At 45.0% G+C, this 232,871-nt stretch overlaps 6 protein-coding genes across 11 annotated transcripts; 2 read left to right on the top strand and 4 right to left on the bottom strand.

The window, feature by feature from the left end:
• Window positions 1-30,221: 30,221 nt before the first annotated feature.
• Window positions 30,222-52,683, top strand: dram1 (DNA-damage regulated autophagy modulator 1). 2 transcript variants are annotated; one of them, XM_067999243.1, is made up of 7 exons: window positions 30,225-30,612; window positions 33,087-33,154; window positions 34,070-34,212; window positions 37,134-37,311; window positions 45,491-45,549; window positions 47,562-47,654; window positions 49,930-52,683. In XM_067999243.1, the coding sequence occupies exons 1-7, from the start codon at window positions 30,482-30,484 to the stop codon at window positions 49,996-49,998; spliced, it is 741 nt and encodes a 246-aa protein (XP_067855344.1). In that variant the 5' UTR covers window positions 30,225-30,481; the 3' UTR covers window positions 49,999-52,683. The 2 variants fall into 2 exon arrangements, with proteins under 2 accessions (XP_067855345.1, XP_067855344.1); XM_067999244.1 differs by lacking the exon at window positions 45,491-45,549 and having other exon boundaries at window positions 30,222-30,612; window positions 37,134-37,256.
• Window positions 52,684-75,844: 23,161 nt separating this feature from the next.
• washc3 (WASH complex subunit 3) lies at window positions 75,845-118,039 on the bottom strand. Of its 2 annotated transcripts, none has more exons than XM_067999247.1 (7): window positions 117,954-118,039; window positions 111,967-112,065; window positions 110,659-110,724; window positions 98,429-98,548; window positions 89,313-89,426; window positions 81,159-81,223; window positions 75,845-78,615 (listed from the first exon to the last, which is right to left on the bottom strand). In XM_067999247.1, exons 1-7 carry the CDS (start codon window positions 118,002-118,004, stop codon window positions 78,534-78,536), a joined length of 597 nt encoding a protein of 198 aa, XP_067855348.1. In that variant the 5' UTR covers window positions 118,005-118,039; the 3' UTR covers window positions 75,845-78,533. The 2 variants fall into 2 exon arrangements, with proteins under 2 accessions (XP_067855348.1, XP_067855346.1); XM_067999245.1 differs by lacking the exon at window positions 117,954-118,039 and adding an exon at window positions 115,037-115,121.
• An 11,014-nt stretch (window positions 118,040-129,053) lies between these two features.
• Window positions 129,054-165,841, bottom strand: nup37 (nucleoporin 37). Its single transcript, XM_067999250.1, has 9 exons — window positions 165,517-165,841; window positions 164,066-164,190; window positions 155,674-155,746; window positions 150,620-150,714; window positions 139,613-139,703; window positions 135,447-135,628; window positions 134,675-134,725; window positions 131,148-131,241; window positions 129,054-129,340 (listed from the first exon to the last, which is right to left on the bottom strand). The coding sequence occupies exons 1-9, from the start codon at window positions 165,676-165,678 to the stop codon at window positions 129,227-129,229; spliced, it is 987 nt and encodes a 328-aa protein (XP_067855351.1). The 5' UTR covers window positions 165,679-165,841; the 3' UTR covers window positions 129,054-129,226.
• On the top strand, window positions 149,811-201,401 carry parpbp (PARP1 binding protein). 2 transcript variants are annotated; one of them, XM_067999249.1, is made up of 11 exons: window positions 149,811-149,865; window positions 171,196-171,349; window positions 173,557-173,790; window positions 178,774-178,878; window positions 183,115-183,285; window positions 185,261-185,415; window positions 191,267-191,450; window positions 195,390-195,571; window positions 197,465-197,549; window positions 198,640-198,802; window positions 200,677-201,401. In XM_067999249.1, exons 2-11 carry the CDS (start codon window positions 171,200-171,202, stop codon window positions 201,000-201,002), a joined length of 1,755 nt encoding a protein of 584 aa, XP_067855350.1. In that variant the 5' UTR covers window positions 149,811-149,865; window positions 171,196-171,199; the 3' UTR covers window positions 201,003-201,401. The 2 variants fall into 2 exon arrangements, with proteins under 2 accessions (XP_067855350.1, XP_067855349.1); XM_067999248.1 differs by lacking the exon at window positions 149,811-149,865 and adding an exon at window positions 165,571-166,179.
• Window positions 201,359-204,298, bottom strand: pmch (pro-melanin-concentrating hormone). Its single transcript, XM_067999251.1, has 3 exons — window positions 204,074-204,298; window positions 203,031-203,277; window positions 201,359-201,408 (listed from the first exon to the last, which is right to left on the bottom strand). The coding sequence occupies exons 1-3, from the start codon at window positions 204,296-204,298 to the stop codon at window positions 201,359-201,361; spliced, it is 522 nt and encodes a 173-aa protein (XP_067855352.1).
• A 16,992-nt stretch (window positions 204,299-221,290) lies between these two features.
• On the bottom strand, window positions 221,291-232,708 carry igf1 (insulin-like growth factor 1). 3 transcript variants are annotated; one of them, XM_067999254.1, is made up of 4 exons: window positions 232,506-232,708; window positions 229,101-229,257; window positions 223,600-223,766; window positions 221,291-221,551 (listed from the first exon to the last, which is right to left on the bottom strand). In XM_067999254.1, the coding sequence occupies exons 1-4, from the start codon at window positions 232,563-232,565 to the stop codon at window positions 221,486-221,488; spliced, it is 450 nt and encodes a 149-aa protein (XP_067855355.1). In that variant the 5' UTR covers window positions 232,566-232,708; the 3' UTR covers window positions 221,291-221,485. The 3 variants fall into 3 exon arrangements, with proteins under 3 accessions (XP_067855355.1, XP_067855353.1, XP_067855354.1); XM_067999252.1 differs by having other exon boundaries at window positions 232,334-232,706; XM_067999253.1 differs by lacking the exon at window positions 232,506-232,708 and adding an exon at window positions 231,586-231,774.
• Between the last annotated feature and the right edge of the window lie 163 nt (window positions 232,709-232,871).

Genomic DNA, 232,871 nt, shown 5'->3' on the forward strand with positions numbered 1-232,871 from the left:
CCAGCCATGTCCTGTAGGTTCGTCTGTCTTAAGCCCATTATTTTCTCCATCACCATTTTTAAAACTTATATTAAATCCACTAAATTCCTCTCCTTAACTTATTTTTAGGTTCCCTTGTAATTTGTGGGGAGGAAGTCAATATTAGAATAATCAGACATGGACTCTGACTAGAAACATAGAATATCTCACGGTCAGAAAAGTCCACAGCTCCATCTAGCCTGCCTTCCTGCTATCCAAACAGTTGTATCTGATGATGTGTGTCCCTTAAGATACTTGTCCCATTTGACCTTGAAGAGATCTAAGCTAACTATCCCGGCAACATCCCTTCATAAACCAATCCAAAAATCGGGCATCCTCTCAGTGAAATAATGCTTTTTCACATCCCTCCTGAATCTTTTTGGCTTATACTCATGTCCCCTGTTCTGCTATCTCACACAAAATCAAATATCCCTGACTGATCCTCAGCATCCTGGAGCCTTATTAAAAAATTCATTCTCAGGATATGGATATTGATGGCAAAGCCGGCATTTATCACTCATCCCCAGTTGCCATTTGAGAAGGTGGTGGTGGGCCTTCTTCTTGAACCGCTGTAGTCCATGTAGTGAAGATGCTCCCACAGTGTTGTTAGGAAGGGAGTTCCAGGATTTTGACCCTTTTGACGATGAAGCAACGGTGATATATATCTAAGTCAGTCTTCTCTCCAATGTGAAGAATCCCAATTCTGTGAGTCAATCCTCAAGCATTTTATTGCCTAGTCCCCTAATCATTCTTGTAGCTATTCTCTGCACATTTTCCAACTCAGCTATATCCTTTCTGTAGTGAGTATTCCAGAACTGTACAGAGTGATCCAGGTGGACCCTGATCATCTCTCTATACTGCAGCAAAACAGCTTCCTTTCACCTACACTCTCTTCCTCTCATACAATCTAACAACCCATTTGATTTTTTTGACATCAGCCAGACATTGACTTGTGAGGTGACATTTTCTTGGGTCTGTTCCCAGATGTGCTGGATTGCCTGGGCACGGCAGATGTTGGAAAATCAGGTGAGTTCCTGTACAGATGTGCACTTTGAACCCGCCCGACTTTCCGATATTTGCTGCACTCAGACAATCCAATGCACCTGGGCACAGACCCAGAAAAATCTCCCCTGATGTGTTGAGGGATCCATCCACCAGATCCCTATCCTGATCCGTCTTTGTATTTTCGCATTAATCCTGAAATTCTCTTTGCTTATTTTGTATTCCCAAGTATATGTCTTTACATTTATCTGCATTAAACCGCATCTGCCCACCTCACCAAACAGATTACGTACCCCTACATCACGCCCCCACCTCCCACCATAGTAACCACCCCTACTGCCCTAGTGTCATCCACAAACTCTGAGATGAAGCCACTGACTGCCTATTCATTTATGAAACTGTTGAAGAGTACCACTGCCAACACTGATCCCTGCAGCACCCCCCACTCATTGCACCCCTCCATCCACACACTTCCCATTCTCACTGACCCTCTGCTTCATATCGCCTAGCTCCGATTCCATCCATCTCAGCACACTACCGGCAACACAATGTCTGCTAATTTTCTCCACTAATTTTTCATGAGGCAGCTTATCAAAAGCTTTGCTAAATCCAACTAAACATCTATGTGCTCGCCCCTATCCATATCCTTAGTTATTTTAAAAGAAAATTATAAGTTGGTTTGACATATAAATAATGGAAGGGTGGGGCCGATTAGGGACAAAAAAGGAGATCTTCTTGAGACAGAGGGTATGGCTGAGAAACTAAATGAATACTTCGCATCAGTCTTCACTAGAGAAGCTGCAAATGTAGCAGTAAAGGAGGAGATAGTAGCGATATTGGATAGGATAAAAATAGATAAAGAGGCGGTACTTAAAAGATTGGCAGTACTCAAAGTAGAAAAGTCACCTGGTCCAGACGGGATGCATCCTAGGTTACTGAGGGAAGTAAGGGTGGAAATTGCGGAGGCCCAGGCCACAATCTTTCCAATCCTCCTTAGATATGGGGATGGTGCCTGAGGACCGGAGGATTGCAAATGTTACACCTCTGTTCAAAAAAGGGGAAAGGGATAAACCCGGCAACTATAGGCCAGTGGTTGGTGGTGGGGAAAATTTTAGAGACTGTAATCTGGAACAAAATTAATTGGCATTTGGAAAAGTATGGGCTAATAAATGAAAAATGGCACAGATTTGTTAAAGGAAAATTGTGTTTGACTAACTTGATTAAGTTCTTTGTTGAAGTAACCGAGAGGGTTGATGAGGGTAATGCGGGTGATGTTGTGTATATGGACTTTCAAAAGGCACTTGATAAAGTACCGCATAATAGACTTGTTAGCATAATTAAAGCCCATGGGATTAAAGGGACAGTGGTAGTGTGGATACAAAATTGGCTAAGGGACAGAAAGCAGAGAGTAGTGGTGAACGGTTGTTTTTTGGACTGGAGGAAAGTATACAGTGGTGTTCCCCAAGGACCACTGCTCTTTTTGATATGTATTAATGACCTGGACTTGGGTATAGAGGGTATAATTTCAAAATTTGCAGATGGCACGAAATTTGGAAATGAAGTAAACAATGTGGAGGATAGTAACAGTCTTCAGGAGGGCATAGGCAGACTGGTGAAATGAGCAGACACATGAAAGATGAAATTTAACGCAGAGAAGTGTGAAGTGATGCATTTTGGTAGGAAGAATGAGGAGAGGCAATATAAACTAAATGGTACAATTTTAAAGAGGGTGCAGGAACAGAGACCTGGGGGTGTATGCACACAAATCTTTGAAGGTGGCAGGACAAGTTGAAAAGGCTGTTAAAAAAGCATAAGGGATCCTGGGCTTTATTAATAGAGGCATAGAGTACAAAAGCAAGGAAGTTATGCTAAACCTTTATAAAACACTGGTTAGGCCTCCGCTGGAGTATTGTTTTCAATTCTGGGCACCACACTTTAGAAAGGATGTCAAGGCCTTAGAGAGGGTGCAGAAGAAATTTACTAGAATGATACCAGGGATGGGGGACTTGAGTTATGTGGAGAGACTGGAGAAACTGGTTTGTTCTCCTTAGGGCAGAGAAGGTTAAGAGGAGATTTGATAGAGGTGTTCAAAATCATGAATGGTTTTGATAGAGTAAATAAGGAGAAACTATTTCCAGTGGCAGAAAGGTCGATAACTAGGGGACACAGATTTAAGGTGATCGGCAAAAGAACCAGAGGAGACATGAGGAAACATTTTTTTACGCAGTGAGTTGTTATGATCTGGAATGCACTGCCTGAAAGGGTGGCAGAAGCAGATTCAATGATAACTTTCAAAAGGGAATTAGATAAATAGTTAAAGGGAAAAAATTTACAGGGCTATGGGAAAGAGCAGGGGAGTGTGACTAATTGGATAGCTCTTTCAAAGAGCTGGCACAGGCACGATGGGCCGAATAGCCGCCTCCTATGTTGTAACATACTATGATACATGACTTCACTTTTCTGAATCCATGCTGACTCTTACCAATTAGCTTACAACTCCTTAGATGTTCAACCAGATTGTCCCTGACAATTTTCCCAGCTACTGATGGAAGATCAACTGCACTACAGTCCCCCCACACCTCCCCGATCCCTTTTTAAATATGGGCACTATATTTGCTATTCTCCAGTCCTCTAATATCACTTCCTTTCCCAATGGATGCCTAAATACTCAAATAATTTTGTTTTAAATAAATTACATGGTGATTTTGTTTTCCAGCACAAATACTCAAAGAAATTACAGGCCTGTGTTCTCAAACAAAAATTCCATTTAGTGTAATACTCCCTCAGTACTCCAATGCAGCACTGAGGGAGTGCTGCAGTGTCGGAGGTGCAGTCTTTCAGATGAGACATTAAACCGAGACCCCGTCTGCCCTCTCAGGTGGATGTAAAAGATCCCACGTTATTATTCAAAGAAGAGCAGGGAAGTTCGCCCCAGTGTCCTGGCCAATATTTATCCCTCAATCAACATAATTTTAAAAAAAACAGATGATCTGCTTATTATCACATTGCTGTTGGTGGGCTCTTGCTGAGCACAAACTGGCTGCTGTGTTTGCTACACTATGATAGTGTCCACACTTCAAAAGTTCTTCATTGGCTGTAAAGTGCTTTGGCATTTCCTGAGGTTGTGAAAGGTGCTTTATAAATGCAAGTCTTTCTTTCTTTCTTTTTAAATATTCCTGCCATTGGTTCTGCCAGCACAACACTGAATCCCATCTGGACCTTATTCAGTTATCCAGACATCAACTTTGCGAAATGTGGAACAAAATTTACAAGTTAAAAATCTGCCATGTCACACTTTCCCAGAGGAAAAATGTTCTTCGGATTATGCTGTGTGTGTCTCGAGGCACTGTATGTACTGATCTGTTTCTGTCTCTCAGTCATAGGTAGTAGGTGAGGAGGGTTACCTTACTTTTGGATGTGAGACAAAAAAAAATTGTCCTCCCAGTTATCTCATCTGATACTAATTTAGATCTTTTGTTTGAAGGAGAGGTTCTCAAACTGGGTGGGGGGTGGGGGGGTCATGGGGGCAACGAGGTTATCGGGGAGGGGCAATGAGGAGGATTCCAGATATAGTGGCCAGAAGCAACTCTGGCGAGGAATTTCCTGGCCAGTGAGTTCTGATGACATGATTGGACTTCATGTTAAAACCCAAAAGTGTAAGGGAGCAGAATTAAAACAGATAAAGTGACAAAAAGTAATTTAAAAGGCTAATGGAATGTTAGCCTTTCTCTCAAAGGGGCTGGAATACAAAGGGGTGGAAGTTATGCGTCAGTTGCATAAAGCTCTGGTTAGCCTGCTTCTGGAGTACTACGTTCAGTTCTGGGCACCGCACCTCAGGAAAGATATATTGGCCTTGGAGGGATGGCAGCACAGATTCACCAGGACAATACTGGGGCTAAAAGGGTTAAATTATGAGGGCAGGTTGCATAGACTAGGCTTGTATTCCCTTGAGTATAGAAGATTAAGGGATGATCTGATCAAGGTGTTTATGATGATTAAAGGAGTTGATGGGGAGAAACTATTTCTTCTAGTGGGAGAGTCCAGAATAAGGGGGCATAACCTTAAAATTCGAGTTAGGCTGTTCAGGGGTGATGTCAAGAAGCACTTCTTCACACAAAGGGTAGTGGAAATCTGGAACTCTCTCCCCCAAAAAGCTGTTGAGGCTGGAGGTCCATTGAAAATTTCAAAACTGAGATTGATAAATGTTTGTGATAGATTTTTGTTAGGCAAGGGTATTAAGGATTACGGAAACAAGGAGGGTAGCTGGAGTTAAGATACAGATCAGCCCTGGTCTAATTGAATGTGGAACAGGCTGAATGGCCTACTCCTGTTCCTACGTTCCTAAAACTGCTGAAATATTCTGGGTTACCAGCAATATCTACACCAACATTAGTTACACAAAAGATATTGTTTCTTAGAAAGAAGGGGGTGCACATGGGGCATGAACCTCCCAAAGGCTTGGGGGGTGGTGGGGGTGGGGATGGTAGCAAAACGAGTTTAGGAACAGCTGGTTTAGCGGTTTGCGTTACCTGTAGAACTTTGTTAAAAACTGAAATCAGTAGATCCTCAGGGAGCAGTGCTTTGCTGCACAAGATACCTGTGTTGTCCCTAGTCTACATAAGGAACAAATTTGGTTCTATATTTCATAGTCCTATTATTGTTCAGTGTTAAAGATCGTTTCAGCACTGCCAAATAGGGCAGACATGTCGCTGTGACATTTTGGACTTTAATCCATTATGCCCTGTGAACAATGGCCGTATGTTAACAGTGTGGGAAGGTTATTTATCGCCCAGATGAGGGTTCAAGGTTCTTCCAACAACAGCAACAGCTTAACATTTACACAGCGCCTTTAATGTAATAAAAAAAACATTCCAACGTGCTTCACACAGGAGAAAATGGGCCCAACAGTAGTCGGAGAATTAGAAGAGTTGACCAAAATGTGCTCAAAAAGACTGGTTTTCAGGAGGCTTTTACTGTCAGGGAAGAAAGGAGAGAATGAGGGAGGGAATTCCAGAGAGTGGGATTAAAGAAAAAAAGAACTTGCATTTATATAACACCTTTCACCACCTCAGGACGTCCCAAAGCGCTTCACAGACAATGAAGCACTTTTGAAGTTTAGTCCCTGTTGTAATGTAGGAAACGTAGCAGCCAATTTGCGCACAGCAAGCTCCCACAAACAGCATGAGATAATGACCAGATAATCTGTTTTTAGTGGTGTTGAGGGATAAATATTGGCCAGGCCACCGGGGAGAACTCCTCTGCTTTTCATTGAATAGTGTCATGGGATCTTTTACGTCCACCTGAGAGGACAGATGGGGCCACGGGTTAATGACTCATCTGAAAGACAGCACCTTCAATAGTCTGAAACTATCTGAAATAGTTAATGATTCAGTGCAACTTTTCGATTGCTTGAGGCATTTTTGAGTGTGGTTTTCTCAACATTTCAGAGGCACACAGAGTGGGAGATTATTGTCGCTAATTTAAGTGATGGTAAAATATGTGGTCGTTGCATGCATTGCCATGTGACGATAATGTATCAGAACATGTTCTGATGCTTCCTCACAGAGAGGCTGCACCTACTGCGTAAAACAATAGCAGAAACACTTCTGTCAGAGTAACTATAATTACTGGTTAGGCGCCAGCTGGACTATTATGTCCAGTTCTGGGCACCACACTTTAGGAAGGATGTCAAGGCCTTGGAGAAGATGCAGAGGAGATTTACTAGAATGATATCAGGGATGAGGGAATTCAGTTAGGTGGAGAGACTGAAGAACTAGTGTTGTTCTCTTTAGAACAGAGAAGGTTGAGGGGAGATCTAATAGAGGTGTTCAAAATCATGAGGGGTTTTCAAAAACCAAGTAAGGAGAAATTGTTTCCTCTGCAGGAGGGTTGGTAACCAGAAGACGCAGATTTAAGGTAATTGGCAAAAGAACCAGAGGCGATATGAGGAGAATTTTTTTTATGCAGCGAGTTGTTATGATCTGGAATGCGCTGCCTAAAAGAGTGTTGGAAGCAGATTCAATAATAGCTTTCAAAAGGCAATTGGATAAATACCTAAAGGGCAAAAATTTGGAGGGCTATGGGGAAAGAGCAGGGGAGTGTGACTATTTGGATAGCTCTTTCAAAGAGCCAGCAGAGGCACGATGGGCCGAATGGCCTCCTTCTGTGCTGCACCATTCTATGATTCTATAAACTCCATATTCCACACAATGGAATATAGGCTTATTCTCTAATTGAACCATCTTAAGGTTTTTATTTCCTTTGGCACATGTTCAGTATGTTTTTAATTCAGGCAGCTGGCAACATGCCATAATCCATTCGCGTGCTTTCAACAGCCCGAGTGCTTTTGCCTGGACATTTTATGTACAAGGGCGAAGTTTGAAAGAGAAAGGGGTAACCCTTTGCGGATCCTTGAGCACAGAGAATGACTGCAAACCAACTTAAGCAGACTGCCTTAAAAGGTCATCAGTCTTTTTCTGTTACTCATCACTAAACACCACGAGCAGCTGCCTCAGTGCAGCTGGGAAGTGAATTACATAGAATTACATAGAATTTACAGCACAGAAACAGGCCATTCGGCCCAACTGATCCATGCCGGTGTTTCTGCTGCATACAAGGCTGCTTCCACCCCTCTTCATCTAACCCTATCTTCGTATCCTTCTATTCCTTTCTCCCCCGTGTGTTTATCTATGCTATTCGCCTCAACTACTCCATTTGGTAGCGAGTTCCACATTCTTACCATTGTCTGGGTAAAGAAGTTTCTCCTGAATTCCCTATTGGATTTATTAGTGACTATCTTATATTTATGGCCCCTGGTTTTGGTCTCTTCCACAAGTGGAAACATCTTCCCTACGTCTACCCGATCAAACCCCTTCATAATTGTAAAGACCTCTATCAGGTTCAGTTCCGTTTGCAACCCCTCAAACAATGTAGCAGTCCGAGCCCGCAAGCAACAAGACCTGGACAACATCCAGGCTTGGGCTGATAAGTGGCAAGTAACATTCGTGCCAGACAAGTGCCAGGCAATGACCATCTCCAACAAGAGAGAGTCCAATCACCTCCCCTTGACATTCAATGGCATTACCATCGCCGAATCCCCCACCATCAACATCCTGGGGGTCACCATTGACCAGAAACTTAACTGGACCAGCCACATAAATACTGTGGCTACAAGAGCAGGTCAGAGGCTGGGTATTCTGCGGCGAGTGACTCACCTGCTGACTTCCCAAAGCCTTTCCACCATCTACAAGGCACAAGTCAGGAGTGTGATGGAATACTCTCCACTTGCCTGGATGAGTGCAGCTCCAATAACACTCAAGAAGCTCGACACCATCCAGGACAAAGCAGCCCGCTTGATTGGCACCCCATCCACCACCCTAAACATTCACTCCCTTCACCACCGGCGCACAGTGGCTGCAGTGTGTACCATCCACAGGACGCACTGCAGCAACTCGCAAAAGCTTCTTCAACGGCACCTCCCAAACCCGCAACCTCTACCACCTAGAAGGACAAGAGCAGCAGGCACATGGGAACAACACCACCTGCACGTTCCCCTCCAAGTCACACACCACCCCGACTTGGAAGTATATCGCCGTTCCTTCATTGTTGCTGTGTCAAAATCCTGGAAAACCCTTCCTAATAGCACTGTGGGAGAACCTTCACCACACGGACTGCAGCGGTTCAAGAAGGCGGCTCATCACCACCTTCTCAAGGGCAATTAGGGATGGGCAATAAATGCCAGCCTCGCCAGCGATGCCCACATCCCATGAACGAATAAAAAAATAAGGTCACCCCTCAGCCTTCTCTTTTCTGGACAACTTGATATATGACAACTTTGGTGTTGCAGAGAAGTGGCTGCATGTGTGAACGATTATCGTGACTATAAGCTTCTCACCACCTCTTTATCAGTCAGATACCCATTTTTTTTACTCGTTCGTGGGATGTGGGCGTCGCTGGCGAGGCCAGCATTTATTGCCCATCCCTAATTGCCCTTGAGAAAGTGGTGGTGAGCCGCCTTCTTGAACCGCTGCAGTCCGTGTGGTGAAACTTCTCCCACACTGTTGTTAGGAAGGGAGTTCCAGGATTTTGACCCAGCAACGATGAAGGAACAGCGATATATTTCCAAATTGGGATGGTGTGTGACTTGGAGGGGAACGTGCAGGTGATGTTGTTCCCATTTGCCTGCTGCCCTTGTCCTTCTAGGTGGTAGAGTTCGTGGGTTTGGGAGGTGTTGTCGATGAAGCCTTGGCGAGTTGCTCAGTGCATCCTGTGGATGGTACACACTGCAGCCACAGTGCGCCGGTGGTGAAGGGAGTGAATGTTTAGGGTGGTGGATGGGGTGCCAATCAAGCGGGCTGCTTTGTCCTGGATGGTGTCGAGCTTCTTGAGTGTTGTTCGAGCTGCACTCATCCAGGCAAGTGGAGAGTATTCCATCACATTTCTGACTTGTGCCATGTAGATGGTGGAAAGGCTTTGGGGAATCAAGAGGTGAGTCACTCACCGCAGAATACCCAGCCTCTGACCTGCTCTTGCAGCCACAGTATTTATGTGGCTGGTCCAGTTAAGTTTCTGGTCAATGGTGACCCCCAGAATGTTGGCGGTGGGGGATTCGGCGATGGTAATGCCGTTGAATGTCAAGGGGAGGTGGTTAGACTCTCTCTTGTTGGAGATGGTCATTGCCTGGCACTTGTCTGGCACGAATGTTACTTGCCACTTATCAGCCCAATCCTGGATGTTGTCCAGGTCTTGCTGCTGGCGGGCACGGATTGCTTCATCATCTGAGGGGTTACGAATGGAACTGAACAGTGTGCAATCATCAGTGAACATCCCCATTTCTGAACTTATGATGGAGGGAAGGTCATTGATGAAGCAGCTGAAGATGGTTGGGCCTAGGACACTGCCCTGAGGAACTCCTGCAGCAGTGTCCTGGGGCTGAGATGATTGGCCTCCAACAATCACTGCCATCTTCCTTTGTGCAAGGTATGACTCCAGCCACTGGAGAGTTTTCCCCCTGATTCCCATTGACTTCAATTTTACTCGGGCTCCTTGGTGCCACACTCGGTCAAATGCTGCCTTGATGTCAAGGGCAGTCACTCTCACCTCACCTCTGGAATTCAGCTCTTTTGTCCATGTTTGGACCAAGGCTGTAATGAGGTCTGGAGCTGAGTGGTCCTGGTGGAACCCAAATTGAGTATTGGTGAGTAAGTGCCACTTGATAGCGCTGTCGACGACACCTTCCATCACTTTGCTGATGATTGAGAGTTGGCTGATGGGGCAGTAATTGGCCGGATTGGATTTGTCCTGCTTTTTATGGACAGGACATACCTGGGCAATTTTCCACATTGTCGGGTAGATGCCAGTGTTGTAGCTGTACTGGAACAGTTTGGCTAGAGGCGCGGCTATTTCTGGAGCACAAGTCTCCAGCATTACAGCCGAGATGTTGTCGGGGCCCATCGCCTTTGCTGTATCCAGTGCACTCAGCCGTTTCTTGATATCATGTGGAGTGAATCGAATTGGCTGAAGACTGGCTTCTGTGATGGTGGGGACATCGGGAGGAGGCCGAGATGGATCATCCACTCGGCGCTTCTGGCTGAAGATGGTTGCAAATGCTTCAGCCTTGTCTTTTGCACTGACCGTGCTGGACTCCGCCATCATTGAGGATGGGGATGTTAACAGAGCCTCCTCCTCCCGTTGGTTGTTTAATTGTCCACCACCATTCACGACTGGATGTGGCAGGACTGCAGAGCTTTGATCTGATCCGTTGGTTGTGGAATTGCTTAGCTCTGTCTACAGCATGTTGCTTGCGCTGTTTAGCATGCATGTAGTCCTGAGTTGTAGCTTTACCAGGTTAGCATCTCATTTTTAGGTACGCCTGGTGCTGCTCCTGGCATGCCCTTCTACACTCCTCATTGAACCAGGGTTGATCCCCTGGCTTGTTGGTAATAGTAGAGTGAGGAATATGCCGTGCCATGAGGTTACAGATTGTGTTGGAATACAATTCTGCTGCTGCTGATTGCCCACAGCACCTCATGGATGCCCAGTTTTGATCTGCCAGATCTGTTACGAATCTATCCCATTTAGCACGGTGATAGTGCCACACAACACGTTGGATGGTGTCCCCAGTGCGCAGACGGGACTTCATCTCCACAAGGACTGTGCGGTCCTACCAATACTGTCATGGACAGATGTATCTGTGACAGGTAGATTGGTGATGACGAGGTCAAGTAGGTTTTTCCCTCGTGTTGGTTCGCTCACCACCTGCCGCAGGCCCAGTCTGGCAGCTATGTCCTTCAGGTCTAGGCTGGTTCGGTCAGTAGTGGTGCTACTGAGCCACTCTTGGTGATGGACATTGAGGTCCCCCACTCAGAGTGCATTCTGTGCCCTTGTTACCTTCAGTGCTTCCTCCAAGTGGTGCTCAACATGGAGGAGGACTGATTCATCGGCTGAGGGAGGACGGTAGGTGGTAATCAGCAGGAGGTTTCCTTGCCCATGTTTGACCTGATGCCATGAGATTTCATGGGGTCCAGAGTCAATGTTGAGGACTCTCAGGGCCACTCCCCCCTGACTTTATATCACTCTACCGCCACCTCTGGTCGGTCTGTCCTGCCAGTGGGACAGGACATACCCAGGGATGGTGATGGAAGAGTCTGGGACGTTGGCTGAAAGGTATGATTCTGTGAGTATGGCTATGTCAGGCTGTTGCTTGACTAGTCTGTGAGACAGCTCTCCCAATTTTGGCACAAGTCCCCAGATGTTAGTGAGGAGAACTTTGCAGGGTCGACTGGGCTTGGTTTGCCTTTGTCGTGTCCGGTGCCTAGTGGTCTGATGCTGGGTGGTCCGTCTGGTTTTATTCTTCTTCTGACTTTTTTTAGTGAGATTTTACAACTGAGTGACTTGTTAGGCCATTTCAGAGGGTGATTAAGAATCAACCACATTGCTGTGGGTCTGGAGTCACATATAGGCCAGACCGGGTAAGGACAGCAGGTTTCCTTCCCTAAAGGACATTAGTGAACCAGATGGGTTTTTACGACAATCAGGTAGTTTCATGGCCACCGTTACTGGTACTAGTTTTTTTAATTCCAGATTTTTATTTAATTAATTGAATTTAAATTCCCCAGCTGCCGTGGCGGGATTTGAACTCGTGACTCCGGATTATTAGTCCAGGCCTCTGGATTACTAGTTACGTGTGAGGACGTCGTGCTGAAGCGGTGCAGTGCTCTGCTCAGGCTGCACCTTGAATACTCTGTTCAGTTCTGGTTACCAAGGTACAAGGGAAACATCCAAGGCTTGGAAGCGATGGAGAGAAGGGCTACAAGGATAGCACCTAATGTCGGAAAAAAAGAACTTGCTTTTATATAGTGCCTTTCACATCCTCAGTGCGTCCCAAAGTGCTTGATAGCCATTTAATTCCTTTTGAAATGTAGTCACTGTTGTCATGAGACGAATGTGATAGCCAATTTATTCATTGTCTCGGTCCCACAAACAGCAATAAGATAAATGACCAGTTAATCTGTTTTGGTAGTGCTGCATGAGCGATAGAGGTTTTCCAAGACACCAGGAGAATTCCCCTAGTGTTGTACTCTCCAACCATTGGTGTAGCACTGGTGGGTGGAGAGGAAATGAGACTGAGGATGGGAATGGGAATCAGATATATTTGGCATAGACAATAATTTGCACATCACTTTTCCATTTTGTTCGGAATGAGGCTTCTGAAAGATGATTTTATGGAGGTATATAAGATTGTTATGGGAACACGAAAATGTAACTTGGACTATTACTTTAAATTAAATGGTGGGAGTGGAACTAATGCCCACAGGTTTAAACTAGTAAACGGTAATTTTAGGAGTGATATCAGGAAATCCTTCATCACAAGCAAAATGACCAACATGTGGAGTAAACCTCCAGATAAAGAAGTGGAGGCAAAAAACCCTGGAGGGTAATTTTGACTTTGGGTGAAGTCAGTGGAAATGAAAATGGGGAGAGATATATAACGGGCAGTTGAATCGACATCACCTGTTTTACACTATTGCCCAAAGTCAAAATTATCCTGCCTTGTCTTTTTTCAACAAGTGCTTTTTCAAGATCAAAAACAACTGGACTTTCTGGTATACCATGAATTTAACAGGATAACGCATGGCTTTTGATCACACAGTACCCCAAAAATAAAATTTTCAAAGATGTGAGATTTTTATATCATTCATAAATTTTTTTTAGCACTGGTACTGAGACCAGGATCTGAAGCACCACGACCAATTATTTCAACACAGGCTGAATTATTCCACCTTTAAAAGATTTTACAGACCAGTTTTAAAATATTAAAAGTTAGGGCTTTGTCTTTCAATACATTTTTATTTTTTTAGATTGAGCAAATTACAATAAGAATTTAATAGCACACAAAGTCAAAATTACCCTGAAAACATTTAAGGAACAATTGGATGTTGTAATGGGGGGGGGGGGAAACCCTTCTGGATGGATGGGCTTCCTCATCTGTGAAAGATCAAGACATAGGAGAGCTTAATCACTACGGGATAGTATCAATCATTTTACAAATTATAAAATAATTTGGGTTAGGAACAAAATTATTTTCAATAAAATTATTTTGAACAACCAGTTTAAAGAACCAGGAACCCAATTTGACATTTTCAAACAAAATGACTGCAGACTAGGGGAATTCGTGTAACTCGTGTACTCCTTTGTACAAATCAGGGAGTGATAATCATTTAAATTTGAGTCATTGTAGGAGAATATAGTTTGACGTGACCTCACAAGCAGTCCTGACATTCATTGTTCAGGCAATTATTTATGTGGACAAAATAAGCACAGTGTTAAATGAGAGGACACAAAGTTACCATAATCACAAAAAGGATTTTAGGGAGTTAGTAAAAAAAAATCTTTACACAGAAGACAGTTAGAATGTGGAATTCTCTGCCACAAACCGTTGGTGAAGCAGAGTCCATAAATTCTTTTAAAAGAGAATTGGATTGTCGCTTGAAAAGGAAAAATATTAATGGGTATGGGGAGCAAGCTGGAAGGTGGGATTAGACTGGGTGGGATATGACAGGGTATAGAGAGTAGGATAAGAACATAAGAAATAGGAGCAGGAGTAGGCCATACGGCCCCTCGAGCATGCTCTACCATTCAATAAGATCATGGCTGATCTTCGACCTCAACTCCACTTTCTCACCCGATCCCCATATCCCTTGATTCCCTTAGAGTCTAAAAACCTATCGATCTACTCAATGACTGAGCATCAACAGCCCTCTGGGGTAGAGAATTCCAAATATTCACGACCCTCTGAGTGAAGAAATTCCTCCTCATCTCAGTCCTAAATGTCCGACCACTTATCCTATGACTATGTCCCCTAGTTCTAGACTCTCAGGCCAGGGGAAACATCCTCTCAGCAACTACCCTGTCAAGCCCTCTTAGAATCTTATATGTTTCAATGAGATCACCTCCCATTCTTCTAAACTCCATAGAGTATTGGCCCATTTTACTCAATCTTTCCTCAGACTCGTTGGGATATTAAAGGGTATGGGCAGTGGGATTAAACTGGGTGGGATATTAAAGGCTTGGGGAGCAAGCAGGAGAGTGGGATTAGACCAGATTCAGGGAGAAAACTACCACAAAAACTTGATGGGCTGAACGGACTGTTTTAATGCTGGAATATTTTATATTTCCATGTGTTGGGATTATTTATGAAGTGAAACTATATTACTATGCATTTTCCATACAAAGCTTTTGCATAACATTTTATGTTGGCTGTTCTCATACTCCTGGGAATTCCATTTTCAAGTGTTATCCGTGTAAAATAAATATCCATAGTATATATGTTTGTTGTGACACATTTCTGTAACATTCTGAATTACTGCATTTTGGCTGAATTATAACAAATATGTAAACCATGTAGGGAATTTCGGGAGGTCCCGTCCAACCACAGGTTAGAAAATTGAAATTTTGAAAGAAGTAGTTGCATTTATATAGCATCCTCAAGATGTCCCAAAGTTCTCTGTAGCCAATTAATTACTTCTGAAATGTAGTCACTGTTGTAATGTAGGGAAATGCTGCAACCAATTTGTGCACAACAAGGTCCCACAAACAGCAATGATATAAATGAGTATTCTTAATGAATACTTTGCGTCTGTCTTCACAAAAGAGGGGGCGATGCAGACATTGTAGGTAAGGAGGAGGAGTGTGAAATATTGGATGGGATAAACATAGTGAGGGAGGAAGTATTAAGGGGATTAGCATCTTGGAAAGTAGTTAAATCGCCAGGCCCAGATGAAATGTATCCCAGGCTGTTAGAGAGGCAAGGGAGGAAATCACGGAGGTTCTGACCATCATTTTCCAATCCTTTCTGGCTACAGGCATGGTGCTGGAGGAATGCTAAAGTTATATCATTGTTAAAAAGGGAGAAAGGGATAGACCGAGTAATTACAGGTCAGTCAGCCTAACCTCGGTGGTAGGCAAATTATTGGAAACAATTCTGACTGACAGTATTAATCGTCATTTAGAAAGGCACGGATTAATCAGGAGTCAGCATGAATTTGTTACGGGAAGGTCATGTCTGACTAACTTGATTGAATTTTTTTGTAGAGGTAACAAGGAGGGTCGATGAGGGTAGCATATTTGATGTAGTCATGGATTTTAGCCAGGCTTTTGACAAGGTCGCACATGGCAGACTGGTCAGAAAAGTAAAAGCCCATGGGATCCAAGGAAATGTGGCAATTTGGATCCAGAATTGACTCAGTGGCAGGAAGCAAAGGGTAATGGTTGACGGGTGTTTTTATGACTGGAAGGCTGTTTTCAGTGGGGTTCCACAGGGCTCAGTACTAGGTCCATTGCTTTTTGTGGTATACATCAATGATTTAGACTTAAATGTAGGGGGCATGATTAAGAAGTTTGCAGATGATACAAAAGTTGGCCGTGTGGTTGATAGTGAGAAAGAAAACTGTAGACTGCAGGAAGATATTAATGGACTGGTCAGGTGGGCAGAAAAGTGGCAAATGGAATTTAATTCAGAGAAGTGTGAGGTAATGCATTTGAGGAAGGCAAACAAGGCAAGGGAATACACAATAAATGGTAGGATACTGAGAAGTGTAGAGGAACAGAGGGACCTTAGAGTGCATATCCACAGATCCCTGAAGGTAGCAGGACAGGTAGATAAGGTGGTTAAAAAGGCATACGAGATACTTTCCTTTATTAGCCAAGGCAAAGAAGATAAGAACAGGAAGGTTATGCTAGAACTCTATAAAGCACTAGTTAGGCCACAGCTTGAGTACTGCTTACAGTTCTGGTCACCATATTACAGGAAAGATGTGATTGCACTAGAGAGGGTACAGAGGAGATTTACGAGGATATTGCCAGGACTGGAGAATTTTAGCTATGAGGAAAAATTGGATGGGCTGGGGTCGTTTCCTTTGGAACAGAGAAGGCTGAGGGGAGATTTAATTGCGGTGTATAAAATTATGAGGGGCGTGGATAGGAGGGACCTATTTCCCTTAGCAGAGAGGTCAACACCAGGGGGTATAGATTTAAAGTAATTGGTAGAAGGATTAGAGGGGAGTTGAGGAGAAATTTTTTCACCCAGAGGGTGGTAGGGGTCTGGAACTCACTACCTGAAAGGGTGGTAGAGGCAGAAACCCTCATCACATTTAAAAAATACTTGGATATGCACTTGAAGTGCCGTAACCTACAAGGCTACGGACCAACAGCTGGAAAGTGGGATTAGGCTGGATAGCTCTTTTTCAGCCGACACAGACACGATGGGCCGAATGGCCTCCTTCTGTGCTGAAAATTTCTATAATTCTGTGAGATGACCAATTGATCTGTTTTTGGTAATGTCAGATTTTGGGGAGCTAGCAAAGAAATTAATAAGCAGGACCTCAAAGATAGTAATCTCCGGATTACTCCCGGTGCCACACGCTAGTGAGTATAGAAATAGGAGGATAGAGCAGATGAATGCATGGCTGGAGAGATGGTGCAGAAGGGAGGGCTTTAGATTCCTGGGGCACTGAGATCAGGTCTGGGGGAGATGGATCTGTACAGGCCGGACGGGTTGCACCTCAATGGAGCTGGGACCAATGTCCTCGTGGGGAGATTCACTAGTGCTGTGGGGAAGGGTTTAAACTAATTTGGCAGGGGGATGGGCACCAGGATGTAGCATTGGAAAGGAGAAACAAGGTGTACAAAGGATTAGGAGAAACAGATAGCAGTAGAGCAAGAAACAGTACAGTATTAGGTGGGATCACTGCTTTTCTTGATCTACTAATGACTTGGACTTGGGTGTTCAGGGCAAAATTTCAAAATTTGCAGATGACACAAAACTTGAAAGTATAGTGAACAGTGAGAAGGATAGTGATAGACTTCAAGAGGACATAGACGGGCTAGTGGAATGGCAGACATGTGACAGATGAAATTTAACACAGAGAAGTGCAAAGTGATACATTTTGGTAGGAAGAACGAGGAGAGGAATTATAAACTAAAAGGTACAATTCTAAAGCGGATGCAGGAACAAAGAGATCTGGGGGTAAATGTGCACAAATAGTTGAAGGTGGTAGGACAGGTTGAGAAAGCCGTTAAAAAAGCTTACGGGATCCTGGGCTTTATAAATAGAGACATAGAGTACAAAAGCAAATAAGTTATGATGATCCTTTATAAAACACTGGTTCGGCCGCAGCTGGAGTATTGTGTCCAATTCTGGGCACTGCACTTTAGGAACGATGTGAAGGCCTTAGAGAGGGTGCAGAAGAGATTTACTAGAATGGTTCCAGGGATGAAGGTCTTCAGTTACGTGGATAGACTGGAGAAGCTGGGGTTGTTCTTCTTGGAACAGAGACGGTTGTGAGCAGATTTGATAGAGGTATTCAAAATCATGAAAGGTCGCGACAGACTAGATAGAGAGAAACTGTTCCCATTGGCTGAAGGTTCAAGAACCCGACATAGATTTAAGGTGATTGGCAAAAGAACCACAGGCGACATGAGGAAAAACTTTTTTACACAGCGAATGGTTATGATCTGGAATGCACTGCCTGAGGGGGTGGTGGAGGCAAACCCAATCCTGGCTTTCAAAATGGAATTGGACAAGTATTTGAAGGGAAAAAAATTGCAGGGCTTTGGGGGAAAGGGCGGGGGTGTGGAACTAGCTGGATTGCTGTTGCAGAGAGACAGCACAGGCCTCCGTCTGTGCTGTAACCATTCTATGGATCTATGGTTCTTTGTCAAGGCCTTGAAGTGGAACTCCTATTTGACTCCTACTAGTCCCTTGGACCCAACACTCTGACTCCTACTGGTCTCTCAGACCCAACACTCTGACTCCTACTGGTCTCTCAGACCCAACACTCTGACTCCTACTGGTCTCTCAGACCCAACGCTCTGACTCCTACTGGTCTCTCAGACCCAACACTCTGACTCCTACTGGTCTCTCAGACCCAACACTCTGACTCCTACTGGTCTCTCAGACCCAACGCTCTGACTCCTACTGGTCTCTCAGACCCAACGCTCTGACTCCTACTGGTCTCTCAGACCCAACACTGACTAAAAATCAATTAAAAATGCCCAACTGCATTTTACCTTTTTTTTAAATGGAAAAATAAGCCCTCATTCCTATCTGGTCCCCTGACTCTAGAATATTCCTGCTGATAATCAAGACTGGATAATTGAGATTCTAATGTACTTGAGCAATTGAGATAAATTTAGTTCCCTATAAAAAATGAACTGACACAGTTTCAGTGTGTATCATTTCATTGTTGTGAAACAACTTGTGCTAGATTAACCTATCTGTACATCACAAGTTCGATTGCAACTTTCTAAGATTGGATGGGAACTTAAAAGGAATAAAGAGGATGTGGGATTTCATTTTCTAAAAAAAATATCATTTGCTGTAAGTGGTTTTCGATACCCCGAATGTGAAGGTACACTTCCGACAGATAACTCATGCTGCCGACGAATTACATAAAATGATTAATTTCAGTGAAAGATTGCCACAGATTCTAGAACAGGGGATACAGACTCCAGCTTAGAAGAGGAAAGGAGCACAAACAGTTTAGATATAACTAGAGAGGATGGTGAATGTTTGAATGGACAGTCCAGGGAGATAATGTGAGAAAACTTAAAGGAGAATTGGATAGCCATTGTAGCAGTAAAGAAGAAGGTAGTAGCGATGTTGGATAGGATAAAAATTGATAAAGAGGATGTACTTAAAAGATTGGCAGTACTCAGAGTAGAAAAGTCACCCGCTCCAGACGGGATGCATCCTAGGTTACTGAGGGAAGTAAGGGTGGAAATTGGGGAGGCTCTCGCCACAATCTTCCAATCCTCTTTAGACATGGGAATGGTGCTGAGGACTGGAGGATTGCAAATGTTACACCCCTGTTCAAAAAAGGGGAAGAGGGATAAACCCAACAATTACAGGCCAGTCAGCCTAACTTCAGTGGTGGAGACACTTTTCGAGACAATAATCCGGGACAAAATTAATTGGCACTTGGAAAAGTATGGACTAATAAATGAAAGTCAACATGGATTTGCTAAAGGGAAATCATCGTGTTTGACTAACTTGATTGAGTTCTTTGATGAAGTAACGGAGACGGTGGTGCAGTTGATGTTGTGTATATGGACTTTCAAAAGGCATTTGATAAAGTACCATATGATAGACTTGTTAGCAAAATTAAAGCCCATGGGATTAAAGGGACAGTGGCAACGTGGATACAAAATTGGCTAAGGGACAGAAAGCGAGTAGTGGTTGCTTTTCAGACTGGAGGGAAGTATATAGTGGTGTTCCCCAGGGGGTCAGTATTAGGACCACTGCTCTTTTTGATATATATTAGTAACCTGGACTTGATACAAAACTCAGATGTAATAAACAATGTGGAGGATAGTAACAGACTTTAGGAGGACATAGACAGACTGGTGAAATGGGCAGACACATGGCAGATGAAATTTAATGCAGGGAAGTGTGAAGTGATGCATTTTGGTAGGAAGAATGAGGAGAGGCAATATAAACTAAATTTTAAAGCGGGTGCATGAACAGAGAGACCTGGGGGTGCACATACACCAATCTTTGAAGGTGGCAGGACAAGTTGATAAGGCTATTAAAAAAGCATATGGGATCCTTGGGTTTATTAATAGAGGCGTAGAGTATAAAAGCAAGGAAGTTATGCTAAACCTTTATAAAACACTGGTTCGACCTCAGCTGGAGTATTGTGTTCAGTTCTGGGCACCGCACTTTAGGAAGGCTGTCAAGGCAGAGATTTACTAGAATGGTGCCAGGGATGAGGGACTTCAGTTATATGGAGAGACTGGAGAAGCTAGGATTGTTCTCCTTAGAACAGAGAATGTTTAAGCAGAGATTTGATAGAGGTGTTCAAAATCATGAACTGTTTTGACAAGGAGGAATTGTTTCCAGTGGCAGACGGGTCCATAACCAGAGGACACAAATTTAAGGTGGTCGTCAAAAGAGCCAGAGGTGACATGAGGAAACATTTTTTTGCGCAGCGAGTTGTAATGGTCTAGAATGCACTGCGTGAAAGGGTGGTGGAAGCAGATTCAATAGTAACATTCAAAAGGGAAATGGATTAATACTGGAAGGGAAAAGATTTACAGTGCTACGGGGAAAGAGCAGCGGAATGGGACTAATTGGATAGCTCTTTCGAAGAGCTGGCACAGGCACAATGGGCCGATTGGCAGCCTCCTGTGCTGTACCTACTATGATATTTGAGGGAGTGAGCGATTATTGGTTTTTCATGGAATCATAGAATAATATAGCACAGAAGGAGGCCATTCTTTTTATTCGTTCATGGGATGTGGGCGTCGCTAGCAAGGCCGGCATTTATTGCCCATCTCTAATTGCCCTTGAGAAGGTGGTGGTGAGCCGCCTTCTTGAACCGCTACAGTCCGTTTGGTGAAGGTTCTCCCACAGTACTGTTAGGTAGAGAGTTCCAGGATTTTGACCCAGTGACGATGAAGGAACAGCGATATATTTTTCCCGCATATTAGCCACATCTTTTTTAAATGTTAATTGGCCACATCCCTTTAAATTTAGTTGAGCCCTACTGCAGTACAATTTCCTGCCCCTCCTTTGCTGAGCGCCTAGCGCCAGGCCCAATATAAGCCAGGTGGTCATGTGAATAATTAATTCATGTTCGACCTCAGAAAATTCTGGAAGGTTGGCCTGGAGGTGGCCTGGTGGGAAGTCAATGAGCAGGAAGCTCGCTGGACTCTGTTCCAAACCCTGTGAGCCCCGGGGCTGGAAAATTTACACTTAATGCATTAGGATGATTTATGGAAAATAGGCTACGAAAGGGCACGAGTGGTTCATAAACCGTTGTTACCCATTGTTTTTTCTCTGAGTAAATATTTTTATTTATTTTTCAGATTGATTCTTAAAAGTAAATGGCCAACATTAATATGTGTACAGTGGTGTAGTGGTTTAGTTACTGGACGAATAATCCAGAGGCCTGGAATAATAATCCAGAGCACATGAGTTCATATCCCACCGTGGCAGTTTGAGAATTTGAATTCAGTTTAAAAGAAACCTGGAAATAAAAAGCTGGTATCAGTAAAAGCTGTTGGATTGTCATAAAAGCACAACTGGTTCACTGATGTCCTTCACGGAAGGAAACCTACCGTCCTTACTCAGTCTGCGCATAAATGTGACTCCAGTCCCAACCAACATGGTTCATTCTTAACTGCGTTCTGAAGTGGGCCTAGCAAACCACTCAGTTGTATCAAACCTGCTACCCAGTGGTTCAAGAAGAAGGCCCACCACCACCTTCTTAGGGCAACTAGGGATGGGCAATAAATGCTAGTGTTGCCAGCAACGCCCATATCCTGAGGGGAAAAAAAACTACAAACATGGACTGATAATGAGGCTGACACAGACACCATTGGAAGATTGCCACTATAGGGTTAACTTCTTTTAATGTTTTGTACTAACAAGGTTGTGGATCCTAAAGTGATAAACAAAGAGCTTCCTCTGTTTACTACAATGCTGATACAGAACAGACATGCAAAATCTAAAGAATAAAATCACTCAATGACAGGATGTACCGGGTCAACTACTAATGAATACCAGACGGGACAGGAGAGGTGTTAAAGGGGGTAAGTTCTGTCCTTACGAGGTTTAGACTGGAGAAATGAACAATGAAACCCGAGTCGTCATTTTAAGGACGTTCTAGACTCTAACAGAGACTAAGCTTTGGCAAATGTTAACCCCTCAATTACAACGTTAAAAAAAATCATAGAATTTACAGAAGAGGCCATTCAGCCCATTCTGCCTTTGTCGGTGCTAACTCTTCAACTGAAGCTATCTACTCCGATCCCATTACCTTGCCCTTTCGCTGTATCATAGAATTATAGAATGATAAGAACGTAAGAAATAGGAACAGGAGTAGGCCATACGGCCCCTCGAGCCTGCTCCGCCATTCAATAAGATCATGGCTGATCTTCTACCTCAACTCCACTTTCCCGCCCTATCCCCATATCCCTTGATACAGCACAGAAAGAGGCCATTCGGGCCATTGTGCCTGTGCCGGCTGTTTGAAAGAGCCATCCAATTAGTCCCACTCTCATGACCTTTCGCCATAGCCCTGCAAATTTTTCCCTTTCAAGTATTTATCCAATTCCCTTTTGAAAATTATTATTTAACCGTATAAATGCAAGTTCTTCAACAAAGGAGAAAAGGCCCAAAAATGGTACAGTAAAAATGGTATAAAAATGTTTCAGGATATCAATTAGTTTCCTCTTGTCAAGGAGAAATCGAACACTCGGGCAGTGCATTCCAGATCGTATCCTTTTAAATTCTTCCTTTTCCAATTCTCTTTCAAGTGATTAACATGTCGGACTAATAAAAGTTTTATTTGATCTTGAGAAATCAAAGAGGCAGTTTCCCTTCAGTTTGTTTTTTAAAAGATCATTTCAGAATTGAGAAGATTGAATCAGAAGACGCTAAGAGCAGTTTGTTGAATAGAAAAAGATCTTGGAAAGTCTAGAATTAGAAATACTAAATGTGAAATGAATACAAGTCTGACTCATTAATATACATTCTTGTAATATGAGAAACTCAACAGTGTTTTATATTAGCTGGAATAAGAGAAAGAGACCACCAATAGAAAAAAGGTGAAGATTACAGTCAAGGCCATAGCCAAGATGGGAGCTGCCCTGGAGAGGAACACGGGTTTAGACAATTGCCATCTGACCAAAGAGTTGATATAATTGAATCGGAAGTCAATCTCATTATATAAATTAAAGGAGATTTACTGAAGTCTATCAGACTGCAATTCGATCTTTTTCTCCTGCATTTCCCTCCGCTGAAACTCACAAAACAAAAATAAAAAAAGGTGCTCTGCTCCATCTTGGATTGTCCCAGTACTTGTTCCAGCTCAGCTGCTATGTTCCCTTGGCCCCGGGAGATGGATTGGGTCCTAAAATAATACACAGGCGATAGTCTCCTTCCCCAAAGATAAGATGTCCGCATCTCAGCCTTTATCTCAGTTGGTAGTACTACCACCTCTTGAGTCAGAAGATTGTGGGTTCAAGCCCCCCTCCCCCGCCCCCATTCCAGGACGAGAGCACATAATCTAGGAGGGCAGTACTGAGGGAGGGCTGCCTTGTTGGAGGTGCCATCTTTTGGATGAAAGGTTAAACCCATTTGCCTGTTCAGTTGGATGTAAGATCCCACGGTACTATTTGAAGAAGAACCAAAGCTTTCCTGGTGTCCTGCTCACTATTGACCCCCTCAACTAAAACAGATTGTCTGGTCATTTATCTCATTTGCTGTTTGCGGGACATGGCTTTATGCAGATTGCCTGTTGCAATTGCTAACTAACAACAGTAATTGCACTTTAAAATAATTATTGGATGTGAAGTGCTTTAGGAACGTTCTAAGTTCATGAAAGGCACTTATATAAATGCAAGTTAGTGTATGATGGTGTAGTGGTTATGGTACTGGACTAGCAACCTAATGAGTTCAAATCCCACCATGATGTGGTATGAAAACTAAATTCAGTAAATCAGGTATTTTATGGTCTGGCACCAGAAAAATGACCATGAAAGCTGCTGGATTATTGTAAAAACCCCAGTGGTTCATTACTGTCCTTCAGGGAAGGGAACCTGCCACCCCTACCTGATCTGGGTTACATGTGAATCCAGTCCTATGTTATGTGGTTGACTCACAACTAGTGATGTGCAATGAATTCTCCTTATCAATGTCAGCCAAATCCCATGCACTAATCATATTTTTTTTTAAAGTTCTTTCTTTACTCCAAGGGTTTTCCTTATCCCTTTCCAAATCGGATAGAATTATCCCACCTGTTCTGCAATATAGATTTCCAAACTCTCCAGCTTCATATTTTTGAGAATTGTGTTTCACCCAGTGGGAGTACGCAGGTGGTCCCTTTGATAACCATGCAAGACCACCTTGACTTCAAGAGCTCCCACTTACCTCCCCTCTAAGAAGGATAGTCATGAGTGGTAACTGCTTGAACCATCACTAGTTGGACAATATGTATCAGGAACGCCCGACAAGGACATGGTGAGATGATACAATTCACTATAAAATGTGTGAATGCATTCTCATGAGCATTGCATGGGCACATGCCATACCCTATGGAACTGTAGTGATATATGCGCCATACCCTATGGAACACTGGTAACTCATATCATACCCTATGGAACAGTAGTGATGCATATTATACCCTATGTGTCAGCCGTGGCTCAGTGGGTAGCACTCTCGCCTCTGAGTCAAAAGGTCGTGAGTATAAGTCCCATTCCAGAGACTTGAGCACAAAATCTAGGCTGACACTCCATTGCAGTACTGAGGGAGCGCAGCACTGTCGGAGATGCTGTCTCTCGGATGAGACGTTAAAACTTGGCCCCCCCGTCTGCCCTCTCAGGTGGAAGTAAAAAGTCTATTACGAAGAAGAGCAGGGGAGTTCTCCGCAGCGTCCTGGCCAATATTTAACTCCACTAACATCACTAAAAAACAGATTATCTGAACATTATCGCATTGCTGTTTATGGAAGCTTGCAGTGTGCAAATTGGCTGCCGCATTTCCTACAATTTCAACAGTGACTCCACTTCAAAAGTACTTCATTGGCTGTAATGCTCTTTGGGACGTCCTAAGGTCGTGAAAGGCTCTACATAAATACAAGTCTTTCTTTCTTTATGGTGCAGTGGTAAAACACGCCATACCCAATGAAACACTTATAACTCAAACCAAACCCTATGGAACAGTAATGCTATACGCTCCATACCCCATGGAACAGTAGTGATATATACACCATGCCCCATGGAACAGTAGTGATGTATATCATACCCCATGGAACAGTAGTGATGTATATCATACCCCATGGAACAGTAGTGATGTATATTATACCCCATGGAACAGCAGTGATGTATATCATATCCTGTGGAACAGTAGTGATGTATATCATCCCCTACAGACCAGCAGTGATGTATATCATACCCTATGGAACTGTAGTGATGTATAGCATACCCTGTGGAATAGTAGTGATGTATATCATGCCCTTTGGAACAGTAGTGATGTATATCAAACCCTGTGGAACAGTAATGACGTATATCATGCCCTATGGTACAGTAGTGGTGTATATCATACCTATGGTTCAGTAGTGATGTATATCATACCCGACGGAACTGCCTTCAGCAGTGGTGGAAGAATCTACACAGAAGAGCTTGCACCATGCCAGCCATCTTGACGTCCAAGTCCAGCGCTACGTGCCAGACTTGCTCATCACCAAATGCTTAAGGAGGTCCTCGTGTGAGGGGCTTCGGTAAAGAGGCACACCCAACATAAGGCTGACCACCCCACCCTCCACCCCCCACCCCCCCAACTCCAGGATTACTCCGAACGGAGTTTTGTCTCCCTGCAAACCACTTCCCCTTCTTTGCCACAAATTGACCTCACAGCGTTTGTTCCTGGATCTGGCACACATGGGCTGGAGGAAGTCCTTCCTTCACATGCCCAGAATATCTCAACCGTGAGGGGACAACTGTTTAGACACAGGAAACACCTGCGAATGAACCACTTGGCATTTGTAAGTCTGGCTTAGCTTTCACTGGGGGGTGAGTCCTGCAAAAATGCCGGTAAACCTAAACTTGCCTTGGAAGCTGAGCTTCTGAGGGAGAACCAAATGATCCTGTCTTTTGATAATCTCCTGTACCAAAAACATTTAGTTCTCGCTCAATGAAGCTTGGCTTCCTGGTGAGCTTAAATTTGACCCCATTCTGACATCATCATAGCGCCTGGGATCAAATAACCAAAACAAATCAGTTGATTGTCACTGATGCAAGCCGAGGTTCGCTGACTTTAGACAGGCGAAAATATGATAAAGTGTAAAGTTGTGCCACCTTAAAAAGGTACTTTAATGGGAGATAGCTTGTCATTTTCTACATTTTAAAGGGAGGAGGTACCCGAGTCTCAAATTTCATTCCTCAAATTTCAGTAAGTTCATTTACAATACACCTGCAATATCATGCATAACGGACATAAATGTGTAATGTAGGTTATCCTGATATCAAGGTAGCCTATATTAAATATCCATGTCTGTTATGCATGATATCATATTAAATACTTTTTATTGACACATTTATAATGGTCACAGCTCTCTTGTTATGTGCTGCATAACTCTAAGTGTGAGCATAGCTCAGTGGTAACATCTTGCCTCTGAGTCCAAGCCCCAGACCAGGATGACGCTACAGTGAATGAGTTCTGCATCATCGATAGTTGCTGTTTTTGCATTGGTAAGGTAGCCTAGTGGTTAAGAAGGAAGAAAAAGAAAGACTTGTATTTCTATAGTGCCTTTCATGACCTCGGGACATACCAAAGCGTTTCACAGCCAATGAAGTACTTTTGAAGTGTAGTCACTGTTGTAATGTAGGAAACGCGGCCACCAATTTTGCACACAACAAGGTCCTACAAACAGCAATGTGATGATGACCAGATAATCTGTTTTTTAGTGATGTTGATTGAGGAATAAATATTGGCGAGGACTTTAGTGGGAGAACTCCCCTGCTTCTCTTCAAATAGTGGCTATGGGATCTTTTATGTTTATCTGAGAGGGCATTCGGGGTCTCGGTTTAATGTCGTATCCGAAAGATGGCACCTCCGACACTGCAGCACTCCGTCAGTATTGCACTGGAAGTGTCAGCCTGGATTATGGTCTCAAGTCTCTTCAGGTAGTGGACAAACACCCAGTCCCTTTGTACATGTCACTCTGCTATTTAAGAAAGATGAGAGAAGGAAACCAGGGAATTATAGACCAATTAGCCTGACATCTGTTGTCGGGAAATTACTAGTCTATAATTAAGGATAGAGTGACTGAACACCTTGAAAATTTTCAGCTGATCAGATAGAGCCAGCATGGATTTGTAAAGGGTAGGTCATGCCTGACAAACCTGATTGAATTTTTTGAAGAGGTGACTGAAGTAGTGGACAGGGGAATGTCTATGGATGTTATTTATATGGACTTCCAGAAAGCATTCGAAAAAATCCCTCATAAGATACTGTTAGCTAAAGTTGAAGCTCGTGGAATTGAGGGAAAATTATTGACCTGGTTAGGAAATTGGCTGAGCAGCAGGAGACAAAGAGTAGGGATAATGGGCAGGTACTCAAATTGGCAGGATGTGACTAGTGGTGTCCCATGGGGATCTGTGTTGGGGCTTCAACTATTCACGTCATTTAAGTCGTTAATAAATACAGAGATAGAGAGCCACATATCGAAGTTTGCCGATGACACAAAGATAGGCAGCATTGTAAGCAATGTAGATGCAAGCATAAAATTACAGAGAGATATTAATAGATTAACTGATGTGCAGGACTGTGGCAAATGGATTTCAATGTAGGCAAGTGTGAGGTCATCCACTTTGGACCTAAAAAGGATAGATCAGAGTACTTTCTAAATGGCGAAAAGCTCACCGTGGAGGTCCAAAGAGACTTAGGGGGTCCATGTACATAGATCATTAAAATGTCAAGGACAGGTACAGAAAATAATCAAAAAGGCTAATGGAATGCTGGCCTTTATATCTAGAGGACTAGAGGACTAGGACTAGAAGTTATGCTACAGCTATCCAAAGCCCTGGTTAGACCACACCTGGGGTACTGTGTTCAATTCTGGGCACTGCACCTTAGGAAGGATATATTGGCCTTGGAGGTAGATTTATTAGAATGATACCTGGACTCCAAGGGTTAAATTACGAGGCGAGATTACACAAAATAGGGATGTATTCCCTGGAATTTAGAAGATTAAGGGGTGATATGATTGAAGTTTTCAAGATATTAAGGGGAACTGATAGGGTAGATACAGAGAAACTATTTCTGCTGGTTGGAGAGTCTAGGATTAGTGGGCATAGCCTAAAAATTAGAGCCAGGACTTTCAGGAGTGAAGTTAGGAAATATTTCTACATGCAGTTTGGAACGCTCTTCTGCAAACGGCAGTTGATGTTAGCTCAATTGTTAATTTTAAATCTGAGATTGATAGATTTTTTTTAACCAAAGGCATTAAGGGACATGGGGCTAGGGCGGGCATATGGAGTTAGGCCACAGATGTCATAATCTCATTGAATGTTGGAACAGACTCGAGGGGCTAAATGGCCTATTCCTGTTCCTATCTTCCTATATTCCGATGTCCCAGCATGGAAGTTGTGAAGTTGAATCCAATAAATCTGGTCATTTGTGGGTTAGCACGATAAATATCATGAAAGCTGCCATTTGTTTTGTTCTTGTCTTCCATCTGGACATGCCATGCGTTACATATGGCCGCCTGATGGGAGCTCCCAATGGAAGGTTCTCTATTCGGGGCTCCTTCCCTGCATTATTGGAGTTCTGGAGCTGAACAGAGCAGTGGCATCCACTGTAATACTGAACTACTTTGCTGTCACCCAGGCCACTTGTAATGTCCGCGGCCTGAAGGAGATGGTATTCAATGGGGTACATGGAGTGCGAGAAACTGCAGCCCCCGTTTTGCTACCTAACGGGGGCCTGCTCCTCAACTTCTGGCTCCATTTTAGTCCCGCACTCCTGATCTTCAGAATGGGCAGGTGGGCAAGTGTAGTGGGAGGTGGAGAACATTCTCATGGGTCTGCTCTTGGGGCCTGGCCTAAACAGCCACCCACAGGTCCAGGATGAGTGGGATCCGCAGCGGGGTGGGTCGCTCTGGCTGGCTGGCTGCCTCTCTTCCCCGATCTTGTCCGCGCCTGGGTGACTCTGGAGAGGGAGTACGCGGTGTCCACTGATATGCTAGGGGCCTTCCGCGACCGGTGGGCACCGCAGGATGTTCATCGTATAATCAATCAAAACAACAAAATACTGATATAGTTCATGTTAAGCTTCTTTTAGTTTCATTGGACCTCAGTTAGAAAGAAAAATGAAAGACTTGGAATTCTATTGTGCCTTTCATGACCTCAGGACATCCCGAAAGCATGAAGTACTTTTGAAGTGTAGACACTGTTGTAATGTAGGAAACATGGCAGCCAATTTGCGCACAGCAAGCTCTCACAAACAGCAATGAGATAAATGACCAGATCATTTATTTAATGACGTTGGTTGAAGAATAAATGTTGGCCAGGACATCGGGGAGAACACCCCTGCTCTTCTTCAAATGGTGACCATGGGATCGTTTACGTCCACCAGAGAGGGCAGACAGGGCCTCCGTTTAATGTTCATCCAAAAGACGGCTCCTCCGACAGTGCAGCACTCCTTCAGTACTGCAATGAGAGTGTCAGCCTGGATTTTGTGCTCAAGTGTCCTTTCGGTTTGTTGAAATGGGACTTTGTTGCTTTATTTTAAGCATCTTCCAGTTTGATTTGACCATGGTAGATTATTGTATTAGTAATGCCCTTCGAAAGGGGCACTTATGGGTCTGACCTCTGTCAAGTGACACTGGGGCAAATCAATGCCACCCCTCCTGGTCCAATTAAAACTGGCCCCTTCTAGTTGCTGCCCCTTGCATTTTTCTTTATAAAGTCTTGCACACAGATTAACCAAACTTTGCAGAGTACATCCTATCTGTCTCTTTGGCCACACGGCTTACAATTCCGCTTTTCTGAAGAATTAAAGATCTTCTTTAAGCAGACCGCGCTCTTTTTGTTAAAGGTGGTTAGGTAGCGTTCATGTATTGTACCTGATTACCAATGCAGGATTGCAGGGCACACGCCAGCAATTAGTATTAACATTTTTACCAGAAGTTCAACAAAGGATTTAAATCATCATCACGTGGGAGCCTAAAAGGGAAGTTGTTGAATGTCATAACCCATTTTCTCAAACTACTTAAAGCTGACTTGCGAGCATTTGGGGGAGTGTTTTGTTCGTTTTCTACCCCCCCCCCCCCCCCGCCTTCCCTTGTTTTACTTCGTGGCCCCGTGAGTCATCGCATTTTACAATTATATTAGATCCGGAAGGACAGACAAACGGGGACTTGGTGTTATTGAAGAGACAAAGGTAGAATCGGCGGAGATGTGGTGGTTTATGATAGGGACATCCTATCTACCGATCGTGTTGGTTATCTGGTCCTGTGCTGCATTTGTCATTTCGTTCAGCATCGCTGTGCTGACCAGACACGTTGACCCATTGGTCCCCTTCATTAGGTAAGTGACCTGGGACTTGGATCCAAGTTTAACGAAACCGCTATCTCCTTTGGGCTTGGAAAATGATCTGTCTGTCAACGTGATCTCCAATTAGTCAAACCCAACTGAGAAACTTTCTCCTACACACCGATTGCGTGGCTTTTTTTTTAACTCCTTGTGTGCTAAGGGATCAACTCCTGTAACACACGTGTAAGGTGGAAGGGGGTGGGGGGAGTTATTTTTTACTGGGGTGAATATCATACAAAAATAGTTGCAAGTTAAACTTTTCTGAGTCAGACGTGCTCTGAAAGTCTAGCTGCCAATTTTTTGCATGTCCTGATTTAGGGAGTAGTCTTGCAATCGCCGAAGTTTCACTTTCCATACGTGCCAGAATCTCTCCATCTTCACCCCCGGTCACTCTTGCTGAAAGTCATCAGTCTGATTGGGGCTTTGGGTTTAGATTTAGATTTTGAAAATTAATTCCCTCAGAAAGTAGCTGCATGTTCTTCCGTAAATCGTTACCCAAAAGTGCCTTGGGTTTAATGAATCAGACTGTGTGTACATTTTCTCGCCTTTTTAATTCATGCTCTCCTCCAGGAAATCAGCTTGAAGGGTTTCCGCCGCTAAACATAAATTAAAATGCGCCCGATTCCCACCCCGCACGAACTAGCTTGTACAGTCGGTTTAGTTTTCACAGTTTCGCACTTCCTGGTTCTTAGGAAGCTTCTAATCTTAGGTTTCTTTTTTGAGTCCACAATTGAGCCGATTTCAGACAGGTGAAAGGTGTAATTTAGGACATTCTGGCAGACTCTGGTTACAGCAGAGAAAGGCTGGGGCCGACCCTAGATCAGTCTCTTTCATTCAATTAATGGACCCCTCCGCCCTCTCAGATCCCATGGCACTGTTAGAAGTAGAGTCGGCGAGTTCTCCCAGTGTCCTGGCCAACGTTTATCTCTCAACCAACATCACTTGGGAAAAAAAAGATTATCTGGTCATTTACTTCTGCTGTTTCCCTACATTACTACAACAACTTGCATTTATATAGCACCTTTTAACATAATAAAAGGTCCCAAGGCACTTCAGAGGAGTGTAATCAGGCAAAAAAAAATTGACACGGAGCCAAAGGATGAGATATTAGGATAGGGGCCCAAAAGTATGGTCAGAGCATAACCTGTATATTAATAACAACAACAATTTGCATTTATATAGCGCCTTTAACATAGTAAAACATCCCAAGGTGTTTCACAGAAGCATTATCAAGCAAAATTTGACACCGAGCCACATAAGGAGATATTAGAACAAAAGTGTTTTTAAGGAGCATCTTAAAGAAGGAGAGAGAGAGGTGGTGAGGTTTAGGGAGGGAATTCCAGAGCTTAGGGCCTAGGGAGCTGAAGGCACGGCCGCCAATGACGGGGCGATTTAAAATCGGGGATGCACAAGAGGCCAGAATTGGAGGAGCGCAGAGATCTCGGAGGGTTGTAGGGCTGGAGGAGGTTACAGAGATATGGAGGGGCGAGGCCATGGAGAGATTTGAAAACAAGGGTGAGAATTTCAAAATCGAAGCGTTCCTGGACCGGGAGCCAATGTAGGTCAGCGAGCACAGGGGGTGATGGGTGAACGGGACTTGGTGCGAGTTAGGATAGGGGCAGCAGAGTTTTGGATGAGCTCAAGTTTGTGGAGGGTGGAAGATGGGAGGCCAGCCAGGAGAGAATTGGAATAGTCGAGTCTAGAGGCAACAAAGGCATGGGTGAGGATTTTAGCTGCAGATGAGCTGAGGCGGGGACGGAGACGGGCGATGTTACGGAAGTGGAAGTAGGCAGTCTTGGTGATGGAGAGGATATGCAAATAACAGCCAACTCTGCTTTAGAAAGAGGATTCTGCCTGACTAAGCTTTTGTTTTGAGGAACTGATATCCCAAGAGCACTGTGGAAAGTTAGATGACTCACTGCAGTTGATTTCCAGAAAATCTGTACTGAAGTTCCTCATGGAACACTGCTACTGAAACTGAAACCAATGGGCAGTCACGGCAAAACCTGGGTTTGAAGAAGAAATGAACCGAAGGAAAGGAATGAGCAGGAACTTGTTGGTGGAAGTACTGACTGGAGTTCCTGGGGTCACTGCTGGGGCTGGTGTTTGTTCCTAATCTACATTTTAATGACTTATATTCAGAAACCCAAATGCAACCTTAGCCAGAATCAAAAATAACACGAAACCTGGGGGAGGGGGGGAATGGGGGGAGGGGGAGGGAGCAGTTGGGTTGGCGGAAGGAGCCAGGGACCAATAAATGGACCAAACAGTGGCAGATGCAATTTAATCGTGTGGAACATAAACACCGAATGGCTTTTACAAATTCTATGTAATATGTAAAAATGATGCAAATAGACTGAGATTTCATAGTCAGTGGACAGAATGCCTAGCCCTACATGCATTACTGTTTCTTAAAATTTAGGTTGCTTTTCATCATTAATCTCTTTTTAAAAATTATTTTCTTGTAGTGACACAGGGACCCTTCCTCCAGAAAGATGCATTTTTGGATTAATGATAAACATCTCTGCTTTTCTGGGTAAGTGCAGAAATTTCACTTTTGTTTTACAACAGGATTTGATTTTTGATCCTCTGCTTGTGCACACTCTGCTTGTTGTTGGCATTTTCTTGTTGAGTTCCCTCTGTTTTACAGGTAAGTAAGAACACATCACAAGAAACATGGAAGCAATTGAACTGTACTTCTACAGCAAGCATGGTCACAGGGACCTCAGGCAATTGGACTAGGTACAGGCAAGAGAACCACAGGGTCTGCAAAGAATCCAGTTAGGAATGGGGGATTCGGGGAGCACAGGATTGGTGACCCGTGTTATGAGAATACAGCAGCAAAATAGGACTGTGGGACCCAATTGTATCTCATGGAGGAACACAGCCGAAAACAGGACAGTGAAAAAGACAGACTGTAGGGAATCTCCAGTTATAGGGTCGCAAGATGACGACACCAAGTGGTTATGGCTTGAGGTCCCTGTGGCCTTTCTTGCTGTATTGGTGCTAACCGGAAGGGCCTGTGAGGAAGGAGCTGAAAGAAAAAATAATGTGCATTTATACAGCACCTTTCACAACCTCTCACTCTCGTTTTCTTTCCCTCTTTCTTTCCCAGCTCCCCCCACCAACTCCACTGTCCGGGCCCATTAATTCCCCACCCTCTAACCCTCCTTGACTTCAATACTTTTAACATAGTCTTGATTCCCCATGTGCAAAAACTACAGGAGACCGACTAGTAATGTATGAAAAATCCTGTGTATGCATGCACTTCTTGCACCAAAATCTTAATTTCCTTTTGTCACAGTTTTTAATTAAAGCTTTTCTGTCAAGGGGCACATGAAATAAAATGCCTGTCGCTATAAAGCAGTGTCATTCAACTTACCACAAGCAATGCCACGGGAGATCTGCTAGCACATCAGCTGTTGTTTTTTTTTTCCGCATGCTTGTTCAGGCGTGGTCGCTATGTATGTGCGATACAAGCTGTTGAAGACCTTGAACAAAAGGAAGCCTTCAATCAATCCTCAGCTGAATATTGCTGCGTTAGCATGTGGTGCATTGGGCTGCTTCGGAATGTGCATCGTAGCAAATTTTCAGGTACGATATGGACATTAACATCAGTGTCTAAGGGTAAATATTTGTGATAACGCCCCCCCACACACAATGCAGTAATGTACAGAAAACGAACGTTGCTGGTTGCCAATCAGGCGAGCTGATCTCTGCCCCCTTTCCCAACATGAGCTCCTGCTGCATGGGGAAGGAAAGAAAGAACTTGCATTTATATAGCGCCTTTCACCACCTCGACATCCCAAAGTGCTTTACAGACAATTAAGTACTTTTTTAAAGAAATGCAGCAGCCAATTTGCGCATAGCATGGTTCCACAAACAGCAATGTGATATTGATAATCTGTTTTAGTGATGTTGGTTGAGGGATAAATATTGGCCCAGGACACCAGGGAGAACTCCCCGGCTCTGCTTCGAAATAGAGCCGTGGGATTTTCCGCATCCATCTGAGAGGGCAGACGAGGCCTCGGTTTAACGTCTCATTCGAAAGACAGCACCTCTGAGAGTGCAGCACTTTCTCAGCACTGCACTAGGAGTGACAGCTAGATTTTGTGCTCAAGTCTCTGGAGTGGCACTTGAAGCCACAACTTTCTAACTCAAAGACGCGAGTGCTACCCACTGAGCCACAACAGACACCTGAATGCTGACTGGTACAATTTACCCAATCAAGAACATATCCTAGACAAGCTGGACCAATGAAACTGATCGAAACTTAGATGTGAGCTATTGTCCTTATTGATGGGGATGTAATTTTTTTTTTAAAAATCCAAATAGAAATAAGTTGGTTATTTCTTAGCTGTCTATTCAATACTTTCCTTGCCTTGTAATTAATTTTATGAAGATGCATTTTAAAGAAAATTCTGTGACGGAGTTCTTGCAATGTGAAGCACCTCTCCCTTGTGCACTCCAATTCTTGATCAACTTTCTTAAACGTTAGACTGTTTCCTCAATGCCATGTCGTGCGTCTCAGGGTGGCAAAGTCCATGGACTTGGTGAAGTGATGACAACCACAGAATGGTTGATCCTAGCTAAATGGATTGCAGTGTTTCTAGACACACATGGTGTTATTCAAAGGGAGCTGGTGAAGATACAACACCTCATCTATATTGACTCCCTGTCCCTGCCCCACCAGAACCTATTCGTTTCTGTTTCGTTCTACATTGGATCAGGCTCTGTTGTCGGTGAACCCTTTTAAAATCGTCAATGGTACAATCCTGTATAAAATATATCATACTCTGTTAAGTTTACAGAATATACCAGACCCAACTATACAAAGTAATCCCCCCTTCCCACCACCGATCTTTTAATTAAGAATGCGTGCCATAATATCTGTTCTTCCTCACTTGAAACATAGAAAATAGGAGCAGGAGTAGGCCATTCAACCCTTCGAGCCTGCTCCGCCATTCAGTATGATCATGGCTGATCCTCTATCTCAATACCATATTCCCGCTCTCTCCCCATATCCCTTGATGCCTTTTGTGTCTAGAAATCTATCTAGCTCCTTCTTCAATATATTCAGTGACTTGGCCTCCACAGCCTTCTGCGGTAAAGAATTCCACAGGTTCACCACCCTCTGAGTGAAAAAATTTCTCTTCATCTCAGTCCTAAATGTCCTACCCCGTATCCTGAGACTGTGACCCCTCATTCTGGACCCCCCGCCAGTGGAAACATCCTCCCTGCATCCAGTCTGTCTAGCCCTGTCAGAATTTTATACGTTTCAATGAGATCCTCTCTCAATCTTCTAAACCTGAGTGAATACAGGCTGAGTCAACCCAATCTCTCCTCATATGACAGTCCTGCCATCGCAGGGATCAGTCTGGTGAGCCTTCACTGCACTCCCTCTATAGCAAGTATATCCGTTCTTAGGTAAGGAGACCAAAACTGCACACACTATTCCAGGTGTGGTTTCACCAAGGCCCTGTATAACTGCAGTAAGACATCCTTGCTCCTGTTCTCAAATCCTCTTGCAATGAAGGCCAACATACCATTTGCCTTCCTAACTGCTTGCTGCACCTGCATGTTTGCTTTCAGTGACTGGTGTACAAGGACACCCAGGTCCCTTTGTACATCAACATTCCCCAATCTATCACCATTTAAATAATACTCTGCCTTTCTGTTTTTCCTTCCGAAGTGGATAACTTCACACACCACTTCACACTCCACGTTATACTGCATTTGCCGTGTATTTGCCCACTCAGTCAACTTGTCTAAATCGCCAAAATTGACCAAAAACTGGGATCACTGCACTGCATTTGGAAATTGGGAGCTTGTTAAAAATCCAACTGGTTCATTAATGTCCTTCAGGGAAGGGAAACTGACCCCCCTACCCAGTCCAGCCTTCACGTGACTCCAGTCCCACATTGCATGGTTGACTCTTAATGTCCTCAGAAGTGCCCTGGGAAGCCACTCCATTGTCAGGGCAACTCAGGATGAGCATTAAATGTTACCTTGCCAGCATCACCCACATTCTGAGAGCAAATGTATAAAAAATGTTGCCGATTATTTGTATTTTCAATGAAGGGTGCAGCCACCCCAATGTAGGCATCGTAGAATCATACAGCACAAAAGAGGCCTTTCAGCCCATTGTGCCTCTGCCGGCTCTTTGAAAGGGCTATCCAATTAGTCCCACTTCCCTGCTCCTTCTCCGTATCACTGCAAATTTTTTCTCTTCGAGTATTTATCCAATTCCCCTTTGAAAGTTACTATTGAATCTGCTTCCACCGCCCTTTCAGGCAGTGCATTCAAGATCATAACAACTCGCCCCGTAAAAAAAAAAATTCTCCTCATCTCCCCCTCTGGTTCTTTTGACAATGTTCTTAAAACTGTGTCCTCTGATTACCTGCCAGTGGAAACAGTTTCTCCCTATGTACTTGAGCAAATGATTTCATTTTATTGAAACTGGGACTTTCAATTTCCAGTCATCTCACTTTTTTTTATTCCGTCTCCTGTTTTAGGAAACTGCACTGGCACCAGTTCATGATGTTGGCGCGCTCCTATCTTTCGTCATGGGCACTGTCTACCTTGTGCTGCAGACTTGCATTTCCTTCAAGATGATGCCTTACTATCACAGTCGCCTGGTATGTGGATTTCGAGCAGCACTGTCTATAGTGTCTGTTATAGCCACCATCCCTAGTATCCTTTTGTGAAGGGTCACATTAACAAACTGAACTCTTATAATTAGCATCAAAATGCAATGGGGGTAGATTTTCACTTTGCGCGATAGTGTAAAGTGAGTGATAGCAAGTCGGCAGCCCATTTTACATTGAATCATACAGCACAGAAGGAGGCCATTTGGCCCATCATGCTTGTGCTGGCTCTCTGAAAGAGCTACCCAATTAGTCCCATTCCCTTTGCTCTTTCCCCATAGCCCTGCAATTTTTTTCCTTTTCAAGTATTTATCCAATTCCCTTTTGAAAGTTACTGTTGAATCTGCTTCCACCGCCCTTTCAGGCAGCGCATTTCAGATCATAACAACTCACTGCACTAAAAAAAATTCTCCTTATCTCCCATCTGGTCTTTTGCCAATTACCTTAAATCTGGGTCCTCTGGTTACCGACCCTCCTGCCACTGGAAACAGTTTCTCCTTATTTACTCTATCAAAACCCTTCATGATTTTGAACACCTCCATTAAATATCCCCTTAACCTTCTCTGCTCTAGAGAGAACAATCCCAGCTTCTCTAGTTTTTCCACATAAATAAAAATAGGGAGAAATATAAAACGGGCTGCTGACTCACTATCACCCATTTGGCACTATCGCACAAACTCAAAATGATCCCACATTGTATACGTTGTTCAGTCTTGCTGTAGAGTGAGATAATAAATGGTTACTAGGAAATGCAATCACAGTCACCAGTTTATTTTAAAGCAATTTTTTAAAGACTTAGGACATGATTGTTGGGACGATTTATTACGCGTGTACCACTAAAAGGGACAAGACAGGCCACATTTTACTGGGAGTGAATGGTTTGTCTGAATGAAGCGGTATCAATTGGTCTATCTAATCAGCGGTTTGGTGACTGTAATTTCTGATGGGACTGTGGCATCTCATCAATGTCCGCTGTATTTCTCCTTTTTGAATATTGGTCAGTTTTCTACTCCCTCTTGCGTTTTTTCTTTCTCTAATTGGTTATTTTCTACTTTGTTAATTCACCAATCACGTTGCATTGACGCTTTCTTCCAAATTTCATTTTTTCAAATCCAATCGCACTCCACCAAAGAAATTCTGTCCTGAAAACAATCGCGGCAATAAACAATTTTTATGGGATACAGCCAACATCACAGTCCCTGCCCATTAGAACAGTGGAAACATTAAAATGTCCCTAATACAAGCTCATCTCATTTTCCAAACCTCTCTAACTCCATTATGCCTCTGTTCCCTGGGCTCCAGCTAGCCTGCCTTCCCCAGACTTTCTGGGCTCCAATTTATGTACCAGGGATCAGTGCTACTATCCTCTGTAGCCTGCTGTAGTCTCTGAGTAGCTGGGACTATAAGCCCCCGGGCCCATTCAATGCTGGGGTAGCATTGATTCTGGAATTCAGTCAGGTAAACCAGCATGAAGTTAGTTTCTGCCCGGGGGATAGGAAATGGAGACGTGGTAAACGTCAGGAACTGCAATTCCCAGGGCGCAAACTTCCTATGAGCAGTGCCTCGGGACATCTGTTGATGAAAACTAATGAAGCAGAAAAGCTAACGTTGGGTAATCATAGTGTAGAAGGTCAACAAAGTCTCTCCAAGTTTGTTTGGAATGTAGAGGGCTGCAGAAAAAGAATGAATGACTTATGGGAGGCGTGATCATTAATGGAAAAGTACAGCTGCACTCCCTATCGCCCACAAACCTGGGAATCAGGAGGTCTTCTGAACCTCCGCATCCTGTGTCCCTGTAGAGGATCCTTTGAGTGAAGGGGTCCCAGCAGACATTTCACTGTCAATTCTGTAAATAGCCCACATTTAATCATTTCTGACAAAACATTAAAGCTTATTCATTCTTCAAAAACACACTTTGTTTTAGTTTATGGGCATGTTCATATAATGGTACAGCTACAGTTGGATTTCATTTAATTCAAAGAAACAAAAATTCAGTGAGCTGCCTCTTGAGGCACAAGATAGATCTTGTTTCCATAGTTAGGCTCGGTCCAGTGATATTCCACTCCCGGAGTGCTTTACAGCCCCAATTTAACCATAAGACCGTAGGAGATAGGAGCAGGAGTAGGCCATTCGGCCCCTCGAGCCTGCTCCGCCATTCAATGAGATCATGGCTGATCTGATTTTTACCTCAACTCCACTTTCCCGCCTTTTCCCCATATCCTTTGACTCCCTTGCTGATCAAAAATTTGTCTAACTCAGCCTTGAATGTATTCAATGACTCAGCCTCCACAGCTTTTTTTTGGGGTAAAGAATTCCAAAGATTCACGACCCTCTGGGAGAAGAAATTCCTCCTCATTTCCGTCTTAAACCAGGCGACCCCTTATTCTGAGACTATGCCCCCTAGTTTTAGATTCCCCCATGAGGGGTAACATCCTCTCAGCATCTACCCTATCGAGTCCCCTCAGAATCTTGTATGTTTCAATAAGATCTCCTCTCATTCTTCTAAACTCCAATGAGTATAGACCCAACCTGTTCAATCTTTCCTCATAAGACAAACCTTCCATACCCGGAATCAACCTAGTGAACCTTTTTACTCACCTCCGGTCCAGTGATATTCCACCCAGCATTGTAGAATTTGCTCATTTACCTTTTGCAGTAATTTTACTAACTTTACATACTGAGGTGTCAAATTTTGTTTGATAATTGCTCGTCTGAATTGCCTTGGGCCATTTTACTATGTTAAAGGCGCTATGTAAATGCGAGTTGTTGTTGTTCTTGAGATTAACTATACTTTTAAAACAATGAGAACTATTAAGAATTATTTATTTTCTTATGAAATAATTAGCAGTGTTGGTATTTTTTTGAACCCCTATCCAAGTCTGCAGTTGCCAGTTAACCACCCAATCCCCTTTAATCGTGAAAATGACTAATCAGTGTCTTTCTCTGTTTGGAAGGAGAGCTGAGCAACAATAAATCACAGAATTATGATGAAATCATTCTTGGCTAGAGAAACTAAGTGTAGCAGAAGTTGTTTAAAAATCTCGTTTTTAAATCCCTCCATGGCCTCGCCTCTCCCTGTCTCTGTAACCACCTCCCACCCTGCAATCCTCCAGGAACTCTGTATTCCTTCACCTCTGGCCTCTAATGCATCTCCCACTCCCTTCATCCCACCATTGCCGGCCATGCCTTCAGCCATCTAAACTCTGAAATTCCATCCCTAAACCTCTCCACCCCTCTCCTCCTTGAAGATGCTTCTTAAAACCTATCTCTTTGACCAAGCTTTTGGTTACCTGCCCTAATATCTCCTTCTTTGGCACGTCGTCAAATTTTGTCCGATTATACTCTGGGATGCGTCTTGTGGCGCTTTACTACGTTAAAGGCGCTATATAAATGTAAGTTGTTAAAATACAAGTCCCAGCCACGTCTTGCTTTTGGTGCACAAATGATTCTTTAGACAGGAAATCCATGAGACACACTGTACCAGCAAAACCATAAAAAGACTTGTGAAAATTTAAAGAAAGGTTTACATTCGTTTAGTCTTCTCATGTCCTCAGAATGCTCCAAAGCTCATCAGATCATTTGCTTTTTGAAGTGCAATCACTGTTGTTATGTAGTCAAACGTGGCAGACAATTGTTATACACAGCAAAGAGATAAATGACCAATTAATCTGTTTTGGTGGTGATGGTTGAGGGATAAATGTTGGCCAGGCACTCCTGCTCTTCATCTTGGTGTTAGCCGCGGCTCGGTTGGTAGCACTCTCACCTCTGAGTCAGAAGGTTGTGGGTTCAAGTCTCACTCCAGAGACTTGAGCACAAAATCCAGGCTGATACTCCTAGTGCCAGTACTGAGGGAGTGCTGCACTGTCGGAGGTGTCATCTTTTGGATGAAATGTTAAACTGAGGCCCCATCTGCCCTCTCAAGTGGAAGTAAAAGATCCTACGGCCACTATTGGAAGAAGAGTAGGGGAGTTCGCCCCATTGTCCTGACCAATATTTATACATCAACCAACATCACTAACGTAGATTATCTGGTCATTATCACATCGCTGTTTGTGGGATCTTGCTGTGTGCAAATTGGCCGCTGCATTTCCTACATTACAATAGTGACTACATTTCAAAAAATACTTCATTGGCTGTAAAATGCTTTGGGCCAATCTAAGGTTGTGAAAGGCGCTATAGAAATGCAAGCTCTTTCTTTTTTCTTCGAAATAGTGGCCGTGGGATCTTTTACATCCACCTGAGAGGTGAGATGGGGCTGAAGTTTAACATCTCACCCGAAAGATTTTGGGTCTGAATTTCCACTGGGATTCTCCTGCTTGTCCGCCATACATTTTTGGCGGATGAGTCACTGAAGCCCCGGCAAAATAGCCTAAACCAGTGTTCATCTTTCTCTGCCATTTCTCTTTGCTTCTGCCAAAACAAAACTTAAGGTAACAGTCCGGCAATCACAGGATGTATTAGTAAGCACACAGCTATCACCAGACCCAGAACAGCTGAAGAACGCAGGCTCTCTCCTTACAGCTTTTTTGAACACGAGCCACTGGAATAGCGATTACCTCCATGATTGCAATTGTGGTTTACTATGCAACGGTAGAACATTACAACATTGTCTGTAGAATCTCGATTGAAAATCATCACCACTTCCTTTATCACTTAAATCTGAATAAATGTAAATCGTAAAGAACTTAGCAAGAGGCAACTTGCCTGATTTTATATTCGGTATGTCAGTACTAACAAAGTATCAGCCTTTGCTCTGTGGGTAGCACTCTCGCCTCTCAGTTAGAAGGTCGAGGGCTCGATCCCCACTCCAGAGAAGCACAAAATCCAGGCTGACACTCCCGGTGCCAGTATTGAGGGAGTTCTGCAGTGTCGGAAGTGCCGTCTTCTGGATGAGTCGTTAAACCGAGGCCATGCCTGCCTTCTCAGGTGGACATAAAAGATCCCACAGCCCTATTTCGAAGAGCAGAGGAGTTCTCCCTGGTGTCCTGGCCAATATTTATCCCTCAACCAACACCACTAAAAAACAGATGATCTGGTCATTTATCACATTGCTGTTCGTGGGATCTTGCTGTGTGCAAATTAGCTGCTGCATTTCCCTACATTACAATAGTGACTACACTTCAAAAAAGTACTTCATTGGCTGTAAAGCACTTTGGGACATCCTGAGGTCATGAAAGGTGCTATATAAATACAAGTTTTTCCTTTCTTACTAATGTGGGTGGTTTTTAATGGTGCTATTTTGTATTATTTTGACCAGGTAAATGCTATTGAAATGCAGTATTACTGGTAGAAAGGGTGCAGTGCAGTAGGTGAAGGCAGCTGGTGGTTACATCACTAAAATATGCAAATATGACTTATCTCCCCCCCCCCCCCCACCCCCAAGAGGGATAACAAATACTGCTAAATAAAAGATTTCTGCAGCAGGAAGTAATTGATGAAAACCTTTTCCTATATTCCAATGAAAACCTTTTCCTATATTCCTATGAAAACCTTTTGGCGTCTCTCCAACAGCTCGCTGCTCCATCGTGGGAAGAACTAGCAATCAAAGTAAATATTGCCTCACAATTTAGGGTAGGAAGGAAGGAAGAGATGAAAAGATATCAAAGAAAGATTGTGCCCAACAGCAAAGGTCCATCGCAGCCAAAGGAGAGCTTACGAACCTAGTGAAGAGCCTCGAAATAATCCAGACAATGAACCATTATATCCCAGTACTCTCAGCAGCAATGTGTTTCTCCTGCTGTTCTTTACAACAGCTTGCATTTATATAGCGCCTATATAGCGTAGTAAAACGTCCAAAGGGGCCTCGTAGGAGCGCAATCAAACAAAATTTGACACCGAGCAACATAAGGAGATATTAGGACAGGTGACCAAAAGCTTGGTCAAAGAGGTCGGTTTTAAGGAGCATCTTAAAGGAGGAGAGAGAGGTAGAGAGTCGGAGAGGTTTAGGGAGGGAATTCCAGAGCTTAGTGCCTAGGCAGCTGAAGGCACGGCCACCAATGATGGGGCGAAGGAAATCAGGGATGCGCAAGAGGCCAGAATTGAAGGAGATCTCGGAGGGTTGTTGAGGAGGTTACAGAGATAGGGAGGGGCAAGGCCATGGAGTGATTTGAAAACAAGGATATTAATGTCATATTTTTCTTCGTTAAAGAAAAGACTGGCATTTATATAGCGCCTTTCACGACCTCAGGACGTCCCAAAGCACTCTACAGTAATTGAAATACTTTATGAAGTGCAGTCACTGTTGTTATGTGGGTAAACGCAGCAGCCAATTTGTGCACAGCAAGCTCCCACAAACAGCAAATGAATAAATGACCAGTTAATCTTTTTTTGTTCATGTTGGTTGAGGGAAGAATGTTTACACCTGAAGAACTCCTTGTTCTTCGCATTGTGCCGTGGGATCTTTCACTTCTAACTGACAAGGTGGGGCCTTGCTTTAGTCTCTCATCCGAAAGACGGCACCTCCATCAATTAAAGGAGAAAATAGTGACAAACATAAAGAAGGAGAACTTGGATTTATATCGAGTCTTTTCACATTGTCAGGACGTCCCAATGCGCTTCACCAACAATGAATTACTTTTGAAGTGTAGTCATTGTTGTAATGTAGAAAATATGGCAGCCAATTTGCGCACAGCAAGGTCCCACAAACAGCAATGAAATAAATGACCAGATAATCTGTTTCTGGTGGTGTTGATTGAGGAATAAATGTCGGCCAGCACACCAGGGAGAACTCACCTGCCCTTCTTCAAGTAGTGCCTTGGTATCTTTTACACTCAGCAGAATAGACAGACGGGGCTCGGTTTAACATCTCATCCGAAAGACAGCACCTCCGACAGTGCAGCACTCCCTCAGTACTGCACTGGGAGCGTCAGCCTGGATTATGTGCTTAGGTCTTGAGTGGGGCCTCTGCTAGTCCAGGGCAGTGGGAAGTCCCAACGTAGGGAGTACCATACTCGCAGGCCCACCCCCTCTGCTTCAGTGGCCTTGTTTGGGATGGGCTGAGGATCCGCCTCGATCAAAGGCCATAGGATACTGCAGGGGGAGGCCTGGTCTCGGCCTAGTCTGAGGCCCGCCTGCCCCATTCTCGTTCAGTTACTTAATGAACATACGAACAATGTTGGACAGGAAAAGACCCTCTGGTCCATCCAGCCTGTCCCACACAATTGTGATACCTTGGACACCACCCCCCCACCCCCCCGAAACCATGTGATCTCCAGGGAGCGGCAAAAAAACAGACAAAAATCCAGGACAATTTGGGGAAAAAGAAATCTGGGAAGTTCCTCTCTGACCCTCTTAGGCGATCGAAACTTGTCCAGGAGATCACTCTGGCCCCAATCAACGTTACCAGGGCACCTACCTCTTGTACCAGGTGATCTCCGCCCCAGCCAGAAGTAGGGCCAGCTCTCGCTTGAAGGAATTCAGCGAATCGCACGAGCCGGCAGCCTGTTACGGTGGGAGTACGCTGGAATGGTCGAGGATCTTTGTGCACAGAGGTCGGTGAATGTGTGGAATGAACTGCCCCGGGAGGCAGACGGTGTGGAAGAAATTGGATCGATATTTGAGCGAGTGGGCGATTGAAGGGGATTTGGTTTTTGGGACTGGTCAGGTGGACCTTTCCCAGTCCAGGACTTTCCTGTGCTCCTGGTACAGCTGCTAATTCGCTCCCTGCTAAAGAACAGAAGGCAGTGTGTCTGTAAACCCCTTATAGAATGTTCTGCAATAATTCCCCCTGTGGTCCAAAAGAACTGAAGATGGTTCGCTCCAAGGTGTCCCTATATCTCTTCATCAGTCACTTATGTCCACACCATGGACATCATTGGTTCCATGTAAGGTTTAAATCCGTGTTGCTATTAATTTGTATCTCTGGTTGCTGATAATAACAGGTTTCGGTGCTCTGATTTAGGATATATCCACCAACAAGACACACACAAAGGCACCAGTGAATAAGAAGTATAAGTGTAAATCGGTCCAGTCGGCTGATTGCAGGGCTCAGCAGCTGCATGTTGCTCTCAAGCCACTATTGAGACGCCCCCTTGATGTTGTCTGTTCTGCAGACACAGCAAGAGAAGGTTCTGTTTTGCAATCCCTTACAGGAATGATCATACTTCTAATCTTCATGATTACACACCTTACCATGTCCTTGCTAGGTCGGGGCTAACCCATGACTGAGTAATTTTTAATTTCTTGCACAAAATGCATTGCCTTTCCTTGACCTGTGCCCTCTCCAGTGATTGTGTGCTATTTCCTCAGCAGAAATTCAAGTTTGCATTGGAAGCCAGAAGAGAAGGTAATGGTGCTGCCTGTCTATCAACTGGAGGGACACATTTTCACTTTCACTGCCCGGGCAGTAATCTGGCAGAGTGGACTGCCCGCCTCTGATAGAACCTGCTCCATCTTCATCCTATTGATTTTGAAAATGAGGCGGGTTCTATAAAGGACGTTCGATCCCAGACTGTGAAGGCGAAAATTTACCCCAGAGTTTTCTAACACTGAATAATCTCTTGATGGGCAAGTCATTAAAAGAAGTTAAACGCGTGACAAGTCAGTGTCTGAGTCAAGGTCATGCATGTCTGGCTTGAGGGGCTGAATGGCCTCCTCTTGTTCCTATGAAAGAGACCACTTGTCACTATGGTCAAATATGGCTCGATCATCTGTACAGGGATGAGGAGAATCTGCCTCCAGAACAAACTGTGCGATGCAACCTACAGTGATGCCAGTTAATATCAGACAGTCACACTCCACCAACAGGCGCAAACACGTCGCAGTTCATTTTGATTTCTCTTTCGGCTTTTTGCCTGTATCCATCCTTGTTAGAATTACTGCTAGTATCACCTACCTTTTTTCTTTCATGACTGAAAGTTTCGTTATTCAGTTTGCAGCCAACAGGATGTTTTCTGGTGGTCAAACTGAGGCTAAACGACTGCTTTAAACTACAGGCTGACATTTATCAAGAGCAACCTACTGAACTCTACTAAATCTCCTTAATGCGTCATGTCTATGTGTTGGAGAGTAGGGAGGCCTCGACCTCTTTGAACGAGCCAAGTTCATTCAAGAGGCTTTCTGTACTTGGATTGAATTGTGTTCGCGGTTGTGTAAGTACTTCCTGTTTACGAATAGACCATGCAATTTCAGCTCAGCCACTGATGAGATGCAGTTGGTTTTACTAATCTTCAAATCCTGTGTTTTAACCAAAAAAACTTTGTGGAGGTGGAAAATTAAAAAATACATTTTCAGGTCGCTCGCTAAACAGACAGACTTTGTTATACAGGGAGAGGAGCCCAAAATGGGGGCAAAGGATAGAGGCACAAGGGTAGAGGCAGGTGAGGAGAGAAGCACAGAACTTGAGGGGGTGGGGATAGAGGCTCAGACTTGAGATGGCTGGGGAGAGAAACACAGGCCTGAAGAGGATGGGGAGAGAAACACAGGCCTGAAGAGGATGGGGAGAGAAACACAGGTCTGAAGAGGATGGGGAGAGAAACACAGGTCTGAAGAGGATGGGGAGAGAAACACAGGTCTGAAGAAGATGGGGAGAGAAACACGGGTCTGAAGAGGATGGGGAGAGAAACACAGGTCTGAAGAAGATGGGGAGAGAAACACGGGTCTGAAGAGGATGGGGAGAGAAACGCGGGACTTGAGTGGCTGAGAAAAGAGACACAAGACTCAAGGGGGATTGGGGCTGAGAAGGACAAGGCATCAGGAGGTTTGGTGGAGCAGCCTGGGGACAGTCCTCACCCCACTGTGGGGATACGTCAGGCCTACATTTGGTGCATCACTACATAGCTGAGATGGGTAACTTGGTGTGAGTAGGAGAACAGCTTACGGCTGTTAACCTCCATTCTAGCATCTGTGACACATTGTGTTGATGATTTGACACAGTGGGGTAGATTTTGACTTTGTGCAATAGTGTAAAACGGGCGATAGCAAATCAGCAGCTCGTTTTACATCTCTCCCGATTTTCATTTCCATTGAAGTCAAACAGGAGAGGGGCGTAAGTGGGGAGAGGTAGAAATCGAGCTGCCGATTCACTATCACCCATTTTACACTATCGCACAAAGTCAAAATCTACCCAGTGTGCCATAGCAACACTGAAAATTTCCTTTAAATAAACCTTCCTTGCTGTAGTTATTTTTTGACAGTAGTTTGAGCTGGAGTTCTGGTCCCATAAGATCTGGGCCTAGAGTAATAGTCACACTTGATAAACCAGTGCAGCACCTCCAGGCGACTGCCCTACAATTCCATTTGATTGTGTTTTATTAAATGTCCATTGAACCTCTTGCCCTCTCCGTTCCTTCTCACTAGGGGTATGGTTACCACGCTGCCAGTGCAGTTTGCGAGTGGCTGGTTGCATTCAGCTTTAACTTCTTCTTCCTAACTTATATCAGGGATTTTCAGGTAAGAATTTTTTCTGAAGTATTCAAGATTACCAGCGTTAAATAACTTCAGCTGCCTCTTGGGCTGGATTCACACTCTAACTGCAGTGTTGGTGTGAAGCAGTCATTGTTCTACACATTACAACACCGACTACACTTCAAAAGTACTTCATGGGCTGTGAAGCGCTTTGGGACACCCTGAGGCCGCGAAAGGCAAGTTTGTTCGTTCTTTTAGTGTAAATGCAGAAATTCAGCCCCAGTAGTTAAGAGAGCCAGTTCCTCAAACAAGTACATCATTGGATTAGTGCAGTGAATGTCGCTGTGTGTGTGTGTGTGTGGTTGAGATTGGGGTACAAAGTTTCCATTGCAAAATACTTCCCCTACAAACCTCTCACATATCTCCTACATGGTAAGTGGGGAGCCCTGATCACTGCCAATGTCCCTACCACCCCCCTCTCTCCCCCCTCGCCCCACTCCCCGCCACCCACCCCCCCCCCCCCCCCCCCCCCGCCATGGATCGGTCGCTGTTTCACTCCTTACATTAAAGCTGAGGCTGTGAATGATTCCCTGTCTCCGTGCTGGCTAGGTGTCCCTGTGTATCCAGCCGTTAACAAGTTAGAAAATGATTGATCCAGGATCTAAAGAACAACCCTTAATATAAGAGGCATAATAAAGGGAAAATACACTCTCCACTTCTTACACTGCTGGCTGCCTTCAGTGTTCCACTATGGCATATTTGAAGCTTTTTAAAAATTAATTCTCGGGATGTGGGCATCGCTGGCAAGGCCGGCATTTAGCGCCCATCCCTAGCTGCCCCTTGAGAAGGTGGTGGGGGGGCCTTCTTCTTGAACTGCTGCAGACCATGTGGTGAAGGTACTCGGCGGTTTGATACAACTGAGGGAGTTTGCTAGACCACTTCAGAGGGCCGTTAAGAGTCAACCACGTTGATGTGGGACTGGAGTCACATAGGCCAGAAATCTATCGCTCTCGGCCTTAAAAGCTCCAATTGTTCCAGCATTCACAGCAAGACTGAGATTGAAAGATTTTTATTGGGTGAGGGTACCAAAGGATATGGAACAAAGGCGGGTAAATGGAGTTGATGCGGAGATCAGCTGTGATCTGATTGAATGGCGGAACAGGCTTGTGGCCTACTTCTGTTCCTATGTTCCCGTGGCGATTTTCTTAACACCCGAGTGCAGCAGAAGAAAATCTTCCCCCGTGGCAGCCAGCGGAATCTGGTGGCGCCAGGAGAGCTGATTGGAAAGTTAGGCGCATGCTGGCCACGATTTGCCGCCCATTCCGTTTGGCGGTTGAAAGATCGAAGGCCGCGCTCCCAATGGGTGAAGCTCCGCGGCAGGAACGCGGTGAATTTATTTTGTCACTGTCGGGAACCAATCCAGGCCCTCGGTGCCGGCCACCTTCGGTTAGCCCATAGGGTAGTTGTCATGGTGATATGGAGTCGGGGGTGGGGGGAACTTGTATCACCTATCTACAATTACATAGAATTTACAACACAGAAACAGGACAAGGGCCTCGTGGTTTCCTAATCGGGATTTCTCCACCAATGAGGCAACAGCGCTAACCCTTTCACAAACCTCCAGGCCAATCCGGGCAAACCAGCAAGTGATAAATATAGAAGCAAATAAGACTGAAGGGCCAGAATAGCAGGGCTCCCGAGACACAACTTGAACACTCCCCTCATTCTATACATGTACACAGCTCACACTCACGCATACACTTTATAAAAGGTGAATATTACTATTATAAAAGAACATACATTTATATAGTGCCTTTCGTAATCTTTGTCCCAAAGCATTTTACAGCCAATCGATTACTTTTTGAAGTATAGTCACTGTTGTAATTTTCACACAGCAAGATCCCACAATCTGATAACGTTTTTTAGTGATGTTAGCCAGGGCACTGGGGGGAGAACTTGCCTGCTCTTCTTTGAAATAGTGCCATGGAATCTTTTATATGCACATAAGAGGGCAGGCAGGGCCTTGGTTTAACATCTCATCTGACAGTGTTTTACTCCCTCAGTACTGCACTGGCTTGTCGGGCTGGATTATGGGCTCAAGTGTCTGGAGTGGGACTTGAACCTATGACCGTTCTGACTCAGGCGAGAGTGCTGCCCACTGAGCTACAGCTGACAACTGCTTTTTGTTTCTTAAGTTATGACATACCACCCATCTGCCTTTGGCATACAGCCCATAATGTTACTTGTAAGCTTGACGGGGCTGAGAAATGCTTTTCTGAACCCACCGCGAGTCAATGTTTCTTTTCATTCTCTTTAACAGGGATTCACTATAAATGTGAAAGCAGAGTTACTCCAAGAGCCCTCCGATGGATCATACAATAGATTATAAAAAACACTTCCCTCCCCCCAGTCAGTGTGCTCATTGACCATTTCTGGGGCCTGTGTTATTGGGAACATGTTCGAAAGTGAGTGTCACCGTCCGTATCCTTGTCTGTGTTTTTATTTAAATGGTTTGCACCATCCTATAGCCCCTCCCATGCTATGCATCTCCCAACAACAACAACAACTCGCATTATATAACGCTTTTAACATAGTAAAACGTCCCAAGGCGATTTACAGGAGTGTTATCAGACAAAAATTTGACACCGAGCCAAAGTAGGAGATATTAGGACAGGTGTCCAAATGCTTGGTCAAAGAGGTAGGTTTTAAGGAGTGTCTTAAAGGAAGAGAGAGAGGTGTGGAGCGTAGGAGGGGTTTAGGGAGGGAATTCCAGAGCTTAGGGCCTAGACAGCTGAAGGCACGGCCGCCAATGGTGCAGCAATGAAAATCGGGGATGCACAAGAGGCCAGAATTGGAGGAGCGCAGAGATCTCGGAGGGTTGTAGGGCTGGAGGAGGTTACAGAGATAGGGAGGGGCGAGGCCATGGAGGGATTTGAACATAAGAATAATAATTTTAAAATTGTGGCATTCCAGGACCAGGACCAATGTAGGTCTGTGAGCACAGGGGTGATGGGTGAACGGGACTTGGTGCGAGTCAGTACATGGGCTGTAGAGTTTTGGATGAGCTCAAGTTTATGGAAGGTGGGAGGCCAGACAGTCGACTGGAATAGTCGAGTCTGGAGGTAACAATGGCATGGATGAGAGTTTCAGCAGCTGAGGCAGGGGCAGAGACGGGCAATGTTATGGAAGCGGAAGTGGAACGTCTTAATGACGGAGAGGATATTGGATCAGAAGCTCATCGCAGGGTCATCTACGACGCCAAGGTTGCGAACGGTCTGGCTCAGCCTCAGACCAGGGCCAGGGAGGGGGATGGAATCGGTGGGGAGGGGACGGAGTTTGTGACGGGGACCGGAGACAATGGCTTCAGTTTTCCCAATGTTTAGTTGGAGAAAATTTCTGCTCATCCGGTACTGGATGTCGGTCCAGCAGTGTGACAAATCAGAGACAGTGGAAGGGTCGAGAGAGGTGGTGGTGAGGTAGAGCTGGGTGTCGTCAGCCTGACCTGACTCTGTGTTTTCAGATGATGTCGCCGAGGGGCATCATGTAGATGAGAAATAGGAGGGGGCCCAAGGATAGACCCTTGGGTGATTCCACTCATCACCCAACTCCACTGCTAGGGTCTGATTCCAACTGTGAAGTGCCTTCAGGCGTTTTGCTACTTTTAACTTGCTTCGAATATTGTTCTTCTTCTTTTGAAACTAATCTACCTGAGCTCTGAATAACACTTGACCAGCGGGAGTCATCGATCCATCTACCTGCTGGGAACCTGAACCCAAACAATCTGCAGATCTAGGAGCGAACACAGTGAACTGAGACGAAACTGCTCTTGAGTTCACTGTGGGTTTCGACAGCTAATTTAAGAAGGCTCTTCCAAACCTGATATCACCTCCTCTTCCTGTGATGTTCTGAACTCACAACGCTGCCTGCAGTAGAACAGAAAAATTTGGAACCCGAACTGCTAAAGGCTGCATTTACACTGCGGTCAAAAACCTGGTGTGAAACCCAGGTGTGAAACCACTGATGCTGCTCCCAGTGTGCTCACATGTCAGATCATCTATCTGAGTCCGTGTTCACAACAACTTGAATTTATACAGTGCCTTTAACGTAGTAAAACATCCCAAGGAGCTTCACAGGCGCGTAATCAAACAGAATTTGACACAGAGCCACATTACGAGCTATTAGGACAGGTGACCAAAAGCTTAGTCAAAGAGGTAGGTTTGAAGGAGCATCTTAAAGGAGGAGAGAGAGGTAGAGAGGCGGAGAGGTTTAGGGAGGGAATTCCAGAGCTTAGGGCCCAGGCAGCTGAAGGCACGGTCTCGGAGGGTTGTAGGGCTGGAGGAGGTTACAGAGATAGGGAGGGGTGAGGCCATGGAGGGACTTGAACAGAAGGATGAGAATTTTAAATTTGAGGCGTTGCTGAACCAGGAGCTAATGTAGGTCAGCGAGCACTGGGGTGATGGGTGAACGGGACTTGGTGCGAGTTAAGATACGGGCAGCAGAGCTTTGGACGAGCTGAAGTTTACGGAGAGTGGAGGATGGGAGGCCGGCCAGGAGAGCACTGGAATAGTCGAGTCTGGAGGTAACAAAGGCATGGATGAGGGCTTCAACAGCAGATGGGATCATTTTAGTCACAGAGAAGCAAAAACTGCTTTGATGAGACACTAACTCTGTTGTGTAAATGCACCCTTGGAGTGCAAAAGAGGAGCGAACGGGTTTGTTACTCGTTACAAGAGCACGATAAAAAATTCTGCCTCTAACCTTAGAAATCATATTTTCTTATGGCAATATCAAAATTGATTGGATTAATCTTGATGCCGGTTCATCCAGACTGGATCAGAAAATTAACTTTGGCAATAATTCCTTCTGCGCTTTAATTAACTTGTTTTGTGTGTGAATGATACGGTTTTTAAACTGATGACTAATGTGCAATCAGGATCGGGACGCTGCTTGTCCAAATGATTGAACTTTCTCTTCATTTGAAATGGTTAAGAGAAATTATACAGATATCTATTTTACTATGTTACTTAAAAAATGTTTCAGTACACACGGTGTTTGATACAGAATATTATTTTATTAATAAACAATATTTTATCAAATTGTGTTTGTCATTTGTTTTTTATCTCCTCCTGACTTCTCTCAAAGGCAGTGACTTCTGCACGAGCATTAGGAGTTCCCAGTCCTTCATTCAAGTGGGCAGGTTTCATGTGTTGAGTCTAAAACAGTGGGCATTAGCAGGACATTCCAGCAAGGGGTGCATCATATCTGAACCCAATGCTAGCCTCAGTCCAGAGTAGAACTTGTAATTGCGGAAGTTCACACATGAAGGCGTTAACTTCCAGTACTTGAGTGCATAATCTAGACTGACGCTTGTGTCAGGGAGTGCTCCATTGTCACTGGTGCTGTCGGTCCGATGAGGTGTTAAATGGAGGCCACAGATTACCTCTGGTTCTGATCACTTGCTTTCTCCCACCCCTATTAACCCCCGCTGCTCACACCTCTCAGTTTGGCCCAGTAGTAGCACTTTCATCTCTGGAGTGAGCAGGTTGTGGGTTCAAGGCCCATTCCAGAGACTTGACCACATAAACTAGAGTGACACTCCCAGTGCAGTACTGAGGGAGTGTGACATTACCAGAGTGTGCCGTCCTTTAGATGTGACCTTGAACTGAGGCTCAATTCTGCCTGCTCAGGAAGATGGGAGTAGTTGAGTAAGAAGAGGGAGTTCCACAAGGGGCTATCCAATATTCCTTCCTCAACCGACATCACTGAAGATGGATTAACTGTGGGAGTGAGTGCTCGCCTCTTGACTCTTTCTATGGGAGCAGAGTGCATTGCGTTTTGCACGGACAAAGTATCTGGAGTGAGCTCAAATTGTAAAAGGACATTAAGAGTTTAAAATGGATGGATGTGGGGAAACAGTAAAAGAGAGAGTGGGCATCAGCAGCACAAATCATCAGAAAATTATAGAAGTTTATGCAAGGATTACCTTTTATATTTCAAAATATACTTTACTTCATAAAATTTAAAGATACACACAATTTACACACAGTTCAAATAGAGAGCACAAAATGCAGCACAGTACAGCTACGAGGAGAGATGGGATAGGCTGGGGTTGTTTTCCTTGGAGCAGAGGAGGCTGAGGGGAGACTTGATTGAGGTGTACAAAATTATGAGGGGCCCAGATAGAGTAGACAGGAAGTACCTGTTTCCCCTAGTGGAAAGTTCTAGAGGACATAGATTGAAGCTGATTGGCGGAAGGATTAGAGGGGACATGAGGAAAAACATTTTTACCCGCTAATGCTGCCAATTCGCTGCCCGAATTGGTGGTAGAGGCAGGGACCCTCAACTCTTTTAAAAAGTACCTGGACCTGCACCTAAAGTGCTGTAAACTGCAGGGCTACGGACCGGGTGCTGGAAGGTGGGATTAGAATGGGCATCTGGTTGTTTTTCGAGCTGGCGTGGACACAATGGGCCGAATGGCCCCTTTCTGTGCTGTATCTTTTCTATGGTTCGACAGATCATATACACTATGATCGCAATGTTACAATTTTTAAAACTGTACATATCCTATAATACATGCTCTACGAGGTGGGATGGCCTTACACGGTGGCCTTTCCCCTTAGAGCCTTTGCATAGGTCGCACCACACTTCAGTGCGTCCCGCAGCACGTACTCCTGGACCTTGGAGTGTGCCAGTCGGCAACACTCGGTCGTGGACTGTTCCTTCAGCTGGAAGACCAGCAGGTTTCGGGTGGACCAAAGGGCCTCCCTCATCAGGTCTTCCAGCCGCAGGTGATATCTGTCTCGGTGCGCGTCCCGGGAACAATCCGTAGAGCACGGCGTCCTGTGTTACCGAACTGTTGGGGATGAAACGGGACAGATACCAACGCATCTCTCTCCACACTCTCTGCGCGAAGGGGCAGTCCATCAGGAGGTGGACGACAGTCTCCTCCCTGCCGGACCCTCGAGGGCAGCTCACGGTGGCGCTGAGGTTCTGAGCGTGTTGGAAAGACCACACTGGGAGGGCCTTTATCACCACCATCCCGGCTATATCCTGGTGCCCGTTGGTTTATGCAAGGATTACAGTGAGGGAAGTGAATTAGTCGACCCCTGGTCAAAGCAGAGCTATTAATGTCAGCCGTGTCTCAGTGGGTAGCACTCTCACCTTTGAGTCAGAATGTTGTGGGTTCAAGTCCCACTCGAGAGACTTGAGCACAAACAACTATTTGCATTTATATTGCGCCACCTTTAACGCAGTAAAACGTCCCAAGGCACTTCACAGGAGCGTTAGCAACCAAAATTTGACACACAGTCACATAAGGAGATATTAGGACAGGTGACCAAAAGCTTGGTCAAAGAGGTAGGTTTTAAGGACAGAGAGGTGGAGAGGTTTAGGGAGGGAATTCCAGAGCTTAGGACCTAGGCAGCTGAAGGCACGGCCGCCAATGGTGGAGTGATGGAAATCGGGGGATGGGCAAGAGGCCAGAATTGGAGGAGCGCAGAGATCTCGGAGGGTTGTAGGGCCGGAGGAGGTTACAGAGATAGGGAGGGGCAAGGCCATGGAGGGATTTGAAATCAAGGATGAGAATTTTAAAATCGAGGCATTGCTGGACCGAGAGCCAATGTAGGTCAGCGAGCACAGGGGTGATGGGAGAAAGGGACTTGGTGCGAGTTAGGATAGGGGCAGCAGAGTTTTGGATGAGCTCAAGTTTATGGAGGGTGGAAGATGGGAGGCCGGTCAGGAGAGCATTGGCATAGTCAAGTCTAGAGGTAACAAAAGGCATGGATGAGGGTTTCAGCAGCAGATGAGCTGAGGCAGTGGCGGAGACGGGCGATGTTACGGAGGTGGAAATAGGCGGTCTTGGTGATGGAGCGGATATGTGGTCGGAAGCTCATCTCAGGGTCAAATAGGACGTCAAGGTTGCGAACGGTCTGGTTCGGTCTCAGACAGTGGCAGGGAGAGGGATGGAGTCGGTGGCTAAGGAACGGAGTTTGTGGTGGGGACCAAAGACAATGGCTTCGGTTTAGTTGGAAGAAATTTCTGCTCATCCAATACTGGATGTCGGACAAGCAATGTGACAAATCAAATGTAAGGAATCTTACAACACCAGGTTATAGTCCAACAATTTTATTTTAAAATCACAAGCTTTCGGAGATTATCCCCTTCGTCAGGTGAATGAGTCAAATCAAAAGCAGTGAAGGGGGTCGAGAGAGGTGGTGGTGAGAGAGAGCTGGGTGTCATCAGTGTACATGTGGAACCTTTTTTTTTATTCGTTCAAGGGATGTGGGCTGGCGAGGCCGTCATTTATTGCCCATCCCTAATTGCTCTTGAGAAGGTGGTGGTGAGCCACCTTCTTGAACCGCTGCAGTCCGTGTGGTGAAGGTTCTCCCACAGTGCTGTTAGGTAGAGAGTTCCAGGATTTTGACCCTGCGACGATGAAGGAACGGCGATATATTTCCAAGTTGGGATGGTGTGTGACTTGGAGGGGAACGTGCAGGTGGTGGTGTTCCCATGTGCCTGCTGCCCTTGTCCTTCTAGGTGGTAGAGGTCGTGGGTTTTGTGTTTTCAGATGATGTCGCCAAGGGGCAGCATATAGATGAGAAATAGGAGGGGGCCCAGGATAGATCCTTGGGGGACTCCAGAGGTAACAGTACGGGAGCAGGATGAGAAGCCATTGCAGATTCTCTGGCTACTACTGGATAGATAAGAATGGAACCAGGCGAGCACAGTCCCACCCAGCTTTATGCTTGAGGAGACGCGTTGGAGGAGATGCGTTGGAGGAGGATGGTGTGGTCAACTGTATCAAAGGCTGCAGACAGATCGAGAAGAATGAGGAGGGATAGTTTACCACGGTCACAATCACATAGGATATCATTTGTGACTTTGGTAAGGGCCGTTTCAGTGCTGTGTCAAGGGCGGAAACGATTTTGGAGGGATTCAAACATGGAGCTGCATGAAATACGGACACAGATTTGGAAGGCGACAACACATTCACAAAATCTAGGCTGACACTCCCAGTGCAATACTGAGGGGGTTCTGCACTGTCGGAGATGCTATCCTCCAGATGAGACGTTAAATCGAGGCCCTGTCTCAGGTGGATGTAAAAGATCCGACAGTACTATTTCAAAGAAGAGCAGGGGAGTTCTACCCGGTGTCCTGGGCCAATAGTTATCCCACAACCAATTATCTGGTCATTGATCTTGCTGTGCACTAATTGGCTGCATTACAACTGCAACAGTGGTTACACTTCAAAAGTTCTTCATTAGCTGCAAAGCGCTTTGGGGCGTTCTGAGGTTGTGAAAGGCGCTATATAAATGCAAGTCTTTCTTTTTTCTAAGGCTATTAGATCCCAGCAATATATGAAAAACAGTTTGTATTAAACCAGCATTTTGTCCTGAAGAAGAAAGATACCAGAGGTGAGTGCAGAGAAACAGGAAACAATAATTACTGAGCAATAATCAGACCCTTGTCTTCAGAGAAGAAACACACTTTATATAATTCACTAGCCTCATTTTCCCAGCTTGGGAAGACCGAATGTTAAAATAAAATTTGGTCTGATTGTAAAAATTGAATTCCCAGTCTCACGTTGCTGCTTGTCTCAGGGTGTAGAGGGCATGTGGCTACAGCTCGGAGAGCTGGGCCCGCACACCCAGCCTTCACTGGACCCAGAAAGTGAACGGACAGGACACAACAGGTCAGAGTGCAACTCAGACCCTAAATAAATGGAAGGGACAGCAGCGCCCTCAACTGGTTCACAAACCGAACAGCGTGGATACACTCTTTATTTAAAGGCCATCCTAGAATGAAGCAAAAATGTTAAATTTAACGCCTAGAAATTTCTGCAGCTGATACCGGTGGATGAACACTTAACAAGTGCGTACGACAGCCCTGTGCCTGATGTTCTGATGGCGTTGTTAGCCCATTTACTTTAAGCAGATTAACACCTCCACTAAAACTGGGCAGAGGAACGTATCACAATGATATTTACAATCTATATCAATGACTTAAATGAAGGGACTGAGTAAAATTTGCTGATGATACAAAGTTAGGTGGGAAAGTAAGCTGTGAGGAGGACACAAAGAGTCTGCAAAGGGATATAGACAGGTTAAGTGAGTGGGCAAGAAGGTGGCAGATGGAGTATAATATGGGGAAATGTGAGGTTATTCACTGATAGAGAGTAAGATGAAGCAGAAAAAAGGGGCGGATGACAGATGTCAGGTTGATAACACAAGTGAGAACCAGGATCAATATAGAAAGTTCAGAAGGGAAGTGAAAAAGGAAATAAGAGGGGCAAAGAGAGAGTATGAGAATAGACTGGTGGTTAACATAAAAGGGAATCCAAAAGTCTTCTACAGACATATAAATAGTAAACGGGTAGTAAGAGGAGGGGTGGGACCGATCAGGGACCGAAAAGGAGATCTACTCATGGAGGCAAAGGGCATGGCCGAGTACTTTGCATCTATCTTTACCAAGGAAGAAGATGCTGCCAGAGTCTCAGTAAAGGAAGATGTTGTTAAGATACTGGATGGGCTAAAAATTGATAAAGAGGAGGTACTAGAAAGTCTGTCTGTACTTAAAGTAGATAAGTCACCCGGTCCGAATGGGATGTATCCTCGGTTGCTGAGGGAAGTAAGGGTGTAAATTGCGGAGGTACTGGCCATAATCTTCCAAACATCCTTAGATACGGGGGTGGTGCCAGAGGACTGGAGAATTGCAAATGTTACACCCTTGTTCAAAAAAGGGTGTAAGGATAAACCCAGCAACTACAGGCCAGTCAGTTTAACCTCAGTGGTGGGGAAACTTTTAGAAACAATAATCCAGGACAGAATTAACAGTCACTTGGACAAGCGTGGATTAATTAGGGAAAGCCAGCATGGATTTGTTAAAGGCAAATCGTGTGTAACTAACTTGATAGAGTTTTTTGATGAGGTAACAGAGAGGGTCGATGAGGGCAATGCAGTTGAGGTGGTGTATATGGATTTTCAAAAGGCGTTTGATAAAATGCCGCATAATAGGCTTGTCATCAAGATTGAAGCCCATGGAATAAAAGGGGCAGTAGTAGCATGGATACAGAATTGGCTAAGTGACAGGAAACAGAGAGTAGTGGTGAACCGTTGTTTTTCGGACTGGAGGGAGGTGTACAGTGGTGTTCCCCAGGGATCAGTGCTGGGACCACGGCTTTTCTTGATGACTTGGAAGTACAGGGCACAATTTCGAAACTTGCACATGATACAAAACTTGGAAATATAGTGAATACTGAGAAGCATTGCGATAGACTTCAAGAGGATATAAACAGTCTGGTGGAATGGGCGGACACGTGGCAGATGAAATTTAATGCAGAAGAATGCGAAGTGATACATTTCGGTAGGAAGAATGAGAGGCAATATAAACTAGAAGGCATAATTCTAAAAGGGGTACAGGAACAGAGATCTGGGGGTATATGTGTACAAATCGTTGAAGGTGGCAGGGCAGGTTGAGAAAGCGGTTAAAAAAAACATACGGGATCCTGGGCTTTAGTTACGTGGATAAACTGGAGAAGCTGGGGTTGTTCTCCTTGGAACAGAGAAGATTGAGAGGAGATTTGATAGAGGTATTCAAAATCATGAAGGATCTAGACAGAGTAGATAGAGAGAAAACTGTTCCCATTGGCGGAAGGGTCAAGAACCAGAGGACATAGATTGAAGGTGATTGGCAAAAGAACTAAAGGTGACATGAGGAAAAACTTTTTTTTCCACACAGTGAGTGGTTAGGATCAGGAATGCACTGCCCAAGGGGGTTGTGGAGGCAGATTCAATCATGGCCTTCAAAAGGGAACTGGATAAGTACTTGAAAGGACAAAATTTGCAGGGCTACGGGGATAGAGCGGGAGAGTGGGACTAGCTGGATCGCTCTTGCATAGAGCTGGCACGGATTCAATGGGCCAAATGGCCTCCTTCCATGCTGTAACTATAGAACCATAGCAAAGGTACAGCACAGAAGGGGGCCATTCGGCCCATCGTGTCCGCGCCGGCTCGAAGAACAACCAGGTGCCCATTCTAATCCCACCTTCCAGCACCTGGTCCGTAGCCCTGCAGTTTACAGCACTTTAGGTGCAGGTCCAGGTACTTTTTAAAAGAGTTGAGGGTCCCTGCCTCTACCACCAATTCAGGCAGCGAATTCCAAACACCCAACACCCTCTGGGTAAAAAAGTTTTTCCTCATGTCCCCTCTAATCCTTCCGCCAATCAGCTTAAATCTATGTCCTCTAGTTCTTGAACTCTCCGCTAGGGGAAACAGGTACTTCCTGTCTACTCTATCTGGGCCCCTCATAATTTTGTACACCTCAATAAAGTCTCCCCTCAGCCTCCTCTGCTGTAGCAAGTTAATTGGTTAGCTAGATTCAATTGGTACCTGAAGGTGGGGCAGGCCTGACTCATCTGAGTCTCAACTGTAGAAATACAGGGGCGTGTCAGTGTGGACTGCACGGTGTGTGGATATTACACAGTGTGCTGAGAGTTCGGTAAGTGTGGGAGTTTGGTGAAGTGGGGGAAGGAGGTGCTGCTTTTCCAAACTTTTCCTGCAGAGCGGTAGTGGACCTGAGAGTAGAAGACTGAGATTGTGGAATAAAAGCAGCAGCAGACCTGCACTAAGAGACAACTACTGTGCGACATCACAGGGACTTAACTCCTGGACCTGAGATAAATAAGAAGCAAAAAGTATTCCAAGTGGGACGTCACCAAGGAAGAGGTAAGTGATTGGCTGGTGAGTATTTTCCTGCTGAATTTGTCTAAGGTTACAGTTTGTGGATTCTCGGGTCTCTGTTGTGTAGTGGGGGACTGCTGTTCAGCAAGGGCCCTTCAGTATACCTTTTAATTGAAGTGAAATTGGTGGGATTCATTTAATTTGAATTAATTAGTTAAAGGGTAAGTCATGTCAGGACAGCCCAGCCCCGTGTTATGCTCTTCCTGCTCTATGTGGGAAATCAGGGACCCTTCCGGTGTCCCTGACGACCATGTGTGTGGGAAATGTATCCAGCTGCAGCTACTGACAAACCGCATTGCAGCACTGGAGCTGCGGATGGATTCATTATGGAGCATTCGCGATGCTGAGAACGTCGTGGATAGCACGTTTAGTGAGATGGTCACACCGCAGGTAAAGGTTGTACAGGCAGGAAGTAATTGGGTGACCACCAGGCAGAGTAAGAGGAGCAGGCAGGCAGTGCAGGGGTCCCCTGTGGCCGTCCCCCTCTCAAACAAATATACCGCTTTGGATATTGTTGAGGGGGATGACTTATCAGGGGAAGGCAGCAGCAGCCAACTTCCTGGCACCAGGGGTAGCTCTGCTGCACAGGCTGGGAGGAAAAAGAGTGGAAGAGCTATAGTGGTAGGGGATTCTATCGTAAGGGGAACAGACAGGCGTTTCTGTGGCCGTAAACGTGACTCCAGGATGGTTTGTTGCCTCCCTGGTGCCAGGGTCATGGATGTCACTGAGCGGCTACAGGGCATTCTCAAGGGGGAGGGTGAGCAGGCAGAGGTCGTGGTCCACATTGGGACCAACGACATAGGTAGGAAGGGAGATGAGGTCCTGCATCAAGAATTTAGGGAGCTAGGTAGCAGATTAAAGAGCAGGACCTCAAAGGTTGTAATCTCTGGATTACTCCCAGTGCCACGGGCTAGTGAGTATAGAAATAGGAGGATAGAACAGATGAATACGTGGCTAAAGAGTTGGTGCAGGAGGGAGGGTTTCAGTTTCCTGGATCACTGGGCCTGCTTCTGGGGAAGGTGGGACTTGTACAAGTCGGACGGGTTGCACCTGAACCAGAGCGGGACAAATATCCTTGCGGGGAGGTTTGCTAGCACTGTTGGGGGGGGTTTAAACTAACTTGGCAGGGGGATGGGATACAGAGTGGAGCTACAATAGGGGGTGATGTGCAGCTAAATATAGAGAAAAAAACAAGTCAGCTTGGAAGACAGGGCAAATATGTGAGGGCAAGGCTGGATGGCATCTATTTTAATGCAAGGAGTCTTGCGAATAAGGTGGATGAACTGAAGGTGTTGATAAACACATGGGAGTATGATATTGTTGCTGTCACAGAGACATGGTTGAGGGAGGGGCAAGACTGGCAGCTCAATATTCCGGGGTACAGAATCTTCAGGCGAGACAGAGGGGGAGGTATAAGAGGAGGGGGGGTCGCAATATTAATTAAAGAATCAATTACTGCCATAAGGAGGGATGATATATTAGCAGGTTCCTCTAATGAGGCCATATGGGTGGAGCTTAAAAACAAAAAGGGGGCAAGCACTTTGATGGGAGTGTACTATAGGCCCCCAAACAGTCAGGGGGAGATAGAGGAACAGATATGTAGGCAAATCTCAGAAAATTGTGCAAATAATAGGGTAATAATAGTGGAGGATTTCAACTTCCCCAATATTAACTGGGATACTCAGAGTGTAAAAGGCTTAGAGGGTACAAAATTCTTAACGTGCATCCAGGAGAGCTTTTTGAGCCAGCATGTAGAAAGTCCTACAAGAGAGGGGGCGGTACTGGACCTAATTCTAGGGAATGTGGCCGGCCAAGTGGAAGAAGTGCTAGTAGGTGAGCACTTTGGTGACAGTGACCATAATTTGGTGAGATTTAAGGTGGTCATGGAAAAGGACAGGGAGGGGCCAGAAATAAAGGTTCTAAATTGGGGGAAGGCCGATTTTAATAGGATAAGGCAGGATCTGGCCAAAATGGACTGGGATCAGCAGCTTGTAGGAAAATCAGCATCGGAGCAATGGGAGTCTTTCAGAAGGGAGATTGAGACCATACAATGGCAACATGTTCCCGTAAAGGTCAAGGGTGGTTCCAAGAACTCCAGGGAACCTTGGATGTCAGGGGATATACGAGAATGGATTAGGAAATAAAGGAGGGCTTTTGGCAGATACAAAAGGCTAAAGACGGAGGAAGCCCTAGAGGAGTAAAAAAAGTGCAGGGGGATACTTAAAAAAGAAATGAGGAGATCAAGGAGGGGCCATGAAATAACACTGGCGAGCAAAATAAAGGAAAATCCTAAGATGTTTTATAAGTATATTAAGGGTAAGAGGATGACTAGGGAAAAAATAGGGCCCATTAGGGACAAAAATGGCAATCTGTGTGTGGAGCCGGCAGATGTAGGAGGGGTTCTAAATGAATTTTTTGCATCTGTTTTCACTATGGAGAAGGACGATGTAGACATAGAAATACGGCAGGGGGACTGTGATATACTCGAACATATTAACATCGAGCGGGAGGAGGTATTGGTGGTTTTAGCAGGCCTAAAAATGGATAAATCCCCAGGCCCGGACTAAATGTATCCCAGGCTACTGTGTGAGGCAAAGGAGGAGATTGCGGGGGCTCTGACACATATATTCAGAACCTCTCTGGCCACAGGGGATGTGCCAGAGGACTGGAGAACCACTAATGTAGTACCATTATTTAAGAAGGGGAGTAGGGAAAAACCGGGGAACTACAGGCCAGTGAGCCTAACATCAGTGGTAGGAAAATTATTGGAAAAAATTCTGAAGGACAAAATTAGTCTCCACTTGGAGAAGCAAGGATTAATCAGGGATAGTCAACATGGCTTTGTCAAGGGAAGATCATGTCTGACTAATTTGATTGAATTTTTTGAGGGGGTGACTAGGCTTGTGGATGAGGGTAACGCAGTGGATGTGGTATACATGGATTTCAGTAAGGCCTTCGATAAAGTCCCCCACAGGAGACTGGTCAAGAAGGTACGAGCCCATGGAATCCAGGGTGCCTTGGCACTTTGGATACAAAACTGGCTTAGTGGCAGAAGGCAGAGAGTGATGGTCGAAGGTTGTTTTTGTGACTGGAAGCCTGTGGCCAGTGGGGTACCACAGGGATCGGTGCTGGGTCCCTTGCTGTTTGTGGTCTACATTAATGACTTGGATATGAATGTAAAAGGTATGATCAGTAAGTTCGCTGATGATACAAAAATTGGTAGGGTGGTAAATAGCGAGGAGGATAGCCTCAGTCTGCAGGACGATATAGATGGGTTGGTCAGATGGGCGGAACAGTGGCAAATGGAATTTAACCCGGAAATGTGCGAGGTGATGCACTTTGGAGGGACTAACAAGGCAAGGGAATACACAATGAATGGGAAGACCCTAGGCAAGACAGAGGGTCAGAGGGATCTTGGTGTGCAAGTTCACAGATCCCTGAAGGCGGCGGAACAGGTAGATAAGGTGGTAAAGAAGGCATATGGGATACTTGCCTTTATTAGCCGAGGCATAGAATATAAGAGCAAGGAGGTTATGATGGAGCTGTATAAAACACTGGTTAGGCCACAGCTGGAGTACTGTGTGCAGTTCTGGTCGCCACACTACAGGAAGGATGTGATCGCTTTGGAGAGGGTGCAGAGGAGATTCACCAGGATGTTACCAGGGCTGGAGTGCTTCAGCTATGAAGAGAGACTGGGAAGATTGGGTTTGTTTTCTTTGGAGCAGAGGAGGCTGAGGGGGGACATGATTGAGGTGTACAAAATTATGAGGGGCACAGATAGGATGGATACTAAGGAGCTTTTTCCCTTCGTTGAGGGTTCTATAACAAGGGGGCATAGATTCAAGGTAAAAGGCGGGAGGTTTAGAGGGGATTTGAGAAAGAACTTTTTCACCCAGAGGGTGGTTGGAGTCTGGAACTCACTGCCTGAGAGGGTTGTGGAGGCAGGAACCCTCACAACATTCAAGAAGCATTTGGATGAGCACTTGAAATGCCATAGCATACAAGGCTACGGACCAAATGCTGGAATATGGGATTAGATTAGACTGGGCTTGATGGCCGGCGCGGACACGATGGGCCGAAGGGCCTCTATCCGTGCTGTATAACTCTATGACTCTATGACAACAACCCCAGCCTATCCAATCTCTCCTCGTAGCTGCAATTTTTAAGCCCTGGCAACATTCTTGTAAATCTTCTCTGCACTCTCTCCAGAGCAATTACCTCCTTCCTATAATGTGGTGACCAGAACTGTGCACAATACTCCAGCTGTGGCCTTACCAGCGTTTTATACAGTTCCATCATTATATCCCTGCTTTTGTATTCTATACCTCGGCTAATAACGGAGAGCATTCCGTATGCCTTCTTCACAACTTTATCTACCTGTACTGCCACCTTCAGGGACCTGTGCACATGCACTCCAAGGTCTCTCACTTCCTCTGCCCCTCTCAATATATTCCCGTTTACTGCGTATTCCTTTTTACTGTTTGCCCTCTCTAAGTGCATTACCTCACACTTCTCCGGGTTGAACTCCATTTGCCACTTTTCCGCCCACTCCACCAACCCATTGATATCTTCTTGGAGTCTACAGCTATCCTCTTCACTATCAACTACACGGCCGATTTTTGTGTCGTCTGCAAATTTGCCAATCATGCACCCTATATTCAAGTCCAAATCATTAATATATACCACAAACAGCAAGGGACCCAACACTGAGCCCTGTGGCACACCACTGGAAACGGATTTCCATTCCCAAAGACATCCATCGACTTTTACCCTTTGTTTCCTGTTACTGAGCCAATTTTGGATCCAATTTGCCACATTTCCCTGTATCCCATGGGCTTTTACCTTTCTGACCAGTCTGCCATGTGGTTACCTTGTCAAATGCCTTACTAAAATCCATGTATGTAAGGAATCTTACAACACCAGGTTATAGTCCAACTGTTTTATTTGAAAATCACAAGCTTTCGGAGGCTTTCTCCTTCGTCAGGTGAGCGAGTGTGGGATTCCCTGGAAGATTATCGCATGTAGACAACATCCACTACACTATCCTCATCAATCCTCCTGGTCACTTCCTCAAAGAATCCAAGCAGATTTGTGAGGCATGACCTTCCCTGAACAAATCCATGCTGACTATCCCTGATTAAACCATGCCTTTCCAAGTGACAGTTTATCCTATCTCTCAGTATTGATTCTAATAGTTTGCCCACCACCGAGGTATGACTGACTGGCCTATAATTGTTCGTCCTTTCCCTCGTACCCTTTTCAAACAATGGTACTATGTTTGCAGTCTTCCAGTCCTCCGGTACCTCCCCTGTATCTAGTGAGGATTGGAAAATGATCCTCAGAGCATCCGCTATTTCCTCACTGGCTTCCTTCAATAGCCTAGGAAACAATCCATCCGGCCCTGGTGACTTATCAACTTTCAAGGATTCCAGTCTCTCGAGTACTTACTCTCTCGTTATGTTTACCTTATCCAATATTTCACACCTCTCCTCTTTAACCACTATGTCTGGATCATCCCTTTCCTTTGTGAATACAGAGACAAAATATTCATTTAAAACCCTACCCACATCCTCTGCTTCGACACACAAGTTACCCTTATCATCTGATAGGTCCCATCTTTTCCTCAGCTATCCTCTTGTTCTTAATGTACTGATAAAACATCTTTGGGTTTTCTTTAATCTTACTGGCTAATATTTTTTCACGCCCTCTCTTTGCTTTCCTTATTTCCTTTTTTACGTCATTCCTGTACTTTCTATATTCCTCTAGGCTTTCTGCAGTATTTAGTTTTCGGTGACAGTCGTAAGCTTTCTTTCTCTGCTTTATCTTGCCCCGTATACTTCTAGACAACCAGGAGGCTCTAAATTTGGCAGTGCCACCCTTTTTCTTTGAGGGGACGTGTCTGCATTGTACCCGTAGAATTTCACTTTTTAGTGCCTCCCACTGGACACAATTACTTCTCCTCAAGTAATTGTGTCCAGTCCACTTCTGCCAAATCACCTCTTGGTTCTGTAAAATTTGCCTTCCCCCAATTTACAATGTTTACTCCTGATTTAACTCTGTCCTTTTCCATAATAATGCTAAAACTAACTGAATTGTGGGCACTACCCCCAATATGGTCACCCACTGTCACTTCACCCACTTGCCCATCTTCATTTCCCAGGACTAAATCTAGAATTGCATCCCCTCTTGTTGGGCTTGTCATGTACTGGTTAAAAAAGTTCTCCTGGACACCGATCAAGAATTTTGCGCCCTCTGTGCCCCTCACACTGTTTGAATCCCAGTTGATGTTAGGGTAGTTGAAGTCCCCGACTATTATTGCCCGCTTATTTATGCACTCAGAAATTTGCCTACATATTTGTTCTTCCATTTCCCTTTCGCTATTCGGGGGTCTATAATACACTCCTAGTAGTGTGACTGCCCCTTTTTTATTTCTTAGCTCAACTCGATTGATGAAACATTTAGCATATCTTCCCTTCTCACAACTGTAATTGATTCTTTAACCAATAATGCTACCTCCCCTCCTTTTTTTTTAATCACTCACTCTATCCTGCCTGAAAACTCTATATCCAGGGATATTGAGCTGCCAATTATCCCTCTCTTTAAGCCAGGTTTCCGTTATACCAATGATATCATGCTGCCATGTGTCTATCTGTGCCCTTAGCTCATCTGCTTTGTTTGTAATACTCCTTGCATATGAGGAGAGGTTGAGTAGATTGGGACTCTACTCATTGGAGTTCAGAAGAATGAGAGGCGATCTTATTGAAACATATAAGATTGTGAAGGGGCTTGATCGGGTGGATGCGGTAAGGATGTTCCCAAGGATGGGTGAAACTAGAACGAGGGGGCATAATCTTAGAATAAGGGGCTGCTCTTTCAAAACTGAGATGAGGAGAAACTTCTTCACTCAGAGGGTAGTAGGTCTGTGGAATTTGCTGCCCCAGGAAGCTGTGGAAGCTACATCATTAAATAAATTTAAAACAGAAATCGACAGTTTCCTAGAAGTAAAGGGAATTAGGGGTTACGGGGAGCGGGCAGGAAATTGGACATGAATTTAGATTTGAGGTTAGGATCAGATCAGCCATGATCTTATTGAATGGCGGAGCAGGCTCGAGGGGCCGATTGGCCTACTCCTGCTCCTATTTCTTATGTTCTTATGTTGCATTGAAGTATATACCCTTTAACTCTGTCAAATTCCTGTGCTGAACACTATTTAACCTTTGCTTCTTTTGCCTTTCTGAGTCGCTAACTACGTCACTAACTGCTTTTCTATTTCCCATTTCCTGGTTTGATTTTGTCCTATCTGTACCTGCCATCTGGTTTCCATCCCCCTGCCATACTAGTTTAAACCCTCCCCAACAGAACTAGCAAATGCCCCCGCGAGGATATTGGTCCTGGTTCTGCTTGGGTGCAACTTGTCCAGCTTGTACAGGTCCCGCCTTTCCCAGAATCAGTCCCAATGCCTCAGGAATTTAAACCCCTCCCTCCTACACCATCTCTCAAGCCATGCATTCATCTGGTCTATTCTTCTATTTCTGCTCTCGCTAGCACATGGCACTGGGAGTAATCCTGAGATTACTACCTTAGAGGTCTTGCTTTTTAACCTATTTCCTAACTCCCTATATTCTGCTTGCAGGACCTCATCCCTTTTTTTAAACCGATGTCGTTGGTACTGATATGGACCACGACCTCTGGCTCTTCACCCTCCTCCTTCAGAATGTCCTGCAGCCGCTCCGTGACATCCTTGACCCTAGCACCAGGGAGGCAACATATCATCCTGGAGTCACGGCTGCGGCCGCAGAAACACCTATCTGTTCCCCTTACGATGGAATCCCCTATCACTATTGCTCTCCCATTCTTTTTCTTCCCCTCCTGTGCAGCTGAGTCACTCATGATGCCACGGTCTTGGCTCTTGCTGCATTCCCCTGATAAGCCATCTCCCCCAACAATATCCAAAGCGGAATGTCTGTTTGAGAGGGACTCCTGCTATACCTGCCTAGTCCTTTTACTCTGCCTGGTGGTCACCCATTTCCTTTGCTATGAATCTTTGGAAGGAAGAATAGAAAAATGGACTATTTTTTAAAATGGTGAGAAACTATTAAATGTTGGTGTTCAGGGGGAATTGGGTGTCCTTGTGCACGAAACACAGAAAGTTAACATGCAGGTACAGCAAACAATTAGGAAAGCAAATGGCATGTTGGCCTTTATTGCAAGGGGGTTGGAGTACAAGACTAAGGAAGTCTTGCTGCAATTGTACAGGGCTTTGGCAAGACCACACCTGCAGTATTGTGTACAGTTTTGGTCTCCTTATCTAAGGAAGGATAGACTTGCCTTAGAGGCGGTGCAACAAAGGTTCACTAGATTGATTCCTGGGATGAGAGAGTTGTCTTATGAGGAGAGATTGAGTAGAATGGGCCTATACTCTCTGGAGTTTAAAAGAATGAGAGGTGATCTCATTGAAACATAAAGGTCTGAGAGCACTTGACAGGGTAGACGTGGAGAGGCTGTTTCCCCGGCTGGAGAGTCTAGAACGAGGGGGCATAGTCTCAGGGTAAGGGGTCAGCCATTTAGGACTGAGATGAGGATGAATTTCTTCATTCAGAGGGTTGTGAATCTTTGGAATCCTCTACCCCAGAGGGCTGTGGATACTGAGTCTGAGTATATTCAAGAACCAGAACGATAGATTTTTGGACTCGAAGGGAATCAAGGGATATGGGGATAGGGCGGGAAAGTGAGGTCGAAGATCAGCCATGATCTGATTGAATGGTGGAGCAGGCTCGAGGGGCCACATGGCCTAATCCTGCTCCTATTTCTTATGTTCTTATGTAAGATGTCAAGTTATTGATCGCTGATATTACCAGCAGCAGCTTCTCGGCTTTAAGAGGCAGAGAAGCTATGCTGAAGTATCAGGCCAGTTGATATATTCTCTTGTGTTTTTTTATGTCGGGGGGGCGGGGGGAATGCATGTGATTTTTATTTTTTGCATCTACATTGGGAGAGCGTTGAGACAGATATGTTTACATCGTGACCCCTGTTAATATGAACATATGAAATTGAGGGGCAGGAAAAGACCAGCTGGTCCATCAAACCTGCCCCACAGACCATGATGGCCGGAGCATCCTGACTAAACTCATCTTCTCTTTCTTTCCTCCCCCCGCCCTCCACCCAAACAAAAAAAAAAGAGAACAATCCCAGGGCCAATAAGGGAAAAAGTACTCTGTAAGATTCTTCTCTGACCCCCTCAGATGACCGAAACCAGTCCAGGAGATCACATGGACCAAGTGTTATCTATAAAGACACTTACCTTCTTTATGATGCGATCTCTGCCCCACTCAGGAACCGGTCCCGCTCACTCTTGAAGGCAGACAGAGAGTCAGCATCCACCACACCCTCCGGCAACGCAATCCAGAGGCTCACTACTCTTTGGGAAAAGAGGAACCGCCCAACACCCAGGCTATTCCCATTTTTCCATAGTTTAAACTCCAGCCCAATTTGTCAAACTGGAATAATCTCTCAATAGGGACGCTATCCAACCCTTTATTTGTTTTATCGACCTCTATCAGGCCACCTCTAAGTCTACACTGCTCTAAAGTAAATAGACCAAGGTCCTTGTGCCTATCTGAGTAGCTGTGGTTCTTTAATGTCCTGCTGCAGCTAGCTACAGGAAATACCAAATCTGACAACACGTATGGAGACGATAATAGAAGGCATGGACCTAAATATAGATATAAACGGCCCTCTTCAGGGCCTGTGGTTTAGGAGCGACAAGCTATGATGATGACCATCTACATCAGGGGTGCCCCTGCTGCGTCTCAGTGGGCTGCATAGATGCGTATCCTGGCCGGGGGGGGGGGCACGTTTGGGGTCATTCTGCTCTGACCGGTGAGTCATAGCTGTGAGCGCAGCTCCCCCGATGGGATCTTGGGATTGCGGAATTATCCCTATAAAGTTTGAGTTGTTGATTTCCAGATATCTGCAGTTGCCGATACGAGCAGATCTCGGCGTTCTGATTTGGAATTTATCCAATGCAGCAACAGCAATAAGAACAGCCCTGTCCAAATCTCCAGGCCCATGAAATTCAAATAGTCCAAATGAGCTAATGGGAAATAGCAGGATAAATAGGGCCAATTTATCACAGCAGTCAGGAAGCACTTTTTCACACAAGGGGTAGTGGAAATCTGGGACTCACTCCCCCAAAAGTCTGCAGATGCTGGGGGGTCAATTGAAATTTGACAAGATTGAGAGCGATAGATTTTTGTTAGTTAAGGGTAGCAAGGGATCAAAGGCGGGTAAATGGGGCTGAGGTATAGATCAGCCATGATCTAACTGAACGATGGAACAGGCTCGAAGGGCTGAATGGCCTCCTCCTGTTCCTATGTTCTTCACCACGAGGAGAGCTGAGGACCACGAGAGATGGAGATGTACAATCTGAAGCAGCATACTACAATGACTGACCGACTATAGTTTTGAATCGTCAGTTTGAGGTAATTCTACAACTCAAGTGTTCACAATCCAGCATTAATGCTGTAGCCCTATGCTTAACACGCACTGCCACAGCTGGGAGTCAGAGAGATTGTGAAAACCCCTTTCATCCAATGCGTTGTGAAATAGGTGATCATTTTCATTTAATTTCCTTTTTTGAAAAAAACACAATGGCCTCATTTGGTGAATTCTCTTACACTGAGCAGTCCCCTGAAATAGTACGTGAGGGATCAGAGATTTTGAGTTCGACAGCAGCTCGTTTTAGTCTTGTGACAGGAACACAATGTTTTACTGAAAAACAGGAGACTCTGCTCATGTGTTCTACCAGTAGCTCAGTGTACTTAAGTGTTCATTCTTAATAAATACAGCCATGGGAGTTTATTAGAAAGACAGAACTTGGATTTATATCGCAACTTTCATGACCTCAGGACGTCCTAAAGCATTGCGCAGCCAATGACTTACTTTTCAAGTGTAGTCATTGTTGTAATGTCGGGAAACATCGCAGCAAATCTGCATACAGCAAGATCCCACAAACAGCAATTCAATAAATGAGCAGATAATTTGCCTTTGTGATGTTGGATAAGGGATAAATGTTGGCCAGGACACCAGGAGAAATCCCCTTCTCCTTTCGCATAGTGATGTGGGACCTTTTACAGCCAAGAGGGCAGACGGGGCCTCAGTTTAACACCTCAATCGAAAGACGGCATCTCCGACAGTGCAGCACTCCCTCAGTACTGCACTGACGGACAGCCTAGATTATGTCCTCAAATCTCTGAAGTGGGGCTTGAACCCACAACCGTCCGATTCAGAGACGAGCGTGCTGCCCAGTGAGCCACGGCTGTGACCTACGATAATTTCTCAATAATTGAAGGGAGTGGCGCTGCAAGAGGCTTCACCCCTTGTCTGATTAACTGATCTTCATCCCAGTGAATTCTCGTGATTACAATCGAGGAAAGATAACCCTCTGCTGTGGGTTATAGGTCACACATGAAGTAAGTTTGCCCGTGTTAATTCAGTCTGTGCGTCGTGAGCACAAAGTGTTCTTGAAGTTAGCACCTAATTTGGCACTCCCACCCGTGGAAAAAGAGCTCTAGAGAGCAAGAAAACAGTATCATTACTGGCGTAGCAGGCTTAATACAGAGTCTGCAAGAGAACGTGACCATTAATATCAGATTGCTTGTCTGACATCTCGGATGAGCCGCAATTTCTTCCATCAAGAAGACCTAAGCCGTCCTGCTCAACACTGAGCGAAACGGTGGACTCCATATCCTCTCAATCAGAAAGAGCGACTACATTCACGCCTGTCACATCACCTGCTTCCACTCCGACCTCAGCCCATCTGTTGCTGAAACCCTCATCAATGCCGTTATCACCTCCAGACTCAATCACTCAAATGGTCTCCTGGCCGGCCTCCCATCTTCCACCCTCTGTAAACTTCAGCTCATCCATAACTCTGCTGCCCATATCCTAACCCACAGCAAGTCTTGCTCATCTGTCACCCCTGTTCTCACTGACCTACATTGGCTCCCGGTGCCCGAACGCCTCAAATTTAACATTCTCGTCTGTATGTTTAAACCTCTTGAAATGTTGGTGGTGCTGGGCCGCCTTCTTGAACCGCTGGACCTTTCTGCTCGAATATAATTTGCCCTGTAACTTGCTGGAAGTGCAAGCCGATAACGGGGTAACGAGGGCATCTGGGACGGTAGTGAACGGTGGGACCATCGCTCTATATCTCCTTAACCAATGAGGTTGAAAGATTGAGAAATAAACAGAGGAATGATGGAGAAGGAGGGTGAATTAGAGTCAACTCAGGTACAGAAAGAGAAATAAAAAGAGAGGGAAAGAAAGATTGGATTGAGAGAAAAAAGACAAAGGAAAAGTAAAAAAATTTTAATTTTTAAAATCTCTAAGAATTTATTACCTGCAGGAATGAGACTCAACAGTTTAAATTGTTCCCTTTCTGGGCCAGAGAGGTTGATTGGCATTGCATTAACCATGATCACGTCCTTACAAAGGTACTTACGCTGTTAATTATGAGCCCTAACTTACTGTGGCGATTTTAACGGGCAATTTATGTGCAAATCCATCAAGTTCTTAAAAATAACGGGGAGGTTGAGGGCGAGATGCCGTTTGTGAGAAGCAAACAGAGGAGCGGCGTAAATCGACCAGCAACTTCTGGGGATTCACAACTCACGGCGTATTTCTTCATCCCCTGAACTTGCTGGCCGATTTGCGCATTATTAATGGCCTGCGTCGTTAACACGCTGTTGTTTTTCCAAGGAGGATTTGGCTCAGTAATCTTGGCAGCGAGTAAAATGGAAAATAAACTGATGTGAAGCAGCTGAAGGTCCTGGGATTAAAGCAGCAGTGTCGCGTGGACACAAAGCGACAATGCGTAGGTAGTATCATTACTGCGAACTGGACACTGGAAAGCACGCACCAAGCTTGGCGCCGTGTGGAGTAGAACTCCCAAGTTCTGCATTTACAAAGTTGCTGTGGCAATCAGATTTATTTCCTGGGCAATTCATAAAACTTAACTGCAGAGGCTTCTTAGCAGGGTGAAAACTGCGCTCGTCCAACTCGCATTATCAAAAAAAACAGACGCCAGGGAATGGAGCTCCTGCCTGGTTAGCAGAGTGCGATTCACAACCTACAGTATAGCTCAGGTCTTTGACTGTACTTCACCCTCCAAGTTAACTGCAGCCCCACATGTTGATAAGCTACTTGGGTCTCATGGCTTTGGATACTATTTTAATCCCTTAAACTATTATAGCTGTGCAGCCCACTCTTAACCTTTACTTAATAGCATTTTTTCAGAATTTTTCTTAGCAACACAATTCAAATAAAACTTACCATGACTGAAACTGAAAGTGCTCCAGATCATCCTTTGGTGTAGTCTCACTGGGCACTGTTCCTTCATCTAATGCCCGAGCTTCTCTTTGGACGAGATGTTAACCTGACGCTCTGTCTTATCTGCTCTAGATGCAAGACCGGGAGTTCTCCTGGTGACCTGGCCAACACTCCCACAAAGAATACCAAATTTCACTGGTCCTCCTCAGGGCTATTTGTGGGATCTTGCTGTGCACAAAATAGCTGCCGCGTGTGTCGACCTAACTGTTACAGCACTTCAAAATAGCTCATTTCACATACTATGTGAAGGGGTAAATCCAGAAAATTATTTCAAACCAAACTGTAATAGTAGGACAAAGGGACTAGTAAAAGGCAAATTTAAGACTGATGTCAGGAAGTTCTTCATACAAAAAGTGGTCAGCACATCAGTGGACTCCCACATAGAGCAGTGGAGGTGAGAAATCATTTAAGAAACAATTAGATGCTGCAAAACAGGGGGCATTGAAGGGTTTTCCTGGATGAAACGCTTTGGAACGTTTGAGACGTGATAAAGTGCCACATGAATGCAAGTCTGTCTTGTTCTCCATCTTTTGGGTCATCTCTGGATTAGCGTAGCTCAGGAATTTTCAAGCAGGTATAAGTCAACAGTAACTTCTGGCATTTTTATTAAAAATACTGCCTTTCCTCTAACAATCCCGTGTTACAAAACTGACAAGTGCCTGTAAAGACCATGTGTTGTGCAACTTTCTCATTTTCTGGGAAAGAAAAGCTCCTGAAAGGGATGGGCAGTTCGTTCTGCAATCAGAAAAGGGTCCAGAATGTTTGTACAATCTTCACCTGATGGCAGTCATTCTTTGCTAACACATCTCACGCTGACGCCTGAAATCTATTCACTAAAACCCAATGCCAGTCAAACTGCAAACATTTTTTCTATTGGTATTGCATAAATCAAACCTACTCACCCCAAAGCAACTTTGGCACAGAACCTCACCTCTGGCCAGCTCTTATTCTCCATGTATTTTACAGGGATCAGCTTGTGCACTTTGGAATAAGTGAACATTTGATCAGTTGGCTCACAAATGAATTATTCTGCTCATGTTCCTTTTGTGCAAACAATGAAAAGAACAGGGTAAGCCATTTTAATAAACCTCGACCTACAAAAACATCAGGACATAAAAGCTGCAGAGAGCATTTTTTAGTAAAGCAAAATGACTTGTTTCCATAATTAAACAATAATTACCAATTTTATAATTTTCTCAACTGTTTTCCTTTCACTACGTATCGCTCCCCATCCCACACCTTCCATTTTCTTCCTTCCTTCCTTCCTTCCTTCCTTCAGGAAAAAGGACCTACTTTTGTTTGGAGCTCTCGAGCTGGCTGCAGCTGAAGTCCGAATGTCGAGCGCAAACGGAACAGCACAGCTGGTCAGCTTCTAACCCGCTGCACCATCCCCAACGGCTCCTCCTCTGCTAGAAAATAAGGGAAAAGGAACGTGAGAATATGTGCGGACTTCAGAACAGAGGGCAGGACGAGCACTGATTAAACCCTGAGGAAGGGATCTAAACAAATTAAGAAAAAGGTAAGTCAGAGGGCACCCTGCGAAATACTTAAACGGCAAACCATTTACTGGCTTCAGCAGCAATAACATCAAGATCAAGGGCGTGTGTAAAGACAAGCTGGTGCTTTGGCAAAATAGAGTTAGAAGTTAGGTCTTTGTGAGAGACACAATGCAGAAAACATTAAATCTTGTATATCTAACTTAAGGACAAAACCAAAGAGTGTCTCAACCCCCAAATGATACTCACCTAAGGCAAGACAAGTTACCAAACCAACCACCAACACACGCCTTTGATATTTTCACGTGCAAGTTTGTTTTATAATCAATTACAAATCAAAAGGCCCCTCCTGACCAATTATATTAAAAAGCTTTCGAGGGGGGGGGGGGAACGACGACTTTTCAAGAACTCATATTACATCGATATAGCAGATACTCAAGCGCGTGCTAACAGGGTGAACATGTTAATGGATTTAGGTGTTAAACTGTAAAACTCAAACCCAATTAACTCTTGGCATGTAACTTCACTTCTGAGCACCTCTTACATAATTTGCATGGATAATAAAACTCAGGCAGTTCGTTAGCTGAACTTGACATATTGAGATACAGCACACTCCAAGATTATTTTTTTTATTTTCAGTGACACAAACAAAACTGAATTACTTAACGGAGGAAGAGGTCTGAAAGTTACAGACCTGAGCAGTAACAAAAAGAATTTAAAAGTTTATTGCATAACTCAAACTGAAGTGATGTGACATCTTATGAAACTGAAAACAGAAATCCAGTTTACCTGCGGGGACATTCGAAATTCTTCCCTTCTCCTTCCTGTGAATCACTGACCTGCCTCGTTAATATCGGACTGCTCTGAAGAGGGAGTATAAGGATATCTCGTGCACACGTACAGAGGTAAATACTCCCAACTAATGCTGAAAAGCTCTATCGATGTCCCGACTGTCCCAGTATCGCACCTCCATCATAACCTCAACAAGGTCTCTTCAAATCAAGTGTGACTGGATACCTTTGAGCCAATTAGCATTTGGCATTCAAATGAAGGAAGGATATAAAAAGGATGCAGGGAAATGGGATTAGTGAGCTGCAGAGGAGAAGCTAGCAATGGGCCAAATGACCTCCTTCTGTGAAAGAAAGAACTTGCATTTCTGTAGCACCTTTCACGTCCTCAGGATGTCCCAAAGCGTTTCACAGCCAAGGAAGGACTTTGGAAGGGTAGTCACTGGTGTAATGTAGGAAATGTGTACTCTATGAAGGGACTGAATCATTCATTGCGCACCAACATTCCCATAAGCTATCTCCTTTAAAAAAGTGTTGGGAGTGTTGCTGTATCACTTTTTAAAACATGCTAGTTGGCTTGCTAAAATCATGTGGTAATAATGGTCATGTGACAGATGCAAGCACCACAGCAACACAAAAAAAATTGCAGCCATATTTGTGCCTGCTCTTGAGCTGACTCTGGATCCAGCCTCTCCACTCTGCACCAGTGGCCTCGTTCTCTCCGGCCTCATTTTTCACCCAGTGCCAGGTGGTACTCAGAGGAACATCTACCTTATAACTTCTTCTGTGAATGATGGTGATGTAACTGAGCACCGGTACTGCTGTATAAAGATGACTGGTTTGTTGTGTGAGATCGTAAACTATATTATTGTATTTCACAAGAAACCTTGATAAATTAAGAGACGTCATGGGCATATCCACAGATCCCACACTCCCGCTGGTGAGCTGTGCTTGCCGAGTACGTGAGTTGGAGATAGGATTACAACACGGTGCACTGGTTATCTGACCCGCACTCCCTTCGAGTGCAGCTTGCTGCTGGGTGCTCAGGATTGAAAGATTTACCCTACAGGGTATACAGCTGCAGCGCCACCATGGGCGGGAGGGTGTAATTACAACGTGACAAGTTTACATAGGCAGTTTCCATTCTAAATGGTAAGGACAGAATGTAAGACTTTAAGATGGGGACTGAATTATCCACTGACCTCTTACCCCTCTCCTTTTACTTGAACACTAACTTGGTCTTGACCACACATGCGCAATGTCACAAGAGATTGACTAGTGTTGTTTGTCATTTTCACAGCTTAGTCAAACAAAAAGATCCCCAGGAAAATTTAACAGTCCATAATAGTTTATCTTGAATGAGCAATAAATACTGTCCTTGTCAGTGACGCCCACATCTCGAGAATGAGAAATTTAATTAAAGATTTACGAGCAGGGGGGTTTTTAATGTGAAAGAATTATTTCGAAGCAATAATGAGTTACGATTTCATATTAAAATTAGCTCCTCGATTTAGTTGAAGGTTACACACTCTCAGCACAGTCCCTGCAGCAGAAATGTAAACCAGACATCGTTCAGTATCAGACGTTGCATCAGCTTTAAGGAATGGCACTAACTTGGGACACGGCAATGTCACTTTGCAAGCATAGCTATGTTGCAGCAGCACAATTGGTGCAGCCTCGCCAGACCGATACAGAAAATTTGAACTTCTGACACATCCTGTTCAAACTCACGCTCGCCGTCCGGAGATGAAGGGGGAGCAGGCCTCATCTAACATTTGTTGTGAAGGAGGAGGACTGAGGCTAGCTGCGCACCAAGCCGTTGATACCAGCTGAGTAGTCACAGTGAAGCAGCCTGGGGAAGGGAGACAGCGCACCCGTTAAGGGTGACTCGCCCAAGTCACTGGGTAACTTTAGGTGAGATTTGATCTACAATTTATGCACTTTCTTCATTTCTCCACAAGTCTATTCTTCACAGTTTAGCGCTTTAGAACACTAGGAGAGGGTTTTTTGTTGTGGAAAGCATAGAATCTGAACAAACTGCTCAAAATAATTTTTCCAAGATAAGGTGTGCATTCACCCGTGAACAAAATATATACAACGATTGGGAAAATAAATCTTCTGGCAATAGCTTTACCCCCCCCCCCTCCCTCCTTGTAGTGCCTTTATAACTGTACTGATTTGCACACCAAAATATTTGACGTTACATCTGAAACACAGTAGAAAGGAGAGAATATAACAATGTACAAATCAAAGTGCAGTGACAGACTGAAACCTGCTTTGTATTTGATTGCTCTCAAAGTTTACGGTTTTAAGCTACGGTTAGACCTGTGCCAGAGATTTAGTTTTAGCCTTGCACACGGAGTGTGTTTGCACACAGCAATGGAGGCGGTACACTTCATATTGATGCAATTCTTTTCCATCCCTCCCTCCCCATCAAAAAAAATACCCTGTGACACAACCACAATCAGCACTCCACATTCTCCAGTTTTAGAACTGAAACGTCCAAGTCTGTTTTCAGTCACTGAATGACGATTCGCTGCCCGAGCTGTCTCCTTCATCCTCTTTAGCCACATCGGGGACAGGGGCGTCTGGAGTCCTGTGCGGGAAAAAAAAATACACGGGTTAGTCAAAATGCATAAACCTCATGCTTCGCACGGAAGTAGCACATTAAAGTTACAGCAATAATTAATGATGGAAATACAATCTATTGTGAGTAAAGAACAGAAACTTCGTAGACTGTAATACAACTTGCACAAATTTTCCAGTTAAACTGTGACTGTGCTGCACTACTACCAAGACACTAAGGTATTCAGTCAAGGAAGCCTAGATGTTCAAAATATGAGATATATTATGTTGGTGTAAGACACACGAGCAGGGCAGTTTTATGGGCCTCATTCAGCTGGGGAAGCAGCCTCACCTGTCGGCAGAGAAAATCAGGGATTCGGGAAAGAAAGAACTTGCATTTGCGAAGCACCTTTCACGACCTCAGGATGTTGCAATGTGCTTTACCAATTAAGTACTTTTGAAGTGCAGTCACTGTGGTAATGTAGGAAACACAGCAGCTAATTTGCTACAAACAGCAATGTAACAATGACCAGATAATCTGTTTTAGTGATGTCAGTTGAGGGATAAATATTGGCCAGGACAGCGGGGAAAAACTCCCCTGCTGTTCTTCGAAATAGTGCTGTGGGATCTTTTACCCGAGAGGGCAGACGGGGCCTTGGTTTAACGTCTCATCGGAAGGACGGCACCTCTGACAGTGCAGCACTCCCTCAGTACTGCACTGGGAGTGTCAGCCAGTGCTCAAGTCTCTGCAGTGGGACTTGAACCCATGACCTTCTGACTCAAGAGGAGAGAGTGCTACCCACTGAACCACAGCTAACGACTCGCTGCCCATGATTTAGTCAGAACATCCTTGGACAATACATGCCCAAAAAGCCACTTTGTGCTACCTGCAGGTGAGGCTCTCGAGTGGCAGCACAGGCTCATAAAATTACCTCTCTTCCCGCTCCCTTCCCTCCCATTTGTTCTCGGATTTAATAACGCACATTGTATCTATTATATATTCAACCCATAACTGGACAATGTTATTTTTTTTTTAAAAAGTACCAATTACAAGATGCTTCAGGTAAGCTAAAATATAACCCGTGTTCTTTGGCAATCTTGCCACACTATACTTTTCTGTGTGGAAACAATGCTACACACATCTCTTGGGTAAGATAATGTTACTCTAGAAGTTGGTTGCCACATTCAATGGAAGTAGATTTCAGCAAACTTTTACATTTGGAGCAGTGGGTACTGCACTTGTGTTTTCTACATTGAGTTGTATGACTAAGCTTCAGACATAACAAACATCTCAACCTTCTAAAGGCTCAGTGAAAATGCATATGGGTGGCATGAAGCTATTCAGAGATCACAGAGATCCCAGATTTGAGCTCAAATGGCCCCTGTGAGCTTTTTTTTTCCGGGGGGGGGGGGGGGGTGGGGGAGGGGGAAGGGGAAGGGGGGAGGTGGGGTAGGGAACAGTTGAGTGTTCCCACTCCCAACTGATACACTTCTAGCAGGAGTGGCTGTGCATCTGTACCGCACTAGGTAGGAACAAAGTCAGGTTTGAGAGCGAGGCCTCATGATTGAATATCCACTGATGCTCACTGTCCAGGCTCACATGCAAGAATGACCATTTGGGCAAGACAACGGAGGACCAGCACTACCATAGTTCAGGAAGATGGGAGACAAGAGAAGAGAAAGTTGCGGGGAGGACAAAATTACTAAAATCCAAACAGACCCAACCAAGAATGACCCAATAGAGGATCTCCACGATTACTGCCAGCCTAGAGTGTGACATCTATCCATTTAACACGATGATGGAATGCAACAACACACATTAAAGAAACAAAACCACCTTTGAAGGAGTTGGCAATGAATGGTTAGCAGGGAATGCGCTAACGAATCAGAGGGAAGTGGTGGCCTGAAGATGGCAGCAGTGGCTTCCAAGAAGGAAAAGTTAACCTAGGACAGCGAAGGTCCAAACTCGTCACCACGAGTCCCAGTATTCCGACTCTCAAAGCCCAGGCAACTCAGCTCTATTTTGAGCAATATAGGAACAGGAGCAGGCCATTCAGCCACTCGAGCCATTCAATTAGATTGTGGCTGATCTTTACCTGAACTCCATTTACCCGCCTTTGCTCCATTTCCCTTGATACTCTGACCCAACAAAAATCTATTGATCTTAGCCTTGAAAGCTCCAATTCTCCACAGCCTTTTGGTGGAGAGAATTCCCAATTTCTACAACCTTTCTGTTTCTATTTCTTACTCCCAGGTTTGTTTTGTTTTAATTTCGTAGGCCTGGAGGTTTGGAAAGAGTTACCCGTGGCACTAATGCCTCATTGGAGGATAAATCCTAAATCAGAACACCAAAATCTGTTAGTACGAGCAGTTTGAAATATATGCAACTATCTACGAACGTTCATTTAAACTTTGTACGTGACCCGCGAAACTCAGCTTAGACCCCTGATCTAGGGCCGTGTTGGATGGAACCCATTACTCTGGTCCAACTGGATCAGCTAGTTTCTAACCAGAGACAAAAGAACATTTCAATAAATGAAGAAAGAAGTTCAGCATTGGTTAGTGGAAACTCACTCCAACAGATCCGGGTTGAGTCCTTCAGAAATCATTTTGTTCCTTATGGCCATAAGGGGAACCCCCTGCAATAGAGAATGAAGATTTAGTGAATTGTTCTGCGTTATAAGTTGAACAACTCGTAAAGCAAAGGCTTACACGGAGCAGATGGCAGGGCTGCAGCACTACAGCTGGAGGATCCGCATCAACAGTAAAATATTGGAAATTAAAAATCCTCAAATTTGTTCATAAAATAGAATTCAAAAACTTAAATTTCTATATGTGGAATCTCCGGAAGCCATCCTACAACTCATCCGCTTCATCCTGGATCACAATGTCTTCACCTTCGATAACCAGTTCTTTACCCAAACACACGGAACAGCCATGGGGACCAAATTCGCACCCCAATACGCCAACATTTTCATGCACAAGTTCGAGCAGGACTTCTTCACTGCACAAGACCTCCAACCAACACTATACACCAGATACATCGACGACATTTTCTTTCTATGGACCCACGGCAAGGAATCACTAAAGAGACTACACGATAACATCAACAAGTTCCATCCCACCATCAAGCTCACCATGGACTACTCCTCAGAATCAGTTTCTTTCTTGGACACACGAATCTCCATCAAAGACGGGCACCTCAGCACCTCACTCTACCGCAAGCCCACGGACAACCTCACGATGCTCCACTTTTCCAGCTTCCACCCTAACCACGTCAAAGAGGCCATCCCCTATGGACAGGCCCTGCGAATACACAGGGTCTGCTCAGACGAGGAGGAACGCGATGGACACCTACAGACGCTGAAAGACGCCCTAGTAAGAACGGGATATGACGCTCGACTCATCGATCGACAGTTCCGACGGGCCACAGCAAAAAATCGCATAGACCTCCTCAGGAGACTAACACGGGACGCAACCAACAGAGTACCCTTTGTCGTCCAGTACTTCCCCGGAGCGGAGAAACTACGCCATGTTCTCCGCAGCCTTCAACATGTCATCAATGAGGACAAACACCTCGCTATGGCCATCCCCACACCTCCACTACTCGCCTTTAAACAGCCACCCAACCTCAAACAGACCATCGTTCGCAGCAAACTACCTAGCTTTCAAGAGAACAGCGTCCACGACGCCACACAACCCTGCCACGGTAACCTCTGCAAGACATGCCAGATCATCGACACAGATACCACCATCACACGAGATGACACCACCCACCAGGTGCATGGTTCATACTCCTGTGACTCAGCCAACGTTGTCTACCTCATACGTTGCAGGAAAGGATGCCCCAGAGCATGGTACATTGGCGAGACCATGCAGACGCTGCGACAACGGATGAACGGACACCGCGCAACAATCGCCAAACAGGAGGGTTCCCTCCCAGTCGGGGAACACTTCAGCAGTCATGGACATTCATCCACCGACCTTCGGGTAAGCGTACTCCAAGGCGGCCTTCGAGACACACGACAACGCAAAATCGTCGAGCAGAAATTGATAGCCAAGTTCCGCACCCATGAGGACGGCCTCAACCGGGATCTTGGGTTCATGTCACGCTACACGTTACCCCACCAGCGAACAAATGTTATCTGTTTTTAATATAATGGGTCATTTGCTGGCTCTCTCTGCCTTCCGGATGTTTCTGCCTCTCTCTGTGTTTTTTTTTCTCTGTTTTTTTTTCCCTGTTTGTTTTTTTATTGAATGTGTATTCGGAGGTTCTGCAGGTAACACCTCTCTGTCTGAACACGGTGATTGCCTTGGCAACGGGCAGTTGCAGGGGCAGTCTGTAAACACCATTTATTATTGTTCAATATGTATAAATGCGTAGGCTTCAAGGAGATCTTGAAACATTTGCCTGAGGAAGGAGAAAATCTCCGAAAGCTTGTGAATTTAAAATAAAATTGCTGGACTATAACTTGGTGTTGTAAAATTGTTTACAATTGTCAACCCCAGTCCATCACCGGCATCTCCACATCATGACTACCATCGACACCACAAACTGCCGGCTCACAGTGGAAAGGATATCCAAGAAGATCGCGCATTTAGACACAGACATCAAGTTTTTACAGAGCTGCAAGAAAGCAGACAAGATCCCGAAAGGACTCCAGATCACGAACCCACTCAAGTCCACATACAACTCGGATTACGCTGAGAGACTCTGCCGCCGTACCTCTCGCACACTCCGCAACCATCTCATACACCAACTCTACAGCAGACGCCACAACCTCGAAACCAAGATAGAGTCCATACTCTCAACCTGTACTCAGGACACAGCAGACCAGCTACGTTATACCGCCAAACAGACGAGGCAACGGAACTACGCTGCCTACATGAAAACCAAGAGCAGGAAGCTTGAGAAACTCGGCATCACCACCAGCAACGACCAAGCTTCCCCTGGTACCACGGTTGCAACCACAGGGAAGTCTATTGTCAATTTATCCGACCACACCCTTCAACCAGACGAAATCGAAGTTCTCAGCCGAGGGCTCAATTTCTGCCCCACTACCAAAATGGACCCCACTAGTCTCGCGGCGGACACAGAGGAATTCATCAGGAGAATGAGGCTCCGGGAATTCTACCACAAACCCCAAGATTTCAGCAGCGAACCCAATGAGACAATCGACGATCCGGAACAGCAGACAGAGGGATCCGCGGTACAGCAACCGAAGAGGAAAGAGTCAAACTGGACTCCTCCGGAGGGTCGCTGCCCTCAGCTGGACATGTATGCTCAAGCTGTCAGGAAATGCGTCAATGCCAGATTCATCAGCCGCACTCAGAAGACAGTCCAGAATGTCACCCGAGCACAACGCAACGCCATCAACGCTCTCAAGACCAACCGCAACATCGTCATCAAACCAGCGGACAAAGGAGGAGCCATAGTCATACAGAACAGAACAGACTATTGCAAAGAAGCATACCGACAACTGGACAACCAGGAACACTACAGACGGTTACTTGCAGATCCGACCAAAGAACACACCCACCAGCTCAACAAACTGATCAAGACCTTCGATCCAGACCTTCAAAGCATCCTACGCATTCTCATCCCACGTAATCCCCGCGTGGGAGACTTCTACTGCCTCCCAAAGATACACAAAGCCAACACACCCGGACGTCCCATCGTATCAGGCAACGGAACCCTGTGTGAGAACCTCTCTGGATACATCGAGGGCATCCTGAAACCCATCGTACAGGGAACCCCCAGCTTCTGTCGTGACACTACAGACTTCCTACAAAAACTCAGTACCCACGGACCAGTTGAACCAGGAACACTTCTCACCACGATGGACGTCTCGGCACTATACACCAGTATCCCCCACGATGACGGCATCGCTGCGACAGCATCAATACTCAACACCAACAACAGCCAATCTCCGGAAGCCATCCTACAACTCATCCGCTTCATCCTGGATCACAATGTCTTCACCTTCGATAACCAGTTCTTTACCCAAACACACGGAACAGCCATGGGGACCAAATTCGCACCCCAATACGCCAACATTTTCATGCACAAGTTCGAGCAGGACTTCTTCACTGCACAAGACCTCCAACCAACACTATACACCAGATACATCGACGACATTTTCTTTCTATGGACCCACGGCAAGGAATCACTAAAGAGACTACACGATAACATCAACAAGTTCCATCCCACCATCAAGCTCACCATGGACTACTCCTCAGAATCAGTTTCTTTCTTGGACACACGAATCTCCATCAAAGACGGGCACCTCAGCACCTCACTCTACCGCAAGCCCACGGACAACCTCACGATGCTCCACTTTTCCAGCTTCCACCCTAACCACGTCAAAGAGGCCATCCCCTATGGACAGGCCCTGCGAATACACAGGGTCTGCTCAGACGAGGAGGAACGCGATGGACACCTACAGACGCTGAAAGACGCCCTAGTAAGAACGGGATATGACGCTCGACTCATCGATCGACAGTTCCGACGGGCCACAGCAAAAAATCGCATAGACCTCCTCAGGAGACTAACACGGGACGCAACCAACAGAGTACCCTTTGTCGTCCAGTACTTCCCCGGAGCGGAGAAACTACGCCATGTTCTCCGCAGCCTTCAACATGTCATCAATGAGGACAAACACCTCGCTATGGCCATCCCCACACCTCCACTACTCGCCTTTAAACAGCCACCCAACCTCAAACAGACCATCGTTCGCAGCAAACTACCTAGCTTTCAAGAGAACAGCGTCCACGACGCCACACAACCCTGCCACGGTAACCTCTGCAAGACATGCCAGATCATCGACACAGATACCACCATCACACGAGATGACACCACCCACCAGGTGCATGGTTCATACTCCTGTGACTCAGCCAACGTTGTCTACCTCATACGTTGCAGGAAAGGATGCCCCAGAGCATGGTACATTGGCGAGACCATGCAGACGCTGCGACAACGGATGAACGGACACCGCGCAACAATCGCCAAACAGGAGGGTTCCCTCCCAGTCGGGGAACACTTCAGCAGTCATGGACATTCATCCACCGACCTTCGGGTAAGCGTACTCCAAGGCGGCCTTCGAGACACACGACAACGCAAAATCGTCGAGCAGAAATTGATAGCCAAGTTCCGCACCCATGAGGACGGCCTCAACCGGGATCTTGGGTTCATGTCACGCTACACGTTACCCCACCAGCGAACAAATGTTATCTGTTTTTAATATAATGGGTCATTTGCTGGCTCTCTCTGCCTTCCGGATGTTTCTGCCTCTCTCTGTGTTTTTTTTTCTCTGTTTTTTTTTCCCTGTTTGTTTTTTTATTGAATGTGTATTCGGAGGTTCTGCAGGTAACACCTCTCTGTCTGAACACGGTGATTGCCTTGGCAACGGGCAGTTGCAGGGGCAGTCTGTAAACACCATTTATTATTGTTCAATATGTATAAATGCGTAGGCTTCAAGGAGATCTTGAAACATTTGCCTGAGGAAGGAGAAAATCTCCGAAAGCTTGTGAATTTAAAATAAAATTGCTGGACTATAACTTGGTGTTGTAAAATTGTTTATAAATTTCTATAGAGCTTGTCACATACAGGAAGACATCTCAAGGTGGTTTATGCTGGGGGGTGGGGGGGGGGGGGAAAAGAGGAGAGAAAGAAAAAAAAAGCAGGCACAAAGACGTAGGAGGAGCGGAGGGTGCCGAGCGGCCCGGCGTAGGAGGAGCGGAGGGCGCGGAGCGGCCCGGCGTAGGAGGAGCGGAGGGCGCGGAGGGGCCCGGCGTAGGAGGAGCGGAGGGCGCGGAGGGGCCCGGCGTAGGAGGAGCGGAGGGCGCGGAGGGGCCCGGCGTAGGAGGAGCGGAGGGCGCGGAGGAGCGGAGGGCGCGGAGGAGCGGAGGGCGCGGAGCGGCCCGGCGTAGGAGGAGCGGAGGGCGCGGAGGGGCCCGGCGTAGGAGGAGCGGAGGGCGCGGAGGGGCCCGGCGTAGGAGGAGCGGAGGGCGCGGAGGGGCCCGGCGTAGGAGGAGCGGAGGGCGCGGAGGGGCCCGGCGTAGGAGGAGCGGAGGGCGCGGAGGGGCCCGGCGTAGGAGGAGCGGAGGGCGCGGAGGGGCCCGGCGTAGGAGGAGCGGAGGGGCCCGGCGTAGGAGGAGCGGAGGGGCCCGGCGTAGGAGGAGCGGAGGGGCCCGGCGTAGGAGGAGCGGAGGGGCCCGGCGTAGGAGGAGCGGAGGGGCCCGGCGTAGGAGGAGCGGAGGGGCCCGGCGTAGGAGGAGCGGAGGGGCCCGGCGTAGGAGGAGCGGAGGGGCCCGGCGTAGGAGGAGCGGAGGGGCCCGGCGTAGGAGGAGCGGAGGGGCCCGGCGTAGGAGGAGCGGAGGGGCCCGGCGTAGGAGGAGCGGAGGGGCCCGGCGTAGGAGGAGCGGAGGGGCCCGGCGTAGGAGGAGCGGAGGGGCCCGGCGTAGGAGGAGCGGAGGGGCCCGGCGTAGGAGGAGCGGAGGGGCCCGGCGTAGGAGGAGCGGAGGGGCCCGGCGTAGGAGGAGCGGAGGGGCCCGGCGTAGGAGGAGCGGAGGGGCCCGGCGTAGGAGGAGCGGAGGGGCCCGGCGTAGGAGGAGCGGAGGGGCCCGGCGTAGGAGGAGCGGAGGGGCCCGGCGTAGGAGGAGCGGAGGGCGCGGAGGGGCCCGGCGTAGGAGGAGCGGAGGGCGCGGAGCGGCCCGGTGTAGGAGGAGCGGAGGGGCCCGGCGTAGGAGGAGCGGAGGGGCCCGGCGTAGGAGGAGCGGAGGGGCCCGGCGTAGGAGGAGCGGAGGGTGCGGAGGGGCCCGGCGTAGGAGGAGCGGAGGGGCCCGGCGTAGGAGGAGCGGAGGGTGCGGAGGGGCCCGGCGTAGGAGGAGCGGAGGGGCCCGGCGTAGGAGGAGCGGAGGGTGCGGAGGGGCCCGGCGTAGGAGGAGCGGAGGGGCCCGGTGTAGGAGGAGCGGAGGGTGCGGAGGGGCCCGGCGTAGGAGGAGCGGAGGGGCCCGGCGTAGGAGGAGCGGAGGGTGCGGAGGGGCCCGGCGTAGGAGGAGCGGAGGGTGCGGAGGGGCCCGGCGTAGGAGGAGCGGAGGGCGCGGAGGGGCCCGGCGTAGGAGGAGCGGAGGGCGCGGAGGGGCCCGGCGTAGGAGGAGCGGAGGGCGCGGAGGGGCCCGGTGTAGGAGGAGCGGAGGGGCCCGGTGTAGGAGGAGCGGAGGGTGCGGAGGGGCCCGGCGTAGGAGGAGCGGAGGGGCCCGGCGTAGGAGGAGCGGAGGGTGCGGAGGGGCCCGGCGTAGGAGGAGCGGAGGGTGCGGAGGGGCCCGGCGTAGGAGGAGCGGAGGGCGCGGAGGGGCCCGGCGTAGGAGGAGCGGAGGGCGCGGAGGGGCCCGGCGTAGGAGGAGCGGAGGGCGCGGAGGGGCCCGGTGTAGGAGGAGCGGAGGGCGCGGAGGGGCCCGGCGTAGGAGGAGCGGAGGAGCGGAGGGCGCGGAGGGGCCCGGCGTAGGAGGAGCGGAGGGTGCGGAGGGGCCCGGCGTAGGAGGAGCGGAGGGTGCGGAGTGGCCCGGTGTCGGAGGAGCGGAGGGTGCGGAGGGGCCTGGTGTAGGAGGAGCGGAGGGAGCGGAGGGGCCCGGTGTCGGAGGAGCGGAGGGCGCGGAGGGGCCCGGCGTCGGAGGAGCGGAGGGCGCGGAGGGGCCCGGTGTAGGAGGAGCGGAGGGCGCGGAGGGGCCCGGCGTAGGAGGAGCGGAGGGTGCAGAGTGGCCCGGTGTCGGAGGAGCGGAGGGTGCGGAGGGGCCTGGTGTAGGAGGAGCGGAGGGAGCGGAGGGGCCCGGTGTAGGAGGAGCGGAGGGGCCCGGTGTAGGAGGAGCGGAGGGAGCGGAGGGGCCCGGCGTAGGAGGAGCGGAGGGAGCGGAGGGGCCCGGTGTAGGAGGAGCGGAGGGTGCGGAGGGGCCCGGCGTAGGAGGAGCGGAGGGTGCAGAGTGGCCCGGTGTCGGAGGAGCGGAGGGTGCGGAGGGGCCTGGTGTAGGAGGAGCGGAGGGAGCGGAGGGGCCCGGTGTAGGAGGAGCGGAGGGGCCCGGTGTAGGAGGAGCGGAGGGAGCGGAGGTGCCCGGTGTAGGAGGAGCGGAGGGGCCCGGTGTAGGAGGAGCGGAGGGTGCGGAGGGGCCCGGCGTAGGAGGAGCGGAGGGAGCGGAGGGGCCCGGCGTAGGAGGAGCGGAGGGAGCGGAGGGGCCCGGCGTAGGAGGAGAGGAGGGTGCCTTTTTGGATTTAAGACAGACGTGCATTTATATCGCACCTTTCACGACGTTCCAAAGCACTTTACAGCCAATGAAGTACTTTTGAAGTGCAGTCACTGTTGTAATGTAGGAAACGCAGCAGCCAATTTGCGCACAGCAAGGTCCCACAAACAGCAATGTGATAATGACTAAATAATCTGTTTTAGCGGCCATGACTCTGGGGAGAATTCCCCTCCTCTTCTTTGAATAGTGGCCCTGGGATCTTTTACATTCTCCTGAGGGGGCAGATGAGGCCTTGGTTTAATGTCTCATCTGAAAGACAGCACCTCCGACAGTGCAGCACTCCCTCAGTACTGCTCTGGGGTGTCAGCTCGGATTATGATCTCAAGTCTTTGGAGCGGGAATTGAACCCACAACCTTCTGACTCAGAGGCGAGAGTGCTACCCACTGAGCTATGGCTGACACTTAGCACCAAGAAAAAAAAAATGTACATACCACTTGCACCATCTTCAGGTATCTTGCATATCGTGGGTCTTTGGCGACAGTAATAACATTTTCTGTAGGTGAATCTGCTTTGATTTGGGTTGTAGATTCAATGTTTTGTTGGACCTGAAAAATAAAAACAACTGCAATTAGAGACTAAAATCAAGTACGTCAAAACCGTAATCATATTTAACCAGGTGAAAAAGCAATAGATGCTCTGGTCAAAATACATTTAACACAGTTCCTCATGCACAAAGCACAAAATAAACAGAAAGAGACTGAATCAAAAAATCCCAGTAAGCACAGCCATGTATCCGGGGGTGACTGATGGCAGGGGAAGGTAAGAAATGGGGTTTATACAGCACTCCACATCGCAGGATGTCTCAAAAAGCAATTCACATATAGCCAGTTACTCTGTAAGTGCAGTCACTTATGTAGGCAAATGCAGCAACATTCTGTGTATCTCTGACAAAGCAGCCCTGACAATGCAGCCCTCTTTGGTTCAGTCCCCACCCCTTATAACGGGCGTGTTGGTGTGTACGCGATTTGCCCGCTACAGGCGGTGGGCCGTAAAATAAGTACAGCAGCAGGTAGGCAGGAGGCAGATCCAACAGCATATGTTTAAAATTTAAAAAAAAAAATCCACTGCATTTTCGCTCTTTGAACATGTCAGAAGCAAAACCGAATTTAAAAAAACTACCCTGTCAATCCGTGCGACTTTGTGGGACCGTAGCACTGACCTTTCATCCAACCGAATGGGAGAACACAGCAAGAAAGGAAAGTGGAAGAAGAAGAAAAACGAACTCTCGAGCAGCTGCACAGAAGACGAGAAATGGATAAGGGACGGAAACCTGCGGTTACTGAAGCAGGGACATCTGTTAAAAGAAGGATTCCATGATAAAGTACGCCCGAAATAGCCAGTCCGCTTAATAGGTTATAAGCGGTGCCTTTGTAATTGACTACAGTGGTAATGGCGTTAATGGCAAATGGTGAGTACCGTTTGCCTGATATAAGCAGCTGGCCGTGACATGCGTGGATGGTATAAGTGGTGGGGACTGTACTACACTGAAGTGCCAGCCTAGATTCTGTAGTATAGAAAGGGTCAAAAGTGCTCAATCTAGACAGCTCGTAAACTTAAAAGGCTTATGCTGTATTCATACTCAGCCATTCATAGGTTTAATGCACCACCATATTCAATCATGTTAAAAGATATACAGAGACAGGATATAATTCTCACACTGGCCCTTTTCTCACAATTGACCCGAGTGAATCCAACACAAGGAATCCTGCCACAGTAGCAGCAGTATGAATACTTTGAGAATCAGCTATGATTCTGAACTGCTTTACTCACTGCACTCTATCAGGATCATGAGGAAATGAAATATTTACACAAAAGGAATGTTAAATATGAAACTGTCCTTTTACTCAGCTCCAAAGTTAAACTTTAGATTAGAATGCAAGGCTTAAAACTGCCAACATTGGTGTAGGAAACAGACATCAACTTGCATTTATATAGCGCCTTTAATGTAGTAAAACGTCCCAAGGCACGTCACAGGAACATTATCAAGCAAAATTTGATGTAAGGAGATATTAGGACAGGTGACCAAAAGCTTGGTCAAAGAGGTAGTTTTAAGGAGCGTCTTAAAGGAGAAGGAGGAGGTAGAATGGTGGAGAGGTTTAAGGAGGGAATTCCAGAGCTTAGGGCCTAGGCAGCTGAAGGCACGGCCGCCAATAGTGGGGCAATGAAAATCGGGGATGCGCAAGAGCCCAGAATTGGAGGAGCGCAAAGATCTTAGAGGGTTGGAGCAGGTTACAAAGATAGGGAGAAGCGAGGCCATGGAGGGATTTGAAAACAAGGATGAGAATTTTAAAAGTAAGGAGTTGCCGGACCGGGAGCCAATGTAGGTCAGTGAGCACTGGGGACCATCCTACCTCCTCCCCAACCAAATTAAAATCCAAAAGCGAAAGGCACAAACCTAAGTAAAGAAAGTCAAAAAAAAAAGACCACCAGGCCCATCAAACCTCATCTAATCTGTTAGAGAGTGCAACCATGTGTCCTGCCCTCCCAATCACTGGTAATGATAATCCCTGGGGAGGCAACAACAAAAAAAAATCTATGGCTAATTCCTGGGAAAACGCAACAGAAATTCCTCCCCAGGCCAACAAGCGAACTCCAGGAGACCATGGTGACTGATCATGCATCACTAGACATATTTAACTAACCTCACTCCTCCCCAAAATGAGCAAAACCTGCTACAGTATAACGGAACCACGCACGTTTTTTAAAAAATACAAGCATCTATTCAATTATTACATTGGTTGCTGGATTATTTAAGTAAAGCTTTTTTTTCCCAGTGGTGAGAGCAGAAGTAAATGTTATTGCTCATTAATGTGAGGACCATTGGTGTTGGAGAATAAAATACTTTGTTTTTTTTTCCAGTGTCCCAATCAAACATTCCCATATTTTGCCCCAATGAAATGCCTCAGTTGCAACCTCTGAATAATATTCTTTAATGCTCCAGAGGGAAGTTTTTCACTCTCTGAGCGAGGTTACCAATTTAGACCCAAAACTAGCACCTTCTGGGTTCCCTTCTTGGAATTGGTTTCCTTCCCCTTAAAGATCATAGAATCATAGCAGGTTACTGCAAGGAAGGAAGCCATTCGGCCCATCAAGTCCACACCGGCTCCATGCATGAGCAATGCAGCTAGTCCCACTGCCTTGCCCTATACCCATAGCCCTGCACATTTTTTCGTTTCAAGTACTTATCCAGTTCCCCTTTGAAGGCCATGATTGAATCTGCCTCCACCCTCGGGCAGGGCATTCCAGGTCCTAACCACTCGCTGTGTAAAAAGGTTTTTCCTCATATCACCTTTGGTTCTTTTGCCAATCACCTTAAATCTATGCCCACTGGTTCTTGACCCTTCCGCCAATGGGAACAGTTTCTCTCTATCTGCTTTGTCTAGACCCTTCATGATTTTGAATACCTCTATCAAATCCCCTCTCAACCTTCTCTGTTCCATGGAGAACAATCCCAGCTTCTCCAGTCTATCCTCGTAATTTAAGTCCCTCATCCCTGGAATCATTCTATTAAATCTCCTCTGCACCCTCTCTAAGGCCTTCACATCCTTCCTAAAGTGCAGTGCCCAGAACTGGACACAATACTCCAGTTGTGGCCAAACCACTCTTTTATAAAGGTTCATCATGACTTCCTTGCTTTTGTACTCAATGCCTCTATTTATAAAGCCCAGGACCCCATATGTTTTTTTAACCACTTTCTCAACCTGCCCTGCCACCTTCAATGATTTGTGCACATATACCCCCAGATCCCTCTGTTCCTCCACCCCTTTTAGAATCGTGCCCTCTAGTTTATATTGCCTCTCCTCATTTTTCCTACCGAAATGCATCACCTCACATTTTTCTGCGTTAAACTTCATCTGCCACGTGTCCACCCATGCCACCAGCCTGTCTATATCCTCTTGAAGTCTATCATGATCCTCCTCACTGTTCAATACCCTTCCAAGTTTTGTGTCATCCAAAAATTTTGAAACTGTGCCCTGTACTCCCAAGTCCAAGTCATTAATATATATCAAGAAAAGCAGTGGTCCCAGCACTGACCCCTGGGGAACACCACTGTATACCTCCCTCCAGTCCGAAAAACAAGCATTCCCAACTACTCTCTGTTTCCTGTCATTCAGCCAATTCTGTATCCATGTTGCTATTGCCCCCTTTATTCCGTAGACCGCAATCTTAATGGCAAGCCTACCATGTGGCACTTCATTAAATGCTTTTTGAAAATCCATATACACCACATCAACTGCACTGCCCTCATCTACCCTCTCTGTCACCTCATCAAAAAACTCTTATCAAGTTGGTTAAACACGATTTGCCTTTAACAAAGCTGTGCTGGCTTTCCCGGAGAGATGTCTCCTCCCTCGCTTCAAACATTGCATAGCCAGTACTCATCCAAATATAGAGCACCCAGACCTCTTTCCCCCCAAAACATGGCATACCTAGTACTCACCCAAATAAAGTGCACCCAAACCCCCTCCCCAAACGTGAGGCACCAAGGACTCTGCACCCCTACCAATAAATGGCACAGCTGTTCTTTAGGTCACAGAATTGCCCAAACCTACCATTTTATTGTATGGGGACAACAGACCTTCAGTAACTCTAGGATCAGTATGTCATACATGATAAGAAAAGGGTAACTGAACCATGTGAGACATCACATGAATAGCGATCGGCAATGCATGGCATTTTGCAACTCATTTTAAGCGATGCTCAAGGTTCTGCCATGAGCTGTGTGTCTATCAAACAAAAAATAGCTCACCAGCAATGGGGAATACCATAGATTCCTGTCATAATCCACCATTCCCAGTGAGACATCCTCCAGTTCATAACTCCTATTACAGCAGTTTTTCCACATGAAGTCATCTTTTGTCTTGCTTTCATTTTTAATTTGAATGTCAAATGTAATTCCTAATTTTATACATAAATATAGTACTTTTCCCATATGAAGTCATCTTTTGGAAACGAGTTCCTGCTCTAATTTTGCACCACAACCACAACTTAATTATACTACAATAGGTCAACACATGACCTTCGATAATAGAATATACCATTTAAAACAAATCAGCTAGGGTTTAAACTACTTCACCAGTGTCTTTAGAAACATAGAATCTTACAGCACAGAAGACGACCATTCGGCCCATCATGCCTGTGCTGACTCTTTGAAAGAGCTGTCCAATTTAGTCCCACACCCCAGCTCTTTCCCCATAACCCTGCAAATTAGTCCTCTTCAAGTACATGTCCAATTGCCTTTTGAAAGTTCCTATGGAATCTGCTTTCACCACCCTTTCAGGGGGTGCGTTCCAGATCTTAACAACCCTCTGTGTTAAAATACTCTTAGTGCAGAGATATACATTTCTGTAGTGCTGACGACTGCAGTAACACCCACTTAATCAGAGTGCGCTGGCTGGAACTGGATTAAATCAGCAAAAGGGTCTTTTATACTGGTCTTTAATTTGGATTCTAGGAGCTGACTCCTGGCATTCATAGTTTAAAAAAAAAAATCCAATTTTTGTAGAGACATGTTTCACCTGGGTCTTCAAGCAAGCAAGAGACTGGATTCAACTGCTGGATTCTCGGAATCGGACCTTAAAGCACATTTATATTGCTGCTTTAAAGTCAGATTCTGGGAGTCTGGTGCCCGTGAGCCAGCTCCCAGTATTTGCACTGTTAAATCCAGTTTCTGTGGACTAGAGGCTGACTCGTACACTCAGTTTTACATGTCGGAAACCAGATTTAACAGCGTGGATATTGGACTCCCAGAATCGGACTTAAAAGATCATTAAAAAAGCACCTTGACAAACTTTGGAAACCCACCACATCATACAGCCTCACAGACCACACTTGGAGTACTGTGAACAGTTCTGGTCTCCATATTATAGAAAGGATATAGAGGCATTGGAGAGGGTGCAAAAAAGATTCACAAGGATGATACCAGAACTGAGAGGATATCCTTATCAGGAAAGGATGAACAGGCTGGTCTCTTTTCTCTAGAAAAGAGAAGGCTGAGGGGTGACCTGATAGAGGTCTTCAAAATAATGAAGAGGTTTCATAGGGTAGACGTAGGGAAGATGTTTTCACTGTGGAAGAGACCAGAACTAGGGGCCATAAATATACGATAGTCACTAATAAATCCAATAGGGAATTCAGGAGAAACGTCTTTACCCAGAGAGCGGTAAGAATGTGGAACTCGCTACCAAATGGAGTAGTTGAGGTAAATAGCAAAGATGCATTTAAGGGGAAGCTAGAAAAGCATGAGGGAGAAAGGAATAGAAGGGTATGCTGATAGGGTTAGATGAAGTAGGGAGGGAGGAGGTTCATGTGGAGCATAAATGCCAGCATAGACCTGTTGGGCCGAATGGCCTGTTTCTGTGCTGTAGTTTCAATGCAACTGTGTTATACTCCTATACCCAAAGAGTGAGGAATGAGAATGTAAAAAGGTTCCAAGCAGGAGGAGAGAGGTAATTAACTGCTTGCTTGCTGGAAATACATTTCACACTGTTTGGAAACCCACCATATCATAGAGCCTCACAGATCACATGCAAAGTTTAAATCCATGTTTCCATTAATTTGCACATATACCAAGTGACTGATACCAACAAATCTTGATGTTACCATTTAGGATTTAGCCACCAATGTGGTTAACAGTATTAAAGAACAGCCCTGTCCAAACTTTTATGTCCATGAGGTTCAAATGGGACAAACCAGCAAATAAGAGGCAAGAGCAAATCGTGGCGGGAGTCATGGCTGACACAAAGGAAGATAATTGTAAACAATTTTACAACACCAAGTTATAGTCCAGCAATTTTATTTTAAATTCACAAGCTTTCGGAGGCTTTCTCCTTCCTCAGGTGAACGATGTGGAAATGAAATCCTCGAAATGAAATCCTCGAAATCCTTTCATTTCGAGGATTTCATTTCCACATCGTTCACCTGAGGAAGGAGAAAGCCTCCGAAAGCTTGTGAATTTAAAATAAAATTGCTGGACTATAACTTGGTGTTGTAAAATTGTTTACAATTGTCAACCCCAGTCCATCACCGGCATCTCCACAACAAAGGAAGATAGTCAAGGTTATTGGGAGGCTAATTATCGCAGCATCAGGACATTGCTGGAGGAATTCCTCAGGGAAGCATCTTCAGCCCGACCATCTTCAGATGCTTCACCAGTAACTTTCCCTCTCTCACATGGTCATGAGTTGGGGTGTTCAGCTCCATTAGCAACTCTTCTGATAATGAAGCAGCCCATGCCAGGATACAGCTGGACCTGGACAACATCCGGGCTTGGGCTGACAATTGGGCAGCTAACATTCAGGCCACACAAGTGCCGGGTAATGACCATCTCAAAAAAGAGAAAGCCAATGCAGTCTCCTCCAACCTTCAATAGCACCACCAAGGTCAAGTTGCCCACCGTTAACATCATCACTGACCACAAGCTTAACTTAACCAATACTGTGGCTACAAGCGCAAGGTGGAGGCTGGGTACTCTGCGACGAATAGCTCGCCTCTTAACCCCCTCATAGCCTCTCCACCATCTGCAAGACTCAAGTCGCTGGGTCAAAATCCTGAAACTCCCAACCTAACAGCACTGCGGGAGCACCTTCAACACACGGACTGCAGCGGTTCAAGAAGGCAGCCCACCAACACCTTCTCAAGGGGCAACTAGGGATGGGCAATAAATGCCGGCCTTGCCAGCGACACCCACATCCCGAGAATGAATTATTGAAGCGTCATGGTGGAATACTCACTGTTGGCCTGAATGGGTGCAGCCACAGCACCATCCACGCGAGAGCAGTTTGCTTGATTGGTGCCCATGTCATTGAACTCAATCCCCACCCCCTCCATCACTAGCACACTGTGGCTGCAGGATGCATTGCAGCAACTCAAAAAGGTCACTTCGACAGCACCCCCCTCCCCTGTGATCTCCGCCGCTGTGAAGGACAATAGCAGCATCACCTCCAAGTCTCTCACCTTCCTGACATTTTACATAGAATTACATAGAATTTACAGTACAGAAACAGGCTATTCGGCCCTACTGGTCTATGCCAGTGTTTATGCTCCACATGAGCCTCCTCCCTCCCTACTTCATCTCACCCTATCAGCATATCCTTCAATTCCTTTCTCTCTCATGTACTTATCGAGCGTCCCCTTAAACGCATCTATACTATTCGCCTCAACTACTCCATGTGGTAGCGAGTTCCACATTCTCACCACTCTCTGGGTAAAGAAATTTCTTATGAAATCTTTATTGGATTTAATAGTGACTATTTTATATTTATGGCCGCAGTTTTGGTCTCCCCCACAAGTGGAAACATCTTCTCTATGTCTACCCTATCAAACCGTTTCATAATTTTAAAGACCTCTATCAGGTCACCTCTGAGCCTTCTCTTTTCTAGAGAAATCTCCATACAGGTCCCAGACCCTATGACGGACGGCTTAAGATTCAAGCCTGAACTGCAAACTTAAAGAAAGCAGAGGCCTTTTTGTATATTATGTGGCATAACAAGGTGCAGCTGGTGACAACCATGACAGGGACACGTACTGAACTTTGTCATTAAATTCACAATAGAACCTCCACCTGCAACCCCCACCCCGGCCACACGTCCCCCGAGTTTTATTGCACGCGCTGACCTTTGATAAGTACAAGTGCAGGCTCCTGCAATGGATTATTAACGTGTATTGAATTTGAGTCTCGATTCTCATCCTTCAGTACATACATCGGAACCTGAATGGTCACTTCCCTTTCACAGCCAGCCAGAAAATACAGAATTGAACCAGGCAAAAATCTCACACAAGGCCTTTGTTAATTAATGTTGGTAATTTAAATGGCCTGCAGTGTTAAAGAACAAAAAAAAAAGGGTTGTCTGGGCTTTGTGGAGCTTATTGCCAGGGTTTACAGGCTGAAAATAATGCACGGGCCATAATCTGGACACCCATGGCACGATATAGAAGGCAACAGGCTTTGTACTTTTATCAGCTTGGACTCTCCCACTTCAATACAAAGTCAGTACATTTGGATACTGCAGCCAATGACAGTGAGGTATAATAGCCCCTTTGCAAATCAGCGAGGTGCTGCATTTGAAACAGACGTTCTACTAATGAGGAAGTTTAACAGTTAACCCCAACTGCATTATTCAATTACCTACCTGCGTATTGTTTGAGGCTGTTGTATTCTAGACAATTCCCCCTACAATGTGATTGAGCTATATTTTGCATACTGCCTATCGTGTCTGCAACTGATCACGGCATGGACTTTACAATCCCTTGTACTTTCACAGAACCATACATCACAGAAGGAGGCCATTCAGCCCACTGTGCCTGTGCTGGCTCTTTGAAAGAGCTATCGAATTAGTTCCACTCCCCTGCTCTTTCCCCGTAGCCCCACAAATTTGTCCTTTTCAAGTACACGTCCAATTCCCTTTTGAGAATTACTACTGAATCTGCTTCCACCACCCTTTCAGACAGTGTATTCCAGGTTATCATAAATCGCTGCATAAAACAATGTCTCATCTTCCCCTCGCCCTGGTTCTTTACTTCATCCAGTGAATAATCAATTTCTTACCTCAGGAGGGGACTGCTGGTGCTGATTTATTGCTGTCACGGAGGGTGGACCGTTTACAATATTCTGACCCTGGCTCGTCGCCTCTAGTTTAACATCTTCCAGACCAGGTATTGAGGAAAGCTGCAACCCACAAAAAACAAGCAGGGTAAAACTCCCAACACATGCAATGTTCCAGCTTAATAAAGCTGCAAGTCACGAAGTATTACCCATCTTTCACGTCAGACGGTGCCTCGGTTTAATGTCTTATCTGAAAGACTGCACCTCTGACAGTTCAGCACTCCCTCAGTACTGCGCTGGGAGTGTCAGCCTGGATTATGTGCTCAAGTCTCTGGAGTGGGACTTGAACCCAGAAGACCGTCTGACTCAACAATGCCAAAGTAAATTCCATTCTGAACTGCAGTATCCCAACATTCAGAAGATCCTTCAGGCCACTTACTAACTGGCTGGAGAATTATGCAACTTGCCAAACTGTCAAATTAACTTCATAGTTGGCTTATGTGCTCCACAAATCAGTCAATAAATGCACTGTTACTTGCTGTTGTTTCTCACCTTGGAGTTAGGCCACTCTAACTTTATGAGATTTACAGGCCCATCACTGGGAGAATCTACTGAGTCAGCCAAAACAGTTTTACAAAATCCACTGGCCATGAACCAGAAAAACGCAGATGTTCATCTATGTAGCATTTATACAGAAACACTTAAAGAAAGACTTGCATTTATGTAGCTCCTTTCACAACCTCAGGACGTCCCAAAACGCTTCACAGCCAACTAAGCATTGTTGAAGTGCAGTGAATTTGTACACAGCAAGGTCCCTCAAACAGTAATGAGATAAATGACCAACTAAACAAAATGTTGGCCAGGACACCAAGGAGAACTCCCCTGCAGTTGAATGGTGCAATAGGATCTTTTACATCCACTTGAGAGGGCAGTCAAGGCCTCAGTTTATCATATAATCCCAAAGATTCCTCTGGCAGGTACAGCACTCCCTCAGTACTGCAATGGGACTGTCAGCCAAGATTATGCATTCAAATCCTGGACTGGGACTTGAACCCTCGACCTACCGACACCGAGACAAGAGTTCTGCCCACTGAGCCACGGCTGACACCCAAAATATTTTGTTTGGGCAAAGAGAGGAGCAACACGAGTTGTATGTCATTGTTGTCACTGCGCTCATTGCAGGATGATTTACATCATTACATTTTCTTTTAACTGAATTCAAATTCTCAAACAGCCTCTCTGGGATTTAAATCTCGACTCATCAAAGCTAATTACAGAATTGGTCAGTTGGATGGACACTGATTCCATCAATCTTAAAGGATGGAATACAAATAAGGATCAAAAGGACTGAGGAATGAAATCAAAACCCAGGAGGTTCATAAAGATCTCTCCACAAAAAACTGGGACCAAAAACTTAGTCAACATTTGACAGTAACCCAAGCCTTCAAATCCCAACATGCATTTATACTTAGTAATGTTTTTGGGCAAAAGAACAGGGATCAGTCGAGTCTGCTCTTCCAAACCACCCATCAGTTTCCTTAACATGATTCGAGAATTAATAGCCCTGTATCGCATTCCCCAATGGGAATTCAATCAGCCGCTTTTAAAACCTTGCCAGGGTCCGTGGTCCCCTGTCCCCTGCCCCCTGCCCCCTCCCCTGGCTTGCAATCTGTTCTACATTCTTGCTTAAATAGAAGCTTTGCCTAAACATCTATTTTCCTTTAATACCCTCAAGTTATAATTGTGCCTCTTGGTCGTTGTGTTCCGCGCCTGACAGAAGTTTCCTGAATCCAAATTCAAGAATTTGAAGAGGTAACTTGCTGGTTGGAATACTTTCTTTTCTCCCCGTGAACTTTTTTCTCCACAGGAACCGGTTCTTTTATTTTTCCAGAATCTTTCTTCAATATCTCATAAATGTGCAAGCTGCAGAAATCATTACTGAAAAACTACTGCAGCAACAGCCTTTTGTCATTAATGGGAAAGTTCTACCTTAACCATTCTGATGCTTTGGAGAGAGGGAGAGCGCGAGAGGCAGACAGGGAGAGCGCGAGAGGCAGACAGGGAGAGCGCGAGAGGCAGACAGGGAGAGCGCGAGAGGCAGACAGGGAGAGCGCGAGAGGCAGACAGGGAGAGCGCGAGAGGCAGACAGGGAGAGCGCGAGAGGCAGACAGGGAGAGCGCGAGAGGCAGACAGGGAGAGCGCGAGAGGCAGACAGGGAGAGCGCGAGAGGCAGACAGGGAGAGCGCGAGAGGCAGACAGGGAGAGCGCGAGAGGCAGACAGGGAGAGCGCGAGAGGCAGACAGGGAGAGCGCGAGAGGCAGACAGGGAGAGCGCGAGAGGCAGACAGGGAGAGCGCGAGAGGCAGACAGGGAGAGCGCGAGAGGCAGACAGGGAGAGCGCGAGAGGCAGACAGGGAGAGCGCGAGAGGCAGACAGGGAGAGCGCGAGAGGCAGACAGGGAGAGCGCGAGAGGCAGACAGGGAGAGCGCGAGAGGCAGACAGGGAGAGCGCGAGAGGCAGACAGGGAGAGCGCGAGAGGCAGACAGGGAGAGCGCGAGAGGCAGACAGGGAGAGCGCGAGAGGCAGACAGGGAGAGCGCGAGAGGCAGACAGGGAGAGCGCGAGAGGCAGACAGGGAGAGCGCGAGAGGCAGACAGGGAGAGCGCGAGAGGCAGACAGGGAGAGCGCGAGAGGCAGACAGGGAGAGCGCGAGAGGCAGACAGGGAGAGCGCGAGAGGCAGACAGGGAGAGCGCGAGAGGCAGACAGGGAGAGCGCGAGAGGCAGACAGACAGACAGACTGGGAGAGAGATAGACAGAGACATAAATAAAGAAAAGCAGATTTTCCTAAATGCTACAAAATCATTTCGCTTTTATTTCCAGTGTGCGATGTTCATATTAATTTTGCAGCTCAGCTGTCACATCATTCCGGCTGGCAGGTTTCTTTTAAATGAATAAACATTTTCCATCGACAGATGGCAACACTAGTATCTAAGGGACTGCTCGAGTCCACTTCAGTTTCAACATAAACTATTACAAGTCTCAGCATCATTATTCTTTCAACAATTAAACAGTTGAAAAGAACTACAATTAATTGTAATATTCTTTTTCTGCCCATTTGTAATACTCTGTCCATTTTTGTCAATTTTTGAAATATTTTCATCTATATATTAAAATCTTGTGTACAATACACACTCCCGAGAAGAATGAAGTTACATTTATATCTTTCACATCCTCAGGATGTCCCAAAGTGCTTCACAGCCAATGGCTGGCTTTTGAAGTGTAGTCACTGTTATTATGTAGGCTTACATCTCAGCCAATTTGCACACAGCAAAGTCCCACAAACAGCAATGAAATAAATGGCATATTAATCTGTCTTTGTAATGTTGGTTGAGGGATAAAAGTTGGCCAGGACACTGGGAGAACTCCCATACTCTTCTCAAAATGTGCCATGGGATCTTTTACGTTCACCTGAACAGACAGACGTGGTCTCGATTTAAAGACGCATCCAGCTCCGACAATGCAGCACTCCCTTCAGCACAGCACCAAAGCCCCAGCCTAGATTACAAGCTCAAATCCCTGGAGTGGGGCTTGAACCTACAATCTTATAAGTGCTAATGGCACTGAGGGAAATGGAGGGATTACCGAGCCCACCAATGCAGCTAAAATGACAAGACTGCCAAAAATATTCAGGGTAAACGACTGTATATACAGATAAGTCAGGCTCCCCTTAACAGTCAGCAAACCTTCCAAATCAAATAAGGTCACTGACATCATTTCAAAGAACTGACTGAAACAGGCAACAAATCTTTTGGAAAGGACACTGATGGTGATGTTCCCTTCTTGAACATTTAAGGGGGAATAAGAATGTCGACCAGGCTTACAAATATCATCTATGTAGTCCAGCCCGCTTAAGGTCACGTACATTAACCCAATCAATATAAATCTGAAATAAAAACAGAAAATGCTGGAAATACACAGCAGGTCAGGCAGCATCTGTGGAGAAAGAAACAGAGTTAACGCTTCAGGTCGATGACCTTTCGTCAGAACTGGAAGAAGTTAGAGATTTAACAGTTTATAAGCAAGTACAGAGCCAGGGAAAGAAGGGGGATGGGGAGGAAAGAACAAAAGGGAAGGTCTGTGATAGAGTGGAGGGCAGGAGTGATTAAATGACAAATGATGATGGTGCAAGGCAAAGGGGGTGGTAATAAGACAAGTAAAGAAACAAAAGATGGATCTAGAGGAGCTGTAAATGGCAACATCAGAACCATTCCCAGCACCTGCTGTCTGAAAAAAATGGATGCAGTGGTTACGATCAGAAGTTGTTGAAATCAATGTTGAGTCCGGAAGGTTGCAAAATGCCTAAACGAAAGATGAGGTGCTGTTCCTCGAGCTTCCGTTGAGCATCATTGGAACAGTGTAAGAGGCCGAGGACAGAGAGGGAGTGGGACAGAGAATTAAAGTGGCAACCGACCGGAAGGTCAGGGTCACATTTGCGGACAGAGCGGGGAGGTGTTCAGTAAAGTGTTCGCCCATCTGCGTTTGGTCTCCCCAATGTAGAGGAGACCGCATCGTGAGCAGAGAATACGGTGTAGTAAATTGAAAGCAGTACAAGTAAATCGTTGTTTCACCTGGAAGGAGTGCTGCATGAATTGCTGAGCATTCCCAGCATTTTCTGTTTTTAGTTCACACTTCCAGCACCTACAGTATTTTGTTCTTATTTCAATATAAATACGATTGGGTAATGCTGCCACCTCCCAGCCTGCTGAAATCGATGGGTAAAACCTGCTATTCCTACCTCCTCCAGAGGCGGTGCTGCAACCTCTAAAATCAATGATCAGATGGACGCTGGTGATTCTCACTCAGTCCAAACACTGCGTCGTGACCTCTCAGCCCGTTACACCAAACCGGGCTCGCTTTCAACTTGAGCGCCTGGGTGGTTACAAGGCAGAGCGCATCGTGCGCCCGCCGTTAGAACCCGCCTGATTTTCATCCCGTTGATAAGAACATAAGAAATAGGAGCAGGAGTAGGCCGCGCAGAGAAATGAATACAGAAAGTCATATAGGAAGGTATCAATCCCAGTCAGGGATCAGATTTGATTCTAAAGGAGTGAAAGGGAAATGATCCATGTGAAAGTCTTGCATTTATACAGCGCCTTTCACTTTTGAAGTGTAGTCATTGTTGTAATGTAGGAAATGCAGCAGCCAATTTGTGCACAGCAAGATCCCACAAACAGCAATGAGATAATGCCCAGATAATTTGTTTAGTGATGTTGGTTTAGGGATAAATATTGGCCAGGACACCAGGGAGAACTCCCCTGCTCTTCTTCAAAATAGTGCCATGGGATGTTTTATATCCACCTGAGGGCAGACGGGGCCTCAGTTTAACGTCTCATCCGAAAGACGGCACCTCCGACAATGCAGCACTCCCTTAGTCCTGCACTGGGAGTGTCAGCCTAGATTATGTGCTCAAGTCTCTGGAGTGGGGCTTGAACCACGACCTTCTGACTCAGAGGCGAGAGTTCTGTCCACTGGGGTGACTTACGGCACTCAGTCCCCCTTTTTTTGTTTCAAAAATACACTTCATTATAAAAAGATGTCTACTGCATTTAATTCATTTTTGCTGCTACTAGTGCACCTTCACTTTTGCTATTCATACGTTCCAGCAGCATCACAACATACTTACTGATGGGAATGAATTGCAAGATAGTCTGTTATCCCTGTTAAATATAACAAAGCAAATATTACACAAATACACGACTGCAAATTAAAATATTGCTATTTTTCTTCAAACATTTAATTACGTAGTTGCTCTGAAAACCTATCCACCTATTCACTCACAATCCCCTACCCCTTTCCAACCCCATTTCCTTCTGCGTCTATCCCTGGGAAAACATCTCCCCCAAGTTATTTACAACGGCACTTTCAGATTTCCAACTGCCTAGGCATTGGCCCCTCATTCGCCAAAATGGTTCTGCAGTTATCAATCTGCTCAATCACTCCCTCACCTCTGCCTTTGATGCCGTTGTTCCTACTAAAACCCTTATCTCTTCAGTCCTAGTCATTCCTCCTGGTATGGCCTCCATCTTCCTTTCCACATGTACAAAAGGTGTAGACTTGAACGTATCTTGACGCACAGCTGGTTTAGCTATCCATCGCCAGATCTGGCTGGATCACATAAAGCACTATCAGCCCTTGCTCTCCTCTGCCAAAACTGCTCCCTATTTCAGGATCATCCTGGAATGCAAAGGTAACCGCCAGATTCTTTTCTCAACTACCAACCCTCTTCTTAAACCCTATCCCCTGCCCCCTCCACCCTAACCTACAACAAGTGCAAGGAGTTCATGGATTTCTTTGTCACTAAGATTGAGTCCATCTGTTCAGCTACCTCTGGTGCACCCTCCCCTTCCTCTTGCCCACCAAGTCGAGCCTCCCCGAAGGTTCTCCTATCCTAGCCCTGAACTTGCATCTTTCTCTAGCTCCTCTCCCATCTCCCCATATGTCCTCTCCAAGCGATCCACCTACTGCTCTCTTGACCCCATTCCCACTATGCTGCTAACCACCTATCTTCCCTTCTTGGTCCTCATGCTAGCTGACATTGTAAGTGGTTCGCCTCCCTTCAGGTAGTGCCCTCCTCCCTTCCAAAACCACCGTCACCACCCCCCCCTCCTCAAAAAACCCACCTTCATTACCTCTGACTTTGCAAACTACCATCCTTCTCCAACCTCCTTGAACATGGAGTTGCAGGAAGATGGGCATGGATTCGGGGGGGGGGGGGGGGGGGGGGGAACAACATGTTTGAATCTCTCCAATCAGATTTCCATCCAGCCACAGCACTGTCACAGCCCTTATCAAAGTCACAAATGACATCCTCTGCGACTGTGATCGTGGTGCACTAGCCCTCCTCTTCCTTCTCCACCTCCCTGCAGCTTTGAACAGTCGACCACATATATGATCCTCCTCTATTGTCCAGCTCAATGGGACTTCCCTCACTTGGTTTCACTCCCACCCTCTATAAACTATAAACAGTTCATCCATAACTCTGCTGCCCGTATCCTAACGCGCACCAAGTCCCGTTCACCCATCACCCTTGTGCTTGCTGACCTACATTGGCTCCGGGTCCAGCAATGCCTCAATTTTAAAATTCTCATCCTTGTGCTCAAATCCCTCCATGGCCTCACCCTTCCCTATCTCTGTAACCTCGTCCAGCTCTACAACACTGATAACTCTGCATTCCTCTTATTCTGGCCTTTTGTGCATCCTCCACTTCCTTTGCCCCACCATCGGCCGTCGTGCCTTCAGCTGTCCAGGCCCTGAGCTCTGGAATTCTCTCCCTAAACCTCTCCGCCTCTCTCTCCTCCTTTAAGGTCATCCTTAAAACCCACCTCTTTGACCAAGCTTTTAGTCATCTGTCCTAATATCTCCTCCTTTGGCTCGGTGTCAATTTCTGTCTGATGAAGCTCCTGTGAAGCGCCTTGGGACGTTTCGCTACGTTAAAGGCTCTATATAAATGCAAGTTGTTGTTATCCACTGATTAATTGAACCAGACATGCCAGCATGGTTCCAGGTTCAATTGGTTGATCTGAACTGCAGTAGTGATACAGCTGCTACAATTGGCTTGTGTCCCTGGGTTAAAAAGGTGGGGGGATGGAGGGGAAAAACATATGGCATGGGTCCTAATTCCAGATTGTTACCAGCTGGCGGTGTGCATGCGTACATTGGATGGAGAAAGGATCAGGTTTGGCCCTGAGGCCCCATGGTACAAACCTACGCAGCCCACAAAGAGTCTTGGACACCATCCCTGTGCTGGTTGACCAAACACTGTGTCACAAAGCCAATGGAATGGGGGTGTATAAGTAGATCAGTAGAATATGTCCAAATTAACACACACTATAAAGCCCTAGTAAGATCACACACAGGGGTATTATGTCCAAATTTAATCATTCTATTTATAGAAAGACACAGGCACTCTAAAGAGTTCAAAGGCAAGGAGGATACTACCCGAAGGGTCAAACTAGGTCCAAACTCAGTGAACTAGGAAGAGGTACTAATGAGACTAAATTTATCCTCAGTGAGGAAAAAGATTAAAAAAAGGAAAGTATTTTTGCAAATAACAAACAGAATTTGGTAGGTGTGGAGGTCTTTATACGGAGTTAAAACACAACTAGGTGACATGATTCTGAGCCAAGGAAACTTCAAGATAAACATGATCGTCACAAAAGCAAGGAAGTCATGATGAACCTTTATAAAACACTGGTTCGGCCACAACTGGAGTATTGTGTCCAGTTCTGGGCACTGCACTTTAGGAAGGATGTGAAGGCCTTAGAGAGAGTGCAGAGGAGATTTACCAGAATGATTCCAGGGATGAGGGACTTAAATTACGTGGATAGGCTGGAAAAGCTGGGATTGTTCTCCATGGAACAGAGAAGGTTGAGAGGAGATTTGATAGAGGTATTCAAAATCATGAAGGGTCTAGACAGAGTGGATAGAGAGAAACTGTTCCCATTGGCAGAAGGGTCAAGAACCAGAGGACATTGATTGAAGGTGATTGGCAAAAGAACCAAAGGTGATATGAGGAAAAACTTTTTTACACAGCGAGTGGTTAGGATCTGGAATGCACTGCCCGAGGGGGTGGTGGAGGCAGATTCAATCACGGCCTTCAAAAGGGAACCGGATAAGTACTTGAAAGGAAAATATGTGCAGGGCTACGGGGATAGGGCGGGGCAGTGGGACTAGCTGGATTGCTCATGCATGGGGCTGGCGTGGACTTGATGGGCCGAATGGCCTCCTTCCGTGCTGTAACCTTCTTTGATTCTATGATTTTAGAGCCATTAACTTATGGGACAGACTATCGCCTGGTACTGCAAATGCTAACAAGTTGCATTCAAAAGAGACGGCCCTATTTCCAATTCAGCAGGGAGTCTTGATGCACATTTGGCATCAGGAGACGATGATTACAAAATGACCATAAGAGTATCAAATACACACACGTACATCACTGCCAGGACTTAGGAAATACACAATGGATTTTTCTCATTCCATCTTTTTTGCACTCCATGATGTAGCATAAAAAAGGACTGAAAAGACAAGGTCCAGCATTGTTATAAGAGGGAAAGGTAGCACTATAATGAGAATAAGGTGCAGGGTTCAGGCAAACTCACTGCAAGTTAAGCTCTTTCCAACATTACCATGTGACATAGAATGATTCAGCACAGGAGGCCATTCGGTCCATCGTGCCTGTGCCAGCTCTTTGAAAGAGCTATCCAATTAGTCCCATTCTCCTGCTCTTTCTCCATAGCCCTGTAAATCTCCTCTTAACCTTCTCCGCTCTAAACAGAACAATCCCAACTTCTCTAATCTCTCTACGTAACTGAAGTCTCTCATCCCTGGTACCATTCTAGTAAATCTCCTCTGCACCCTCTCTAAGGCCTTGACATCCTTCCTAAAGTGTGGTGCCAAGAATTAGACTCAATTCTCCAGCCGAGGCCTAACCAATGATTTATAAAGGTTATTATAAAATATTATAGCAATAAGTGATATTCTGTGGCAAGAAAGAAGCATGATTGTATTCAGAGTATGAATGTCAAGACAAGGTTGCTTGTATAATCACATGGAGATATTGCATCCCTGACAGGAAGTTAGTGCTTGACTGTAAAAGAAAGATTTGCACAATGGGGAGTTGCATTTTGAGTTTGATTGCATGGACTTGCTTGCATCTCCCCTTTCACGTTTCCAATTTGACTGACATGTGGTTTGGACTTTAAAACTGCAGTGGACCAGGGTGAAAAGGTTATAGAATGACGGTGGGTTCAGGTATAACATGATGGTTACCAACGGGATACCACTTTTCAATAAGGTTGTTTTCAACCAATGCAATGTTTGTTAAATCAGGTACCACATTGCCGGTTGTAATAAAACTTCACACAAAAAAATAGCAAAAATACAACCAGGCCAATAATGAAATGTTCAAATAATCCCAATCTTGTGGAAACTATTTAAAATTAGCAGATTTCCCATGGTGAGCCTGAGGATAGACTTTTACAATAGGAGTATTATATGTATTATACTACATGATAGGTGATTTATTATGCTGTTGCAGGAAAGGATTGTATTTACATAGCATCTCATTTATTTAGTGTATAGCAGGATCCCACAAATAGCAAGAAGATAGGTGACTAGTTAATCTGTTTTTGGTGGGATTGGTTGAGGAATGAATGTTTGCCAGGACGCTAGAACTCTCTGCTCTTCAAATAGTGCCACTGGAGTTTTGGTCTCCACTTGAAAAGGCAGATGGGGCCATGGTTTAACGTCTCATCCTGAAAGATAGCACCTCTGACAATGCACCACCTCCTCAGTACTGCACAGAAGTGTCAGCCTGGATTACCTGTTTGAGTCCTGGCGTGCAGCTTGAACCTGCAATATTCAGACTCAGGAGAGAGTTCTACCAACGCAGACAAGTTGAAATTGATTTTCAAGGTCGCAGGGTGTAACTGCTGTACTTTCCTCAGGTCAGTTATAGGCCGATTGTTCTTACAGATCCTCAGCTCGATGAGAGGTCAGATTGGCAGTGTCTAAAAAATAATTTTAAAATACACGTCCTGAATTCAATTAGACGTGTGCCAAAGTTTCTTTTCATATTAGAAATAATTGTCTTTCTTTGTCCCTTTTAAGGAAAGCATAAAACACAAATTTGCGTGTTTGTACGTAACACCTGGAGTGTGAGAGACAAGTGCCAAAACACCAAAAATAATTAAAACAAATCAAAAATTATCTCTTGGTGAGCTGCAGTCAAATCTGGAAAGCAGTTTCTTAGTTATCAAGATAGGCTAAAGGAGTTGGGACTCTCTACTTTAGAGAAGCGTAGACTATGGGGTGATCTGATCGAGGTTTATAAGATAATGAAGGGAATAGATTGTGTTCGAGTTGACAGTTTGTTCCAATTAAATAGGCTAGGGAGGACCAGGGAGGGATCACAATTTTAAGTTGTACAAGGCCAGATCGAGGTTAGATGCGAGGAGATGGTTCTTTTCCCAGAGAATAGTGGGCCTCTGGAACAGGCTGCTGGCTTGTGAGGTGGACACCGACTCGTTGAGTTCCTTCAAGTGAGAGCTAGACCTGTTTCTGGCTGGTGCGGAGATCATCTGGTACAAAAGGTAGGTACTGCAAGGAATTCTCAGGGCCAGAGTGATTTCCTGGACTAGTTTCAATCACCGGGGGGGGGTTTTGGAGATGAATTTCCCACATCTACCCACCCCAAATTGGCCTGGGGTTTCGCCTCTCCCAGGAGATTACATGATTTCGGATGGGAAGCGTATATATTGTGATACACAAGGTATCACGATTGTGAGAGACAGGCTGGATGGACCAGAGGGTCTTTTCCTGTCCATCATTGTTCGTACGTTTACAGCCCTTCACATGACTTAGTCATGAACAGCCACTGTCTAATTGAATGGCGGAACAGGCTCGAGGGGCTGAATGGCCTACTCTTGATCCTGTTACCACACTATAAACCACATCAGGATACACAAATACAGCCCCAGTAAAAACCAACATACACACAAGAAAAAAACACTACACAAAATGGATTACAACTTGAGTTTGAACCGATACTCTCACCACTTGATTCTAACAAATCACAATTTTCCCAAATGAAAGCATCCAATAGCTAAACCTGACAATTCACAAGTACCATCAGAAATGACCAAACGGTGTGGAGATGAACAAACAGGCCTGAGCCTGAAACCTCAGCATCACAAGAAACTGCAAATATTAAACTACGGGAACAACCTGATCCAACCTAATGATGGATGAAGACTACACAATAGGGTACAAAGAGATCGCAAATTTGTTATCGTCAGGTATGGAAAGCTCAAGACTAAAAAAATAGAAAACCAATTACCAATCAACGACCCTAGAAAAAGCAACGAATAAATGTCAGACAAATTTAAAATCCCCATGATATTCACAAAACCACTGGAGCAAACGGGATAAAACATATGATGCAGACGGACTGCCACAAGACCAATTAAGTCAGCATACACGTTTTGGCCACTCACTGACTCTGATTTGTTACTAACGCTCTGTGTTTTACATCCCACTACACGGTGACATGAACGATAGTCGATTTATACAACATGCAACATCTGCTGTCACTATATATACTGGTGGTGCATCAGTTATAAGGTACACGAGGTGAAATGCCGAGATCCTTCCCAGCCACAATTAATTTCTACCCACCTTGGCCTCCAAAATATTGAGAGTTGTTTCAATCTGCTGGATACGAAGAGAAAGGTTAGCCAGTTTCTGAAAGAGAGAAAAAAAACATCTTTGCATGTAAATAGAAACTTGTTAAACATACACAGGATGTAGTGGGTTTTACATATGATCAGAAAAGAACTGGCATTTATTTAACACCTCATGATGTCTCTCAAATATCTTAAAGTGGGTAACGATCAATAAATGACTTCTGAAATGCAGTGACTGATGTGTAGGTTAACAGAGCAGCCATTCTGCACACAGTTGGATCCAAAAAAACAATGTGAGGAATGACCAGCTAATCTGTTTAAGTGGTATTGGTCGGGTGAGTGGGAAGAGAAGGGATAGAGGGCATGTTGTTGACCAGGAAACCAAAAACTCCCTGTTCTCAAAATAGTGCCATGGGATCTTTAACATTCACCTGATCCACCAGAACAGGTTTAACATCTTATCCAAAGGATGGCAGGTCTGACTATGCAGCACTTGCTCAGCGCTGCACTGAAGTGTCAGCCTGATCTATGCGTTCAAGTCTCTGGAGTGGGGCTTGAACCCACAACCTTCAGATTTGAGCAAAAGTGAACCTGGCTAACACTTTAGTGTTCTAAATGGCCACCCCTAAGCTCCGACAATCCAGCCCAGCCTACTCAATCCTATTTGCAATTTATTGGGTGCAATGTGGAACTGGAGTCATTTGCTAGCCAGGATAGGTGATAGTAGCTTCCTTTCCCTGAAGGACATTAGTGAAACAACTGGGTTTTTATGGCAGCTGTATTTTTTTCTAAACCACAAATTATCAAACTTATCAAACTTAATTTCAGAACTTGCCATGGTGGGATTTGAACTCACAACGGGCGGGATGCTGACCCTGTATCTTAACCACTATGCTACCACAGCCCATCTCTGCAGCTTGCAAAGACAAGAAGTTTGGACACCCCTGCTCTAGTGCACAAGTGTTAGAAGCGATATCTAGTGTGCAGCTGCAGGTTGAGGACACACACCAGTTTGGTAGGTGGCTCGCTGTCGAAACGGAGGGAAACCAGTGTCGTAACCTGACTATCGAGCCCCACACCCGGGGAGAACTAAGGACACTCGGCCTAAACTCAAATTATTAGCCTCATATGATCAACTTTGCCATGTACTTTAAAAGAACAGTGAAGACAGAAGCATCACCCGGGTATACTGTGTTACATAGTTCTGTAGAATATGCAGTTTTTAAACTAGGAGGGGAAAGTGTCTGTAGTTAGTGAGTCAATGTTTCAGAAGCCAAACAGGAGGAATTTTATGAAGTACCTCTTCACAAACTGTTGAAAACCGATTCAAAAACCGGACAGTGTGTGCAATAAACTGGTTGAGAAATGCCACAGTCCTCTTCTGCTGGATGGCTGGAACCTGCAGTAAAGAATCCAAGATTATTCTAACATTTTGCTGACCATCGAAAGGCAGTTCAGGAGACTTTCTAGTATAAGATGCCAAAAAAAACTTACATTTATATATCACTTTTAACATACCAAGGTTAGGGGAGCAGACCCAGTAAGGAATGGGAGGGAGATTTACATCGAGTTACAGGCTTCTTCGACAGCACCTCCCAAACCCACGACCTCTACCACCTAGAAGGACAGGGGCAGCAGGCACATGGGAACAACATCACCTGCACATTCCCCTCCAAATCACATCATCCCAACTTGGAAATATATCGTCGTTCCTTCATCGTTGCTGGGTCAAAATCCTGGAACTCCCTACCTAACAGCACTGTGGGAGAATCTTCATCACACGGACTGCAGCGGTTCAAGAAGGCGGCTCACCACCACCTTCTCAAGGGCAATTAGGGATGGGCAATAAATGCCGGCCTCGCCAGCGACACTCACATCCCATGAACGAATAAAAAAAAAATCTACAGCACAGAAACAGGCCAATCGGCCCAACTGGTCTATGCCGGTGTTTATGCTCCACACGAGCCTCCTCCCTCCCTACTTCCTCTAACTCTATCAACATATCCTTCTATTCCTTTCTCCCTCATGTGCTTATTTAACTTCCTCTTAAATGTATCTATGTTATTTGCCTCAACGACTCCTTGTGGTAGCGTGATCCACATTCTTTCCATTCTCTGGGTAAAGAAGTTTCTCCTGAATTCCCTATTGGATTTATTAGCGACTATTTTATATTTATGACCTCTAGTTTTGGTCTCCTCCACAAGTGGAAACATTTTCTCCACGTTTACCCAATCAAACCCTTTCATTATCTTAAAGACCTCTATCAGGTCACCCCTCAACCTTCTCTTTTCTAGAGAAAAGAGCTCCAGCCTGCTCAGCCTTTCCTGAAAAGTATATCCTCTCAGTTCTGGTATCATCCTTGTGAATCTTTTTTGCACCCTCTCCAATGCCTCTATATCCTTTCTATAATAGAGACAAGCACTGTGCACAGTACTCCAAGTGTGGTCTAACCAAGCTTCCATACGAGTTTAACATAACATCTCTGCTTTTCAATTCTATCCCTCTAGAAATGAACCCCAGTGCTTGATTTGCCTTTTTTAATGGTCTTATTAACCTGCATCGCTACTTTTAGTGATTTGTGTATTTGTACCCCTAGATCCCTTTGCTCCTCTATCCCATTCAGACTCTTATTATCCAAGCAGTATGTGACCTCCTTATTCTTCCTACCAAAATGCACCACCTCGCACTTATCTATATTGAAATTAATTTGCCAATTACCCAGCCTTTCTGCAAGTTTGTTAATATCTTCTTGCATTTTGATGCATTCCTCCTTTGTATTAACTACACCCCTCAATACAATGTCGTCTGCAAATTTTGAAATTGTACTTCCAATTCCCAAATCATTAATGTAAATTGTGAACAACAGTGGAACACCACTTCCCACTTTTTGCCAGTCTGTGTAGCTACCCTTAACCCCGCTCTGTTTTCTGTTTTGTAGCCAACTTACTATCCATTCTGCTATCTGTCCCGACTCCACTTGCTCTGACTGTTGTCCGGGGGCTACAATGCGGTACCTCACCTTTGAAAATCCAAATATATTACATCTACTGCATTACCCTTGTCTACTCTTTGTTTCTTTTTCAAAGAATTCAGTAAGGTTGGTCAAACATGACTTTCCCTTCTGAAATCCACGCTGACTATTCTTTATTATATTTTCGTTTTGTAGAGTTTTTCTATTACATTTTTGAATAAAGATTCCATTATCTGTCCTACCACCGACATTAAGCTAACTGTAGCTGTAGACTCCAAGAAGATATCAATGGGTTGGTGGAGTGGGCGGAAAAGTGGCAAATGGAGTTCAACCCAGAGAAGTGTGAGGTAATGCACTTAGGGAGGGCAAACAGTAAAAGGGAATATGCAGTAAACGGGAATATATTGAGAGACCTTGGAGTGCATGTGCACAGGTCCCTGAAGGTGGCAGTACAGGTAGATAAGGTTGTGAAGAAGGCATACGGAATGCTCTCCGTTATTAGCCGAGGTATAGAAAACAAAAGCAGGGATGTAATGATGGAACTGTATAAAACGCTGGTAAGGCCACAGCTGGAGTATTGTGCACAGTTCTGGTCACCACATTACAGGAAGGATGTAATTGCTCTGGAGAGAGTGCAGAGAAGATTTACAAGAATGTTGCCAGGGCTTGAAAATTGCAGCTACGAGGAGAGATTGGATAGGCTGGGGTTGTTTTCCTTGGAGCAGCGTAGGCTGAGGGGAGACTTGATTGAGGTGTGCAAAATTATGAGGGGCCCAGATAGAGTAGACAGGGTGCACCTGTTTCCCCTAGCGGAGAGTTCAAGAACTAGAGGACATAGATTTAAGCTGATTGGCGGAAGGATTAGAGGGGACATGAGGAAAAACTTTTTTACCCAGAGGGTGGTGGGTGTATGGAATTCGCTGCCCGAATTGGTGGTAGAGGCAGGGACCCTCAACTCTTTAAAAAAGTACCTGGACCTGCACCTAAAGTGCTGTAAACTGCAGGGCTACGGACCGGGTGCTGGAAGGTGGGATTATAATGGGCACCTGGTTGTTCTTCGAGCTGGCGCGGACACGATGGGCCGAATAGCCCCTTTCTGTGCTGTACCTTTTCTATGATTCTAACTGGTCCCTGGACTTGTTCTATCTCCCTTTTTAAATATGGGAATCACATTAGCTGTCCGCCAATCCTCTGGCATTATTCCCAATTCTAATTAATTTTTTATATATATGTAATAATGCATTTTCTCTCTCCTCCTAAACTTCTTTTAATATTCACAGATGCAATCCATCCCGACCGGGGTCTTACCCTCTCTAAGTTTGATTAATCAATTATCTCCCCCCCTTTCCATCATAAATGTTTTTATATCTTTTTTGATCTTTTCTAATGTCAGGTCCACCTTGTCAGTCTCCCCGGTAAATACTGAGGCGAAGGAACTCTTCAGTATTTCTGCCATTTCATTGTCATTCGATTAACGGGAGGTTCTGAAAGAGCAGTCGGTGAGGAGCAAATAAACACCCCAGACCCCTGAAAATAAACACCCCAGACCCCTGAAAATAAACACCCCAGACCCCTGAAAATAAACACCCCAGACCCATGAAAATAAACACCCCAGACCCCTGAAAATAAACACCCCAGACCCCTGAAAATAAACACCCCAGACCCCTGAAAATAAACACCCCAGACCCATGAAAATAAACACCCCAGACCCATGAAAATAAACACCCCAGACCCATGAAAATAAACACCCCAGACCCATGAAAATAAACACCCCAGACCCCTGAAAATAAACACCCCAGACCCCTGAAAATAAACACCCCAGACCCCTGAAAATAAACACCCAGACCCCTGAAAATAAACACCCCAGACCCATGAAAATAAACACCCCAGACCCATGAAAATAAACACCCCAGACCCCTGAAAATAAACACCCCAGACCCCTGAAAATAAACACCCCAGACCCCTGAAAATAAACACCCCAGACCCCTGAAAATAAACACCCCAGACCCATGAAAATAAACACCCCAGACCCATGAAAATAAACACCCCAGACCCATGAAAATAAACACCCCAGATCCCTGAAAATAAACACCCCAGACCCCTGAAAATAAACACCCCAGACCCCTGAAAATAAACACCCCAGACCCATGAAAATAAACACCCCAGACCCCTGAAAATAAACACCCCAGACCCCTGAAAATAAACACCCCAGACCCATGAAAATAAACACCCCAGACCCCTGAAAATAAACACCCCAGACCCCTGAAAATAAACACCCCAGACCCATGAAAATAAACACCCCAGACCCATGAAAATAAACACCCCAGACCCCTGAAAATAAACACCCCAGACCCCTGAAAATAAACACCCCAGACCCCTGAAAATAAACACCCCAGACCCCTGAAAATAAACACCCCAGACCCATGAAAATAAACACCCCAGACCCATGAAAATAAACACCCCAGACCCATGAAAATAAACACCCCAGACCCCTGAAAATAAACACCCCAGACCCTTGAAAATAAACACCCCAGACCCCTGAAAATAAACACCCCAGACCCATGAAAATAAACACCCCAGACCCCTGAAAATAAACACCCCAGACCCCTGAAAATAAACACCCCAGACCCATGAAAATAAACACCCCAGACCCCTGAAAATAAACACCCCAGACCCATGAAAATAAACACCCCAGACCCCTGAAAATAAACACCCCAGACCCCTGAAAATAAACACCCCAGACCCATGAAAATAAACACCCCAGACCCCTGAAAATAAACACCCCAGACCCCTGAAAATAAACACCCCAGACCCCTGGAAATAAACACCCCAGACCCCTGGAAATAAACACCCCAGACCCATGAAAATAAACACCCCAGACCCCTGAAAATAAACACCCCAGACCCCTGAAAATAAACACCCCAGACCCCTGAAAATAAACACCCCAGACCCCTGAAAATAAACACCCCAGACCCCTGAAAATAAACACCCCAGACCCATGAAAATAAACACCCCAGACCCCTGAAAATAAACACCCCAGACCCCTGAAAATAAACACCCCAGACCCATGAAAATAAACACCCCAGACCCCTGAAAATAAACACCCCAGACCCCTGAAAATAAACACCCCAGACCCCTGAAAATAAACACCCCAGACCCCTGAAAATAAACACCCCAGACCCCTGAAAATAAACACCCCAGACCCCTGAAAATAAACACCCCAGACCCCTGAAAATAAACACCCCAGACCCATGAAAATAAACACCCCAGACCCCTGAAAATAAACACCCCAGACCCCTGAAAATAAACACCCCAGACCCCTGAAAATAAACACCCCAGACCCATGAAAATAAACACCCCAGACCCCTGAAAATAAACACCCCAGACCCCTGAAAATAAACACCCCAGACCCATGAAAATAAACACCCCAGACCCCTGAAAATAAACACCCCAGACCCATGAAAATAAACACCCCAGACCCCTGAAAATAAACACCCCAGACCCCTGAAAATAAACACCCCAGACCCATGAAAATAAACACCCCAGACCCCTGAAAATAAACACCCCAGACCCCTGAAAATAAACACCCCAGACCCCTGAAAATAAACACCCCAGACCCCTGAAAATAAACACCCCAGACCCATGAAAATAAACACCCCAGACCCCTGAAAATAAACACCCCACACCCCTGAAAATAAACACCCCAGACCCCTGAAAATAAACACCCCACACCCCTGAAAATAAACACCCCAGACCCATGAAAATAAACACCCCAGACCCCTGAAAATAAACACCCCAGACCCATGAAAATAAACACCCCACACCCCTGAAAATAAACACCCCACACCCCTGAAAATAAATACCCCAGACCCATGAAAATAAACACCCCAGACCCCTGAAAATAAACACCCCAGACCCATGAAAATAAACACCCCACACCCCTGAAAATAAACACCCCACACCCCTGAAAATAAATACCCCAGACCCATGAAAATAAACACCCCAGACCCATGAAAATAAACACCAGCAAATTAAACAAAACCCCTCAAAATACCCGAGTGATTGCTGGTGGCGCGGCCGATGGACAGCGACCATTAACAGGGCGCGGATTGGGGTCAAGCGTTCGGATTCTGTGGCTCAGGATCAGGGGGGGGGGGTCGGAAACCACCGCTGGCGGCAAAACAAGCCCCAAAAAACAAACAACCTCCGAGCGGGAGCGGCCCCTCGGGCCCGGGCTCCGGCCCACGGCTCTCTGCCCCTCGAACGCGGCCCTGATTCCAGCGCCCAAGGCCCCCGGCCCCCCAGGCCCCCCTCACCCGGGTGAGGTCGATCCCCGATCCCACCAGCGGCAGCCCGTCCGCGTCCATCCTTCACACCGGAAACTGAACAGCCTCACACCCACCGCGCGACGGCCCTCTGACCCGGAAATAAACTGCCAGTGATGGTGAACAATCTGTGAGAGTGAACAGTCATAGTGAACAATCTGTGAGAGTGAACAGTCATAGTGAACAATCTGTGAGAGTGAACAGTCATAGTGAACAAACTGTGAGAGTGAACAGTCATAGTGAACAAACTGTGAGAGTGAACAGTCATAGTGAACAAACTGTGAGAGTGAACAGTCATAGTGAACAAACTGTGAGAGTGAACAATGGTGTGGAGATGCCGGTGATGGACTGGGGTTGACAATTGTAAACAATTTTACAACACCAAGTTATAGTCCAACGATTTTATTTTAAATTCCACAAGCTTTCGGAGTTTACCTCCTTCCTCAGGTGAACGGTGTGGAAATGAAATTTTCGAATCCTTCGCCTTTGAAAATCACAGAACAATGCCTGGTGATTACTGCCCGTTGCCAAGGCAATCACAGTGAGCAGACAGAAAGGTGTCACCTAAAAGGCCACCGAATATACAAACCCCCCCAAAAAAAAGAGAGAGAGAGAGAAGGAAGACAGTCAATGACCCGTTATATTAAAAACAGATAACATTTGTTCGCTGGTGGGGTTACGTGTAGTGTGACATGAACCCAAGATCTCGGTTGAGGCCGTCCTTATGGGTGCGGAACTTGGCTATCAATTTCTGCTCGATGATTTTGCGTTGTCGTGTGTCTCGAAGGCCGCCTTGGAGTATGCTTACCCGAAGGTCGGTGGCTGAATGTCCATGACTGCTGAAGTGTTCCCCGACAGGGAGAGAACCCTCCTGTTTGGCGATTGTTGCGCGGTGTCCGTTCATCCGTTGTCGCAGCGTCTGCATGGTCTCGCCAATGTACCATGCTCTGGGGCATCCTTTCCTGCAACGTATGAGGTAGACAACGTTGGCCGAGTCACAGGAGTATGAACCGTGCACCTGGTGGGTGGTGTCCTCTCGTGTGATGGTGGTATCTGTGTCGATGATCTGAAAGGAGAACAGCGTCCACGACACCACACAACCCTGCCACGGTAACCTCTGCAAGACATGCCAGATCATCGACACAGATACCACCATCACACGAGAGGACACCACCCACCAGGTGCACGGTTCATACTCCTGTGACTCGGCCAACGTTGTTTACCTCATACGTTGCAGGAAAGGATGCCCCAGAGCATGGTACATTGGCGAGACCATGCAGACGCTGCGACAACGGATGAACGGACACCGCGCAACAATCGCCAAACAGGAGGGTTCTCTCCCTGTAGGGGAACACTTCAGCAGTCATGGACATTCAGCCACCGACCTTCGGGTAAGCATACTCCAAGGCGGCCTTCGAGACACACGACAACGCAAAATCGTCGAGCAGAAATTGATAGCAAAGTTCCGCATCCATGAGGACGGCCTCAACCGGGATCTTGGGTTCATGTCACACTACACGTAACCCCACCAGCGAACAAATGTTATCTGTTTTTAATATAACGGGTCATTGACTGTCTTCCTTCTCTCTCTTTTTTTGGGGGGTTTGTATATTCGGTGGCCTTTTAGGTGACGCCTTTCTGTCTGCTCACTGTGATTGCCTTGGCAACGGGCAGTAATCACCAGGTATTGTTGTGTGATTTTCAAATGCGAAGGATTCGAAAATGTCATTTCCACACCGTTCACCTGACGAAGGAGGTAAACTCCGAAAGCTTGTGGAATTTAAAATAATTTTGTTGGACTATAACTTGGTGTTGTAAAATTGTTTACAATAGTGAACAATCACAGTGAACAAACTGTGATAGTGAACAATCATAGTGAACAAACTGATAGTAAACGATCATAGTGAACAATCTGTGATAGTAAACAATCAGACTCAGTGAACAATCATAGTGAATGATCTGTGATAGTGAACAATCATAGTGAACAATCTGTGATAGTAAACAATCACGGTGAACAATCTGTGATAGTAAACGATCATAGTGAACAATCTGTGATAGTAAACAATCAGACTCAGTGGAACAATCATAGTGAACGATCTGTGATAGTAAACAATCATAGTGAACAATCTGTGATATTAAACAATCATAGTGAACAATCTGTGATAGTAAACAATCAGACTCAGTGAACAATCAGACTCTGAACAATCAGTGATAGTGAATAATCAAAATTAAGAATCAGTGATCATGAATGATCATAATGAATAATCCGGGATAGTGAATAAATATAGTAAACAATCTGGAATAGTGAATAATCATTGTGCATAATCAGTGTCAGTGAATAATCACATTGCTAGTGAATAATCACGTTGCTAGTGAACCATCACAATATCAGCCCGCATGGGGGCCAGGAAAAGAAGTTTGGGGGTCAGTAGTTTAGTAGGAATCAGGTCAAGGGAGCAGGAGGTGAGCTTCACAGAAAGAACAATCTTATATTTATATAGCATTTTCATGATCTCAGGACATTCCAAAGTGCTTCACAGCCAGTGAAGTACTTTTGAAGAGTAGTCACTGTTGTAATGTATGGAAACACTGCAGCTAATTTGCACACAGCAAGATTCCAGACACAGCAATGAAATAAATGACCAGATGATCTGTTTTAGTGGTGTTAGTTGAGAGATAAATATTAGTCCAGGACATCAATAGAACTCCCCTGTTGAATAGTACCATGGGATTGTCTATGTCCACCCGAGAGAGCAGATGGGGGCTGTTTATCAATTCATCTGAGAAGATAGCACCTCTGACTGTGCAGCATTCTCTCAGTACTGCATGGAAGTGACAGGCTAGATCAAGTCTCTGGCATGGGGCTTCAACTCATGACCTTCCAATGTAGAAGTGAGAGGCTACCATCGAACCACGGCTGACACCTTGGAGAGGGCATTGAGGGAGATGACAGGGAAGCTAGAGAAAGATGGGGTTCAGGGCAAGGGTAGAGGGGAGCCCGAAGGGACGTTTGGCTTGTTTGGAAAGCAGGATGGGGCCGGGGCAGCTGAATGAATGGCCTCAATCTTAGTGACTAATAAGTCCATGAGTTCCTCACACTTGTTAGAGGTGAGGGTGGAAGGGCAGGGGTGAGGGATTTAAGGAGATGGTTGGTAGTGAAGAAAAGAAGTTGAGGGTTACTTTTGCTCTCCAGGATGATCCCAAGACGTGGGTGGTTTTGGCTGTGGAACATGAGGCCTTGACATCGAGCTTGATGTTACAAGGTTTAAATGCACAGAACTCAGGAAGAATGGTTGCTGTCTTGATAGTCCTCAGCAAAAAGAGACAGCCATGGGACAAAAATGGTTTTAAAACTGGAAACGTGAGATGCCAGGACAGCAAAGGGGGAGAAAGAAATGGAGGTGTGGATAATTATTTGACCATTCTCTCAAAGTATCCAGAACATGAAGCTGTTATCAAGAAGGGTAATCATATTGAGATGCATTTCAAGTGAGGGCGTAATCCCAGATTCCCAACATGTGCTGCAGGCGATGAGGCTCCACACCAGGAGCAGAAGTTTGTACAATTACTTCTAAGTTAATCCATTGTTGATAGGTGACAATGGACAACCTTCCTTCACTGCCATTTCAAGAGGGTGAGTGAGTCTCTCGTCCATCCTTACACGGACCATGGAGCTGGAATACATATCCCGGATAAAATCCAGGATTTGGCCTTAACTTCCAGGATTAGGGCATCGTGTGGAACTAGGTGGAAAGCCTTGTGAGAATCGATGACGCCAGTTGGGTTTCCCCTAAACTTTACAATGCTCTGTGATCTTGAATAAATCCACCACCTGTTTTACACATTCATCAGAATGATACCCGGGCTACAAGGGTTAAATTATGAGCACAGGTTGCATAGACTAGGCTTGTAGTCCCTTGAGTATAGAAGATTAAGGGGTGATCTAATTGGGATGTTTAAGATGATTAAAGGATTTGATAGGGGAGATAGAGAGAAACTATTTCCTCTAGTGGGGGTGTCCAGAACAAGGGGGTATAATCTTAAAATTAGAGCTAGACCATTCAGGGGTGATGTCAGGAAGCATTTCTTCACACTAAGGGTAATGGAAATCTGAAACTCTCTCCCCCAAAAAGCTGTTGAGGCTGGAGGTCAATTGAAAATTTTAAAACTGAAGTTGATCTATTTTTGTTAGGCAATGGTTACAGAACCAAGGAGGGTGGATGGTGTTAAGATACAGATCAGCCCTGATCTAATTGAATGGCGGAACAGGCTCGAGGCACTGAATGGTCTCTTCCTGTTCCTGTGATCCTATCACGAGGGCAGAATCCAGCCTGTTCCTCTCAGGTCGCTCTATGGACCTTTAGAGTATCCAATATTCATGCTGCGACAAACTGAAGAAACACTTTAAGAGCCACTGATCTCAGCAAGATTCTTCAGTAGTTTCTGGGCTCAGTAAGATAGAAAGTACAACTCTGCTCTGGAACACCGAAGGTATGAGTTTCACAAACAGAATCCTCGGAAAGGTAGCTACGAGGCAGGTGGGTGGTTCCTGACACTGTTCTCCAAGACCATTGGTGTTCCCCAACCCTCTCCCTTCCCACCGAGAGCAGCTTTTGGGAGTCCACTCCCTTCCTGCAGAACTGGCTCTTGAAGGCCTTGTATCTGTGAAGTTCCCTACCTTCATGAAGATGTGTCCTTGCTATGGTCAGTTGGCCCAATTGCCAACTCAGTAAAGTCCTCTTTCCAAACCTTGAGGATGTCCTCATGGGCTTGTTGAAGAGCACCAGAGTTGTCAATCATTGGCACAAGCCCAGACAGAGAGACATCAATATTACCATTATATGTGTTAGCTGTGGCACAGTGGTAACACTCTTACCTCTGATTCAGGAGGTCGTGGGTTCAAGTCCCACTCCAGAGAGTTGAACATATTATCTAAGCTGACACTCCAGTGCAGTACTAAAGGAGTGCTGCACTGTTGCAGGTGCTGTCTTTCAAATGAGATGTTAAACTCAGGCGCTGTCTGGCCTCTCAGGTGGATGTAAAAGATCCCTTGGCAATATTTTGAAGAAGAGCAGCAGAATTCTCCCGTGTCCTGGCCAATATTTAACCTTCAACCAACACCACTAAAACAGGTTATCTGCTCATTATCACATTGCTGTTTATGGGACCTTGCTGTGTGTAAATTGGCTGCCACCTTTCCTACATTACAGAAGTGACTGCACTTCAAAAAGTACTTCATTGGCCGTGAAACGCTTTGGGAAGTCCTGAGGTCGTGCACGTTGCTGTAGAAACGCAAGTGTTTCTTTCTTTACCAACACTCAGAGATTGTCCCCATTTCTCCATAAACTACCAGCGGCAGAAGGAATAATTTTCTGAAGACAATTCAGGACCATGTTCAAAATGCCTCTATTTCTGATCATAATCTCATTTAAAGCTCCTGTTCATTTCTGTGAATTCCCTTATGGTCCCCTTGCCTAGAGTTTATTCAGGCGATCACCCAAAGTAGAGGTCAACACATGCTTGTTTTTGTAATGTAAACAGTAGACGATGCAGTGGGCTATAAATTGGGCTGCGTAGCGCCCGTTTTGTAGGTGCTACGTGGCCTCCTAAGGACCCAAAATAGTGTCCAGAATGCGTGCGCACGCTTCTAGTCTAATGTGCATCAGACGCCGTCTTGGTAAAGCTTTTGGTCACCTGTCCTAACATCTCCTTATGTGGCTCGGTGTCAAGTTTTGTTTGATAATCGCTCCTGTGAAGCGCCTTGGGACGTTTTATGATGTTAAAGGTGCTATATAAATGCAAGTTGGTTTTGTTGTTGTTAATTATAAGCCAATGATGTGAAAGCATAGCAAAGACTTGCATTTTTACAGAGGCTTTCATGTCCCAAAGGCCTTGCAACCAACGGATTACTTTTTAAGTGCAGCCACTGTTGTTATGTTGCCAAATATGGCAGCGGATCTGAGCACAGCAAGAGCCCACTAACAGCAAATGAGACATATGACCAGATAGTTAGCCACCGAGAGTGCCTATCACAAGCCTGCTCCAGAGACTTGGGTACAAAATCTAGGCCGACATTCCAGTGGAGTACTGAGGGAATGCTGCAATGCCAGAGGTGCACCTTTCTGAAGAGACGTTACACCGAGGCCCTGTCTGCCCTCTCAGGTGGATGTAAAAGATTCCAATTTGAAGAAGAGCAGGGTAGCTCTCCCTGGTGTCCTGGCCAATATTTATCCCTCAACCAACATTACTAAAAAAAAGTTATCTGGTCATTATCATATTGCTGTTTGTGGGATCTTGCTGTGCGCAAATTGGCTGCCACGTTTCTTACATAACAAGAGTGACTTACATAACAAGAGTGACTACTCTTCAAAAAGTACTTCATTGGCTGTAAACGCTTTGGGACATCCTGAGATCGTGAAAGGCGCTCTATAAATACAAGGCTTTCTTTCTTCTATTACATGCAATTTGCCGACCATTTAAAATAATTGACGTAAAATTACGGGGATTGTTCCAGCGAACGCGCAGGTAACGAACGCCGGCAGCATGTAAAGTAGGGAGAATATGCGTTAGATCAGTCTGCAACGCTGATTTAAAGGGACAGATACGATTTTGGAACTCAACGCTCCAGTCAACGCACTGTCTTAATCTCGCACAGCTGAACAGGCCGTAGAAAGCATGGAGGAAGCCCTCCCCGCCGCTCTCACCAGTGCTCGTTAAAGGGATCAGGCAGGAATTACAGGTTAGTTGCTGGATTATTGTTTCTGGCTGCTGATGCATTTGTTCCTGTTTTTGGAGGTCTCCTATATTTGAATACTGGGACTAGGGGACATAGCCTAATAATTAGAGCCAGGACTTGCAGGAGTGACTTCTGCACTCAAAGGGTGGTAGAAGTTTGGAACTCTCTTCCGCAAACGGCAGTTGATGCTAGCTCAATTCTTAATTTTAAATCGGAGATTGATAGACTTTTGTTAACCAAAGGTATTAAGGGATATAAGGCTAAGGCGGGTACATAAGAGTTAGGTCGCAGATCAACCATGATCTCATTGAATGGCGGAACAGGCTCAAGGGGCTAAATGGCCTCCTCCTGTTCCTATCTGCCTATGTTCCTATAATAAAGTTTCAACATTCTACAGGGAGTGGGCTGGCTGGCTGACAGGCAACAGCAAGAGCACTGGCAGAGTGGCAGGAGTAAGACAGGAATTCTGTCATCCTGAGAGAGGACAGCAGGTTCATGTTCCATGAAAACACTGCCACTTGCTGCCACCCGTTCTGCACCACCTTCTCCTGCAAGAAAGCGGGACGTGTGTCGGTGAGTGTCCTGCAAGATGTTTGGGTGATGTACCTATCATGGTTAAATAGCTGCCAACAAACTCTTTCCATCAGTACTCAACTCTTCCAATCAGATACTTCCTCTCACCTTCACACATTACCAGTGTTGCAAGCCGCCCACCCACAACTCACAGGTCACACACACTGGCAGCTATTTAACCATGATAGGTACATCACCCAAACATCTTGCAGGACACTCACCGACACACGTCCCGCTTTCTTGCAGGAGAAGGTGGTGCAGAACGGGTGGCAGCAAGTGGCAGAGGAGATCGTGAAAGGCGCTCTACAAATACAAGGCTTTCTTTCTTCTATTACATGCAATTTGCCGACCATTTAAAATAATTGACGTAAAATTACAGGGATTGTTCCAGGGAACGATGACCTGTGCTGGGAGTGTCTGGACAACCATCTCTCAGATCTGATTGGTACCATTCGGCCTGCTTTCCCGCTCATCAGTGGCCATGCAGAACCATGGCGGGAATGAGCTCACCTTGTGCTGCTTGCAGTATCCTGCCAGCTCCTTCCGATTCCTGTGCATGCGGCAGAAAGGAAGCAGGGCCTGGCTGTGCCTCTCCATCTGAGAACTTCAGACACAGGCCGTACAGGGCCAAGACGCTACACATCATATATATGGACCCAGCGGAAGTACAACTGGAAGAAGCATCACACATACATGCAAAAGTTGATATGTGTGCAGTTAGTGCTTTTCACAAAATTTGGAAGTGGCTTTGATCAGGTGGCATTAGGTGTGTAGATGTGTTGGGAACAGGGTGGGGGGGGGGGGGAAGTTGTAGGCCGGGCTTTTCAAGTTGTGGACAAGTGTGGTGGTCAAGAGAAGTTCTCCTGTGTTAAGATTGTCACAAACATGTCTAGAGGTCAGTAACAGGTTGTGCTCCACACGCTTTTCAAACTGCTGCCTCTACCCATTAATTCTGCCTCTCTCTGTGTTTTTTTTTCTCTGTTTTTTTTCCCTGTTTGTTTTTTTGTTGAATGTGTATTCGGAGGTTCTGCAGGTAACACCTCTCTGTCTGAACACGGTGATTGCCTTGGCAACGGGCAGTTGCAGGGGCAGTCTGTAAACACCATGTATTATTGTTCAATATGTATAAATGCGTAGGCTTCAAGGAGATCTTGAAACATTTGCCTGAGGAAGGAGAAAATCTCCGAAAGCTTGTGAATTTAAAATAAAATTGCTGGACTATAACTTGGTGTTGTAAAATTGTTTACAATTGTCAACCCCAGTCCATCACCGGCATCTCCACATCACAACATCACTGAAACAAGATGGTGGTGTATTAGCAGGTCTCCCAGGGTATTCCTCAGGTTGGTTGGAGGATACGCTGTTTTGATGGATAAACAGCTGGATAAACTGGAGGGAGCAGGGGATAGAAGGATATGTTGATAGGGTTAGATGAAGAAGGGTGGGTGAAAACTCACGTGGAGCATAAACACTGGCATGGACCTGTTGGGCCGAATGGCCTATTTCTGTGCAGTACGTTCTCTGTAATTGATAACAATAGGCATATTATCAAAAAAGTGATGGGGAAAGTGTTACAGGAAGTGAGACACAGGAGCTGCACACTATATGCAAGAGTTCTAATAGATTATAAATATATATGTCTCTCACTGTTGCCAGCTCGTTGCAGATAGCACATGAGCCTAAGGGACCCATTAATTCAAATATGCTGGAACTTCCTTCAGTTCTTCCGATTGGCTCCCGGAACTTTGGCAGCCGATCAGGAGGCCCTCCCCACCCCCCGAAGAAAATCCCACGATAATATCTCTGATATAAAGTCTTCACTGTTTCAACATTGTGAAGAAGCAAATATCGACAGGACACATCATCGTTTAATATTCATTCTAAACTGTTGCAATTGGACACTGATATACACAGGAACAGAATTGGAAAAATATTAATTTCTTACTTATAAGTGAGCTGTACCCGAGTTATCATCGGTACTGATCAGTTGCCATTTTTGCAACATTTCCCAGTTCTCAGTCTTTGCTAACCTTCAATAGTTAAAATGAATAGCAGTGTACTCTAGTTACAAAAACATCCAAGTACAGCGAGTGCTATCTTGAGCACAAACAATAGCACAACTCCTGTGGAGAGTTGTTATGGTTGGAACACACCAGGCTGCATATGGAAAAATGAACAATCTGACCAAAATATACTTAACCATCATCCCACTGAATCGAAGTGACCACCAGGACTTTGGTAATTTAATTAGGCTCGAGTGAGCTCAGAAACAGAGGAGCCGATGGCTCTTGTAGGGATAATAGTCTGACACTATTTCCATAACAACGTTTGGAACCACAACAGATCCAACAACACAAATCACACTTTGTGGGAGGTTTCTCGTTGAATTCTCTCACACTGGTTCCAATTTCTGCTTGGATTTTTAAAAAAAAAGTAATGTTATAATCACAGTTAACAACCTTTGGAGATGCTTGTTGAGAAATTCCTGAAGGGATACGTGTTATGTGTCTATCTGGGATTCAATGTACCAAACTTCCAACGATCAAATCATAACTTGTGCTAAACATTCCATTTCTCACAGTCTTGAGCAGACTCCAGATAAATTCATACTTGATTCAAGCTCAGAGGTCCAACATTCCAAATCAATTCCTCATTGAATGAATTCCCCCTCTGGTGGTTTATATTTCTATTAATTGTGAATTTGACTGGATAACCAATGTTGAAATTACAAATTCCCAATACAATTGGGTTCACGAATGGTGCAATTCAGATAAATCCTGGCTGGTAGCTCAGTGGGTAGCACTCTCATCTCCGAGTCAGAAGGTTGTGCGTTCAAGCCACACTTCAGTCTTCAGCACATAATCCAGGTTGACACTCCCAGTGCAATACTGAGGGAGTGCTGTACTGTTGGATGAGACGCTAAACCAAAGTCCTGTCTACCCTCTCAGGTGGCTGTAAAAGATTGCGTGGCATTATTTGAAAGATCAGGAGAGTTCTCCCCAGTGTCCTGGCCACTATCTATCCCTAAACCAGCATTACTAAAACAGATTATCTGGTCATTTCTTTCATTGATGTTTGTGGGATCTTGCTGTGCACAAATTGTCTGCTGCGTTTCCTACATTACAACAGTGACTACGCTTCAAAAAGTACTTCCTTGGCCGCAAAGCGCTTTGGAACATCCCAGGAGTGTGAAAGGTGCGATAGAAATGCAAGTTCTTTCTTTTCTTTATCACCCCAAGGAAGTGGTGGTGGGCCTTCTCCTAAACTGCTGCGGTTCTTGTCATTATGGTGCTCTCTCAACGGTGTCACTCTATCCATTGAGACGGTGCAACCTCATGCATCACCAACCCCCCCCACCTCCCGGGCCTGCAATCACAGGTATTGCTATCTCGTGGGAGCAGGTGGGAAAAAAACTCTAGGAAATTTTTCCCTGACTCCAAAAGACAAACAGGCCCCAGGAGACCAGGCACTTGACTAACATCCCTGCCCGCTCCTACTATGTGTCCCAGTGTCCTTAGGTGCACAGCATGAGCTCTGGAATTCCCTCCCGAAATCTCTCCGCCTCTCTCTCCTCCTTTAAGACGCTCCTTAAAAGCTACCTCTTTGACCAAGTTTTTGGTCACCTGTCCTAATGTCTCCTTATGTGGCTCGGTGTCAAATTTTTGTTTGATAATCGCTCCTGTGAAGTGTCTTGGGACGTTTTACTAGATAACAGGTGCAATATAAATGCAAGTCATTGTTGTAAGCAAACGAGAGTCAAAATTAGCAGTAAGTACAATGAGTAGATGGAGAAATCTTTAATTTTCAGCTTGAGTTCACTTACAGATGAAGTGGAATCTGGTATTTGAGTGTTGTGGACCTCGTCAGTATTCACATCAACTCACTGCACAGAATTTAACCGAGATCCAACATTAAAATATTTCACAGTCCGACTGAACAGCCGAACAAATTTGCTCTACATTTCAGTCATCCAAAATAAAACCTTCTGGTCTCCACCAATCGCGCATAAGGGGAGGGTGCGATGCCAGCTCAGTCCTGAAGCCACAGGCGCGGAACCAATCATAATTGCCTGAGAAAAGAAAACAAGAATTCGATTTTACGCAGATGCCGCAGTCAGTCTGCCCCACAGCTACTTCTCACAATTCAGGGCAGGGGGAGCAGAGCTCTCCTCGTGTCCTGGCCGACATTCATCTCTCAATCCACAACATTCATCCCATTTGCTATCTGTGGGATCTTGCTGTGCAGAATTTGGCTGCTGCGTTTGCCTACATTACAACAGTGACTACACTTAAAAAGTAAATCACTGCCTAGGAAATGCTTTGGGATACCCCGAAAAGGGAGCGTGTGTGTGTGTGTGTGTGTGTGTGTGTGTGTGTGTGTGTAGCTGTGCGCCCGTTGATGTGTGCATGTGTGATACACGCGTGCCGGGGAAAGAAAAGAGAGTTTCTCAAAGTATTTACAATAGCTACGAAAAATCTGATAATGTTAGCAGACAGGTGGAGAGAAAATTGATGCACTGTTTTGCTTGGAGTTTCTGTACAGTATTTTTTTTTAAAGAGAAAATACAGAAAAGGCAGGAATAATCATAGAAATGTAACCACAGAGGGAGGTAATCTCAGCCCATCGTGCCTGTGACACCGATAGCTAAAACTGGAGCTATTAACTCGACTCTGGTCTGGTCTGGTCTGGTCTGGTGTTCCCAAACATTCCCTGTATCATGTTATATTTCTCTTTGTGTCTTTGTCTCATTCCCTCTTAAACGTTGTGATTGACTCAGTTTCAACAGTCACTTGTGGTAATGTATTCCATACTTCAACAACCCTTTGCCTCAAAACATTTCTTCTACCCTGCCCTCCCACCCCCCCCATTGCAAGGTATAACGTTATCCAAAGGTTTAGAGGAAGCCGTGAGGTGCGACAGCTCGTGGCAGGAGATTCGGCAGGCACTGCGTAGTTCATACAAGAGGTCACCCAAACTGAGTAAATGTCAGCCGTGGCTCAGTGGGTAACACTCTCGCCCCTAAGTCTGAAGTGCCACTCCAGAGACTTCAGCCCATAACTTGGGCCGATACTCCCAGTGCAGTACTGAGGGAGTGCTGCACTGTCGGATAAGGCATTAAACCGAGGCCCCGTCTGCCCTCTCAGTTGGACACAAGAGATCCCATGGCACTATTTGGAGGACAGCATGGGGAGTTCTGCCTGGTGTCCTGGCCAATATTTATCCCTCAACTAACACCACTAAAAAAAATTATCTGGTCATTATCACATTACTATTTTGTGGGACCTTGCTTTGCACAAATTGGCTGCCGCGTTTCCTACATTACAACAGTGACTACATACTCCTTTCTTTAGAAAAGAGAAGACTGAGGGGTGACCCGATAGAGGTCTTTAAGATTATGAAAGGGTTCGATACGGTAGATGTAGAGAAAATGTTTCCACTTGTGGGGGAGACCGGAACTGGGGGCCATAAATCTAAGATACTCACTAATAAATCCAATAAGGAACTTAGGACAAACTTCTTTAGCCAGAGAGTGATGAGAATGTGGAACTCACTACCACAAGGAGTGGTTGAGGTGAATAGCATAGATGCATTGAAGGGGAAGCTGGATGAACACATGAGGGAGAAAGGAATAGAAGGATATGTTCATAGGGTGAGATGAAGTAAGGAGGGAGGAGGCTCGTGTGGAGCATAAACACCAGGATAGATCAGTTGGGTGGAATGGCCTGTTTCTGGGCTGTAAATTCTATGTAACAGTGACTACACTTCAAAAGTACTTCATTGGTTGTAAAGTGCTTTGGGATGTCCTGAGGTCGTGAAAGTCGCTATATAAATGCAATTACTAAGAAACACGGCCGGTATATATTTTGTTATCTTACCTGGGGGTGACCCAGGTGATGAACGAGTAGCTGGCTGTTCCTCTTCCCTGGATAGCCAGTCGTTGCAAAAAGATTTTCGTTGGCTTTTGACCATCTAAATAACCAAAAGTAGAAGAACTGCAAACATATAATGAACCATTTTTCAAGCAAGTTCCCAATGTTAATGGTAACAAATGGATAATTCAAATGTGCTGTTCAATCGAAGCTTTCAATGTTTTACAGCAACTTTTATTGTCTTGACGGACCACATATAAAGTTTAAATTAAAGTTCCCATTAGTTTGCAGATATCTCGAGCTCCGGATTCTAACGGAGCTGAGTCTTGTGATTTAGAGATTTACCCGCCAATGAGGCAACAGCTTTAAGATTAGCCCTTTGCAAACTTCCAGGCCCAAAAAATTCAAACAGGACAAACCAGCAACTCGGAAATACTAGTGCAAATTGAACTGAACTGCGAGGTAGTTTGGTCACTCCCGGATATAAAGGATGAATATTTTGTGCAAGGTGTCATTCTTTGGGATGTGGGTGTTGCTGGGAAGGCCGGCATTTATTGCCCATCTCTAGTTGCCCCTTGAGAAGGTGGCGGTGGGCCTTCTTCTTGAACCGTTGCAGTCCATGGGGTGAAGGTGCTCCCACAGTGCTGTTAGGAAGTTTCAGGATTTTGACCCAGCGACGATGAAGGAACAGCCAATATATGTCCAAGCATTATTTAACCCTTGACACTTATGACGGAGATGGCCATTAAACGTATAACTGAAGCTTGAGTGATGAGAAACTTGGACAGGGAGAGTGGGTGAGGAACGGACATTATTTCACTTTTACCAACAGGGGTTTGAGTCCGGGACCATCTCTTTAACTAAAGTGAACAACTTTCCAAATCCAATCTCCTCTAGCAGGATCCATAGGTCCATCTTTATATCTGGAATCCAACTATTTTCTCAACAGGAATAAAAAGAACGGGGGGGGGGGGGGGGGGGGGGGGGGAAAAACGTATAAAACCGTAAAAAGTTGGAAAGACAAGTCGATAAGGCTGTTAATAAAGCATACGCAACCCTGGGCTTTATAAATAGAATATAAAAGCAAGGCAGTTACTCTAAACCTTTAATAAACACTGGTTAGGCCTTAGTTGGAGTATTGTGTCCAATTCTGGGCGCCACACTTTAGGAAGGGTGTCAAAGCCTTGGAGAGGGTGCAGAGGAGATTTACTAGAATGGTACCAGGGATGAGGGATTTCAGTTATAAAGAGAGACTGGAGAAGCTGGGATTGTTCTCCTTAGAACAGAGAAGGTTAAGGGAAGATTTAATAGCAGAGTTTTGATAGGGAGAAACTGTTTCCAGTGGCAGGAGGGTCGATAACCAGAGGACACAGATTTAAGATAATTGGCAAAAAATCCAGGGAGGAGGATGAGAGTTATGGTCTGGAATGCGCTGCCTGAAAGGGTGGTAGAAGTAGATTCAACAGTAACTTTCAAAAGAGAATTGGATAAATACTTGAAAAGGAAAAATTTGCAGGGCTATGGGGAAAGAACGGGGGGGAGTGGGATTAATTGGATAGCTCTTTCAAAGAGCCAGCACAGACAAAATTAGCTGTAAGATTCTATGAATCTAAAACATTCTGACTGCGTGGTAACTGGGAATAATTTGGTTTCAAAAGGATGTACTCTGTCAATCTTTTCAACAGCATTTTGGAGATCCAATCCCGCTTTCCACAAATTAATTTAAAAACCCTTAATCTAACACCCCTATCAGATTGTTCACTGTGGGAATGAGAAGGCAGTGCAGGAACTGGAATAGAATAGATTACAATTTCAATGCTTAGGAGGATATTTTATTAAAAAGCAATTGATATAATTATAAGGATACAATTGCAAAAGAAAACATTTTTATTCATTGCAAGGCAACAATTCCAGAACTGTGCAAATAGTCTATTTTTAAATATTTCTTAAAAATTCTATTTATGACTTTTATGCTTGGTATTTAATTATAATTATGAGTAACAGTTTAATCACTATAAATAGCGTTGACAAGAGCATAGAATTGTACAGCTCAGAAGGAGGCCATTCGGCCCATTGTGCTTTGGCCAATTACTGTAAATCTGTGTCCTCTGGTTACTGACCCTTCTGCCACTGGAAACAGTTTAACTCCCTGTGTACTCTAGCAATACCATTCATAATTTAGAACACCTCTGTTAAATCCCCCCTTAACCTTCTGTGTTCTAAGGAGAACAATCCCAGCTTCTCTAATCTCTCCTTATAACTGAAGTCCCTCATCCCTGGTACCATTCTAGTAAATCTCCTCTGCACCCTCACCAAGACCTTGACATCCTTTCTAAAATGTGGTGCCCAGAACTGGACATAATACTCCAGCTGAGGCCTAAGCAGTGATTTATAAAGGTTTAGCATAACTTCCTTGTATTTGTACCCAATGCCTCTATTTATAAAGCCAAGGATCCCGTATGATTTTTTAACAGCCTTCTCAACTTGCATACAGTTGAAAATGAATCATGATCAGTATTAAGAAACTGAACTTCTGACTAAGTGACAATGAAAGAGGATAATGGGAAGACATTATTCTAATAATGAACCCAACAAACCTCCCCCTCAGTAATTAAACCAACAAACTCATTAGGAACATAGGAATTGCTAGACGGAAGACGACCAAAGGTCCATCTGGTTCACCGTTTACCATCCTGGTAGTCAGATGATACAAGGATAATGGAGTTGTTGACTAATCATAGCAATCAATCTCCATCAATGAATCTACATCAGACCCAGACATGAGGTGAGGAAAACCCCCAGTGGTGGAGAGCTTTGGGAACCAGAGGTCCAAAGTCACCTGTTCCCTCCGAGCCTGTTACACTCACCACACGTCATGTCTCAAATTACTCATATACTGTATCGCAAAATGGTGTTTTTGTGAAAGAGAAACAAACAATTAATCCAACAACTGCCTCATTAGTCAACCCAACAACAGTTGTTATGATCTGGAATGCACTGCCTGAAAGAGTGGTGGAAATAAATTCAATAGTAACTTTCAAAAGGGAATTGGATAAATACTTAAAAAAAGAAAGGTTTGCAGGGCTACGGGGAAAGAGCAGGGGAAATGGACTGATTGGACAGCTCTTTTGAAGAGTCGGCACAGGCAGGATGGGCCAAATGGCCTCCTTCTCTGCTGTATATGATTCAATGAACCACTGGCAGCCCCCCTCCCTAACCCCCCCACCCACCCAAGTAATTAACCCAATGAACTTTCTCTACGAGCTTTAAGTTGACTGATGCTGTTAACCCTAGTCATATCTCTGTCACTGAGCTCATCTGTTTGAAGCTGGCCAGCCCTGCAGCGCAGAATATGTCAGGTCTTTGCGTTGCTCCATCCATGGCTATTCTTTTTTCCGAATAGTGCACAGAATTACAGAATAGTTTAACGACTGATAAAATTAAACTACAGTGGGTATCACTGCATGGGAAGATGTTCCCTGCTTTTCTAACGAAGGGAACAGGACCACATCAGTGAATAAATTCTCAATTACCGGAATCGTCGCGCTCCATCCAGGTGAGACGGTCTCTTTTCTTGGGGGTAACTGTAAGACAGAAACAGAATAATAATTAACACGGTGAAATCTGGCGCGTACATTGTCCTGGAACTCGAGCTTCTACGATGAAGGGACCTGGGAATTCAAACATAGAGAAAAAGGACGAGAAGAGACACTCCACCGGCTTCCCTTCCCCCGCACCGCCCTCCCTCCCTCCCTCCGTTCTCCGAGCACCTCCTGGGGTTTCCCTCCTGCCTTGGCAACAGAACTGAACACATGGCTCTGGGTGCAGCCTGACCAGAGCACTATACAGCCTCAACAATGATAGCTTCATACTCACACTATACTGATTTGGCAACAGAGCTCAGAATCCTGTTTATTTTGATTGTTGTTCTGCAATGACTATTAATATGAAATATACACAGTTATACATATGCACACGCACACCTACATATACATATAGGCACTCGCACATCTACATATGCATCTCTCTATATACACACACGCACGCATATCTACATAAACATATACGCACGCACATCTACATAAACATATACATATTTATATACACACGTGCCCCTATAACCTTTATTGCCATTCCTAACCAGATATTTAACTCCCTCGATATACACAGCTAAATGCGTAACTTCAATAGGCCAGTGAAAGGTTCAATGTTTGGAGTTATTGGTCACAAAGGAGCCTTGAATCAGTTCACACTGCCCCTCCCTCAGCCCTCCTAAAAAGTTGATGAAATGCAACTGAACCGTACCTGGAGCGAGTGGTATCCCAGATAAGCCAATCGTTCCCTGCGACCGCACCGACTTTGATTGTGTTGCCCAAACACCAGTCTGCTGACATCAGTGGCATCTGCCCACAGTCCAGGGACAGGATGGCCTGCAGAGTGACCAGGTCATAAAACCGAATAACTCCATTCTTCTCCGCCACCATCAGCTACAAAGACAAAAGCAGGAGGTCACCGTGAATCGCGCATCCCGGACTAAAGAAACGCTGGAAACATGCCAGCATAGGCACGATGGACCGAATGGCCTCCTTCTGAGCTGGATCATTCTATGATTCTATGCAGGTTTAGGTGCTCAAATCAATTCAACAAACGTTCACAGTAACATCTGATTGGTGGGGAGAGGTCGAGGACAAGAAATGTCCAGCAGACAACAGCTTGCACATCCCAAAGTGCTTCAGCAGGGTGACTGAAGACACGGTCAGGGAGGTTGCAAGAAGGCGGCTTTTAGGGAGAGAGTTTCAGAGTGAGTGCCTGAAGGTGTAATTTAAAGGAGTCTTGCTTATGTTAAAAGTTGGGAATGCACATTGCTCTCATGTGCTGAATGTTGCCCTTGTGCCATTTTATTAGTTAACAAGTCAGTTTGGAGCAGTGACTTGCAAAACCCCAACACTTAGCTTGGCATAAAAACTACTCGCTAGATTTAAAACTAGTTGTGACTATTGGCAAAGGTAGTTTGGAAGACAAGTTCATGGAATATATTCGATACGGTTTCCTAGAGCAATACATCATGGAACCAACCAGGGAACAGGCTATTTTAGATCTTGTATTGTGTAATGAGATAGGGTTAATTGGTAATCTCACGGTAAAAGAACTTCTGGGGAAGAGCGATCATAATATGATAGAATTTCACACTGAGTTTGAAAATAACACACTTAAGTCAGAAACTAGAGTCTTAAACTTAAATAAAGCCAATTACGTCGGTATAAGGGGCGAGTCGTCAAAGATAGATTGGGAAATTAAATTAAAGGGTTTGACAGTTGAAAAGCAATGGCAAACATTTAAAGAAATATTTCAATATTATCAACAAATATACAGTCCATTGAGAAATTAAAACTCCACAGCAACAGTGATCCACCCGTGGCTAACTAAAGAGAGTATTAGAGTGAAAGAAGAGGCTTATAATGTTGCCAAGAACGGTAATAAGACTGGGGATTGGGAGAGTTTTAGAAGCCAACAAAGGACGACCAAAAAATTGATTAAAAAAAGAGAAAATAGAATATGAAAGTAAACTAGCAAGAAATATAAAAATGGATTGTAAGAGCTTCTACAAGTATGTAAAAAGGAAGAGAGTAGCAAAAGTAAACGTTGGTCCCTTAGAGACTGAGACAGGAGAAATTATAATGGGCAATCAGGAAATGGCAGAGACGTTAAACAAATATTTTGTATCTGACTTCACAGCAGAAGACACAAAAAGCATACCAGAAATAGTGGGGAACCAAGGGGTAAATGAGAGTGAGGAACTTAAAACATTAGAGAAAATATCACTAGAGAAAAAGTACTGGACAAACTAATGGGACTAAAAAACGACAAATCCCCTGGACCTGATGGCCTACATCCGAGGGTTCTAAAAGAGGTGGCTGCAGAGGTAGTGGATGCATTGGTTATGATCTTCCAAAATTCGCTAGATTCTGGAACGGTCCCAGTGGATTGGAAGGTAGCAAATATTACCTCACTATTCAAGAAGGGAGGAAGAAAGAAAACAGCGAACCAAAGGCCAGTTAGCTGGGCGTCGGGAAAATGCTGGAATCCATTATTAAGGAAGTGGTAACAGGGCACTCAGAAAATCATAATATGATTAGGCAGAGTCAACACAGTTTTATGAAAGGAAAATCGTGCTTGACAAATTTATTAGAGTTTTTTGAGGATGTAACTGGCAGGGTAGATAAAGGGGAACCAGTGGATATAATATATTTGGATTTTTAAAAGTCATTCGATAAGGTGCCACATAAAAGGTTGTTACACAAGGTAAGGGCGCACGGGGTTGAAGGTAATATATTAGCATGGATTGAGGATTGGTTAAAGGACAGAAAACAGAGAGTAGGGATAAACGGGTCATTCTCAGGTTGGCAGGCTGTAGCTAGTGGGGTGCCGCAAGGATCAGTGCTTGGGCCTCAGCTATCTATATTAGTAATGACTTAGATGAAGGGACCGAGTGTAATGTATCCAAGTTTGCTGACGATACAAAGCTAGGTGGGAAAGTAAGCTGTGAGGAGGACACAAAGAGTCTCCAAAGGGATATAGACAGGTTAAGTGAGTGGGCAAGAAGGTGGCAGATGGAGAATAATGTGGGGAAATGTGAGGTTATTCACTTTGGTAGGAAGAATAGAAAAACAGACTTTTTTTTAAAATGGTGAGAAACTATTAAATGTTGGTATTCAGAGAGACTTGGGTGTCCTCGTACAAGAAACACAAAATGTTAGTATGCAGGTACAGCAAGCAATTAGGAAGGCAAATGGCATGTTAGCCTTTAATGCAAGGGGGTTAGAGTACAAGAGTAAGGAAGTCTTACTACAGTTGTACAGGGCTTTGGTGAGATCTCACCTGGAGTACGGTGTACAGTTTTGGTCTCCTTATCTAAGGAAGGATATTCTTGCCTTAGAGGCGGTGCAACGAAGGTTCACTAGATTAATTCCCGGGATGAGAGGGTTGTCCTATGAGGAGAGATTGAGTAGAATGGGCCTATACTCTCTGGAGTTTAGAAGAATGAGAGGTGATCTCATTGAAACATAAGATTATGAGGGGGTTTGACAGGGTAGATGCTGAGAGGTTGTTTCCCCTGGCTGGAGAGTCTAGAACTAAGGGGCATAATCGCAGGATACGGGCTCGGCCATTCAAGACTGAGATGAGGAGGAATTTCTTCACAGAGGGTTGTGAATCTTTGGAATTCTCTACCCCCAGAGGGCTGTGGATGCTCAGTCATTGAATATATTCAAGATGTGGAGATGCCGGTGATGAACTGGGGTTGACAATTGTAAACAATTTTACAACACCAAGTTATAGTCCAGCAATTTTATTTTAAATTCACAAGCTTTCGGAGGCTTCCTCCTTCGTCAGGTGAACGATGTGAAAATATATTCAAGGCTGAGAGGGATAGATTTTTGGATTCTAGGGGAATCAAGGGATATGGGGATCGGGTGGGAAAGTGGAGTTGAGGTTGTAGATCAGCCATGATCTGATTGAATGGCGGAGCAGGCTCGAGGGGCCGAATGGCCTACTCCTGGCTCCTATTTCTTATTGACTGCCATTTCTTAATGGGCCAGCAGAAATGGAACAACCCAAAACTCTTGTTATTTTGTGCTGCAAAAAAAAACAAATATAAAATAATGAAACGAGCGGAGCATTGGCAACTGGCAAGGTAAAGGCCGAGAGACCAGATTCTGAATACATCGTTTTGAAACAGACTGAATGTGACCTCAGTGCAAGTAGGACTTCAGGTAAAAGAGAGAGAAAAGGAAAGAACTAAGACCCATCACACCACAGGAGAAAGTGCAATCCTTGGTCCAGGAGCAGTCCTCTCACCGAGGAGCGGTCACATCAGTCACTCGCCCCAGCAGGTTTGCAAGGCAAAATAAACGGCCCAGGGCACTTTCCAGAATCGTAATCAGACAAAAATTGACACCGAGCCAAAGACCATATTAGGAGAAGGAACTAAAAGCTTGGTCAAAGAAGTGGTGCTCCAATAGATCATGCAATGGCGTTCCAACGTATTATTTATTACGTATTCCAATCCCGATTTTCATCGGTCCACCACTTGCGGCTGTGCCTTGAGCTGCCTTAGCCCTAAGATCTGGAATTCCCTCCCTAAACCCCTCTCTCCTCCTTTAAGATGCTTCTTGAAACCTACCTCTTTGACCAAGCTTTTGGTCACCTGTCCTAATATCTCATGTAGCTCAGTGCCAAATTTTGTTTGATAATCGCTCCTGTGAAGCGCCTTGAGACGTTTTACCATGTTAAAGGCGCTGTATGAATGCAAGTTGTTGAGGTTATGTATTGGTTTTCCAATGCGTTATCTATTGGTGCTCCCATATTCTCAATTTGTATTTTAGTTTCAATCTTTCTCTTTACAACTCAAGGCCACAGCCACAAGCAGAAGTATTATGGTAAACAATTTAGAAAAAAACTTGTAAGCTAACCTTGAAAGTCTCCTCGGGATGCCAACACAAACTCATTCCTGGAGAGTGAAGGAGGAATGACGACTTTTGGTTCCCATCAAGGTCCCAGATACTGCAATACATTTCAAAACATTAAAGGTACAATATACATATTTATAAATAATAGCTCATCAATCAATTTTAGATGCCATTTAGAAAAGACTTGCACTTATAAAGCACATTACCTCTTTTCTCAGAAACGCTTTAGAGCATTTTGCATGCAGTTAATTAATCCGAAGTGACTTATATAGCAGCATTTTGTGCACAGCAAGATAGGACAAACAGGTAGTCTGTTCTTGGTGGAATTGGTTAAAGGCAACTCAAGGAAAAATGTCTTCAACAAGGATTCCACATTTCTACAGTGCTCATAGGTACAAAAGAACATTGAGAGCATCTTACAGAGCAGTGCAGAGTGGGTAGATACCATGCTCGTGGAGGAGGGGAAGGAAGAGGTCAAGGCAGTGGGGGCAAAAACATGGTCGAAGCAGAGGTTTTTGAGGATGTTTTTAAAAAGGCAAGGAAAGAGGTGTTAAGGCAGGGATACTGAGGGAGGGAGTTCCAGAGAGCCACCCTTTCAGTCCCAAGGGTTGCCAGAGTGTTGAATGGACTGCTTGGAGGCCATTAGGGAGTTGGATATTTATTTGGAAAGGAAGGGTATTGTATGATATGTAGAAAGTCAGGGAATTGCAATTAAAGACAGGTATTTAGGGTGGAGGAGTAATTTGAATAAGCACTGAATCATTCAATTTGGTTCACAGTAAAAACATGGCCTGTTGGGATCGGGTTTTGCCATTGGAAATGTTGACCAATGGATTTCCATTACGACAGCTGACAGGCAGTTTCAACGTCAAACGACAACATAAAAAGCGTGACTAGAAATCGTGACACAGGAGGTAAGGTTTGTGGACAGGAGTTGCATGCCAGATGAAATATTTTTTATATATGGTGAAACAAGTAAATCGTGCACTGTATTCGTGTTAATGGCAAACATATTTTGAAGATATTGATTAAGGCAAGAAAGAAAAGAAACCACCTTTCACGACTTTGCTTTCACTGGCCGGCTTCCCATCTTCCTGCCTCCCATCTTCCACTCTCCATAAACTTGAACTCATCCAAAATTCTGCTGCCCATATCCTAATTCGCACCAAGTCTCATTCACTCATCACCCCTGTGCTCGCTGACCTACATTGGCTCCTGGTCCGGCAATGCCTCGATTTTAAAATTCTCATCCTTGTTTTCAATTCCCTCCGTGGCCTCGCCCCTCCCTATCTGTGTAACCTCCTCCAGCCCTACAACCCTCCGAGATCTCTGCGCTCCTCCAATTCTTGCCTCTTGCGCATCCCCGATTTTAATCGCTCCACCACTGGCGGCCGTGCCTTCAGCTACCTCGACCCTAAGCTCTGGAATTCCCTCCTTAAATTTCTCCGCCTCTCTCCCCTCCTTTAAGACGCTACTTAAACCCACCTCTTTGACCGAGCTTTTGGTCACCTGTCCTAATATCTCCTTACGTGGCTTGGTGTCAAATTTTGTTTGATAATCGCTCCTGTGAAGTATCCTGACACATTTTACTACGTTAAAGGTGCTATATAAATGCAAGCTGTTGTTATCAGGATGTCCCAAAGCACTTTACAGCCAATTAAGTACTTTTTGAAGTGCAGTCACTGTTGTAATGTAGGAAACGAGGCAGCCAATTTGTGCACAGCAAGATCCCACAAACAGCAATGTGTTAATTACCAGATAATCTGGTTTAGTGATGTTGGCTGATGGATAAATATTGGCCAGGACACCGGGGACAAGTCCCCTGTTCTTCGAAATAGTGCCATAGGATCTTTTATGTCCACCTGAGAGGACAGACGGGGGCCTCGGTTTAACGTCTCATCCGAAAGATGGCACCTCCGACAGTGCAGCGCTCCCTCAGTACTGGCACTAGGAGTGTCAGCCTAGATTATATACTCAAGTCTCTAGACTGGGACTTAAACCCACGACCTTCTGACTGAGAGTCGTGTGTGCTACCCACTGAGCCACAGCTGAGTGCAGTACAAGTCCCGGGTAGATGAAAGCAAGCTTGTGCACCAGGACTTGTCCATCCCCAGCTGCACATAGCTTGGAGAATGAAAAGCGAGTGCACAAGCAGATGCATTTCATTAAACCTTCCACAAGGTTACGGGACAACTAAGGCCAGCAGAGTGGTTACGTACCGAAATTGCACAATGCAAAATTCCAAGGTCTCATATATTTTTTGCATGATTTTCACTGTTACAATTTTAGAGGATTATATGGAAACCTTGGGGAAACAAAAAATTCCACACGTTTCTTGGAATCAAGAGTTCCCTGAAGTAAATAGAATATTGGTTTCAGCTGTTGGCAAATGTGGGGGAGGCAGCAAAAAAAAACTGCTGTATCTATCTGCAGTTTCTTTTCAACGATCACAGACTGGCGGGAATTATCAGTCATAATCACGTTGCAAACACACTAAAACTTCACAAAACGTAGGCAAACCTGGAGGAACTCCCAAGGTTTTCAAACACTCAGCGCCTCCCAGACAATGAACTCTTAATCTTCTTCGGCCACTCGCCTGTCTTCCGAGGAGCAACAGATTATCATTTCTCATAGCAGTCAAAAAAAAAAATTATAAGCATTACCTCAGGATTGGAAGGTGCTTACTGATGGGGGTTAATCGGTGTCAGTACATTGGACTGAAAGCCACCGGCAAATAGCTGCCAAATTAAGTTGGCTGCAGAGGGAGAGAGAGAGAGAGAAAAAAAAAAACAGGTCAAAAAAAGGCTAAATATATTCAAGGCAGCTGCCACAAAGAGGAAGGAAGATGTCGGATTTATACTGCGCCTCAGGAGATCCCAAGATGCTTCACATTCAGAGAGTTGCTTCTTGGTAGTCCAGTTGCTGTTGTGTCGAAAGACGCAGCGGCCAATTTTTGCGCACAGCAAGATTCCACAAGCAGCGAACAAGATGAGTGGCCAGTCACATCGTCTTTGGTGGTGTAGGTTGAAAGGAGAACATTTGGCCAGGATATCGGGAGAACTCCCTACGCTTCGTCAAATGGGATCCTTTACACCCACCCGAACAGATGGTTTAATGTTTCTTTTTTTAAAAAAAAAAGAAAGACTTTTACCAGTTTGATTTTATTCTGACTTTCACAGCACTCCACAGTGTTATTCACACAGACATTTAGGAAGAAAGAAAGGCTTGCATTTATATAGCACCTTTCACGACTTCAGGACATCCCAAAGCACTTCACAGCCAATTAAGTTCTTTTGAAGTGTAGTCACTGTTGTAATGTAGGAAACGCAGCAGTCAATGTATGCACAGCAAGATCCCACAAACAGCAACGTGATAAATGATCAGATAATCTGTTTTAGTGATGTTGGTTGAGGGATAAATATCGGCCAGGACACTGGGGAGAACGCCCCTGCTCTGTGAAATAGTACCATGGGATCTTTTACGTCCACCCAAGAGAGCAGACGGGGACCTCGGTTTAACATCTCACCCGAAAGACGGATTGGGGTTGAGGTACAGATTGGCCATGATCTAATAGAATGTCGGAACAGGCTCGACGGGCTGAATGGCCTCCTCCTGTTCCTATGACCCAGTGTTACTGGTTCCTCGTTGCGTTTTTTAAAAAATATTAATTCTCGGGATTATGGGCATTTATTGCCGATGTTTTCTGGAGGATCCTCCCAGGGAACTCATTCATCATGTTCGGAGCAGGAGGAGTGCTAGAAGCGAAGATTATTGATGAAATGGTATCCAGCCTCGGAGATAGAATGACCTCTCAGTTACGCACATCACCACGGGGAATTGAAAATAATAAAAGTTGATTTCTGAACTTTTTATTTTATGGTATCCTTGCTACGAGTACTCAAGTTTAAAATTCCAAGTTTAAAATTGGTCCCAAATACTTTTTATGCATCCTCATCCAAAAAGAATACTTTTGGTGAAATGCTTCACATTTCCATAAGCTTGAGCTCACCCAAAACTCTGCTGCCCGTATCCGAACTCGCACCAAGTCCCGTTCTCCCATCACCCCCTGTGCTCGCTGACCTCCATTGGCTCCTGGTCCGGTAACACCTCGATTTTAAAATTCTCATCCTTGTTTTCAAATCCCTCCATGGCCTCGCCCCTCCCTATCTCTGTAACCTCCTCCAGCCCTACAACCCTCAGAGATCTCTGCGCTCCTCCAATTCTGGCCTCTTACGCATCCCCCGATTTCCTTCGCTCCGTCATTGGCGGCCGTGCCTTCAGCTGTCTAGGCCCTAAGCTCTGGAATTCCCTCCCTAAACCTCTCCCCCTTTAAGAGGCTGCTTAAAACCTACCTCCTTGACCAAGCCACCATCCTAATGTTTCCTTATGTGACAAATTTTATTTGATAATCGCTCCTGTGAAGTGCCTTGGGATGTTTTACTACGTTAAAGGTGCTATATAAATGCAAGTTGTTGTTTAGTAGGTTTTGCTGATTTTCATCCACAGCTCAGTTTGTGCAATGCTGCTTAGAGAGTATTTACAATAAGAAATGACATCTTAGATTAACATTTAAATCCCACCAATACACCAAAATGTAAACAGTAGACTCGAGCTATGTGAAGGTCACTGGATTACAGCGACTGGCTAACTCAAATTCCTTTTATTATTACATGGGGTTCAGGGAACTGCCCCAAGTAAAACGACATTTCTGAAAAACAGTGCGAGCGAGGGGAAAATTTATCTTTTGTCCGTGCGTGTGTGCAGTTCGAGGGACTACACGCAACCAGTGATCCCTGAAAAAAAATAACCCTCGGAGCCCAGGCAACGCAATCTTACTCAACACTGCTTAAAACCTACCACAGTGACTTCATATCAAAAGTACTTAATTGGCTGTGAATCACTTTGGGACGTCCTGAGGTCGTGAAAGGCGCTATAGAAATGCAAGTCTTTCTTTTACTTCTCCTTTGACCAAGTGTTTGGTCATCAGTCCTTCGGCTCGGTGTCAGTTTTTGTCTGATAACGCTCCTGTGAAGTCCTTGGGACGTTTTACTATGTTAAAGGCACTATAAAAAGTGCAAGTTGTTGCTGTAGTAGTGTTACAGTTCTCACTGGCTGTCTTGTCGTATTGAATTCTGTGGGTCTGAAGGTTTGGGAAAGAGGCTGTTCTCAGCGCTGTTGCCTCATTGGTAGATAAATCTTAAATCAGAACAGCAAGATCTGATCGTTTCAGCAACTGGAGATATTGCAAATTAATTAGGAACAAGTGTTGGTCCCGAGGCTCCAGGGTGAACTTCACTCTCGTCAACTTCAAATCATCTTTTTGAACCCCCAAATTTCAAAACTATCCTGTGATTCAAATCAAGTAATTTAAAATCAAACTGTACACAAGCCATTTGTTGCACACTTTCAATTCAAATCCACAGGTAAGTCGAACTAAACCATTTCAAATTAAGAGCAGACTGCAAAATGTCTATGTGATCCAGGTGGATAAAAAGCTTTGGAGTAGATAATTCGGTTTTAAAAAGAGATTTAAATGAAGTATAAATTTTCAAATGGAAGAATACACAGATAATAGGTTTAAAAATATGAAAAACAATTTTAAAAGACCCTGCAAGTCTCATGGTTGCCATGAAATGTCAGTTAGGTAACATAAATATTATGCTGAATTAAATTTGAATTAGTTGTATGTAAAAGGAATTACATGGAATGTACAGCACAGAAACAGGTCCATGCTCCACATGAGCCTCCTCCCACCCCTCTTCCTCTAACCCCATCAACACAGCCTTCTATTCCTTTCTCCCTCATGTGTTTATCTAGCCTCCCCCTAAATGCATCTGTGCTATTCACCTCAACTACTCCATGTGGCAGTGAGTTCCACATTCTCACCACTCTCTGGGTAAAGAAGTTTCTCCTGAATTCCCTACTGGATTTATTAGTGACTATCTTGCATTTATGGCCCCTAGTTCTGGTCTCCCCCACAAGTGAAAACATCCTCTCTACGTCTACCCTATCAAACCCTTTCATTATCTTAAAGACCTCTTTCAGGTCACCCCTCAGTTTTCTCTTTTGTAGAGAAAAGAGCCCCAGCCTGCTCAATCTTTCCCGATAGGTATAACCTCTCTGTTCTGGTATCATCCTAGTAAATCTTTTTGTACCTTCTCCAGTGCCTCTATATCCTTTTTATAATATGGAAACCTGAACTGTTCACAGTACTCCAAGTTTGGTCCAACCAAGGTTCTATACAAGTTTAACATAACTTCTCTGCTTTTCAATTCTATCCCTCTAAAAATGAACCCCAGTGCTCAGTTTGCTTTTTAAAAAAATATGGCCTTATTAATCTGCGTCGCTACTTTTAGCAATTTGTGTATCTATACACCGTGGCTGCAGTGTGTACCATCCACAGGATGCACTGCAGCAACTCGCCAAGACTTCTTCGACAGCACCTCCCAAACCAGTGACCTCTACCACCTAGAAGGACAAGGGCAGCAGGCGCATGGGAACAACACCACCTGCACGTTCTCCTCTGAGTCACACACCATCCCGACTTGGAAATATATCGCCGTTCCTTCATCGTCGCTGGGTCAAAATCCTGGAACTCCCTTCCTAACAGCACTGTGGGAGAACCGTCACCACACGGACTGCAGCGGTTCAAGAAGGCGGCTCACCACCACCTTCTCAAGGGCAATTAGGGATGGACAATAAATGCTGGCCTTGTCAGCGACGCCCACATCCCATGAACAAATACAAAAAACCCAAATCCCTCTGTTCCTCTACCCCATTTAGACTCTTATTATCCAAGCAGTATGTGGCCCCCTTATTCTTCCCATCAAAATGTAATTCCTCACACTTGTCTATATTGAAATTCATTTGCCAATTACGCACCCATCCTGCACGTTTACTAATGTCTTCCTGTATTTTGTCGTAATCCTTCTCAGTATTAACTACACCCCACCATTTGGTGTCGTCCACAAATTTTGAAATTGTATTTCCGATTCCCGAGTCCAAATCATTTATGTAAATAGTGAACAACAGTGGTCCCAGCACCGATCCTTGTGGAACACCACTTCCCACTTTTTGCCAGTCTGAGTAACTACCTTTAACCCCTAAGGAATCACATTCCTATATATAAAAGGGGGCATTAAGGTGTTCATCACAGGATTGGCGGTCATAGGAACGGAAGTAGGCCATTCAACCCCTGGAATCTGTTCCTCCATTCAATTAGGTCATGGCTTATCTGTACCTCAACTCACCCACCTTTGATCCATATCCTTTGATACCCTTACCTAACAAAAATCCATTGATCTCAGTCTTGAAATGTTCAAATGACCCCCAGCATCCACAGTCTTTTGGGGAAGAGAGTTCCAGATTTCCACTACCTTTTGTTAAAAGAAGTGCTTCCCGACATCGCCCCTGAACGGCCTAGCTCTAATTTTAAGGTTATGCCCCATTGTTCTCGACTCCCTACCAGAGGAAATAGTTTCTCTTTACCTACCCTATCGAACCCTTTAAATCATTAAACACCTCAATTAGATCACCCCTTAAACTTCTAAGCTCAAGGGTATACAAGCCTACACGAATAAGGCTCCAATTGATTCAGCATTGTAATGGTTAACTGCATTTGACACAGATTAGATTCAGGTTAAGGACTCCCAATCGGAATCAGATGTTGACTTTATTCAAAATCCCACACCAAAAGGAGGGGCGGGGGCTGAATTACAACACATTTTAGCTGAGTTGGCGAAAGCTTTAGTAAGACAAATACTGTAAGGTTGGCAACTTCTAGCAGGCAGTTTGCGTTGCATGTTGGCAATCCGAGAGGTAGATTGGTATGGAAACTATTTAGCTGTGGCCTCCTGTAAATTAGTCAAGATGAATATTGTTGTCCAAAGCAGATGTGACCTCACATTTCAGATATTAACATAGAAACCTGGAGAAGACCACTGGTCCATCTATTCTCCTTTCCCGTCGTCCCAGGAGTTGTATCTGATGCATTTCTCTTCAAGATACTTGTCCAAGTGTGCCTCATAGACATCTATAGTACCTGCTCCAATGAACTACACCTTTTCTGTAGTGTGAGCTTCAACATTGCACACAATACTCTAAACAGGGCCTGACCAATGTTCTATATAATAACAACTTGCATTTATATAGCGCCTTTAACATAGTGAAACGTCCCAAGGTGCTTCACAGGAGCATAAATCAGACAAAAAATGAAACCAAGCCAAAGGAGGAGACACTAGGACAGGTGACCAAAAGCTTAGTCAAAGAATTAGGTTTTAAGAAGCACCTTAAAAGGAGGAGAGGCAGAGAGGTGGAGAGGTAGAGAGATTTAGGGAGAGAATTCCAGAGCTTAGGGCCGAGACGGTTGAAGGCACGGCTGCCAATGCTAGGGTAAAGGAAGTAGGGGATGGACAAGAGGCCAGACTTAGAGGAACGCAGGATACTCGGAGGGTTGCATGGCTGGAGGGCGAGGCCTCCCTATCACTAACAAAATTAAAACAAAGAACAGATGAACTTCCATATACTGCAGCATTAAAATATACCACTTGCTGTTTCAACAACTGCCAGACATTGCCTGGATTTAAGAACATAAGAAATAGGAGCAAGAGTAGGCCATACGGCCCCTCGAGCCTGCTCCGCCATTCAGTAAGATCATGGCTGATCTTCAACCTCAACTCTACTTTCCCGCTCAATCCCCACATCCTTTGATTTCTTTAGAGTCCAAAAATCTATCGATCACAGTCTTGAATATACTCAACGACTGAGCAACCACAGCCCTCTGGGGTAGAGAATTCCAAATATTCACGACCATCTGAGTGAAGAAATTCCTCCTCATCTTAGTCCTAAATGTCCAACCCCTTATCCTGAGACTATGTCCCCTAGTTCTAGACTCTCCAGTCAGGGGAAACATCCTCTCAGCATCTACCCTGTCAAGCCCTCTTAGAATCTTGTATGTTTCAATGAGATCACCTCTCGTTCTTCTAAACTCCAGACAATATAGGCCCATTCTATTCAATCTTTCCTCATAGGACAACCCTCATGCCAGGAATCAATCTAGTGAACCTTCGTTGCACCGCCTCTAAGGCAAGTATATCCCTCCTTAGGTAAAGGGACCAAAACTGTACACAGTACTCCAGGTGTGGTCTCCCCAAAGCCCTGTATAATTGCAGCAAGACTTCCTTACTCTTGTGCACCAACCCCCTTGCAATAAAGGTCAAGGGATTTCTTGTGGGATTTCCCTATTATCACCCGACATTAATTACCTGCTCCCTCAGTTAGTAATTTCCCCATTAATCTTTCTGCCTGTTCCTTGTCTCCGAGTGTGTCACGTTACATGTATTCACACTAAACTGCATCTGCCAATTATCTGCCCATGTCCCCACACGATCAAGGCCCTCTTGTAACTTCTCATACATCCAACATATTAACTACATCCGACTACATTGGCGTGATCTTAACATGATCACTGAACACATACGCAGAGAGATACACACATCAGGGATATGCATATTCATATTATAGAATGATGAACTGGAATGATCGGCTTGTGAACAGTTTAGGAGCATGATTGGCAGCTAACTTTAATGCTTGCATTGAGGCTATTTAATCATTTTGCAATTTTAACATTCTAGCAACAGAAATTAATACCAAATACTTAGAAATCTATAAAGGTTCCTACATTGCTGATTTAAAATGCATGAAAAATAAGAATTGTAATAGATTTTTTGAATAGAGTTTCTGTTAAGCCAGAATGTGTGTTTGTAGGACCATTAAAAAAAAACGGGTCATAGAAAGGCAGTGTAAATATGTTTAAGTTACACAAACACGATCTAGATAAAGCTCATGTATTCACATTCCGGAGCATCTAGCAATGTTTTCTTCAGAATTTACTAGTGGATCGCCCAAGGGGCTTCTCACAGCAAGTCAGGGGACCAGAAAGAAAGAACAAACTTGCATTTATTTAGCATCTTTCACGACTTCCGGACGTCCCAAGATGCTTTACGGCCAATTAAATACGTGAAGTGTAGTCACTGTTGTACTGTAGGAAACGCGGCAGCCAATTTGCACACAGCAAGGTCCCACAAACAGCAATGTGATAAATGACCAGATCATCATTTTTTTAAAAAACTGATGCTGGATGAGGGATAAATATTGGCCCAGGACACCAGGTGAAAACTCCCCTGCTATTCTTCAAAATAGTGGCCGTGGGATCGTTTACGTTCACCCGAGGGGGCAGACGGGGCCTCGAATTAAGGGTGAGGTTTCATGTAATTGTACGAACAGTAAACGCATTTGAAAGACGCGGAGGAACCCAAGACGCTGTGACCAGCGACTCTGAAATTGATGTCAGTGCAAAAGGTTAATGGTTGTCACCTTTTGGCCGATACAAGCAACTGCACGGTTTAAATGGTGGACGTTTTAAGTGGCGGGGAGTGTAGCTCTAGTGTCCCCACCATCGACAGTATCCAATGATTTCTCTGCCTGTTCAGTTTGTTGAGAAAACAAAATGTCAATGTTTGACTTGGCAATAGTTTATTTAGTCTGGCAACAATTGATAGAGTAAATAAGGAGAAACCGTTTCCAGTGGCAGGAGGGTTGGTAACCAGAGGACACAGGTTTAAGGTAATTGGCAAAAGAATCAGAAGCGAGATGAACACATGTTATGATCTGGAACGCGCTGCCTGAAAGGGCAGTGGAAGCAGATTCAATCGTAACTTTCAAAAGGGATTTGGATAAATACTTGCAGAGGAAAAATCTGCAGGGATATGGGACTAAGTGGACAGCTCCATCAGAGAGCCGGCACAGACACAATGGGCCGAATGGCCTCCTTCTGTGCTGTATCATTCTATGTTTCTAAGTAGCACAGAAAAAAAAAATGGACAAAGGCAGAGCTGACCTTAACAGCAGCAGATGCAATGCCTTTTCCCCCCCACAAGAGCTTGCTTGCAGGCCAATAAAGTTCAAAGCCTGGAACTAAAAATGCATGTTGATAATAAGTACTGTACCTACCGACATGTGTGGTCATCGCTAACACTTGCAATCTGTTTTCCATTCTTGGGTTCAAATACTAGATCATTGATGTAATCGGTGTGACCTTCTATTACCTACATGGAATAATAAATCAGGACACTTCAGTGGAAATCTAAATTTGAACAATGGCATTATTTCAAACTCAGCTGGCTGATGTCACATTTCATTGATATTTCAGTACTTGGAACGAACTGACGTAGATAGTTCATCCAAGTCCAGTGCAACACATCGCAAAATGACTGCCCTGCAATGCTGCCGGCATATTCTTTACAGGGTAGCGGACTGAGTTACATACATTACAACTGACGGTTAAGAATTAAAGCAGCCAACTTGTAACTGATTACTTGCCCTCTTACCGTGTTCCGACGAGGATTACCACACTTTAGGAAGGATGTCAAGTCCTTGGAGAGGGGGCTGAGGAGATTTACCAGAATGGTACCAGGGATGAGGGACTTCAGTTATGCGGAGAGACCGGAGAAGCTGGGATTGTTCTCCTCAGAGCAGAGAAGGTTAAAAGGAGATTTAATATTTTTCAAAATTCTGAGGACTTTTGATAAGAGTAAATAAGGAGAAACTTTTTCCAGTGGCAGGAGGGTCGGTAACCAGAGGACACAGATTTAAGGTAATTGGCAAAAGAAACAGAAGGAAGATGAGGAGAATTTTTTTCACATCAAGTTGTTATGATCTGGAATTCACTGCCTGAAAGGGTGATGGAAGCAGATTCAATAGTAACCTCCAAAAGGGAAAAACTTCACAGGGCTTTGGGGAAAGAGCAGGGGAGAGGGACTAATTGGATAGCCCTTTCAAAGAGTCAAGATGGGCCAAATGGCCTCCTTCTGTGCTGTCAGATTCTATGATACACAAACAGAATGTCACACTGTGATCACCTTCTTTACAGAAGCGGAGTGATCTGCTGGTGTATTTCCAGCATGTCCTGTTTTTTTTTTAAACTTTTACTCATATTTCGAAGTCTGAATTCACAGAGTTCTTTTCCCAGTTTTCTCTCTTGCTCACGCTGACTCCCTGCGGAGATACGATTCCACTTGCTTAGGTGATCTGACTCAGGGTCTCGACATGGAGCGTCAACAGTGGGGCATCGTAGCTGGGCTCACACCTGTCCTCACTTGACATCCACACAGTTATTGGAGAGCTGACGGGAGGGAGAAAGCTCATCGCCCAAAGGGCCCATTGGATTCCTCCCTCCCTCCCTCCCTCCCATGTCAGGGGTCGAACCCGGGGGCTTCGTACTGTGCCTGGCTCGTGAGGTGAATCGTTGAGGGAATCTCAATTCATTGTTTAAGAAAGACCTCCTATTTGCATAGCGGCTTTCATGACCTCAAATGCATTACAGCCAACAAAGCATTTTTCAAGTGTAGTCACTATTGTAATGTAGGAAACGCGGCAGCCAATTTGCGCACAGCAAGATTCCACCATCAGCAATGAGATAAATGACAAATTAAATGGTTTCATTGATGCTGGTTGAGGGATAAATATTGGCCCAGGGCACCGGGGAGAACTCCCCTGCTCTTCTTCGAAATAGTGCCAAGGAACCTTTTACTTCCACCTGAGGGGGCAGACGGGGCCTCGGTTTAAAGTCTCACCCAAAAAACGGCACCTCCGACTGTGCAGCACTCCCTCAAACGGAGAGCAGGAGAAACTTTTTTTTTTTTTTTTAAAAAGAGGGTAGTGTGGAATGTACTACCAGAGTTAGCGATTGAAGCAGAGACCATGAACATGTTAGATAGGAGGCTGAAAGAAAGGGAAATAAAGGGATATGGGAACAGAGCAGGCTCATGGGCTTGGGACAACTGGTTGTGTGGAGGATGAATGTCTCAATGGATTTCAATGTAGGCAACTGTGAGGTCATCCACTTTGGACCTAAAAAGGATAGATCAGAGTACTTTCTAAACGGTGAAAAGCTCACAGTGGAGGTCCAAAGAGACCTAGAAGTCCATGTACATAGATTAAAATGTCATGCACATGTACAGAAAGTAATCAAAAAGGCTAATGGAATGCTGGCCTTTACATCTAGAGGGTTGAATACAAGGGGGTAGAAGTTATGCTACAGCTATACAAAGCCCCGGTTAGACCACACCTGGAGCACCGTGTTCAGTTCTGAGCAACACACCTTAGGAAGGATATACTGGCCTTGGAGAGAGTGCAGTGTAGATTTACTAAAATGATACCTGGACTCCAAGGGTTAAATTACGAGGAGAGATTACACAAACTAGGGTTACATTCCCTGGAATTTAGAAGATTAAGGGGTGATTTGATCAAAGTTTTCAAGATATTATGGGGAACTGATAGGGTAGGTAGGGAGAAACTATTTCCGCTGGTTGGGGAGTCTAGGACTAGGGGATATAGCCTAAAAATTTGAGCCAGGACTTTCAGGAGTGAAATTAGGAAACACTTCTACACACAAAGGGTGGTAGAAGTTTGGAACTCTCTTCCACGAAGGGCAATTGATGCTAGCTCAATTGTTCATTTTAAATCTGAGATTGATAGATTTTTGTTAACCAAAGGTATTGAGATTTGGGACTAAGGCAGGTATATGGAGTTAGGTCACAGATCAACCATGATCTCATTGAATGGCGGTACAGGCTCGAAGGGCTAAATGGCCTACTCCTGTTCCTATATTCCTATCAGCATGGACTGGTAGGGACAAATGTTGTATTTCCATGTTGTACTCCCTACGTATCGTATCCCCTGCAGGATACAGTCAGAGCGCTAGTTATCCAATGTCCTTTTCAATGGGGCTACGTCAGTAAATAGGCACCCTGGTGGACGGTACCAGGGAGGACACACGAGGGGACACACACGTGCACACACTGACAAAACATGTTCTCTCCTCCACAACTCCCCAAATGTCCAGAGATCCTGATCTGAGTCAAGCTGAATGAGAGAAACAGTAACATTAAACAGAGAGTTAGTTTGGGCTCCACTCCCACATCTCAATGGTCAACTCAGCAGTCTTGCCATCATCTGCTTGATAAGTTGAAATATTTTGTGGCACTGGGACCTTATGTAAAAACAAAGAGTGTGCAAAGAAGATTTTTTTTTAAATCATAGAACCTTACAGCACCGTAGGAGGCCATTTGGCCCATCGTGCCTGTGCCGGCTCTTGGAAAGAGCTATCCAATTAGTCCCACTCACCCATTCTTTCCCCTTAGCTCCGCAAGTTTTCCCTCAATATTGGCTGTGATTAATTAATCTATGTTTTACCAAGTGACAATTAATCTTGACCTGGATTATAGTCTCTAGAAGTTTCCCCACCACCGACATTAGGCTGACTGGCCTGTAGTTACCTGTTTATCCCTCTCCCCTTTATTTTTTTTTTTGAACGGGGGTGCAACATTTGCAATACTCCGGTCCTCTGGCACCACTCCCATATCCAAGGACAATCAAAAGATTTTGACCAGAGCATCCGTTATTTCCACCCTGACTTCCCTCAGTAACCTAGGATGCATCCCATCCAGACTGGGTGACTTTTCTACTTTGAGTACTTCCAACCTTTTAAGTACCACCTCTTTAACTATTTTTATCCTATCCAATTTCTCTGCCCCCCCCAAAAAAAGATACAAATGAAAGTAGCTTTGGTCCTGGATTTAGTTTCTCATTAGGCTGCTAACCCAGGTCACATGGCTGGGTGGGAAGGGGAGGAGGACGGGGACGGGGTGATGGAGTGTAGAAGTTATATCAAGATAGTGCAGGACAGGCTCGATGGACCAACTGGTCTCTAATTGTCCTTTTTCCTATCTAACTTTAGACCAAGAAACGAAAAACTTCACATCTGTAAAGGCCGTTAACTAGAGCAAAATTTGGTTCCTCCGCCCCAGAAAAAAAGTTTTTAAAACAAAAAGTAACGTGCCTTCTATATGATACTGTATTCACCTCACTTTTTCTACTGCCTCTGTAACCTCCTCGAGCCCTACAACCCTTCGAGATCTCAGCGCTCCTCCAAATCTGGCCTCTTGCACATCCCCGATTTTCATCCCACCACCATTGGCGGCCGTGCCTTCAGTTGCCTGGGCCCTAAGCTCTGGAATTCCCTCCCTAAACCTCTCCCTCCACATTTAAGACACTCCTTAAAACCTACCTCTTTTTGACCAAGCTTTTGGTCACTTGTCCTAATATCTCCTGATGTGGCTCAGTGTCAATTTGTCGGATTATGCTCCTGTGAAGCACCTTGGGATGTTTTACTATGTTAAAGGCGCTATATAAATGCAAGTTGTTGTTGTTAATTTCCTTCATTAGGGCACATTAGTTATCCCACCTCTTCTCCTGCCCAAGAAAGTGGGATGTTCTGGGTCACAGTTTGTTCCACAAGTCACTCTCATCACCCACAGGGACTTCAGTGGATGAAGACAAGTACATGAATTCTTATCCTCAAAAAGAAACTTCTCAGCAATAGGTCCAGGCTCAAAACGGGAAGATTAAAACTTGCCAGCAGGAAGACCTCCGACTCTTATCATTAGGAGGGGCGTTTCTGCTGTGACACTAAAGATGGAGTGGGAATCAGGGGGATAAGGCAGTAATACCAGCAACCCCACTCCCCGTTACACCGAGACCAGAGAGTCAGGGACCGGCAGCTAGGTTTTCCAACCCCAAACTGCAGGCCGCTTACCGCCTTGTAAACTCGGGCTCGAAGATCAACTTTCCTCCCGCACGCGGCCGTGTAACATCGATCTGTTGAGTGCCCATCGCAGCGATCAAGCGAGAGCAGGTTTAAGAATCGGCGTAAGTCGCCTCTCTGTACCCCATGCGAGCCCGAGAGAGATTTGTTCCCAGTTCACCGATGCAGTGGAAATTTACCCCGAGTCGGGAGTGACTCGAGACAAGAACGAGATTGAACTCAAGTTCTCAATTTTGCGCCAGGCTGCCGTTTTTAAAAGAAGAAAGAACTTGCATTTCTATAGCGCCTTTCACGACCTCAGGATGCCCCAAAGTGCTTCACAGACAACGAAGGATTATTTTATAGTCTCTGTTGCAATATAGGAAATAAAACTGCACATTTGCAAAAGTGGCAGATTTACCTTCCAGGTGGTGTTTTCTTTGAGATCGGACGTGAGAAGTCGCAACTTTCTGTCAGCATCCGCTGTGCAAAACCTGCAAGAATTAAAAGAGAAATTTAAAAACGCGAGCAATAAATAAAAATGCCACACAATTTATTTGCTAATTGAATCTGAAACAAATATTATCAAAGCCAAATACAGTTTCTTTTAACTTGTCAATCTAATGAAATGAACAAACTTGCATTTAAACAGCATCTTTCACATCCTCAGGATGTCCCAAAGCGCTTTACAACCAGTGATTGTTCTTATGTAGGGGAACGTGGCATCCAATTTGCACACAGTTAGTTCCCACAAACAGCCATGTGATAATTGATGGGTTCTGGTGATGTTGGTTGAGGCACAAGTCAGGAGTGTGATGGAATACTCTCCACTTGCCTGGATGAGTGCAGCTCCAACAACACTCAAGAAGCTCAACACCATCCAGGACAAAGCAGCCCGCTTGATTGGCACCCCATCCACCACCCTAAACATTCACTCCCTTCACCACCGGCACACTGTGGCTGCAGTGTGTACCGTCCACAGGATGCACTGCAGCAACTCGCCAAGGCTTCTTCGACAGCACCTCCCAAACCCGCAATCTCTACCGCCTAGAAGGACAAGAGCAGCAGGCACATGGGAACAACACCACCTGCACGTTCCCCTCCAAGTCACACACCATCCCAACTTGGAAATGTATCGCCGTTCCTTCATCGTCACTGGGTCAAGATCCTGGAACTCCCTACCTAACAGCACTGTGGGAGAACCTTCACACAGACTGCAGCAGTTCAAGAAGGCGGCTCACCACCACCTTCTCAAGGGCAATTAGGGATGGGCAATAAATGCTGGCCTTGCCAGCGACGCCCACATCCCATGAACGAATAAAAAAAAATTGTCCAGGACACCAGAAGACTTTCTATATTCTTCTTCGAATAGTGCCACAAGATCTTTTAGGACAGTTTGGGCCTTGGTTTAATGTCGCATCCGAAAAACAGCACCTCCAACAGTGCAGCACTCCCTCAGTACTGCACTGAAACGTCAGCCTAGATTTTCCGCTCAAGTCTCTGGAGTGCGGCTTGAACCCACGACCTTCTGACCCAGACGAGGGTTCCGCCCACTGAGCCAAACTGACACTTCGAACTATATCAGGGATGTTGTCCACAGCGTGGCGCATGACCCACATTGGGCCCCTCAAGCCTTGGAAATTGGCCCTCGAAGCCCTATTTGTGCTTATATTTCTTCCTTGCTGATTTGTTCTGTTTGAATTTGTGGGATTAAAGATTTGGAAAGGGCTATTCTTAGCGCTGTTGCCTCATTGGTCAATAAATCCTAAATTAGAATCCCGAGATCTGTTTGTTTCATTGGAACAGGATTAGGCCATTTGGCCCCTCAAGCCTGTTCCGCCATTAATTGAGATCATGGCTGATCTGCGACCTAACTCCATATACCCACCTTAGCCCCACATCCATTAATACCTTTGGTTAACAAAAGCCTATCAATCTCAGATTTAAAACTGACAATTGAGCTAGCATCAACCGCTGTTCGGGGAAGAGAGTTCCAAACTTCTACCACCCTTTGCGTGTAGAAGTGTTTCTTAACTTCACTCCTGAAAGTCCTGGCTCTAATTTTTAAGGATATGTCCCCTAGACCTAGACTCCCCAACTAGGGGGAAATAGTTTCTCTCTATCTACCCTATCAGTTCCCCATAATATCTTGAAAACTTTGATCAAATCACCCCATAATCTTCTAATTTCCAGGGAATACAACCCTAGTTTGTGTAATCTCTCCTCATAATTTAACCCTTGGAGTCCAGGTATCATTCTAGTAAATCTACACTGCACTCCCTCCAAGGCCAATATATCCTTCCTAAGGTGCCTAAGAACTGAACACAGTACCCCAGGTGCGGTCTAACCAGGGCTTTGTATAGCTGCAGCATAACTTCTACCCCCTTGTATTCTAGTCCTCTAGATATAAACGTCAGCATTCCATTGGCCTTTTTGATTATTTTCTGTACCTGTCCATGACATTTTAATGATCTATGTACATGGACCCCTAAGTCTCTTTGGACCTCCATTGTTTTGAGCTTTTCACCATTTATAAAGTACTCTGATTTATCCTTTTTAGGTCCAGAGTGGATGACCTCACACTTGTCTACATTGAAATCCATTCACTTAATCTATTAATATCTCTCTTTAATTTTATGCTTCCATCTACACTGCTTACAATGCTGCCTATCTTTGTGTCATCGGCAAAATTGGATAAACGGCTCTCTATCCCATCATCTAAGTTGTTAATAAATACATTGATTAGTTGAGGCCCCAACACAGATCCCTGTGGGACACCACTAGTCACATCCTGCCAATTTGAGTACCTGCCCAAAATTCTATAGACTCTGGAACAGTTCCTACAGATTGGAGGGTGGCAAATGTAACCCCACTATTTAAAAAAGGAGGGAGAGAAAAAACAGAATTACAGACCAGTTAACCTAACATCAGTAGTGGGGAAAATGCTAGAGTCTATTATAAAAGATGTAATAATAGAACACTTGGATGGCATTAATGGGATTGAACAAAGTCAGCATGGGTTTATGAAAGGGAAATCATGCTTAACAAATCAAAGATAGGTGGAAAAGCAAGTTGCGATGAGGACACAAAGTGTCTGCAAAGGGATATTGAGAGATTAAGAGAATGGGCAAAAATTTGGCAGATGGAATAGAACGTGGGAAAATGTGAAGTTTTGGGAGGAAAAATAAAAAAGCAAAATATTATTTGAATGGAGAAATACTACAAAATGCTGTGGTACAGAAGGATCTGAGTGTCCTCGTACATGAAAGACAAAAAGTCAACATTCAAGTGCAGCAGGTAATCCAGAAGGCAAACAGAATATTGCCCTTTATTTCGAGGGGGATGAAGTATAAAAGCAGGGAAGTCATGCTACAACTGTACAGGGTGCTGGTGAGACCACACCTGGAGTACTGCATACAGTTCTGGTGCCCTTATTTAAGGAAGGACATACTTGCATTGGAGGCAGTTCACAGAAGGTTCACTAGGTTGATTCCGGGTATGGAAGGTTTGTCTTATGAGGAAAGATTGAACAGGTTGGGTCTATACTCATTGGAATTTAGAAGAATGAGAGGCGGTCTTATTGAAACATACAAGATTCTGAGGGGACTCGATAGGGTAGATACTGAGAGGACGTTACCCCTCATGGGGGAATCTAAAACTAGGGGACATAGTCTCAGAATAAGGGGTCGCCCGTTTAAGATGGAAATGAGGAAGAATTTCTTCTCCCAGAGAGTAGTGTATCTTTGGAATTCTTTACCCCAAAAAAGCTGTGGAAGCTGAGTCATTGAATACATTCAAGGCTGAGTTAGACAAATTTTTGATCAGCAAGGGAGTCAAAGGATATGGGGAAAAGGCAGGAAAGTAGAGTTGAGGTAAAAATCAGATCAGCCATGATCTCATTGAATGGCGGAGCAGGCTCGAGGAGCCAAATGGCCTACTCCTGCACCTATCTCTTATGGTCTTATGGAGTTTTTTGAGGATGTACCTAGTAGGATAGATAGGGGAGAACCAGTGGATGTGGTGTATTTGGATTTTCAGAAGGCTTTTGATAAGGTCCCACACAAGAGGTTATTGTGCAAAATTAAAGCACATGGGATTGGGGGGAATATACTGGCACGGATTGAGAATTGGTTGATGGACAGGAAACAGAGAGTAGGAATAAAAGGGTCTATTTCCGGGTGGCAGGCAGTGACTAGTGGGGTACCGCAGGGATCAGTGCTTGGGCCCCAGCTATTCACAATATATATCAATGATTTGGATGAGGGAATTAAATATAACATTTCCAAGTTTGCAGACGACACAAAGCTGGGGTGGAATGTGAGCTGTGAGGAGGAGGCAAAGAGGCTCCAATGTGATTTAGACAAGTTGGGTGAGTGGGCAAGAACATGGCAGATGCAGTATAACGTGGATAAATGTGAGGTTATCCACTTTGGTTGTAAAAACAGAAAGGCAGATTATTATCTGAATGGTGATAGATTGGGAAAAGGGGAGGCGCAACGAGACCTGGGTGTCCTTGTACACCAGTCGCTGAAAGCGAGCATTCAGGTGCAGCAAGCAGTTAGGAAGGCGAATGGTATGTTGGCCTTCATTGCAAGAGGATTTGAGTACAGAAGCAGGGATGTCTTACTGCAGTTATTCAGGGCCTTGGTGAGACCACATCTGGAGTATTGTGTGCAGTTTTGGTTTCCTTATCTGAGGAAGGATGTCCTTGCCATGAAGGGAGTGCAATGAAGGTTTACCAGACTGATTCCTGGGATGGCAGGACTGACGTATGAGGAGAGATTGGGTCAACGAGGCCCATATTCACTAGAGTTTAGAAGAATGAGAGGTGATCTCATCGAAACGTATAAAATTCTAACAGGATTAGACAGACAAGATACAGGGAGGACGTTCCCGATGGCTGGGGAGTCCAGAACCAGGGGTCACAGTCTCAGGATAATGGGTAAGCCATTTAGAACCGAGATGAGGAGAAATTTCTTCACTCAGAGGGTGGTGAACCTGTGGAATTCTCTACCAGAGAAGGCAGTGGAGGTCAAGTCATTAGATGTATTCAAGAAGGAGATAGATATATTGCTTAATGCTAAAGGGGTCAAGGGATATGGGTAAAAAGCGGGAACAGGGTACTGAGTTAGACGATCAGCCATGATCATTTTGAATAGTGGAGCAGGCCCGAAGGGCCGAATGGCCTACTCTTGCTCCTATTTTCTATGTTTCTATCCCTACTCTGTCTCCTGCCGCTCAGCCAATTTCCTAACCAGGTCAATAATTTGCCCTCAATTCAACGAGTTTCAACTTTAGCTAACAGTCTCTTATGAGGGACTTTATCCAATGCCTTCTGGAAGTTGATATAAATAACATCCATAGACATTCCCCTGCCCACCACATTATTCACCTCTTCAAAAAATTTAAATCAGGTTCATCAGGCATGACCGACCCTTTACAAATCCATGCTGGCTCACTGATCAGCTGAAAATTTTCAAGGTGTTCAGTCATTCTATCTTTAATTATAGACTCTAGTAATTTCCGAACAACAGCTGTTAGGCTAACTGGTCTATAATTTACTGGTTTCCCTCTCTCACCTTTCTTACATTGTGGAGTGAAACGTGCAATTTTCCAATCTAAAAGGAACAGTTCTTGAATGAAGAGAACTTTGGAAGATTATAGTTAGGGCATCTGCAATGTTCTCACCTACTTCCTTTAAAACTACCTGGTCCTCCACCATTTCCGCCACCTCCAGCGCGATCCCACCACCAAACACATCTTCCCCTCCCCTTTCAGCAGTCTGAAGGGACCACTCCCTCCGCGACACCCTACTCTACCCTTCCATCACCCCCAACACCCACTCTCCTCCCCACAGCACCTTCCCATGCGACCGCAGGAGATGCAACACCTGCCCTTTCACCACCTCCTTTCTCACCGTCCAGGGCCCCAAACACTCCTTCCAAGTGAAACAGCGATTTACTTGTACTTCTTTCAATTTAGTACACTGTATTTGCTGCTCACAATGAGGTCTCCTCTACACTGGGGAGACCAAACGCAGACTGGGTGATCACTTTGCCGAACACCTCCGCTCTGTCCTCTAGCGTGACCCTGAGCTTCCTGTCGTTTGCCATTTTAATTCCCTGTCCCACTCCGTCCTCGGCCTCTTACACTGTTCCAATGAAGCTCAATGGAATCTTGAGGAACAGCACCTCATCTTTCGTTTAGGCACTTTACAACCTTCCGAACTCAACATTGATTTCAATAACTTCAGATCATAACAACTGCTCCCATTTTTCCAGACAGCAGGTGCTGGTAATGGTTCTGATGTTGCCATTTACAGCTCCTCTAGACCCATCTTTTGTTTCTTTACTTGTCCCATTCCCACCCTCCCTGCCTCGCACCATCACCCATTTTGTCATTTAATCACTCCTGCCCTCCACCCTATCAGAGACTTTCCCTTTTGTTCTTTCCTCCCCCCTTTCCCTGGCTCTGTACTTGTTTAAAAACTATTTAATCTTCGACTTTTTCCAGTTCTGACGAAGGGTCATCGACCTGAAACGTTAACTCTGTTTCTTTCTCTACAGATGCTGCCTCACTTCGAGTATTTCCAGCATTTTCTGTTTTTATTTCAGATTTGCAGCACCTGCAGTATTTTGCTTTTAATTATTCAACATGGTCGCCATTTCCTTATTTTCATTTACAATATCACCATTATCAGTTTTAAGGGGCCCACATTGCTCTTGACCAACCTCTTTTTCCTAATAATAATTGTAAAAAAGTGTTGATTTTGATATCCCTTGCAAGTTTCTTTTCATATTCCCTTTTTGTGGCTCTTACTATCCATTTTGTCACCCTTTGCTGTTCTTTGTATCTCTCCCAGTCGCCAGGATCTGCGCTATTTTTTTACATTTTTGTATGCTTTTTCTTTTAGTCTTTTATCGACCATGGTTGTTTTTTTTGGCAAGTGGAGTTCCTGCCCCTTGGGGGTATAAACTGGTTCGGTATCATGTTAAATTCTCTTTTGAAACCTCCCAGTGATCTTTTGTCATTTTCCCCATTAACAGATTTGCCCAGTTTACTGTGGACAGTCTCTGTCTCATCAAGTCGGCCGTACCTAAATTTAGAATCTTACAGGTTTCTCCCTTTCAAACCCAATGTTGAACTCGATCATATTATGATCACCATTAGATAAATGTTCACGTCCCATTAGGCTGTTAACTAAATCTAGCTCATTACTCATTATTAAATCCAATATGGCCTGCCCCCTTGTTGGTTCTATGACATATTGTTGCAGAAAGCTGTCCTGAACGCACTCAAGAAATTCGTTACCTTTCTGACATGAGCTCGTCTGCTTATCCCAATCAATATGAAAGTTAAGATCCCCTATTAAAACCGCCCTGCCTTTGCTACATGCTTGTCTAATCTCTGCTTTTATACATTCTGCCACTTCACAGCTGCTACCAGGGGGCCTATACACAACCCCCCACTAGAGTCTTAAATCATTTTCTATTTGAGATCAGCAACATGAGATCCTTAACCTTGTATGTAGCCCGATGGCATGCACCCCATGACCCACGAAAAGTCTGAACTCCCCCTGACCTACTATAGGTGCGACGGCGATCTTTTGTTAATGAACAGCCAAGTCCTTTTCAAAGGAATGCACTCTGAGGCAGGCTTACAAAGATACTGTAACTGGGAACCTTCCTCCGGCATCTGATGTTTCACCTAATGATAAACTAAAGGTAACAATTTAGATGGGCAATTATTTCTCGTTGGATTATGTGCTCAAGTCTCTGGAGTGGGGCTTGACCCCAGAATCTTCTGACTCAGAGACGAGAGTGCTACCCACTAAGCCACGGCTGACACTAAAAGGAAAGGAAACAATAATTTGCATTTATGTCGCGCCTTTAACGTAATAAAGCTTCCCAAGGCGCACATTAGCTGAAAATGTCTCTTATGTGGAAATGCAAATTCTAAAGCCTCCTCACGCTTTGTTAGCCATGCAAAACAAGCTTGAAATGCTGGTGCTTCTCATTTGCAGCCTGAAGCTGACAAGCACATTCCAGTCTGCAACGTTCCAAACAACAATTAGACTCTGATTAAACACAGGTTGAGGTCAATCAGAGTCTAATTGTTGCTAAGTAAACACAGGTTGAGGTCACTTAGCAACAATTAGACTCTGTGGCCTCAAATGGACAAAGATACACTGTGTAATAAATGGTGTAACACTCCTATTTTAATAAGAAAGTTTATCATCTGACTTAATACCAAACAATGTAACTTGCAAACTTGAATTCAACTCTGAATACCACCATCTCTAAAGAAACAGTTCCCCATTTTCAATGAACATCGCAGGTTAGGGTAGTGCAGTGGTTATGTTGCTGAGCTAGTAATCCAAAACATCTGGACCAATAATCCAGTAGAACACGAGTTCAAATCCCACCATGACAATTTGAGGATTTTGAATCCAGTTTACAAAATCTGGAAATAAAGCGCTGGCATCAGTAAAATTAACCATGAAGCTGTTGGATTGTTGTAAAAACCCAACTGGTTCACGAATGGCATTAAGGGAAAGAAACCTGCCGTCCTTACCCGGTCTGAGCCTATAGGTGACTCCAGTCCCCACACCAGCGTGGTTGACTCGTAACTGCTGTCTGAAGTGGGTCTAGCAAACCACTCAGTTTTGTCAAACCCGCTACAAAAAAGTGACCACACGTGCTGCAGCAGTTCAAGAAGGCCCACCACCACCTTCTCAGGGCAATAAATGTCGGCCTCGTCAGTGACCCTCACCCCCTGAGAATGAATTTTTAAAAAAAAGAATTCTCTCTTACTGGAGCAGTTGTGTCAGTGCATCAACTTTAGTTTCTGGGCTCCAGGCAATGGCGTCCACTCGAATACCTCGCTGAAAAGTCTGGAGGGTCTTGTACTCGATACCTTTAATTTCCGTGTCTTCTTCCTAAAAGATATTAAACAGGAGAAAGAGAGGGATTTATAATATTCATAAAACGTACTATCCTAATCTTGCTTCCCCACTGGCTGTTGGGTTTGACTTCTCTCTCTAAGCTGGAAATGCAAAATTATTGCATGAATACACAGCAGGCCCACATCAAATTCGCACGTTTGCTGTTTTATCAGTTTATTTTAAACGGATTAACCCCCTCCCCGACGAGCGGACAAATGGAATTCAAACACACGGTGAGGATTAGGGGGATATGACTTCCGCCCATAACGGGTGAGAAATCGCCGGAGCAATTGCACCGTCCACCCGAAGCCGGTGTCGGAAGGCCCGAACCATTTGGGGTCTCAGGCCTCGTTTGAATCTGCCGGCGGGTTCCGTGAGCGAAACGGGCCACAGCTCGCCAGGCAGGAAATCGGCCGGCTCCCACAGTGAGCCAGTCGGCAGGTCAGGACGCGTGGGCTGGGCGGATCGGATCGGGAGATCGAGCATGGGCCGGCAGCGACCCGTGGTATATCTGTGGAGCCAGAAGGAGCACACTCCCTGCTCATCCAGGCCACACAAAAATACTCTCCCCAAAAAAATTCTCGGCCTTTTCTTCAGCCGCCTCCAGCGGTCCCTTTCAGGGTTAGGTCGCTCGCCGCCTGGTACAAATGGGCTGAGCTTGCAGGGCGCCCGTTCCGCCCATTTTAGCTGCTGGCCTTGTGTGAAAGACAAAAGGCCAGCAGCTAAAATTCACCTCCTTTAAGCATTCATTTGATCATTTCCAGACTTTTAAGCATACACTGAAGACACTACTTGGCTGAGTGGGTAGCACTCTCGCCTTGGAGTCAGTAGGTTGTGGGTTCGAGTCCCACTCCAGAGACTTAAGCCCATAATCCAGGCTGATACTCCCAGTGCATCTTTTGGATGAAACGTTAAACCGAGGCCCCGTCTGCCCTCTCGGGCGGACGTAAACGATCCCATGGCACTATTTCAAAGAGCATTCGAGTTCTACCTGGTGCCCTGGACTAATATTTATCCCTCAACCCACATCGCTAAAAAAAAAAACAAATGATCTGGTCATCGTCACATTCCTGTTTGTGGGACTTTGCTGTTCGGGTTTCCTACATCACAACAGTGACTGCACTTCAGAAAAAAAAAAGTATTCCATTGGCTGTAAAACGCTCTGGGGCGTCCTGAGGTCGTGAAAGGCAAATGCAAGTTCTCTCCTCCTTCCACTCATCTCAACTGCTGTCTGTGGGATCTTGCTGTGCACCGGTCCCACACAGCAACGCCTGGGAAAAGTAAATCCCCCTTTTCCCCGGGGCGGCGCTGCCTGCACACCTGGAATCTGCAGCTGCCCACCACCACGTAGTTGTCGCCTCCGTAGGCGACCAGGCTCCCGGTGGCGCAGCTCTCGAAGGGGCTGAACTCCACCACGTGCACGCTCTCCTCGCTCGGTACCGTGTGCGTGGCGCCGCGCGCCGCCGCCTCCTTCAGCATCATCACCGGCCGTCAGAGGGCTTCCCCCGGGAGCGGGAGCGGGAGCGAGGATTCCGTCAATGGAACGTTCAGACACTCTCCCGCGCATACCAGTCCGAACGTTGCCCGGATTCCTCGAATTTGGAACGTTCAGACACTCGCCCGCAACGCTGATTGGAAGCGGCCGCTTCGCTTCCGGGTGGAGAGTGCAACATTGTAGCGCCGCGGCCCCGATTGGTTACTGTCGCCCTGGCCCGGGACTTTTAAACTAGCGCCGGGGAGCAGCAGGAGCAGGCTGTGCGGGTCAGGTACGGACCGACCCTTCACCCAGTGTCAGCTCTCCCCGGGGGGGAGACCACCTGTCCGCGAAATAACGTGCACTGATTCGGGGGAGGAATTCGATGCTAAAACCGGTGCTTTAAGGAGATTCAATTGGCCGTTGGCTGTTGTGAGCAGCCCCAACTGACGAGTGATCAAATTTAAACAAAAACACTGTAACTCTAAAATGCTGGAATTGCACAGCAGGTAGGTCTGTTTTATGTTTTTTTCCCCCCATAAAGTTTGTTTTGGGGACCCTGTGGCAAAACGTTTAATTTTTTTTCAGATACTGTGTTTCCAGCATTTCAGATTACTGATCCTGGTTATTGGGAATGGTGTTATTGCATTTTGTGTCGTTGCTTACAATAACCTGAAGAAGTTCTGTTTAAATACACTCAGTGCGGTTGCGTTATCCTTTTTTTGCACAGTTATTTCAGGCTATTTATTATTTGTCTCCACGGATAGGCTTTTGTACCTGTGGTCGCTGGACTGTTGGGGAATCGGGGGAGGGAGTCCATCAGATGTGTTTATTGTTCTGTACCTGTTGGCTACTAGCCTATTATTTTGATTACTGTATATTAATGATAACATTATTTTGTAAGTTAGGACGTGGAGATGCCGGTGATGGACTGGGGTGGACAAATGTAAGGAATCTTACAACACCAGGTTATAGTCCAACAGTTTTATTTGAAAATCACAAGCTTTTGGAGCTTTCCTCCTTCGTCAGGTCTCCAAAAGCTTGTGATTTTCAAATAAAACTGTTGGACTATAACCTGGTGTTGTAAGATTCCTTACATTTGTAAGTTAGGGCAGAGATCCCTTGGGAGTGTATCAGAATTTGTAAGCGTTCCTGGACCAGGAATGTATCAACATTTGCAGGGGGTCGGTGGGAGCACGTCAGTATTTGCAGGGGACCCCCTTAGAAATATTTTCAAACTGCAGGTCTGCAATGAAATTTTATTGAGTAACTGTAATAAATTATAAACTCGTTAAAATGGATGGAATTATATCAAGACATACAGTTTAGTTTTATTTAAAATGCAATGTCCAACTGTTATATTTGGAGCTTTCAACAATGGATGAGTCCTTTGTTCCCAGAGCTGAAAACGAATATTGCTAGCAGTGGTAAGCAAGGTCTGTCATGTGGGCCATATGACAGACTGGGTACGGTAGCCAAGTGGTCATGGGGCTGGACTAGCAATGTAGAGGTCATGTGTTCAAATCCCAACATGGTAAGTTGGGAAATTGAATTGATTAAATCTGATGATTTGTGGACTGGTACCAGGGAAAATGACCATGAAAACTGGTGGATTATTGCAAAAATCCAACTGGTTCACCAACGTTCTTCAGGGAATGGAACCTGCCATCCCTACTCAGTCTGGCCAACACGTGACTCCAGCCTCACACTGGATAGTTGACTCTTAATGCCAATTCCTAGTTGCTTGGAAGGCATTAAGTGTGGCCTTGCCATTGTCGCCTTCATCCTGAGAACAAATATTTAAAAACACGATGATAAATGTGTGATTATTGTATTCTTTTCTTCCTTGTCCTTTTTTCCTTGTCTCTTTCCATTATATCTGAGCTCCACACCATCCTGACTTGGACATTTACCACTGTTGCTACATTGTCACTGGGTCAGTATCCTGGAATTCCTTTCCTAACTGCACTGTGGGAGCACCATTACTACATGGACTGCAGCGGTTCAAGAAGGCGGCTCACCACCACCTTCTCAAGGGAACTCGGGATGGGCAATAAATGCCAGCCTTGGCGGCACCACCTACAAATATTTAAAAAAAAATCCCCATTCTTTTTCTTTTCCAATTGTTTTTTTTTATCCTTACCCCACTCCCAGGTGTTTTCTCAGCACTTGCAGCAATCTCATGTTGTCTCTTGCTCTTCAACTGTGTTGGTGCGAATTGCGGGCCCAATTTATGCAGCAGGCTCCTGAGGTCCTCGGGTGAGTGAATGCAGAACAGCTCCGAGGGGGCCTTCCATGTTTCACCCGGGCAAGAACTGTGCTCAGAGTGATGGCCACTCACAAGTTGGCATGGCAGAAACGAAAGCCCCGATTAACATTTTTTTTTTTACCTAACCCGCCCAGCGTGTTCGGGTCAGATGCCGGTTTTACACCCCACCTGATATTTTAGTGTCTCAAGTCAGTGGAGAGTTAAAATCGGGTGAGGTGTAAAACAGGCATCCCGACCCGCCCTGTTCCCGCTGGATGCATGAGGTTAAAATCGGGGGTTTGAGTTAGTCCAAGATGACAGTCTGATGTAATGGGAAACAAGCTCAGATTGCATTGCATAAAATCTTGTAGCTTATACAAAACAAACAAGGGCACCAAACTGAGAACCCATGAGTCATTAGTTCTGATCCAGGTTTAAAAATGTGGTTACATAAGGTTAAATCTCATGGGATCCAAGGTGAGGTAGCCAATTGGATACAAAATTGGCTTGACGACAGAAGACAGAGGGTGGTTGTAGAGGGTTGTTTTTCAAACTGGATGCCTGTGTCCAGCGGTGTGCCTCAGGGATCGGTGCTGGGTCCGCTGTTATTTGTTATTTATATTAATGATTTGGATGAGAATTTAGGAGGCATGGTTAGTAAGTTTGCAGATGACACCAAGATTGGTGGCATTGTGGACAGTGAAGAAGGTTATCTAGGATTGCAACGGGATCTTGATCAATTGGGCCAGTGGGCCGATGAATGGCAGATGGAGTTTAATTTAGATAAATGTGAGGTGATGCATTTTGGTAGATCGAATCGGGCCAGGACCTACTCCGTTAATGGTAGGGCGTTGGGGAGAGTTATAGAACAAAGAGATCTGGGAGTACAGATTCATAGCTCCTTGAAAGTGGAGTCACAGGTGGATTGGGTGGTGAAGAAGGCATTCGGCATGCTTGGTTTCATTGGTCAGAACATTGAATGCAGGAGTTGGGATGTCTTGTTGAAGTTGTACAGGGCATTGGTGAGGCCACACTTGGAGTACTGTGTACAGTTCTGGTCACCCTATTATAGAAAGGATATTATTAAACTAGAAAGAGTGCAGAAAAGATTTACTAGGACTTGATGGTTTGACTTACAGGGAGAGGTTAGACAGACTGAGACTTTTTTCCCTGGAGAGTAGGAGGTTAAGGGGTGATCTTATAGAAGTCTATAAAATAATGAGGGGCATAGATAAGGTCGATAGTCAAAATCTTTTCCCAAAGGGAGGGGAGTCTATAACGAGGGGGCATAGATTTAAGGTGAGAGGGGAGAGATACAAAAGGGTCCAGAGGGGCAATTTTTTCACTCAAAGGGTGGTGAGTGTCTGGAACGAGCTGCCAGAGGCAGTAGTAGAGGCGGGTACAATTTTGTCTTTTAAAAAGCATTTGGACAGTTACATGGGTAAGATGGGTATAGAGGGATATGGGCCAAGTGCAGGCAATTGGGACTAGCTTAGTGGTATAAACTGGGCGACATGGACATGTTGGGCCGAAGGGCCTGTTTCCATGTTGTAACTTCTATGATTATGTAATGTTGGACCAACTTTTGAGCTGTGTGTAAGTAGAAGCTAAGTCCTGCCTCTGGAAGGAAAATATATTCTCGTGCCCAATGTGGATTAATTCTTGGACTTGCTGTCAAGAATATGTAGTTTGTGTACGTGAGGAAAGACTGGCATTGACTGATTTAAAGGGGAAAAAAACTACAAGTGGCTTTAAACTCATTGAACACATCAGGTAGCAATGATTTACAGACAAGTAGTGGTCGTTGCTGCTGTTTCATATTAAGCTACTGGTCTCTAGTATGTTTTATGTATTGGAATCCTTAGCTATTGTTTTCTACTTATTGGATGTGGAGCTTGATCTGCATTATTGATGTCAAATGCCATCTGTGTCAAAAGCCAATTTATCCTGAAACTTGGTGAAGGACATGAACAAGAGCAGTATCTCAAACACTCGTTAGGCCTCAGCTAGGTTACGGTGTCCAATTCTGGGCACCATACTTTAGGATGTCAAGGCCTTGGAGAGGGTGCAAAGGAGATGTACCAGGGATGAGGGACTTCAGTTAATTGGAGAGACCAGAGAAGCTGGGATTGTCCTCCTTAGAGCAGAGAAGGTTATGGGGAGATTTAATAGAGGTGTTCAAAAATTATGAAAGGGTTTTTTTTTTAAATAGAGTAAATAAGGAGAAACTGTTTCCACTGGCAAGAGGGTCGGTAACCAGAGGACACAGATTTAAGATAATTAGCAAAAGATCCAGAGGGAAGTTGAGTTTTTTTTTTTCACGCAGCGAGTTGTTATGATCTGGAATGCACTACCTGAAAGAGCGGTGGAAGCAGATTCAATAGTAACTTTCAAAAGGGAATTGGATAAATACTTGAAAAGGGGGGGAAAAAAAAAACTTGCAGGACTATGGGGAAAGAGCAGGGGGAGTGGGACTAATTGGATAGCTTTTCCAAAGAGCCGGCACAGGCAAGATGGGCTGAATGGCTGCCTCCTGTGCTGTATTTTTCTATGATTCCATGAAATATATTTCATGTCTTTCTATATAATAACTTTTTTGTGTAAAGTGTGGACTTCCTGTAACTCTTTCCCTGTTACATTTTGTTGATAACTTCCCTATTGTTATAAAGCAGCGTATTATCTGACTGAACACAAGCAATGCCACGAGAGATCTGCCAGTAATTAATTACAAATCTTGCGTACGGCACACGCTTTCTGTAAGTGTCACGTTTACTTCCTGTCACACTTTAGTGTATCCTCACACTGAGCATGAGCAATGCCATGGGAGTTCTGCTAGCGTGTATGCAATGTAAAATCTCAGCTTCTGTCAATCTTTCCCTTGCTGATTAACGAGAGAAATATATTGATCCTTACTAGGTGACAATCTGTATCTATCTTAATCTGATTTTAAGTGCCTGGGGACATTTTACTACGTTAAAGGCGCTATATAAATGCAAGTTGTTGTTGTTTGTCTGTTGGAAGTCTTATGCAAGTTTTCTTATTGGTTAAGTGTAGGCCCCCACTCTTTATAATTTGTTGACACTTCAGCAATCACATTCTGTAAAAAAGCTCATGCCACAAAAGACGTCGATATTCTGGACAAAGAATAACTCAGATATTCCACCAAAGAACCTCTGAGATCTGGCTGCAATAATGGTTGTTCTTTAACTCGGAATATCTTAAATAGTCTCCTGAACTTATAAATGTCTCTCTCTAACTTAATTCGCTTGTCATTTAGGGACATGGATTCTCTTCAGCAGAGAGTATTACAGTTGATAAGAAGGTTCCGGAAAGAATGGTGCCAGTTACCTGAGCATGAGAGAATCACTGTTTGTGGTGCAGACAATATGCTTATGGTTTTGCAGCTCGCTATGGCCGAGATAAACAAAGAGGTGAGTCAAGATCGTCAATGGGACGTAGCACACGTAACAAGATTGCCACCGACTCATGACCTAGCGGACCCGGGCTCCAGCTTAGTAAAGGGAAGGTGCACGGACAGTTTACATTGAACTACCTCTCGCACACTCACACAGGGTGGTGAATGTGTGGAAGAGACTGTTCAGCGAGGCAGATAGTGTGGGAAAATTTAAAGGAGAATTGGATCAATATTTGAGGGAATGGCTGATTGAGAGGTATTGGAATTTGGGACAGATGGACTGTATTTCCTGTCCTGTACTTTCCTTTATTCCTATGTAAAGGATGCTCAGTTTGATGGTTTCCTCCATTTGAAATAGTTTATTGTTGAAAGGGCATTAGTACAATGCTCCACTTACTTGTCTACAAGCTATTGACACTGATTGACAGGCAACTAACATCACTAAAACAGATTATCTGGGCATTATCTCATTGCTGTTTGTGGGATCTTGCTGTACGCAAAATTGGCTGCCACGTTTCCCTACATTACAACAGTGACTACACTTCAAAAAGTACTTCATGGGCTGTCAAGTGCTTTCGGATGTCCTGAGGCCATGGAAAGGCGCTATATAAATGCAAGTCTTTCTTATTGTTTTAAAAATTCGCCAACCCCTTAACTTTTCGCCCTCCCATCTACCTTCCTACAATGATTGTCTCGTACACTTTCCTACCTCATTTGCAGTGACAGTGAATTATCAAAGCCAATGACATGATTCGGCTCCTGTTCACTGCTATGAACGTGATGAGTTTTGGCCAATTTGCTGGCTTTTGTTTGTTCAGAGATTTATCAAGTCAGAGTTCCTGCCAGACGGGCTCTGCGCTGAAGTTTGCCGCGGTGAGTGAACACTAGGCACCAGGCTTCATTCACCCCACCGTCGGCGGCCGTGCCTTCAGCCGTCCAGATCCCACGCTCTGGAATTGCCTCCCTAAGTCTCTCCCTTTTTAAGACCCTCTATAAAACCCACCTCTTTGACCAAGCTTTTGGCCAATACTCCGAATAATTCCTCCTTTGGGTCAGCATCCATTTTTGTCCAATTAGGCTTCTGTGAAGTGGCTCTGGGACGTTTTTCTAGGGCTATGGGGAAAGGGTACTAATTGGATAGCTCTTTCAAAGAGCCGGCACAGGCAGGATGGGCCAAATGGCCTCCTTCTGTACTGTATGATTCTATACTGTTTTTTTTATAAATATCTCAAGTCTTTTCTTAGTTACTTCCTTTCAAAGTTGAAAAGTGTAAGTTTCTCCATCTTTCTTCATGACTCAGGCCTGTGACACCAGGAATCAGTCTTGTGGCTCTTTTCTGAGCTGTTTGAATGTATTTCTTGTGTTTCGCTGGCCAGAACGGGCCACCATACTCAAGGTGTGGGTGGGTCAGTTTCAGCATGACATCCTCTGACTTATTCTCTACTGATCTGGCTGTAGAGTTCAGCATTCTGTTTGCTTTGTTGCTCTCCTTTTGCCCAGGTCTACAAATATCCTTTGGTCACTTTTAAAGAACGAAAGAACTTGAGTCTTTCGTGACCTCAGGATGTCCAAAAGCACTTTACAACCAATGAAATACTTTCTGAAGTGTGGTCACTGTTGTAACGTAGGAAACGCGGCAGCCAATTTGTGCACAGCAAGATCCCACAAACAGCCATGAGGTAATGACCAGATCTTCTGTTTTGGTGATGTTGGTTGAGGGATAAATATTGGCCAGGACACCGGGGAGAACTCCCCAGCTCTTCTTCGCAATAGTGCCATGGGATCTTTTGCGTCCACCTGTGAGGGCAGACGGGGCTTTGGTTTAACGTCCCATCCGAAAGACGGCACCTCTGACAGCGTAGCACTCCCTCAGTGCTGGGACTGGGAGTGTCAGCCTGGATTTTGTGCTCAAGTCTCTGGAGTGGGGCTCGAACCCACGACCTTCTGACTCCGAGGCGGGAGTTCTACCCACTAAGCCACGGCCTGACACCTTAGAACAAGTAAATTTGGGCCACTTGCGATCCCAATTTAACGTTAAACTTTACTGCAATCTACATTACCTCATCTCGAACCTTGATTGGTTGGACTTAAGGAAATTTGACCGTATCTGCCTCATGAAGCACTTTTGCAATTCATAACGTTCTGTGAACCATTCTCTTCCTCTTGTAACTTCCTGTGGTGCGTTTTCTGGTTGAAAGTTGTTAATTTGCATTTATTCCTCAGTCCTGCGGAGAATTCGGCGTAGCCTTAAGTGAACTGCTCCTGTCGTGGAAACATTTACTTCAGGAGAAACTAGAGTTGCTGAGCGAATGTGCAGCGGCCCCAGAAGGATATGACAAAGTCCGAAAAACGTATGAGGCTTTTCTGAGCAGAAGTAACTCTGTGGACCTGATTGACGTGTACAGGATTTGTGCCAATTTAAAACCTGAAAGTGAACCTGAAGAAATACTGTCTACGGTAAGGTGTGCGATTTAAGGGGAAGCTAGATAAGCACATGAGGGAGAAATAAATAGAAGGCTATACTGATAGGGTCACATGAAGCAGGGTGGGAGGAGGCTCGTATGGAGCATAAACACTGGCATGGGCCTGTTTCTGTGCTGTAAAATTCTATGTAATTCATTGGTGGTACAATAATTTGGACAGGTAAATCTATGCTAAAGCTTGTACCCTTCTCAATTGCTTTATATATTGTAAATCCATTGTTTTATATTGAGTCTGCAACAGGGAAACTGGCCATTTGGCCAAACTGGTCCATGCTGGTGTTTATGCTCAGCACGAGTCTCCTTCCTCCCTACTTCATCATCTAATTCTATCAGCATATCCTTATGTTCCTTTCTCCCTCCATGTGCTTATCTAGCTTCCGTTTAAATGCATCTACGCTACAAAATGTTTGTAGATGTGTTTTTAATAGTGTGAGAAATGTAAGAAGAAACAATGAAGAAGGCGGCATTACTGGATTTGGTTCTGGGGAATGAGGCGGGCCAAATGGAGCAAGTGACAGTGGAGGAACATTTAGGGAACAGTGATCATAGTAGCATAAGGTTTAGATTAGTTATGGAAAAGGACAAGGAGCATTCTTGAGTAAAAATACTCAATTGGAGGATGGCCAATTTCAGTGGGTTAAGAACGGATCTGGCCCGGGTAAATTGGAATCAAAGATTGGCAGGCAAAACTGTAATTGAACAATGGGCGGCCTTTAAGGAGGAGATGGTTTGGGTACAGTCTAGGTACATTCCCACGAGGGAGAAAGGTAGGGCAACTAAAGCCAGAGCTCCCTGGATGACAAGAGATAAGAGAGTAAGATGGAGCAGAAAAAAGGAGCGCATGACAGATGTCAGGTTGATAATACAAGTGAGAACAAGGCCGAATATAGAAAGTTCAGAGGGGAAGTGAAAAAGGAAATAAGAAGGGCAAAGAGAGAGCATGAGAATAGACTGACGGCCAACATAAAAGGGAATCCAAAAATCTTCGATAGGCATGTAAACAGGTAATAAGAGGAGGGGTGGGGCTGATTGGGGACCAAGAAGGGGATCTACTCATGGAGGCAGAGGGCATGGCTGAAGTACTAAATGAGTACTTTGCATCTGCCTTTACCAAGGAAGAAGATGCTGCCAGAATCTCAGTAAGAGAAGATGTAGTTGAGATACTTGATGGGCCAAAAATTGATAGAAGGTACTAGAAAGGCTAGCTGTACTTGCAATAGATAAGTCACCCGGACCAGATGGAATGCATCCTAGGTTGCTGAGGGAAGTAAGGGTGGAAATTGCAGAGGTACTGGCCATAATCTTCCAAACATCCTTAGATACAAGGGTGGTGCCAGAGGACTGGAGAATTGCAAATGTTACCCTTATTCAAAAAGGGGTGTAAGGATAAACCCAGCAACTACAGACCAGTCAGTTTAACCTCTGTGGTGGGGAAACTTTTGGAAACGATAATCCGGGACAGAAATAAGTCACTTGGACAAGTGTGGATTAATTAGGGAAAGCGAGCACGGATTTGTTAAAGGCAAATCATGTTTAACTAACCTGAGAGTTTTCTGATGTTGTAACAGAGAGGGTCGATGAGGGCAATGGAGTTGATGTGTATATGGACTTTCAAAAGGCGTTTGATAAAGCGCTGCATAATAGGCTTGTCATCAAGATTGGAATAAAAGGGGCAGTAGCAGCATGGATTCAGAATTGGCCAAGTGACAGGAAACAGAGAATAGTGGTGAACGATTGTTTTTCGGACTGGAGGGAGGTGTACAGTGGTGCTCCCCAGGGGTCAGTGCTGGGACCGCTGCTTTTCTTGATATATATTGATGACTTGGACTTGGGTGTACAGGGCACAATTTCCAAATTTGCAGATGACACAAAACTTGGAAGTGTAGTAAACATTGAGGAGGATAGCGATAGACTTCAAGAGGGCATAGACATGCTGGTGGCATGGACGGACACATGGCAGATGAAATTTAACCCAGAAAAATGTGAGGTGATACATTTCGGTAGGAAGAATGAGAAGAGGCAATATAAACTAAAGAGCACAATTCTAAACGGGGTACAGGAACAGAGAAATCTGGGGATATATGTACACAAATCATTGAAGGTGGCAGAGCAGGTTGAGAAAGCGGTTTTAAAAAAAAAAGCATACGGGATCCTGGGCTTTATAAATAGAGGCATAGAGTACAAAAATATGGAAGTCATGGTGAACTTTTATAAAACGCTGGTTCAGCCACAATTGGAGTATTATGCCCAGCTCTGGGCACCGCACTTTAGGAAAGATGTGAAGGCCTTAGAGAGGGCGCAGAAGAGATTTACAAGAATGATTCCAGGAATGAGGGACTTTAGTTACCATAAGAGATAGGAGCAGGAGTAGGCCATTCGGCCTCTCGAGCCTGCTCTGCCATTCAATGAGATTATGGCTGATCTGATTTTTACCTCAACTCCACTTTCCCGCCTTTTCCCCATATCCTTTGACTCCCTTGCTGATCAAATATTGAATGTATTCAGCCTTGAATGTATTCAATGGCTCAGCCTCCACAGCTTTTTGGGGTAAAGAATTCCAAAGATTCACGACCCTCTGGGAGAAGAAATTCTTCCTCTTAAACAGGCGACCCCTTATTCTGAGACTATGCCCCCTAGTTTTAGATTCCCCCATGAGGGATAACATCTTCTCAGCATCTACCCTATCGAGTCCCCTCAGAATCTTTATTGTTTCAATAAGGTCTCCTCTCATTCTTCTAAACTCCAATGAGTATGGACCCAACCTGTTCAATCTTTCCTCATAAGACAACTCTTCCATACCCGGAATCAACCTAGTGAACCTTCTCTGAACTGCCTCCAACGCAAGAATGTCCTTCCTTAAATAAGGGCACTAGAATTGTACGCAGTACTCCAGGTGTGGTCTCACCAGCACCCTGTACAGTTGTAGCATGACTTCCCTGCTTTTATACTCCATCCCCTAAGAAATAAAGGCCAACATTTCGTTTGCCTTCTGGATTACCTGCTGCACCTGTGTGTTGACTTTTTGTGTTTCATGTATGAGGACACCCAGATCCCTCTGTACCACAGCATTTTGTAGTATTTCTCCATTCAAATAATATTTTGCTTTTTCATTTTTCCTCCCAAAATGGATGACTTCACATTTTCCCACATTATATTCCATCTGCCAAATTTTTGCCCATTCGCTTAACCTCTCAATATCCCTTTGCAGACACTTTGTGTCCTCATCGCAACTTGCTTTTCCACCTCTCTTTGTAACGTGGACAGACTGGAGAAGCTGGGGTTGTTCTCCTTGGAACAGAAAAGGTTGAGAGATTTGATCGAGGTATTCAAAATCATGAAGGGTCTAGACGGAGTAGATAGAGAGAAACTGTTCCCATTGGCAGAAGGGTCAAGAACCAGAGGACATAGATTGAAGGTGATTGGCAAAAGAACCAAAGGCAACATGAGGAGAAACGTTTTTACACTGCAAGTGGTTGTGATCTGGATGGAGGCAGATTCAATCATGGCCTTCAAAAGAGAACTGGATAAGTACTTGAAACGAAAAAAATTGCAGGGCTACAGGGATAGGGCGGGGAGTGCGACTAGTTGGATTGCTCTTGCATATAGCTGTCACAGACTCGATGGGCCGAATGGCCTCCTTCCGTGCTGTAACCTTTCTACGATTCTATGAAAGAAAGAACTTTCATTTCTATGGCACCTTTCACGATCTCTGGATGACCCAAAGTGTTTTATAGCCAATGAAGTACTTTTGAAGTGTAGTCACTGTTGTAATGTAGGAAACACGGTAGCCAATTGCACTCATCAAGGTCCCACAAACATCAATGAGATAATGACTAGTTATCTGGGTTTTTTTGATTTTGGTTGACAAATCAATATTGGCCCAGGACACTGGGGAGAACTCCCCTGCTTTTCTTTGAATAGTGGCCGTGGGATCTTTTACATCCACCTGAGAGGGCAGATGGGGCCTCGGTTTAACGTCTCATCCGAAAGATGGCACGTCCGACAATGTAGCACTCCCCGAGTACTGCACTGAAGTGACCTTTTTTTCTCTTTAAGAATACTGGCAGATCTCCTATATACACATCAAAAGTACTTTATTGTCTGTAACGTGTCTGAGGCTTTGAAAGGCGCTATGTAAATGCAAGTCTGGCTGTCCTTTTTTTCTTTCGGTCCATTATTAACTTCAATAAATCTTCTTTGTCTACAATCTACTCCTCTTCATTTAAATCCAAGTTTGTTTGTTCTTTCTTTGATACTTCTGACTTGCAGCCTGAAGCTTTCAAGCATTTTTCCATCTGTAAAGTTCACTCACCAAACAACAATTAAACTGTGATTGATCCAAGGTTGTGTTTACTTAGCAGCAATTGGCACCTGTGGCCTTAACAGTTCTACGTTAGCATCGAAATAATCCGGTGTGCATTACACGATTATAACGATATAACAAAATGATTGATTGAGCAAAGCTATGGAAAATCTGCTAATGAAGAATTTAAGAGAAATCTCTTTAGAGAGTCATGTGACTGTGGAAATCGCTGCCACGTGGAGTAGTTGAAGCAGATAGCCTTGATGGTAGATAGAGAGAAAGCATTTCCACTGGCTGGAGGGTCGGTAACCAGAGGACACAGATTTAAGATAATTGGCAAAAAAACCAAGAGGGGAGAATAGAATTTTTTTTTTTTAACGCAGCGAGTTGTTATGATCTGGAATGCGCTGCCTGAAAGGGCGGTGGAAGCAGATTCAATAGTAACTTTCAAAAGGGAATTGGAGAAATACTTGGAAAGGAAAAAGACTTGCAGGGTGAGTGGGACTAATTGAATAGCTCTTTCAAAGAGCCGGCACAGGCACGATGGGCCAAATGGCCTCCCCTGCTGTATGATTCTATTTCATATGATATAATGTAGTTTTGCTATGTTGCTAATATCTGTACAGTGAAGTAATTAATTGCAAAACCTTTCAGGTGGAACTGTTGGATTACCTATCAGGTACTTCAGAAACTTTGGAAAATTCCTTTACTTCTGTTCCCACTTCTCCAGCCAACGAACCTTGTCAAGCCGTTTCTAAGGTGAGGCTAAAGTATGCAAGAGAAACAAATGTTTATATTTTTTTTATTTTATGTTAATGGTCGTCTTGTAACGAGAATTATGCTGAGTGCAGCAATTCAAAAAGAAGCAAACAAAACCATAGATGGAATTTACATCAGAGTGGATGAGATGGGAAGCAAATGTGAGGTAGACTTGAGAACATTCAAGGGGCAAAATATCAGTGAGCGGCAGAAAAAGGAAGTGTTCTTCGATGAACTGAGTGTCAGTTTGGTTCTGTTGATAACACTCATCTCTGAAATTTGGGTTCAAGTCTCACTCCAGGATTTAAACTCTAGGGGAATCTAAGGATATGGGGATCGGGCAGGAAAGTGGAGTTGAGGTTGAAGATCAGCCATGATCTGATTGAATGGCGGAGCAAGCTCGAAGGGGCCTTATGGCCTACTCCTGCTCCTATTTCTTATGGTCTTATTAACTGGTCATGCATCTAATTTTCTATTCAATCCCATTGTCCACTTAAGGCAGCCAATAGCCTACAGATTACAACACCGCTTCATTACCAACCTGTTCAGCCAAGTTTGTGATACATGTTAGAACTGTCAGCAATAGATGAAGGCAATGAAACAGAGATATGGATATCCACCTTTTATATATGAAAGAACTTGCATTTCTATAACACTTTCACTACCTCAGGAGATCCCAAAGTGCTTCACAGCCAATGAATTACTTTTGAAGTGTAGTCACTTTTGTAATGTAGGAAACGCAGCAATCAATTTGTGCACAGCAAGGTCCCACAAACAGCAATGTGATAATGACCCAGATAATCTGTTTTAGTGATGTTGGTTAAAGAATAAATATTGGAAAGGCCACCGGGGAGAACTGCCCTGCTCTTCAAAATAATGCTGTGAGATCAAGCCGCTCAGTTGTAAAATCTCGCTTAAAAAAAAGTCATAAGAATAAAACTGGACGGACCACCCGGCATCAGACCACTAGGTACCAGACATGACAAAGGCAAACCAAGCTCAGTCGACCCTGCAAAGACCTCCTCACTAACATCTGGGGATTTGTGCCAAAATTGGGAGAGCTGTCCCACAGACCAGTCAAGCAACAGCCTGACAGAGCCATACTCACAGAATCATATCTTTCAGCCAACGTCCCAGACTCTTCCATCACCATCCCTGGGTATGTCCTGTCCCACCGGCAGGACAGACCGACCAGAGGTGGCGGTACAGTGATATACAGTCAGGAGGGAGTGGCCCTGGGAGTCCTCAACATTGACTCTGGACCCCATGAAATCTCATGGCATCAGGTCAAACATGGGCAAGGAAACCTCCTGCTGATTACCACCTACCACCCTCCCTCAGCCGATGAATCAGTCCTCCTCCATGTTGAACACCACTTGGAGGAAGCACTGAGGGTAGCAAGGGCACAGAATATACTCTGGGTTGGGAACTCCAATGTCCATCACTACGAGTGGCTCGGTAGCACCACTACTGACCGAGCTGGCCGAGTCCTGAAGGACATAGCTGCCAGACTGGGCCTGCGGCAGGTGGTGAGCGAACCAACATGAGGGAAAAACTTACTGGACCTCGTCCTCACCAATCTACCTGTCGCAAATGCATCTGTCCATGACAGCATTGGTAGGAGTGACCACCGCACAGTCCTCGTGGAGATGAAAACCCGTCTTCGCACTGAGGACACCATCCAACGTGTTGCGTGGCACTACCACCGTGCTAAATGGGATAGATTCACAACAGACCTAGCAGCTCAAAACTGCGCATCCGTGAGGTGCAGTGGGCCATCAGCAGCAGCAGAATTATATTCCAGCACAATCTGTAACCTCATGGCCCGGCATATTCCTCACTCTACCATTACCGACAAGCGAGGGGATCAACCCTGGTTCAATGAGGAATGTAGAAGAGCATGCCAGGAGCAGCACCAGGCATACCTAAAAATGAGGTGCCAACCTGGTGAAGCTACAACTCAGGACTACGTGCATGCTAAACAGCAGAAGCAACATGCTATAGACAGAGCTAAGCGATTCCACAACCAACGGATCAGATCAAAGCTCTGCAGTCCTATCACATCCAGTGGTCAACGGTGGTGGACAATTAAACAACTAACTGGAGGAGGAGGCTCTGCAAACATCCCCATCCTCAATGATGGCGGAGTCCAGCACATGAGTACAAAAGACAAGGCTGAAGCATTTGCAGCCACCTTCAGCCAGAAGTGCCAAGTGGATGATCCATCTCTGCCTCCTCCCGATATCCCCACCATCACAGAAGCCAGTTTTCAGCCAATTCGATTCACTCCACGTGATATCAAGAAACGGCTGAGTGCACTGGATACAGCAAAGGCTATGGGCCCCGACAACATCCCAGCTGTAGTGTTGAAGACTTGCGCTCCAGAACTAGCTGCACCTCCAGCCAAGCTGTTCCAGTACAGCTACAATACTGGCATCTACCCGACAATGTGGAAAATTGCCCAGGTATGTCCTGTCCACAAAAAGCAGGACATATCCAATCCGGCCAATTACCGCCCCATCAGTCTACTCTCAATCATCAGCAAAGTGATGGAAGGTGTCGTCGACAGTGCTATCAAGTGGCACTTACTCACCAATACCCTGCTCACCGATGCTCAGTTTGGGTTCCGCCAGGACCACTCAGCTCCAGACCTCATTACAGCCTTGGTCCAAACATGGACAAAAGAGCTGAATTCCAGAGGTGAGGTGAGAGTGACTGCCCTTGACATCAAGGCAACATTTGACCAAGTGTGGCACCAAGGAGCCCTAGTAAAATTGAAGTCAAGGGGAATAAGGGGGAAAACTCTCCAGTGGCTGGAGTCATACCTAGCACAAAGGAAGATGGTGGTGGTAGTGGTTGTTGGAGGCCAATCATCTCAGCCCCAGGACATTGCTGCAGGAGTTCCTCAGGGCAGTGTCCTAGGCCCAAACATCTTCAGCTGCTTCATCAATGACCTTCCCTCCATCATAAAGTCAGAAATGGGGATGTTTGCTGATGATTGCACAGTGTTCAGTTCCATTCGCAACCCCTCAAATAATGAAGCAGTCCGAGCCCGCATGAAGCAAGACCTGGACAACATCCAGGCTTGGGCTGATAAGTGGCAACTAACATTCGTGCCAGGCAATGACCATCTCCAACAAAAGAGAGTCTAACCACCTCCCCTTGACATTCAACGGCATTACCATCACGGAGTCCCCCACCATCAACATCCTGGGGGTCACCATTGACCAGAAACTTAACTGGACCAGCTATATAAATAGTGTGGCTACAAGAGCAGGTCAGAGGCTGGGTATTCTGCGGCGAGTGACTCACCTCCTGACTCCCCAAAGCCTTTCCACCATCTACAAGGCACAAGTCAGGAGTGTGATGGAATACTCTCCACTTGCCTGGATGAGTGCAGCTCCAACAACACTCAAGAAGCTCGACACCATCCAGGGCAAAGCAGCCCGCTTGATTGGCATCCCATCCACCACCCTAACCATTCACTCCCTTCACCACTGGTGCACAGTGGCTGCAGTGCAGCAACTTGCCAAGGCTTCTTCGACAGCACCTCCTCTACCACCTAGAAGGACGAGCAGCAGGCACATGGGAACAACATCACCTGCACGTTCCCTCCAACTCACAACATCCCGGCTTGGAAATATATCGGCCGTTCCTTCATCGTCGCTGTGTCAAAATCCTGGAACTCCCTTCCTAATAGCACTGTGGGAGAACCTTCACCACACGGACTGCAGCGGTTCAAGAAGGCGGCTCACCACCACCTTCTCAGGGCAATTAGGGATGGGCAATAAATGCTGGCCTCGCCAGCGATGCCCACATCCCATGAACGAATTTGAAAAAAAAATCCACCTGAAATGGTAAACTTAGTTTAACATCTCATCTGAAAGACAGCACCTCCTACAGTGCAGCACTCCCTCAGTACTGCATCAGCCTATGTGCGCATGTCCCTGGAGTGGGACTTGAACCCACAACCTTCTGATTCTGAGGTGAGTGCTACCCACTGAGCCACCATTTACTACTGATGCCACCATTTTAATGCAGATAATCTCGGTCTTCATTTTTCTTCATTAAAGTTTATTTATATATTTTTTTTAAATTCTATGTCTCTTCAAATTCGATTGACAATTTATTGGAAAATATAATCTGGCATTCATTTTATCTGGGGACAAAGCAAATTGTCTGATTGTGTAATTGCTGTTAATGTTTTTGTGGTGTTACGTTATATTTCTGCTACAGTTGGCACCGGCTTTGAAGAAGCTGCTCTGTGATTATTTGAACTTGCTGGTAAACTCCAAGAGTGACCTCGCTCTGGCTTGTGTCTACAACATCCCTGACCGAGGACTTGGGAGAACTGCTTTCACTGATCTGAAGCACGCAGCATGCAGCAAACAAACATCATTGTACCTGGTAAGGAAACAGCAATCTTAATATCGTTCTTTGAATCCTATTTAAATGGGTGTGTTTCTCGATTAACAACAACTTGTATTTATATAGTGCCTTTTAAAGTAGTAAAACGACTCAAGGCGCTTCACAGAAGCGTAATCAGACAAAAATTAACATCGAGATATTAGGACAGGTCAAAGAGGTAGGTTTTAAGGAGCATCTTAAAGGAGGTGAGAGGTATGGGAGGGAATTCCAGAGATTAAGACCTAGGCAGCTGAAGGCATGGCCGCCAGTGGTGGAGCGATGAAAATCGGGTGTGTAAGAGGCCAGAATTGGAGGAGCGCAGAGATCTGGGAGGATTGTAGGGCTGGAGGAGGTTACAGAGATAGGGAGGGGCGAGCCCATAGAGGGATTTGAAAACAAGGATGAGAATTTTAAAATTGAGGCATTCCTGGACCGTTTCTTTAGCTTGTCAATATATGTTAAACAAAAACATAATTTGTCAAAAAGCATTCACTTGATTGCAATTTATATGAAAGACGGCAATAAAACCTGGTGTACTTTTAACTGAATATCTGCTACAGTGTTACCCGTTTCATACCATTACTGTAACAGCAATGGGGTAATTCTGGACTTCCTACAAGGAGCTGAGCTCAGGGGGAGCACAAGCCAGAGAACTGGGGCTCCAAAGGTTCAATCCATTGCTCCCTGCGAGTTTGAGGTTTGTACTTTGAATGCAACTGGGAAGTCAGTCAGTGACTGAATGTTTAGGGACCCTCCTGGGTCATCTTTTAGAAAGGGCTACCTACTGCCCAAAACAGACAGGTTGCATGAACTTTGCTTGTATTCCCTTGTGTTTAGAAGGTTGAGGGGTGATCTGATCGAGGTGTTTAAAAGGATTGGATTGAGAGAAACTATTTCCTCTGGTGGGGGAATCCAGAATAAGGGGGCATAATAAAATTAGAGCTAGGCCGTCCAGGAGTGAAATCAGGAAGCACTTCACACAAAGGATGGTGGAAATCTGGAACTCTCTTCCCCCAAAAAGCTGTGAATGCTGGGGGCCAATTGGAGCTTTCAATGCTGCGATCGATAGATTTTTGTTGGGTAAGGGTATCAAGGAATATGGAACAAGGACGGGTAATGGAGTTGGAGGTACAGATCAGCCCTGATCTAATAGAATGGCGGAACAGGCACGAGGGGCTGAATGGCCTCCCCCCCCCACTGTTCCTATGGTTCCTGAGAACAGCCTCCACCTACAACGCTCTCTCCTAAACTCATCTCATTTCTGTTTCGGACAAGTTGTCATGGGAGATTCTTTTGATTGGTGTATTTGAGGTCTCTTGCCATTGCTTGAGGATCCTCCAGACAAAGAACCAAAACTGCATCCCAGAGAAATTCCTCAACTACTGACAAGTAGCTTTGTAAAGACCCTGCCACTGGTCATTTCTCCCACTTCCCCCTTGCCCCCACACCCCACATAAGAACAGGAGTAGGCCATTCAGCCCCTCAAGTCTGTTCTGCCGTTCAATTAGATCATGGCTGATCTGTACCTCAACTCCACTTATCTGTCTTAGTTCCATATCCCTTAATATCCTTACCTAGTAATAAAAATCTATTTATCTCCGTTTTGAAATTTTCAATTGACCCCCGGCCTCAACAGCTTTTTGGGGGAGAAAATTCCAGATTTCCACTGCCCCTGAATGGCCCAGCTCTAATTTTAAGGTTATGCCCACTTGTTTTGGATTCCCCCCACCAGAGGAAACCGTTTCTCTCTATCTACCCTATCAACTTCTTTAAACATCTTAAACACCTCAATTAGATCACCCCTTAATCTTCTTTAGTCGAGGGAATACAGGTCTAGTCTGTGCAACCCGTCCTCATAATTTAACCCTTTTAGCCTCCTCTGGGATGACAGCAGCTCTTGTTTATATTCACCTCTCCTGGTACGTAATCTAACTTTTTTTTTCTTACTCCCCCCCCCCCCCCCCCCCCCCCCCAGGCAGCAACATCCTTTGTTAGATGTTTAGAACTTGGAGGGAAAAGCTATGCCCCTTTGGAGACAGACCCACTGATGCAGCACGTTAAAGGACTTCTAGAATTTGTGCATTTCATGGATAAGTTGCAAGAAATAATGGGAGAGACTTCTGACTCGGGGTAATCACATTTTCTGTAGCAATTCATGAATGAACTGAGATGAGATGCATTTTTTAAATAAACTGCACAATGACACCAGGGTAAATTTAATGATTGACTAACAGTCTTTATATATGTGCTGCGACACTGATTTAGAAATAAAAAGAGAAAATGTCTGGGAATATACACCAGGCTGGTCGGCAACGGGACAGAGTTAATGTTTTAGATGTAGATACTTCTTCAGAGCTGGAAGACGAGCTATGATTCTGTTTCCAGTTTTGATGATCTGTTTGCAGGTTTTGTTGGACCTGCTGTGTATCTCCAGAGTTTTTATTTTATATTCATGTTCGAGTATGGTAGTCTTATGGTTAAAGTACTAGATTAGCAATTTACAGGTTGTGAGTTCAAATCCCACCATGTCAACTTCTGAATTCAATAAGTCTGGTCATTTCTGGGCTGGCACCAGCGTAAAGGTGATGGATTGTCATTTTAAAAATCTAGCTGGTTCATTAATATCCTTGAGGGACGGGAACCTGCCACTCCTACCTGCTCTAGGGCTACAAGTGACTCCCGTCTCACACTATGTGCTTGACTCTTGATGCCTTCAAGGCAACTTGTAGATGATAGAGGCACTGGAGAAGGTGCAAAAAAGATTTATTAGGTTTAACCTCTCAGTTCTGGTATCAATCTATCAGGAAAGATTGAACCGACTCGGGCGCTTTTCTCTAGAAAGAGAAGTCTGAGAGGTGACCTGATAGAGACCTTTTAAGATTATGAAAGGGTTTGATAGGGTAGACCTAGAGAAGATGTTTTCACTTGTGGGGGAGACCAGAACTAGGGGCCACAAATATAAGATAGACACTAATAAATCCAGGAGGGAATTTAGGACAAACTACTTTTACCCAGAGAGTGGTTAGAATGTGGAACTTGCTATCACAAGGAGTAGTTGAGGCGAATAGCATAGATACATATAAGGGGCAGCTAGATAAATAAAAGAGGGAGAAAGGAATAGAAGGATATTCTGATAGGGTCAGATGAACTAGGGAGGGAGGAGGCTTGTGTGGAGCATAAACACCAGCATGGGCCTGTTTCTGTGCTGTACATTCTATGTAACTTGGGTTGGGCAATAAATACTCCCAAGCCAGTGTCACCCACATCCCAAGAATAAATATGTATAAATGTATAGTTTTAAAAAAAAAAATCTCTGGTTTAGAAATACAACCTCATAATATGGAACCTTAGTAACTGCTAACCAGCTGGTCCCATGTCGAGGCTAACTGAGCTACAGTAACAAAACCACTTGGTTTGTGCACTGAAGGGAAAATGACCAAGTACTAAAGCAGGTTTCAAATTGAGAGTTTGTCAGTTTATAAAAACCTCTATGTAAAAAGACCAATTTCCCCTAATTGTCCTCGGGGGTTGGGGGGGCGGGGTCAGCGCTGTACCAGAACGGCACACTCAAAGCGCGCTGCCCCGGTCCAGACCTAGTCCTGCCAGTGCCTCCGCCCCGGGCCATTAACCTGGCTTGGGGGGGCGGGGCAGGGGGCAGCCTTGGCACAGGCTTGCCCTTACAAGGCCGCAGCACCGTTAGAAACAGCAGGAGGTTGAGGCACAACTGCAGGCCCGGTGAAAGGGGTGATGCTACGGCCTGCTTCCCAGATCCCCCCCCCCGGGGGGTGGGTCCTGGGGGAAGGTGGGAGATAGGAAGGTAAGTGGTCTTTTAATGGCAAACTGTGGCGGGGGAGGGAGGAGTTACATGATTTTTGTAGGCCTGAGAACCGAAAGGGGAATTTTACCCCTACATTGTCTGTAGGCCCCAATTAATTTACAGTGAATATGGTTGAGCCAAAACAGAAATAAAATGAGGCTATTTATAAAGTAAATGATTTGATTTTTACGGTGCAGTATAAGAATATAGATTTTTCTGCACTATGAACATGGGAAATTTTGTAAAGAGAGAGCTGTAACATGAAGCTGAATTTACTCTCACTGGTTTAGGGAAGGCCAACAAATGTAATTTGCACCATTGTTTAATTGGATAGCTCTTTCAAAGAGCTGGCACAGACAGGATGGGCCGAATGGCCTCCTCCTTGTGCTGCATCAGACTAACTGAAAGCAAAGTACTGTTTTCAAATGGAAAGTAGTTGATTTACCGCTTAAAGCAAGTCGTAGCCGGAAAATAACCTCTGGACACTCCGTTTAAAGAACCTGGGGAGGGGAGGGGGGGAAAAGAAAATGTCTTGTAGCATTTTAATGTGCCGATTGCCAAAGTGAAAAATGCTGACCTTGCGTTAGCTGGAAATTCAAGTCGTCCCTTGTTCTTGGAATGGGGATTGAGCAGCTGCTGAATTTAATCCATGTCCTTTAATTTGCTGAAAATCATAAGGCTCCATGTGTTTAATCAATCAACTGTATCTCATGATTCCATCACATAGCCAAATAACATGGAAATAATTGGAACCAATCTTGTTACAATAAGTGATACTTTTTAAAGTGCCTCTGTTATGTAACTCCGTTCTGTCGCATCTTTCACTTGCGTCATATAATTTGTATGTACATCTGACCAAATCCGGGAGAGATGCTGCGGGGGGGGGTGATGGTTGGGGGCCAAAACCCCCACAGCTGCTGCAGTGGACCACAGCTGTATTTTGGGCCTCAGTCTGCCAGAACCGCCACAGACTTGGCTGGGACCCGGATACACTGGGCCCCAGCTTTTTTTTTTTCAAAGTGAGTGTCTGGGATGGGCGGGGGGGGGCTGAAATCTATGGTGAAACATGGGAATTGCGAGACGGGGGGGGGAAGAAAAAGACCCGCGGTCCGCCTAGGTCGACCTCATCTTGTAAAGTGAGGCAGGGACTTCCTATATTGGGAGTTCCTGCTCCCCGGCCTTCAGTTAGGACTCGGCCCAGGTATGCTTAATCTTCCTCATGTTACCTCACCTGGTGGTATTGGGGGCCCACTTGGGGGTCCAGGCCAGAATCGGGGTCTGCACACGCAAATCTCAGGAACTTTTTATTTTTATTTTAAAAGCAGCCCCTGATACCAGGGGCCATTGGGGGCAGGAGGCCTTCCTTTCCATGGGAGGGGGGACGGGGGAGTGGTGGTTTTCCCCCCCACCCCCCCCGCCTCCTGCTGCCCTATCTTGGCAAGGGTTGATCAATGTTTCTGGACTCTTCGCTAGCGAGAAGGTGGGGGGTTTCTCCAGATGAGCCCCCCCCCCCCACCCCAAACAGCCACATATCCACTCCCCTTGACCCCTTCCCCCCCCCCCCCCCCCCCATATCCCTGAATTTTTTTGGCCTCCTGAGTCTGTAGGTTGTGGGTTCAAGTCCCCACTCCAGAGACTTGAGCACAAAATCCAGGCTGACACTCCCATTGCCAGTACTGAGGGAGTGCTGCACTGTCTGAGGTGCCGTCTTTCGGATGAGACGTTAAACCGTCTGCCCTCAGGTGAACATAAAAGATCCCACGGCTACTATTTTGAAAAAGAGCAGGGGAGTTCTCCCCAGTGTACTGGGCCAATACTTTTCTCTCAACCAACACCTATAAACTGATTGTCTGGTCAATATCTCATTGCTGTTTGTGGGATCTTGCTGTGTGCAAGTTGGCTGCTGCGTTTCCTATATTACAACAGTGACTACACTTCAAAAGTTCTTCATTGACTGTGTGAAGCGCTTTGGGACGTCCTGAGGTCGTGAAAGGCACTATATAAATGCAAGTTCGTTCTTTGACTGTAATTGACTACAGTGGTAAAGGCGGATGGTTAGCATCATTGTCCTGATATAGGTGGCTGCCTGTGATTGCCATGAATGGTGTAAGTGGCGAGGACTATAATACCAATGGTGCAGTGGCTGAGCCATTTTCACCAAGGCTGTTTTGTTTGGCAAACCTCTTCTTTGTTCCTGAAACTTGTTAAGTTTGCATTTTTTTTCTTGAAACCGTCAAATCCGTTTTACCGATCAAACCAATGGCATTGTACTGAGTTCCCAGTAACCCTGAGGGATTTCAGCTGACACTGCTGCTATCAGCGAAGCTCGCATTTGGTTTATTTTTATAATCTGTCAATTATTCACAATTTGAAATTGGCCAAATTTCTTTACTTTCATCAGGTCAGGGTCCGGCTCTATCAAACCTTGTAGTTTTGTAATGTCCTTTCCCAATCCAACCTCTACTGTCAGGCTTTCCCATGTGTAAAGCAACAGTATTTCAATTGTGCTTTCATCCTTATTTGGTCTTGGCTGTTGTGTAGCAATTTTGACTTGTGGGAGAAAATTTTGAATGACTATGACCAATTATATTTTTTTAACAAGTAGGGTGCCTCTGTTGTTGACTAGACCATTCCGTTGCTCCTTGAAAAATAAGACCTGCATTTATACGGACCCTTTCACTACCTCTGGACATCCCAAAGAACTTTACAGCCAATGAAGTACTTTTGAAGTGTAGTGACTGTTGTAATGTAGGAAACGTGACAGCCAATTTGTGCACAGCAAGATCCCACAATGTGATAATGACCAGACAATCTGTTTTACTGATGTTGGTTGAGGAATAAATATTGGCCAGGACAACTCCCCTGCTCTTCTTCGAAACCGTGCCCTGGGATCTTTTACATCCACCTTAGAGGGCAGACGGAGCCTCAGTTTAAATCTCATCTGAAAGACAGCTCCTCCAACAGTGCAGCACTCCCTCAGTACCGCACTGGGAGCCTATATTTGGTGCTCAGGTCTCTGGAACAGGGCTTGAACCCACGACCTCTTGACTCGGAGGTGAAAGTGCTACCTACTGAGCCATGGCTGACACCTAGAGAACGGTCATGGAACCAGCCATCTGCCTCATTTTTTGAAAGGTCCCTGTTGACCGTACCTGCAGGGCTGTCACTCTGAGGAACTCGCACCTCTTTACCAACATCCTTTCTTGAATTTAGAATCATGGAAATTCCAAGGCTTATGGAGGCCATTTGGCCCATCCCGCCAATGTCCGTGCTAGCTCTTCAACTGCAGTATCTACCGTAATGCCTTTCCTCGAATTCTTTGTTATACCCTTCCCATGGCTCTAACATCCTTCCAATAATACCATGCCTAGAATGCATGGCCCAACTCAATATGTCTTTATTTGCCAAGAATAAGCTGAGTTTTGGTGCACTTCCGCTGGAGGCTGGTCCAGGTCAAGGCAGCCTTGTTCTTGAGTAACAGGAGGGTGCTATAACAAAGAAGAACATCACGTTCCCAACCTTGTAGAGTTTTCTTGGTCCCTGCCATGAAGGAAATCTCCACGTATCAAACTTCCACCCACCTGACCCTGCTCTCCCCTCTCGTGGGCATTTTGTAAATTGTGATTTGGTTAATGCCCTTGTTGTACGTGTTCTACCTTCCCTGGGCAAAGAGCCCTTGTGTCGGCCCAGGGAGGTGCCTTTCTTTGGGATGGGGAGGCCACGTGGACGATGTAAAGATATCTTTAAAGTGGCTTTATCTGGGGTGAAGTGGAGGCCCAAAGACATAAGATGGGTAGGATCTGGGCCTGCACCTGACACATGGCAAGTTACAACTTTGATCATGCTGGGAGGGATAAAAATATTTCAACAGATGAGTTGTCCTTGAGATCTCTCTGTCTGTCTGTGTGTGTCTCTCTCTCTCTCTCTCTCTCTCTCTCCCCTTACAGAACATCAGCAGATTAGGAGTTATAAAGGGAGAAAGTGATAGAAATTAGGATAAATTTAACTGAAGCCAGAAAGAAACGATAATCAAAGCACAAACTTTTGAAACAGTGGATGAATATACAAGCCATGCATGAAAGTTCCTCAGAACGAGGTCAACACCAACTAATGATGAGATGCTGAGGTAGAGTGACCAAGGGGGGTGACAGTCTTTGTTTTCAGCGTTGCAGGCTGTCAGATCCTGTCCACCATTAAAAGGCGACTGCTGAAGGGTCGACGCAGCGAGAGTCTAATCTGCCCGGCTGCAGAGGAGGTCGTACGAGAACTAACGACGAGGATTAACAATGTCGTCAACTGTCGGCGTGAGTCTGCAGATGAAACTCCTACAAGCATCAGTCCTGCGCGGGTAATGATCCTTTCTGGTCAATCTCATGCTGCTTTGCTTCAGATCACCACTACCCTTTTGTTTAATACACCCATGTATGCAGGGGATTAGAGCTAATCCCCTGATTGAAGCAAAAATCAGGCTGTGCCAATAATGTATTTACTGTTTTACGCAACAAAAGATGAGTCCAACTGACTTGAAAATATCTTTAGTCACTTAGCAACGGCTCTCGTTCTATACATGACTTATATCATTGACCTTCTAATTCTCCGCTGGACAGCCCCATGCTGCTGTCTGAAAAATGTACTCACTTCAAATTAATTATACAAGATGAATGTAAGTTTTAAAACTCTTATATTGGGTTCCAAACTGAATCTGTTTTTACTTTTTTGAACAAGTTTTTGTGTTGTCAATTGTAATTCTGCAAAGTTAATGATTGGGAAGAAAGCAGAAGTGATGGGGGTTAATTTTAACCTAACTGCCTGGCGAAAAACCGATGGGCTTCCAATGAAATCAACGGAATGGGGAAGGGGGGGCAGTGGGGGATGTAGCGAGGGAGGAGGAGGGTGGGGTGGGGTGGGGGATGTAAATGGGGAGGAGGGCAGGGCGGGACGGGGGATGTAAATGGGGGCAGGGGGGGGGGGCCGGGGCAGGGGGGGGGGGCCGGGGCAGGGGGGGGGGGGGCCGGGGCAGGGGGGGGGGGGCCGGGGCGGGGGGGGGGGCCATGGCGGGGGGGGGGGGGGCCATGGCGGGGGGATGTAAATTGGGAGGTCGACTTGATTCAGTTGGTTTCTCATGGGGTACATTGGGTTAAAATGACCCCCTAAAAGACAGGTGAAGAAGTGTTTCAAACAATATCTTCCAGAAGCCATGTTTGGTAGGGTCATTTCTCTCTCTTGGCTGCAAAGGACACATTGGCCTAATAGAAGGAAAGAAACCAGTTGCATTTATATAGCAACTTTTCCAATCTCACTTCGTCCCAAAGCGCTTTACAACCAATGAAGTACTTTTTCGAAGTGCAATCACTTGTAATGTAGGGAAACGCAGCAGCTAATTTGCGCACAGCAAGATCCCACAAACAGCAATGCAATAAATGTCTTTATAATCTGTTTTAGTGATGTTGATGAAGGGATAAATAGTGGCCAGGACACAGGGGAGAACTCACCTGCTCTTCTTCGAAATTGCCATGGGATCTTTTACATCCACCTGAGAGGGCAGACGGGGCCTCGATTTAATGTTTCACCCGAAAAACGGCACCGCTGACAGTGCTGCACTCCCTCAATAGTGCGCTGGAGCGTCAGCCTAGATTGTGCTCAATTCTCTGGAGTGGGGCTTGAACCCACGACCTTCTGACTCAGAGGCCAAATATTAGGGGAAAGGGTCAAGAGGAGTGGACTTTTGGCTGTTTAGCGAGAGTGCTACCAGTGAGCAACGACCGGTGCCTAAAAGTGGCAGTAATTTGCGCACAGCAAGGTCCCACAAACAGTAATGAGATAAATGGTCAGTTAATTTGTTTTGGTGATTCTGGTGGAAAGATAAATGTTGACCAGGATATATGAAGAAGGACTGAAAAAAACCTGCTTGTCCTTTTTAAACCGATCCCATCCCACTATGTTGTAACTCTCTCATTCCCATTCTCCATCCCACCAGGAGAACTTCCCTAATCATCTTCGAATAGTGCCATGGGATCTTATACATCCATCTCAGAGGACAGATGGGGCCTCGATTTTAACGTTTCATCCAAAAATCGGCACCTCTGACAGTCCGGCACTCCCTCAGTACTGCACTGGGAGCGTCGGCCTTGATTATGACTGGATCGGGGCTTGAACTACAACCTTCTGACTCGGAGGCGAGAGTGCTACCAACTGAGCCACAGCTGACGCTCCCGATTAATAACTAGTGCTGGAGGTCAGGGAGCTATCGCGGAGCCAAGTTAACGTGTAAACAAGAACCCGCCACACGCAACCCTTCTCAAAAATGCACCTTTCGCACCAAGTATTTTCAACTACAATGTCTATTCCCTCTAACTGATTCAGCTTGAACGAGAAGAGTTTTCCTTTACTTTGTTGATGAGAACTCCATCACAATTACATCTTGGGAGGTGTGTTTTTAGTCAGGGTCCCTGGAGCACTGCTGCAGATGGAAATGCTTCTGTTTTTCTTTTGTGGCTCTGTAATGCTTATTGAAATGGGTTTGATTTCTTAGCAACAGTTCCAGGATTTACTTTAACATCATCAACTTTAACATCATTTACCCAAAGCACTCCGGAGTATGAAGACCAGACACTGATCAGTGACGAGTGAATGGTTGGGGGAGATGACGTGGGTGAAGGCAGGGTCAAAGTAGGCAATTTTGAGGAGGCTCTTGAAAGTTGGGTGGGGTGGAAAGAGGATTTCCTACATTACAACAGTGACCGCACTTCAAAATAACCTCAATGGCTGTAAATCACCTTGGGACGTCCTGAGATCGTGAAAGGTCTTTTTATAAATGCAAATTCATTTGTTCGTTTTCAGGAAGGCAGAGGGGTTGAGGCAGAGTGTTTGAGTGTTAAGAAAAAGTTTCTTCTGCTCTCTGTCCTAAATCTCTTGCATTTAATCTTATACCTAAGTTCCTTCATTCTAGACCCCCCCACCCCACTCCGCCACTGTAAACGGCCTATTTCAACCTTCCCTCTCCCGTCCCTTCATTATCTTTAAACCCCTAACGCATGTATTTCAGACATTGCTGGATCGGAATGGTTGCCTAATTTTTCGATATAACAGTCACCGTGCTTCAAAAGTAATTTATTGTGTGACCTGCTTTGCAACGTTTTGACACGATAAAGTGCTATAGAAATTCAAATACAAACAAACTTTCAAAGCTGCATAAAGGATAGTTGGATCTTCAAACAATTGGCACAAGAGCCAGAGGGGAGAGGAGGAGAATTTTTTTTTTTAACGCAGTGATCTGGCATGCACTGCCTGAAAGGGTGATGGAAGCAGATTCAATTGTAACTTTCAAAAGGGGAATTGGGGATATGCCTGAAAAGAAAAATTTGCAGGGTTATGGGGAAAGAGGGACTAATTGGATAGCTCTTTCAAAGAGCCAGCGCAGGTACGATGGGCAGAATGGCCGCCTTCGCTGCTGTATGATTCTACGACTGTTCGGTCTCTTTCTTTCCTGATTATTATCTGAATGGTGATAGATTGGGAAAAGGGGAGGTGCAATGAGACCTGGGTGTCCTTGTACACCAGTGGCTGAAAGTGAGCATTCAGGTGCAGCAAGCAGTTAGGAAGGCGAATGGTATGTTGGCGTTCGTTGCAAGAGGATTTGAGTACAGGAGCAGGGATGTCTTACTGCAGTTATACAGGGCCTTGGTGAGACCCCATCTGGAGTATTGTGTGCAGTTTTGGTCTCTTTATCTGAGGAAGGATGTCCTTGCCATGGAGGGAGTGCAACGAAGGTTTACCAGACTGATTCCTGGAATGGCAGGACTGACGTATGAGGAGAGATTGGGTCGACTAGGCCTATATTCACTAGAGTTCAGAAGAATGAGAGGTGATCTCATCAAAACATATAAAATTCTAACTGAACTAGACAGACTAGATGCAGGGAGGATGTTCCCGATGGCTGGGGAGTCCAGAACCAGGGGTCACAGTCTCAGGATACGGGGTATGCCATTTAGAACCGAGATGAGTAGAAATTTCTTCACTCAGGAGGGTGGTGAACCTGTGGAATTCTCTACCACAGAAGGCAGTGGAGGCCAAGTCATTAGATGTATTCAAGAAGGAGATAGATATATTTCTTAATGCTAAAGGGGTCAAGGGATATGGGTAAAAAGCGGGAAACAGGGTACTGAGTTAGACGATCAGCCATGATCATTTTGAATGGCGGAGCAGGCCCGAAGGGCCGAATGGCCTGCTCTTGCTCCTATTTTCTATGTTTCTGTGATTGACATTTTGTGTTTTTTTTAATTGTTAGCCCAAAGTTTATGCTATCAACCATGCCACAGCATATGGGGGTAGGAGCACAGTGAAAGCTTTCCTAGCCCTTCTAGATGAGGAAGCCGCCAACCCTCCAAGCAAAGGCAAGGCTGAGCTGCTATATGGAGCTGAGCAGCATGCTGACTTCATTGGAATACCATGCATGCTGGCGCTATTCAGGTATGAAGTGGAATATTGCAATACATTTCAGTCGAAGGTTTATTAATGAATGAGCTCCCATTTCTATCTCTCCTTTCACGACCTCAGGACGTCCCAAAGCGTTTCACAGCTAATGAAGTACTTTCACAGCTAGTGTAGTCACTGTTGTAACGTAGGAAATGTGGCAGCCAATTTGCGAACAGCAGGCTCCCACTAACAGCAATGTGATGAAGACCAGATAATCTGTTCAAGTGATGATGGTTGAGGGACTGCTTCAGCACTGCACTGGGAGAGTCAGCCTGGACTATGTGCTCAAGTCTCCAGAGTGGGAACCCAGGACCTTCTGACTCAGAGGCAAGAGTGCTCCCCACTGAGCGTCGGCTGACACGTTATGGGCCAATGAAGAACAGAGGAGCATACAACACAGTCATCCTGAAGTGCCCACTAATTGGACCCATGATGACTTACGAACTTTATGGGATAAATCCAGCAATGCTGTTCTCCAAGCATAGAGCCTTCCCTGGCGGGAGTGCAGAATTAGTCTTAGAATGCCCACTGGGTAAGGCTTTATGTCAGGAGGATGGTGTAGCTAGATTTACTCTTATACTTTATACAGAAGGTGGTTAGAATGTGGAATTTTCTGCTACAAGCTGTTGAAACCATGAATAAATATTTTTGTTTGAAAGGGAGGAACATTAAAGTGTACGGGGAATGAGCAGGAGAGTAGGATTAGACTGGATGGATTGTGCAGAATAAAACTGTTACAGATTCCATACTGGGGACATTGCTTGATTGTAGTTTCATTGAGAATACTGGAAGTACTAAGTCAAAATACTTGGTATTTTTGAGAACGTAATAGAACTTGCAGTATATAAAGAGCCCATTGCCTGTACAGGTGCTAGCTCTTCAATTGAAACTGTCTATGGCTTTGTTACCTCTAGACTTGACTTTTTCAATGCTCTCCTGGCCGGCCTCCCACCTTGCACCGTCCGTAAACTTGAGCTCATCCAAAACTCTGCTGCCCGTATCTGAACCCACACCAAGTCCCGTTCACCCATCACCCCCTGTGCTCACTGACCTACATTGGCCCCCGGTCCAGCAACACCTTTTTACAAAAAATTCTCATCCTTGTTTTCAAATCCCTCCATGGCCCTCGTCCCTCCCTATCTCTGTAACCTCCTCCAGCCTTACAACCCTCCGAGATCTCTGCGTTCCTCCAATTCTGGCCTCTTGCGCGTTCCCGAATTGTCATCGCCCCACCATTGGCGGCCGTGCCTTCAGCTGCCTAGGCCCTAAGCCCTGGAATTCCTTCCCTAAACCTCTCTGCCTCTTTACCTCTCTCTCTCTCTCTCCTCCTTTAAGACGCTCCTTTTAAAATGTACCTCTTTGACCAAGCTTTTGATCACCTGTCCTAATCCTCCTCCTTTGACTCCGTATCAATTTTTGTCTGATTTATGCTCCTAAAGTGTCTTGGGACATTTTACTATGTTAAAGGTGCTGCATCAATGCAAGTTGTCACTGTAGTGTGCATTTGTGAAATCAGCGTTAAAACGTTGGCACAGTTTTAATAGCACAAACTGCTTCAGATGATTTTGTTTGGCCCGATCTCCACAATGAACATTGAAGGGTGTGGGTGAGGGATAATGTTTGGAAGTAAACCAGCACAACTCAGCACTGATTTGACCTTTGATCTTTTCTCCCCCCCCCCCCCCCCCCCCCCCCCCCCACTTTTGTAGAGAAACAGCCCATCAGCAACTCCCATTACAGTGCAGTTGAGGGTGGCACCTCTGTACGGTGGCAGACTATGGATGCCCAGTTTGGTGCCCCATGGCAGCGCATGGTATAGTTGCAACATGCAGTGCCATCCTGCTAACCTTTTCAAGTTAAACTTTTCAAATCATATTTTAATTCTAGATCTCCGAAGCAGTCAAGTGGCTTATCTCCAAAGTCCTTGCGTCACCGCATTCAAAAACAAACCCGGGAAGGAAAATCCGCTACGGTAATGTTAAGTTCTACTGTGCTACGGTAATGTTGGGTTCTATTGTGAAGTTCTAATGAGTCTTTCTTTTTAGAAGAAAATACAAGTATTTCTGGGGAAGTTTGTTAATTGTGAGTGTGTAGAGAGAAGAATTTTAATAGTTTTAATGCTATTGTCCCGCAGCTCTTGGGTGTATCCTGTCAAACTTTATAAAAGGTTTATTTAGGTCAGATATTCATCTTGGCTTTACTTTGTTAAATTCTTTGTGTTCTGCTCCAAGCGACAGACCACGGTCACTAGCATCAAGGCTGCTCTAGTCCGTCACCAATGATATCCTACGTGACCGTTATTGTTGTGCGTTAGCTCTCCTTGCCTCCCTCAACCTGTCTGTCAGCTTGGTTCAGAAGGTTGTGGGTTCAAGCCCCACTCCAGGACCTGAGCACATAAACTAGGCTGGCACTTCAATGCTGTACTGAAGGAGTGCTGCATTGTCGGAGGTGCTGTCTTTCGGATGCGATGTTAAACTATGCCCTGTCTGCCTGATCAAGTAGGTGTCACCATGCTGTCTGACCATCTCTGACCCCTTGTTCTGGACCCCCTCACCTACTGGAAACACTCTGCTTCTATCTACCCTGTTCCATCCTTTCATCATTTTAAAACACTTCTATCAATCATTCTGTTGTTATAATGAAAAAAAGACCCAATTTTTAAATTCTTTCTTCGTATTTGTATTTCCTCATTCAAGGCAGCAACCCAGGGAATCTGCGCTGTACCCTCTAAAGCCTCAATATCCTTCCTATAGTGTGAAGCCCAATACTGCACACAATACTCTAACTGAGTTCCCCAACTAAGGCTTTATATAGGCCTTACTACACTTTTGTATTAAGACCTCATTGTGCAATTCTACAGGAGATCGACTAGTTTATTTTATGAATATTCATACAAGACCAGCACCAATCATATAATATCTATCCTACTTTAGCTCACTGAATAAATGCAGGATTTAATTTGTATTGTTGAATATATATTTAAACAAGTTTTATATTGGGACACATATCTGTATGTGGTTAGTGCCACTGATGGGATTTTATTTTAATGTCTATTTTCCCAGGTGAAGCATACTTTAATCAAGTCGCAGTTCTCCTGCACATACAAAGAGGATTCTGCAGTAAACAGCAAATCTCCGAACTACCCCAGCCTCAGCCAGGCTCCAACCTGTGTGCAACCTGGACCGAAACCAGTTCCAAACATCTTCTGTGATGTACCTTCTGACGGTAAAGCGATGTAGCACGACACAGATCTATCTATTATTAGAAATCTTGCATAAGGCAAACTCTTCCTGTTGTCATGCTTTTTTCTCAATAATTATCATTGTAAATTGCTATAACAACACTTCCCATTCAATTTTGCTATGTCAACTGTCACGGGAAAGTTGCAGGCTCTGACCACTTGGCCACTCTGTAGAGCAAGTTTCTGTAGTTTCTGGTCACCATCTTGCATATCAAAAAAAATGTTATTGATCAACTGACTGTGGACAACACCATGGGTAGTTTACTAGTAAAATCTATATGCTCTACAGTGCCTATATTGCTCTCTTTGTAATCATTCAAACCTTGAAATGTGATGCAAAGTGAAAGAGAATATGAATAGATTTTGATACTTGCTACTGGTAGCTTGCCTTTCAGTCACTAGAAAACTCTTGGTCAGGTATTTTATTGTTGCTGTACTCTATTTATTACTAATAAAACCAATAAGGAATTCAGAAGAAACTTCCTTACCCAGAGAATAGTGAAAATGTGGAACTTGCTACCACAAGGAGTAGTTGAAACTAATAGCATAGATGCATTTAAGGGGAGGCTGGATTAAACACATGATGGAGAAAGGAATAGAAGGACTTGCTGATGGGATTAGATGAAGTAGGGAGGGAGAAGGTTCTTGTGGAGCATAAACACTGGCATAGATCAGTTGGGCCAAATGGCCTGTTTCTGTGCTTTAAATTCTATGTAAATCACTTGGGGAAACACACAGATAGAGATGGCCTTCAGAACTGTAGAGTAGATTCTGAAATTGCACCTTTCCATCCACCGTCCCTCCCAACGCATCCACTGCAGTGTAGTATGACTCCAGGACTAATCCTGCATTTACAGCCTAACTCTGTTATGTGCAGCATTTTTGGTGTTTTTTTGTGATTTGGTTGCTTATTTGAAGTATTTTTCCAAGCAAGAGGGAAACCTCTAAGTGTAGGAAGTGGTGCAGAGATGGTCCTTGATCTATAGTGTCACTTTAGAGCTTTGAGCAAAGGTTGGAAAACCTCAAGTCTCTGTAGCTTGAAAGGCGGTGAATGAGACTGGACCTCCTAGAGTCTCATTCACCAGAAAAGGTTAAGCTATGATTGGAGAATAAGGGGACATGGGAAACGAACTGGTGAAAAGCAGGTTGAGGCCTGAGGTTGGGAACAACTACTTCACACTGGAGTAATTAATCCCTGGAACACTCTTCTGGGTAGGGTCATGGAGCAAAAACTCGGGAGGTATCTGAATCACTGCTAGAAACTGTTTCCATTAGCAGGAGGGTCCGTAACCAGAGGGCACAACAACAATAACATTTATAGAGCGCCTTTAATGAAGGTGCTTCACAGGAGTGTAATCAGCCAACATCTGACACCGATTCACAAAAGGAGATGTTAGGACAGGTGACCAAAAGCTTGGTCATAAAAGGTAGGATTTAAGGAGCGTCTTAAAGGAAGAGAGAGGCGGAGGGGTTTAGGGAGGGAATCCCAGTGCTTAGGGCAAAATAACCGGGGGGAGGTGAGGAGACCTTTTTTAATGCAGTGAGTTGTAATGATGTGAAATGCGCTGCCTGAAGGGGTGGTGGAAGCAGATTCAATAGTAACTTTTTCAAAAGGGAATTGGATAAATACTTGAAAGGGAAAAACTTGCAGGGCTAAATCTGAATACTAGCGTTCAGACGGACAGTGCGTCAATTATTGCATTACTGTCCGACTCCCTCCAATTTGGAGGGAAAATGTTCTTGACCCTTTTCAAGAGAAGAGACTAAGGAAGTATAAAATAATGCATGAAGACCTTTTGGCACTTCCCCAGCGTGTTCTAAATACAAGTTTCTCTCCTTTTTCACCTTCTTCAACCAGATGAATCGAGACCAACTTCAGCAACTCATTCAACGGGAAGGCCAAAATCTGCCACGAATAAGCGGGGATGTGGAACGAATTCCGGGAAAGCTGGGAATGAGAAAATTGGGAATCGGAAAGGCGGCGGGAAGGTGGTGAAGCGGAAACTGGCAGATCTGGACCGTGATGAGAACGAACCACTACAAAAGTGTACTGATGTGAAATCTGTCACCCTGGAGGGGAAAATGGGGAAGAAAGCGCCCTCATCTTTAAAGGGCGTCAAAACTAAGGCCAAGAACAGGTTAATTCCCGGGCAATTAAAGCTCACAAATTTCTTTAGAGTTTAAAATTGCTTTTTTTTTTTTGTTCCTTTCAAACCGTACAAGATGTAGATTTTAAATGTTGAATCCATCGACTAGTTTGTGAAATTATTTTCAAAATGCGCAGGTGATATTCTTGTAGCGGTGCAATTATGAATGCAAAACGTTCAACACTTTTGATCATTTTATTTTTTAATACAGTGGCTGTTGCAAGTTCAATAACGAGCAGTTACACATTAAAACTTTCACAGTGTTAAACTATGGAGAACAAACCAGATTAATGACTAAGCATACAATTTCGATCATCTATGAGTACTCTTACAGGAAGAATGTGGAGTGTTACTGGTATTGAAATTTCACCAAATGTCCTGTAGACGAGGTGGTCAGTTTTGCCAGCAGGGTCGATACACTCTTCCCAGCATGCATCGGAGCACTGGAATGGAAAAGAAAAAATAATTAAATACAGAATGGTTGTCTCCTTTTACAACTGTCCCAGAGAAGGAGGCGGTGCATCTTTTGTGTCTCTGGAGTGGGACTTGAACGCATGTTCTTCTGACCTAGAGAGGAGAGTGTGCTACCACTAAACCACAGCTAACACCTTGATAAAGCACTATACAAACAATCCAGGCTGACACGCCAGTGCAGCACTGAGGGAGTGCTGCATTTAGGATCACCAGGAAGGGCTAAAAGGGTTAAATAATGAGGACATAGCATAGGTTTAATGGTGTTTAAGATGATTAAAGAATTTGATAGGGTAGATAGAGAGAAACTATTTCCCCTGGTGGGGGGAGTCCAGAGCAAGGGGGCATAACCTTAAAATTAAAGCTAGGCCGTTCAGGGGTGATGTCAGAAAGTACTTTTTCACACTCAAGGGTAGTGGCGATCTGGACCACTCTCGCTCAAAGCTGTGGATGCTGGGGGTCAATTGAAAATTTCATGACTGAGATATAGATCTTTGTTGGGTAAGGGCATCAAAGGATGTGGAACAAAAGTGGAGTTAGGATACAGATCAGCCATGATCTAATTGAATGGTGTAACAGGCAGGAGGGACTGAATGGCCTCCTCCTGTTCCTCTGTTCCATTTTAGGAGATCCTGTCTTTTGGATGAGTCGTTAAACCGAGGCCTCGTCTGCCCTCTTAGATTGACGTAAAATATCCCATGCCGCTATTTGAAGAACAGCAAGGATGTTCTCATTGGTGTCCTGACCAATATTTATCCCTCGACCAACATCACTTAAACAGATTGTCTGGTCATTATCTCATTGCTGTTGTTGGACCTTGCTGTGTGGAAATTGGCTGCGTGTTTTCCATGTTACAACAGTGTTAATGTGAAGAGCTTTGGGATGCTTTGAGATCGTGACACGAGGTGTAGAAATGCAAGTTCTTTCTTTCATCATGTATCAGAAATATCCCAATGCCCTTCATCTATAGTAAGTTATTTTGAAGCCCAGTCACTGTTGTTATGCAGCCAATTTACACACAGCAATATCCTACAGCGGAAATGTTATTAATGGCCAATTAATCTATTAAGAATATTGACCAGGACAGACCGGCGGAGCCTCAGTTTTAATGTCTCATCGAAAGATGGTACTTCCGACAGTGCAGCACTCCCTCGGTACTGCACTGAACTATCGGCCTGGATTACGTGCTCCAGTCCAGCCGCAGGACTTCAACTCCCAAGCTTCGGTCTCGGATACAAAAGTGCCATCAGTGTTGGCCACATTGTTCTACACAGGTTGTACTTGAGATTCACCATTTTAGCCACTTCCAGTCCTACTGGGAGCTGTCGAGGAAGGTGACATTGAGGGGGTTAGTCACTCCATTGACCCACACAGCAGAGAGGAAACTTCTAAATGATTTATCCACAGGCCACTGTCTGCCTTTGGCCACGAGGGCTGTAGCACAAGCCTTAAGAGTGGGAAGAACATTCTTGGGCCCAATACTTAAAACTCAATGCAGACCGCTCAATAGATACAATCCCAGAACCTACAAATCTTCCCTTGCTCCCCTCCAAACATGCAGATCGCATCTCAACAGCCCTTTCCAATGACTTACTGTCAAAATCTCGCCTGCCCACCGGAAATATGGCTCCATTTTCCCCATCGTGAGATTCTCGACGTGCTTCCGTTGTTTCAAACTCTTCCAGTTTGTTGGGTGCTTGAGATGTGCCAGTCATCTTGGCTGGGAAGTAAAGTGGCTCTTTCATTGGCTCGTGCAAGGTCAAAGGTGGTTTGAATAACCTCCGGCTGGCAGAATTAACAGGACGTTGAATAGTTTTGGGGTGCATCTTAAACCCTAAATCCTAAACAGAAAACGAGAATGGATGTTTACTACAACAACAACAACTTGCATTTATAGAGCACCTTTAAGGTAGTGAAAAGTCCCAAGGCACTTCACAGGAGCGTAATCAGACAAAAGTTGGCATTGAGCCAAAGATGGAGACACTAGGACAGGTGACCAAACGCTTGCTCAAAGAGGTTGGTTTTAAGCAGCGTCTTAAAGGAGGAGAGAGAGGTGGAGAGGTTTAGGGAGGGAATTCCAGAGGGTGATACCAGGATGAGGGACTTCAGCTATGTGGAGAAGCTGGGATTGTTCTCCTTAGAGTAGAGAAGTTTAAGACGAGGTTTAATAGAGGTGTTGAAAATTAGGAGCAGTTTTGATAAGAATAAATAAAGAGAAACTATTTCCGTTGGCAGGAGGGTCGGTAACCAGAGGACACAGATTTAAGATAATTGACAAAAGAGCCAGAGGGGAGATAAGGAGAATTTATTTTACACCGAGTTATGATCTGGAATTCGCTGCCTGAAAGGGCGGTGGAAGCAGATTCAATAATGACTTTCAAAAGGGAATTGGATAAATACTTGAAAAGGAGAAATTTGCAGGGCTATGGGGAAGGAGTGAGGGAGTGGGACTAATTGGATAGTTCTTTCAAAGAGCCAGCACGGGCACGATGAGCCGAATGGCCTCCTGCCAGTGGAAACTGTATTGCCTTACTTGCTCTATCAAAACCCCTCATGATGGAGGGGGGTGGGGGGGAGATTGGAAATGAAAAAGACAGTTATACATATCAAGAGATGACTTACTGTAACAATGAAGACTTTTTGGCTTGCTTTGTCCGGCTGCAGAAGCTGGTACGGCTTGAACGAGCCTGAAGACCTTGCTTTCTCCGGTAGACTTCCAACACCCGCAAGCATCTCTCGGTCAAAGTAATTCTGCGGTACCTTGCTTTCTTCCAACTGTCCCCCTGCTTTGGCGAAAGAAATGGAAAGCTCTATGGAGAACAGCACAGAGATGAAAAGGGCAGTGCAAGCTGAGGCGGTCATTGCTTCACTGGCTGGAGGTTTGCATAGAAACCCAAGACGATCGGGAGAAGTCTCGTCTGAAGCAGGTGGGAAACTGGCGGACCTCCCTTTATATCCTTGAACATCATTAATAAACCTCCTGTAGAAACCGATCCAGCAGCTTAGATTAGTCATAGTGTGAAAGTAATGCAAACTCTGATTCATCGCATCAAGAGCTGATCTGATCGTTTTCTTTCCTCTAAATTTTAATGGGTTTAATTCTAATGCGGCCCTTCTAATGTCAAAATCAGCGGCAGTCTTAATTATTTTTTTCTTTATGAGATCAAGAAACATACCCTGAGGTGCCAAAAAGGACGGTTATGCTTTTGTCCAAAGGGCGACACATTAACATATCTAATTTACGACACCAAGCTTTGAAAGATCGTCGACCAAATCCATCCTCTTTAATTTTGTATTGAGTGGAGGAAGAAGATCACGGTGTATTGTAAAATGGACAAAACGCAGAGGGAAAGAAAGTGAGTTTCATAACAAAGTGTTGCTAATCCCTGAAAGATTTATTTTGTGAGGAGACTGTCTCCTTTCTTAAGAGAGGTATTTTATTATCCATGAAAAATCTAAGGCACACAAGAGTTTAATAATACATTACAAATTCCAAACCTTCATAAAAAGCACTCTTTATCTCTTATTTGGATTGCACTATTTAAATATTGAAAGTACCCTTGAACATCAACATTGACAACTTGTGTTTATATAGCGCCTTTAAAATAGAAAAACATCCCAAGGCACTTCACAGAGGTGTGATCAGGAACTGGTTAGTGTTTTTTTTTTCATTTTACAGGTAGTTATTCACTAGTTGCAGTGAATCTTTATTTACGTGGGTTCGATCAATAAAGAAATAAGATTTTGATCAACTTTTGTTTTATTGATTCCGGGTTTAAATAGGTTATGGAGCATTCTGTAAACAAATAAAAGATATTTAGCTGAATCTTGCTGGAAAAATAACGGCCTGTTAACGACACACACTGTTGTTATTGCGCAAATCGGCCAGCAAGTTCAGGGGATTTAAGAACAAGCTGGATTTGCTCATTAATTGCCCATCAAATGCATCACAGAAAGTTAACGGTGGTAATTAAGAGAGGATGTAACTTTTTTGAATCATAGAACGGTTACAGCATGGAAGGAGGCTATTCGGCCCATCGAATCCGCACCGGCTCTATGCAAATACAATCCAGCTAGTCCCATTCCCCCGCCCTTTCCCTGTAGTCCTGCAAATTTTTTCCTTTCAAGGTACTAATCGAGATCCCCTTTGAAGGCCATGATTGAATCTGCCTCCACCACCCTCTCGAGCAGTCCATTCCAGATCCCTAACCACTCGATGTGCAAAACTGTTTTTCCTCATGTCACCTTTGGTTATTTTGCCAATCACCTTAAATCTATGTCCTCTGGTTCTTGACCCTTCCGCCAATGGGAACAATTCCTCTCTATCTACTCTGTCTAGACCCTTCATGATTTTAAATACACCATCCAGGACAAAGCAGCCTGCTTGATTGGCACCCCATTCACCACCCTAAACATTCACTCCCTTCACCACAGGCGCACCGTGGCTGCAGTGTGTACCATCCACAGGATGCACTGCAGCAACTCGCCAAGGCTTCTTCGACAGCACCTCCAAAACCCGCGACCTCTACTACCTAAAAGGACAAGGGCAGCAGGCACATGGGAACAACACCACCTGCACGTTCCCCTCCAAGTCACACACCATCCCGACTTGGAAATATATCGCCGTTCCTTCATTGTCGCTGTGTCAAAATGCTGGAGCTCCCTACCTAACAGCACTGTGGGAGAATCTTCACCAAACCGTCTGCAGCGATTCAAGAAGGCGGCTCACCACCACCTTCTCAAGGGCAATTAGGAATGGGCAATAAATGCCGGCCTCGCCAGCGACGCCCACATCCCATGAAGGAATAAAAAAAAATACCTCTATCAAATCTCTTTGCAACCTTCTCTGTTCCAAGGAGAACAACCCCAGCTTCTCCAGTCCATCCACGTAACTGAAGTCCCTCAGCCCTGGAATCATTCTAGTAAATCTCTTCTGCAGCCTCTCTAACGCCTTCACGTGCTTCCTAAAGTGTGGTGCCCAGAACTGGACACAATACTCCAGTTGTGGCGGAACCAATGTTTTATAAAGGTTCATCATGACTTCCATACTTTTGTACTCTATGCCTCTATTTATAAAGCCCAGGATCCCGTATGCCTTTTTAACCGCTTTCACAACCTGCTGTAAGAATTCTGGGAATTCCACCTTTTCCCCGAGGATGTAAAACTTTGGCCGTTGACCAAAATCCTAAGATGGAAGGATAGGTGAGAGGTCACCAGATGAATCACCAACACACACAGTGGAAGGTGGGAGAATTACTGCTTCAGAAATGTCTCTGTTTTAATGCAAAACCTACAGCAGGTGGTCAACGATCAGCACTAATTCGAGAGGCAGTCGGCCATTGAGAGAGGCAACTGCTCCAGACATGGCGGGGCCATGCCTCGGTTCTGATGCAGAACAACGGCCCATCGAGAGAAGCAATTGTAACATGATGAGAGACCATCAAAAGCCATCAAGGACTCTTAAGGACTTTGTAAGAACTGTTTGAACAGACATGGAAGTGCCTCATTTAACGACGAAAACTATTATAAGAGAGGGGTATATAAGTGGAAGCTCGAAACCCCTCTGGCTCTCTCTCTTGTTTTGCTCTCTTGCTTTTGGTCTCTTGTTTCTTTTGCTCTTGTTTGCTGTCTCTGGTTCTTGCTCTCTTGCTTCTTAGCTCTTATCTCTTTTCCAGCTCTCTCTTTCTCTCTCTTCCTCTTAGTTCCTGCTCGCTCTTTTTCACCTGAGCTCTCCAGGGAGGGGAGCAGCTTCCAGCAAAACCAACGAACCCCACGTGAGAGAACCGGTCAGCCAGACCTGCAAGTGCAAAGGATTGGTGAGCCTCGACCATACGTGTGTGTGTGTGTGTGTGATAGGTGTCTCCAGGGTCCCCACCAACCTCTAGTGGGTGTGTGTAACTCAATGTACTGTGTAAGACCGTTTTTATCATTATTTTCTTTGTGTTGACGGTATAATAAAACCAACATTCCAATTCAATTCAAATGCCAAGTTTGTGTGTTCTCTGTGCTATTCGACTACCTGATCCATCACCGGGTGTGTTAGCATAAGTCCCGTTTTCCTGAACCCCCGATCCGTGAGATATAAGTGTTCCTTGGCTAGACCAGGGACCAGATATCTGCACCAATCAATAGGGTGAGAACAACCCCAAAATACCCTACACTGCCCTGTCACCTTCAACGATGTGTGCATATATACCCCCAGATCTCCCTGTTCCTATACCCCTTTTAGAATTGTGCCCTCTAGTTTATATTGCCTCTCCTCGTTCTTCCTACTGAAATGTATCACTATGCATTTTTCTGTGTTGAATTTCATCTGCCACGTGTCTGCCCATTCCACCAGCCTGTCTATATCCTCTTGAAGTCTATCACTATCCTCCTCACTGTTTACTACCCTTCCAACTTTTGTGTCTTCTGCAAATTTTGAAATTGTGCCCTGTACACCCAAGTCCAAGTCATTAATATATATCAAGAAAAGCAATGGTCCCAGCACCGACCCCTGGGGAACACAACTGTCCACCTCCCTCCAGTTGGAAAAATAACCGTTCACCACTACTCTCTGTTTCCTGTCATTTAGCCAGTTCTATATCCATGTTGCTACTGCCCCCTTTATTCCATGGGCCACAATCTTGATGATAAGCCTACCATGCGGCACTTTATCAAACGCCTTTTGAAAATGCAAATACATCACATCAACTGCATTGCCCTCAACGACCCTCTCTGTTACCTCATCACAAAACTCTATCAGGTTAGTTAAACACGATTTGCCTTTAACAAATCCATGCTGGCTTTCCCTAATCAATCCACACTCATCCAAATAACTGTTAATTCTGTCCCGGATTATCGTTTCTAAACGTTTTCCCACCGCTGAAGTTAAACGGATTGGTCTATAGTTGCTGGGTTTATCCTTATACCCTTTTTTGAACAAGGGTGTAACATTTGCAATTCTCCAGTCCTCTGGCACAATCCCCGTATCTGCAGATGTTTGGAAGATTATGGCCAGTGCCTCCGCAATTTCCACCCTTCCCTCAGCAACCTAGGATACATCCCATCCGGACCGGGCATCTTATTTACTTTAAGAAGAAGGAGGCATATGACATGCATAGACAGCTGGGATCAAGTGCATCCCTTGAAGACTATAGAGATTGCCGGAGTAGAGTTAAAAGAGAAATCAGGAGGGCAAAAAGAGGACATGAGATTGCTTTGGCAGATAAGGCAAAGGAGAATCCAAAGAGCTTCTACAAATACATAAAGGGCAAAAGAGTAACTAGGGAGAGAGTAGGGCCTCTTAAGGATCAACAAGGTCATCTATGTGCGGAACCACAAGAGATGGGTGAGATCCTAAATGAATATTTCACATCGGTATTTACGGTTGAGAAAGGCATGGATGTTAGGGAACTTGGGGAAATAAATAGTGATGTCTTGAGGAGTGTACATATTACAGAGAGGGAGGTGCTGGAAGTCTTAACGCGCATCAAGGTAGATAAATCTCCGGGACCTGATGAAATGTATCCCAGGACATTATGGGAGGTTAGGGAGGAAATTGCGGGTCCCCTAGCAGAGATATCTGAATCATCGACAGCTACAGGTGAGGTGCCTGAAGATTGGAGGGTGGCAAATGTTGTGCCTTTGTTTAAGAAGGGCGGCAGGGTAAAGCCTGGGAACTACAGACCGGTGAGCCTGACATCTGTAGTGGGTAAGTTGTTAGAGGGTATTCTGAGAGACAGGATCTACAGGCATTTGGAGAGGCAGGGACTGATTAGGAACAATCAGCATGGTTTTGTGAGAGGAAAATCATGTCTCACGAATTTGATTGAGTTTTTTGAAGGGGTAACCAAGAAGATAGATGAGGGCTGTGCAGTAGATGTGGTCTACATGGACTTTAGCAAAGCCTTTGACAAGGTACCGCATGGTAGGTTGTTACATAAGGTTAAATCTCACGGGATCCAAGGTGAGGTAGCCAATTGGATACAAAATTGGATTGACGACAGAAGACAGAGGATGGTTGTAGAGGGTTGTTTTTCAAACTGGAGGCCTGTGGCCAGCGGTGTGCCTCAGGGATCGGTGCTGGGTCCGCTGTTATTTGTTATTTATATTAATGATTTGGATGAGAATTTAGGAGGCATGGTTAGTAAGTTTGCAGATGACACCAAGATTGGTGGCATTGTGGACAGTGAAGAAGGTTATCTAGGATTGCAATGGGATCTTGATAAATTGGGCCAGTGGGCCGATGAATGGCAGATGGAGTTTAATTTAGATAAATGTGAGGTGATGCATTTTGATAGATCGAATCGGGCCAGGACCTACTCCGTTAATGGTAGGGCGTTGGGGAGAGTTATAGAACAGAGAGATCTAGGAGTACAGGTTCATAGCTCCTTGAAAGTGGAGTCACAGGTGGACAGGGTGGTGAAGAAGGCATTCAGCATGCTTGGTTTCATTGGTCAGAACATTGAATACAGGAGTTGGGATGTCTTGTTGAAGTTGTACAGGACATTAGTTAGGCCACACTTGGAATACTGTGTACAGTTCTGGTCACCCTACTATAGAAAGGATATTATTAAACTAGAAAGAGTGCAGAAAAGATTTACTAGGATGCTACCGGGACTTGATGGTTTGACTTATAGGGAGAGGTTGGATAGACTGAGACTTTTTTCCCTGGAGAGTAGGAGGTTAAGGGGTGATCTTATAGAAGTCTGTAAAATAATGAGGGGCATAGATAAGGTCGATAGTCAAAATCTTTTCCCAAAGGTAGGGGAGTCTATAACGAGGGGACATAGATTTAAGGTGAGAGGGGAGAGATACAAAAGGGTCCAGAGGGGCAATTTTTTCACTCAAAGGGTGGTGAGTGTCTGGAACGAGCTGCCAGAGGCAGTAGTAGAGGCGGGTACAATTTTGTCTTTTAAAAAGCATTTGGACAGATACATGGGTAAGATGGGTATAGAGGGATATGGGCCAAGTGCAGGCAATTGGGACTAGCTTAGTGGTATAAACTGGGCGACATGGACAAGTTGGGCCGAAGGGCCTGTTTCCATGTTGTAAACTTCTATGATTCTAAGTGCAGCTAGCCTTTCAAGTACCCCTTCTTCATCAATTTTTAGCCCATCCAGTATCTCAACTATAGCTTCCTTTACTGAGACTCTGGCAGCAGTAACAACATGATAATTGTGAATGCAGTGCCAATCTACCTCTCCGGGCCAGAAAGGGAAATTTTAACTGTTCAATATCATTCCTACAGGTAGTCAATTGTTGTTAGAGATTTTAAAACCGTCAAATTTTAAACTTTTTTTTTCTTACTTTTCCTTTCTGCCTCTTTTTTTCTCTCTCTTAATCCAATCTTTATTTATTTCTCTTACTGTACCTGATTTGACTCTATTTCACCCTCCTTTTCCGGTGTCCCTCAATCCTTAAATCTAATTGGGTAAGGAGATAGACTGTAGGTCCCGCCATTCACTAAGGTCCCAGCTGCCCCGTTACCCTCGCCGTGCCCGTTATCAGCTCGCACTTCCAGCAAGTTACGGCTTAATAACATTTCAAGCTGAAGGGTGCAGGAAAAAGTCTTAACTAACAGGACACGCTGCAAGATGCCCCAGCCCAGCAAGATCTGGCCTATTACATCCTTCCTGATTTGTTATCCTTCACAGGACTAGTTAATGCTTTTCTGGGACACACCTCTTCCTAAGATACAATGGGGTTGAAATTTGTCAAATTGGACCACATGCCCTGCCTCTGTGCTGGAACATTCTATGATTTGATGTTAGATCAATGACATCAGAGAAAATTGATGGATAGATGTGATGGTGGTAATTTTATTAATTCCAGCAAGTTAAACAGTCTGGAGGAACATCGGGATTGCTAGACAAAAAAGACCAAGGTCCATCTAGTTTGCCTTCCATCGTATTGGTAATCGCATGATACAGTGATAATGGAATTGTTGACTAGTCATAGCAATCAATTCTGAGCACCACACTTTAGGATGTTAAGGCCCTGGAGAGATTTACCAGAATTATACCAGGGATGAGGGACTTGAGTTATGTGGTGAGACTAGAGAAGCTGGGATTGTTCTCCCGAGAGCAGAGACGGTTAAGGGGAAATTTAATAGACGTGTTCAAAATCATGAAGGATTTAGATGGAGTTAATAAGGAGAAACTGTTTCCACTGGCAGGAGGGTCGGTAACCAGAGGACACACATTTAAGGTAATTGGCAAAAAAAAGGAAGGGAGATGAGGAGAATTTTTTTTACGCAGCGAGTTGTTATGATCTGTAATGTGCTGCTTGAAAGGGCGACGGAAGCAGATTCAATAATAACTTTCGAAAGGGAATTGGATAAATACTTGAAGAGGAAAAATTTGCAGGGCTATGAGGGAAGAGCAGGGGAGTGGGACTAATTGGATAGCTCTTTCAAAGAGCCGGCACAGGTGCGATGGGCTGAATGGCCTCCTTCTGTGCTGTTATGATTCTATGATATTTTCAGATGTGAATTTTCCTGCCCGATCTAGCGTTGTGAAATCAGAGTCCATTCAGGTTTCCATCTACATTTATTAGGAGTCCGACATTGGAGGAATGTTGAGTGAAGACCCAGTAGGTAAATATTGAATGATATGGAAAACTCCAAACATGATAGTGTAGAACAGAGTGTATTTAATAACAACCAGTGTCAATAATACAAGTCAGCAACTGCAACGGCACTTCACATTCCTCCTCTCACATCATAGAACCTTCTGGGTTTTGCTCAATATATCCAACTTCCCCCCCCCCTTCCCTGGGAGTAGGAAGAGTTACAAGTCCACCTTCCCACAGCTCAGTTAGTAAAAAGAAAGACTTGCATTTCAATAGCGCATTTCAGGATGTCCCAAAGCGCTTTACAGCCAATTAAGTACTTTTTTTTTGTTGAGGTGTGGTCACTGTTGTAATGTAGGGAAACACAGCAGCCAATTTGTGGACATCAAGGTCCCACGAACAGCGATGTGATAGTGACCAGGTAATCTGGTTTAAGTGATGTTGGTTGAGGGATAAATATTGGCCAGGAGACTGGGGAGAACCCCCCCTGCTCTTCTTCGAAACAGTGCCGTGGGATCTTATACGTCGACCTGAGAGGGCAGACGGGGCCTCAGTTTATCGTCTCATCTGAAAGACGGCACCTCCAACAGTGCAGCTCTCCCTCAGTACTGACACCGGGAGTGTCAGCCTAGATTATGCCCTCAAGTCTCTGAAGTGGAGGCAAGAATGCTATCAACTATATTGATGTTCTGTCTCTAGTTTTCTCTAGCCTGCCATATAAGCATGACGAGATGTAATGTCGCTGACAAATTTAGTAATAGAATGCCAATACTTCACCAAGCTTTGTTAATGAATGAATATATTCCCAGTTTGGGTACCTTTTGATCCTTGCTACGATATCTAATTATCTCAATACTAAGGTGTAACCACCTTGAAACCTATGCTGTTCTTTACAATATGTACAGCTGGAGTTTTTTGGCATGTACCTTTATTCGGTTTTTGTAAATGTTATTGGCTCATTATCAACACGTTTAACATGGGGGGGTTGAAACATCGATCAGTAATATGGTATCATATGCTTTGAATTCAGTTGATTCAAGGGTTTTAGCTTCTGCACCTTGGGCGATAGCACGTGTGTCAGCTTGGCTCAGTCGGTACGGCTCCTGCCTCGGAGTCAGAAGGTTGTGGGTTGGAGCTCTGCTCTAGGACATGAGTACATAACTTAGGCTGCCCTTTTCAATGTGCTAGTGTAAGGATCCCAGCACACTATTCAGAGAAGAGCAAAGAGTCCTCCCTATGTCCTGGGCCACCCATACCTCTCTCAACCAATGCCACCAAAAACAGATTAGCTGCCCATCCATCTCGTTGTTGTGTGTGGGATCTTGCTGTGCACAAAATGGCTGCTGTATTTACCCAGCTGCTATATATGAATGCGAATTCATCTACGGGTCAACACACAGATGCACACCATTGTGATGATTGTTTAAAGAGTTTTATTTAGCCAACCTCACAGAGGCGAAAGTTACAGACTAAAGATATCGCAAGTCAACTTCTCGTTTGAAAACTGCTGTCGCAAAAGGTTCGCAGAAACTGGAGTATTTACGTTGAGTACTGTTTTTTTTAATTGTTTGTTCTCTGGATGTGGGTGGCACTGCCATGTTTCTTGCCCATCCATAGTTGCCCTGAGAAGGTAGTGGTGGTGGTGTTGGTGTTGGTGGGCCTTCTTCTTGACTGAGTGTTTTGCTGGACCACGTCCAGCGGGCATGAAGAGTCAACCGCATAGTGTGAGACTGGAGACACATGTAGGCTAGACCAGGTAAGGGTAGCTTGTTCCCTTCCCTGAAGGGCAATAGTGAATCAGTTGAGATTTTATGACAATCCAACAGCTTTTCACACTTTTTTTTCCACTGGTGTCAGCCCACAGATTACCTGACTTATTGAATTAAATTTCTATGGCCAAGGCAATGAAAAGCTTTGGTAATCCTAAATCCAAAATAATTTTTCAAACTCATTTTCTTCCTTGTTTACTTTCTAATGGCTAATCAAATGTGACTTATACTGAGAGTGAACATTAGCTGTCTATTTAAACAGGCTTTGATCTGGCAAAACCCAGGGACGATCATGCATTGGTATTCCAGGAGATGTGTGACACAGAACAGTTTTGAGTCTTATAAACAATTGTAATCTCAACGACATTGAAATGCGAAGAAGAGGCCAGATTAGAAAGAGGTGACATATTGGGGTAAATTTTTATCTTCACTGAATGTGCCGTAATCTGGTGGTGGTTGTTTTTATATCTTCACGCTCTTTCCCTTGCAGATTAGTGTGAAGTAGCGAAAGGATTCACAGGCTAATTAACAGTCTGACTGGCCGCGACACGAACACTACCTTCCATTGAACCCCCCGGGAGTTCACTGGATTGCATTTATAACTGCAGTATTGCCTAATGCAAGCATGCAAAAAATATTACTTTATTTTTATGCAATGCATTTAAACAATGTTGGATTGTCAGAGTTAAAAGGCTGCAGCGGTTCGAGGGTAAGACCCAGCACCTTCTCAGGGCAATAAATGCCGGCTTGCCAGCGATGCCTTTATTCCAAGAACCAATTGGGAAAAAAAGAAGTTTAAAGTACAATTGCTTAGTTAGTTTGTTCTTGAATGGGGAGAAAGTTCAGGAAAAGATTTCTCAAATAGGACAGTTGCAGCTTTAATTAAGAGTTTCGAGATAGTATAGAAACTTACTGTACTGTGTCGTTCTGTCTGGTTGTAGGATTACTTTGGCCAAAGTCATTAAAAGTGAAACCTACATTCACTGCATGTGTTCATCAACACCTCACAAGAAGTTTGTCTGTTTTGTTAAATAAAACTTATTGCTCTCAAGGTCAAATACTTTCACAAACAAATGATGCAATAGCACCTTTGTACTGAACAGATTATGAGTGTTCCCTTATAAATAAACTAGTCCCCACGACTTAAAACGTCTACGTTTAAAACAGGCAGTCGCTTATATCGGCCAAAAAGTGGTAACCATCTACGTTAAGATCAATTTCAAAGTTGCCGGTAACAGCATCTTAAGCCCTCTGCTTACTTCATCCAGTAATAGCTGTGTTCCCTCACCAGATTACACCTCATTTACTGCAGTGACAGCAACAATTGTAAATACCTGTAAATAGTACCCCTGTCAATTGCACTGCAGCAAGAGCAATGATAAGTAACTACTGTACAGTAAGTGCGATCCACAGGTGTATATACACTGGCGGAGTACTGTCAAAGCGCTGCCCCTTTATACCAGCCATTGTGTATGGCGGGCAAATCCCGTTCGCACAAACGCGCCCGCTATAAATGGTGAGGACTGTACTTCCAAACTGTCCGTTGAGTTTGCAATGCAATCAGCGTGTAGTGAGAAGCTTGTTCAAGATTACACGGTGGAAAAGATATTGGGTGTGAAATCGGTCTCCGTCCAGTTGTGTGAAACAGGATCACGATGAGCTGGCAGCCTGTTTACATTGTGGAAAAGCAAATCGGATGCGGTGTAGAAGTGGGGGGGCTGCTCTTTGCTATTCACGCTACTGACAAAGACCAAATTCACCCCCCACCCCCCATCCCTCCCTCCCTCCTCCCCCCACATTTGTATCCAAACCCCAAATTGGACTGGAATAGAAAAAAAATCATCCAGCAACATGATATCTTATTGAGTTGTTTGAAAGGGGATAATGCTTGCTTTTTTAGAATTATTGGATCCGATGTTCCTGCTCCTCCGTTATTGGATTACTTGAGCACGGCGTATAGGGGACGATTGGGTGAGGAGCAGCACAAGTCACTAACTGAATCCACCCAATTTTTTTTCTTTTCTGTTTAAAATGGATGGAAGGTTCACTTGTGGCTATGCTTCCTTTCCAGCCCAACTTCACTCCACGTGTTACACACCCAATTGCTCCAATAGTCCCAGGAGCGGGGAATACTGTCCCATTGGTTTTTTTTTGCCTGCTCATTAGCTTAAGCAACTCAGTCACTGCACAAGGCAAGCCTTTCTGATGCAGCAGTAACTTGACACAGCTTCTGTGAGTGCGATCTTTCTACTGTTGACAATTTAAAGGAGATCGAAGAGCTTTTAAAGTCCATTTGACTCAGCCTATTAAGAACAGATACACTGAAATAAAAAACAGTAAAACAGGTCCGCCATCATCTGTCAAGAGAACAGACTGATGAATACATTGGGTGCAGAATGAGCTAGGAAGGGGATGGTAAAACTGTAATCAGTTAATGATCGGCGAGGGGACTATGAGGCAGGACCAACATAGTCATTAAAGTAACAAAGTGACATTAGGAACAGGAGTAGGTCATTCAGCCCCTCGAGCCTGCTCCACCATACAATCAGATCATAGCTGATCTGTATCTCAACTCCATTTACCCACCTTTGCTCCATTTCCCTTGATACCCTTACCCAACAAAGATCTCTCGATCTCAGTCTTGAAAGCTCCATTTGACCCCCAGCATCCACAGCCATTTGGGGGAGAGCGTTCCAGATTTCCACCACCCTTTGTGTGAAGCAGTGCTTCCAGATTTGACCCCTGAATGGGCCTAGCTCTAATTTTAAGACGATGCCCCCTCGTTCTTGAATGTAAAAGAGCAAGGGGTCCAAGCTGGGACCTCATTAGGTTCAACCCCCTCTCCGTGATCGGGACACCGGTCGTCTCTCCCCTTTTACTCTCTCAGTTATTGAAATGCTTGCTTATCCTTTAGCCTTCAGTTCTGATGAAGGGTCTGTATCCAAGTTGTTGACTTATCTTTTCTCTTTCCAGATGTTGACCGACCTGCTGTGTATATAACCGGCGCTTTCTGATTACAATTCCTACTTCTTAGCACAAGAACACGGCCAGCAAAGTCGATCCTATTTCAATATAGCAGTGTCCATCTCCCGGCTAAATACTTTCAACTAGTGCCTCAGATCAACGAGCAAACTAGTCATTCAGAAAAAAGTGCAACTGACTGCACGAGTTATTATTGAATGTTTTACTCTCATCCATTATTGACTGAATGGGAGATATCCAACAAGAAGGATTCGATGTCCAGTCGCCATTAGAGAGGACCTGGTCCTGTGTAATGAGTCAGGATTAATTAATAATGTCCTAGTTAAGGATCCCCTTGGAACGAGCGACCACAACATGGTTGAATTCCATATCCAATTAGAGGGTGAGAAGGTTGATTCTCAAACAAGCGTACTGAGCTTGAATAAAGGAGACTATGATGGTATGAGAGCGGAATTGATTAAAGTGGACTGGGAAAATAGATTAAAGGGTAAGACGGTACATGAGCAGTGGTGTTCATTTAGGGAGTTATTTTACAACTTTCAAAATAAATATATTCCACTGAGGAAAAAAGGGTGTAAAAGAAATGACAGCCATCCGTGGCTAAGTAAAGAAATCAAGGATAGTATCCGACTAAAAACAAGGACACATAAGGTAGCCAAACTTAGTGGGAGGATAGAAGATTGGGAATTCTTCAAAAGACAGCAAAAAGTAACTAAAGGATTGATTAAGAAAGGGAAGTTAGATTATGAAAAGAAATTAGCAAAAAATATAAAAACAGATAGCAAGAGTTTCTATAGTTATATAAAAAGAAAAAGGGTGGCTAAGGCAAACATAGGTCCCTTAGAGGATGAGACCGGGAAATTAATGGTGGGAAACATGGAGATGGCAAAAATGCTGAACAAATATTTTGTTTCAGTCTTTACAGTAGAGGACACTAAGAATATCCCAACACTGGACAAACAGGGGACTCTCGGGGGGGAGAAGCTAAATACGATTAAAATCACTCAGGAGATGGTACTCAGTAAAATAATGGGACTCAAGGCGGATAAATCCCCTGGACCTGATGGCTTCCATCCTAGGGTCTTGAGGGAAGTGGCAGTAGGGATTGTGGATGCTTTGGTAATAATTTTCCAAAATTCCCTGGACTCAGGAGAGGTCCCGGCAGATTGGAAAACTGCTAATGTAACACCGTTATTTAAAAAGGGTAGTAGGCAGAAGGCTGGAAATTATAGGCCAGTTAGCTTAACATCTGTGGTGGGTAAAATTTTGGAGTCTATTATTAAGGAGACAGTAACGGAACATTTAGATAAGCATAATTTAATAGGACAAAGTCAGCATGGCTTTATGAAGGGGAAGTCATGTCTGACAAATTTGCTTGAGTTCTTCGAGGATATAACGTATAGGGTGGATAAAGGGGAACCAGTGGACGTAGTGTATTTAGACTTCCAGAAGGCATTCGACAAGGTGCCACATAAAAGATTATTACTTAAGATAAAAAATCACGGGATTGGGGGTAATATTCTGGCATGGGTGGAGGATTGGTTATCGAACAGGAAGCAGAGAGTTGGGATAAATGGTTAATTTTCGGACTGGCAACCAGTAACCAGTGGTGTTCCACAGGGGTCGGTGCTGGGTCCCCAACTCTTTACAATCTATATTAACGATTTGGAGGAGGGGACCGAGTGCAACATATCAAAATTTGCAGATGATACAAAGATGGGAGGGAAAGTAGAGAGTGAGGAGGACATAAAAAACCTGCAAGGGGATATAGACAGGCTGGGTGAGTGGGCGGAGATTTGGCAGATGCAATATAATATTGGAAAATGTGAGGTTATGCACTTTGGCAGGAAAAATCAGAGAGCAAGTTATTTTCTTAATGGCGAGAGACTGGAAAGTACTGCAGTACAAAGGGATCTGGGGGTCCTAGTGCAAGAAAATCAAAAAGTTGGTATGCAGGTGCAGCAGGTGATCAAGAAAGCCAACGGAATGTTGGCTTTTATTGCTAGGGGGATAGAATATAAAAACAAGGAGGTATTGCTGCAGTTATATAAGGTATTGGTGAGACCGCACCTGGAATACTGCATACAGTTTTGGTCTCCATACTTAAGAAAAGACATACTTGCTCTCGAGGCAGTACAAAGAAGGTTCACTCGGTTAATCCCGGGGATGAGGGGGCGGACATATGAGGAGAGGTTGAGTAGATTGGGACTCTACTCATTGGAGTTCAGAAGAATTAGAGGCGATCTTATTGAAACATATAAGATTGTGAAGGGTCTTGATCGGGTGGATGCAGTAAGGATGTTCCCAAAGATGGGTGAAACTAGAACTAGGGGGCATAATCTTAGAATAAGGGGCTGCTCTTTCAAAACTGAGATGAGGAGAAACTTCTTCACTCAGAGGGTGGTAGGTCTGTGGAATTTGCTGCCCCAGGAAGCTGTGGAAGCTACATCATTAGATAAATTTAAAACAGAAATAGACAGTTTCCTAGAAGTAAAGGGAATTAGGGGTTATGGGGAGCGGGCAGGAAATTGGACATGAAGCTGAGTTCGGATCGGTCAATGCCCTGTGGGTGGCGGAGAGGGCCCAGGGGCTATGTGGCCGGGTCCTGCTCCGACTTCTTGTGTTCTTTAGATTTGTGGTTGGGATCAGATCAGCCATGATCTTATTGAATGGCGGAGCAGGCTCGAGGGGCCGATTGGCCTACTCCTGCTCCAATTTCTTATGTTCTTATGTTCTTATGTATCTGATCTGCAGGTCAGCAGGTTAGGGTAAAGATGATTCAGTATTTTTGTTTTCTATTGCTTGTTTTTTTTGTGTGAAGAAGAATTTAAGAAATGTATTAATAGTGACCTAATAGAGGTCTTTAAAATTATGAAAGGGGTTTGATAGGGTAGACATAGAGAAGATGTTTCCATTTGTGAGGGAGACCAAAACTAGGGGTCATAAATATAAGATAGTCACTAATAAATCCACTAAGGAATTCAGGAGAAACCTCTTGACCCAGAGAGTGGTGAGAATGTGGAACTTGCTACCACAATGAGTAGTTGAGGTGAATAGCACAGATACATTTAAGGGGAAGCTGGATAAACACGTGAGGGAGAAAGGAATAGAAGGATATTTGTTTGACTTATAGGGAGAGGTTGGATAGACTGGGACTTTTTTCCCTGGAGAGTAGGAGGTTAAGGGGTGATCTTATAGAAGTCTATAAAATAATGAGGGGCATAGATAAGGTAGATAGTCAAAATCTTTTCCCAAAGGTAGGGGAGTCTATAATGAGGGGACATAGATTTAAGGTGAGAGGGGAGAGATACAAAAGGGTCCAGAGGGGCAATTTTTTCACTCAAAGGGTGGTGAGTGTCTGGAACGAGCTGCCAGAGGCAGTAGTAGAGGCGGGTACAATTTTGTCTTTTAAAAAGCATTTGGACAGTTACATGGGTAAGATGGGTATAGAGGGATATGGGCCAAGTGCAGGCAATTGGGACTAGCTTAGTGGTATAAACTGGGCGACATGGACATGTTGGGCCGAAGGGCCTGTTTCCATGTTGTAAACTTCTATGATTCTATGATATGCTGATAGGGTGAGATGAAATAAGGTGGGAGGAGGCACATGTGAAGCATGAAAACTGGCATAGACCAGTTGGGCCGAATGGCCTGTTTCTGTGCAGTAAATTCTATGTAATTCTACCCCCGAAAAAGAAAGGTTGGAAGAAAAAGCAGATTGTTCATTTAAGTTGTTCATTTAAGTTACGTTGTATTCACATTATAAGAATAAATGTGCAAAGTTCTGCTCTCAAAGTAAAGCCATGCTAGGTGGGTGCAAGGGTCGGAGATAGGGCTATAGCACTGTAGGGCTGGTTTAGAAAATAACGCTCCTTATGCAAACTTCAAATTCAAAGAATTAGAGCCTCTTAACAACGAAGTAATGAAGATCAGTTAAACCTCACTGCGCTGATTGAAATTCATGGTTATTGGTGAAATCGTTTCAAATTGTGCCCTGCAATCTTATGACATTTGTAGTTACAAAAATCAACAATACATTTAAGAGTGCAAATATTGAAAATACCTGTAGCCTGACATTTATTTTTGGTGTTCAGCCCAATTACCGTATTGGCATGCATATATGCTACAATTGCATATTGGCTGCACACCAAACTGGAGCCCTAAACACCCCAACCCCCCCAGCAGAGAACAAAAATATTAATTTGCCCATAAGCTGCACCCCCAACTTAAATTGAAAATGTTTGTTTTTGCAAACCTGCAGCTTATTTACAAATTAATATGCTACATAAAGTGTCAAACACGACTCCAGCACTATCCAGAGATTGCGATCATCTTAATAACAACGCTAACAAGGAAATATGTCGCAATCATCGCAAGTTAAAACGAATTCCGTTACTTAGTGGCTGGCCTTCTAACTGGTCCACACACCTCTATCGATCGGGTCATCGAACCTGCGGAAGGTGAACATGAAACTCCGGTTCAGAACGACTTTTTTTTTTGCACCAGAATCTGTTCAAACTCGTTTGTTCATCTCCCCCCCCCCCCCGCCCCAAAAAAAGTAGGAATGCCGATAAGGTGGCGAAAACTCGTGCTTTCTACAAAAAGAGTTCACCTAACAGAAGGTGTCATTTGATAACTTGCGACTAGCGTCCGACTGTGGACAATGGACGGGCTATGGTGAACCAACACCAGGGGCTGCACTGGACCAGGTCTGCTGACAGTCCCTCGTGCATTTTCTCGTGTCTCAAATTCGGTGATTCCGGGTGACACTGCTTCCATTACCTCGGTTGGGGTTTCTCCAGACGTTCTCCTGTAACATCAAAGGAATGACATTAAGCGATTGAAATTACAGAGGTGCACTGGTGCCACGGTTCACCATCATTAACTTACGGTTATACAGCGCCTTTAAGAACATAAGAACATAATTGGATTGGAAGGTAGCAAATGTAAACCCCGCTATTCAAGAAAGGAGGGAGAGAGAAAACAGGGAACTACAGGCCAGTTAGCCTGACATCAGTAGTAGGGAAAATGCTGGAATTCATTATTAAGGATGTGGTAACGAGACACTTAGAAAATCATAATATGATTAGGCGGAGTCAACATGGCTTTATGAAAGGGAAATCATGTTTGACAAACCTACTGGCATTTTTTGAGGATGTAACTAGCAAGATGGATAAAGGGAAACCAGTGGATGTAGTATATTTGGATTTTCAGAAGGCATTATATAAGGTGCCACACAAAAGGTTGTTACATAAGATAAAGGCTCATGGGGTTGGGCATGGTTAGAGGATTGGTTAATGGACAGAAAACAGAGAGTAGGGATAAACGGGTCATTTTCAGGTTGGCAGGTTGTAACTAGTGGGGTGCCACAAGGATCAGTGCTTGGGACTCAGCTATTTACAATCTATATTAATGACTTAGATGAAGGGACCGAGTGTAATATATTCAAGTTTTCCAACGATACAAAGCTAGGTGGGAAATTAAGCTGTGAGGAGGGCACAAAGAGTCTGCAAAGGGATATAGTCAGATTACGTGAGTGGGCAAGAAGGTGGCAGATGGAGTATAATATGGGGAAATGTGAAGTTATTCACTTTGGTAGGAAGAATAGAAAAACAGAATATTTTTTAAATGGTGAGAAAATATTAAATGTTGGTGTTCAGAGGGATTTGGGTGTCCCTGTACACGAAACACAGAAAGTTAACATGCAAGTACAGCAAGCAATTAGGAAGGTAAATGGTATGTTGGCCTTTATGACAATGGGGTTGGAGTACAAGAGTAAGGAAGTCTTCCTGTAATTGTAGAGAGCTTTGGTGAGACCACACCTGGACTACTGTGTACAGTTTTGGTCTCCTTATCTAAGGAAGGATGTACTTGCCTTAGAGGCGGTGCAACAAAGGTTCACTAGATTGATTCCTGGGACGTGAGGGTTATCCTATGAGGAGAGATGGAGTAGAATGGACCTATACTCTCTAGAGTTTGGATGAGAGGTGACCTCATTGAAACATGTAAGATTCTAAGAGGGCTCAACAGGGTAGATGCTGAGAGGCTGTTTCCCCTGGCTGGAGAGTCTAGAACTAGGGGACATAGTCTCAGGATAAGGGGTTGGACATTTAGGACTGAGATGAGGAGGAATTTCATCACTCAGAAGGTTGTGAATCTTTGGAATTCTCTACCCCTGAGGGCTGTGAATGCTGAGTCGTTGAGTATATTCAAGACTGAGATCAATAGGTTTTTGCGCTCTAAAGGAATCAAGGGAACTGGAGATCGGGTGGGAAAGTGGAGTAGAGTTCTTGCAAGAAACAGTAGCAGGAGTCGGCCATAGAGCCCCTCGAGCCTGCTCCGCCATTAAATCAGATCATGGCTGATCTTCAACTTAACTCCATTTTCCTGCCCTATCCCCATATCCCTTGATTCCCTTAGTGTCCAAATATCTATCAATCTCAGTCTTAAATATACTTAACGACTGAGTATCCACAGCCCTCTGGAACTCCCTCCAAACCTCTCCGCCTCTCTCTCCTCCTTTAGGAGCATTTGAATAGTCGAGGCTGGAGGTAACAAAGGCATGGATGAGAGGTTTCAGTAGCAGATGGGCTGAGGCAGGGGCGGAGACGGTCGACGTTACTGAGGTGGAATTAGGCGGTCTTGGTGATGGAGAGGATATGTGGTCGGAAGCTCAGCTCAGGATCAAATGGGACGCCGAGGTTGTGAACAATCTGGCTCAGTCTGCAACAGTGGCCAGGGAGGGGGATGGAGTCGATGGCTCGGGAATGGGGGCCAACGACAATGGCTTCTTAACTTTGAGACGTTGGGGTCCTGGGACCTTTTGAGGATGGGGGAAGGGCGATGACCGTTCCTTACCCTCTCTCCTTTCTCAGTGTGACGTTGGATGCGTACAGGACCATCTGCTCTTTGCGGCTTCGCGCAGTACATCTCTAACAACTTGAGGTCACAGCTTTGGAAGCAGCACTCATCTACGATCCCTTTGTTTGGTCGCCTCATGCTCGACCTGTAGCCCGTAGGTTTGTCTGTGCGGAAAAAAAATATATAGTTCTGGTCTCCATATCATAAAAAGGACATAGAGGCACTGGAGAAGATGCAAAACAAATTCACAAAGACGATACCAGAACTGAGAGGACATTTTTATCAGGAAAGGCTGAACAGGCTGGGGCTCTTTTCTCTAGAAAAGAGAAGACTGAGGGGTGTCCTGATAGAAGTCTTTAAAATTATGATGTGGTTCAATAGGGTAGACGTAGAAAAGATGTCTCCACTTGTAGGGGAGACCAGAACAAGGAACCATAAGTATAAGAAAATCACTAATAAATTCAATAGAGAATTCAGATGAAACTTCTTTACCCAGAGAGTGGTGAGAATGTGGAACTCGCTACCATAAGGAATAGTTGAGGCAAATAGCATAGATGCCTTTAAGGGGAAGCTCGTGTGGAACCTAAACACCGGCATAGATCAGTTGGGCCGAATGGCCTGTCTTTGTGCTGTAGACTCGAAGTAATTCAATGTAATATTTTTTTTTGCATCCAGAAGAGAAAATACTTCTAACCAGTTGACAGTTGGAAACCCAACAACACTTATGATTTGATGCATCACCTGAGACTCTGGCTATACCCTGCAGGCCAAGAAACTTGCCAGAATCCACAAGCTTGGTTCAGGACTGAAGCCCCAAGCAGAGTGACCAGTGCCAAAACAAAAAAAAAATTGGCAGGAGAAATGCTGAGCTGTAAAAAATCTGTTTTTGGAAGGAAAATGTGTGCTTTTGTCAAAGTTTCAGATAAGATAGTTCTCCCAGTGTTGGAAGAGGGGTAAATGTGTGTGTTCTTACTGATAATTTACTCCTCAAATCGATAGGGTTGGCAACACTGAATGTCAGATGTCACAGGTTTATTAAGTATATGGTCATTAAACATACACTTAAAAGCAATACTTATGACAAAAACCTTGCGGGTTTAGTCGGGGACTCAAACATGTTACAGTTATGAGCTCGGTATGCAGGTCAATCAGACTTTAATCGAATTCCATGGTATCTGTTCAACACCCACTTTTTATACTTTTTCTTGCCCCTTCTACATGACAATCCACACGTTTCTGCATTCCCCAATACACCTCCACATATACATATATTTTGTATATACTAGTCAATCTCCCATGGCATTGCACACGGGGAGGAGTGAAAACGAAGTGTAGTCTTCAGGTGAAGTGAGGTTAGAGGGCAGGAATAATTGGATCAGGGTACGCTGATGTAATTTGGTCCCCATTTTAAAGTCATAAATATTCCATCCTTATTTTTATATTTCCATTATAAATTCCACATTTATATTGGAAACTGCCTATGTAAACATGTGACGTTGTAACTGTACCTTCCTGCCAGTGGTGGTGATGCATTGTCTCCAGTGGCAGGATGTTGTAATTACAGTGTGACAAATTGATACAGGTTTTCTATGTTGACATAGCAATTTATAATGGAAAAAGTTGACATAAAGTGCCTCCATCATAAGATGTTGAATATGGTAATAGATAATATGGATAACAAGATAACATGATGATAAAATAAATAACCAGTCTCTACTCAAGGTGGAAGATGGTGAAATGGTTAGTTAGTTTGACCAAGATTGAAAGCCAGAAGGTTAAAAAGGAATTTCTTTTTTCGATCTGGATCTGTACGTTATTCTGTCATAGCAATGTCACAATGACATGATTTATACCATTGCTTTAAGCAATTTGAATGTCTAGACTCAGAATGAAAAAGTGATGCTTTTAAATGGAGAGGTTTTCTCTATGGATTTATTTTTCTTATACAATTTTTGCTTTGGTAAATTTGCCATGATTATCCATTGTCCAAATCCCTGAAACACGTGCGATACAGCCTTCCATGGCTTAAATTTGCACATCCTGGACCACAGGTTCTGAAGTCTTTACCTAGTGTAAATTAATCTTATTGTCATCAACTTGTCCTGTTCAACATCCTGGCAGCCTGACTCAAGTGCGTATTAATAACAGGACATGTAATGAGCATAACATAGAACTACACTAATTAGATTAACACCTTTCAGATAATCAAAACCACAAGTATCTGCAGCACACTCATAAATCAAGGACTCTCTTTGGCTGATCAAGTTTATCCGGTGCAAATTTCTTGAGACTACTGAATCATTACTAATTGACTGTTCAATTGTTGCAGACACATACTTTATAGTCAATCTCCGCACTATATTGTTGAGCATTTATTCCTTTGTGTAAGAGCTCAGTTTCTTTTATATTTGTTCTCGGGACGTAGACGATGTTGACAAGGCCCCATTTATTACCCATCCCTCGTTGCCCTGAGAAAGTAGTGGACCTTCTTCTAGATATTGGCCAGGTGTTCTTTAGTCGTGACTGATGCAGTGCACACTAGGAGCAAGACTTTTGATATACATTTTAGATACATGAGTAGATATAATCATATAAATCCTCATTGCTCAGTCTCAGAATATATTTTCTAATCTTTCTGGTTTTACTGTGCTTGTTTTTCAGGCCTGCACCGATCCTTGCCTATTTCCACCTGTATTTAAGGTTCTGTTCCTTATTTAAGAAAGCATTGTTCCATTGCATCGTGTGTCCCAAAGTATAACATTAACCCACGTTATATTAGTTAGCGTTTTTCGAACTTGATGTCCACGTTGTCCTGTTTCATACATTTTGTGGATTGTTTTGGCCGTAAAGCTTTCGATAGCATTTAGTCAATGTCCCCTTACCTCACTTCCTCCGAGTCAGAAGGTGCAGGGCTCAAACCCGAGCTCCAGGCAGTCCCGGGGAGTGGAGACCGGGGCTCCAGACAGTCCCGGCGAGTGGAGACCGGAGCTCCAGACAGTCCCGGCAATGGAGACCGGAGCTCCAGACAGTCCCGGCGAGTGGAGACCGGAGCTCCAGACAGTCCCGGCGAGTGGAGACCGGAGCTCCAGACAGTCCCAGCGAGTGGAGACCGGAGCTCCAGACAGTCCCGGCAAGTGGAGACCGGAGCTCCAGACAGTCCCGGCGAGTGGAGACCGGAGCTCCAGACAGTCCCGGCAATGGAGACCGGAGCTCCAGACAGTCCCGGCAAGTGGAGACCGGAGCTCCAGACAGTCCCGGCAAGTGGAGACCGGAGCTCCAGACAGTCCTGGCAATGGAGACCGGAGCTCCAGACAGTCCCGGCAATGGAGACCGGAGCTCCAGACAGTCCCGGCGAGGGGAGACCGGAGCTCCAGACAGTCCCGGCAATGGAGACCGGAGCTCCAGACAGTCCCGGCAAGTGGAGACCGGAGCTCCAGACAGTCCCGGCAAGTGGAGACCGGAGCTCCAGACAGTCCCGGCAAGTGGAGACCGGAGCTCCAGGCAGTCCCGGCGAGTGGAGACCGGAGCTCCAGACAGTCCTGGGGAGTGGAGACCGGAACTCCAGACAGTCCCGGCGAGTGGAGACCGGGGCTCCAGACAGTCCTGGGGAGTGGAGACCGGAGCTCCAGACAGTCCCGGCAAGTGGAGACCGGGGCTCCAGACAATCCTGGGGAGTGGAGACCGGAGCTCCAGACAGTCCCGACAAGTGGAGACCGGAGCTCCAGACAGTCCTGGGGAGTGGAGACCGGAACTCCAGACAGTCCCGGCGAGTGGAGACCGGGGCTCCAGACAGTCCCGGCGAGTGGAGACCGGGGCTCCAGACAGTCCTGGGGAGTGGAGACCGGAGCTCCAGACAGTCCTGGGGAGTGGAGACTGGAGCTCCAGACAGTCCTGGGGAGTGGAGACTGGAGCTCCAGACAGTCCTGGGGAGTGGAGACTGGAGCTCCAGACAGTCCTGGGGAGTGGAGACTGGAGCTCCAGACAGTCCCGGCGAGTGGAGACTGGAGCTCCAGACAGTCCTGGGGAGTGGAGACTGGAGCTCCAGACAGTCCTGGGGAGTGGAGACTGGAGCTCCAGACAGTCCTGGGGAGTGGAGACTGGAGCTCCAGACAGTCCTGGGGAGTGGAGACCGGAGCTCCAGACAGTCCCGGCGAGTGGAGACCGGAGCTCCAGACAGTTCAAGCAAATAGAGGCCGGAGCTCTGGCTTGGAATTCTGGGTTGACATCCAGTGGGATTCTCATGTCCAGTGGGTGTGGGTGGCCAAGGGAATAGGGTGAAGATACAAAAGCAACAACTTTGCCGTTTTAGTAGCACTGAACATAATAATCGAGATTTATTTGTTGTGTTAATTATTTTTGTTTTGCTCGTTGGGGCATTGGCCAGAAAGATCGGGTCACCATTGACCAGAAACTTAACTGGACCAGCCACATAAATACTGTGGCTACAAGAGCAGGTCTGAGGCTGGGTATTCTGTGGCGAGTGACTCACCTCCTGACTCCCCAAAGCACAAGTCAGGAGTGTGATGGAATACTCTCCACTTGCCTGAATGAGTGCAGCTCCAACACTCAAGAAGCTCGACACCATCCAGGACAAAGCAGCCCACTTGATTGGCACCCCATCCACCACCCTAAACATTCACTCCCTTCACCACCGGTGCACAGTGGCTGCAGTGTGTACCATCCACAGGATGCACTGCAGCAACTCGCCAAGACTCCTTCGACTGCACCTCCCAAACCCACGACCTCCACCACCTAGAAGGACAAGGGCAGCAGGCACATGGGAACAACACCACCTGCACGTTCCCCTCCAAGTCACTCACCATCCCGACTTGGAAATATATCGCTGTTCCTTCATCGTTGCTGGGTCAAAATCCTGGAACTCCCTTCCCAACAGCACTGTGGGAGAACCTTCACCACACGGACTGCAGCGGTTCAAGGCGGCTCACCACCACCTTCTCAAGGGCGATTAGGGATGGGCAATAAATGCTGGCCTCACCAGCGACGCCCACATCCCATGAACGAATAAAAAAAAACTCTTGAGTACTATTTTCAGGCTGACATTTACAGACATGTTTAGCATTGTCACATTTGGGACCTATTTGTTGTGAAAAGAACATAGGAATTGCCAGACAAAAAAAGTCCAGGGTCCATCTAATCGGCTTCTACCATCCTGGTAGTCGCACGATACAACGATAGTGGAGTTTTTGACTAATAATGGAAATCGGTCTCTATCAATTAGTCTATAACAGGCCTAGACATGACACGAGGAAAATCCCCAGTGGCGAAGAGTTTTGGAACTATAGGTCCAAAGTCCCTTGTTCCTTATCATCATGTCTTTAACCACAATGAGTGGCCACATTCATCAACACTTCATAAAAAATCCCCCCAAGTCACCACTTCAGATTCCACACCTGTTGTATACTTGTAGTCTGAACCAGTTACTCACAGTCTGATGCAAGATGACTATTAATCCCAATGTATGAAGGAGGTAAACCTACTGAAATAAAAGCCTCGGTCCCCACACACAAACTGGAGGGCGTCCACCAATTCTGCCCCGCATAGAGTCTCTGGACTGGCTTCAGCCCCACTCAGGGTTAGCACACACAGCGTCAGGTAGAAGAGATGAGGGTCGGACACAAGGAGCATCCTAACAGCCTGTGGAGATAATAGAGACAACTGACATTGAAATCCAGATCAACGAGCTACCGATGTTTGGTTAACGCAGATGGCTGCCAACAGAGTTAAAGTCCAATGGAAGGCGTTTGTTGCTTATCTTACCAGTTAGTGCTTTGTCCCCTCCCCCCAACCACATTTTAATTAGATATCAACCATGGCTCAGTGGGTAGCCCCCCTTACCTCTATGTTAGACGGTTCTGGGTTCAAGTCCCACTCCATGAAACTTGAGGATAAAATCTAGGCTCACGCTCCCAGTGCAATACTGAGGGAGTGCTGCACAGTTGGTAGGTGCTGTCCTTTGGATGAGATGTTAAACCGAGGCCCCGGCTGCTCTCTCAGGTAGATGTAAAAGATCCCATCGCATTATTTGGAAGAAGAGCAGGGGAGTTCTCCCCGGTGTCCTAGCCAATATTTATCCCTCAACCAACTTCACTAAAACAAAATGGATTATCCGGTCATTATCACATTGCTGTCTGTGGGATCTTGCTGTGCGCAAATTGGCTGCCGTGTTTCCCCACATTACAACAGTGACTACATTTCAGAAGTACTTTATTGGCTGTAAAGCGCTTTGGGATGTCCTGAGGTCGTGAAAGGCGCTATATAAATGTAAGTTATTTTCTAATTCTTCATGTGTGATCCTTAACAGTGGATGCTATTTGACTGTGAAAGGCATCATAGTTGACATCAATCTTTTCCTCACCCAGTGTCCCCATGTGGCACTGAATAGTGATCAGGAATGGGCTCGCTGGCTGATTTTCTTCCTCCTCTGTAGCTCAGGGCTCTGTGGGCAATTCTAGCTTCCCTATTATAGCCCTGGCTGAGATCAGGTAACTCAGCGTAACACCAGAACCAAACCTAGAGCCTTTCTGGTCTGTACGACTCAGTACCACAAAGGGTGATGTATTCACCCACTGAACCATCAGGGAGCAGTTCAGGGTTTACTGTGAAACTTGAGAGGCTCCCATAGAGGTGCAGCTCTCTTACGGCTGAGTTGAAACTACAGAATGTTTATTATGGAGATCAGAGCTCAATATTGTGAGAATAGGTATACCAGGGAGAATAGCACTAATGAGCATTTTCTAATATAAAACGTGCACACACACATTAAACTAGTTCTGCAGCAGTTGTAGGAGGTCACGCACAGGACGAGGTCAGGGCCTGGTGTACAACAGACATCGATCACTAACAGTTCATGGGAAGGGATGAGAAATGTAATGGGCATAAGGCCAGATAGTCTGGAGACAGAATGGGAATACAACAGCATGAATAGAGCAAGTTATAAGATGCATCAAAGGAGGTAAAGAAGGGAAGGCTGTGACTGAGAGCCATTGGTTTCTCATGCAGATAGAACAATGAATCAAACATCGATGGTATTGCGCTGATGCATTGAAAGGAAAAACACAGGAACATCACTTGGGCAGTGAATACAGGTTAACGTAATCATGTATTTAGACGTAGGTAGGATGCATTGACGTAAGAGCATCATGTTAGGAGGACCTAATTAACCCTTTAAAATATATGACTCACAGGAACAAGCCCCTCAGGGACTTCTACCTATTCTCACTTAGGCGAGTGTGAGCAGTTACGACATCCGATGAGTCCACTGCACGTGAGTACTTTCGGTGCCAGGCTCATGGGCACTGCATGTAATCGGTCGAATCAATGATTTGCTAAATAAAGAATATCATCCAGGTTAAAGGAAGAAAGATTTTAAAGGGACAGCTCAAATCGACATGTCAGAATTTGCAGGGTCTTCCTGTGGAACTGATCTGCACAGGGCCATTTTAGGAGATGTTACATTTTTGTAATCCAGTTTACAGGTTCTTAATCTCATTTGGAACCTAATCTTATTCACAGGAGCTACACCGAGGCAAACGAAGAGTTAGCGTGGCTGGAAAAGTTGGCTAGAGTGTGGGAGTTCTCGAGAAGGTTTAGTCTTACTTATTGTAGCACAAAACCTAAATCTGATCGGGGCAGAGTGCTGTGCTCCTGTTGCATGGTCTGCATCACTTTCCCCTTCGACTCAACTACTGTCCAAAACATGCGTTAAAATCAAGATTTGCGCCCAGCACGATCTCGCCAGGTCGATGTGGCGCTTGCACCAACTATCAGAGTGAAGCCTGTAAAACTTTGGGCTTTGCCGCAGATGTCTTTGATTACAACTTTTTATGCAAATTAAAGTACAGATTTTTTTTAAAATAAAAGCGACTCAATAAAAGGGCGAATATGTAAAAAGCCTCGCTTAAACCTTTACTATAGAGGCTGCGAGTTGAGAAAGAACATGCATTTAAATAGTGCCTTACTCACATCACAGGACTGTGATTTTTCTCCCGGGTTTGCTCACAGCAGCGTCCTGGAGATTAGTCTTTAATTCCCGGAGACTCCAAGGCTCCAAGGTTGGCAACCCCCGACCCATGCTCCGTTCAGCCCCCTGATTTGAGACTATCTGCCAGGTCAGGAGTTACACGAAAGGCTTCGAGACTAGTCCTGACTGTATCAGGTCCCTGGGAAATTACGGGGCGGGGAGCTACTAGTGACCAGTCCACAAGGCTGTTGCTCAGTCCCTTAACACCAGCCCCCAGCCCACTGTGAACCCAGGTACCCCCTCGTTCCCTTCACCTCCCAAGGAATTCACCGCCCGCGTGTTTGATTTTAAAAAAATGTCAGCATTAAAAGCGCAAAATCAGGCTGATGATTCCCGAACTCGGAGCCGTTCATCTCCCCAAGAACAGGTGAAAAAAAACTACATTCAAAATTAAAGAACACAACTCTGTCAGACAGGGCTGGTCTATCTGGTAATCGGGTTTTAAAAATGTTATCTCAAACACGTCAGTAATAGATAATTAAACTAAGAATCATTTGGAAACATGCAATGAGCTCAATTTGCAGCACAACTGACTTGTGAGTGTTAGTTAGAGTATGAATTGATGTCAATAGTTACATAAAACTAACTAGTTATTACATTATTAAAAGATACACCGTTATCTGTGACAAGTCTTTGCATCAACCTCCAGCCTTTGAGATTACTGTATCTGTGCAACTGATTAAAATCTACCTTCACTTCCTTAATCTTTCCGTCCTTGGAATTCAAAGGTTAATTTATCCAATCATCCTCCCTTCTGAAGATCTGAAACTTAACGCAATCCCACACACTCTGCTTCTTCTCCTTCTTGTTGTTCAGTATGATTTCAAACGCCAACTTAAACCCAACGTAAGAGAAATGTCACCTCAAAGAGTTCTGAAAAGTTGCATTTAGATAATTCTGCTAGTTTCCCGGGGTCTTCCATCAACTGGGAATCTGACAAACTCTCTCCCTTGTGCCCCGGTTGCCTGGGAGGTAGGGAGAGAAGTGAAGGAGAAGGTTCAGTTCTGGAGCGGAGTCACATCGCTGTCAGTCTCACCCCGGGAACTGGGGAACTCTGATCGATTGCGCAAACTCATCTGTTCTTATTTTAAGGACAATTGGATTCCAGTTCGAGAGATTCCCCTTTATCTGCATCACACACACACACACACACAGGAGAGACCTTCACTTATGTCAGGGTTAATGACAAGACAAAAAATGAAGGGAGTTTTCAGGCAACGTCTCTCCG

The sequence above is a fragment of the Heptranchias perlo genome, chromosome 18, assembly GCF_035084215.1.
Source record: "Heptranchias perlo isolate sHepPer1 chromosome 18, sHepPer1.hap1, whole genome shotgun sequence".
NCBI lineage: Eukaryota > Metazoa > Chordata > Chondrichthyes > Hexanchiformes > Hexanchidae > Heptranchias > Heptranchias perlo.

Excerpts from the sequence above, each read along its gene's own strand:
- dram1 (XM_067999243.1), top strand. The coding sequence starts at position 30,482 with ATGTGGTGGTTTATGATAGGGACATCCTATCTACCGATCGTGTTGGTT. Across the intron at positions 34,213-37,133 it reads GCATCGTAGCAAATTTTCAG|GAAACTGCACTGGCACCAGT; the intron begins GTACGATATGGA and ends CTCCTGTTTTAG. Across the intron at positions 37,312-45,490 it reads TGTTATAGCCACCATCCCTA|TGATTGTGTGCTATTTCCTC; the intron begins GTATCCTTTTGT and ends TGCCCTCTCCAG.
- washc3 (XM_067999245.1), bottom strand. The coding sequence starts at position 115,093 with ATGGCAGAAATACTGAAGAGTTCCTTCGCCTCAGTATTTACCGGGGAG. Across the intron at positions 112,066-115,036 it reads TTACCGGGGAGACTGACAAG|GTTCCAGCCATCCAGCAGAA; the intron begins GTGGACCTGACA and ends TCTTTACTGCAG. Across the intron at positions 89,427-98,428 it reads ACCAGCAGTCCCCTCCTGAG|GTCCAACAAAACATTGAATC; the intron begins GTAAGAAATTGA and ends TTTATTTTTCAG.
- nup37 (XM_067999250.1), bottom strand. The coding sequence starts at position 165,678 with ATGATGCTGAAGGAGGCGGCGGCGCGCGGCGCCACGCACACGGTACCG. Across the intron at positions 164,191-165,516 it reads TGGGCAGCTGCAGATTCCAG|GAAGAAGACACGGAAATTAA; the intron begins GTGTGCAGGCAG and ends AATATCTTTTAG. Across the intron at positions 139,704-150,619 it reads AGCGATGACCACACATGTCG|TATCTGGGACCTTGATGGGA; the intron begins GTAGGTACAGTA and ends AATGTATTGCAG.
- parpbp (XM_067999248.1), top strand. The coding sequence starts at position 166,160 with ATGCTGGAATTGCACAGCAG. Across the intron at positions 173,791-178,773 it reads CTGAAGAAATACTGTCTACG|GTGGAACTGTTGGATTACCT; the intron begins GTAAGGTGTGCG and ends AAAACCTTTCAG. Across the intron at positions 183,286-185,260 it reads AACAAACATCATTGTACCTG|GCAGCAACATCCTTTGTTAG; the intron begins GTAAGGAAACAG and ends CCCCCCCCCCAG.
- pmch (XM_067999251.1), bottom strand. The coding sequence starts at position 204,298 with ATGACCGCCTCAGCTTGCACTGCCCTTTTCATCTCTGTGCTGTTCTCC. Across the intron at positions 203,278-204,073 it reads CGGACAAAGCAAGCCAAAAA|GATTTAGGGTTTAAGATGCA; the intron begins GTCTTCATTGTT and ends TTTTCTGTTTAG. Across the intron at positions 201,409-203,030 it reads GGGCAGGCGAGATTTTGACA|TGCTCCGATGCATGCTGGGA; the intron begins GTAAGTCATTGG and ends TTTCCATTCCAG.
- igf1 (XM_067999254.1), bottom strand. The coding sequence starts at position 232,565 with ATGGAAGACCCCGGGAAACTAGCAGAATTATCTAAATGCAACTTTTCA. Across the intron at positions 229,258-232,505 it reads ACTTTTCAGAACTCTTTGAG|GCTGTTAGGATGCTCCTTGT; the intron begins GTGACATTTCTC and ends TTATCTCCACAG. Across the intron at positions 223,767-229,100 it reads GGACCGAGGCTTTTATTTCA|ACAAACCTACGGGCTACAGG; the intron begins GTAGGTTTACCT and ends TTTTCCGCACAG.